The sequence below is a fragment of the Muntiacus reevesi genome, chromosome 10 (assembly GCF_963930625.1).
Source record: "Muntiacus reevesi chromosome 10, mMunRee1.1, whole genome shotgun sequence".
Classification (NCBI taxonomy): domain Eukaryota; kingdom Metazoa; phylum Chordata; class Mammalia; order Artiodactyla; family Cervidae; genus Muntiacus; species Muntiacus reevesi.
The window spans coordinates 78301054-78589411 of record NC_089258.1 but is presented as its reverse complement, the minus strand read 5'-3'; the positions used below and the strand labels follow the sequence as shown (position 1 = coordinate 78589411).

The 288358-nt window shown below is 46.5% G+C and overlaps 5 protein-coding genes across 12 annotated transcripts in view; 1 reads left to right on the top strand and 4 right to left on the bottom strand.

The window, feature by feature from the left end:
* The window catches only part of CSGALNACT1 (chondroitin sulfate N-acetylgalactosaminyltransferase 1), a 322127-nt gene extending 212525 nt beyond the window's left edge, over positions 1–109602 (bottom strand). Inside the window, exons 1-2 of one of the 3 annotated variants that reach the window (XM_065947595.1) lie at positions 109427–109602; positions 105789–105900 (exon numbers count right to left, since the gene is read on the bottom strand). The gene's annotated coding sequence lies outside the window, so the exon portion shown is untranslated. Of the gene's footprint in view, positions 1–105788; positions 105901–108980; positions 109066–109426 lie in introns of those variants that run through there. The other 2 variants (XM_065947590.1, XM_065947594.1) reach the window with 2 other exon arrangements.
* Positions 109603–156313: 46711 nt separating this feature from the next.
* INTS10 (integrator complex subunit 10) lies at positions 156314–185947 on the top strand. 6 transcript variants are annotated; one of them, XM_065946635.1, is made up of 18 exons: positions 156314–156498; positions 157167–157234; positions 158596–158699; positions 159454–159593; positions 161519–161600; positions 162055–162195; positions 162798–162969; positions 163449–163618; positions 164375–164508; positions 170417–170570; positions 171940–172022; positions 173038–173190; positions 174504–174612; positions 178103–178182; positions 179816–179978; positions 180836–180929; positions 183611–183688; positions 185580–185947. In XM_065946635.1, the coding sequence occupies exons 1-18, from the start codon at positions 156370–156372 to the stop codon at positions 185734–185736; spliced, it is 2211 nt and encodes a 736-aa protein (XP_065802707.1). In that variant the 5' UTR covers positions 156314–156369; the 3' UTR covers positions 185737–185947. The 6 variants fall into 6 exon arrangements, with proteins under 6 accessions (XP_065802707.1, XP_065802706.1, XP_065802703.1 ...); XM_065946634.1 differs by having other exon boundaries at positions 170414–170570; XM_065946631.1 differs by lacking the exon at positions 183611–183688.
* Positions 185948–192294: 6347 nt separating this feature from the next.
* Positions 192295–224967, bottom strand: HGSNAT (heparan-alpha-glucosaminide N-acetyltransferase). The gene is made up of 18 exons (XM_065946926.1): positions 224742–224967; positions 217682–217797; positions 212940–213076; positions 212600–212721; positions 210080–210149; positions 206369–206438; positions 205608–205705; positions 203773–203849; positions 203127–203157; positions 201853–202013; positions 200601–200716; positions 198468–198589; positions 197929–198055; positions 196782–196868; positions 195121–195198; positions 194214–194284; positions 194017–194129; positions 192295–193387 (listed from the first exon to the last, which is right to left on the bottom strand). The coding sequence occupies exons 1-18, from the start codon at positions 224944–224946 to the stop codon at positions 193206–193208; spliced, it is 1983 nt and encodes a 660-aa protein (XP_065802998.1). The 5' UTR covers positions 224947–224967; the 3' UTR covers positions 192295–193205.
* Positions 224968–232397: 7430 nt separating this feature from the next.
* POMK (protein O-mannose kinase) lies at positions 232398–243543 on the bottom strand. The gene is made up of 2 exons (XM_065947598.1): positions 243181–243543; positions 232398–234983 (listed from the first exon to the last, which is right to left on the bottom strand). The coding sequence occupies exons 1-2, from the start codon at positions 243541–243543 to the stop codon at positions 234213–234215; spliced, it is 1134 nt and encodes a 377-aa protein (XP_065803670.1). The 3' UTR covers positions 232398–234212.
* An 11084-nt stretch (positions 243544–254627) lies between these two features.
* FNTA (farnesyltransferase, CAAX box, subunit alpha) lies at positions 254628–278051 on the bottom strand. Its single transcript, XM_065946922.1, has 9 exons — positions 277836–278051; positions 275568–275653; positions 267555–267669; positions 264143–264247; positions 259547–259673; positions 257328–257476; positions 256755–256817; positions 255530–255701; positions 254628–255260 (listed from the first exon to the last, which is right to left on the bottom strand). The coding sequence occupies exons 1-9, from the start codon at positions 278021–278023 to the stop codon at positions 255138–255140; spliced, it is 1128 nt and encodes a 375-aa protein (XP_065802994.1). The 5' UTR covers positions 278024–278051; the 3' UTR covers positions 254628–255137.
* Positions 278052–288358: the final 10307 nt, after the last annotated feature.

Genomic DNA, 288358 nt, shown 5'->3' with positions numbered 1-288358 from the left:
TCCTCTGTCCAGAGGATTTCCCAGGCAAGAATACTGGAGTGGGTTGCAAGTTCCTTCTCCAGGGGATCTTCCCGTCCCAGGGATCGAATTCATGCCTCCTGCATTGGCAGGAGGATTTTTTGCCATGGGGCCATCAGGGAAGCCTGGATCCCTTATATGCAGAATCTAAAAAGAGGTACTACAGATGAACTTATTTACAAAACAGAAAGAGACTCACGAGCTTAGAGAAAGAACTTAGAGTTGCCAGAAGGGAAGGATTGGGGGAAGGGATGGATGGGGAGTTTGGGACTGACAAGTACACACTGCTGTGTTTAAAATGGATAACCAATGAGGTCCTACCGTATGACAGTTGGTTCTACTGTACTGAACTGTACATGTAGACGTGGTAGACTGGATGGGAAGGGAGTTGGTGGAAGAACAGACGCATGGGACATGTATGGCTGAGTCCCCCAGCTGTCCACCTGATACTATCTCAACATTGTTAATCAATTACACTCCAATATAAAGTTTAAAAATTAAAAATAAAGCATATAAAAACACTTTGAAATGGAGGGAGAAAACAAAGGAAGAGCAAAACCAAACCTGTAGTTGTTCACCCATCTCCTTACATAAGATCACCTTAAATGCCTGAAACAAGTCAACGAAAGCCTCCCACAGGGCTGTCTGGGAGCCAGCGCTTTGCTGCAGATGCCGTCATCAAACTTTATCTGCAAAGCGCTAAACAGTAAATATTTTGGGCTTTGTGGGCCACAAAGGGTCTCTGTCAGATATACTCTTCTTTGCTTGATTTTTACAAGCTTATAAAAGTATAAAAACCATGCCAGCTTGAGAACCATGGGTGAGCAGACTTTGGCCACTATTGGCCATTATCAGGCTGCAGTCACAGCCTCAGACCATCTTTGGTGCTTCAACAGAGATACAGGATAACTATCTCTGACAGGACACAATTGTAGATTAAGCAAAACACAGAAAACTAAGAAGCTTTTGTTCAAAAGGAAAGTGCCTTTCCAGATAGGCACTAAATGAGCTCAGTTCTGCCTAAAAGCATTTTCTTGGTTCTACACAATTGCAATTACAAATCCCAGAGCTATCTGTGTCTCCTTTTGGTTTTCATTTTGTCTGTTTTTGCTTGAGGGTGGGAGTAGAGGTCAAGGGAGATAGAGGATAAAGATTTTGGCAGAGTGATTCTTTGACTTACATTTTAAAAGGTAAAAGGTTAAAATGAGTAAGTTCTGAAAAATAACTGTAAGAAGGAGAAATACAACCTCTCAAATAATAAAGCATACTATAGATCTACAATAATTAAAAGTATAATTTTAGACCAAAAACAGAGTTTCCCGATGATCCTGCAATCCAACTCATGGGTATGTATCTTGACAAAACTATAATTCAAAAAGGTACATGCACCTCTATGTTCATAGCTGCATTAATCACAGTACCCAGGACGTGGACGCAACCTAGATGTTCATCAACAGATGAATGGATGAAGATGTGGTATGTACACATACAACGGACTATTACCCAGCCATAAAAAATGAATGCAATAATGCCATTTGCAGCAACGTGGATGGAACTAGAGATGATCACACCAAGTCAAGTAAGTCAGACAAAGACAAAAAGCATAAGATATCACTTCCATGAAGAATCTAAACTACGGCACAAACGAACTTATCTACAAAGCAGAAACAGACTCAGAGAACAGACCTGGGCTTGCCTAGCGGGAGGGTGAGTAAGGGAGGGACAGAGTTGGAGGCTGGGGTGAGCAGATGCAAACCGTGGTGCAGAGAACGGAGAAACCAGCTCCTACTGTGCGGCGCAGGGGACCATACTCAGTATCCCGGGATAACTCATCGTGGAAAAGAGCAGGGAAAAAATGCGTATATATGAATGACTGAGTCACTTTGCTGTACCACAGAAATTAACACAAGACTGCAAACCAACTAGATTTCAATAAAATAATTTTTAAACACAATTTTAGGCTAAATCAGAAGCAGATTAGTAAAATAAAATAACACAGGAACAGACTACTCTAAGATACACAAAACAGGAATACATGATGAAGTGATGACAAAACTCTGTGGTGGATTCAACGGCTGATTCAACAAAATAATCGCTGGGTCAACTGATTATCTATAGGAGGAAATCAAGTTAGAAAGATATACTCCAAAATTAATTCCAAGTAACTCACAAAGTTTAAAAATTCCATTAGAGGAGTTATACAAAAAATAGTTAAGTATATTATTTCCTTTCTGTAGGGAAAGACTTTTAAAATCTGTGACAGAAGTCACATATCCATAAAAGATAAAATTCACTACTTAAAAATTAAAATTAGTAAATTTATTTTCACATAGTAGTGATATATTCTAAATATTATACATTTATAGTGAATTAACATTATAAGTAAAAATTAGCAAATTAAACACACCTAAACATCAAAACGTCTTCCTAGGTGGCTCTAGTGGTAAAGAACCCGCCTGCCAATGCAGGAGACATAAGAGACACAGGTTCGATCCCTGGGTCAGGAAGATCCCCTGGAGGAGGGCATGGCAACCCACTCCAGTGTTCTTGCCTGGAGAATCCCCAAGAGCAGAGCAGCCTGGCAGGCTACAGTTCATACGGCCACAAAGAGTCAGACACAGCTAAAGCAACTTAGCACACATGCACACAAACATCAAATGAGTATTAATAGAAGGCAGCTTTAGGAAAGGCAACTTTAGGAAAATACTTTCAAAAATACTATAGAGAAAGGATCAATAGCCTTAATATATAAAGATGCCTTATAAACTGTTAGGAATGTGCTAAACTTAACTTAAAAGTAGAGTATTTTTTACCAAGTATTAAAGTTAATATACGGATAAAAATGTTTCACTTCACTGGCCATCAAAGCAATGCAAATACACACCATGGCTTTTTGCTTCTCACATCAGCCAGGTCAGCACATGGTGCCTGAAGCGGGTATGAGTCCTAGCCCCGCCTCCCACTGCTGACTGCATGGAAATTCACTCTGTAAGACTCTATTTATTTTAGTGTTTGATTTTTTTTTATTGAAGTGTAGTTGATTTGCAATGCTGTGTTAATTTCTACTATTCAGCAGAGTGATTCAGTTATACACATATATACATGCATTCATTTTTATATCCTTTTCCATCACATTCTATCACAGAGTACTGAATATAGTTCCCTGGGCTATACAGAGGACCTTGCTGTTTATCCATCCCATATACAATAGCTTACACCTGCTAACTGGGAAATAATTTGGCCAGCATTATGTATCTTTCAACTTATGTATCACATACCTTTAAAGAGATCACACACATGGAATTGTTACAGTATCTTTGACACTAATTTCTCAGTTTGATACTGACTTCTCATTTAAGTGCTTTCTTCTCTGCAATCACCCTCTGGTTTTTCGGTCTTCTAACTTTACTGAGGCCTTCCATGGCTAAGTCAAAGATCTCTCTTGGTAAGTGTCACATTGCACCTGAACATTTGCAGGTTATTTTCAAATATCTTTTCATATTGATTTCTAACATAATTCCACGGTGATAAGAGAACAGATTCTGTATAATTTCAATACCTTTAGACCATGAAATTTTTTCACCCAGTCTTATGTTCCTGGATACATTCTAGTGTCTCCCAGTTTATAGTCTATGGAACTTGAATAGAATTTGTATCCTACTGTTGTGTGAAAATTGTATAAACCTTAATTTTGTTGAATTGGTTCACAGCGCTTTTCAGGCCTATTGTATCCTTCTACTCTGTCTATTCACTCTATTAATTTCTGAGAGAGTGATATTGAAACTCCCAACTAAAAATCTTAATTTATCCCTACTTAAAAAAATAATTGCAGTATTTAGTAGAACTACATGTAACTTTGTTCTGCATTTTCCAAATCTCCTATAAATGTGCTATCATATTTTCACAATTTAAAAAATAAAAAAGAGGAAAAAATAAAGTGATTATAGTCTTTGACCTATTAATTTCACTTCAAAAAATCAATCTAAATGAAACAATCATAAATCCAGACAAGGACAAAGCAGGTGCATTATTGGGAGCATTATTCATAAAACTGGAAACAATTTCAATGCCTGCTACTGGGGGATGGCTAGTAAGTGATGACATATACATACTATGAAATATTAAGTTGCCATTAAAATTGTGCTTATGAAGAGTTTTAATGATAGAGAGAATCTATCTATGTTAAATGAGAAAAGAGAATACAAAACTGTGCATGTGGTGTGATCTCAGATCTGATAAAATACACACTCACACCGTCAACCACCTCCACACACACCACAAAGACCCCCCCACTAACACACACATACACACACACACACACACACACACACACACATACACACACAGGGGGACTGGGGGGAAAACTCAAAATGGCCGAGAGAAAGTGAGATTACAGGTGGCTAATATTTTATTCTTTATATATCTCTGCACTTCCTACATTTTCCATAATTAATACATATTCACTCCCTACTCAGGAAAAATATACTTTAATGATATCCCTAGACCCCTTAACTAAAAGACAATGAGAAAGAAAATACTGATCTTTACCAAATCAAAACTTATCAGAAATCAGAATTACAAAACTAAAAAGTACCTCATCTCAAATTTTCACTGCAAATTAAAACTCACTGTAAGAATTTTATGAAACTGAGATATACCCTAAACCTTTCAAGGTCTTATCTCAGTCTGCAGTCAGCCCAATATTACCTATAATAAAATTCCTGTATCAACACCTACAGAATGCTCTGTTTAGGCAAGACACGGGTCTAAAAGTAAAAAAACAGGGCCGATAAAAGGAAAAAATCCATGTAAAACTCCTTTAAGCATCAAAGTTTAACTCATTAAAAGGAAAATAATCAACGACCTTGATTTGACATTATCAGATGGTCAAGGCCACCTGTGATACGACTTTAAGGCCTGCTCTCACTATGCAGGAACCTGGGAAATGGGGTTCACCAGGTACTGATTCTAACACAATGAGCAAAGGAAATGATGTGCTGAGATTATCAATGAGTCAAATGTTGTTCTGTAATCACTAAGCTGTGTCCCACTCCCTTGCGACCCCGTGGAGTAGCCCACCAGGCTCCTCCGTCCACGGGATTTCCCAGACAAGAATACTGGAGCGGGTTGCCACTTCCACCTCCAGGGGGTCTTCCTGACCCAGGGACTGAACCCGTACCTCCGGCACTGGCAGGCGGCCTCTTTACCACTGAGCCACCAGGGAAGCCCAATGCATCAAACAGGGGAAAATAAATACCTCCAGGGAGCATGACGCAGCAGTGCTAAGATACCCACTGAGACACCGTCTAATTAGGACATCAGGGCACTAAGTCAATGAAGATGGCAGGAAGTGCAGAAAGCACCCAAGTGTCAAGCGCCTTTGGACAGAGAAGATGTGCTGCGGTGGAAGCGATGCAGGCCGTGGAGGCCCACAGACAGGGCTGGACCCCGGAGCGCCTGCAGGCAGGCCCTGTGCTCCCAGGCGAGACCTCAACCTCTCGGAGCATCGGCGTCCTTGGCTGGCAAAAACACAGAGAGTAACGACCCTTACAGCCTTAGAGTTAGGCTCGAGGCAGTGGGTACCAGACACCTGGATCAAAGCCCAGGGTGCCCAGCCATGCGTGGAACCCACGACCCACCCAGGAAAGACCAGAGACCACCCCCTCCTTGCCCGATGCTGGAGGCACTGCTTTCTCTTTCCTAGCTGGCTTGTGGCCCCGGGGAAAAGTGGTGGAGGCCTGGGGCAGCTAGGAAGAGAACAATGGGCAGAGCTGAGTGATGCTCTGAATCTAGAAGCCCAGGCGGTCCCTGCGGGCTCCCCCAGTGCTAGCCTGGCCTGGCTCCAGCACAACCCGACTCACACCCTGAACAGCCTGGAACAGAACTGGGGCAAAGGGATGGGAAAACAGCAACAATAATGCCTGGGAAAGGCACAGAATACAGTAAGCCTTACAACCAAAAGAAGAATAACAAGAAATAAATGAAGGATGAGCAATCAATAAATCTCAAGAAGCCTACAGAACACTTCAAAAAAGATGGTGTACACTAAGGAAGGAGAAAACGGGCAGCGATGGGAGGAATTAATGAAGACAGAAATATCAATATCACTCCGTGGGAAGACAGGAAAATCCTGGACATACAGATATGTGTACAATAAGAACGCTCCCTGGTGTGCCTGGGCTCCTAAGAGAAGTGGATGATGACCTTGCGGGGCCGCCAGAAGAGGGAGAGACAGAAAGAAAGCTCTTATCATCACCAGAAGCTGATGGGAGACCCTGGGTGGTACGGCCGATCACTGACAAGTTAAGGGCAATTCTGACAACTTGTCAACGAATGAAGGCCTCAATCTTCTTCTGAGAAGTAATAAAGATCATTAGAGGAGATATTGAAAATCATTAGCAACATTAAAATTGACTGTAATTACCTTACGGGTAGTTGAACCAGGAGTCATAATGAGCCCTTATTTAGAAAAAACTATTGTGTCAGACAAATGTGACGGCCCCTGGCCTCGGCGTTGGCACTTCTATTTTTAGCCGGCAGGATGGCACAGTGGACGAGGAAGGACGATCTTCACCACGAAAAAGACCCGGACACGAATCTCAGTTCTGTCCCCTTCCCAATTGACATGTCAGCTCATCTCTCTAAGCTTCAGCATGTCACCTGTCTCACTGGGCTGTTGGTGACAATTAACAATGGACAAAAAGACTAGCACACAGTAAGAGCCACAGAAATGGTACCGACTGCGAAGTTGAGCAGCATCTCTTGCGTCGGGCTAAATCCCCAAGGGGTGGGGGAGACGCGTTCCTCCAACGGAGATCCTGTCAAGATGCTGAGAAGGGACGACCACCAAGCTGATAAAGAATCTGTGGTCCAGAGCTTCAGGGAACATAGGCAAGGTCTCCGTGGCTCCCAGCAGCAGGCAAACATAGAGTGGTGAGGAAGCCCACCGCAGGGCACGGGGGATCCCCAACTGTCCGCGGGCCCCTAAATCAGCACAAACCTCCTGTGGGCCCGTGCATTCCCCACAGTGGGCCGGCAAACCACAGCAACCACGTGTGGCTCTGTTGTACTTTTTTAAGGCACCAGACTGTTTGCCACTTCCCTGGTGGCCCAGAGGGTAAAGAAGCCGCCTGCAATGCAGGAGGCCTGGGCTCCATCCCTGGGTCGGGAAGATCCCCTGGAGGAGGGCATGGCAACCCACTCCAGGATTCCTGCCTGGAGAAACCCCATGGACCGAGGAGCCTGGAGGGTTACAGTCCATGGGGTCACACAGAGTTGGACACAACTGAGCACATTTACTGTTTTCCATAGTGTCTACACCAATTTACATGCCCACCAACAGTACACGAAGATTCCCTTCTTTCCACACCCTCCACAGCAGTTACTGTTTGTAGACTTTTTGATGATGGCCATCCGGACTGGTGTGAAGGGAACCTCACGGTAGGTTTGATTTGCATTTCTCTATTACAAAATCGTATTTTTAAAAATTAAATGCTGATTGTCAAAACAAATATATGAGAATATTTTGCTGATAGGGGTACATCACTCGACGGAGGACAGTTTGTCAGTATCCAGCAAAACAAAAACCTGTACTTGAACCATTTCTAGATTCCACTTCTGGAAATTTATCCTACAGACACACTAGTACATGTACACATGCCATTTCACTAAGGCTCTTTATAATACCAATATAATATCAAGGCTCTTTATAATATCGTAACAATCTAAATGTCCACCCATAGGGGACTAGATACATAAAATTATATCTGCAGAAGAGAATACTGTGGATTCACTAAAAAGAATGAGGCAGATCTATATGTAATAAAATGGACCAATCTCCATACCATTAGGTTAAAAAAAGAAAACCAAGGTGTGGAAGTGCACATCATATGCTATGAATCAGGTACAGGATAAGGACAACGAGAATGGTCACATTTAACATTAATCGCTAATACCTGTTGCATGTACTCTGCATGCCAAGAACTGTTCTTAGCACTTTACGTGAGTTATCTCATTAGTTGTTCTCAGTATTTCTGAGATCTCATTCATATACCCATTTTGCAGATGAGAAAAACTGAGGTACAGTGAGGCTGCCCAAAGTCACAAAGTGAGTGACTGAGTTTCAGACTCTGTCTGGCGTCAGAGCTCACCCTCTGGGCCAAACCACACTGAACCTCCTATTACTTATGCTACCTCTTAGAGTGTCCCCAAGAAACTTGTACAAAGAGTTGCCCAGCTAGAAGATGAGGATGGGAATGAGATGGTCTGAATTCTGTATGTGTGCATGACTTGTCCAAAAATCAATAAATGCTATAATCTTTTACTCTGCCTGCTTGGCTTAACTGGCGAGAAGGACAATATCAATTAGTGTTATGAATGAATTATGTACTTTTAAAGAAATATAGTTTTATTCATCTATTGCCTTGTTCCTATATTCAATTAGTTCCACATTTTTTTCAAGGAATTGAAAAATGACAAATAAAACTTCGCCTAGCACAGAATTCACAGTTATGCATACAAGCAATTTCCAAGATCATCAAGGTGGAATGTTAAAATATGCACGCTCACACACACAGAGACACACAAAAACAGCATTAAGGGACTTCTCTGACAGTCCAGTGGTCGGGACTTCACCTTTCAGAGCTGGGGGTACGGGTTTGATCCCTGCTCAGGAAGCTAAGAAAGATCCCACATGCATGCTGCCAAAGAATCAAGACATGGAACATGGAAATAAAAACAAAAATAAACAAGTGGGACCTAAGTGAACTTAAAAGCTTTTGCACAATGAAGGAAACTATAAGCAAGGTAAAAAGGCAGCCTTCAGAATGTGAGAAAATAATAGCAATGAAGCAACTGACAAAGAATTAATCTCCAAAATATACAAGCAGCTCATGCAGCTCAGTACAAGAAAAATGAACAACCCAATCAAAAAGTGGGCCACTTCTCGATACCTAACAGAAATTTCTCCAAAGAAGACATACAGATGGCTAATAAACACAGAAAAAGATGCTCAACATCACTCATTATTAGAGAAACGCAAATCAAAACCACAATGAGGTACCATCTCACGCCCGTCAGAACAGCCACCATCAAGGTCTACAAACAATAAATGTGGGTATGGAGAAAAGGGAACCCTCTTACACTGTTGGTGGGAATGCAAACTAGTACAGCCACTATGGAGAACAGTGTGGAGATTCCGTAAAAAACTGGAAATAGAACTGCCATATGACCCAGCAATCCCACTTCTGGGCATACACACTGAGGAAACCAGAATTGAAAGAGACACGTGCACCCCAATGTTCATCGCAGCACTGTTTACAATAGCCAGGACAAGGAAGCAACCTAGATGCCCATCAGCAGACGAATGGATAAGAAAGCTGTGGTACATATACACCATGGAATATTACTCAGCTATAAGAAAGAACACATTTGAGTCAGTTCTAACGAGGTGGATGAAACTGGAGCCTATTATACAGACTGAAGTAAGCCAGAAAGAGAGGAACAACACAGTATATTAATGCATATGTATGGAATTCAGAAAGACAGTAACAACACCCTATATGCAAGACAGCAAAAGAGACACAGATGTAAAGAACAGACTTTTTGACTGTGGAGGAGAAGGCGCGGATGGGCTAATAGGAGAGAATAGCATTGAAACATGTATTTTATCATATGAATAGATGATCAGTGCAAGTTCGATGCATGAAGCAGGGCGCTCAAAGCTGGTGCTCTGGGACAACCCAGAGGGATGGGATGGGGAGGGAGGCGAGAGGGGGTTCAGGATGGGGACACGTGTACACCTGTGGCTGATTCATGTCGATGTGTGTCAAAAACCACTACAACATTGCAGAGTAATTATCCTCCAATTTAAATAAATGAATTAATTTTTTTAAAGACATGGAACAGATGCAATTGTAACAAATTCAATAAAGATTTGAAAATAAAACAAAACAGCATTAAGCCTATGGTTGAGGGTGGAGGTTGTCCACTTACTGCAAAGTATCCTCAAAGGCAGGAGGAGGAATTTTAGACTTTATTTCTACATAAGGAGAGAAATTAAATGCAGAAAAAGTAAAAGCATCCTCAGAAGCACACTCAGTCTCTTAATTATGATCTATCTCCAGCAATAACTGAGAAAAAATGGCAAAATTGTTCTGATGGGGAAACATTCATCATAAAATATAAAACCACATCCTCCCAAGATATAAAAGGTATAAAACATCTCTGAGGGAGGGCTCTCTATTTTGTGTGTTTGTCTGAAACACAAGGTTAACAGGCCAGATCAGTGCCTCTCAAACTTTAATGTGTGTGTACATCCCAGGGGACCTCGTTAAAATGCAGATTCGGATTCCGTAAGTCTGGGGGCAACCCAAGACTCCACATCTTTAAGGCAGTCCCAAGGGCCGCCCGCACTGAGGTGGGCTGGCCACACTTCGTGGAACAAGATTCTAGACAATAGGGCTAAGAAGATACAACTCCACCCTGATCAATTTTCAGCTGGAGAACTGAACTGCAGCTCCGTCCCTTTGTTTTCGACCAGGGTTCTTGGCCCTGCCCAATCAACAGAAATTGATAAAAGGCCAGACAAGAAATTCAGACAAGGCTTTGTTGGGGCTCCTGCTGCAGCAGTGGGGAGGGAATAGCAAATAACAGGTTCCCTTGCTGGCTCATTCCCCAAGCAGGGACAAGCTGGTTCCTCCTACGGGGTAGGAGCAGCCTGGAGGTCAGCCAGAGGTATGGCTTAGGCGGTCAGCCACCCTCCTGGATGGTGTTAAGGGCAGTGGGCATGTGCAGGACCTTGCTTTTGCTCCCAAAGCCCTGCTTCTGTTCCCAGCTCTCCAGAAGTGGCAGCTGGGCTTTTGGTCTTTCTGTTTCTTATGTCGATAATTCGCCCCAACGGCACATGCACGCAGTGACTTTGAGTCCCTAACAGTTTCTCTGTATTTCTGTCCAGGTGCACGCCCTGCAACCAAGGGTCCCAGGCCCCAGCCTGTCTCACCTTCAGAAGCATTTCAAAATCCAACAGAGGCCCAGATCTGAATGGGGGTGTCTTTTCTCCTGAAAACTGAGCAGGGTAGCATACGGAGGGAAAACGTGCCTGCCAACACGTTGCTTCCAATGTATTCAGAAATTCAAAGTGAATGCGAAAGAGTCAGCAGAGGATCTGGCTTCAAGAGTGGCTGAGAGGGTCAGCAATTAGCACCACTTCGTGCATAAGAGCGCGGTTCTGCGGCACTCAGATGTTTTCAGCTTCATCAAAATTCATGCGCTGGGCATCCGTACCTGCTGAGCAACCGTGGGACACAGGGTCGGAGTGGTCCCCGTTCCCCGGGCTGGAGCAGAGCACGCAGCAGCCCGACCACAATGAAGCCTCTCCCGGGTCACAGACAAGACTGGAAATGCACAAGGAGGGTGGAAACAACACACACAACAGAGGGGAAGACTCCAGGCAGACAAACAGAACCAGTGGGGTGAGGAAGACGTGGGGGCTTCTGGTAATGATTCTGGAGCGGAAGTAGGTCTTGGCTTCTTAGAAAAAGTGAAGAAAAGCAATTCAAGGGAAGCAGAATAAGGCAGCACATCCCAGTCCCGGAGACAGCAGGCAGGCTGTCTGCCGGCAGCAGCAGGGCTCCTTCGGAAGCACCCAGACAGGTACCGCTGCAGGGGCGGCCAGGTTTCGCGCACATCTGATCTAATCTCCGATCGTAACAGTTAAAGTTCCTGAGAGAGGAGTCAGCGGGCAATTCTCAGAGCAGGCGGCGTCTGGAGAATGCCAGGGGACACAGAAGGAAGTGCTCCCAGCGCTGCGGGGAGAGGGGCCCTCTGAAGTCGGCATCCTCACTGCACCTCGGTTCCCCACCTGTGCAGAGGTCTACACACGCCTCTGAAAAGGGCCAGACAGAGGCTATTTTATTTAGGCTTTGCTGTTGTGCAAAAGTAGCCTGAGATGATGCGTAAGTGCATGAACGTGGCTGCATGTCAATAACACTTAATTTTATGGAACAGGCAGCAGACAAGCTTCATTTGGCAACACTCCTGAATTACAAGGTAGGCAGTGGTAACAACTTCCCTAATGTTAGGAAGCTTGGGGTAAAGACCAAGGAGGGCGGAGCTGATGCAACTCACAAGTGACCCTGGGACTCCACAGCCATCGACAACAGCCATCGGGCTCCATCTGGAAACATCTAGGTCCCTCTCATTCCCTCCGTCCCTCCTGATCACTGGGCAAGGTGTCTCTTCCCAGCCACCTCCTTCCCCCTCCGGGCCGTCACTCCTTAAACCTTCTCCCCTCCAGAGCTTCACCACTCGCTCTATTTCCTCCTTCCATTAGCTTGCAGACAGCACAAGTCTATCCCGCCCCCAATGCCACGCTTTAGACCACATTCCTCTCTATGTCCAATCTGGCAGCTTCAGGAACAGAGGCCTACACCAGCTCTGCCCACTTTCCAGCGCTTCCACTCAGCATTCCTGTGCCAACTGGACCTTGACCCCCACTACCCCCATTGATTTTTGCCAAAATCAATGAACACTTCTGAGCCATTAACTTTCCTGACCTGACTCGAGCACTGGAAACTGCTGATGGCCAGCCCCTCTTCAAACCCCCTCCCCACCTGGCTAGGGAGCCCGCCAGGGCCTCTCCTGCCCAGGGCCCCTTCACTGGCTTCTCCTCTTCCCTCCGATGCTTCCATTCACCAGCTTTCTGCTTTGAACCGCCTCTCGGCATACGGTAACAATGTATGTAACACAAGTGGGAGATCCACGGAGGCGAAGGATGAGCTGATGAAAGTGACCCGTCCCCTTCTCTTCAGAGCTGCCCCCACAACGTCTGCTGTCCCCCTGGGCAGAACCTGCATCCACCTCGCTCCCCAAGCCCCAATACCATCCTCCCCGCTGCTCCTCCAGTCCTGTTGTCAACGGACAGTCTCCTGCCAGTTTTCATTCTCTCATGGTCCTCAGTTCAGTTCAGTTCAGTCGCTCAGTCGTGTCCGACTCTTTGAGACCCCATGAACTGCAGCACATCAGGCCTCCCTGTCCATCACCAACTCCCGGAGTTTACTCAAACTCATGCCCATCGAGTTGGTGATGCCATCCAGCCATCTCATCCTGTCGCTCCCTTCTCCTCCTGCCCCCAATCCCTTCCAGCATCAGGGTCTTTTCCACTGAGTCAACTCCCGATGAGGTGGCCAAAGTATTGGAGTTTCAGCTTCAACATCAGTCCTTCCAGTGAACACCCAGGACTGATCTCCTTTAGGATGGACTGGTTGGATCTCCTTGCAGTCCAGGGGACTCTCAAGAGTCTTCTCCAACACCACAGTTCTCACATCTTGCCAAATAAATGCAAATGAGCCCTGCTCAATTGCATCGTGACCTGGTCTCCCTCAGCACTGCCAGGACACCCTCGGATGGTAACCGTCCCTTCCAGTGTTAGAGGTCCTGCACCCCCGCCCCGAGGGCACCTGCTCCTGCTACCACCTCGAGGCTTCTGCTTTTTGGCCCACCAAGTGCTTTAATCTCCTCCAAGAGCCTTAAGCGAGCTTCCCTGGTGGCTCAGACAGTAAAGCATCTGCCTACAACGCGGGAGACGCGGGTTCAATCCCTGGGTCGGGAAGATCTCCTGGAGAAGGAAATGGCAACCCACTCCAGTATGCGTGCCTGGAAAATCCCATGGATAGAGGAACCTGGTGGGCTACGGGTCGCAAAGAGTTGGACACGATTGAGCGACTTCACTTACTTCACAGAGCCTTAAGCACCAAGTCAGAATTTTCACCTGGACATTTCTCCAGGGCGTCAGACTGCTGCATCCAACTATCCACTCACCTTTCCAATTATTACCATCAAGTGCACCAGAGCAGCTGCAGTTCCGGACTGCCTGCGTGCCTCACGTTTCCCACTCCAGCCCGTGATGGAGCTCCTCCTCCTCCTGAGGAAGCCATCCTGGGTGGTCCACACAGGAGCCTATATGCCCACTGCTCCCGCCAATCAGAGCCCTGCAGACCCCGCGCTGTGCCCACCACACCTACAGTGCCCTGTCTGACGATCACGGAGAACACACCCCAGACAACGTTTGAGTGTGTTCGGACCTCGCACTAACACAAGCATTAGTCACTGTCAGCAGTAGTCACTGGACAGATAATATTTTCCTACTGTTTCCCTGAAATATTAATACAAAGTAAACAGCAAGAACTAGAAACGCCCAGTCACTTTCCAGTGAGGTCACATCCTGAGACTATCACAATTAGCTTTGAATTTCAAATGGGAAGACAAGGCATTTAAACATGTTTAATGGCTAACATTTAAAAATCAGACCAAATCCTAGTATAAAGCTGAAGCTGTGTGTTTATGGAGTCCAGGAAAGAAAGCAGAGCTCCGGGCTCAGGGGAAGTAAATTGTAACAGTCCCACCCTTAATTGGTGAGTGACCAGGACAAGTTATTTTGCTTCAGCTTCCCCATCTTTAAAACGAGGGTCCTGTATGATCTTCAAAGTTTTGATCAGGTAGTTTGTCAAAAGTTCTCAGTACAAAGTAAAGTTTCCAGAAGAACCAGATAAAGCAAACTCAAGACTTGAAAAAACATTTCTCCAGTTTTACTGAAAAAAAAGAAAAACAATCTAAAATCACGTGATGTCGTGCACCCCAATGTTCATCGCAGCACTGTTTATAATAGCCAGGACATGGAAGCAACCTAGATGCCCATCAGCAGACGAATGGATAAGAAAGCTGTGGTACATATACACCATGGAATATTACTCAGCCGTTAAAAAGAATACATTTGAATCAGTTCTGGTGAGATGGATGAAACTGGAGCCCATTATACAGAGTGAAGTCAGCCAGAAAGATAAAGAACATTACAGCATACTAACACATATATATGGAATTTAGAAAGATGGTAACGATAACCCTATATGCAAAACAGAAAAAGAGACACAGAAGTACAGAACAGACTTTTGAACTCTGTGGGAGAAGGTGAGGGTGGGATGTTTCGAGAGAACAGCATGTATATTATCTATGGTGAAACAGATCACCAGCCCAGGTGGGATGCATGAGACGAGTGCTCGGGCCTGGTGCACTGGGAAGATCCAGAGGAGTTGGGTGGAGAGGGAGGGGGGAGGGGGATCGGGATGGGGAATACGTGTAACTCCATGGCTGAGTCATGTCAATGTATGACAAAACTCACTGAAATGTTGTGAAGTAATTAGCCTCCAACTAATAAAATAAAATTTAAAAAAAAAATAAAATAAAATCACGTGATGTTAGAAAAGAATTGGAAAGGAAGAAAAACTGCAATATGCGTTCATTCACTTTAAAAATCAAGTCAAATATATTGAGTAATAAATAAACTAAAGGGCAGTACTTTTCATAGAACATTCTGGCCTAATCTCTCTTTGAAAAAAAACAATAATGGACAGAAATCATTTTCTTAGAATGATACAAAGATTTTCCACTGTGACGGACATCTGTGACTCTACCATGGACAGAGTTTTGCCAAACCACTCCAAGCTCCAGACACTGAGACAGTGCAAAAACACCCAGCCTCTCTGGGATGGGGAAAACCTTCACCCAGAGAAGGCCCCACCCACTTGGACAACCTTTCTGAACTACATGTGGGAGATTTAAAGAACCATTTTAAGAACCATTTTAACCACTTGAAGGGGGAGATTTTAAGCACCATTCAAATTGCAAGCTTTTTGTAATCCTGTTTCGTAGGTTCTCATCCTGTTACTCAATTAAATCCTTTCCTTTAATTAATTGAACAAAATATTCCAACTATTGCTTAAGGCCTTCCATGAGTGCTACGGAACAGAAAAGTGTGAATAAAACATGGAGCTCTCAGTCTGGTGTGGAGATAAGAGTGAATATGTGATAAATGCACACCGTACTAAGATCATTCCAAAGAGGAGATGCCTTTGGAGTCAGCACGGGAAGCCAGAGACATCTTCACAGAGGATGGAGCCCTTGAGCCAGGACTAGACATGTAATAAGGAAGAATGAATCTGACTCCATAGGAGGTCTGTTTCTTTTACTTTAACCCTTGTATTCTATGTCTTTGCTTCAAGGTAATAATGTTACCTATAGTCTGAAATACACAGGAAGCCCATTCTCAAGGCTCTGGCCTTTCAAAGTATAACACTTTTCCATTCATATAGAGGTAAAATGTTGCAGAACAGAGAATAACATTTGTATTATTGGAGGCTCACAGGAAATTGTACCCTAACCTACCTGGACAGTTGCAAGAACAAAGGATTCCAACACCAAGAAGTCTGCAACAGCCAACCATGCCCCTCTCTCACCTCGCCTTTAAAAATGTTTTGTTGAGGGGTTTGGGGGGAGGATGAGCCACATGTCTCATTGCATGGCCTCGCAAAAAAATCATTCTCTGCTCCAAACTCCAGTGTTTCAATGTGGCCTCACTATGAGTTGGGCACATGAACTTTCGTTTGGTAACAGATGGGCAGGATGGGGTCAGGGACATGGTTTAATCCGAGGTGAGGACACCTGTGCATCACACACCTCCAGGGATCTCAGCGCCTCAACCCACAGTCATCTCTGATTTTAACATCATTATGAAAATTTTCTGGATGATAGCAATAAAGTATCTTGGAAAAGGAGCTTCCCCCCTCCCCAACTAATTTGTACAGTGTCACCACATAACAAGGGCTTCCCTGGTGGCTCAGAGGTTAAAGCGTCTGCCTGCAATGCGGGAGACCTGGGTTCGATCCCTGGGTCGGGAAGATCCCCTGGAGAAGGAAATGGCAACTCACTCCAGTATTCTTGCCTGGAGAATCCCATGGACGGAGGAGCCTGGAGGGCTGTAGTCCACGGGGTCACAAAGAGTTGACACGACTGAGCGACTTCACTTTCACCACATAACAAGCAGTATGGCTGCCTCCAAGGAACTGCAAGCAAATCTGACTTCTCAAACCTTGTGACTTCATGGAGCAAACAATCTCCCCTAAAAATCTGTCATCAAGATCTAGCCCTCACACGGGACCTGCAGTCTAAGTTCACAGTGCCTGGTGACTGGTAAATCTCGAGACAAAAATGTGTGTTAAGGAGTTCCCAGGTTGGTGAGACCCCCAAGAAATCAGGCAGCAGCAAACAAGTTCTCTGGAAAAATCCACCTTCAGTCTAGGCCTGAAAGAACCTCCACAGATAAAATTTTCAAAAAACTGTAACACACTTAAAAGTCACAAATATACAGGAGGAAGAATCAGCAGAAACCACACGCACACACGTGTGCACACACACACATGTACAGAAGATCAGCAAGGATTTTCAAATATCAGAATCATCAAACACAGAACACAATGCAATTATGTTTAAAGAAATAAAATTAACAATTGATAAGGTAAATATGAAACAGAAAACCCCAAAATAAGCAGGTGTTTTAAACAAAGAACTTTCGGAAATGAAAGCATGTAAGGTAAGTGGCATTTAAGATGCAACAGATATGTTTACTAGGAGACTAGACACCCATGAAGATACATCTTGAAGACAAAACTGAAGAAATTATTGAGAATGAAGCAGAGAAAGACACAGACAGAAACCTGAAGGAAGTATTAAAAGACATGACCATGTTGAAGGCGTCTAACGAATCTAATTAGATTCCCAGAAGAAAAAGCCCGAATCAGAGGCAGCAAATGAAGACAACGGCTGGACGTTTCCTAGAATTGATGTAAGACACCAACCCAAAGATTCAGAAGACCTAACAAACTCCATACAGAGTCGTCAAAAGGCCTCCTGACATATCACAGCAACAGAAGAGAACACGAGAGACAAAGAGATCTTAAAAACAGCCAGAATGAAAAGATAGATTACAGCCAACCCTTAATATCTAAGCGGGATTGGTTCCAGAAACACCCTGCAAATACCAAAATCCACAGATGTTCAAGACCCTTCTGTAAAATGGCATTGTATTTGCACCTATGCACAAACTCCCATATATTTTACATCATTCCTAGATAACTTACAATGCTAAATACAATGCAAATGTTATGTAAATAATTGTAAATACACTGTAAATGCTATATTTAGTTGCTGGCAGGAGGTAAATTCAAGCTCTGCTTTTTGGAACTTCCTGGAATTTTTTTTGTTTGTTTAATATTTTCAAACCAAAGTTGGTTGAACCCTCAGATGTGCAATCCAACTGTACTGGAACAGCAATTAACTGACTAAGGAACTAAGAAACGATAATTAACAGATTTCTCAAGAGCTACAGTGCAAGTCAGAAACCGGCAGAACAACACTTTGAATTAAGGAGAGGAAATAAAGGTCCGTCTAGCACCAGACAGGTTGAGTGAGCATCTTAAGAGCTAGGGCAAAAGAAATGTATCAAGAAAGAGTGTTCTAGACAGAGGGGACAGAGAGTAGAAGGTACAAAGGTGAGTACACGCTTAGGATGTTTTGGGAAAAGGCCAATGTAATGGGCAGAGTAATCAAAGAGGGAGCTGGGAGATGAAGACACAAGGGATCGTAGGGGCAGATAATAGGGTCTGTGAGGCTAACTTGAAAGTCCATGGCAAAGTCAGCGGAGGGTCCAACGAATCCAACCAGATTCTGATACACAGAGGACCTAGACACCAGCTTTGTTGGTGGTTCTTGGCTGATTTTTTGTTCCTCTCAGCCCTTAAATCTTATTCAGGCAGAACAATGATAGAGAAAATATAGCTAATTATTATTCAACCAAGCACATTTAGCGGGGGTGGGGGGGCAGGGAGCTACGCTGGGTCTTTGCTATTGCTCAGGCTTTTCTCCAGTTGCCGCAGGTTCGGGCTCCTCTCTACACGAGGTTCGGGGGCTTCTCCTAGAGGTGCCCTGTCTTGTTGCGGAGCTGCGGTTCTAGGGCACTCAGGCTCCGGAGCACAGGCTCAACAGTTGTGGCTTCGCTGTTCCCACACGTGGGATCTTCTCAGATCAGGGATGGAACCTGAGTCTCCTACACTAGCAGGCAGATCCTTTACCACTGACCCACCAAGGAAGCCCCAACCATAGTTTATTAAGATATATTTCAGAAGATCGGAGCTACCAGGAAAAGTCAAGAGGAATTACAAAATCCAAGCAAATTCTCTGTGCATCCAAATTTTCAGCAGTCGAGGCATTTATTACAGCAAGCTTCAGCTCCTTCAGGGGGATTTTGAGGCTAAAACGTCACACACTCTGTACATCTTGTGTTGAACAGGTCCGTGGAATGTGACAGTCAAAATCAGTACCTATGGGCTAGTTACATTTGTTGAAGCTGTGAATAACTATCTTCATACATGATTTTTCTACTCATCTAAGTGATGGGATCACTGGTTCAGCTCTCACTGAAAAGGCAAAGGTTTTTCTAACTTGCATGACTGTGTCATTTACATTTTCTGCAGGATAATTTTGGCATTTTAATGTCCAGTGTACCCTTTGGGGGACATATATATTCCGGGCAGGTTTATCAAGGCATCTCCCAGAAGAAGAGGGTGCAATGGTTATTTCTTAAATTCCTACTGAAAAACAGAAGCCGGTAACCCAGACCCATTCTGCCCGTGTCTTCCACTCTTTCCCATCTGTAACACTCTAAGCATCTCCTTCTTTGCCCCAACTAGGTCATCATCCTAAAGGAGGATGTCTTCCACACATGGACCCAAAACATGAACTCTCATCCCCAACTCCCACACTCCCAGAAAGCCGTCCGCCGGTCATTGTGTTTCCAACAAAACTGAGGTCTCCTCAGGAGCAGTTAGTCACATCAACTCCCCCCCCCGCCCCGCCCCCCGCCTAGAACTTGTATCTCTGTACTGCTTCCAAAAGTATTTAAACTGAATCTGCCCAGAACCTAGAAATTACCCTGCCAGTGTTTTTCAGCTATCATCTTAAATTCTCATTTACTTTTTTGCACAATAAGAGTATAGGACATATACCCTATTATACTGCTTAGACTTTAAGACTGGTTGATCAACCAGTTTTGCTTTAGTTGTTGAGAACATTCAGCAACATCGTTGCTGAGAACATTGTCTGCAGCAGCACGGGGCATGGAGGCACCTGCATGGGGTAAGGCTGAGTGTCCCACCAGCCACAAGGTATCCACCGCTTCTCCAGGCTGAAGTTCAGTTCAGTTCAGTTCAGTTCAGTTGCTCAGTCGTGTCTGACTCTTTGCGACCCCATGAACTGCAGCACGCCAGGCCTCCCAGTCCATCACCAACTCCCAGAGTCCACCCAAACCCATGTCCATCGTGTTGGTGATGCCATCCAGCCATCTCATCCTCTGTCGTCCCCTTCTCCTCCTGCCCTCAATCTTTCCCAGCATCAGGGTCTTTTCCAATGAGTCAACTCTTTGCATCAGGTGACCAAAGTAATACTCTTTCAGCTTCAGCATCAGTCCTTCCAATGAACACCCAGGACTGATCTCCTTTACGATGGACTGGTTGGATCTCCTTGCAGTCCAAGAGACAGTGGCAAAATCATGACAAAATAGTAATGACTCAAATGCAGTGAATGTCTGCCATATCCTAGACTCTGCCCCAAGTGCTTTCTAGGGGATAATTCATTTATTATGTTAACAACATAGAGGATGTACTACTGTCTCAGGCACCCAGATGGAGAAACTGAGGCACGGAGAAGTTCAGTAGCTTTCCCAGGCTCACAGCTAGGACGTGGCCAGGCCTGGATGAAAACCGGGTGAGGCTGTTGGGCTCTGCCGTCTAGGTCTGTAACCACAATTTCATACACACACAAATAAAGCGCGTTCCGTACCGTCCCCTACTCTCAGCCACAGATCACTGGAAAAGAGGACGGGAGGGAGAGGAAGGGATGGCAGGCAAGGAAGGAAAAGAGAAGACAGGAAATGAAGGAAGACAGAAAGAAACAAAAGGAGAGCAAGAAAGAGTGCGGCGGGGGTGGAGGGAGAAGCCGAGAGGGCGCGGCAGATTTCAGAGTGCAGTCGGAGTCCAGACAGGCCTGAGTGAGTCCCGACTCTTTTAACTACGTGACCTCAGGCCAATTACTTAATCCCCCTAAGCCTCAATTTCCTCATCTGTAAATTGGAGATAATTACACCTTCTACCCCCGCTGACGAGTGGCAGAAGCAGTATTCAGCCCATAATCTTTCCATAATGCTATGCTGCCACATCGTCCAGAAGATTCTAATTTTTCAAAACTACGGGGAACAGCGAGGCTTCCTGCTACCTGCCGGTTTGGAGGCAACCATACCGCCAATCAGAGTTTCCTGGTCCCATGACATCTGCAGGGTCTAGGTTCTGAGCAAACCAGAGAGCCCCACCCAGACACACTTCCCAGCAAAGAAAGCCATCCTCATCCTCGTGAACAGCTCCATTAGCTAAGGGAGTGTTCTCGGAGCCCTCCTCCATGTCACCCCCAGCGTCAAAGGTGATGGCATCGTAGCACCTGCCCAGAACAACACACGAGAAAAAAAAACAAGGTTCCCAAACGAAAGCTCTTAAACAGAGCATGCACCCCACAAAAAGCTCCAAGACAGACCTCCTGCTACGGGGAAGGGGCCTTTCAATCCCCCTACTCTGGATGTGTGAGAGCTGGTCCTTTGAGGGCCCTGGAAGGGAGCAAAGCTCTGCTCAGACCTTGTGAAGGCAAATCACCATGGGGAGTATCTCAGGCTAACAGCACCCAGCACAGGTCCTCAGCAGGATGCTGCAAAGACCTTCTACAGACTCACCATGCACCAGCCTGCAAAGCTGTGTACAAAACGGAGGTTAAAAATCAAAAGTCACAATGCAAACTATCTAGAATCTGAAGTATGCACCAAAAAAAGAGTCTGTATGAGGCTTCTGGTTTCATGACTTGTACTTTTATTTTTTTTTTTTTTTTGAGACTTTTCAAATATTCTGTGATACGGCACTATTATTGCTATAAAGTCTTTTAAGTACCACAGACAACATGCAGCCTGAATTGGAAGAGAGAGAAGGATATTCGTCCCTGATCTATTTCATGACCACCTGTGTTATGCTCCCTGTAAAATAATGGGACAGACACCTAGAATATTCTGTCATTGTGGGAGGCTCCGGCCTTTCCTTTCCATGAACCCTAAAGGTCAGGTTTTATCTCAACTCCTAAGAGAAGTCACTGGCATACACAGTTAAGGGTATCCTGCCTTTCTGCCGCCCCAGTAAATTTCACGTTGTGAACCATATCTTCTCTCTTATTTGCTGTGCCGGACCTTCCCTGCTGCGTAGGTTTTTCTCTAGTTGCAACAGGCAGGCGCTACTGTGGAGCTGCAGTTCCCAGGCTCCAGAGCACAGGCTTAGGTGCTCCAGGGCAGGTGGGATCTTCCCGGACCAGGGACAGACCGCGTGTCTCCTGCACTGACCTGATTCTTTACCACAGTGCCGCCAGGGAAGCCCAGCATCTTCTGAGCCTGACTCTGACCTAAGAGCGCCCTTTCATCCTAAAACGTCAAGATCTGGGGAACAAACTCACAGTTCATCTCAGCCAGTCCCCCTCTTGATGTTCACTCTTCTGGGATTCAGAGGTTCCTTATCCCAGCCAGCATTAACTCCTTTTCCACCCATTGTTTAAAACCGTCCCTCTGCATATTCACCAGCTGCTGCCCTTTATCAAAATTTGGTAACTGAAACAACGGCAACATAACTGTGCATTCCCAACACTCTTACTAATTTTTAAAAAGTCAAAGTTAAAACACTAAGGTGACGCTTTGTTTAAAAAGGTTTGCATCATCCCATAACTGGATGCCATCAAAACAGTTAACAACCGTCTTATCAGTAAACAGATATCCTCCTCACAAGAAAGCCTCCAGCTATGCCACTTCCTCCTTCCTGATAGGAAGCCTTTAAGTCCGAAAGCGGAGCTCAGCACTGGCCCCGCGCACGGAAAGACCGTCTGCTAGGAGGATGCTGAGGCTCAGGCAATCATCTCAGAGCAGGAGAGCGGCTGGCTTCACTCCTCGGGGGCCAGGGGCCCCGCCGTGCACTTGGAGCCACGTGGAGACACAGTCCACCTGCTCTGGCCTCCGCAGGGCTGTCCTGATCGGCCAACACGGGGGGCCACACCGTGCGTCCAGCCACCCTGAGCCTCCACCCCCCCGGAGAGGAAAACCCTCCGCCTTGGACTCCCCTCACAGACCCCCAACCCCCAAGGCAGAAACCCCAGCATTACCTGCCCAGGCAGGCAAACATCTGTAACCACAAAAGGAAAATAAAAAACCTGTCGGGGCTACACACGCCTGGAAGAGGATGCAAAATGCGTGTCTGGGGGCCCCGTTCATGTATCTATTAGGCTTCTCATCAATCAGGCCTCTGAGATGCACGAATCCCCCCCCTCCCCCGTACTGTTGGGAAAACACTGGAACAGCATCAACCTATCAACCTATTTAAAGATAACCACGGTCCTGACAATGGATTTTTCCATCTTCCATCGTGCAAGCTCAGGTCTGCACTTCTGTATGTTTTTCAGCTCCTACCAAGGTTCAAGGCCAGCAGACTGAAAACCCTGTTTCCTCTGGGTGATTATTTTCCTTTTAAACCTCTCCACAAGGGCCCAGAAAAATCCAAATGCCAAGCGTATTGAAAAACCATTCATTATGATTAAAGATTTCCACAGCAAATCTGACACGGAATACAACGAATGACCCACCACCCCCAACCGCCTTGCCTTCCCAGGAAGAGGGGTCCCTCCAGCGGGCTCCCTTCCAGACGGCGTGCATTCAGGCTTTCACGAGCTGGGAATGGACCATCCAGGAGGCTGCAAAGAAGGCCTGATTCGCATGCCGGGCATGCGTGGCCTGGATGGCAGCGGCTGCCTCAAGCTTGCAGACCCAAACCTTGGAGGAAGGTATGAAGAATGCTTACTGACCGGGGCCGGGGGAGGCGAGCAGGGCGGGAGACTTAAAGAGACAGATGTCTTACCTGAAACAACCCAGGGGAAATGTACCGCTACATTTCCATGGTGCAAAAAGTGCCAACTCATCGTGATAGAATCTTAGGCCTGAGCGCTGCGAAGAGCCAGGAGCCAAACCGGCACCCGCCCCCTCTGCCTGCAAGTCTCTGTTCCTAACGCTTGATTTGACCCCGGACCCACCTTCGGATCAGGGTGTGAGCAAGACATTGGCAATGTTAAGACGACAGGGAGACGTCTCTCTGTGCAAAAGACTACAGAGGACTCTGTCCCGGCTGGTGTCGTTCAGTCGCTCAGTCGTGTCTGACTCTCTGTGACCCCACGGCCCGCAGCACGCCAGGCTTCCCTGTCCATCACCACCTCCCAGAGTTTGGTCTAACTCGTGTCCATAGCATCAGTAATGTTATCCAACCATCTCATCCTCTGTCATCCCCTTCTCCTCCCGCCTTCAATCTTTCCCAGCATCAGGGTCTTTTCTAATGAGTCAGTTTTTTGCATCAGGTGGCCAAAGGATTGGAGCTTCAGTTTCAGAATCACTCCTTCCGGTGAATATTCAGGGTTGATTTTCTTTAGCACTGACTGGTTTCAGAGACTTTTCCAATTATCGGCAGAGGGACCCCCCACTGGAGAGAGCAGTCCTTGACCAGGCGACACCCTTGGAAACCTAGTGATTCTCCCCTCATTATGTCCTCTCTCCCAAATGCTCCCCAGACTCCCATTTTCTGTTGAAAACATTTTCTAAGGCTGTAAATCAAGGAGCAGGATGAAGACATGACTGGTTTTACAGGGTTGCTGAATAAAGAAATGACATCTCTACTCAGCTTCAAACTATCCTGATAGATAAACTTGGGACTTAAATAAAAGAGAAACTTGTTTGTAAAAGTATTCACGACTGAATTGTGCTAAATACCATGCATGGTTCTTTCAGGCTCTTCACACCGTGTTTAAAATAGTTACCAAATGCCTATTAATAACCAGCTCGCCTCCTAAGATAACACACAGGAGCCAGAACTCAGGAGGATCAAGAAAGGGCGACTGTCTCACAGGTCCTGAGGCCCTGGGTGGACTTTGGTGGAATAAATGCTTGTATTCACAGCCTGGGCTGAAGTGTCCCGGCAGGGATGAGTCAGCCCACGTCCTCCTCCTCCCAGCATGGAGCCGGGGTGCGTGGACTTCACCCCCATCGCCGCGGACGTGGAGTCCAGGGCAGAGCCACAGTCCGCAGGGACTTCTGTTCTGCCATCAGGACCGAGGTGGATGCCCACCTGGGGAGACGTGATTCTCCCCCAGTAACCTCCCAAAGGACCTGCATTTCCCCCCAGACTTAACACACCATGGAAGGGTTGTACGTTGGTTCCCTGGGATAACGGATAACTAAAAACGTGCTTTCCCATCAAAGAGCACAGCCTCTGTTCGTTTAAACTTAACACGTCAGTGTCCAAGAGGCGACCCTCTTTTCTCACCGCCATGAATGAGGCCACCTAACCCCATCCTTGAAGATGTGCCAGACTTCTTACTTTACTTCTTACTTTTACTTGGATCTTTCTGGCCCACATTCCCTCTCTTTACATTCCCCTCAGGACAGGTTTCACATGATGGTCTACACTGAGGTTATTTCAATTCCACTTGGAGTCACTTCCCATGGTCTGTCTAGTTAAAGACCAGGCAACCTTAGAGAGAGACCACTCCCTCCACTGGGGTGAAATGGCAGGCAGAAGCAGGGTGTGCCACGTCTTCCTTGGGCTCACAGGACGAGGCGGACATCCTGGAGGCAGAGGACCCAGACAACCATCGGTGTTCCTCCTGGAGCCCCAAAGCTCATGTCACCAGCCCTGTGCAATCAGACCACAAAGTGTTACTGCTACAGGGAGTCAGAGTGTCCAATCCATTAGCCCCGGTTCACAACTAAGGGATGGAGCCCAGGGAAACTCACTCACTTGCTCCAGGTCCCAGGAAGAAAACGCCAACTCTTTTACTTCCTTCTGTTCAAACTATTGCACCCAAGGCACTTACTAACTTACTAACCCCAAAGTGAAAGGGTTAGTCGCTCAGTCGTGTCCGACTCTTTGAGACCCCATGGACTGTAGCCCGCCAGGCTCCCCCTTCCATGGAATTCTCCAGGCAAGAACACTGGAGTGGGTAACCATTCCCTTCTCCAGGGGATCTTCTCAACCCAGGGATCAAACCTGGGTCTTCTGCATTGCAGGCAGATTCTTTACTGTCTGGGCCACCAGGGAAGCCCTACTCACCCCAAAGACAATTTCTTTTCAACCTTAAAATGTGAAGTGGCCTCTTACATGTGGACTCTAAAAAAACAATACAAATGAACTTATTTACAAAACAGAAACAGACCTATAGACACAGAACCAAACTTGTGGTTACCAAAGGGGACACCCAGAGGAGAGAGATACTAGGAGTTTGGGAGGAACATACACACACTACTGCATGTAAAGTCGAGAGGCAACAATATCATACAGCACAGCGGACGCTACTCAATAACCTATAATGGGAAACAGTCATAAAAAATACATAAATATGTTTAGCTGAATCACTGCTATACACCTGAAACTAACACAATATTGTGAATTACCTATACTTCCATTTTTTACGAATGTGTCCTAAGGATTCCTTCATGCAACAATTGAGAGGAATGAGTCCCTCTGAACAAGCAGGACTCTGGAGTTTGAACAGGGAAGTGAAAGTCACTCAGTCGTGTTCAACTCTTTGCAACCCCATGGACTGTATAGTCCACGGAATTCTCCAGGCCAGAATGCTGGAGTGGGTAGATCTTCCCAACCCAGGAATCGAACCCAGGTCTCCTGCATTGCAGGCGGATTCTTTACCAGCTGAGCTATCAGGGAAGCCTGGAGTTTGGACAGGTCAAGACCCTAAATCCAACACGACCACAGAATGACTGTCAGGAAACACCATCTACAACTCAAAATTACCTGACATCTCCCGCTGGAATGAGGAGGACTTCCAGAAAGCAGAGAAGATCACCCGTTGCTCCAAGAGAGACAGAATGTGAAATTAGAGGCTGTAAATCACCCAAAGTTACACCACAGAGAAGGGAATGCAAGATTATACCAGCACATGTTTCCATTATAAGAGTACTAAATATTGGTAAGAAATTCAGAAATTTGAAAGAGCGTATGAAACAAGTATTAAACTCTACGACGATCATGAAACTGCCTTCAACTAAATATTTTCAAAGGAAATATAATTAAAGTGCAGATTACAACTCTTCTGAAAATGAGGACAGGGTAGCTGAACAGAAGGAACTGTAAAAATTCAAATACAAAGAGGATGCTGGAAATGGATTAAGAAAGTAAAATCCCGAGCACCATACGTTGTATCCTGTAACTATTCCAACAGGAGGCAGAAAACCTGGCTCCAAAACATAAAACACAGCCAGCTACCCAGGGGAAAACAGCTTTGGCAAGTTTTTCTATCGTTTATTGAAAAACACAAAAGATAAAAATCATATATAGTCTCATCATTTTTTTTAATTGTATAAAGAAATGATTGTCCCCTCCCCACTCTTCCAACCACATCTTCGCCCCCGGAGCCACTTCAGGGATGCAGTGCAGGGCCACAGACTCATCAGCTTGTTTCTGTACAGAGGCCTCGCTTAGCGCGTACATACACACACACACACACACACACACACACAGCCCCAGCTCACACACACACACACACACACACACACACACACACAGCCCCAGCTCACACACACACACACACACACACACACACACACAGCCCCAGCTCACACACACACACACACACACACACACACACACACACAGCCCCAGCTCACACACACACACACACACACACAGCCCCAGCTCACACACACACACACACACACACACACACACACAGAGCCCCAGCTCTCACACACACACACACACACACACACACACACACACACAGCCCCAGCTCACACACACACACACACACACACAGAGCCCCGGCTCAGACACACACACTCAAAACTTTACAAAAATAGGCAAATGTTTCACATGAGTCTTCAAACGGCTTTCTTTCTGAATATATTTTAAAATTTAAATTTTTTTTAAAAAAGGAACAAGTTGAATCTTTTTAAAGTAATACCAAAAAAGGTAAGGAACTGATCCCCAACTTCATGAGTAAATTCAAATCTAAAGATTCCTAGCTGTGTACTTCCAAACTGTACATCTATTTTTAAACAAGAAAGATGATACAAGTCGTGGAGGATTAGGAATGTAGATTTGTTAAACTCTTTGAAATACTATGAAAAAATAGTTTATGAATTTCCAGTGATCATGGCTTGAATTCCTACCTAAAATGCTTTTAAAACCTGTCAGAGATGATCATTTACTGACTCCGAAACAAATGCTGCATAAAGCAATAGACAGAAATAGCATAAACATCAGGATATTCACGGCACGTGGCGATGTCAATCAAATTGATAACTGTCATACAGTCTCTGATTAAGCAGGCTTCTGAAGGTCCAGGCACACAGATGGGATGCAAAAGCATTGTAATAACCTGCTATACGGCTCTGAGAAAACAGTTTAGCCATGTAAAATCTACCTCCATGTTCCCAGTAGCTGGTGAGTAAATCTACAAAGTCTAGCACTAGTCCAATCCAGTGGCTGTGCAACCACGGAGGGAAAAAAAATACGTCTCTGGGAGCAAACAACTTTCCTTTGATTTTATGTCTTTTCACTTAATAAATTTCATTTCAGGATGAAAGGCAGTGCCATAAATATGACAAATATCAAAAGCACATGGTTCCACTTCTATTTATCAAACCAAGTGAAAATTGAAAACCTTTTCTTTCAAACCCCATTTCTAATGTGGGAGAAGATCCAAAGGTCCCTTGCGAGGCTGAAAACAAGAGGTTCCCACTCCAGCAGGAAGGCTCTCCCCGTGGTACCCAAATCCACCTGCCGGCTTCCTCCGCCAGCTCTCACCCACATATTCCCTGCCCAGGAGCCCCCTATTCACCCAAAACCTTCTCCCATCCATTGTCAGTTGTGTTCCCCCCACCTGGAACCCATTATTTTCCCCATGTCTAGGATCTCCACCTAACAAGTCATAATTCTGGGCCCATAAATAATGTCCTCTACTCCATCCACCCTCACCTGTCCCCAGATCTCATGTAATGTCTACCTCCTTTAAACCCCCAACAACATGTGTTTTCTCTTAGGCATTGTTTATGCCCTTAGAATCTCACTTCATAGACTATTTTCAGCTGACTTATACAATCTCCTTCAGTGCTTACTGAATTACCTTATAAAGAGTAGAATCTCAATAAACATTTACTGAACTGAATTATCTGTTATAGAATAAACTGCTTCCTAAAAATTGATCTATATTTCCTGCATAAAAGTCATACAATTTTAATAGCAGAAGGTTATAGCAATCAAGTTAGATCCTGGACCCTTCACTTTAGTTTATCAGCTCTTTAAATTATTAATAACAAATTGTCATGAAATATATACGTGCACACATACATGATGCCACCTGAGGCACGTGCCCCTTACTATCCTCACACAATCTCGGAAGGTCAGAAACGACATTTATTTTGTATACAAGCAGCCAAGGACATGATATCAGCTTTGAAACCAGAACTGTCTACGCACTAGTGAAGGCAAGAGAAGGAGAAAGTAGAAACGTTTTTCTCCAATAACTTGTCATTTGCCTGCAGAGAAAAGATAGCCCACAGACAAGTATCCCATGTGTGTTTAGAGTGTTTCTACAGTTGTTTCTTAAAGAGATTCCATGTGACTCCCAAGAGCGGTAGCTCTGGCCTCTTTGGTTAACGTCAGTTGCAAACAAGAGATCCCCAAAGACAAGTGTCAGAGCCATGAGTTAAGAATGGTATTGAAATGGAGACCAGGAAAAACACAGCCTGGGAAGGAGACCTAGCAGCAGCCCCGAGCCAGGGGTGTGATGGGGAAATGGGGAAATGGAACAAAAGAAGCTCAAAACCCCGCCACCGTCACGCTCTAAAGCCAGGCTGGATGCCGGGGTCCTGAGATCTATCCAGGTGATATTTACTGCTCACAGCTGGAAGGCTCTGAGTCTCCAATCATCCACTCAGCCATCCCCAGATAAACTAGTTAGGTCTAAATGAAAAATTCGTAAGTAATAATATCTTCTTAAAGCTTTTTCTCTCTAATTATAGAGGTCATCCACATTTGTCATAGAAAATATGAAAAGTTCTAAAAAGTAAAAGGGGATAGTCAATAACAATCATCTTACTACAATCCAAACCGATTTCCTTCAACATGTATTCAACAATCACAATATTTATTAGGATCTGGCATGTGCCAGACACATCAGAGAGCAAGACAGAAAAAACTCCCTGCCCTCCTGCAACTTAAACTCTATCAGGAGAGGAGGACAATGAGCAGGACCATGAAGAAGCAGGTTGCATAGGATGCTGTGAGCTTACTTAGTCGCTCAGTTGTGTCCAATCTTCGAGACCCTTTGGACTGTAGCCCACCAGGCTCCTCTGTCCATGGGATTTCCCAAGCAAGAATACTGGAGTGGGTTGCCATTTCCTTCTCCAGGGGGTCATCTCGATCCAGGGATCAAACCTCCATCTCCTATGTCTTCCACACTCCAGGGAGATCCTTCACCCACGGAGCCATCAGGGAAGCCCTAATAGGCTGTAGGCACAGAAATGTCAAGAGCAGGGCAGGGTGGCCCGGCCTGAGAATATCGAGTTACCAGGCTGAGATCATCCAGCTTTATAGGCTTCCTTCCCCCACTTATTACTCGGTGAGAGCTTCCCTCTGCCGTTACACAATCTTTAGCAAAACAATTTTTAGTGATTGCAGACAACTCCATCTCATGAATGTACCACAATTAATTTCATCATTCTGCTCTATGTAGCAATGAGATTTTCTTTCTTTTTTTTAACTATCGTAAGTAACGCTTCTACTTCCTCAAGAGAAGCGTAAAGAAGAGAAATCCCCCAGGATGGAGCCGAGCACTGCTGAGGCCCATGGTGACCCATCACTGCACAGGTGCACAGCGCCTTTAGGCCACGTGGGTGACTCTTCCTTCCCTTCCAGGGTCCTGCCGCCCCCACCTGACGACCTTTCCATCAATTCCCAAAAGAGCTCTGGCCGCTGCATCCCTCCACCATTGCTACTCCGTATAAATGAGATGAACTCTACCCCAGGTGGGCGCCTACCACCTAGCATCATGACCGGTATGAAGCAGAACATGTAATAAACACCTACTGGATTAAGAAATGGATAGAGAACTGAATGAGTACTCAGAAATCACTCTGGCTTTCAGACAGCTGGGAAACTGCTGAGAAATGTTCCCTCCCACTAGGGAGTGAGTCATATCTCAGACACATTCAGCAGCTTCCTAATAGGGCTGCAAAGTATTTCCCGTAATGCCTTTCAGATGTTGGAAACTGCCATGAGACCTGGACAGCCAGAGAATGCCACTAACCATCGAAACGAAACGCTAAATAGCACAGAGAGACTACGCAGAAAACACTGCCAGTACGTTCCCTCTTTCTAGTTACTTAAAGACGACAATTATATAATACCTTCCTCTTGAAACATAAATGAGAAGTGTATCTTTTAACAGTTCATCAGCCACTGTTCATCCTAAATGCCAATCATAGCATTATATACGGCTACTGTTACTCTCATCAAAAAGTAACACACACAAAAATTCATAAAGAAAGAGGAAAAGCCTTTAAATGATGTGTACAGAGACTTGGCAAACAATTCGCAACAGACTCACAGACACAGAGAACAGATTCGTGGTTGGTAAGAGGATGGGGAGAGATGGATTAGGAGTTTGGGATTAGTAGATGCAAACTATTATATATAGAATGGATAAGAACAAGGTCCTACTGTAACGTACAGGGAACTATATTCAATATCCTGTGATAAACCGTAAGGGAAAAGAATATGAAAAAGAATGTATACATATGTATAACTGAACCTCTGCTATACAGCAGAAATTAACACAATATTGTAAATCAACTATTCCTGAATGTATTTTTTTTTAAAACCTGGCAACTCAAAATAAGCAAATCAAGAACAAGAGGAGACATCAGTTCTTTCTCCCCTGAGCTGGTTCCTTAGGGGGCCAGGTATCAGCAGTAACAGTTTCATAGGTGAGGGCATGGAGACTCTGAGTCATAAGCAACATACTCATTGTTAGAAAAAACAACCTTGAAATTTTCCTTCCTCGAGTCCACTTTCAGAAGTTAGAAGTGAATTTAGGAAGCCGTCTCAGAAGAGCTCCCAATTTATGAGGCAGGCTTAGAGAAAATGAGAGGCCAATGTGCCCACGGGCAGTGAGAACACACACCCCGGGATGACAACTGCCTTTTCTGTGAATGACCCACGTGGCCCTCCAACCACTGTGCTGCAAACGGATCTGGATGCAAAGGACAGAGGCGATGCAGATTTCTGAGACGTCACTGGCTTCTGGGTGTATGAGCTTGAGCTCCGTAGCTACAGCGTCTTCAGAACCCACCTGGCTGAGTCTCAGAGGAGCGGACGTCAACACAGGAGGAGAGGACTGGGGCCACAGCAGCCAGCGACTGTTTAAAGTTGCTCAGCTTTGGGGCTGTCTACCACACATGAGCTCTCAGTCTGTCATCATTATCAGGGGCCTGGACATAGCAGAACAACATGAAGGATAATGAGGCCAAAGGGGCTGAATGCAGTGTGGCTGGGGCTGGCTTCCACAGTGCTGTGGCCACCCCGTCCTTCTGCAGATGCACTCGGAACACAAGAGGGAAAGCTAAGCATTCACATTCCAAGCGTGTGAGAGTCAAGAGTTTGTTCATCTGCTTCCACCAGGGCACTGATGCTCTGCACCCCAAGGGGGGCTAGGAGATGCCGGCAACACCTTAACAACGTCTGCATCCTTCTCTCAATACACTGGTTTTGGGGAAAGACTGGAAGGCAACTGTATCAAATTCCTTTCTGTAAAGAAGTATTCTGACTAACTGTATCAAATTCCTTTCTGTAAAGAAGTATTCTGACTATGCTGCTTGTCATTTGGTTTGCTCCTTCAACATATATTTCTTGACAATCAGTTGAACAAGACGAAAAGAGTCATGGAGACAGACTGTGGTGACAACTGCACAAAATTACGAATGCATGCAATACCCCTGAACTGTGAACTTCAAGATAGAGAAGAGAGCAAATTTTACGTTATGTGTATTTCACCACAATGAGAAACTGGAAGGAAAAAAACAGGCAGATTGTGAGAAGGAGTTGAATTTGGAAAAGTAACATGCAAAGGCTTAAGCCCTCCCATTTCTCTCCCTGCCGCATCTTCCTTCGTTCCCAAGTTTGGGCCACAGTCACAGAGGTTCACTACCAGCTCAATCACAAAGACGAAGCCTGTCTGCCTGTCTCTAGTGTAAGTGAGGCCAAAGAGTGGACAGAGCTAGACAATGGGGTCCCCGAATTCCACCCGAGTCTTAGACTCACCCCAAGCTGCATACATGGAGGACAGACCCAAAACAGACAGCAGAGACTTTGCAAAACTAAACTACACTGGAACCACCACTAAGAGGGGGTGAGACAGGATTTGCGTCCTAACCTAACCATGTCGAGTACCTGCTAAAACAAAGAAACAGGCAAAAAACACAGCACTCTCCTAGATTACAACAGGGCTCCGTGTTTACACACACAACACTCACAACGTTTAGGAAAAAGGAAAATTACCCGGTGTACAAAGAACCAGGGACACGTGAGCAGTTCCCAAGGGAAGAGATAATCAGCAGATGGTGACTCCATTTGACCCAGATGTTAGCATTACTGAACAAAGACTTTAAAGCAGCTATTGGAGCTGTTTCCTGACGTAAAGGTTCTTGAAATCAACAGAAAGTTGGGTGTTCCCAGCACAGAAAGAGAAACGATAAGAAAGAGTCAAATGGAAATTACAGAACTGAAAACTAGAAGATCTATAATCAAAAATTCACAGGGTCATCGCAATAGCAGAGGGGAGATGACAAGAAAAGTCAGTGAATTTGAAGATCAACAGAAATGACCCAATCTGAAGAACAGAGAGAACAAATATCAAACAAAAATGATAAACCTACAGCCTCAGGAACCTGCAGGGAACGTAGGATGATCTGACACATGTTGTTGCACAAGAAAGAGCAGATAATGAAAGAACAAAAACAAACATCTGATGAAACCAAGCCACGGAACTAGACGAGAACGTCTGTAAAATACAAGAAGTGGGGACCCAAAAACCGAGCCCAGAGCTTAGGCTCAAGAAGAAGAGGGACCATCAGCACGCGGTAAAGGGGGAAAGACGGGATGGACCTGGGAGGCTGGGCCCTGGACCACAGGGAAGAAAACCAGAAAGGAAGGAGCGGAGGGCGGAGTCAAAGGCTGCCTGTGGATCAAGTGTGACCAGGATTGAGAACCAGTTGCCGGACTGAACAATGTAACAGTCAGCAGTGACCTTGGTAAGACCTGTTTAGTAAAGTGATGGGGATAAAAGCCCAAATAATGAGGATGCAAGGAAGGAAGAGAACGCAGGTGATTCTTCTGAAAAGTCTTGCAGGAAAGGGGAGGAGAAAGTAGAGGGTTGTACAGACTGGGTTCACGTGTGTGTTTGCATTTTTTCATAAGACACTTTATTCTTTTGAATTAAAAATAATAATAATAAATTCCTTTAACTAGTGAGGATAGTACAGAACTGTCAAGAGAAAGAAACAGGTAACTCAGATCCTAGAGAATTCTTTGGACTGGTAGCAGTTTCACAATAAATTATTATGCTTCTTTAATTGTATCAGATTTTATTAATATATTTGTAACTATTTCAGTTATCATTTATCTTACGTCACCCGATTTTGGTTCTAATTCAAGAGTACCTCTTTTTCAGATGGAAGGTATTTCTGAATGCTGAGGGGGTTGGTCCAGGAAAGAGGGAAAATTAATGATGCAGGAGAGAAGGACCAGTTTTAGAGAGACGTCCCTCAGTGAGTGAGAGGGGCTGGAACCCAATACTGGGAGGACAGGCCTGGGAGAGGCACACGGGTAAGAGTGTGTGTGTTTCAACAGGGAGGCAATCAGAGTCTAGAAGTACAGGTGTGGTGGGTTGGTAGTTTTAGCTGAAAGGACAGAATCACTGTCTTCCAAATGCATCCGCTTCAAGTGAAATAAGAAGCAGGATGACCAGCTGATATTAAGGGAGGGTGGGAGCTGTTGGAGGTTTGAGCAGAAAAAAAAAATGGTGTGGAAAAAAGTCATGTTGAAGAGTGAATGCACATCTGAACCAGGGAAAATTACCAGGCAGAACTCAGCAGGTTTGTAAGGAGGCTTCCTTTGTAGGCAAGCTGGGAAGTCACAGATGAATGGAATTTTCAAACTGTCTGAAAAACAACCCCACTAAAGGCTACCTCAGCCCCTTTATAAACACACTTCCTCAGTCACTTCCTCAGGGACTAATCCCAACTGTTAGGCAATCCCACCAACCTTCACCCAGCCCTCCAGGACTCAGACACTGGCCAGGGGTAGAAAGAGGTCTCTGTATACATGCTTTGTGGCCTCAAGGAGACAGGTCGGTGGGGATGAATGTGAAATACTGACACCTCCCAACCTAACAAAAGTCCAGAGCCAGAGTGGGAAACTCCAGACGGGGAACTCTTCAAATAAAGCAACAAAGCGAAAACCATCCCAGGAGAAGCTGCACAAAGCAAAGCTCAGTTTAGAAAGTTCAGTCTCTTTTGTCCTCACAGCTGAGCAGAAACTGACGATGTCTGACACAACTGCAAAGCAGATACCCAACAAGGAACAGAAACCAGCTCGTGGAACATCCCTCCATCCCCAACTTATTAAGAAAAGACAGTCCTAAGAATCAGTTCAGTTCAGTTCAGTTGCTCAGTCGTGTCCGACTCTTTGTGACCCCATGAATCACAGCACGCCAGGCCTCCCTGTCCATCACAAACTCCCAGAGTTTACTCAAACACATGTCCATCGAGTCGGTGATGCCATCCAGCCATCTCATCCTCTGTCGTCCCCTTCTCCTCCTGCCCCCAATCCCTCCCAGCATCAGGGTCTTTTCCAATGAGTCAACTCTTCGCATCAGGTGGCCAAAGTATTGGAGTTTCAGCTTCAGCATCAGTCCTTCCAATGAACACCCAGGACTGATCTCCTTTAGGATGGACTGGTTGGATCTCCTTGCAGTCCTAAGAATAGACACAGTCTAATGTTGCTACTGGTCTCTTTTAGATACACTAATGGTTTAATTGTACTATAAACTGACTTTTAATGCCCAGAGTTTCCCTAAGTGAATTTTAAGTCTAAAAAACAAATACAAGTCTGCAAGTGGAGTTTCCCCTTTATAACACTGATGTGTCAGAGGACTGTGGAGGTGGCTTAATCATTTGTTTGTAAAATGTTTTAAGAACATTAACTACAGGATTCAGACTGAAAAAAAAAAAAACAGGGACACGTTTTTTAAACACATTGTCTCCTTTGGAATATATGGCACAAATATATAATTTAATAGGCCTTTATGTACAAAAATACTGAAGATAATTTAAACAGGCATTTAGTAAAGTTAAAAAAGAAGGTCCAAGAAGCCATACGGGAAAAGATCAAGAAAAAAAGATGAAAGGATTCTGAGACAGCAGAGAGGAATCCAAATTGGTTTCTGGAAGGCAACAAATCAAAACTCCTAAAAAGCATAAAAAAGAAGAAATCCTGTACCTCTTGACCCATGAGGGAGAGCTCTGAGAATACGAAACAGGGCTCTCTGGAGAGGCAGGGAAGAGCCCCAGATTAAGGGGGGAGGCCCCAGAAAGCACAGAAAGTCCAGCAAGGAACAGACAGGAAGAGACTCCGGCTTCGACTGCCCGCCCAGCTGCAGGGCCCACGGGACAGCGGGGACGCACACAGCCAGCGTCCCGTTGCTGGGAGCGGGAACGCGGCCAGGTCATCGCAACCCGCCACTATCTGTTTTACGGCCAAGGAACAGCCCCGTGTGTTACGCAACTGATACAAGAGAAGACAAATTTCATCAAGTTCTGAAAAACAGCAGTTACTATTCTACCTACTAGAACTCTTGAAGGTAAGGAATTCCAGATTGCCGCAAAGCTGGGAAGAAATTCCAGCAAATTAACCTCACAGGCAGATCAATGACATTGTTTTAATTTTTTATTTTATTTTTAATTAGAGGATAATTGCATTACAATATTGTGATGGCTTTGCCATACACCTAGATGAATCAGCCACAGGTATATGTATGTCCCCTCCCTCATGGACCTCCCTCCCACCTCCCACCCCATCCCACCCTGGAGGTTGTCACAGAGCACCGGCTTTGGGTTCCCTGTGTCACAGAGCAGATTCCCACTGGCTGTGTATTTTACACATGGTGATGTGTATATTTCAATGCTACTCTCTTAAATCGTCCCACCCTCTCCTTCCCCTACTGAGCCCAAAAGTCTGTCCTATACGTCTGAGTCTCCTTTCCTGCCCTATGAATACGATTGCCAGTATCATCTTTCTAGATCCCATATTGATGTGTTCATATACAATATTTGTCTTGCTTGTTCTGACTTACTCTATAACAGACTCTAGGTGCATCCACCTAATGAGAACGAACTCAAATGCGTTCCTTTTTATAGCTGAGTAAGACTCCATTGTGTATGCATACCACATCTTCTTTACCCATTCATCTAGGACACCTAGGCGGCTTCCATGTCTTGGCTATTGCAACCAGTCTGCAGTGAAGACCGGAGTACATGAGTCTTCTTCAGTTATGGTTTCCTCAGGGTGTAGGCCCAGCATTGGGATTGCTGAGTCATACGGTAGTTTTATTCCTAGTTTTCTTAAGGAATCTCCACACTGTTCTCCATAGTGGCTGCATCAATTTGCATTCCCACCAACAGTGCAAGAGGGTTCCCTTTTCTCCGCACCCGCTCCAGTAATTACTATCTGTAGACTTTTAGGGACGAGGGCACTGGGAATGTGGATCCAGTATGCCCAGCAGTCACCTTTCGATTCTAAAAACCTATGACTTGCTGCCGCTCTTCAAATGTTCTCTAAGGAGGTCACAAGTAGGAAATCTGACGGGCAATGGTGGGGCTGAGGGCCCTGGGAACACGGGGCTCCCCTACACCCCACCCAGTTCTCTCCCCCAAACAGGTACTGGTACCCAAGTCCCCGAGGACTCAAAACAGTGCTCCTCCACCCAGGCAGAGGTGGGAGAAGGCTGCAACGTGGGCTCCCAGGCCTGACTCCAGACTAGGAACTGTTCAGCTTCACACTCTGATCAAGATTTCCTCCCCCTTAAAAACCAAGCCAGTGGACTCAAATCACAGCCCTCCAGAGCCGCTAGGGGACCCCCACCTCAGCTGAGATTTGATTGGGTTCACTTACTGATGTTCAAAGAGCATCTTTTGATCCAAAATTCTGAAAACAACAGCCACCATGACCCACACGTTTTGTTCTGAAAGTTCGTTTCTAAATCAGGTAGTTGAAACTGGGAATGTAGTTCTCTATAGAAATAATTTTAGAATAGTTAGGTTTCCATGTCAACCCACCCAAGCCTATTAACTTGCAGAATACCTGAATATACTACCACCATAACAACGTCTCCGCTCACTGGAGGGCAAGGGAGGCTCACCCACCTCCCACCACCCTGCCAACCACAGCCACCGCCACCAAGCCTCAGGGAGAAGGAAATTCTCAGGCAGAAGAAGGCGCAGAAAATGAGAGCAGAAGAGAAGTGGAAAGATGGGTAGCGGGTGGGCGTGGGGCCTTCCACCCCAGCGCAGCCGGAGCGCGGCTGGGGTCCCAGCTGCCCACCTTCACGTCCTGCGGCGGGCACGCGGTACCGCCCGCTGCAGGGCCCCCAGCCGGACGGCAGCCTCGGGGCGAGTCCAGCAGGCGTCATCCTGCACCACCAAGAGGAAGCGGTGCTCCCAGGAGGGGACACCGATGTGGGTCATCAGGTGGCACAGACAGGGCAAGGGGAATAGTATCGGGCCCCCAGGCCCCCGAGTCCCACGTCAGCTCGGGATACGAGACCTGATCTGCGCTAGAGCGGAACGCACCCTTCGCTGAGTCACACTCCGCCAAGGCTCTCGGTGACTTCACATCCCCCTCGCTCTGTGCATCCCAACCTTGGTCCTGCTGTGGCCCCCTCACGGCGTTTATGATCAGGAATCCTGCCCCATGAGGTCACCAGGCCCTGGCCTCCTCCCACAGGGCCCAGTCATGCTAGCGTTTCTGATGAATCAAAAGTCCTCAGGAACCACTCCAAAAACGGGTTGGATGAGGAGTCAAATTCTTTTTTAAAAAGCCTTCCTACAGACCGACAACAGCCAGCGAGAAGAGATGATGAGAGTGACAGAAGATCCCTTTCAAAATTAAAACAACAAACACTGCCCAGAACCGAACGTCAAAACTTTACAGAAAGACCAAAAAACAAAAAAAACCCACACCCATCACAAAAAAAGAAAATGGAATAAAGAGAAATTGCACATTTCTGAAAAGCATAACAATATTATATAGATTTCAAGTCTTTAGAAAATAATCTAAAATTAATCCAAATCCAATCAAACCCAACAGAATTTTTTTTCTGGAGTTAGGCAAAAATGATGCTAAACATCACCTGAAATAATGAAATATATGCGAAGAGTCAAGAAACTTAAAAAAAAAAAAAAAAAGCTATTGAGGGGACAAGATAAGACTGTACCTTCCAAATATAAAAATGTACACTGAAGTTCAAGGACTGAGGAAGTGAGAGCCCAGAAATAAACAGGTATGTCAATGCAACAGAACAGAAAACCCAGAAACAGATCCAAGTATAAATAATCATCTAATACACAGTTCAAGTAGCATTTCAAATCAGTGGGGCAAGGTAGACTAGTGAACAAATGGACTGAAGCATCTGGTGAAAACCTGGAAAAATAATAATAAACTAGATCCCTACCACAAAGCATCACCAGATCAAAGCTGAGACACCACCTTGCTGACAAAGGTCCATCCAGCCAAAGCTGTGGTTCTTCCAGTAGCCATGTATGGATTTGAGAGCTGGACCATAAAGAAGGCTGGGAACTGGTGCTATCAAATTGTGGTGCTGGAGAAGACTCTTAACAGTCCCTTGGACTGCAAGGAGATCAAACCAGTTAAACCAAAAGGAAATCAACCCTAAATAGTCACTGGAAGGACTGATGCTGAAGCTAAAGCTCCAAGACCAGCCACCTGATATGAAAGAACCAAAACACTGGAAAAGACCCTGATGCTGGGAAAGACTGAAGGCAGGAGAAGAAGGGGGATGACAGAGGATGAGATGGTCGGATAGTATCCCCGACTCAACGGGCATGAGTTTGAGCAAACTCCAGGAGATGGTGAAGGACAGAGGAGCCTGACAAAGAGTCAGATACAACTTAGCGACTGAGCAACAACCACCACCACGAAACATTCACCAAATTAAGCTAAATGTGACAAAGACAAAACATGGAACCATAAAATTCTGAAAAGGTCAGCAAACATCTGCACAATCTCAGGGTGGGAGAGGACTTGTTCTGTTCCCACTGGGTGACTTCCAGGGTCCCAGGATCTCAGCTCAGAAGAGGAGCCTCGTCCCCTGGCCCCAGCCCTGGGACCCTGAGCATCCCCTGCCCTGCCTCCCTCCCATGGGCGTGGGCGAAGGGTGAGCAGCTGGACCCTCCCTCACCCTGGCCGGGGGGAGGAAGAGCCACTATTCCAATCTGATCAGGAAGCCTTTTCAAGTGTAAGTTTTTCTGGCCAACTGCCCCCAGAGAGCCCAGAAGAGGGGAAAGGAGCTATATTTCCAAAGCTCTAGTGATGTGTTATGACTCTTTTTCTTGTTTTAAGCAAATGTTCATGTTTGTATCTAATTTTGCATTCACATTTTTATATTCTTTTTCTTAAAGAGAAACCAGCATTGCAGGGAAGGGACAGGGAAGCCTGGCATGCTGCAGTCCATGGGGTCGCAGAGAGTGGGACACAACTGAGTGACCGAACTGAACATTGCATAAGCTTCCAGGCCCTGCAAAACCTGGACCCAGACGGCCCAGCAGTTCCTGCAACCTCTTGCCCACAGCTCTGCACAAGGACCTCACTGCAGGAGGAGCACGGCTGGGAGGAGACCCTTGGTGAGAATTCATGAATAACCGCACCTTTACAACATGTACTGTAGAGTTACGGCTAGAACCCAGTCTTCGGAATCAGGCAGACCCAGAGCTTCAATTCCTTTTTATGTAAAATGCAGATTACAATACCCTGCAAGTCGGGAGGACTGGATGAGATCGGGTACGCAGAAACATGGATAACAGCACCTACTTTGTGGCAGGCAAATTTAACAGAAAGAAGGGCCAGAGAAACACATGTTACGGTGGTCTGGCTTCTGAAGACATGAGGTTCCAGAGCTGAAAAGCCGCAGCCCTACTACCTACTCAAGTCCATAATTTTTACCCCTTAGAAAGAAAAAGACTACCTAGACAGAGCACTCTTATTACTATGTCCACTGCGACTGTACATCACGAAGCAGAAAGTCATTGCAATTTTTCAAGGGCTGGCATTTCCAGGCATATTTCTTATATAAGTCAAAAATGGGAAAATGACCGAAAGAGATAGTATATGACTCTCAGAGAAAAATATCAGGTCTCTCATAAAATGTAAACACCCACACTGGCCTACGGACTACGAATAATTGCTTCCTTACATCTGTATAGTACTCTGCACTTTATAATTTTTACAGTTCAGAGAGCACTTTTACAAGAGTGATCAATCTCACAACAACCCCTTCAGTAGGTGCTCATACCCCATTTTATAGATGACCAGCTGACGCTCTGAAAAGATGACTCTCCGGCCAGAACAGTGTTTGGTCCTGGGGCCATCTGTAGGGGGGCTTCTAGAAGCCCTCCAAGCCCCAGGTCCTCCTACACGCTGCTCTGCTTCAGGGGTGATCTGGGAAGAGTGGATCTTGGTGAGCTCTCTGAGGTCACAGGGGGGAGAAAAAGTCATTCTGAATTCCAGTGGAGGTCACTGGCAGGCAACAGCTTCCATTAATGTGGGAGATTGATTTATTTGTTTTCTTTTAAGTCTCCATGGTCTGAGCTTCCCTGGGGTTCCAATGGTAACGAATCCGCCTTACAATGCAGGAGACACAGGTTCGATCCCTGGTCTGGGAAGATCCCATGTGCCGTGGAGTAACTAAGCCCGTGACCCACAACTCCTGAGCCCGCGGGCTGCAACTACTGAAGCCCATCCGCCTGAGAGCCTCTGCAACACGAGAAGCCACCGCAATAAGAAGCCCCGGCCCCACAGCTAGAGAGCAGCCCCCGCTCCCCACAACCAGAGAAAGCCCACGCGCAGCCTCGAAGACTCAGCGCAGCCTTAAATAACATAAACAAATAAATAAACAAAATTTTTTAAAAATTTTAAACGCGAAGAAAAAAACCTCCTTGGTCTACTGGGAAACAAAACGGCAGGCGAAGGGCTACCTACGCCCTGAAGGGCAGTAAAAAGGCCAGCACGGCGGGTGAGTCATCCTCTAAACAATGCTTTTCTCCAGGTGGGACCCCTCTGTCCTAAGCAAAGGCCGAGCTTTGAGGGTCTTGAGGTGGTGGGAGGCACAGGGCCAGGTTCCCCATGCTCAGAAAACAGAGGAGGAAGTCGGACACGTAGGTGCATGGGGACACGCCTTACGCTTGGCATCAGCTCCTTCCCTTCGCCCTACAAACTCTCCCAGCCATGAAAAGTAGAAAAAAGAAAAGAAAAAACAAACAGCCGTGCTGGCCCACCATCAAACCTGGGCTGAGCACTGTGGGCAGGCAACCACCCACTGTCTCGGCACCAGCAGCAGCGCCTGTGACCCCCGGGGGCCCGCAGCCTGACTTCCGTCCCGACCGCCCCGACAGGACGGCCTCGCCCAGCTCATCTGGGCCCACGGAGGTGCTCCCCTGACGGACACCGCTCAGCGGTGCCTGCTGCACCCACACCAAGTCTACTCAAGCCTGTGATCGTGGGAAGCAGGGCAGCCTTTCTCAAGCCACAAGCGATCAGAAGTCTTCTACCCAGTATCCACAGCAGCCAAGACATAGAAGCAACCTAAGTATCCATCAACAGATGAATGAGTAAAGAGGATGTGGTACATATAGACAAAGGAATACTACTCCGCCACAAAAAAAGGAAGGAAATAATGCCATTCGCAGCAACATGGATGGAGACCTAGAGATGATCGTACTAAGTGATAGAGAAATTCACTCAGTCGTGTCTGACTCTTTGTGACCCCATGGACTGTACATCCATGGAATTCTGCAGGCCAGAATACTGGAGTGGGTAGCCTTTCCCTTCTCCAGGGAATCTTCCCAACCCAGGGATCAAACTAGGGTCTCCTGCATTGCAGGCGGATTCTTTACCAGCTGAGCCACCAGGGGAAGCCCAAGAATAATGGAGTGAGTAGCACAACCCTTCTCCAGCAGATCTTTCCGACTCAGGTATCAAACCGGGGTCTCCTGTATTGCAGGCCGATTCTTTACCAACTGAGCTATCAGGCAAGCCCCATGCTAAGTGAAATAAGTGAAGTCAGAAAGAGAAAGACAACTACCATATGATATCGCTTATATGCGGACTCTAAAATACGACACAAGTGAATTTATCTACAAAATAGAAACAGACCAGACTTGGGGTTATGGTTGTCAAGGGGGAGGAGGGGATTAGCAGATACAAACTATTATACAGAGGATGGATAAACAAGGTCCTACTGTCCAGCACAGAAAACTATACGAAATATCCTGTGATAAACCACAATGGAAGAGACTATGAAAAAGAATATCCATGGGTATAACTGAATCACTTTGCTCTACAGCAGAAATGAAGCTAACATTGTAAATCAACTGTACTGCAATTTTTAAAAAATGTGTTTTAAGTCTTCCATGTAGAAGCCACAGCTAAATGTTCACCAGAGGCTCCTATGGGGGGGTGGCCTGTCTCCTGTCAACAGGTAGAGTCTGCGGTCCCCACACCTCCATGCTCTGAGACCCCCAAGACTGCCAGGAAGATAATCACAGCCCAGGCCATGGCTGGACCCCACTGCCTGGCCTGCACGTGGAGTCTCGGAAGAGGATCCCCCACGCTCCCCGCCACCTCCCCCCCATCCCCACCTCCCTCCTCCACAACCCCCCCTCCCCTCCTTGACGCATGAGTCCATGCCTCGTGAGGTGTGCGAGCCTCCCACGCTGAGTTCTGCCCAAACTGCCTGTTTGTGTGTAAATAATAAATAACTGTTGTTTGAGCCGCAGTGTTTGGGGAAGGTTTGCCATGTGAAAATAAATAACCTACACGGGACTGCAGAAAACCCGAGTTCTACTTACAAATTCTAAATGAAAGATGGTGGGAACCTCCTATGTATTAAATCCATTACAGAAATTTCAATTCTGTATTCTAGAGATAACTGGAAAACCAAAGGTACAAATTTGCAGGAGTCTGAAGAAAACTGTGCTTTGAAGAAAAGGTCACAAGCGGTTATTTTCTAATAGACTGCCTAATATTGATCAGCAATTAATACACAAATACTTTTGGAAGTGCTTTCTAAAATACAACAGAAAATATACTTTTCCATCTTTTCTTTCCAGAAGGCTGCATGCATTAACTACATTAGCAGCCAAATAAAGCTGTTTTCAAGTCTCTATCATCCAAATGAATTATCCACATTGTTATAAATTCATCCATCTTTCTAATCTAACCCAGGTGCCAAGATGTTGATCTCTCTACCTTGGGTCCTAACTCACTATTTCTGCACAGGAAACATGATGGAAGCTTCTACAAATGTGATATATAGAACTATTAAACAGCCAACAGCTCACATTTCTCCTAACTCACAATTTGGCTACAGTTCCCTAAAATGAAAAAATAGAAACCATTTCTAAAACAGCTTTCTCTTTTATAAGCAAAGCCCATTTGTAATAAACTAAACAAGATATTCAAATCTGCTTGATCGTAACAGAGCTGTTTAAAAATACATGTCTGGAATTCACATTTGCAGTTTGCAGATGGAACAATAAAGATACTTGGAATTAATAATTTATACGTGATTTAGATCCAGCAGGAAGGAGGTGGCATGTGGGCACATGCTCCCAACCTCTTTCTTCTTCACACCCTGAATCTTCCTGCGGGCGGGTCAGCTCAGAGACTGTCTTGGAAAGTCAGGCCGAGTTTGTGGGTTGTTGTATCCGAGATGGGAGATAAGAATTCAGGACTCTGCGAGGGTCACTGGTAAGAGTCATAGTGTCCTCCACCAGGGAGACTGATTTTATTACAGAAATATCCTCTGTTATTTTGAAACAAAATGCCAGGCAACAGTCCACACCCTGAGGCAGAAGGGAAGAGGTCTGAGCTCTGTGGTCAATGTCTACGCTGCAGGCCCTGGGCCCCGGGGGGCTTCCCAGCCCAGAGGTCAGCCGGTCATGCACAGGGCCCCCCGCCCAGGGATGTGGAGTGGGACCCCACAGTCCCAAGCAACCCAGCCAGCCTCACCCAAGAGGGGCACTTGTACCAAAAGTGAAAGTCCACTAACCAATCCAAACAGGACCCAGTGTTTGCAGAAATGCAACCCACCAACCAACAAGGACCTACCGTGTAGCACAGGGAACTCTACTCAACATTTTGTAATAACCCATGAGGGAAGAGACTCCGAAGAAGAATAGATAAGTATGATATATGTATAATGGAATCACTGCGCTATACACCTGAAATTAACATGATATTGTAAATCGGCTGAACTTCAATTTTGCAAAAAATGTAACCCATCATTCCACTTTCAGCACAGACTGAAATTTGAGACAGAAACTCACTAGGGCCAGTCGTGTTCAACTCATCGCGACCCTGTGGATTGTAGTCTGCCAGGCTCCTCTGTCCACGGGATTCTCCAGGCAAGAACACTGGAGTGAGTTGTCAAACCCTCCTCCAGGGCATCTTCCCGATCCAAGGATCGAACTCTAGTCTCTGGCGTCTCCTGCATCGCAGGCGGATTCTTTACCCCGAGCCACCTGGGAAGCCCCACTAGGGCCGTACGACCAAACTCCACACTCCACGGGCGGCTGCTCAGAGCGGCACCATCCGGCCCTGCAGCACCAACGCCCTAACGATGGTCCAGGCCTGACTGTGGTCAAGGCCAGGGGCACGAGCAGCTGGCCCGCACAAGGACCCCCCCGACATCGTTTCTCAGTCTCATGACCTTGAACCAGTGGCCTGACCTCACCTAGCCTCCGCTCCTCCTCTGTAGGACGGACAGCACGACCCCTGCCTGTAACTCTGTGAGGAGCCGAGGCACTGATGCGGTGGTTCTCAAAACGCATCCTGGACCAGCAGCCTCAGCCTCGTCTGGAAACCAATGAGAAACACACATTCTCAGGCCCCACCCAGGCCCGCTGAGTCAGAAACAGACTGGGCGCCGGTCAGGCAGGGAAGCTGCCGGAGTTTTAATGAGCCCTGTGGGTGATTCTGATTCATAGTAAGGTCTGAGACCCATGGCCAGGCTGTTCTTTTTACTTATTAACTGTTGGTTTTTTAAAAAAAAAACTGAAGCATAGTTAATTTACAATGTTGTGTTTGTTTCAAGTGTTTTGCTTCAAGTTTCTTTCAAGCAAAGGGATTCAGTTGTACCTACCTATCTATATGCTTTTTCAGATTCTTTTCCCATAGAGGCTGTTACAAGATACTGAGCGGAGTTCCGTGCGCTATACAGGAGGTCGTTGTCGATCATCTCTTTTATATACCGTAGTATACATCTGTTCAGGCTTCCCAGGTGGTTCAGTGGTAGAGATCCCACCTGCCAATGCAGGAGACGTGGGTTCCATCCCTGGGTGGGGAAGATTCCCTGGAGTAGGGAAATGACAACCCAAACTCCAGTATTCTTGCCTGGAGAATCCCATGGACAGAGGAGCCTGACGGACTACAGTCCATGGAGTTACAAAAGAGTCGGAGGCGATTTAGCGACTAAATAACATCATTAAGGATCTGGTCATCCCGAACTCCTAACTTCTGGCCCAGCTGTTCCTAAAGCACTCTGCACGGTCCCGGGTGTGTTAAGAGTTCAACAAGTGACAATTACCGCCGTTACAGCCAAACTCTGGTTACTTCGTCCCTTCCCTGAAATGCAGGTGACACCAGGTTCAACTAACAGTTGTTAAATTTCCGTGATGATGCCAATGGCGATGGTGATGATAGTGACAGAGAGGCTTAAAGCGGCAGCTTTCCTACCCAGAGTGGCTGGAAGGCGGACAGAGACCAGAGGACACCCTAGTTCATGGCTGAGAATTTATACGACTCACTCAGAGACGAGTCGCCTCTGCAGCCATCCGCAGGACAGAAAGGCATAAAGGAGCCCCTTATACAGAACTTTATGTTAGTTCTCGCTGCCATGGAATTCTCCACCATTGCTGGGGGCCTGGTGAAGGGTTGGCTGCTATGCCTTCACGTGGTGGTCGGAATCCAAGAAGATCATCCACAGCCTGAAAAGGCGCCACCACCCCCCACACACACTCATGGCTGAGCTCCCAGTGGGCTGGAGGAGAGGCACCGTCTCTGGCCACAAGGGCCTGGAGGGTCAGGGGAGCCCCAAGGGTCAGGGGAGCCCTACACCCGGCCCTCGTCGCCCTCTGTGGAAGGCTTGCCCGGCTGCTCCAGCAGGGCCACTGGGGCGAGCAAGGAATCCCACCGGGAGCGCGTCTCCCTGCAGCCCGGCCCCCAGCTCGGGCCTACCGCTGGTCCCTTCCCTGCCCTTCCGCTAAAAACCACCTTTTCCAGAGCCATCCGCCAACGGGCTCCAGCCAGGCTGAGGTGGAAGGCAGGGGATTTCTCCTCTGTCCTCTCCGCTTGGACGCACCTCCAGCGGGGGCACCGGACAGGCCTTCCCTCCACGGCCGCAGCTGCCACGGGAGCCTCCAGAGAGCTGCAGCTCATGGCCTCTGGAGACAACCACCGCTCCCCCACCCCACCCCGACCCCTTTGTTCAGTGGCTTCCTGCTATTTGCTCACCTCTGGGTGACCACATCGCCCTCCATTCGGCCTTCAGATCGTCCAAAGGCCTTCATAACTAAGTCCTGGCATCAGAGGGCTCCTATCCGGCTGCACGGGCCACGACTAAAGCAGCCTCCTCTTTCATCATCAGCCTTGATCGTGCCTTACCTGAGGCCTGCCCAGATGACCCAGCTTCCTTCCCAAGGCTCTCCTTGGGGTTGTCTTCTTCTTCCTGTTCCAATCTAGGTCTGGGAGCAACCAGATTTGATACCAGCCTCTGCAACTGTGCCCTGACACCAACCCCAGTCCTGATCACTCAGACTTGCTGCCCATCTAACTCCAGCTCCCTCGGAGACTGCCATTTGCCACCTGGCTTCCCTGGTGGCTCAGATGGTAAAGAACCTGCCTGCAGTGCAGGAGACCTGGGTTCGATCCCTGGGTCTGGAAGACCCCCTGGGGAAGGGAATGGCAGCCCACTCCAGTATTCTTGCCTGGAGAACTCCATGGACAGAGGAGCCTGGTGGGAAACAGTCCATGGGTTTGCAAAGAGTCGGATACGACTGAGCGACTAACACTTTCTCCTTGTATTCAGTAAGTAAGCTAACAGGCACACTAAGTTTCTCGACAAATATTTTACGTTTTAAACTCTTTCCAGGAGCAACTGTACACCCACCATGAGCTGAGTAGGTTAAACAGTCGAAAGTCAACTTGTGACTTGAGATAACTATGTAACTGGCCCCAAACTCGCCTGATGTTTTCACAAGTTCCACTTTCTTTCGGCTGGAAAGATACAGCAGTTGTAGGAACCAGAGTCAGGACACAGTGTTCCAGAAAATGAGGATGCTTCTGGCAACAAGCCACGTAAATGCAGTAAGTACAGTATTAATGACTAGCTTTGCCTGATGCCTCTTGTTTGGTAAGAGTTCTACCCCATTTCAAGTTCTGCATCCAACAGCAATCGCTGAATGATCCTTAATGGCCAACCTTTTAGAGCTCCACTCTCTTAATTGATTTCTCAAAAAGGCTCAAGAGTGAAAAAGCCAAACCAGAAAACTGCATGTAGGAAGACTAGGATGGTGTTGATCTGGGATTGAAGCCAGGGCTGGCAAAGGCTGTGACTTTCCAGGGCGGACAGGCACTATATTTATTAGAGCTGCACACTGCACTACAGCTTTTGGAAACATTCAGCTCTTGTCCGTGAGAGCTTCTAGAACAGGAAAAGGGTACAGGGTTTCCTTAAATGTTAAGTCAACTGCCAGAAGTCACTGGCTACCTTAATACGGGCTTCTGAGCCCTTGTGGCATGACTCGACTATTCCCAGTCTGCCCCGAAGCTTGTGCAGGCAGCTGTCTTAAGGAAAAGCACAAATACAAAGAAGGAAGGAAAGAACAGGCGCAGACGCGCAGGTAAAGGAGCCCCTGCACAAATGGAGAAGGTCCCCAGGCGTTTATGCCATGCTACCCACGCAAAGACACAGGAGTACTGTGTCTGCAAAGGAGCCCATCCAAGTCCAACAAGCCGGGAGACCCGACCGAGGGCTCTCAGGCCAGCTCAGAGCTCCCATCTCACTGTATCTGCTCACCCAACGTTGTGCATGAGGACGTAAAATCCCAAGAAAATGCGCCCACAGAAACATCAACGTGAAACTCGGAGCTTTTCTGAAGTGCCACCGACACTATTTTCTAAAACCACTGACTTACTTTCGGGTTTCTACAGCTTTGGAAATCATTAAAATCGTAACAGCTTAAGGTAAAAAATACGAACTTGGACTTTTATTATTTTTTCCCGCCCCAGTTTTTGGATGATTTCATCCCTGAAAACTTACAAAAAGGGAAAGTTTTCAACTAGGAAATATGAGCGTGTGGGTCTCGTCCTGCGTCTTGTCTTCATTCCACCCCTGTCTAGTCATATGACCATGAGTATATTTCATAATCTCTCTCGTCTTTCTTTCTTGGTAAACAAGGTGGTTGGCCCCTTCTAGGCCTAAAAATGTTCCGATTACAATGTACAATCAGCTCCAGGGTAATAACCCAAGAAATGCAGTTTTCATTCAAGGTAAATTTGAAGCACGATGAAACAAAAACACCGGCTCTTAGATTTCTAAAACCATTCTGGAAACTATGCTGCAGCCTCGGGCTGAGATTACTAATATAAGAGAAACAAGAAAAAGACCAAGGAACGCGGGTGATTGAAAATGGTTTCCAAAAGTTTCTATGTTTCATATGATGTAATGCACACTTTTTTTTTTTAAATAAATTTGCAGTCAAAAGCATTCTCCTCTGCTACAGAAGAGTTTGCAATATTTCTAAATGACAGCATGTGAGGAAGAGAAAAATCAAATATTACACTACGTGAGCTTTCATCCTGTCAGAAAGCCATTAGAGTTAAGGAAAAATGGTGGCATTGTTTAGTCTTATTTAGAGTTTCTTCCAAACAAAATGAAAAATGAACAGAAAAACACTCTGAATATAAATTTTTAAAGACTTTAAAGATGCAAGACCAATAGCAAATATATATGTGTGTGTGTGTGTATATATATATATGTTGACATAGGCCTATAAATAGTCCCTTCTTCTATAAGTATAAAGGATTGTACGTGGCTCCTGCCAAGTCTTCCTTTTCGCACTGGCATCATGAGTAATTTAGATACCCTGCATTCCCAGGTCACTGTCATCAGGAATTTAGGGCCTGCCAATGTGAAAAAGATTCTGTCTCCCACTCAAACTACATACAATCTGTCCTAAACACTACTGACTGACCCCAGCGGAGCTGAGTGAGGCATGACACCATGCCCCTATTGTTTAAGTCACTCGTCCTCAAACCAACCATCCAGGCGCTACCTTACATTAGGTCTAGGAGCAGGAGAAAGAACAATCACATGTGTTTAGCACTTCCGGTCCAGAGCTTCACAAACTGCATTCCATCCAATCAGACAAATGTGCCCTAAACATCTCAGTTTTTAATCCCCTCTCCTATCATAATACATGATGAGATAACAGTAACATTGCTATTTAAATAGAACTTTGACCAGGGGTCAGCAATCAAAGGCCGGAGCATATAATTTTAGCTTCTGCAGGCCAAGAAGCAAAATTGAGGCTATTATGTAGGTAACTTACATAACAAGGGAACACACACAAATATTCTCAAATTTGTTACTGATCAAATTCTAATGATAGTAACACCAACTGAATATAACAGATCTACAAAGAAGGAAAAACAGAAATCTTGGGAGATTTACGTTTTATCTAATTGGCTTTCCTCTCCAAAAGCCAAGGTTCCCATCACCACCCTTACTGCAAATATTCATCTGTAAATTCTTAGCAGGTAGGCAATGCAGAGACAGGCAGCAGGCCAGATCCGCCTGTGGCTGGCTGACCCCTGTTTTAACAACTTACCCACAGCTTACCCAGAATGTTTCCACTAATCCCTTACTCAGCTAATTTTCATTATATGCCTTCAGGTATTCTTTTAAAAAAGATTTGATGAGCATGGACCATGTGCCTTACTGGACCACAGGGATACAGACGTTTCCGTCTTTTCTGGATACATGCCCAGGCCTGGGATTATTGGATCATATGGTAGCTCTAGTTTTAGTTTTTTAAGGAACCTCCATGCTCTTCTCGGCAGTGGCTGCACCAATTTACATTCCCACCAACAGTGGAGGACGGTTCCCTTTTCTCCACACCCTCTCCAGCATTTATGATTTGTGGGCTTTTTGATGTTGGCCATTCTGATCTGGAGAAGGAAATGGCAACCCACTCCAGCATTCTTGCCTGCAGAATCCCCACGGACAGAGAAGCCTGGAGGGCTACAGTCCAGGGGGTCCAAGAGTCAGACACGACGGAAGTGACAGCATGGGGCAGCATTCTGACCCGTGTGAGGCGCTGTCTCACTGTAGTTTTCATTTTTATTTCTCCAATAATTAGTGATGTCAAGCATCTTTTCATGTGCCTTTTGGCCATCTGGATGTCTTCTCTGGAGAAATGTCTATTTAGATCTTCTGCCCATTTTTTATTGGGTTGTTTTCTTGATATTGAGCTGTATAAGCTGCTTGTGTATTCTGGAGGTTAAACCCTTCCAGTTGCATCATTTGCAAATATTTTCTCCCATTCCATAGACTGTCTTTTTGATTTGTTTATGCTTCTCTTTGCTGTGCAAAAGCTTTTAAATTTAATTAGGTCCCATTTGTTTATTTCTGCTTTTGTTTCCATTACTCTAGGAGACAGATCCAAAAATATTGCTGTGATTTATGTCAAAGAGTGTTCTGACTTTGCTTTCCTCAAGGAGTTTTATAGTATCCAGTCTTAACATTTAGGTCTTTAATCCATTTTGAGTTTATTTTTGTGTATAATGTTAAGAGAGTGCTCTAAACTTCTTCTACATGGACCTGTCCAGGTTTCCCAGCACACTTATTAGACTGTCTTTTCTCCACTGCATATTCCTTTCTCCTTTGTTGTAAATTAATTACCCATAAGTTAATGGGTTTATATCTGGGCTTTCTATCTTGTTCCACTGATCGATGTATCTGTTTTTGTGGCAATAACCATACTGTTTTGATGACTGAAGCTTTATAGTATAGTCTGAAGTCAGGGAGTATGATTCCTCCAGTTTTGTTCTTTCTCAGGATTGACTATTCAGGGTTTTTTGAGTTTCCATACAAATTTTAATTTTTTTGTTCCAGTTCTGTGAAAAATGTCATGGGTAATTTGATTGGAAATGCACTGAATCAGTAGACTGCCTTGGGTAGTAGAGTCATTTTGACAATACTGATTCTTCCAACCCCAGAACACGATATAGCCCTCTATCTGTGCGTGTCATCTTTGGTTTCTTTCAGAGTACCTCACAGCTTTTGGAGTATAGGTCTTTTGCCTCCTTAGGTAGGTTTATTCATGGGTATTTTGTTCTTTTTTGATGGTATGATAAATAGGGTTGTTTTCTTAATTTCTGTCTGATATTTCATAATAGTGTATGGAAACACAACAGATTTCTATTAATTTTGTTTCCTGCAACTTCATCAAATTCATTGACGAGCTCTAGCAGTTTTCTGGTGGTGTCTTTAGGATTTTCTGCATATAGTATCACGTCATCTGCAAACAGTGACAGCTTTACTTCTTGCTTTCCAATGTGGATGCCTTTGTTTCTTTTTTCTTGTCTGACTGCTGTGCACCAAAGACATAAACGGGCCAAAGGTTCCCTGCGTACTCAGAAGAGAGAGTACCCAATGCCATCGCAGAGATGTGTGTGAGTCAGGCGGGGGCCGGCAGCCCAAGGGCAAGCGGCCGCCTCTGTCTGATGCAGCGAGCAGCGCCCCAGTGGCTCAGAGCCTGACGTCTGGAGTGAGACTGCCTGTCCTCAGACCGCTACTAGCCTCAAGCCAGCAGTGTGCCCCCAAGCACGACACTTAACCTCTGTGCCTGCTTCCCAGCTGTGAAATGAGGATGATACTGTCGGTGCTTACCCTACAGGCTGTTTTGAGGACTCAGCAAATTAATTCCTGCAGAGGATGTATGGCAGTGATGGAGCACGCAGGATTAGCACCCAAGTGCTGACTGCTCTCCTTAGGACAGAGGCCACTAGGATGGAGCTGAGTCATAAAGGATCAGGGGGAATTTCCCAGTAAGACAAGGTGGGGTGAAAACTCCCAGCAGAGAAAAAGGCATCCAAACACACACCAGCGTGAAAAGCAACCCTGAGTGCTTTGCTGTAGCTCAGAAGGGAAGGGGTTGGTGGGCAGGAGGTGAGGATGGTGGGAAGAGATGGCAGAGGCTTGTGGGTACCATTCATAGGAACTGGTCTTGATCTTCAGAGATCAAGATACCAGGGGGCACAAGTTCTAAGCAGCTAAGAGCAGCAGCTGGAGGGTCTGGTGGCAGAGCAGAGGATGCCTGGGAGGGGGCAGGTGAAGTGAAATGTCAGTTGCTCAATTGTGTCCAACGCTGCGACCCCATGGACTGTGGCCCGCCAGGCTCCTCCGTCCATGTGGCTTCTCAGGCAAGAATACTGCAGCGGGTTGCCATTCCCTCCTCCAGGGGATCTTCCCGACCCAGAAACCAAACCCGGGTCTCACTCACTGGCAGGCATTCTTTACCGCTGAGCCACCAGAGAAGCCAGGATGGGGACAAAGTGATGGAATGGGGCTAAGACAACAGAGACTAGGAGAAGCGACCACAGCCCAAAGAAGGGAGCGGTGGTGAGGATGCAGAGGGGAGGACGCGGGAGCCACGCGGAAGCGCAGCGACCCTCAGAGGGTCACGGGGGAGACGGACAGCAGGGAGTCGGGAAGAGGTGGCTGGAAGGACTGACTGATGGCCTGATGGGAACTCCGGGGGACGAGGAGGAACACAGGGAGGGTCCAGACACAGCAGGGACCCAGCAGGAGCGGGGCCAAGGAGCTGACCGGAAGGACCGCAGGAGGGAGCTGGAAAGAGGGGCCTGCAGTTCAGAAAGTGAGGTCCAGACACACAGACCCAAGGGTCATCCGAAAATGCGTGGTGGGGGTGCCCCCCGCCCGCCCCCCTGGAGAGAGTGAGGAGGACTAGCGGAAGGGGAGAGAGAGGGTGCTCAAAGAGGGCTCTCTGAAGGACACGCGAAGGCAGAGCAGAAAGCGCGGCCGGATGCTGCGGCGGCTCAGAGAGGGCGAGGCCCCGAGCTGTCCAGGCCCGGCGAGCAGCGTCCCCACGAGAGCGGAGGGCAGCCTGGACCTGCCAGGGGCGAGGGGAGCAGGGAGGCCGGGGGTGGCAGCGGAACGGGGCGGTGGGAACCCCACTTCCCGGCCTTCATTCGAAGGAGATGAAGCCGGTGTCTTGAAGAGACAGCTGCGTCCCAGGCCCGGTGCAGGATTACTCACCACAGTCAAGACGGGGACACGGCCCAAGCGTCCATCCAGGAGGCGTGGACAGGGGCCTCAGGGGCCACAAGTGCGGACACGGACAAGCGGGCCTTAGGCAGCCTGAGGAAGAAGGAAGGCGGCCATTTGCCACAACGGCCCTGGAGGCTGTTATGCAAAGATAACAGGCCAAAGACACTAAGTACCTTATGTTCTCACTTATATGCAGAATTTTACAAGTCAAACTCACAGAAACAGAGCACAGAAGGGTGATTGCCAGGGGCCGGTGGGGGGTTGGGGGGTGAGGGCATGATGGGGAGATGATGCTCAAAGGTACAAACTCCCAAACTCCAAACGTAAGACGCCTATATTCCAGGGGCCTGACGTACATCATGGTGACTGTAACTGACTGCATGCTTTATTCCAAAATTGTCAAAGAGCATGGATCTTAAACGTTGTAACAGAAAAACTGCAATCTGAGGGGATGGAGGTGTTAGCCAATTTAATCCTGACAAGCATGTTGCAGTACGTAGCTGTAGCAGTCCCCACACTGTAGCCTTAAACCTGCACGTGTTACAGGTCAATACCATCTCAGTAACGCTGGGAAGAAACGCCAGGCTGCTGTGGGGAGTTAGGGAGAGCTGAGTGTAAATGTCTAGTCCGATGAGGTGCCTGCAGTTACGTTAAGAGTCAGATATTTGCCCAAAGTCCCTCAACTAGAACGTGGGAAAGTTGGAATTCTCTTCCATGGCTTCCAGCTCCAAGATCAACGCCCCTTCCACTGTGACGCTTTGGAAATATTGTGTTTGGGGTTAGGATATAGGAGGCAATCTACTACTAGGAACAATGGTACTATTAACAACTACGCACTTTGCTAATGCTTTTAGCTTTTCCAGGGCCGTAAAATGAGTATCCGAATGAGCTTTATCTCATCAACATCCATACAACCCCTCCACCCTGGCAATTATATCGAGTGGAAAATGAAACTGAAGCTCTCGGAGTAAGTAACTTGCCGGAGGATTAACCAGAGAAGCAGTGATTCAAAAGGAAGTTAACCGGCAGCGCTGCTCACACCTCACTCCTGGTAGGATGGCTACCATCAAAAATACAGAAAACAAGTGTGGTTGAGGGTGTGGAGAAACTATTACCTTTCTGGGTCGCTGGTAGGAATGCAGAATAGTGGAGACACCATGGATAACAGCATGGCTGTGCTTCAAAAATTAAAAACAGAGCCAGCAATTCTGCTGCAGGATACATACTCAAGAGAATCAACAGCAGAGGCTCAAAGAAATATCTGTACACCCATGCTCACAGCATCAGTACTTGTCACAGCCAAAAGGTGGAAGCAACCCCAGTGTCCATCAACAAATGAACCGAAAAACAAAACGTGGCGTAGGCAAACAATGGAATATTACTCAGCCTCTCTAAGGGAAGGAGATTTTGATGCGTGCTGTTAGCATGAATGAACCCTGAAGACATGATTTCCGGGTGCAGGAAGCCACTCACAAATGGACACACGCTGTATGATCCCAGTTATCCGAGGTAACTGAAAGCGTCAAGATCACAGAGACAAAGGAGAAGGCAGGTTGCCTCTGGCTGGGGTGAGGGAGAGAAGGAGGAGGTATTGTTTAATAGATACAGGGGTTCAGGTGGAGAAGATGCAAAAGCTCTGCAGACAGATAGTGGCGATGGTGACCCCATGGGAATGCTCTCAGTACCACTGAACCGGACCCTTGGAAATGGTGAAGGCGGTGAACTGCATGTGACGTGTACTTCACCACCTCACAAGCAGCCCAAGCTGTTTCAAATATTTTTATTTATTTATCTTTATTTGGGGGGCTGTGCTGGGTCTTCGTGGCTGTGTTCACGTTCTCTGGTGGCAACAAGCAGGGGTTACCCTCCACTTGCGGGGTTCAGGCTTCCTCCTGCAGCTCTAGGCAGTTGTGGCACAGAGGCTTCACGACCCCACGGCATGTTGGATCCTCCTGGACCAGGGATCGAACCCGCGTCCTCTGCACTGGCAGGCGGATTCTGAACCACTGGGCCACCAGGGAAGTCCCTAGGTTATTTTTTCAGTTATATAAATCGGTTACTGCAGCTCTGAGCCTAGAGCTGAAACCTCCTATTTCCGGACGTGTGTCTTACTAAACAGGGCTCGCGGATCTGCTTTCAACTCTGACTCAGACTTGAGGTTAGACAGGTCCTTACAACTCGCTGCCGTGGTCCCTCTTTATGTGTAACTCTTGTCTGATAGTCTTTCTTATCTACAGAATCAGGCGAATTACCTTCCTTCCTGGTATCTCCTATGACAGTTGGAGTGTTTCTGTATGACCGTCAGCCTGACTAGAGTGTAGAAATATGATAGGCAGGAGACTGACCAGGTGACAAAGCTTCCTCACCGTCAGTCAGAGGGCTCCGCTCGTTATTCAACCCACAGAGTGGATTTTAGGTAAAAACTACGACTCCCGCCTACACCTATACTGACAATGAATTGAGCTTAAAAACAGCCTATGTTCCCATCTCTTTCTGTAATTGCCTTTTCTATTTTGAACAAACTTCTTACAAGCAAAAACTTATAAATGCTAAAAATTTAACTGATTAGACTACCAGAAGCTGTCCATTTGGGGAAAAGTGATCAATTGCTAACATAGAGAAAATTATTTTAAGCCCTTCGAGTAGCTTTTTTGCAGTGAGGTCCCACTGTGGCAGAGACCACCAGTTGCCCATATAATATCCACCCTTCTTTTTTTTCTTAGCAACAGACCATCTGTATTTTTAAGGGGAGCAAACTGCCTGGAGAAAATTACCTTTCCCAACATCCCCTGAAGACAGAGATGGACAATAAGATATTACTAGAAGTCATTACGTAGGGTTTCTAGCTTATTGAATCTACAGGTACCCTTCTGACCTTCCCCCTTCATTCTTCGTCCTTCACTGAGACAGGCACGATGGCTGGAGTGGCAGCAGCCGTCTTGAGCCCATAAAGGAGGGAGGCCAAGAGAATCTCAGGTGTTCTGACATCCTGAGGACATCAAAGCAGTCTACCAGTAGTCTTCTTGTTAAGAAAATAAACACTTATGCGTTTAAGATCACGGTGGGATAGAGTGTCTGTTAACTCTCAGCTGAAGGCAATTCTTCAAGGAGAATACATAGGCTACCAAAAAGATCCTGTATGTCGGTGATAAGACATTTGTTATAAATATTATATACGTTACAGATGACGGTGATGTTAACCTTTGTGAGGGAGCAGGCACGGAAGCAAAGGAAGGCTAAAGGAGTTCACCCAAGATCTCGCAGCTAATAAGCTGGAGGGCTGGGCTCTGAATCCACAGTCCATGCTTTTGACTACAAGGCAATAATATCACACACGACAAATTAACATACGCTGCACAAAGTAACCTCCACAGATAACATTAATCTTCAAGAAGCTTTGCTGATTCATGAAGGAAAATTCTTACCTCCCGTCACCCACTAAATTACTCCTCTGAGACACTGTTTCCTGCAAGAACTGAGATCCTCGTAAGTCTCATGAAGCACTCGACTGGTTTCACAGCCGCCTTACGTGTTGCTTTAAATCCCGCTTAGACCATGACCACGGTCTCCTCTGGAAGTTCCTCCTCACCCCCTTCCACCACTGCAAGATTCACCTCCCGAAAACACAGTCTGATCTCCTCACAGCCCCTCACACAAGGCTTCCGTGGTCCACGTGGCCTGCCTGCGCCCCCAGCCTCTCCCTACCCTCCCGCCTCCTCCTTCACAGTCCACGCCCTCCAGGGGGCCCTGCGTTCACCTGGGCTTTTCCACCTTGGACCCTGGCACGTGCACACGGACACACGTCCTCTCCCAGGCCTCCCCCAGCTCCACCTTCAGCACCAGACCTCACCCGAAAGACCAAGTCAAACAGCGCGCATGTCATGTGGTGGCTCCCTTCCCGACAAGGGCTGAGCCGCCATGGATCCGTCTGGGGAGGGAAAACTGGGTTTCAGAGTCTCCCCTAAAGAGAACGAGGGGAGCCCAGCCTGGCAGCAGCCCCCACGCAGACCACGGCCAGGACTGGATCTCGTCCGGCATCACTCACCCTCCTCGGGCCCCTGCCCACTGAACATCCCTTCTACTTCTTCCTGTCCTTGGATCTAAATCAACACCTTGGATGGTCTTCAGGCTAAAAATACTCCACGAAAGGGAAACACATAACCCTTGGGATGTCTGAGAAAGGGGGGTGAGCGAGGCCCAAGGGAAGCTCTCCCAGCACCGAGGGGTCCGGCCAACAGGAGGCCGCTGCCTTGCTGACCCAATGACCAAAATCATCTGCGTCAAGGAAATGCAGAAGGCAGCTGGCCCAAGGCCGGGACACCCTAAGAAGGGGCTCACTTCCCCTGAGTCCTAGAAGAGGGTTGATTACCACTGACAGCAGAGCATCTTGCACCGGAAAACCAAGTTCAGCCAAATATAGAGCATCGTCCTGGGGCTGGAAGTCTCACTGATGGATAAAAGCTATCAGATTCAATCGCTCAAAACCACATGTTCTAAACCAAGACATGCACGAGAGCCAAGCCTGGGGCTTCTGGCTGTGACTGACTGCAGTTTTCCCCAAGGCGAGGGCTACCAGCAGGGTCCTCCACTCACAGGACCCCGGACGCTCCTCCCAGCCCTGAGATTCTTCACGTCACACACACGGTGTGTAGGCATCCAGATGGCGCGTCTTCCCAGTAGCTGGGGGCTCCTGGAGGGCGGGGGCTTCTCTGGTGGCTCAGACGGTAAAGAAGCTGCCTGCAGTTCAGGGGACCCAGGTTCAATCCCTGAGACAGAAAGATACCCTGGAGAAGGGAATGGCCACCCACTCCAGAATTCTTGCCTGGAGAATCCCACGGACAGAGGAGCCTGGCGGGCTACAGTCCATGGGGTCACAAAGCGTCGAACACGACTGAGCAACTCTCACACACACACACGCACGCACGCGCACACACACACACACGCACACACACGCACACACACACACACCCCAGAGGGCGGCATCCACTCTGCTGTGCTTTTCTGGCCCCTCAGACTAACATCTGCACTGCACTTGGAAGAGCTTTTCAAGGTTCTGAATGAAGAATGAGAATGCTCCAAATTGGCTGCATTTTATGGTTAATTAGGCAATCCAGTGGGTCACTTTCACATCCTTCTCTCCTCCCCTCCCCGCCCCGTGCCCCCACTGCCTGGAAATCATCACCCAGAGAACATGCTGTCGGAGAGAGAAGCAAAGTGCCCCTGAGCCTGCGCGCTTCTGGAGCCCCCATTATGCTTTAGATGGATTGTTCCGAAACATCACGAATGCTGGGTTTTTATTTTGAAATACATCTAATCCCTCTCCTCCTCGAATCACACCTGGCCTTACCCAGTAAACCACAGTAGCGGGAAGGGGGAGGTGTTTACGCCCCTCTTTCTTTGTCTGCCAGTGAATCCCCAGGACCCCTCCATTTAAATTAGGAAGAATTCTGTTTCCGCTTCTAACAGATTTCACAAAATAGCCAAGAGTATGAGTCAAAGCCCAGCTCAGCCGTATCTGCGTTCTCCCAGGGACCAGTGTTTTCCTCAACATCTGCAAAGGAAACTTTATTTCCTAAAAGGAAAACTGTAGGGGGAGGGAGGCTGATGGTCCTCCAACCCCCCAGCCCACCCACCAGAACTGTCGGGGCCGCCTCCACTCAGGCTGCCAGGAATGTGAGCCCAGGCACCAGAGTCGGGGCCAGGAGGACCACGCGGGGCTTCGGGGTGCTTGTTCTTCATCTGAAGCCCACCAGGCCCCCAGAAGAGTTCTTTCTTACGTGTCCAGCCTCCAGGGAAGGAGGGGGATCGCTGTAACAGGGATGATAAACTGTGGCCGCACCCCAGGCGTCTGGAGGGCGGATGCCCCCAGGATGTGGTCCCCCCAGAATACAGTCCTCCCAGGATGCGGTCCCCTCAGGATGAGGTCCCCCCAGGATGCAGTCCCCCCAGGATGAGGTCCCCCCAGGATGCGGTCCCCCCCAGGATGTGGTCCCCCCCAGGATGTGGTCCCCTGGGGGGGGCAGGGGCAACGCCAAGCAAAGGTCTGGTGCAGGGGCTCTCACTTCCCTTCACATCCTATCTGAGCAAAAATCAACACCACAGACAGTCCTCAGGCTAAAATACATCACAGAAGTGAAACTCGTGACCCTCAGGATGTCTGAGAAAGGGGCCTGGAGGGAGGCCCTGGGGACGCTGTCCCAGCGCCGAGGGGTCCAGCCAACAGGAGACGGCGGCCTCTCTGATCCGCTGACCAAAGCCATCCAAGGCCAGGAAACCCAGAAGGCAGCTCAAGGGAAAAGCAGCGTGAGGTTCAACAGGATCTGAGAACACACACCAGCACTGCCGGTGGAAATTCTGCTGCTGAAGCCAGGAAATCCTTGCTTGGTTGAGAGCTCAGGCAGTTCCGAGTCCAAAATGCACAATTACACAGAGCCAGCGCCAACCTCTGAATCCCAGTTAAGGGCTTCCCTGGTGGCTCAGAGGGTAAATAATCCACCTACAATGTAGGAGATCCAGGTTCCATCTCTGGGTAGGAAATATCTCCTGGAGAAGGAAATGGCAACCCCCTCCAGGATCCTTGCCTGGGGAATCCCGTGGACAGAGGGGTCGGACACAATTGAGCAACTAAGCATGCATGCTAACTAAGGGACCCTGTTAACACCGCAGATGCCAACCCCCTTACCAGTTATTTTCTATAAAGCTGCCTGATTTAGAGGAGGACATGGGGTGTTGGAGAAGACTCTTGAGAGTCCTTGGACTACAAGGAAATCAAAAGAGTCAGTCTTCAAGGAAATCAACCCTGAATGTTCATTGGAAGGACAGACCCTGAAGCTGAAGCTCCTATACCTTGGCCACCTGATGCGAAGAGCCGACTCATCAGAAAAGACCCTGATGCTGGGAAAGATTGAAGGCAGGAGGAGAAGGGGACAACAGAGGACCAGATGGTTGGATGGCATCACTGACTCAATGGACATGTGTTGGAGCAAGCTCCGGGAGATGGTAAAGGACAGGGAAGCCTGGCGTGCTGCAGTCCTTGGGGTCGCAAAGAGTCGGACACGACTGAGCAACTGAACGACAACAGATACCTGTGGGTAGGTCAGCAGCAGGAAGAATGACCGCCAGGCCAGCACCACTGTAAGTGATGCAGCGTCAGAGGCGGAGGCCATTTACTTAAAGTCACCGATCACGCATGGGAAGTCGGGAGAAGAGGGTTCTGGAGAAGGTGTAACTTATCATCCAAGGGGCCACACATCGGAGAGTGAGGGCACCACCACTGATAACCCTGCAGGGACAGCAGACACGCCCCTGGGCATCCCGGGCGGCCAGCGTGTGGTCACCATCCTTAGGGGCCACATTCAAACTACATCAATGGCAGGGATCAAAGATTTGACTGACATCACTTAAAATCCGGCAGAGACAGGGACAAAGGTGGGGGACGAGGCGGGAGGTGGAACCAGAGAAACGCAGGTGAGTCTGGTTCCGAGGTCAAGGTAACCCATCACACGACTGTTTTATTCTCGTGTTTTAACGGCTGAACGATGCAATGTTTCCAGGTGCAGAGGAACACGCGCAGTGCACACGCTAAGCTATGAAGCCAACTAGTCAATTCAGCACTCGTGACCCACCCTCCACCCACTGCATCCGAGGCAGGGCAGCACCCACCCCCACACACCGCATGGAAGCCCATCTAGGCTTTTCATCTCCGTTAGTTAGGCGCTTAGACGCTGATGCACTGATTGGTTCCAGATCTTCTTCCTGAAACTCATGGTCTGCGCTGATCGGGGTTCGCAGCAGTTCGCCGAGGAGGGAGGGTTCCCTGTGGAGCAGAGCCAAGCCTCCCGGTCCTCACCTGCACCCAGAGAGGAAACCGTCAGCGCGGAGTGCAGGGGCAGCGAGCGCCCGGTGCGCTGACCCCGCCACGGCGCCCAAGAGGGCACCCGGCCCCATCCTCTTGTACCACCATGTGGACAAGGCCACGCTACTTACTTATTTATCTATTACTTTTGATCTCCATTTTATTTTTCTAATTTTTATTGTATACGGGAGTATAGTTGATTTACAACGCTGTGTTAGTTCCAGGTATATGGCAAAGTGGTTCAGTTACACACACGCACACACACACACATATATATATACATGTATTTTCTTTTTCAGACTCTTTTCCCATTTAGGTTATACAGAACATGACTAAGTAGAGTTCCCTATAGAGTATACAGTCTATACTGCTATACCGTAGGTCCTTGAGGATTATTTATTTTATGTGTGTGTGTATGTGAGTTGCTCAGTCATGTCTGACTCTTTGAGACCCCATGGACTGTATAGCCTGCCAGGCTTCTCCGCCCATGGGATTCTACAGGCAAGAATACTGGAGTGGATTACCACGCCCTTCCCAGGATTTTACATGTACTTGTGTGTACATAAAGACTTCCCAGGGTGGCGCTTGTGGTAAAGAACCTGCCTGCCGGTGCAGGAAACGTAAAAGATGTGGGTTCCATCTCCAGGTCAGGAAGATCCCCTGGAGGAGGGCATGGCAACCCACTCCAGTATTCTTGCCTGGAGAGTCCCATGAACAGAGGAGCCTGGCGGGTTACGGTCGATAGGGTCACAGAGAGTCAGACACGACTAAAGTGACTTAGCAGCAGCAGTATGTGTATGTTAATCCCAACATCGTAATTTATCAGCTGCATTATTTACCTGCTCTGAGCCTCTTTCATCACCTGTGTGCCCCACCCCTGAGGAAAGGATCTGGTCAGACAAAGCTCTCCTAGTAGCTCAGATGCTAAAGAATCTGCCTGCAATGCAGAAGACCTGCATTTGATCCCTGGGTCAGAAGACCACCTGGAGAAGGGAAAGGCCACCCACTCTAATAGTCTTGCCTGGAGAACCCCATGGGGGCAGAGGAGCCTGGGGGGTTCCAGTCCATGGGTTGCAAAGAGTTGGACACAACTGAGTGACTAAAACGCTTAGAGCCTATTACCATTGTATACATGCTTGAGGCTGTATTTTTATTATATAATAATAATCAGTATTCATTAGGAAATAATGAGGGAAGGCCAGGCAGGATACAGGCCCAGGACTGGGCTCCAGGACACAATGCCCAACATTCTGATTAAATGCTCCCAAAAGCCTGGCGCATCTTTTCAGCAAAGAAGTCGGTGCTCTTTGGGTGTTAGTAAAAGGACAAACTTACGCCCACTGGCCCTTCGATGCCTTTTGATTTCAGAATTCACATTCTCACTTGACAACCATTTCCCACGTACGTGTTACGCCAGGCGCCGCGCCAGGCAGAGGAACACGGTGTAAACAAGAGGCAGGGCCCGCCCTCAAGGGGCCCATTTCCTAGCGGGGAGAGGGGAGAAAGTAAGGCAGGGAGCAGATTCACAGACGATTTCCAACGGCTCTAGCGCCAAGAAGGAAATACAGTGGGTGCCACGCTGCGGTCCAGTTGCTGGTGTTTGGGGTGGGAGGGGAGGCGGTTCTAGAAAGGCTGGTCTAGGAAAGCCCATCGGAAGAGGGACTGTCAGCTGAACTCCTGGGGCGAGGGGGCAGTTGGTGAGTCCAAAACCCCGGGGATGTGGCCACCTGGGTGCGTTCTGGAATCCTCCAGGCCCCCCAGTGTTTCAGAAGTACAGCCTGAATTAAAAACTACAGATAAGTCTGTAAGTAAGCTCAGGACAGAGCCATGGGCCACCAGGGGGCTAAGGCCTTCCACTTCAGACCCTCTGCTCCAATAGCACATAAACCAAACCCCAAGTGAAGGTCAGGTGGGGGGCCGTGTCCAGGAGTAATAATGACTTCTTTCCAAATCACAGTCTAGAGGGGGGGCGACACGGTGTGTACGAAGCATTTACTCCCTGGAGCCTTGATTCTTCCTCCCTAAAGGCATACTTCTAGGAAAAACATGACAACTAAACCAGCTTACCCCATATCTCTGGAAAACATGACAACTACATCAGCTTACTCCATATCCCTGGAAACTATCTACCACTTCTCATTTCAAGTGTTAAAAAAAAAAATACCAAAAAAAAAGGGCAAAAATTCATTATGGTTGTCTCTGTCATTCCATAAAATGTATAATTAAAAACGAACACAGCATGACTCTGCATGGGGAGTGAACAGGGTTTATAATCCATATGTCAAGAAATAAGGATCAGCTGAGCATCCTAGCACCCCGCTGATGTTAGAAGCCCATGGTAAAGCAGGATTTGGGCTTCTCTGGTAGCTCAGACAATAAAGAATTCACCTGTAATGCAGGACACCCAGGCTCGATCCCTGGGTCAGGAAGATCCCGTGGAGGAGGACATGGCCACCCACTCCAGTACTCTTGCCTGGAGAATCCCCATGGACAGAGGAGCCTGGCAGGCTACAGTCCATGGGGTCATGAAGAGTCGGACACAACTGAGCGACTGACACAGAGGCAGGAAAGCCATCTGCACCAAGGACGGTTCATCTAAGACAAGCTGATCATCACCTCAACCATCAAACAGCTGTATGCCCCATCACAGGAAGCTCACCAAACTCACCACAGCGGCTTCCTCACGGAAGGGAGCGGAGGCGGTGGACGAAGAGTCATCTATCAGAAACATCCTACTCCTTTCCTTTAAAAAAACATCTGAAGCAAACATGGCACAATATTTAATGAATTCCAGGGAGTGAACCCTGAGTGCTTGGGGCATGTACTCTGTACTTTCTGTACGAAGGAGGAAGAGAGAAGGAACATCCAAAGGGTTAAAAACAAAATTCTTCATTTAACACTTCTTGCATAATAATGTGTTAAACTGTCTGAAACCCTGTAATTATTTCCTAGCATGACTGTTTGCCAGTTGCTGAGGCAATGTTTCTGAATTTATCATTAGCATTTGTGCTCCTGTTACATTTATGTAACATGAGGGCTAAGGAGAATCTGCTCAATGCTGTGTAGATTGTCTATTTCACCATCTCCTCTTTAATTCAACAGACTAAGCGTGTCTCTTGGCCATTCCTCCTGAAAGTACTGCAGACAGTCCCTATAGTCTCCAGGAACTGACCCCGGCTCACCTTTTCCAGAGCCTCGCTTGCTGACTTAAGAGATTTGGGTCACTCTTTCCATAGTCTTTTTTCCCTTAATTTATACTTTCAATAAGAATCTATTTCAGAGGGCACTGCAACTTCAGTTTCCTACATGTCTTTACAGGATAACTCATGGTCCTTGTGTTAAGTCAGGTCCAGTAAAAAAGTAAATAAACATCAAAATGATAGCTGAGTAAGTGCTAGGGAAGGGGCGGGCAGGAAATAATAGAACTGAAAGTTTCAGAGCTGATATTAGCAGCCTGGAATGTTCCATCAGTCTTACAGCAGTTGAAAACACTGCCGTCCTGCAGGAAGGTGGGGTGGTGAGGAGGTAGAAAAAGAGACAAAGGAAGAGATTCTAACAAGTTCAACAGTGAATGTTAAGAGGATTCAATTCACACTGGTGAGAAAACACGGTTGAGCAAATCCTGTGTGTTGCGTGGCAAGAAGCAATATATCCCAACAGTGCTATCCGTTTAAAGGGACATCACAAATAAAACTTCAGCTTATAAGGAAGCTTTTACGGTATAAAGTTCGAAATCAACACTATCATTACATTTACAAATTAATATTTCTCACAAACTTATGGTTAGCAAAGAGGATAGTGGGGGTGGTGGTGGTGCGGAGGGGAGAGGTGGAGATAAATCAGGAGTTTGGGATTAACAGATACACAGTACTATACATAAAAGGGATAAACAACAAGGACAGGGAACCTTACTCACTATCTGCAAATTACCTGTGATGGAAAAGAATCTGGAAAAGAAAAATACATATGTATGTGTGTATATACATGCATGTGTGTGTGTGTGTGTCTATATGTGTGTATATATATGCATATGTATATATATGTGTGTGTATATGTGTATATATATGCATATGTATATATGTGTGTATATATGTATATGTGTGTATATATGCATATGTACATGTGTGTATATGCATGTATATACGTGTGTGTATATATGCACATGTATATATGTGTGTATATGCATATGTGTATATGTGCGTGTGTGTATGCATATGTATATGTGTGTATACACATATATGTGTGCATGTATGCATATGTATGTGTATATGTGTGTATATGCATATGTATATGTGTGTATATATATATGCATATGTATATATGTGTGTATATGCATATGTATATATGTGTGTGCATATGTATATGTGTATGCATATATATGTGTGTATATTTATGTGTATATACATATGTATATGTGTGTATATACATATGTATATTATGCGTGTATGTGTGTATATGTGTATATATATGCATATGTATATGTGTGTATATGTATGTATGTATGTGTGTATATGCATATGTATATATGTGTGTATATACATATGCATGTGTGTGTGTGGGTATACATGCATATGTATATATGTGTGTATATGTGTGTATATGTATATATTTGTGTGTGTATATGCATATGTATATGTGTGTATATGTGTATATGTATATGTGTATATGCGTGTATATATGCATATGTATATGTGTGTATATGCATATGTATATATGTGTGTGCATATATACATATGTATGTGTGTATGCATATGTATATATGTGCATGTGTATATATACATATGTATATGTGGGTGTGTGTATGTGGGTGTATATGCATATGTATATGTGTATGTGTGTATATCCATATGCATATATGTGTGTATATGTACACATGTATATATATGTGTGTATATGTGTGTATGCATATATGTGTGTATGCATATGTATATGTGTGTATATGTGTGTATACATGCATATGTATATGTGCGTATGCATATGTATATGTGTGTATGCATATGTATACGTGTGTGTGCATATGTATGTGTGTATATGCATATGTATATGTGTGTGTGTGTGCATATGTGTATGTGCATGTGTATATGTGTGTGTGTGCATGTGTATGTGTGTGTGTGTGTGTGTGTACATGCATGTGCATATATACATATATGTGTAACTGAATCACTTTTCCGTAAACCTGAAACTAACACAACACTGGAAATTAACTACACTTCGATTTTTAAAATGGCTCTTAAAAAACCAATATTTTTAGTGCGTTCAAGCTCCAAACGTATCTTCGGCTCTTAAGCAAAGGACAGTGAGTGGAAAAGCCCAAAGAGTCCACCGGCTTCCATGGCTGCATGTTTAGCCTGGACCCAGCACCTCACGACTGACACGCAGGGAGGGTCACGCAGACACTGTACTTCTCTGCTCCAGGCTGGCCCTGGCAAACCCACAGCTGCCACTTCCCTCCTGTCTGTTGCGGTCTCCACGCTCCTCAGACCCAGGAGGGGATAAACCAACAGCACGTGGCGTCTCCCCCATGCCCGGCAGCACTGGGCCAGCCACTTCTCACATACCTCACTTCACGGACTCTTTCCTGGAGCCTCAAAGGCAGTGTCCCCTCTGTGTTGCGGGTGAGGAAGCTGCATGCCCGAGATGGCAGGAGTGATGAAGCCGTGAGACCAGGGTTACAGCTCAGAGCTATCCAAGAGCAAACCTCCTTCCTTTAGCGTCCACCCAACGACCCAGGAAGCAGAAGCGGACACATGTGCCCACAGGGGCCAAGGAAAGGTAGCGACGGCAGCCGTGTCCATGCACAGCGCCCCCTCTAGTCGTGGGCACTCTGCTTCCAGAAACTCACTCTGCCTGTTCTCCCAGGGCCCACATCATCTTAGAATTTCTCCTGCTAAACTACCAATCAGCCCGCCCCAAAGACCTTCCCACCAAGCTACTCCTCACCTCCACCAAGCCTCTCTATTCTAACCACCATCATCAAAGAAACAGAAGCGCCAACCTCTACCTTTTTAAAAACCGCTTTCTTGGCCATAATAACAGTCCCCCAAAGTTGCATGGACGTTCAGTTTCCTGTTACGTCACTAAAGGCAGAGGACCATCTCACTGAGGTACCTAAATGCACAGACCCTAACACACGATGGGGTTGTCCAAAGCTGTGCAGAGGGCGGAGCCTGGCAGCAAGCACCCCAAGGTGTAACCGTGACAACGAACCCAGTCACCTTATCTGGCTGCTGGCTGCGCTTCTGGGTGAGCATCCAGAAACAGCCTCATCAGGAAGCCCAGCCCCGGTCCTACCCCAAAGAGCGGTATTCTCAGAAGCAGGTTCTAGCGTTCTCTTCTCCTCCCATCCCTGACGCCCTACCCCGCGTCTTCCGGGAACCCTCGCCCACCAAGTCACCATCCACTCCAACGGCTCCTTGATCCTGAATCTGGGCTGGGCTGTGGGCTCCTGGGGTGTTTCCCAGGAGGTTCCTTTTGAGTCTCTGAAGGGTCCAGAGAGCAGTGGGTGACTTCTGCTCACAGGAGCGGGGAGGCAAGCTGAGTGGACAGGGGTAATAAGCCACATGCAGGGGTCACGGGAGAGGGGTCACGGGCAGAGACGTCCACGGAAGGTGCAGGCGGGAGGCGGCAGCTCAGGGACTCCAGATGCTACGCGCCACTTCCCTAGAAGGTCTGGTAAAGAGCGATGAAGGCTTGCTGGGTATCACAGTTGAACTGTGTCCCCACTCTCACCCCCAGGACCTCAGAGGGTGACCTTAGGTGGAAACGGGATGATTGCAGGTGTGATGAGTTCGGCTGAGGTCACATGGAGCTGAGTGGGTCTCAGTTCCAGATGACTGGTGTCCTTCCAAGCAGATGACCGCGGGACGATGGAGACACGGTGACAGGACACCACATGGGGACAGAGGCAGCGATGCAAGAGGTGTGCCTACAACCCCAGGGCCACGAGGATGCTGGCCAGGAGCTGGGAGCGGGAGGCAAGAAGGTCACTACCCCCACGGCCTCAGGGGGAGCCTGGCCCTGACCACGCCTCAAGGCTGGACCTCGAGTCTCTGGCATTGAGACGGTACGTTTGTTTTTGAAGCCACCCAGTGCGTGACGCTTTAGAAATGCATGCAGTGAGGGCGGAAGAAAGAGGAGAAGGCAGAGGTGGCACGGAGGAAACCACAGGACAGGCCTGAGAATCCCTCCTCTGGCCTCAGGAGACCAGTCCTCACTCACTCCAGTCTCAATGAGGAGTCTCAGCAGCTCCGCTCACACCCCAAGGGCTGCGGCTCCCCCACCCCTATTTCAGACTGCCCTTTAAAAATGAGCTGCGGCTGCTTCTCCCAAGGGGCTTCCCAGGTGGCGCTAGTGGTAAAGAACTCGCCCGCCAATGCAGGAGACCTAAGAGACATGGGTTTGATCCCTGGTTCGGGAAGATCCCCTGGAGGAGGGCATGGCAACCCACTCCAGCATGCTTGCCTAGAAAGTCCCAGACACAGAGGAGCCTGGCGGGCTGCAGTCCGTGGGGTCGCAAAGAGTCAGACACGACTGAAACGACTTAGCATGAACGCACTCTTGGCTTCCAAGACAGCACTGTGCCTGGAAACCTTCCCTGATGACCTCCACTCCTGTCAACATCCTGCTCCGATAATTTCACAGCTCTGTTGCCTGTTGTGCAAACCACGGATACTTCCCGAAACTCTGCTCCCCCCGCCCCACCTGCACCCTCTCATCTCCTTCTAACAGCAGCCTGGGTTACTCCTTCCTCTTCTGAACCACTCACTCCGGACTCAGCCCTTTCGTCAGGGTGGCCTCTCCTGGCCCCGCCACTGAAACAAGTCTGGAAGGGGTATGAGTTCTAAAGATGTGATCCCTGGATCGGGAAGATACCCCTGGAGTAGGAAATGGCAACCCACTCCAGTGCGCTTGCCTGGAGATATCAACATGGACAGAGGAGCCTGGCGGGCTGCAGTCCATGGGGTCGCAAGAGTTGGACATGACTGAGCGACTGGGCAGAGCACAGCTATGCTATATCAATAGAAATGCGCAGCGGCAAGAAATGCCTGTGTTCTCAAAATGATCTAACTGAACAGATTATCTTTTTTTCTTGCCATCGATGTACTGTTTTTATTTTATATGAACTGATGATTACCGCATGCAATATTTTCCCATCATAAGCACTTCGTAATTTTCAGAAATACTGCTGTGATGCTGTCAGCTCCCTGGCCCTAAACATTTCACACTGTGCCATCATTTATCTGATAGAGTCCAAACCATTCAGCCATCTCTAAATGTGCCCACACTGCCTCCCACGACAGAGCTCTGCTCTGGAAAAAGGACTTATTCTCACCTTCATACACATGCACACACCAGAGAAACTGATTCATCCACCCAAAAGAAGGAAGGATACAGTTGACCCATGAACAACCACGGGTTTGAACTGTGTTGGTCCACTTATACTCAAGACTGTTTTCAACAGGAAATGCTCCAGTACCACAGGATCCAAGGCTGGCTGAGTTCTGTGGATACAGAACTCTATCCTGAGTACCCGTGTGTAAGAGGAATGGAGGGCTGGCTCTGAATTATAGGTGGGTCTCAACAAGTGACAAATAGATTCAAGGGATTAGATCTGATAGACAGAGTGCCTGAAGAACTATGGACAGAGGTTCGTGACATTGCACAGGGGGCAGTGATCAAGACCATGCCCAAGAAAAAGAAATGCAACAAGGCAAAATGGTTGTCTGAGGAGAGCTTACAAATAGCTGAGAAAAGAAGAGAAGCCAAAGGCAAAGGAGAAAAGGAAAGATATACCCATTTGAATGCAGAGTTCCCAATAATAGCAAGGAGAGAGAAGAAAGGCTTCCTCAGTGATCAGTGCAAAGAAATAGAGGAAAACAATAGAATGGGAAAGACTAGAGATCTCTTCAAGAAAATTAGAGATACCAAGGGAACATTTCATGCAAAGATGGGCTCAATAAAGGACAGAAATGGTATGGACCTAACAGAAGCAGAAGATATTAAGAAGAGGTGGCAAGAATACACAGACGAACTATACAAAAAAGATCTTCATGACCCACATTACCATGATGGTGTGATCACTCACCTAGAGCCAGACATCCTAGAATGCGAAGTCAAATGGCCCTTAGGAAGCATCACTACAAACAAAGCTAGTGAAAGCAATGGAATTCCATTGCTATTTCAAATCCTAAAAGATGATGCTGTGAAAGTGCTGCACTCAATATGTCAACATATCTGGAAAATTCAGCAGTGGCCTCAGGACTAGAAAAGGTCAGTTTTCATTTCAATCCTAAAGAAAGGCAATGCCAAAGAATGTTCAAACTACCACACAACTGCACTCATCTCACACGCTAGCAAAGTAATGCTCAAAATTCTCCAAGCCAGGCTTCAACAGTACATGAACCATGAACTTCCAGATGTTCAAGCTGGATTTAGAAAAGGTAGAAGAACCAGAGATCAAATTGCCAACATCAGTTGGATCATTGAAAAAACAAGAGTGTTCCAGAAAAATATCTACTTCTGCTTTACTGACTAAGCCAAAGCCTTTTGACTGTGTCGATCACAACAAACTGGAAAATTCTTAAAGAGATAGATATACCGGACCACCTTACCTGCCTCCTGAGAAATCTGTATGCAGGTCAAGAAGCAACAGTTAGAACTGGACATGGAGAGACAGACTGGTTCTAAATCGGGAAAGGAGTATGTCAAGGTAGCCTCCCACAAACGATCATGAGTTTCAGGGTCTAGACCTTGATCTTGCCTCTGGCCACACAGCTTCCTGTCCACTGTTAAAACCACTCACTCGGTAAGTGCTGATCTGAGTCATTTTTACGTAGGAGTTAGCTGCCGACTTCTCCCTTCTTTAGATCCCCAATTAGAACCATTACAACTCCAATCTTGCTCCAGGCAGTAATGTACTCTCCATAACAAAGGAACTTTGTTTCCCCAGATCCCTTGTGGCTAAGGATGGCCTACTTCTGGCCAGGGAGGTGCCGGCAGAAGAAAGCTGCCCTCTTTCTAAGTATGAGAGAAGCACCCTCAGCTAGCCCACGCCCTCAACCTCACCATTCACCCCTCTTACTACTTGGGAGATAACGTAAGCACAGAGGCACCAGAGCTGTTTCTAGGCCTGAGAAGGAGGGGAAAGCAGGGTGGAAAGCTAAGGATGGAGATGCTGCTCTGTCTGGACCACTACCTCCTGGTCACCAGCCTGGAGCACTACCTCCTCTGCACATCTTCCCACAGCAGAAAAACAGACCCCTACATTTCAATCCAGAGGTTTGGGTTTTCTGTTACACGCACGCTAAGTCGAATCAGTCGTGTCCAACTCTTTGTGACCCCATGCACTGCAGCCCACCAGGCTCCTCTATCCATGGAGACTGTCCAGGCAAGAATACTGGGATGGGTTGCCATGCCCTCCTCCAGGGGATCTTCCCGATCCAGGGATCGAACCTGCCATCTCCTTACAGCCCCTGCATTGCTGGTGGAATCTTTGCCACAGAGCTACCAGGGAAGACCCTTGGGTTTTCTCTTGCATGCAGCCAAACTTAAACCAGAAGTGCTAGGGAAGAGGTGTCCTTGATAATAAAAGAGATGAGTAAGGCCTTTGTCCCAGCAGTCGATAGTGATAATCTATTAGGAGAGAGAGAAACTCAGAGAAATAATCCTAACCCAGTTGGGGTGCTCACGGGGGTTCAGAGCGGGGAGAGAGGGCTTCTGGCTAAAAGCATTTAAACTGAGCCACTTCACACTAAAAATACCACATTTATCCCACCTGGAGAGACACTGTTCAAGAGAGTACATCCCTACCAGCCGACTGCACGGGTTTGAGCCTCTTCGGGGAGTTACAGAGGCGACTCCCCTTCCACAGCCAGGTGGAGCTGAGGGGCCAGACTGCACCTGGTGGGCATCTAGGACTCCCACCCGCCCCCCTCCTTTCTATGCGCCCACCGAAAGAGCCCCAAATACGTGTTCTCAGGGCCCCGAGGGGACCAAACTTCCCCTGGGAGGAGGTTTCCGTCCCATGTTCCAAACCATCGTGGCAAAAGTGACGATGAGCATGCTGGGCCGCAGCCTGCAGGGAAGGCGGCCCTGACGTGGCTGGCACACCCCGAGGCTGCCTGAGCTCAGCTGCCCAGCCAGGGAGCCGGAAAACACAGCCAGGGGTTCGCAGCGGCGTCCTCCCAGACGGCCCGAGGCCTGGGCGGAACACGGGGCACCGCCAGAAACAGGAACCAAGCCCCGCTGCAGGAACTCGGCCACCCAGCACTGTCCCCGCCGGGTCCTCCACGCGAGGCCGGGCCCACGACCCCCCGAGGGTCTCTGGCGTCTTCCTCCTCCCAGACTCCCAGGGGTCCCCTCTCTGCCACTGCCATCTCCACAACCGGCTGCTGCTACCGGAGCAGGTCTGGTCCATCCCGCACCCCCCGCCCTGGCTCACCCAGCCCCAAACGGGGCACTTCCTCCACCCGTCAACCCCACTCCGCACGGGCTCTGGGCCATCAGCACTCCCCACCCACAGATGCTCTTTAGCGTTCACACCCTTGAGATCTGAGGGGTGGTTCTTTTCTATTTTTTCAAATTGAAGTAAGAGATTGAGTTTCCCTGGTGGCTCAGACGGTAAAGAATTTGCCAGTAATGCAGGAGACCCAGGCTTGTGTTCGTTTCCACTATACAGCAAATCACATAAGAAAGTGAAAGTTTTAGTCGCTCAATCTGGTCCAACTCTTTGCGGCCCCATGGACTGTAGTCCGCCAGGCCTCCCTGTCCATCACCAACTCCCAGAGTTTACTCAAACTCATGTTCATCGAGTCAGTGACGCCATCCAACCATCTCATCCTCTGTCGTCCCCTTCTCCTCCTGCCCTCAATCTTTCCCAGCATCGGGGTCTTTTCCAATGAGTTCTTCGCATCAGGTGGCCAAAGTATCAGAGTTTCAGCTTCAGCATCAGTTCTCCCAATGAATATTCAGGACTGATCTCCTTTAGGATTGACTGGTTGGATCTCCTTGCAGTCCAAGGGACTCTCAGGAGTCTTCTCCAACACCACAGTTCAAAAACATCAATTCTTGGAGGACAAAGGGCTTCTCCATTGCCCCCGGTCCTCCTGGTAAACACCACCCAGGAGAAAACGGAACTAGTCCTCCACGGAGACACAACAGACACACCCCAGGGCCCCAGCCAAGACCTCAAGCTCTGGCTCCACCCACCCCACCCCACACCCAGAGAAGGATCCTGACCAAAGAAGCATGAAGAGCACTGCTTTCACTATGAAATCAGTAACTACAAAAAATATTTTACCTAAAGCACATAGGCTGTAACAGTCAACAGAACTCCACCTGCCATCTCAAAGGTTAAATCTGAAAAGACAGCCATTTCTTCTCGGCACATCACATAGTCAAAAACTACACCTTCAGCACCCCGCTGAAAACACACTTCCACCTAATGAGCCGGCCTGCATATGCAGATTCACACGGTGCTAATTGGCTTTGGCTGTTTCTGTTACGTAAAGTCAATATTTTTATGGATCGTTAAATGTCCCACTCAGCATACTAATTTCAAAAGAAACAGTGATGGCTATAAAAACGAATTCCCTGGTGCAATCAATGTAAAGACTGAAGATAACTAGCTATATTTGCTATCTCGCTATAGCTGAGTGTCTTAACAAGCTGGTACCAACAGTGAGATGGTCTTCAACTCAAGCAAAAAAAATAAGTTTTGTACTAAAGTCTTTCTTCCTGTGATTTAAAGCTGACTGATGCTGGTTTAAGTTCAGTATAAGCTACTTTGGGGACTTCTCCCATGGTCCAGTAGATAAGACCCCACCTTCCAACCCAGAGGACACAGGGTTTGAACCCTGGTTGGGAACTAAGATCTCAGATGCCTCGGGATAACCAAGCCCATACACTGCAGTTGAATTTCCCTGACTTCCACTACCAGCCACCCACCACAGCTCTGGGGACAAAATGTAGAGAGGCAATTCCAAAGTCTGTTTCAAGACTGCCCTTTTCCATTTTGACTCCACCTGTTTGACTTCATATGACTAGAATGCTAAGTTTCTAATTTTAAAAAATAGATATGCAACAAAGGTTTACTCTATAGCATGAGGAACTGTAATCAAAATCTTGTAATAATCTATAATGGAAAATAATCTGAAAAATAATGTATGTGCAACTGAATCACCTTGCTGTGTACCTGAAACACTGTAAGTCAACTATACTTCAACAAAATATATATAGTAAGAAAAAAGTTTTTTTAAAAACTGTCCTTTTCAATGTCTCCACCTGACAGCCAGCATCCTCCAGGTACACAGGCTACTTCACTTAGTCAGGTGACCCTTGAGCTGACATCCTGGGAAAACACTTTAGCTCTTGAAATAGATGAGGCATTCTGGGCTTGGACCCTAAGACCCAATGGATTGATATCAAAATTTAAGGTCAAACCTTATTTCCATTATATTCAAGTTTTATATATGTGGGAAGACTTCTGGTATAAGCCTAAAGAACTGAACACAATATCATAAGTGAGTTTAACATTTTGAACAAGCTGATAAAAGACAAGTATGTCAGTAACAAAAACACCTGGCCGTCAGCACTATATATTAATAATAGCATTAAACACTATATATTAATATTAGCATTAAACACCATATATTAATATTAGCATTAAACACCATATATTAGCACTGTGCTCAGCTGCTTCAGTCTGACTCTGCAACCCCATGGACTGTAGCCCGCCAGGCTCCTCCATCCATGGCATTCTCCACGCAAGAATACTAGAGAGGGTTGCCATTCCCTCCTCCAGGGGATCTTCCTGACCCAGGGATCGAACCCGAGTCTCCGGCTTCACAGGGGGATTCTTGACCACTGAGCCATCAGGGAAGTCCGCATTAGCATTAAATACTATGCATTCACTTCAGCATTAGCGCTGGGTGTTCACATCCACATGTGATGTAGAAACTCACATCACATGCATCCTCTCCAGACACCAGGGACTATTTGGACCTCAAGGGTGGCTAACTGCTTTAGTTCTCAGGTTAGCAAGGGTAAAAGAAGGAAATGGAACGTATGAAACTAGCCACTAAGGAGTCAATGAGACTGGAATAAAAAGAGGCCATGAAGGCTGGGGAGGAAGCTAAGTGGACAGGTTTATTTTCTAGTTCAGGGCACAGAGGTCATGGTCAGCTCCTCCCACACTACAAGACCTGCACTTTGGAAAAAGTGCCTCCTCCTCGAAGCTCAAAATGAGGCATAATGATACACCTTCACCAGTTAATGGTATTGTACGTGAGAACAGTCTATAAATGCCCTGGCTATATTATAATCTTTAAATTGCCCTGGTCCCAAATCTAAGTGAAAATAAAAATAGTGGGATTGAAATAGAGCTCTGATCTATAGTTCCATTCTTAACCAAAGTGTCTGTCTTTCAAGGGGAAGAGACTCCCTTCTATCAATAGAAGTCATCTGTTCTATTTTTATTACCAACTTTATCACCATTCTTTAAGGGCAGGGGTTTCAAACAGCCCATTTCTAAAACCCTAGGGCTATCTGGCTGGCGAGTACATTTGTGCCCGAACACGGGGTTTCTGCATGAAACCCCTGCCCTGGCTTCTCCGTGTCCGAGGCCCTGAGCCAGCCGGCCCCTGGGGAAACCAATGTCACGCCCACTTCCTGCGGCCGCTGTGACAAATTACACCAACTTGGTGGCTTAAAGCATCACAAATCTATTGTGTTACAGGTCTGGAGGTCACGGGTCCAAAACGGGTCTCCTGGGCTGGCCCCAGCATCCCAGGGCTGGATCCTTCTGGAGCACAAAGGAGACTCCTGGGGGAGAACCATTTCTCCACCTTCCCAGTTTCCGGGGGCTGCCTTCTCTCTGGTTGGTGGCTCCCAGCCCCACCTCTGAGGCCAGCAATGGCCGGTTGTGTTTTTTTGGTGTGGTGTCAATGGGTTCTCTGTTCTCTCCATCACATCTTTTTTTCTGAGTCTTTTAACACTGAGATTACACTGCCCTTCCCCAAGATAATCCAAATAATCTCCCCATCTCCAGAGCCCTAATCCCGATCACCCCTGCAAAACCTTCTCTACCACGTAACATACTACGGACTCCAAGAATGAGGAGGTGGGCAACTTTGCAGGTCATTACTCTGCAGCCACAGCACTCCTGGCTCATGAACCAGAAGGGTGAAGAAGCTGCAGGGAATTCAAAGCAAGGCACCAGTAAGTCCACTCCGCCCAAGTGTCTCGGGCTCCATAGTGTCCCTAGATATCACGACTTTTCAGGAGGTTAGAGGATGGTAGGGGGTCAGGGGTGATGCCTCACCCCTTTCGGTGCCCCCACATGCCCGACTGCATCATGGCACTTTGCATCAGCCTCAGCCTGTACCATGACCTACCCATGACCCCTGAGGTTTAACCTGACCCTGACTCCATCCTTACCCAGAGAGCCATGTCAAACCAGGAACACACACACGTCTTTTTCAGACAGCATGGACGAAAGAAAGCTCATTCTCAGATGGGTGGAGAATTTGAAGGCTCTTGTCTTCAGGTAGCGTCTCCAGGGCAGCTGACCCTCTAGAACAGTCAGAGCCAGGTGGTTCTGGACACAAAGTTCCCAGAATCATTGCCTGCCGGCTGCCCAAGACCCTAGGGAGTGTCCAGAGTGGCTCTGAAAGCCAACTCGATAAATCAGAGCCCATGACAAGGCACCAATAAATCTGAATTTCTGCAAAAACCAGAAATTGGTAAGCATGGCCAGTAACCACGGCCATTTACCCTGGAAAAGTCATGGGCCTCAGACTTGCTAAGACATTGGCAATCCTGCCTGAATCCCCTGTATGTTAGAAAGCATACACTTGAATCTGCATGTCTGAATTTTAAAAAGGTATTGTAAATAGTTACAAACTTTAAGGAAAGTGAAAATTAAATTTTAACGCAAATATCTTCAGGACCTTGAATAAATGAAACAGCCCTGTGTTCCTAAAATGATGAATAAAAAACAAAAAGACATTTATTTAAGACAAAAATGTTAATTACCTTAGTAAATATGAAACATCCACGCAATACAGTATTAGATAGCTACTTTTGTGAAATGGGAAAAACACTTATTTTCAGGATAGGCATAAAATCGTATGAACAATATAAATACTGAGTATGTAGAAACATTCAGAGACAACAGAAGGAAAATATATTGAGCACTGGCAGAAATTTCCTCTTCAAAAGCAAGTGTTATCTGTTAGAGATCTTTAACTGCAAACCACAGTTCTGACTAACTCGACCCAAATAAGTTCTACTGTGATCCTGGGAGCCGGGCAGCTAAGCTGGCAAACAAGTGAGAAATAAGGTGCTTCAGGCAGGTCCTCACCCAGGAGGAGTCACTCAGGTGCCACTACCAGGGATAAATGCACTCCGAGCTCTGGTATTTTTAAACTTTGTCACTTTCCTCAAATCCCTGGGAAGGAACACTGTTTACCTAGGTCACAGGCCTACCCTGGGGGCAAAGCCCCTTCTTGACAACCCCCCCTCCAGACTCTACCACGTGGGGAGAGGTGTAATCCCCCAGAGGAGATCAGAGAGCTTTACGGAAGGAGTGGGGTGACAGTTTAAAATAAAAAGTTGTGATTTCCCTGGTGGTCCAGTGTCTAAGACTCAAGCATCCCCAACATAAGGAGCCCAGGTTCCATCCCTGGTCAGGGAAGCAGATCCCATATGCCGCCACTAAGAGCTGGCGCCGTCAAATACGTAAATGAAATGTTTCAATGTGATAGGACCCACGTGGGGTCTCAGTGATAAGAAGGCTCCTTATGTCGACCTCTCAAACAAAGAATAAAATCACAGTGATCTGTGAGACTGACCAAACTGCCCCAATGGCATCCTGTTATCTCACTGGTGCCCATCATCTCAAAGATGCAAGACCACCAGATTCCAGACCTCCGGTTGTATGACCATCCCCTCAGGGAATCTTCATTGGTGGGGTATAAGGAGGACTCCATCAGAAAGGGAGGACATCGGTTCTCCTTAAGGGCCAGTCACTCTCTCTTTTCCCTCTAATAAACTTTCCTTTTCTTGCCTGACTGACCAGCTCACTCTCTTTTTCTCTGCACTCACCTTACACAATGAAATAAAGTTAAAAAAACAAAAACAAAAAAAAGTCTGCTTCAGTGGAATCAGCAGTGATGTTTGTCTTTTTTTAAATACTTTCTTTACTTGTTAAGATTCCTTATGAAGATGAAACATTATTTTTACCAAGATCATTATGTTCTTTTCTACACCCAGGGTGGACCCTGCTGACGGCCCATGGAAATCCGTCTCCCCCTGCTCCTGAAACCATGGCTGGCTGACCTCTCTCCCCGCAGACAGCCGCGGCGCGGTCACCACGGCCGGGGGTGACCGAGTCCTCCTCACCGCAGGACGGGCAGAGGTCCCTCGGATGGGGCAGGCGGGCGCGACTGCCTCCCCCGCCCCGGGGGCAGCACGCGGGCACGGCCACCGCCCCGGTCCCCACACTCAGGTGCCAGCAGTGCCCGGAAGGCGACAGAGCCCTGGCTCGGGAGGAACGGGAATCTCAGCAGAACGGCCCTGCTCTCGGGAGCCCCTCAGACCACGCGAGAGGGACCCAGAACTTTCTCCTTCAGCCACCAGAAGAACTGCTGAGTCTCCCTGCTGTAACCTCTCAGCCTCATCCTGATTCAACCGTGCAGACATCACTACATGGTAGGCAGGAGTTCCAGAGCCACACCCCGGACAGACCACAGGGCCTCCAGTCCGGCTCCCCCCAGCAGAGCCGAGGCCTGGACGAGCTGGGGAGACTCTAGCCCTTCAACCCCCCTAGCCTGTAAAATGGAGTTAGTGGGGGTGCCCGCCTCCTCAGGCTGTCCTGAGGACTGAGGGAGTCTGTCTGTGTAAAACACCACGGTGACCGCACAAAGGGATGCTACATTTCTACATTTTTCCAAAAGGACTCATTTTATTTTTAAAGTCATATTTCAGGTATTTGATTTGGAAAAATAGTAACACATCTATTCGCCTTAAAAATAAACCGTGAGGAGGGTGAAAGCTAGAACTGTAAATTGGTAAGAACACATACTAGATCTGTTCTCTTTTACTTGAACATTTGTGCCCCATGGCCTCTGCTGAGTCATACTGACTCTGCACCTTTTGTAAAAGCATGTTGCCTGTAGTCTGAAACATACAGGAAGCCCATTCTCAAGGTTCTGACCTTTAAGGGTGTATCACTTTTCCAATCACATAGGGATAAAAAGTTGCAGAATGGAGAGTAACATTTGTGTCCTTGGAGGTTCACGGAATATCCTGATCTGACCTATGTGGACACCTGCAAGAACAAAGGATTCCCACACCCAGAAGTTTCTTACAGTCAACCTCACCCCTCACCTTGCCTTTAAAAGTGCTTTGCTGAAACCCTTCAATGAGTTTAGGGGTTTGGGTGGCACAAGCCACCCATCTCCCTGCATGGCCCTGAAATAAACCTTTCTCTGCCCCAAACTCAGACGTTTCGGTTTGTTTAGCCTCACTGCAGGCTAGGCACACAAACTTATGCTCAATAACAGGATAAGGATCATTCTCCATGTGTGTAGCAGGAATTATTAGAACTGTAGGAAGAAAGAAGTTTAAGAAAGGCTTAAACTCAGTGGTGTGAGCTGAAGATACAGATTTATTCTGAATCCTTCTCTTTCAGGATCCTAGGAGTTTAAGTCAGACTTCTCTGCATGAGTCTGTTCCAGTGTGAGCACACGTACACACATACACACACTCACACGTTCACACAGAGGCACCCGCCTCGATACAGAGCTGGCCCCACATTTCTGCCCACGGTTTCTGCAGCTGAGGATAAAGTGCTATTCATTCAGTGAAGAGGCACGCCGCTGCCGCATAAAAAGGTGGCTTGTTAATTCATTTCTCAAGTTTTAATACTTTCTTACAATTTCTCCCCAAAACTCTGGAGTGATTTTAGGTGTGTATTACCGCACTGCGGAAAAAGAAATTAACCCTCTCCTGGACCCTGGGAGACCTAACTTCATCCCAGCCAGGGGGCCTTTCAAGAAGGTGAAATAAAAAAAGGAGGAAAATAAAATTGTCCGTCAGGCAAGGAGCTATGAGTTTACAGATGTCATGTTAGTGGTGAGTTTACTAAGGAAAATTTTAACTGCCCCCTTTCTTTTTTTAAGCGTGAATGTATTTACCCAAGGCAATTAACACAAATTTCCTGTGTCCTCTGACAAAATATTCCACGGATATTTCCATAAGAGCATAAAGCGGTTAAACTGTGCCTACCAGATGAAGCCCAGTGTGGCTGAAATGTGCCACCGCTACCAGGTAAGAAAGTGTCTTCTGAAAGCTAACGCATGCACTAAGATACTCTGCGCATATTAACCCAAGGGAGTTAATAACACATGGAGTCAAAAAGCAGGCTCACCTCACTCCGATACTGAGGCATTGACGTGTGTGCTTGCTTGTCACTTGACAGGTCCATGTGTCCAGACAGGGTTCCCATGCAAACCATACCCATTCTTACCCAATTGCTCTTCATGTCTCTAAGCGGCAGAATTTAAGACCAATGGGTAGAAACTGTAGAAAATATGTGGAAAACTTTCCAGTTGGGCCACTCAGATTCAGAATGGACCCCACTGTAAAGCGGTCAGCTTGCCACCTCAAGAAGTATTCAAACAGACTAGACAGCCAGGATCTTGAGAGAAGCTTCAGTATGAGAATGCTGGCTAGCAAACTCCATAGAGTTCTAGACTCGATCAAGGTTTAGATCAACAAGAGCCCAGGACCTCACCAAGGCGTTAGACTTCAACCTGACGATGTTTTTCTTGTGAACTGCCCAGCCCCAGAAAAGTAAGCTCCAGGAGTGACAAGGCACACCTACCATGTGAGAAGACTTCCCTTCCCGGTCCTTGACCTCCCAGGGAAGGGTAATCCCCACCACGCAGTGCCTGGGGATCCCCCTGGGGATGCTAAGCAGCAGTGAGGAGGAAGAGATGATCCCAGGCTCCTCGCTGGCGGAGGGACACCTCCCTGGAGGGAGCACCAAAGAGCCCATCCAGGAGAAATACAGGTAACCAGGACCAGGCCACCTCCTAGGGCAGAGAGGGGACCACAGGGAAGAGCGCCAGGGCAGCCCACCAGACTAGAGACCTCCTAGGCAAAACCTTCCAATCTTTCTGATGGTGCCCACGAAATTGTGAAAAGATCCCCAGTCTGCAACCCCAACTCTCAGCTGCCTCGGTGACAGAAAAGCAGAAAGATCATGAAGCCAAAACCACATGACAAGTCACCAGCCTCCCTCCTATAGACTCTCAGGATCACCATCCCCAAATCCGAACCAACCGAAGGATTAAGAAGGCAGAGACAGGACTGCTGGGAAGCAGGCCAGGCTCCCTGCACAGCCCCTGGCTCTGGAGAGGGCTGAAATGCAGCAGAGAGAATGTGCATACTGCAGACCCTCCAATCAAGTCGCTAATAGAGAAACTGCTCAGGCTAGATGCCTAAAAACACTCTGCATTGTTAAACGTGTATCATGTACATGCTGAGAATGACAATGTTTCAGTGACGGCTCTTCTGAATGGACTGTATCCAAAAAATCAGGGTGAGGGGAATAAGCACAAAAGTTTAATGAGGGACCCCCTGGTGGTCCAGGGGTTAAGACTTCACCTTCCAATGCAGGGGGTGCAGGTCTGACCCCTGGTCAGGGAATGAAGTTCCCACATGCCTCCTGGCCAAAAAATCCAAAACGTAAACAGAAGCAGCGTTGTAACAAATTCAATAAAGATATTTTTAAAAAGTAAAATGATAAGATGGACCCACAGGAGGAAATGAGCAGGTCTCTGCTCTGAGCGGACTGCCATCTTCCTTGTGTGCTGAGCCACGGACGGGCCACCGGCAGCTGGACCTCCAGCCCCGGCCAGTGGCTTCTGAGTGGGAGCGGCAGCCCATCCTCTGACTGTGTTCCTACCATGCCTCCTTTAAGTTGCTGGCACTTGTCAATCACAATGAAGTAATTGGCGTGTTTCCCATTTTCCGTTCATCTTGCAAACCAGACTCCAGTTGCCACTGGGCAGAACCTCCTTACTAACCTGGAAAGGCTGCTCATAGGCAGCTCTCCTGCACCATGCCTACATGACCACAACCCTCCTTCATCCTTCAGCCACCTGGACACAGTCTAAGGCTTGCAGAGACTTGGGGCAAATATCCCTGGGACGAGGAGTGAAGCAGGAGAGGAGCCGAAGCATCAGGGGTTTGTAAAAGGGAAGAAAAAATTTGACTCCATATTACTTTAACTTTCTATCTTGTGGCTCTTGTTACCAGTTTAAAATGTTGCCTATGGCCTGAAATATAAAGGAAGCCCATTCTCAAGGCTCTGACTTTTAAAGGTATAACCCTTTTCTACTCACATAGAGATAAAAAGTTGCAGTACAGGGAGTAACTTTTGTCTTGTTAGAGGTTTAGAGGAACATCCTTATCTGACCTGATGTTGTAGATAGCTCCAAGAACAAAGGATTCCTGTACCAAGAAGTTTGCAACAACCAACCACACCCTCTCCCCTTTCAACTTGGATAAAGTGGTTCTTTGGGACAACAGTCCACCATCTCCTCTGACTGCTGGTTTTCCAAATAAAGTTATTATTCCCTGCCCCAACACTTGTCACTCGATTTACTGGTGTGTTGGAGGGGGGGGGTGCAGTATGAGCTTGGACTCAGTAGCAGAACTAAATTTAACTGGGATTCTGACCGGGATTAGAGAGTGTGGGGAAATGGAAAAGTGAAAGTCGCTCAGTCGCATCCAACTCTTTGTGGCCTCAAGGGCTGTTACCCACTAGGCTCCTGTGTCTATAGGATTTCCCAGGCAGAAATACTGGAGTGGGGTTGCCATTTCCTTCTCCAGGGGGGCTTCCCGACTCAGTGGTCGAACCAGCATCTCTTGTGTCTCCCACATTGGCAGGCAGGTTCTTTCCCACTAGGGCCACCTGGGAAATGGAAGGGCTCCCTTAAAGAAAAGGGTGCTATGTGAGACACCACCTTAAAACTGAAAGACCTGAGAACTTGTGATGGTACTTGTAATTGAAATGATAAGATAATGAAATTACATCAGGCCAGCTAGAACATCATGCCCCAAAATAATAGCAATACTAGTAACAATCAGCTCCTGATTGGGATGAATGGTGGGGATGGTTGAACAACAGTGTGAATGTACTTACATGTTCCTTAACTGTACACTTTTAAGTAACTGTTTTTAAATGGTTAAGATGGTAAGTTTTATGTGTATTTTACCACAATAAAAGTTCTTGCTTAAGCTTTAATTTGTTATAAACCAAGAGCAGATATTCACTGGTCAGCATCCTCTGTGATTCCACATTAAGAGTTTCTTTTAAACTGTGGGCATGGCTGTGCTGTGCTTAGCCGCTCAGTCGTGTCCAGCTCTTACGACCCCATAGACTGTAGCCCGCCAGGCTCCTCTGTCCATGGGATTCTCCAAACAAGAACGCTGGGGTGGGTTGCCATTTCCTTAAAGTAAATGAAAATGTTGAATCAAATAATAACCAGGCAGTCAGGCCATGCTGCACCTCTGTCTTTGCCACTTCCATTATGTATGGCATCAGAGTTTTTATCTCCATAGTGTGTTGATGGCCCACAGAAAACAAGGACATTTCCAAAAAAGTGTCCTTCGCCAAATCCTTTTTCACAATCAATTCTAAATCTTCCAGGTTAAGAGAATTAAGTAATGTAAGCCAAATGCTGCAATCTGGATCAATCTAGATTTAACCAGATCTCCCTTTTTCCTAGAAATTAGTGTACTAAAAATGGCATATTTTCAAACAAATTAACAAGGGTTAACTGTATTCCTTGACGGATACTAACAAATCTCAATTAATGTCTTGATTTGATTGCTATCCACTTAATTGATAGTAACAAGGATATGCACTCACCTACTTTTAATTTCCTGAAACACAAACGTTAAAGAATTTTTAAAAGTATTTCTGCAACAAAATACACCAATTTAAGATTCATAAGTGTCTACTTGGTTAACTCTATTTATTAGCTGCCACAGAACATGTACCAAATTAGTTGCTGTGCTCAAGGCCCAGCTCTTGAAAACCAGAACACAAACACAAATTGTGACTCTCCCGTAGTTGACCTTTCACTTAGATATTGGATTTCCCCAACCCTGAAATAAGAATAAAAAGCAGCTGTGTCTGCATGTGACTTTTCCCTGGCACCAGCTCAAAGCAGAGCATGTAGCAGGGGCTCAGTGAGCATGTGCTAAATGAATCAATAACAACATCAAGGTTCAGAGGGATTGGGTAGAGAGGGAGGTGGGAGGGGCGATTGGGATGGGGAATACGTGTAAATCCATGGCTGATTCATGTCAATGTATGACAAAACCCACGACAATATTGTAAAGTAATTAGCCTCCAACTAATAAAAATAAATGAAAAAAAAAAATAATATCAAGGTTCGTTTACAATACACACCAAAAAGTAAGAAGTATTCACAGACACAGCAGGCAACAAGTCAAGCTGCAAAACAGTTACATACGTGAATCTTTCAAAATTATGTCATTTCCGAATGCACTACCTCAATTTATGAATTGCTATCTGTATTATCTTGTATTACTGCACCTTATGAAGGGAAGTTTGGTAGTTTTCTTTCTTTGGAATGTAAATAACTTCTAATTTAACTGTTGGGTTGGCCAAAAGGCTTGTTGGGTTTTCCCATAAGAAGGCTTGAGTAGCGCTTAGTTAAAACTTCACTCGAAACAATTGTTAGGTTGTATTGTGACCACTGCCGTATCTGTCAAATCAGTGTGCATTTTTTTAAAAAATATCAAAACCAGTGAATTTTTGTGTAGCTATTTTAATATTGAAGATAGAAGGAAAAAGCAGTAATTTTTGGCATTCTATGTTTTTTCAAGAAAGGTAAAAATGCAACTGAAACCCAAAAAAAGAGTTGTGCCGTGTATAGAGAAGGTGCTGTGACTGATTGAATGTGTCAAAAGCGGCTTGCGACGTTTCTTGCTGGAGATATCTCACTAGGCGACGCTCCATGGTCAGGTAGACTAGTTGAAGTTGACAGCAATCAAATCAAGACATTAACTGAGAACAGCCAACAGACTCAGCCAAATCAAGCGTTGAAAATCATTTGCACCAGCATGGTTATGTTCATCACTTCAATGTTTCATTTCCACGAAAGTGATAAAAAAAACACTTCTTGACCATATTTCTGCATGGGATTCTCTACATACACATAACAAAAACCTTATGTTTTTAAAACAGAATACAAAAGGTGATGAAACGTGGATACTGTACAATAATGTGGAATGGAAGAGATCATGGGGCAAGCGAAATGAACCACCAGCAACCACACCAAAGACCAGACTTCATCCAAAGAAGGTAATGCTGTGCATACGGTGGGATTAGAAGGGAGTCCTCTATTATGAGCTCCTTCCAGAAAACCAAATGATTAATTCCAACAAGGATGCCTTCCAATTAAACCAAATGAAAGCCGCACTCGGCAAAAAGCATCCAGAATTCGTCAACAAAAATGCATAATCTTCCATCAGAATGACAAAAGACCATGTTTCTTTGATGACCAGGCAAAAACTATCACAGTTTAGCTAGGAAGTTCTGATTCATCTGAGGTATTCAGCAGACACTGCACCTTCGGATTTTCACTTATTTCAGTCTTACAAAGTTTTCTTAATGGAAAAAAATTTCAATTCCCTGGAAGGCTGTAAGAGGCACTTGGAACACTTCTCTGCTCAAAAACGTAAAAGATTTTGAAAAGATGAATTATGAGGCTGCCTAAAAAAATGGCAGAAGGCAGTGGAACAAAATGGTAAATATGCTGTTCAATAAAGTTCTTGGTAAAAATTAAAAATGTGTCTTATTTTTACTTGAAAGCCAAAGGAACTTTTTGGCCAATCCAATGTTTTGTAAATTTGATGATACTGAGTTTATTGTTGTTTTTAATTTGTTCTTTTTAAAGGTAGAACATGCAGATATCTTAAATTCATATGTAAGTATGAGGATAAAATATGGCAAACAGATGGGGAAACAATGGAAACAGTGAGAGACTTTATTTTCTTGGGCTCCAAAATCACTGCAGATGGTGACTGCAGCCATGAAATTCCAAGACGCTTGCTCCTTGGAAGAAAAACTATGACAAACCTAGACAGCATATTAAAAAGCAGAGATATTACTTTGCCAACTAAAGTCCATCGAGTCAAAGCTGTGGTTTTTCCAGTAGTCATGTATGGATGTGAGAGTTGGACTATAAAGAAAGCTGAGCACCGAAGAATTGATGCTTTTGAACTGTGGTGTTGGAGAAGATTCTTGCGAGTCCCTTGGACTGCAAGAAGATCAAACCAGTCAATCCTAAAGGAAATCAGTCCTGAATATCCACTGGAAGGACCGATGCTGAAGCTGAAGCTCCAATACTTTGGTCACCTGATGCAAAGAGCTGACTTATTGGAAAAGACCCTGGTGCTGGGAAAGATTGAAGATGGGAGGAGAAGGGACGACAGAGGATGAGATGGTTGGATGGCATCACCAACTCAATGGACATGAGTTTGAGCAAGCTCCGGGAGTTGGTGATGGACAGGGAGGCCTGGCGTGCTGCAGTCTGCGAGGTTGCATGTCCATCAAAGAGTTGGACACGACTGAGCAACTGAACTGAATTAAACTGAACCTAAAAACTGGAGAACCTTTACTTTCAAAGGATTATACTCCTAAACCAGTCCTTTAGATTGACATGTTTGGGAATGGTATAGCACTGAAAGAGGATTTCTGAGAATTAATAAGTTGATAAAGCGTAAAACATGTGGCAAGAATAGAGGAGAACAGACAATAATGACCTAAGAATAGACACTGTTTTCCATTTCTTTTGTCTGACACAGCAGTGCTTTATGTGGAAGGTGCGTAGTAAATTTAAGGCAAATAAAAATATAACCCTATCCATAGATTTTAAATACACAGTCTTATGAAGCACAGTTGCCAGTCTGGAACACACTTCCTGTGGTTATGTTACCATTACAAACCACATTCAAGGCCACACTTGACCAGTGGTTAACGTGAAATTCTACTGAAGTGTAAAATAGATCCCATTATTTCCCACTTTGAAGACCTATACTTTCGATTAGTAAGAATAAACCAATTCTGCGTCCAGGATAAGCCCCAAGTCAAACTCCACTGACTCAAAGTTTCTAATTGCGGAGTCAGCTAAGGCCAACGTGGATTATCCCTTGTTGTTGTTTAGCTGCCCAGTCATGTCTGAATCTTTTGCGACCCCACGGACTGTAGATTCCCACCCCATGGACTGCAGTCTTCAGGCTCCTCTGTCCATGGGGGTTTTCCCAGGCAAGAATTCTGGAGTGAGTTGCCATTTCTTTCTCCAGGGGATCTTCCTGACCCAGGGCTCGAACTTGAGTCTCCTGCATTGGCAGGTGGTTTTTTGTTTTTTGTTTTTTTTTACCACTGAGCCACCAGGGAAACCTGGATTATCACTGCTGCTGCTACTGCTGAGTCGCTTCAGTCGTGTCCGACTCTGTGTGATCCCATAGACGGCAGCCCACCAGGCTCCGCCGTCCCTGGGATTCTCCAGGCAAGAACACTGGAGTGGGTTGCCATTTCCTTCTCCAATGCATGAAAGTGAAAAGTGAAAGTGAAGTCGCTCAGTCACGTCCGACTCTCAGGGACCCCATGGACTACAGCCTACCAGGCTCCTCCGTCCCTGGGATTTTCCAGGCAAGAGTACTGGAGTGGGGTGCCAGTGCCTTCTTATCACTAAGCTCCTCCAAATTCCTTAAAACAGGATCACGGAGCCAGTGCACCAGAGCCTCTCTGTGCTGAGAGAGGTCTAGGTCTTTCTACTGATAGGGGAATACTGTGGGCTAATCCATGCCAACTTTCTGCTGTCTGAATACACCTCACACATGTCCACCTTTTGAAAATGAGGCACACAAAAAGATACTTCTTGAGACAATCAAGCAAAAATTTTTTTCACTTATCAATATATTTTAACACTTATACATCATTAATCATCTACATCATTCTTTCTAAAGGCTAATAAGAATTCCTCTGTATGGAGACACTAGAGTATCTTAACCACTTCCCATTGATTTATATTTAGGATTTTCTTCTCTATAAATAATGCTTCAGTGAACATGCTTTACATACCTTTGGATACTACTCTGATGATCTCTGTAGAATGAATCCTTGTAAGTAGATTTACGAGGTCAGGGTATGAATTTTTTTTTTAAGAATCTTTTGATGTGGACCATTTTGAAAGTCTTTATTAAATTTGTTACAGTGATGCTTCTGTCCTACGTTTTAGCTTTTTGGCCTCAAGGTATGTGTGATTTCAGCTTCCTGGCCAGGGATCGAACCCACACCTCCTCCACTGGAAGGCAAAGTCTTAACCCCTGGGCCACCAGGGAAGTCCCAGAATATGCATTTTTTAACTGAGGTATCATTAACACAATATAATTAGTTTCAGATGTATAATGCAATGATCCAATATTTGTATAAATTGCAAAATAGTCGCCACAGTAAATCCAGTTAACGTCCATCACCACAGTCAGTTACAAAATGAGGACATTTTAAGCACGGCCTGGCTATTAGGCAACTTTTAAAGGATGATTATTAGTTTTTTAGGTGTGAAGATGGCCTGGAGGTCTTACACGATAAAGACATTATTCAGTTGAAATAAATATAATATTCAAGCAGTATGTACTCCCCCTGCTACCCAAGGGAAACTTCAGTACGTCCCATGATTCTCTGGCTACTTGTAGGTAACAGAAACTCCTAAAGTTACTTAAAGTCAAAAATACAATGATGATTCAGAAAACAAAATGTCAAGTCAGTACATTATCCATCCTTGAAGTAAGGCCAAAAAAGTAAGGCGCATCAGCTTCTGCCTTCCCCCTTTCTCCCCACCTCTCCTTCCTGGCTGTGGTTACCTCCCCTCCAGCGTTGGAATGGCCACTTGGCTGCTGATACCATGAAAATGAAGTGGCACAGACTTCTGGGTGTCTCCCAATATCCACTCGTCCCTTCCTCTTGACAAAAAGAATCCCAATTTTAAGCTGGGCCCATAGTGACCCAACAATAAGCTTCTATGTCCAAAGATCTCTTAGAGCTGGGCATGACCCCGTGACTCAGCTCTGACTGGTGACACATAAACAGAAATGCTGAGTGTGTGTCTTGAAAGTATCCTTAAAAGGGAGGGAGCAGCTCCTGCCTCTGTCTGCCCGAGATATAATGTGATGGCTGGAACTGCAGCAGCCCCTCTGGCCCTGAGCACGAGGACCACAGTCGTGAGCCTGGGCCATGGGGCAGTGAACTAGGAGGGGTGATCCTGACGGCTCTGTGGAGCCCCTGAACTGCCCACTTTCCTACTGACTGTACATAAGGGAGAAATTAACTTGTACTGTGTGTTACCACTGTTCTTTCACTTACATGCCGGGAAACTTGCTCCTCACCAGTACAGAAGGTTTTGCGCTCTCTGGACCAGCAGAAACCCAGACCTGACTCTCTGACTCTCGTGGGTACTTCTGTAGGGACTCCAGGGACTCCCCTCAAATCCTGTGCTATGGGTGATGGACCCAGCCCTGAGACTCAGTCCACAAGCTCTCCTCTGACTGTGCCCTTGAGTGGGGGTCAAAGTTCCAGGCTGGTCCCCCTCCCTGCAGGGGCCACACCTGGTCCAGGGGAAGCATTCACAATCACCCCAACACACGTGGCAGTGGGGGGCCCTGTCGCAGCTGCTCTCACTCTCCACGCCCCCAAAACATCTCACCAGATTCAGAGCCGGCCCCCCAGCGCCCAGCTGAGGGGACACACAGCATCACCCCAATCCCACTTCCTCCCGGAGGAGGGGGGGCTGGTGCCGACTCACAGCAGCGGATTCTCCACAAATAGAGCGATGCTTTTTATACCCTCTGAGTAAGGAGGATTTTCAAGAGCTGTGAACCTCGTGTTCAGACACTGCCACTGAAATGCCCATTTTGGTCTTTCTCACAGCTTATTTTTGTCACTGCTCTTTGATACATCTGGGGGGTTTAGTCAAGTTTTCCAATTCAACAGCCTGTGGCAAAAACAATAAATTTTATGTGGACACAGCAGGGGAAGGAGAGGTGGGACGAATGGAGACAGTAGCAACGAAATAAATATACATCGTCCCATGTAAAATAGATAGCTAATGGGAAATGGCCATATAGCACAGGGAGCTCAGCCTGGTGCTCTATGATGGGGTGGGATGGAGTGGGATGGGGTGGGAGGTGGGGAGGGAGGTTCAGGAGGGCGGGACATGTGTATACCTTTGGCTGACTCATGTGGATGGATGGCAGAAACGAACACAACATGGTAAGGCAATTATCCTCCAATTAAAAATAAGTAAATTTAAAGAAAACAATAACCCACGTGGGGATGCACGTCAGCAGTAAACTCTAATAAAGCAAGGAGACGATTAACACAGTACTTGGAAGCACAGTTAGTCCTGGGTGGGGGTGGGTCGGGAGGAGGGCAGGGAATCTGACTCAGAAGCTACGTCGGGGCTTCAGAGGGAAAGATGCTCCCTGGACAGCCATTCGCTTTGTTGTGATAAGCTAAAAGGGACACACATGTTTACACGTGCATGCATTTCTCATGACTAATGAATTTAAAAGGAAGCAGCAGGCACAGCGTAATATGTAAACTCCACAGCAAACAGTCTGGACATGAGCCTGCACTTGAAATTGAGGCTATTGAACGTGATACAAAGTGGAGCAAGCCGGTCAAAGTGTGACCCTTCCAGTGGTGGCCTCGGAGGCATGAGTGCCACCACTGACCTCAGGGGCAGAGGTCAGTGACAGATGAGAGCAAATAGATCACAGCTGCTGTCTGGGGCCCTGGAGACACCTGAGGGGAGAAAGTTCCCAGGCCCCATGAGCTGGAAAGGAGTCTGGACCATCTGCTCAGCCCGCCGGCCCTGGCTGTCCCCAACACCGTCCACCCCGAGGAACGTCCGATCAAGGCTCCTGAGCTCTCTCTGCGGGACTTTTGTAATTGCCAGAGAGGCCCTCTGATTATGATCTGGTTTCTGGGAACTCCTCGAAGGGCAAAGAAGGTGCTGACCCCGGAGATTTTCCTGTTGCTACTGCTAAGGCGACGCCAGCTCTCTCACCATCACCGAGGGCAGCTCACTTCGCGTGATTCTCACAATCAAGTTAGCCTGACCGAGAGCCAGCAGAGGAGGAGACTCAGAGCAACCGGCTCCAAGATTCAAATGCCACTCGCGTCACCCCTTAAAAGCTGTCATCGTGAGCGATTCCCAGAACCTCTTTGGGCCTCAGTCTCCTCACCTGCAAAGTGGGAATAGCGGTGGTACCCACCTCCTGGGGTTGCGGTGAAGACCCCATGAGTTAATGCCTAAACCACTGAGACGGCAGACGTCACAGTGTGAGTACAACATAAATGTCTGCTGCGACTCCCACTTTACAGACCGAACACCGGAGGCTCAGGTGCTAAGGTCACCTGCTTAAACCCCATCCCTGGCACCTGGTCAAACTCAAATACATCAGGCTTCAGACCCCACGTGCTTAACCACCAGGCTTCTTACCAACCACCAAGACAGTCACTCATCAAGGTAAACGAACCTCTGTGCCTTGGCGTGTTGGTGAAATGACTTACTCAGGCCTGATGGCGCCACCGCAGGCTGACAAAGGTCAGACCCTGGGCCTCCGGAACAGAGAACCCGACTCCCCAGCTGAGCCCCACGTCGGCCGAGCAGCAAGCCACCTTCCCTCCTTGGACCATCATCCCAGGAGAGCACGCAGCTGCGTCCCTACCCACCCCCCACTAAACTCGGAACCACTCAGCGGGAGACACTGGCCCTTAGTTCTCCATTTCTAGGAAGATGGCAATGAGCAGATACAAAATATAAGCTCTTCTGTGACCCCAGACAGGTTCTGCCTTGAGCTAGTTAAAAGGCAGCAAGCTTTCCTTCAAGACCTTTCTAACTCGAAGCTCAGGGATACCACACCTGTGAAGGGCAAGGAGATGGGCGCTGGCCCGAGGGTCACCTTGGGAGACTTGTCATCAGGCCTGGAGGCAAGTGCAGGGACGCGGGACCCCTGGTAACACCCCGTGACCTTGAGGAGGGCCAACCTCTATGCACTGGTGTCCCCACGCAGGAAGCAGAAAAGTTGGACCAGACAATCTGTGAATTCCCTTCTGTTCTCTGATCTTTATATCCATATTTTAACTCAGCGAAATCTCATTTTGAGTTGACCGCATTCAAAAACAACTCAAAATAACTCTCACTTCAAGGCGATACAGATTGCTTTCTTTCCAGAATGCAAAAAGGGCAGGCAGTGCTAGGGCTATTTGCAATTGTGAAGGGGAAGAGGTGCTTTCAAAGCTCCTACGTGAGCTGTTGGGACCAAGAGAGGGAAAAATCTATTAGCCTGGTAACCGCACATCACGTGAAACAGGCCTTAAAAGCTTTTCTCCCTGACAACAGTAAGCAGTAAACCAGGCCTATTGCTAAGCTGGTTCATGCCCATCAACCCCAGATTACACTTTGCACATGTGTGTGCTCGTGTGTGCACATGCTCACAACAGACTGTGGATTTTTTTAGAAAGGTAAATACTGAAGCAGTACCATAACACTTTCAAAAAAGACAATGTTCGTTACAGGGATCTCAAAATTAGGTGGATAACTTATCAGAGACACTAGCCTGATCCATAATCTTACCTTTGGCCTCATACGAACAAAGTGTTTGCTATGAAATCCACAACGAAATTAACTTCTGAATTAAAACTGCACAGAAGAAATAAGCTGAAAAACTCAGTAATGGGAATTTCCCTGGTGGTCCAATGGTTAAAGACTCCACAATTTCAGTGGAGGGGGGCTTGGGTTCCACCCCTGGTCAGGGAACTAGATTCCACATGCCACAAATAAAGAGTTCACAAGCTGCAACTAAGACCCAGTGCAGCCAAATAGATAAATATGTTTTTAAAAGTAAGTAATGAACCACCCCATTGAACTCTCAGGAGATAGTGGTTTGACACCTAAAATTACTCTTTTTATCTGCTGCATGTATAAAGTGCAACTATAATATTTACTGATGGGTTTTCTCTTCCAAACAACACTGTCACTTGTATTTTTAGCCTTTAAAGCTATTTTACAATTCGTCAATTTAGTAAAAATTAGTTTCATCAGAAATATCTGTCCAGAAACCCGACTCATGAAAAAACTCCAACTACAGACAATACATCACTCCACTCATTTTTAAAAGATCTCATAATCTTTGTAGCAGGACCTTTCTTAATGGCCTGACAGGGTTGAACCCTCTATCAAACTTTGCTGCATTATATCTGGTACACGGGCACTCTGATAGGAGGGAAAAAGAAAAGACAAACGATCCAGGAAGCTGAAGTATGTCACACGGAATGACCAGGCTATTACTCTGAACGATAATGCTAGGCTTGTGCTAAGCACTTTGCCTAATTAGACTTCACATGAGGGGGAAACACTTTAATATTTAACGCGTGTAATGGCGTAATCAATGTACACAAATCAGGCTTGATAAGGAATACTGCTTATAAAGAGCAAGACAGATGGCTGCAGGAGAGGTACCATCATTCACGGTAAAACCTCAGTCTCCCACGGTGGGCGCCAGGCATGCACTCTCCAATCACCGCCCCAGCCCCGGCCACACCGTGCATTATTCAGCCTGCCCGCTCGCTCAACAGACTACAGATACACCCACATCATAGACGCAAGGAAATCCCTTGGTTGAAACAAGTCAGCTCTGCCACTTCTCAAAGCGTCTTAACCACTCTGACTGCTGTCAAAATCCCCATGAGTCAAGATCTCCAACGTCTCTCTCATAATCACTTCAGCGAGATAATTAGTCCTCCTTTTCATTACCTTCAAGAACACTTAATGTGCTGGAAGCCTTCCTGACTCTATTAAATCCAGCCAGCCTGCCCCAAGATTATGAATGCATAATTGATTCACAGGTAGCTTGCAAGAAAACACCAAGGTAGAAAACAGTATGTGGGAACAGAGTTACAAACAGGCACGCTTACGAACAGCATGTGATATGGAAAAGGATTTTTAAGGACGGGTCATGTGTTTGCTTTCTCCAAGGTCAGCTTTACACGCACGGGCAGGGATCCTGGGAGGTAACTTGTCCTGTGTGTGAACACAGTTTCTTTCCAACCCTGTGGATTTTAAGTTGATGTCTCTGTTCATTTCATGCGTGTTTACAGAGAACTTTCCGTGTCTACACACTGAGACACTCTGCTCACAGGGCATCAAACCACTGTGTGAGCTGCAGTCCCCACGCTCCAAGGGTCTGCGGTCTTGTCCAAAAATGACACAAGACGCTGCTGCAGCAGGCTTGTCACCACAGGGGTACCACACCTGGACTCAGGAGCTACAGCGCCAAACAGACTTTCGTGAAAATGCTGGGTCTCCAGAGGGATCGGGTAGAGAGGGAGGTGGGAGGGGGGATAGGGATGGGGAATACATGTAAATCCATGGCTGATTCATGTCAATGTATGACAAAAACCACTACAACATTGTAAAGTAATTAGCCTCCAACTAATAAAAATAAATGAACAAAATTAAAAAAAAAAAAGAAAGAAAATGCTGGGTCTCCCTGCCATGCCACCAGTCCTGCCAGGGCATCTGGTCTACCTGAATCTTGGTTCTTCCTGTCTTTTCATAGGAGTTTCAAAAAATTCCACAAAGAAAGTGCTTCGGATACTACTTAGTACCTAAGTAGATTTATTCCTAAGCTTCTGCCACTTTTGCACTCCTGGTGGGGGAAAAATGGGCCTCAATTTAATTTAAAAACCTATTATTCAACCCCTGATGTAGCTTCAGTGACACCTATATTCACATCTTATTCCTCTTAGGCGTAAACAATCTGATTTTTGATTTGTGTCCATAAACAAACTCATCCAGAACTATTCTTACCAAGTGTTTCCAGAAAGACCATGCATTTCAAGTGCAGAGGACAAAGGGTTTCAAATTTTAAACCCCTCGCTGGATGTGTACAGAATGACTCCAGACGAAGCTGGAATCATTCAATTTGATTCATGAAGCGTATGGCCATCATTCCCACTTCTGACGCTGTAAAATCAACAGGAAATAAAAACAAATCCTGTTGATCTTGAAGTAGGCATGCAGAGCTCACCATCCCAGGGTCGATGTCCCAGGTGGCACTGAGCCACGGCTTGACAGTATATCCCTTCTTCGTATTTCATGCTGTGGGCTCCTTGAGGTCAGAAACTCTTGTCTTTTTACCTACATATCTCTAGCCCCAAGAACAGTGCCAGGCACTCAAAGGGAGCTCCCTAACCACATTCAGGAAAACCTGAGAGCGGTACATCACTGTCGGGGCACCTAAAACTACCTGCCAGCCGGCCTGATACCCAAGGAGACTGCACGGCCCATAGAGACCAGCGAGATGGGAATGAGGAACCTGGGCTCCATTCCCGACAGGGTCATTCCCACTCAGCACCTGGGTCATCTTAGACAAGACACGTCCCCTCTCCGGGCTTCTTTCTGTTCTGAAAACCAGGAGACAGTCCAAATGATCTCAAATGTGCTATTATTTCTGCAAAATACTGTTGGTCTAACTGATCTGAGAGATAACATTTCTCTTGATGTATGCTTGCTAAGCGGTGGTCCCCCCCACCATGACTTCCAACTCCAAGCAGTCACCGACAAGACCGTTAAGTGAAGTCGACGAATCCTCCAGAATCCAAGTGTTCCCTTCAGATGCACCGTTTTGCCATTTCAAAGATTTTTAGTGCATGTAGACAGACTGGTACCAGGGACTCTTCGCCTAGTGGATGGCTAGGCTTTAGTAAAGCGTCTCCATTCATTCTCTGACTCTCATTCCTAAGTGATTTAAGAGTTGCAGTTATGCCTGTCAACCTCACACTGGCATTACATTTGCCCCCCTCCCAAATAATGAAACGGTCACTAAATCACGTACAGAGACCAGGAAAGAGAGTTTCTAAAAGCTGGTGCCTCCCACACGCCTCCACCCCAGGCAGCACGCTCCCCACAAACCCAACCATCACCTCCCTGTGCTTCCAGGCGACCAGACGTGTCTAGATCCTGCATCTCCTCCTGCCTCCGCCCCGTTTCCACCAGAATATGAGACTCGTGCTCGGCATAAAGGCCCTGAGGAGGCTAATGACAGCCCAGGCACTGGTCTAGACTCACTCTTGGAGGAAGAGGAAAAGGTAATTCCAGTAAAGCTGGATAAATTCTCCTGTATACCCAAGGATATCCACAGAAAAACACACTCAGGATCTTTTATTTACATCAGTGAATAATACCCTCTCTACAAAGAAAAATCATTTTTGAGACAACCCAAGACCCAAGATGTGGAATCGGCTCATGTGATCCAAGGCAGTAACTAGTTTTAAGCTCAGGTTCTGGCTTCAGCCACTGATCTGACTGATGGAGCCGTTCACAGTCCATCCACTCCACTGCACTGCATTAAAATGGCCCCTGAGTGTCAATGATCAAATTCCTACTTTAGGGATTAAGAACCTGCTCATGATCACAGAGTCAGTCAGCCGGGAATCCTCTCTCCATCGATCGAGACTCCTTCTGGAGCAACCTGTGTACACAGGGCTTCCCTGGTGGCGTTAGTGGTAAAGAACCCGCCTGCCAATGCAGGAGACATAAGAGACCTGGGCTAGAACCCTGGGTCAGGAAGATCCCCTGGAGGAGAAGATGGCAACCCACTCCAGTATTCTCATCTGCAGAATACCACAGACAGAGGAGCCTGGCGGGCTACAGTCCATACGGTCACAATGAGTCCGAAATGACAGAAGCGACTTCGCAGGCCATGTGGAGGAGAGAAACAAAACAAAGAAAAACTCTGTAAATTGAGCTCTCTCATCATTCTGGCCCAGAAACCTATGGGCCACAAGTTCAGCAAAAAGACATAAAGTTCAGTTCAGTTCAGTCGCTCAGTCGTGTCCGACTCTCTGCAACCCCATGGACTGCAGCACGCCAGGCTTCCCTGTCCATCACCAGCTCCGGAAGCTTGCTCAAATTCATGTCCATGGAGTCAGTGATGCCATCCAATCATCTCACCCTCTGTCATCCCCTTCTCCTCCTGCCTTCAATCCTTCCCAGCATCAAGGAAGGACCCTCCCAACCAAAGAACATGCTTCAGACATAAGTTTGAATGTCACAGGCACATCCAAAGAAATACCCCCCGAAACACTTCTCCTCTGCTGGCTTCTCATTATATAGGCACACACTTCTGTGCTCAGGTATTCAGTCGTGTGGGACTCTTTGTGACCCCGTGGACTGCAGCCTGCCAGGCTCCTCTGTCCATGAGATTTCCCAGGCAAGTATACTACAGCGGGATGCCATTTCCTCCTCCAGGGGATCTTCCCAAGCTAGGGATCGAACCCATGTCTCCTGAGTCTCTTGTACCTGCAGGTGGATTCTTTACCACTGAGCCACCTGGGAAGCCCCTCATGTAGCCACACACATCCGTAAATAAATCTCACTTCTACACAAAGAAGACAACCAAAGGTACCCTGGGTATTTTGAGCGATTTATTTCTATGATGTCCAAGAAGTACTTATTTTCTACCCATCTGTATGTAGAGTAGATAGGAAATAAGATAGGGCCTGCTACTATCCTTTGGGCAGCTCGTTGAAATAGCCGAGAGACACGAGCCATTCTTTCCTCTTTTAATATTTAGTTATTTACTCGGCTGCATCGGGTCTTAGTTGCTTCCTGTGGGATCCTTCACTGCAGGGCATGGACTCCAGTTGTGTTGCAAGGGCTGGGGAGTTGCGGTGCGTGGGCTTAGCTGTCCCTTGGCATGTGGGATCCTAGTTACCCAACCTCGATCAAACCGGCATCCCCTGCATTGCAAGGCGAATTCTTAACCACTGGACCACTAAGGAGGTCCCTGGGCGTTCCTTCTTTAACAAGACCCAGTCACGGTCTTGCCCCTCCTGGCCTAAGACTGCGACCTACATGAAGACATCGAGGGCAGTTTTATGGCGTCAGAGTCTACCCCCAGACACCTTATCTTCGGGACACACACACACAGTGGACATCCAGGACATGCTGGATTACAATCCTCTAGAACTTCAGACAAAAGTAGAATTGAAGAGCGCAGGCCCAGGCGGATGCAGGAGCTCCCGGTCCCCGTCTTCCCTCCCGCCTTCCTCCCCGGGCAGCTCTGCAGTCAGGGCAGCTGATGCCACCACCTCCCCGCCACGTGCCAAGCAGTCCACCGACATTTTCTAAATCAATCTGCCTGCTGCCCAACGTGATGGGCACTATTATCTTCATCTTACAGATGAGAAAACTGAGGCCTAGAGAAATTCAGTGACTAGCCCAGGAGCACAGTTAAGAAAGGGTGGAGTGTGAACCTGGATGAACAGGCTCCAAGGCCCAGGCCCACCCCCAAGATGCTGCCTCCTCGCTCAGCCTACTTCCTCCCAGACGTTGTCACTTACCTGCGTGTGTGTGTGTATTTGTGTGTGTGTGTGTGTGCAAGCACACTCAGTCATGTCTGACTCTCTGCAAAACCATGGACTGTAGCCCGCCAACCGCCTCTGTCCATAGGACTCTCCAGGCAAGAATACTGGAGTGGGTTGCCATTTCCTTCTCCAGGGGATCTTCCCGACCCAGGGATTGAACCCTCATCTCTTGGGTCTCGCTTAATACAGCGATCAGGAAACATCCATTCCACTCAGCTCTCCAAGAACCTCGGGAACCAACCTGGATTTCATGAGCAGAATTCCTCTGCTCCCCACAAAGCTAACCTTCTGTGACTTTTTTAAAGTCTGCCTATTCATTTCATTTTAATACATACTATTAATTCTATTAAATGGGTTTTTGAAGACTACAGCAGCTTGCTTTAAATGAATGGTTCCCTGATTCAGTACCTTTTTAAACCTGTTTGCATTTGTTTTTTAAACCCTGAATGAAGCTTCTCTTGCACCTGGGCAGGTTCTGTTTGCTTATCCACAGAAGGGCTGGTTTATGACCACGTGCCAGCACAGGACAAATGAGTCAGGGCTCCTGCTCCCTGGCTGAGGTGCCGTACCCAGACTGTAATGATTTTGTGAAGCCTGCATTCCATCGTTACCACACATGGCATCTACCCCCGGACACCAAACAAGGCAGCCCATTATCATAAAGCCACCGGGAAAGTCTCCCTGAAAACACCCCCAACCTCACAACGGAGCCCACGCTACAGAAATGCCAGGAGGACCCTGACCGGCACCCCTCGGGCCTGGCGCCCTGCCTCACCAGGAACAGATCTGGGTGTGTTTAACCGAATCCCCAACTGGAATAAGCAAAGGCTTATTCTCCTGTGATACCAGCGAGCCCTTGAAGGTCTGGAGTGGAAACTGGCAACAACTAATCATTCTGACTTGGCTGTTTGCTGGGAGCGGCTGCGGTGCTTCTGGAAAAACCCTGCAGAGGGAAGCCAGGGAACTGGGAATCTGTAGCCGGCCCTGCAGCACCGGGGGGCGGTCCGGGGGCCTGCGGGCCACTCCTTGCGCCTCCGACCAGCCGCCAGCCCGCACACCTGAGCCGCCTGACCCGCCTCATGCCCCCGAAAACAAGCTGCTCACATTTCTGCCTCCCCTCCACCCAGATCCCAGGCCCCTTCCCCTGAGCCACTCTCAAATTCAGCTGTGGCTTGTCCCAATTTTCCTGAGACCACAGTTCTTGGCTGCTCCCCCCAAAAGACCCTCATTCTCATCCCTGGACCCCTCGTCGCCTATCCTGGGCTCCAAGCCGCCCTGATTCCCTGGAATTCATCCTCCTCTGGGCTCCTGGGTAGCAACCCCACATGGCAGAAGCCCTACACTGGGACCAGCTCACGTGTCACTAGATGCCCAGTCTGTCCCAGCCCCACAAGGAGAGCCAGAAAGGAAGATTTTAAATCAGTTTGTCTAGGATGCTAAGCCTCTTTATCTCTACCACCCCCTGTAACTGGGGATGGGAGGGGAAGAGACAGGTAGGAAAGAAAAAGAGGTAGGCACCACTGTGGGTCAGGACTCCCCACTTTTAGGGTCTCACGCTTTCCTTCCCCAAGCATCTCATTTAATTTCTGCAACCGCCAACAGAGTGTTACCATTCCCCTTTAAGACATATACATACATACACACATACATTCCCCACTGTGATACAATCACACATACATTCCCCATCATGTACGTACATATATACATTCCCCATTGTGATACATACACACATACATTCCACATCATGTACCTACATACACACATTCCCCATCACATACATACATACATATATACATTTACCATATGTACATACATATATTCCCCATCATGTACACACATATGTACATTCCTCATTATGATATATATACACACACATACATTCCCCATCATGTACGTACATACATACATTCCCCATTATGATACATACATACACACATACATTCCCCATCATGTACATACATACATACATTTCCCATCACATACATACATACATATGTACATTTCCCATTATGCACATACATACATTACCCATCATGTACACACATACGTACATTCCCCACTATGATATACATATACACACATACATTCCCCACTATAATACATACACACATGCATTCCCCATCACATACATACATACATACATACATTTCCCATATGTACATACATACGTTCCCCATTATGTACATACATACATACATTCTCCACTGCGTACATACCTGCATACCCCATTATGTGCATACATGCATACATACATTTCCCATTGTGTACATGCATGCATGCATACATTCCCCATTACGTACAAACATACATACATACATTCTTCATTATGTACATGCATACATGCATACACACCCCATTATGTACATGCATGCATACATACATACATTCCCCATTATGTGCAAACACACAAACATTCCCCATTATGTACATGCATGCATACATACATACATTCCTCATTAAGTACATACATGGATACATATATCCATTCCCCATTATGTACATACACACATACATTCCCCATCATGTATATGCATGCATACATACACACATTCCTCATTAAGTACATACATGCATACACACATACATTCCCCATTATGTACATACACACATACAAGAAACTAAGCTTCAGAGATGTCCACTGATCGGACAGAGACCCCTGGTCAGTGAGCAACAGAGCTGAGAGTCAAACCCCAGCAACATCCCCCTCAAAGGCCTGGAGCCTTCCTCTTCCCTGCAGCCTTCCACACCTTTGCCGTCTCTTTGGTGTCTGGCAGAGCACCTTCAGAAAAGAGGTGAGAAATTTCTGTTAAGTGAATGCATGAGTGGTTGACTCCAGCCTTCACATCTGAATATTCTGCAACCCATGCGCTGGATTTTATTCACACATTCTGCTTATAACATGCCTACAAAGCACCTTGTAAAGACGCTAAATGTTGTGCAGAAGTAAGTTGTACCATACTGTATTGTATTTCAAGCTACTAGAAAAAGCCACATAAGAAGATCTACAAATAAAAAGTGCTGAAGCAGACCCGCTGATAACAGTTTATTTATCATCTTGCTCCATCGGGTCTAGAAAAGGGTACAAACACAAGAATCTAGGGAAAATCAATGTTTTCACATTTTGCTAACCCTCAGGACACAAACCCGTTTTCCAAGCTACCAATTCAAGGAGTACTGATGCTGGAAAAGACAGCAGAGTGTGGGAGACAAGGCCCCAAGGCCCAGGCCGTCACCTCTGAGCTGACCTTGGGCAGGTAACTCGCCTCTCTACATCCTGGTCTTTGCATTTGCAAAATGCAGATAATAAGAGTGTGTCTTTCTAAGGCTGCTGTGCTGGCAAAATGAGTAACTCCTGGCCCGCGTTTAGGGGACAGGCTGCCACGTGCCTAAGGGCTGTGTGAGCCATTTTTGTCACATGAAGAGGAGAACTATAATGGAGATGCAGCAAAAAATCTGAATGAGTCACTTGCTTCTGCAGACATTATTATAAGCACTAAGCTCACCTGAAGCCTCTGTTCCAGACTGCTGTGCCTACCAGCAAGCTCTACCCTGAAAGCAAGGCCATCAGGAATAAATAACACCAACCACCAGCATCAGCGATGGTACGTCTCTCACCAACCAGGTGCCCGGCACTGTTCTAACCACCTGAACAGGCGTAAGCATCTCACACAGTTGTGCAACCTGTGCCCCCACAAGAGTGCCCTGCGGGAGCTGAGCAGGCTGAGATCACACTCAGTTGCCCACGGATGCTCCAGCTCACAGGGGCATCTCCTGGGACGGCAGCAGCCTGTTCACAGAGGTCAGCAGATACAACAACTGAAGCAGGTTTCTAAAGGGCGGGAGACAGAAGCAGAAGGTCACCTTTGCGAGTACCCAGGGCCTAAGTCCAAGGCCAGCACCTGAGTAAGTTCATCAGCAGAGTAGATGTGGATTTCCCCCAAACACCAGGGTGTTGTGCTGCGCTCAGGCCCTCACTTGTGTCCGACTCTTTGCAATCCTATGGGTTGCAGCCCACCAGGCTCCTCTGTCCATGGTGCTTCCCAGACAAGAATACTGCAGAGAATTGCCATTTTGTCCTCCAGGGGATCTTCCCAACCCAGGGATCGAACCTGCATCTCTTGCATCTCCCGCACTGGCACGCAGGTTCTTTTGAACGGCCGCTATTATCAAGTTGCAGGGCATGTGCCCACGTGCCTCGGTGTCCAGTGTAAACAGACAACTCCCATCCCCTCCGTCCTATTTCCCACTTCCCTCTTCCTCCATCAACTCAAATATCCATGGGTGTGAAAAGGAAACAAAGGATCAGACATGACCCCGGGATAACCAGACGTTATGTTTCCCACTCTCTGAAAACAGCAACTAAAATGATCTGTGCAGCAAAGCAGCGTGCCACTGCGTCACAGGATCCAAACTTTTCTTTGCCAACTCTAGCAGTTCTGTTTCTGGGCACCCAGCACCACCCAAGCGCAAGTTCCTAAAAAAAGACTCCCAGGTGTAAACAGGCGGCTCCTCCCACCCCCGGCAGCCACCATCTTGGTCAGCGCCGGGGCTCCAGGCCAAACTCAAACGCTCTGCACGTGGCTCTACACACACGTTGCTGTGGCTGAGCCTCCGCCACCTTCTGCGGGGAAGGGGAGCGTGAATATGGGGAGCCCTCAATGCTGGATGTCTGACGGCCACCGCAGCACTTACTCAGCTCCAGAGAAGAGCTGCTGTGCAAACAGGATCTGTGTGATTCTGTGACGTGCTCAGAATCCCAAACATAACTCCCAGGCATTAGCTTACTCGTGGGGAAGGGATAATAAGAATGATCTACAACCTTCGCGAAGCAGAAATTCCTCTTCCCCGGTTCTTAGTAATGATCTAGACTTTGACAGAAAGGCAGCAAAGACCAGATTGCCTGGTTTTAAAGGGTCGTCATGTGACACGCATCCAGACAAAACTACAATTCAAAAGGAAACACGCACCCGTATGTTCATAGCAACACTATTCCCAACAGCCAAGACACAGACGCGACCTCAGTGTCTATCGACAGATGAATGGATGAAGAGTGGACCGAGAGGTTACCACACTAAGTGAAGTAAGTCAGAAAGACAAATACCATACAATATCACTTATAAATGGAATCTGAAATATGACACAAATGAACGTATATCTATGAAAGAGAAACAGACGCACAGACATAGAGAACAGACGGGTGGTTGCCAAGGCGGGGTGGGAGGTGGGAGTCAGCAGACCTAAGCTTTCATGCAGACTCAACAAGATCCTACTGGATAGCACAGGGAACTATAGTCAGTATCTATGATAGACCATAATGGAAAACAATATGAAAAGAACATATATCCTAATCACCCCACTGCACAGCAGAAATTAACACATTTTAAATCAACTACACATCCATTAAGAATACTGAAAAATAAAAGTTCCATCATGTGAAAATCAGAAGTCTGATGACTTTCTGAACTGATAAGAAACCCCCCGGTAAAATTTTGGGCTTGCAATGCACTCTTCTGTAACTGTTACTAAGTTTTACTTCACCGACTACTGGTATTTACTTTGTCACTGTAATTATAATTTTACTGAAAAGTTGAAAGCACAAGTCTCTTTCTCACCCATAAACAATGTCAATATTTTCAGTCACCATGTTTGCTTACATACCTTGTGGTTTTTTTCTACCAAACAGCAAATTCCATCTGAAAAATAAAAACACCAACACGCCTTCAAGTTGTCCAATAGTGTCGAGCCTGACTAGCTTCATTCAGGTTAGAATCTGAAAATAAGAGGGTTTTTCAAAAACTCCCAGAAGAAAAATGCTTTTCAACGATACATTCTCAGAATATAATAAAATATACTTTTTATGCGTGAAATTTCATGCAGCCCCTTCTTTAAAAAAGACACCAGCAGCTTCTGCTGGCCAGATAAATTCCTTGAGAAGCAAGTAATTAGTGCTCCAAGTACCAATTGAGGAAACAAAGCAATATTAGGCACATTAAAAGATAAAAATAAGCTCAACCAAAAACATTCTCCCTAAGCCCTGAAAATACAAGGCCAAAAGCACAGATTTGAATTTTTAGACAGTTTTTCAAATCATATATTGGGATATAAGGATATACAGAGCAAAAAACACAATTCCTAAATCTCTTTTAAACCTTTAATTTTAAAATTATTCTAAAATGGTACCGAATCTGACATTTAAGACCACCTGCACATATTTTTAGGCCTTCAGTAATGCTTCTTACACAAGGTTGCCCTTTTCCATGTGGAGAATCCGAGAAGTTCAGTTCCTTTGCTACAGCAGGGGTCCCCAACCTCCAGGATCTAATGCCTGATGGTCTGAGGCAGAGTTGATGTAATCAGAATAGAAATAAAGAGCGCAATAAATGTAATCCACTTGAATCATTCTGAAACCATCCCCCACCCATCCCTCAGTCCGTGGAAAAACTGTCTTCCACTGAGTCAGTCCCTGGTGTCAAAAAGGTTGGGGAAAGCTGCATCAAAGGACATAATAATGGCAAAGAACAGCCTGGCTGATACACTATGCAGAGGGGGCCCCTAGTGGTGGAGCCGCAGCTCTGACTTGGCTTTGCAGTTTTTCCAAGACTGCTTCACCACCAGGCCAAATCGATAGGTAATAAAGTCTACCTGAGCTGCCTTCCATAATAACCTCTATTAGCCCCAATATACAGTAGAGCCATCATTTAGAATCCCAAGGTGCTTTCACTAGGGAAAAAAAAACAAATGTGACTTGAAGAATAACTTCATTACATCCTGTCTTTCAAATCCACAAATATTTATGAAGCCCCACCCTGCCAGGCCCGAGCTGGCCTGGAGACACAAGCTAAGAGCCAGAGCTAGCACCGTGCACTTTCCCGTACTTTCTTTCCAACGTGACAACATTATACCAGGGACAGATCTGGAGCATCATGAAGACTAGGAAGGACAATTCATCGTGACTTCACGATGGAGGCTCACCAACAGGAAAAACCTGCAGTATCGCCCACCCCCACTGTTTCCAAACACCCAGACAGGGCGGCATCTGAGGCTCTTCAGTCAAGGGCGCTTGAATGAATGGACAGGAAGGAAGGTGGCAAGGCAGAAGGAAGCTTAAATGAAAAACAACTACACTGAGGCATGCCAGATCTGGAAGGAAGACAAGAGACAACTTTTCCAGAGCATTTACTGTGCTCCCGATGCTAGGGGTAAGTCCCTAAGTGTTATTTCCTTTTCCCGGACAGCTTCATAAAGTGAGAGATATTATTGGCTCTTAACAAAGTGGAAACCAAGGCTGTGAGCTTGCCCAAGGTCATACAGTTAATAAAGGGGAGACTGCTTGGAGACCAGGAGTCTGAGATGGCAAAGCCAAAGTTCCCATCACTTCAGTATAATTTGGTGAATCCAAAAGCTGGAGATTTTGCTTTGAACTTCATTAATACAGTTTGCGGTTTGGAACACAAAGATGAACAGAATTAAAGCATTTCAATACCATACACTTTAGAGCACATACAGGATAGAAAGAACCTTCACATATTTCAAACGTAGTGGCCCATCTCTGGTTTTCCAGGAACCGACCTTCTCTGGAAGCACAACAGCCCACTCCACATCCTATTATGCACCAGTTCAACGGACATGAACTTGGGCAAACTCCCTGAGACAGTGAAGGACAGGGAGGCTGGCCTGCTGCTGTCCATGGCATCTCAAGAGAGTCGGACTGACTTAGCGACTGAACACCACCACACGTGTTCAAATCACTTTCTAAAACTAAAGCTTCATGTTTTCGCCTTATGCTTCTATATCCAAGTTTGAAAGACTTTTCTCCTTCCAATTAGCAACATGACACCACTGGGCTTGTTCATAACTTCATTGTGGCCAGTAACGCTATGATAATTATGACTTTCTGGAATGAAAATGTGAACAAAATACAAGAAATCCAGCAGAACTGAATTTCAATTTCTAGTAAAAAAAAAAAAAAAAAAGACGTGAAAGAACAGCTAATTATCTTTATTATCTAGACTTCTCTAATAACATTAAGTAAAAACCACTCAGAGGCTTTGAAATCAGAATAAAAGTGGAGTTTGCGAAACACCCCCCTCTATCACGAATTGGAGCTTCCCAGGGCTCGCTGTCTCGGCTTGCACGCCGCTGTTTTGCCTCCTCCTCTCCCGTCCCTTCGCTCATCGATGAAAAGATAACTTCAAAGTCCCCGACGCCAGAGCAGGTGCAGGAAACGCCGCGGAAACAACAACTCTGGGCGTCTTTGTAGCGCCTTCCTCACCCACCCCCGCCCTCCGCCCTCCGCCCTCCGCCCCACCCCAGAGCAGTGCCCTCGAATGGCCCCTCCACGGGCCGCACACGGCACTTCCTCCCAGCACCCCGAATCGCGGCGACCCTCGGGCGCGATCGCCCCCGGCCCGGGTCCGAGGCCAGAGGGCCGGCTGCCTCCCGCCGCCAAGGCGCGCCCCCCGCGCCCGCTCCATCCCAGGGAAGACGACTCGGTGCGGAGCAGCAAAGCGGTCACGGGGGCACGTGCGGAGGCTACTTTTAAAGTGGGTGTTCGAGAAAGTCCTTAAACAGCCAAAGGCCGCCGCCGGAGGCTAGTGAAGCCAGAGGGACCCCGGCGCGGCCGCGCGCGACCCCTCTCGGGAAGCCTCGCCGGCGACCCCGCGCGCCCACCTGCGGGCGCGGCGCCTCGCGATCGCAGCCGCCCTCGCCCCTCTCCCTTCCCTCCCCTCCCTGCGGCGCGACCCCCCTGTGCGCGGCCCTGCCTCCGCGAGCCCCCCGGAGGTGGCGGGCCGGGGGGCGCCGGGACGCCCCCGACGGCCCCCACGGCGCCCGCGCCCGGCCCCGACTCACCGCGGGGCGCTGCCGGCCGCTCCCAGCGCCGGCCGCTCCTCCTGCGCGGCGCCGCGGGCTCGGCTCCACCTCCCGCTCCGGCGGCCGCCGAGCCTCCGGGGACCCGCGGGCGGGGAGCGCGGGGCCGCCGCCAAGCCCGGAGCCGGGGCTGGGGCTGGGGCTGGGGGCGGCGAGCCGCGGGCGGGGCGGGGAGCGCGCCGGGCCGAGCGGCTCCCGGGCGCGCCCGAGACCACCCCGCAGGTGGCGGCTCCGCGCGCGCCCGAGGCCCGAGAAGTTGCGGGAGGGGGGCGAGGACGCGGCGGCAGCCGGGCTCCGGCGGAGAGAGAGGGTCGGTGTCTCCTCGGCGAGGGTGGTCCTTCCTCTTTCCGGACCCCCTCCCTCCCTCCGACCCGTCCGGCCCCTCGCCGCTCTGGGCGGCCCTCCCCGCCCTGGGCCGACTCACTCACCAAAACTTTGCAGACGGCGCTGGGGAGAATTAATCCCGTGATCGCCGTCTGCGCGGCCCTGGGGGGTTCGGACGCCCGCCCCGGAGGCAGCGTGTACTCGTCGCGCGCGAAGGTCGGAGAGCGGTGAGCCCCGAGCCCCGCCGCTGCGGGGAGTGAGGTCTGCAGGGACCCCTGACGGCCGCTGGGGGGCCGCGGAGGGAGGTGGCGGATGGGGGTGGAGAGCAGGCCGGAGGGTGTGGACGAGAAAGCCCCCGCCACACACACATGCCCTCGGGGCCACGGGTGCCCTGGACTTCTGGTTTTCTTCGGGAGGCGGAGTTTGGGGTATCTTGAACCCCGGGATAATGAAGGAGACTCGGAAGGGCCAATGCCCAGCAGGAGGAAGCCACCTCTCCACCTGCCATCCCGTCTGCAGGGGCCCCGCGGCTGTGCCGAGGCAGGACCAGAGCTAAAACGCAGTCTTCTGGCTCCTGGCGTCCCGTCCACTGCCTGGCCAAACGGAGCGCTGGAAGCCCCCAGGCCGAGGAGCTGCGGGCACAGGGCCGTCGTCCCGGAGGCAGGCACCTGTTTGCCGGCAGGAAGCACCTCCAGGAGCCAGCGGTCCGGCAGTTGCAGCCTGCTTCCAGCCTCGACGGCCCCCGGCCCGGGCGAGGTCATCCCTCTTCCACGGATGCCCGGGGACCTCGGTGGCTCGGCCCCCAGCCCCCACACCCTTGAGTGAGTTACCTCGTGATGAGGTCCCCACAGGAACTCAGCTGTGATTTTGGAAAGAGCGGGAGAAGCAAGCATTTCCCAAAGGAATGAAAAATAGTGTCCGTGCGCTGCCCCCAAAACGTGGCAAAGCAACGGAGATGGTCAATAAATAGCCAACCGGCATCCACACATATGTAGGTACAAGTCATTGGTCAAGCCTCCTCCATCCATGTCATGTGACAGTCCCTGCCGGGCAGATGGAGGCCCCCGTGGAGGCTGGGTTAGTGATGAGTCCTGTAAAGATTAGAGCCAGCACCACGAAGCCCTCTGGGGAATAAGGAACCTCTTCAGAGCCTTCCAACTGTCACCAACATCCCCCCCTCCAGGCAGTGATAGGTGGGTTGTTAAAGCATTGATTTTTTTTCCTCTGCTGAGGTGTCTGCCATCGCTCTGTTCAATGATGTCTCCAGAATTTCTATTTACTAGGGTTTAAGTGCAGAATCTGGTTTGGAGGATGAACCAAAAACTTGAGCAGGGGCTGCTATGCGGGACTGCAGGGGACTCAATTTCTAGGTCATGGGGACTTGCCGTGGGGAAGATAGGGGGCACTCCCTGTGGCTGCAATTGTTTCTTTCCCTGCCCTATACAAGGAAAACGGAGATCAAGGCAGGATTAATCACCTTTTCTCCAGGGTTTGTAACACACCTGTCAAGGTATCTGAAGAAGTTTTCCCATCTTTCTCAGTTAGATACTAATAGATCAGAACAGTGACCTAGGTGTCAATATGTTTCACATCGACACACACGTCTCGAGTCATAAAGGGCTGGCTAAGGTGTACCTGATCCTAAAGTACATTTTCACAATAGTTAATACAATAATGAAAAAATAAGACAGCTGAAAAATGATAAAACTACAAAACTAAGTCACAGCATAACGTGAGAAAACATAATACTTTCTGTGGGCGTGCTACCCAGAAAGAAAGTAGATGTTATTTTGGTAATTATATGGTAGATACTGTTTTGATTATATGGATTATTTGGGGGGCACTGTTTCAGAGCGGGCACTGCTGTGAGGTGGTGTGGGTCAGCCTTAGTCGTTCCCAGGGACAGAAACAGAACAAGGGGAAGAGCATCCCGCTCACGCCTGTAGCTCCGCCCTCTGCGATGGACAGACAAAGGGATCTGGGACAGCGACCCCAGTGGAAGAACGAGTTCCCTTAGACTTTCTTAGTTTTCTACGTGGGTTTCAGCTTTCAGTCGACATGTTCTTATGTAAACGCTTTTCACAAACATAGTGATTTAGGATTCAAAATATGTGAATTTCCATAACCTATTTATAAAGGTGCTACCCCCTTCACAGGTCCTGGTAATGTTAGAAGTACAAAAATATACAGAAAGTTCTGGAAATAAGATCGTGATGCCAGAGTGATTTTTATCCTTATGGGAGCAGGGGGCGGGGGAAGAACTAGTCATATAAAAACATACTGTACTAAGATACTATAGATCCCACTCATATGCCACTCAGCCAAAAAAAAAAAATTCTTAAGTAAAAGGAATATACAACATATCAACTTAAAAATTTATATGGGAAAATTAACACATTTTTTAAATGAATAAAAATACATATACTGCAAAACAATACATATGATGTCAAAATTTTATACTTAGAAAATACAAAATATGTATACTATAATCTGTAATCTAATAACTGTTTCAGATATATACTGCATAGGTACTAAGCTTTAAGTACAAAAATATTTCACCCAGTTCAAGGTCAGACTGCTAGGCCTCGCCAGGATCCTTGAGAAGCCGGACCCAGAGCCGTCCAGGAGCAGAGGGAACAGTTGTGAAGCCCATTCATTAAAACTCAATTACTGTTTTACTAAGAGACGCAGTCAGGCGGTCACTCAAGTGTGTTAACTCTTCCTTTAAATAGCTCTAATAACCAGGGTTATCTGATTTCTTAGATCACAGCAACTGTACTGTGGAGTCAGAGGGACTCATTTGATAGGTGAGGTCTGTCGTGTTCAAGCAGGGATCTGGGGGGGGAGGGATGGGGGGGTGCATCATTCAGATTGGGTCTAATTATAGTCCATAGCATCTCCCAGGTATGCAGTGTATTGCCAAGTATATTTTCACTTAAACTGAGGAAAATAACATGTGACCTAAAAAGGCAAGCTTTGTTTTTCTGGACCAAAAATCACACACATTGAAGACCTCATTCCATAAGCCTTGTAACTCAAACGTAGTGGAAGGGCGATTAACATGTGTTGACTGGGGCTTCCCTGATGGTCCAGTGGCTAAGACTCACCCTCCCCATACAGGGGACCAGGGTTCGATCCCTGGTCAGGGAACTAGATTCCACATGGCACGACTAAGATCTGGTGCAGCCACATAAGTATATTTTTAAAAGAATAAAATAAAATGTGTTGACTGAGTAAGGGATACTTTAAAAAAAAATTGGGGGAGGCCTTGGTGAGAATTTTGGATTTCATTCCAAGTGCAATGGGGAGTCCTTGGAGGGTTTTATCTTGGGAACGATGTGATCTGGTTTACATTTTCCAAAGATGACTCTGTTATGTAGAAGAGTGACTCAGCAAGGCATGTGAGGAAGCAGGCAGGCTGATGAAGAAACTGCTATAGTAGTCCAGAGGGTGACGGCGGCCAGGATCAGGTGGTAACAGAAAAGATGGAGAGAGGAGGCAGGCTCAGGATACAAACAGGAATGTGGCCACAGCATTTCTGATGGAGTGGATGGTGGTCGTGCTGCACGGCAGAGGGAGGAACGAAAAGGGAGTAACTTGGGATAACTCCAAGGCTGTGACTTGGGCAAATGTTTATGAGTTGGTGGGGACTAGGGGAGGTCCCAGTGTTAGGTAGGAAGGAAAGTGAAAGTCCCTCAGTCATGCCAACTCTCTGCGACCCCATGGACTATTCAGTCCATGGCATTCCCCAGGCCAGAATACTGGAGTGGGTAGCCTTTCCCTTCTCCAGGGGAATCTTCCCAACCCAGGGATCAAACCCAGGTCTCCCACATTGCAGGCAGATCCTTTACCAGCTGAGCCACCAGGGAAGGAAAAGTATGCTTTTAATTTCTGGTAGTTGTTCTGTAATAACATCTTTACAGAAGGCATCAGACTCAATGAGTTGCTTGGTATTATCTGCCGTCCTGCACCCTCTGTTCTTCGCGCTCTTTCTCCCCAGGTCGGTCCAGGAGCAGGACAAGAAGGACAAGACATCCTCCCATCCCGGCGCCCCCAGCGAGCACTCCTCCCCACATGCCAGGCGGCTGGAGCAGTTCCACGGGCTCGTGCCGTCAGCAGGCTCGCCGGGAAGCATCCAGCACAGCACGCGGCTCGCGGGCCACGCGGTCACTCTGCGTCTGTGCCCCCAGCATCCCCCACACATACACCCCAGGAGACAAGAAACGCCTTACAGAGGGAACCACAGAAAAACCCTGGAGCGGGGCAGCACCAGAGACAAACTCACATCTGGTCTGCATCCGCCTGACATAAAATCCTGAGATCTAAACACAGATGAGCTCAAGACGGGGCCCTTTATTTCTACAGCAGTCGTGGTAACCCACACTTGTAGAGATCCAGCTCACCCGGGCCTGTCTTCTTGGACAGCAGGAATACCGGCTTGTAGACATAGCCCTTGGACCCCCCAGGTGTCTAAAGTATACAGACGACTCTGTACACACAGCCCTTTTAACTCTGTGCAGGCAACCTTTTTAACTCTCATGGATAGATTATTTTAAATATTACTATTTCTTTCCAAGCATTATTAGCATCTTAAAAAAAAAAAAAATAGATCATTTATCACTTAAGTCAGTATCTTCAAAGTCCTGTCCGACCTCCAGGCCTTACTCTGGGCCCTGTCACTGCTATAAATACATGTTATAATAAGATCTGCGTTAAAAAGAGAATGTGTTTCAATAACACGTTACTGTAAGAATCTTTATTACTGACAGTAGACATAGGCTGTATAAGCTGACTCAAGGATGTTAGTGACTCAGTGGTAAAGAATCCGCCTGCCAATCCAGGAGACACGGGTTCGATCCCTGGGTCAGGAAGATCCCCTGGAGAAGGAAATGGCAGCCCACTCCAGTATTCTTGCCTGGAGAATCCCATGGACAGAGGAGCCTGGCGGGCTACAGTCTACAGGGTCGCAAACAGTTGAGCATGACTTAGCGACTAAGCAAAAGGATGTTAGAACAGGAAAGCTAGTGTGTAAAATATTAACACTTGGTGATGAGAGGGACAAGGACAGTCAAAATCAAGAGGTCAGGGAAAATTCATCCTAAAGGAGAAGCAATAAGTGCAATTGCTGTTTTTGTTTAGTAACTAAGTCATGTCTGGCTCTGCGACCCCATGGATTGTAGCCCACCAGGCTCCTCTGTCCGTGGGATTTTCCAGGCAAAAATACTGGAGTGGGTTGCCACTTCCTCCTTCAGGGGATCGTCCTGAACTAGGGATCAAACCTGAGTCTCTTGCATCTCCTGCATTGGAGTCCCTTTATCACTGATAAAGGGAAGCCCAGGAAGTGTGATGACCACTGACCAAAAAGACACGGAAAGGCAGAGCTGATGCAGGAAACAAGTGTTGCCAATTGCAGAAGCAAAGGTCTCTCGTTTCCTTTCTTCATACATGTCTAAACCCAGGCACACAAGGGATTCGTTGTGTATACTCACGCACACGTGCATCTGAGAGGGAGCTATTCAAATTCCAAAATGCCAGCACTGCCCCCCATGCTGTATGAGACACATTTATCTTTTATGTAAACACAGCCAAAACGTTTTAGGCAAATCACTTTTCATGGCGTACCAGTGAGTTAGGCAGTCTGGGTGTTCCAGGCACGTGGAACGGCTAAGCACAACCCTTAACCTTTTACTCTAGTAGGATTGGATTGGTGGTTTAGTCGCTGAAGATGGTGGTTTAGTCGCTAAGTCATGTCCGACTCTTGCGACCCCACGGACTGTAGCCTGCCAGCCTCCTCTGTCCAAGGGATTCTCCAGGCAAGAATACTGGAGTGGGTTGCTATTTCCTTCTCCAGGGATCTTTCTGACCCAGGAATTGGACCCGGGTCTCCTGCACCATAGACAGACTCTTTACTGAGTGAGCTATGAGGGAAGCCACAGGAAAGATGGGACAAGCATTATAGGAACTCAGAGAAGAAAAAGAGAGGCCTTCAAGATGCCTGTGGATGACTTCATGTTAGACGTAGCTTTCCAGATGGATCTTGAAAGATGAGTAGGCTTTTGATGGGCAGAGAAGATAGAAGGGTGGTACCAAGAAGCATTGAGCAGTGAGGCCAGGAAAGAAAGAGCTGCATACATCCTGAGATGGTGCAGAACTCAGGGCACGTTTGGAGAGAGGGGTAAGAGTCCAGAAGTGGCCTGAGTCCAGGCCACGGGGGACTCTGAATGGCAAATAAGGAATTCATGATGTGATTTTCATGAGCAGGAAATTGTGTATGCAGGCCGGCAGTAATAGCTGCCTAATCACAGCCTTTCTGGCTGGAAGAGCTCCTAGCTGTTCAGAGCACATCCCCCCCAAGGCCTCTGTGAGGCCCTAAGAGGGAGGTCCACACACTCCCCGCTCTGCAGGGGCTGGAGGGAGGGCATGAATTGTGATCGGCTTAAGCCAACAGGAAATTCAGTGTGAAAATGGCTGAGCTTACAGTATCTGGGGGACCCATCGGACAGGTCTGGTTTTCCCTTAGAACCAGAGATCTGGAACTCAGGGTAGGCTGGGGCGGAATGGGGAGACCTCCACGTAAAACATGTGATCATTTAAATGAGAGTGAAAGTATATACAGTGAAAGGATCTGACTGAGAGCATAATCGAAGGACGTTAGAATTAACTGGACAAGAAAAGAGGTTCTGTGAAGGAAACTAACCAGTGTGGTGAGAAAGACAGGAACCAGGATCTTAGGAGCCAGAGGGCTTCGAGAGGTGGGAAAGGGGTGTGAGCATGAAGTTCTGTAGCATCTACTGGGTCTGTCAAGAAGCTATTCAGCTGTAGGTAAGACATTATCATCACTTCAAAAACCCAGCAGAAAAAAATACGTTTCTCCCGAGTAGGACAGCATCAGCTAACTAACCACAAAAAGTCTCCCTGTTTTTTTTTTCCTACTAGAATCATCTGAAATCGGTGCAATTACACTGACATCTCCCAATGGATCCATTCACAGTAAATCCATCAGATTTCCTGCTGATGACATTTGCAGGACTTTGGGAGATGTGGATGGTGAACCTGTCACTGTGCCCAGAGGGTCCAGCGAGCCGTCCACCTCAGCCTAAAATTGTAACTGCCTGTATCTTTACTCATCCTTGTGATTTTCTGGCATCACGACCATATCTGTAATTCAAGCCACCAGGTAAATTTATTCTATCCCTTTGATAAGGGTGAATCTTTGTTTAAAATCTGGAGTGGATCAGAGATGAAATAGAAAAATAATGTGACTACAAATGGGAAAGGTCATTTTTGTTAGAGGCTCTCAAGACCTTGAATCTAAAGACCCAGCCGTGTTCAAACCCTAAATGTGTCCTAAACTGTTTGGGTCCACAGGCTTCCCAGATGGTGCTAGTGGTAAAGAATCTGCATGCCAAGGCAGGAGACCTAAGAGATGCAGGTTCGATCTCTGGGTCAGGAAGATCCCCTGGAGACGGAAATGGCAACCCAGTATTCTTGCCTGGCAAATCCCATGGACAGAGGAGCCTGATGGGCTACAGTCCATGAGACTCCAGAGAGTCGGACACGCCTGAAGCTTCTTACTAGGCATGTACACATCCAGGTCCACAGCCCCACCGTGGAGCAGCAAGCGATGTCTCTGGTCTTGCTGCCCTTGGTCTGTATCCACGGTGAGCATCCACTCCCCACCAGCTGCACCCTCTCCCCTTCCTGTCAGTCTGAGTCCTCCTCTGAGAACAGCCATGGCTTTGAAGCCTGGTTATCTGACCAGGACCCTCATCCCTTCCTGGTGATTTTTTGTTTGTTCTTTCCAGTTTCACTTCCTCCACCTACAATACTACTCCCTAACCGAATCCTGCTCTAACCTAGACAACCCAAGCAGAATTCGCTCAGAACCCTGCCCTCGAACAAGACCCTCCCCTGCCCACGAACTCTTGCCCAGCACACCACACCCCCTTAAAATACAGCAACATCACTCAGCCCAAAGCCTCCCGTGTCCCTCTGGACACTGTGGGTGGGGCTCCTGGCCAGCTCTCAGGAGGACTGGCCCTTCTGTCTGGCTAATTCAAATAATAATAATAATAACGTCATCATTATCATTATCATTGTTGGTTTTGGCTTTTACCATGCTGCAGGCGCTGCTCTCAGCAGTTATATACGTTTACATGCTTGCCACACCCAATGAGGAAACAGGCTTAGAGAGTGTATATAGCTCTCCTGGTCCCATCACCTCATGGGAAATAGTTGGGGAGACAGTGGAAACAGTGTCAGACTTTATTTTTTTGGGCTCCAAAATCACTGCGGATGGTGACTGCAGCCATGAAATTAAAAGATGCCAACTCCTTGGAAGGAAAGTTATGACCAACCTAGATAGCATATTAAAAAGCAGAGACATTACTTTGCCAACAAAGGTCCATCTGGTCAAGGCTATGGTTTTCCCGGTGGTCATGTATGGATGTGAGAGTTGGACTGTGAAGAAGCTGAGCGCCGAAAAATTGATGCTTTTGATGAACTATTGTGTTGGAGAAGACTCTTGAGAGTCCCTTGGACTGCAAGGAGATCCAACCAGTCCATCCTAAAGGAGATCAGTCCTGGGTGTTCATTGGAAGGACTGATGCTGAAGCTGAAACTCCAATACTTTGGCCACCTCATGCGAAGAGCTGATTCATTGGAAAAGACCCTGATGCTGGGAGGGATTGGGGGCAGGAGGAGAAGGGGATGACAGAGGATGAGATGGCTGGATGGCATCACCGACTCGATGGGCATGAGTTTGAGTAAACTCCGGGAGTTTGTGATGGACAGGGAGGCCTGGCGTGCTGCGATTCATGGGGTCACAAAGAGTTGGACATGACTGAGCGACTGAACTGAACTGATAGCTCTCCTGAGATCCTATAGCTGGTCAGCCACGGGGCCAGGATTCATGCCCAGACCAGCTTCTTTACCAATGGACACACCTCTGGGGTCCCCTGTCTTAGCCTGATGTATTAATAACTACTTAGGTAACTAAGAATATCTTTCAAAACATCATGTCTGCAGGGCAAAAAATTATAAAGTATATTCTTTGTGGTGGAAAAGCTGGGGACCAGCCATCTCTCCAGCCCCCTCTGAGGACAAGGTGAATCCAGACGTGGGATCTAGCCCACCGGGCTCACATTCCAACATGCGAGTCCTTCTGGTGGTCTGAAGCAGCGGTCCCCTACCTTTTTGGCAACAAAGACTGGTTTCCCAAGGGACAATTTCACCACTGACCAGGATTGAGCGGGGATGGTTTGGGGATGATTCAAGAGCACTACATTTATTGTGCACTTTATTTCTATTATTACATCAACTCCACCTCAGGTCATCAAGGCATTAGATCCCAGAAGTTGGAGATCCCGAGTCTGAATATACCTGGTCAATTTCCAGCAACATGGATGGACCTAGAGATTGAGTGATGTTTCAGACAGAGATGGAGAAATATTGTATATCCCTTATATGTGGACTCTAAAAAGAAATGATACAAATGAACTTACAAAACAGAAAGAGACTCGCAGACTTAGAGAACAAACTTACGGTTGCCAGGGGGAAGGATGGGGTTAGAGGAGATAGTTAAGGAGTTGTGTCCATTGGAGGGACAAGTACACACTGCCGTGTTTAAAATGGATAACTAATACGGACCTACTGTGTAGCACATGGAACTCTGCTCAACGCTCTGTGGCAGCCTGGATGGGAGGGGAGTTTGGGAGAGAGTGGATGCACGTATATGGATGGCTGAGTCCCTCCACTGTTCAGCTGAGACTTTCACGTGATTAATCGGCTACACCCCCAATACAAAATAAAAAGTTAAAAAGTAAATAATTAAAAAATAATAAATACACCAGGTCAGAGTTTTTAGGAAGTGTGGCCAAGTACTACAATGCAAAATTAAACAAGACTTTAATGAATGGACCTACTTTTTCCATCGTTTGCTTTATTCTTTAGTCATGTGATGCCATGCCTTCTACTCCAATTGAGGTGACAGTCAACATCCTTTATTTTCAAGCTATTGAGCCAACAACTAGAGTCGTACTAACGTGTTTACCTGTCAAAATAGAGAGGGATTCTTGTTTCTTGTCCTTCTCACAGAACAGATACTTCTCATTCCTAATTTTTTTTTTAAACCAACATCTTGGAAGACGAATAGTCCCAGGATCTATAAACAGCGCTTCCCTCCAGACAGAGCTTTTATCTTGATGGGCAGAGAATACAGACCACTCTCTCACTGAGAAGGGGCTTTCTGAAGACTTAACATAACTTCTGCTATGTATTAATATTTGAGAATAATGCCCAGGAGAGAGTGATGAAATGTTACTTATTGCTGTGCATATGATGTGGTGTTTTCTCTTTTTTTAACCCCAGAGGCATATGGTGCTACAAATAAAATGGGAAAAGAAATAACAATACCACACTGCAGCTGAGGGAACTGGGCCCTCGTCCATTGATTTGGGAGTTTGCACGTGTGGCCTCTTTCCTGGGGCAGGAAGGGCTGTGGGGCCAAGTCTTCCTGGGGGATCTCCGTGAGGCTCAGGCAGACTCATGGCTTTTCCCAGCCTGCCTCTGAGCAGTCCGCCCGGGGGCGGCGGTGGGGGGACTGGGAAAAACACTGCAATTGAAGTGGTGAAGAAGCCATCAGGTTTACACGAGAAAGCGTCCCCTAGTCAGGGCTCCCTGTGGCCACCTCCTGTCAGAAACGCAGCCCTGAATTTCTAGACACAGTTAACCAGAGGTGGGCTGTTACTAGATGAGGGTTTGCAAAATTTATTTATGTCATAATCACATATCTAGTCTTAGCTTTCAGGTTCTTTCTTCACAGGGACCCCTCAGAGCCAGGTAAACTGAGAGGCCAGCCAGGCAGCTTCTTGGAGTGACAGTCTATGAAACTGACATGTCATTGAAAGGAATCAGAGCTACAGCCCCCGTCAGCCTGAGTGAAACTTCGCTGGTCTCACTACTCTGGAAATATTCATAGAGGATATTCTCGAGTGGAAAACAAACACCACACACACACACACACACACACACACACACACACACACACACACACACACACACACACACACACACACACACCCTTTATCTATGTTGAGTATGTCGTCAGTGTATATGTGCTAAATATTAATTAGTTGCCTTCAGCTAAAATACTGAAATCAAATAATGTATAGCATAATGCTTACCGAAGTGAGTGAGTTGTTTATTACCCCCAAATTTTAGACCTTTTAAAATACCTCCTAAGATGTTGTCTGGTTCAGAATATCACAAAAGGAAATGGAAGGGCAAACAAGAACGGCAGAGAAATGGAAAACAGATTCGGACAAACGTATCATCAGCCAATGAAGTGGATTAAATAAGCATCTCGAGCTCCATACAGTGTTCATTGCTATAAACTAGTTTCTTCCCACTCCTGCGGATTCAAGACTACATAATTATTTAAAGCACATGAATTGCTGTGTAATTGCATTACTGGCTTGCTCAGGGTGTTCACATGAAAATCTCAAGCCAATATCAGAATCACTCGTGCTTTTCTCACCACACAAAAAAGAAAAAAATGACCTCTGACCCTTTGAAAAACGGTGTGTCGGTTTCTTAAAAAGTTACACACACATCAACCAGGTGATTCAGCCATTTCACTCCTAGCTATTTACACCAGAGAAGGCAATGGCAACCCACTCCAGTGTTCTTGCCTGGAGAATCCCAGGGGCGGGGGAGCCTGGTGGGCTGCCGCCTGTGGGGTCGCACAGAGTCGGACACGACTGAAGCGACTTCGCAGCAGCAGCAGCAACAATTTACGCATAAGAAATTCAAATGTATGTCCAAAGATGTACACACAAATGCTCACAGCAATGTTATCTGTAATCAGCAAAAATGGAAGCAACCCAGATGTTCATCAGCGTTGAATGAATACAGAAATTGTGTTGAATCCACACTATGGAATACTACTCAGAATAAAAAGAAGCGAACTATTCAGACAGCAACATAGATGAAACTCAAAACAGTTATGCTAAGTGAACAAAGCCAAACCAAAAAGTGCACATTCTGTAAGAAAATGCAAAAGGACCTTTAGTGACATAAAGCAGATCAGAGATGCCTGGGTGTGAGGTGGCCAGGAGAGGTGGGAGGGGAGGATCATAAAAGGGCAGGAGAGACATCTTCGGGAACGGATTCGTCCCCAGCCTTGAGTAATGCTCCCGATCTTTATGTTCAACAGCTAAAACAGAGGTTCTCCAAGTTCAGGAGGCATAAGAATACCAAACATGCTCATTTAACATGCAAATTCCTGAGTTTCACCCAGAAACTAGAAAACATTTATCAATTAGCTCTCCAAAGGATCAAAATAAGAAAACAATGTAGGTACTCTACAATACAATGTAGGCAATATACAAAAGTATATTATTTATCTTGCTGATAAAAAGATGCATAACACATACTTTATTCTTAATGACACAACAATCTTTTTATTATAAATTTTGTACAGCTAATTGATTCCTACAGAACGCTTTCTTTTTGTTGCAAAACTCTTCTATCTATAGCCAACTTGTAGTGGTGATTGATGAATAAGTGTAGTTCCAACGTGAATGTGGGTCGATATTTTTGTTAAGATTAATAAGTAAAAGAAAAGTGAAATGTCAACTATTAATGATGTGAGAGACTGCTGAACTGTAATTGCTTTTTGACTATTAGAAGAATATTTTATCATACTTTGTACTATTCAAAATGTGATGGCCATAGACACGACACATTTTAATTTCCATCTGCATTATTAACATTTTTCTCCATTACTCTCTTAAGTCTAAATAATCAACAAAACCATAAACCAAGCCTGGTTTGTTTTTGTCAATTTCCACGTGTAAATGCTCTCACCTGGCTGATTTCAAGCCTCCACTGAGTATGCCGAGCGGAACAGACACCCAGCAGCACACATATTTCCACCAGCCAGACACGTGTGTAGCCTCGAGAACACAGATCATAGTGGAGCGCAGTAAAGTCCAAGAAGTGGTGAGTTTTAAATATTTGTTATCTTTGTTTCTAATTTACAGTATTTAACTGTTAGCACATATAATTTAATTTTTAATGATCTTTGGTCATTGGCTCATTAAATTCCTTAAAATTTAATAGTTGGCTCTTAAGAACCAGGATAAGTTGACTCCAACAAACCACTGGCTCCACCTCAGCCCTAAACAATTAGATTCTCTGGGGTCAGGGCTCAGGAATTTACATTTTTAATATCTCTCGAGATGGCTGCAATATAAGATACTCATGGAGAATCTAATTGCAGAGTCTCTTTTTTTTTCTTTTTAGAGGAAAGCAGGTAATCTTTAGAGGCAACATTTTTATGGGGAAAGAATATGGGATTAAATATTAAGAACACTAAAATTCTCACTCTGATTCTGCCACTAATTACATGGCTTTGGACAAATCACTAACCCTGTTAATTTCCTAATCTAATAAGGAGAGAGTGAGACTAACAAAGATTTAACAGATGTAATTTTTAAAGGACTTACGTACATACTGAAATATTTATGGGTTTAATGATGTGGTATCTATGGTTTGCTTTAAAAGGCTTCGAGGAACAAAGAAAAAAAGTTGGGCTGGGAGGTAGAAAAAACAAGATTGGCACACTGGTTTGGTGATGAGAATATGAGAATTTGTTATTATACTATTCTCTCTGCATTTGACTATATTTAAAACATTACAAAATAAAAAAATTTTTGAAAGTCATCAGGAAACTACCAGGATCACTTCCATCTTTAAAAATAATATTTCACATCATCCTTGCGTTCCTAAACTCTTTAATGGGACAGGGGGTGGGAATTAGCATGTCACAGGCAACTGATGTTTTAAAAGTAAATGTCTGGAAATGAGGCCATCCCATCTTGACCGTAACTGTGTGATCTGGAGAAAAGTACCTAATCTTTCTATGCTTCTCCAGATCATACCAGTAAAAAAAAAAAAAAAGAAATAAAAACTAAAAAAATAAAAAAATAAAAAAAAAATAAAAGTAAATGTCGCTCAGTCGTGTCTGACTCTTTTGCGACCCCACAGAACGGTAGCCCGCCAGGCTCCTCTGTCCAGAGGATTTCCTAGGCAAGAATACTGGAGTGGGTTGCAATTTCCTTCTCCAGGGGAACTTCCTGACCCAGGGATCGAACCGTCTCCTGCTTGGCAGGTGGAATCTTTACCACTGAGCCACCAGGGAAGCCCAATTGCACAAACACACACTGCTATATTTTATCTGAAGCTGCTGCTAAGTCGCTTCAGTCGTGTCCGACTCTTTGTGACCCTATGGACTGTAGCCCACCAGGGACTGTAGTCCATGGGATTCTCCAGGCAAGAACACTGGAGGGGGTTGCCATTTCCTATGCCAAGGGATCTTCCCAACCCAGGAATCGAACCCTGTCTCCTGCATTTCAGGCAGATTGCTTACCAGCTACAAGGGAAGACCCTTGCAGGGTGCTGAGCAGCATCTCCAGCTTTTACCGCTAGAGGTCAGCAGTGTCCCCATCCCCTGTCCCCCACCCCGAGTCAGGACAAGAAAATGTCTCATGAAGCATTGCCGAAGGTCCCTTGGGACAAAATCCCCCTGGTTCAGAACCGCTGTTCTAGAGCATCCCTGATGCAAAGGACACATAAACCACACTGGAAATACCATTTTCATCCCTTACTCCACTGTTCTGTCTTGCCGAATAAATCCGTTTTGTTCCTTAACATGAGATCTTACTTAGCCACCCAGCGTTGACCACATTATCACATTGAGACACTGGATTATTTTTTTTTTAATGTTTCACTGCACAAAAGAACTGTGAATGCAAAGTGAACAGAAGGTGTCTGAAGGTCTCTGTGTTGTCCTAGTAGCAATCTGCAGACTTTAACCTTCTATAGCTGTGAACAAATCCATACTCTGACTTAAACTTCCCCAATCATGTCACAGGATGCACAATACAATGCAGAAACTTTTTTTGCTTCCTTATAAAACTCTTTATATATTTAAGATAAGTCCATTCCTTAGAATGGATAAATCATTCATCAAAAAATTTATTGGCTCGGGGATATTCTTAGAGCTCTTGAATGTAATAACAAAGGACTGTACCATTTTGTACCATCACGTCTGGTTTGAAACAATCTCATTGACTGGAGAACTCTACTAAGACAGTAAGATTTTTACCATTCCTCTTGAGGATTTTGGCTTTCTCAATTCTTTGAAATGGTTTCCAATTTCTAGAAGCTTAATTCTAGAAGCCTAATTTCTAGACAGAAATTTCTTCAGCATGATGAAGGCAATACACAAAAACCCACAGGAAACATCACCTTCGATAATGAAAGGTTGAAAGCTTGTCCCCTAATAAGGAACAAAACAAGCATGCTTACTTTTGCCACATCTATTTAACATAGCACTAGAAGACCTCACCAAAGCAGTTAGGCAAGAAAAAGAAATAAAAACTTGACAGAAGTGAAACTATCTGTTAGCACATGGCATGATCATCTATGCCACGCAAAAAAAAATATTTTTTTTAAAGATTCCACATGCAAAAAAAAAGACTAGAGACTTCCCTGGTGGTCCAGTGGTTCAGGACCCACCTACTAATGCAAGGGACATGGATTTGAGCCTTGATCCAGGAAATTTCACATGCGGAGGGGCAATTGAGTCCGTGCACCGCAACTACTGAAGCCTGCATGCCCTAGAGCCTGTGCTCTGCAACAAGAGAAAACTGGCGAGTCACAAAGACCCAGCGGAGCCGTAATAAATAATTACATATATTTTTAATTAAAAAAAATAATAAGCAAGAAAAAAAGTCCTCCCACATATTATACTAGCTGGAGAATGGAAGGAGTATGTGCCACCCTCCAAATCAAACTGAATTAATTTTTAAAAAAATGATTAGAGCAAATAAGTGAATTCAACAAAGTTGTAGAATATGAAATCAACACATGAACATCAATTCAGTTTCTTTTTTTTTTTTCAATTCAGTTTCTATACACCAGCAATGAACAATTTGAAAAGGAAATTTAGAAAAAAATTTTTTTCAATTACCATAGCTTCAAAAAGAATAAACACTTAGAAATAAGTATGACTAAGGAGGTAAAAAATTGTATGCTGAAACTACAAAAAATTCCTGAAAGAAATTAAAGAAGAAGTAAATAAACAGAAAGGCAGCCTGTGTTACTGGAATGGAAAATTTAATATTTTAAAGTTGACAGTTGTGTCTAGGGTGATCCACAGATTCAGTGTAATCCCTACCAAACTCCCAAACTCCCTATAATGCGTTTCACAAAAATAAAAATAATCCAACTTAAAATCCATATGGAATCTCAATGGACCCCAAATAGAACTTTAAGAAAAGAACAAAACGGGAAGTTCTCATACTTTCCGATGTGGGAACTTACCACAAAACATCAGTAATCAAAACAGTGAAGTGTTGGCATAAGGATGGGCATATAAACCAATAGGTTAGAACACAAAGCCCCCCCAAAATAAACTCTCACATGTATGGTCAGCTGATTTTTAACAAAGGTGACAAGACAATACAATGAGGAAAGAATGATCTATTCAACAGTTGGTGATGGGAAAACTGAATATCCTCATACCACACACAAAACTTAAATCAAAAGTTAGCAAAAAAAAAAATCAAAGAACTGAAGAGATAAAACCATAAAACTTTTAGAGAACACCTTCGTAACTTTGAATCTGAAGATGATTTCTTGGATATGACACCAAAAGCAGAGGCAACAGAAAAAAAAATAGATAAAATAGACTTCATCAAAATTTAAATCTTTTGTACATCAAAGGACACCACTGAGAGTAAAAGGACAAGCTCAGCTGGTAAAGAATACACCTGCAATGCGGGAGACCCGGGTTCAATCCCTGGGTTGGGAAGATCCCCTGGAGAAGGGAAAGGCTACCCACTCCAGTATTCTGGCCTGGAGAATTCCATGGACTGTATAGTCCGTGGGGTCGCAAAGAGTTGGACTCGACTGAGTGACTTTCACTTTCATAATGGTAGAAAATATTTATATTTGCAAATCTGATAAGAGATTAGTACCCAGAATACATAAAGAATTCCAAGTCAACAACAGAAAACAAACAACTTGATTTCCAAATGGGCAAAGAACTTAAATAGACTTTTCTCCAAGAAAGAGCTGCAACAGCCAATAAACATGTGAAAAGATGCTCAACATCATGAATCATTAGGAAAATGCAAACCAAAATCACAACGTGCTCTTACTCTGCACACAACAGGATGACTATTATTTAAATTAAAAAAAAAAAAAAGGGAAATAGCAAGCATCGGCCAAGACATGAAAAATTGGAAACTTTTTCATTGTAGTGGGAATTTTAAATGGCGAGAATGTAGTGGAAAGTATTTTAGCAGTTTCTCAAAAAGTTAAACATATAATTATCATATGATTGAGCAAATCTACTTCTAGGCATATGCCTAAAAGAATTGAAAGCAGAAACTCAAACAGATACAGGTATCTGTGCACCAGTGTTCATTGCAGCATTATTCAGAATAGCCAGAGGCAGAAACATCTTTGTGTTCATCAACAAGTAAATAGATAAACAAAATTTTACTGCATGGATGAACCTGGAAAACATTATGCTAAGTGAAATAAGTCAGGCACCAAGGGGCAGATATTTTATCATTCCACTTATATGAAATTTACAGACAAGGAAAATTCAGAGACAGAAGGCAGTATAGAAGTTACCATGGGTAGGAGAAGGGGAGGGAGGTACCCACTACTGCTTAATGGGTACAGAGTCTCTGCTCAAGGTGATGAAAAAGTTCTGGAAATGGACATATGGTAACGGGTGCACATCATGAATACAATGCCACTGATGTGAACACTTAAAATGATTAAAATGGTATTAACAAATTTTATACTGTATAAATTTATATTGACACCGTAGGGGGAAAAAAAAAGAATGAACAGGTAGTTTGAGAAGTCAACTGCCCAGTTAGGCAAGATCGAAATCGAAATCACGGTGAAACATTAAAATCGTTTTAATTGATAAACCAAAATTTGAAAATCTACTCACCAATAGTTCAGCTGACTGTAGTTAAACCCTGGCCTTACATGATCTAGCCATGATCCATCACCCCACGTTCTTTTAAAACCTTTAGGTGGCAAAATATAGGCATTTACTAATCTTTAAAAGAAAAAGATGTGATTCTTCATTAGGAAACAAGAGAACCTAACTCTTTTTAAAAGAGGCATTCAGGATTACGCTGGTGGCCCAGTGGTTGGGAATTTGCCTGCCAACGCAGTTCGACCTCTGGTTGGGAAAGACCCCACATGTCATGGAGCGATTAAGCCCATGCACCACAATTCCTAAGCCTGTGCTCTAGAGCCTGGGGGCCACACCCCGTGAGCCCACGGGCCACAACTGCTGAGGCCCGGGCGCCCGGAGCCCACCCCGACCACAAGAGAGCCACCCTGAGGGGCCCGCTCAGGTCAGCTCGACAGTGGCCCCTGCTCCTTAGAGGAAAGCCCATGCAGCCGCAAAGACCCAGCACAGCCAAAAGCAGACACATAAAGCTATTTAGAAAAAGGAGAAGGTCAATGAACAGAATGTATTGCTGGCAAGTACAAAAGACAAGGGGAATACATTTGCTTCACAGAGAACGCATATCAAATTCATCTCCCTCCCACCGAGCACCGCGCAGGAAAAGAGCTTAACTCCTGAATCTTAGAGAAAGGTCTGAGGATGCACCTGCCCAACCGTCCTGCGGGAGTGAGACGAAGCAGATGGGGAAGGAGTATCTGCTCTTAATTGCATTCTATATTGCTTTAATTGTACAATAAGTATATAGGACTCGCGATTTAAAAAGACGTTACAGTTTTGAGGATGAAGTGCAACATCACGACAGGTAATTCATTAAAAAAGGGAATGATACTGTTAGATCATTAAACTCGGTCATAATCAAAGGGAAACTAATTAAATACAGTCTATTATTTTGCATCTCTCAAACCAGAAAAGAACAAGAAACATCCTGGTATTGTTATATAATGATGATGCCAACATGAGTAAGCACAACCTTTTGTAAAGCAATTTGAAAACACATTCCAGAGGTCTAAAACTATTCCTTAAGTCGAGCCAATAAGTTCTGTTTCTGATAGACCCATCTATTCTAAGAAAATCATCTACTCTAAGAAATAACGTAAAAAGAGCATTATACAAAAAAGTTGAAATAATATGTCCAACAAAATGGAAATGGTTAAATGAATTGTTTACATGCCTTCTGTGAAATAGCTAACAACCAGGAAAAGGGCATTTTTATACCACTGTCTGATAACGTACTATAAAAGTGACATCAAAGAAAATGGACCGTCACAGAAAAGAACTGTTATTAAAAAACAGAATTCAAAACTGTTCATGCGGTACAATTATAACTACATAATTTTTTAAATGTCTGTATACAGAAGGGAGGAAAAGATCAGAAATTAACAATAACATTTCAAATGTTACTCAGAAAATGGTTGTGTTTTCCTGCGTGTAAGCGAAGACCACAGGCTGGTGTATATAGGGAACATTCAATAAAGACCAGCTGTTATTACTGTTCTTATTATCATTATTAATGAGACTAAGTATTTTTTTTTTTACTTAATGAACATGTGTCACTTTAAAATAAAAATTAATTCTTTTGAAAAGCATTAAAAATTAATATTATTGGTGGTGACTTCAGGGTAGTGGAATTGTGGATAATTTATTCTTTTTTGCTTGCCTGTTTTTACTGAATTTCAAAGAAGTACATATTGTTTATATAAATTTTAAAGAGTTTTTTAAAGTTTTTTTTTATTTTAAACGCATTTAACATGTGGTTTTTATTAATCTGAATATATTGTTGTTCTAAAAGTCACCCTAAGTCAATTTCCTGAACCACATTCACTTTGGGTTTTTTTTTTTTCACATTCATTTTGATATGTTGATACCGGTCAAAATAAGTATCTTGGATATCAAGACTTAGACTTTTTACCCCGTGCATGTGTGTGTGCATGTATGCTCGCTGCTCTGTCGTGTCCGATTCTTTATGACCCCATGGACTATAGCTCTCCAGGATCCTCTGTGCATGGGATTCTCCAGGGAAAAATACTGGAGTGGGTTGCCATTTCCTACTCCAGGAGATCTTCCCAACCCAGGGATTGAACCAACGTCTCATGCATTTCCTGCCTTGGCAGACAGATTATTTTACCACCAGTGCCACCTGGGAAGCCCTTTTTACCCCCAGATACTTCCAAAAAGTTTCATGTTCTTAAACTTATCATGTACAAGTTACATGTGTAAGTTCTAAACTAATGTAAAATAAAACTTGATGATAAAACAAAAACTGCTTTGTTCTCTAATAATCAGGGCAAGTAATGCTCTTGCTAAAAAATTAATTCAGTAACTACTCAGGTAGTAATCTCAAACAGATATACAGCTTTTAGGATGAAGATTACCGTGTTTGGAAGGCAGTTCAGAGAAACAGAGAGAGGCCAGTTATTTCTCCCGTTTGTTGTCTTGGTAACTAAGGCAGCTGTATGAACTGTTTCCTATTATTTTCCAATCCTGTCGCAGAGAGAAAATTTTCAAATGGGAAAGCAGATGTGCCAAGGGTATAATTAATCTCCCTGAAAAATGGCCCATTAAAATAACGTCAGTGGACATAAGGATAAAAATGAATCCAAACAAAAGAACCAGAAAGATGAAAGCCTAAAGCCACACGGTGTCACACGTTTAGTTGCCTTTACACCGTAATATGGAAGAGTTTGCAACTGGCCAAAAATCTCTACAGCTGGAATCTAAAGAGACCCAGGCAAGCCCGCTCAGACACCAGGCAGAGTGGGAAAAAGCATCCTGGGGCCAAAGTCACTAACACAAAGGAATGAAACGCGCACTGGTGGAAGCGCCAAAGCGGAAAGGGGATGACTTCATGGGATAAGTCCATCTAAACAGAGTCTGTTTTCAACAACCACAAGTAAAATGAGAAATTAATTCTACCTGAAGTACCTCAATTAAGAAAACAAACCTGGGACAACCGTATGCAACTAACATTCCAGGGCGGTATTATCGGTACAAGGATACATCACAAGGCAGGTACCCGTGCCTGCGGGCTCAGCCGCTCAGTCGTGTCCAGCGCTCTGCCACCCCGTAGACTGTAGCCCGCCAGGCTTCTCTGTCCATGGGATTTTCCAGGCAAGAATACTGGAGTGGGTTGCCATTTCCTCCTCCAGGGGATTTTCCTGATCCAGGGAGCGAACCCGCATCTCCTGCATTGGCAGGCAGATTCTTTACCGCTGGCCCACCTGGGAAGCCCACATACCTGTACACAGTGTCCTGAAACAGATCAATTATAATCGGCTGCATAGATTCCACCGAGGTCTGTGAAGTCGAAATTTACACAGAGATGGATTGCTCTAAGTTAGGTTTGATTTTTGGCTACTTTCAAGTCAGCTGAACTTGATGCAATTGGAAATGCTAACAAGTTTTTACTAGACTTTGAGAGTGTAAAAAAAGATCAGGGACCTTATTTTCCACTTTTTTTTTTTTGCTCTCCACTTTGCCCAGCACAGATGGATGATCTCTTTTTTACTGCATCAACAAACCAGCTGGGAAAATGTCAGCAATCTAAAAGACAGAAATCCTCAGACTCAAGCAGAGAGCAGATTAAATCAGTTGCACTATCATCTGGAAAAGTTAGCTTCAAAACAATTTTTTAAGTTAAAAGAAACCTCAGGTCATCCTGAGAACCATACTTTTTGAGTTACTCTCTACCCAGGAAGAAAAAACTTTGAGTTTAATTATAAGCTTTAAAAAAAAATTAAGTCTCCAGAGGATGTTGGCTAGACTTACTGTGGTGATCACTTTGCCATATACACAAATATCAAAGTTTTATGTTGTACACCTGAAACTGACTATATCTCAAATCAACTTTAAAAAATAAAATTTCCAATCTTCTTTTTTTTGTTGTTTGTAAAGTAAAGTATGCTCATTGGCCTCCCTTCCCAAAGAAGAAAAGGAGCAAGATGAGGAGGAAGAGGAGGACAAAAGAAAAGTGAGACAAGAAAAAGCAAAAAGAGAAAAGAAAACAAATCTGTCCCAGCGGCAATCACCCAGGTCTCTCCTGCCATAGGCATGCCCAGATTCTTGGCCTCATGTGTACAAATTTTCCCTCAAATCCTATTAATTCACAATTTTTTGCATTTAAAAATGTGTGTTGTGTTTCGTTTTCCCATTTTTCTTTCCCTGTTTGACAGGCTGGGCCATGGCTCGTCACATCATGACGTGGGGCTCAACAAGGCACGCGGTGATGGTTGGGGTGAGGGCAGGGGGCAGGGAGCGGGTCTGACGGGGGAGGAGGGGGCAGCCCTGGAAGTCATCGGAAGTCACGTGGGCGAGGGGGCTGCAGCGGGGGACCAGCCTGATCACAGAGGTCTTGGCGGAGTGGCAAGGGCATCTTCCAGGGGTGGGTGACCTGGAGGGGAGCATGTCTGCAGACAGACAGGGATTCCAGCAACAGACTCCGGTGTGCTGGGGGTGCCGGGAACCAGGCATCTTGCTGTCAGGGAGGTGAGATCCTACTGTGGGAGTGGAGAAGAGCAGACTGGAATGGGGATATCAGTGTGAATTTCTGACCTTTTAAATATGTGTTCATGAATGTGTGTGAATTTATGTCTTCCTTCACTCTGGGAAGAGCGGACTCCGGATAGCCGTGAGCACACCTGGCGCTCAGATGTTGGTTTCTAAGTACCGTCTACACGAGGAGGAGCCAGGGCTCCTGCAGAAGTGGCTGATTCTGGGCCATTTCTGGTGCAAGGTGAGGACATTGTGTTCATTTCTGAGGCCGCTCTGACCAATGAGCACAGACCTTGTGGCTTCGAACAAGAGAAATGTTTCCTCCTGTAACTCTGGAGTTCATCTTTCAGTGCTGTATGTTTGTGCGTTTTCATACTGTCCATGGGGTTCTCAAGGCAAGAACACTGAAGTGGTTTGCCATTCCCTTCTCCAGTGGACCACGCTTTGTCGGATCTCTCCACCAAGATCTGGAGCCGGAAGTCCAACACCAAGCGGTGAGCAGGGCTGTTCGTCGTCCATGGGAGGCTCCCGGGGAAAACCCATCCTCACCTCTGCCCCTCCCCGTTTCCAGGTATTCCTTGTGGCTGCACCGCTCAAGCTTCTGCCTCTGTCTTCACATGGCCTTCTCTGTCTCTCTTTTCTCCTTTTCTGTCTCCAGTAAGGACCCTTGAGATTAGACTTAAGGCCCACCAGATAATCCAGGATGCTCTCCTTATCTCAAGATCTTTACTTTAATCACATCTACAAAAAAATCATTTTTCCAAAAGATGTTAACTTTTTAACTCACTGAATCTGGGGATTTGGACACGGATAGATATTTGGAGGGGGTTACCATTCAACTTGCTCTAAACATAATGATCCTGGAATATCTATTGTGCCAGAAAGTAATAAAGAACCCAAAGAATGATGGTGATGTGTCAAAAGAGCACAGATGACTTGAAAATGTTCCCCCTGCTCAAATATGGGACAATTGAACACCAAATAAACAATGAGAGACAGATTGCAAAGCAGGGAATGAAATAGGAATCCCTGCATCCATGTAGACAAAAATGAACAAATCGGGAGTTTGATAAAGAATGAAAGTTTACATACTCTCAAAGGAGCTCTCCACACAATACTTACCAATTACAAAGTGAACAAGAAGAGTAACTTTACAGCGTAGAAGACTGAGCAGATAAATCAAGTGTCCCAGGAATGAGACCAAAGGAAGCTATACTTTCCCCACCTGATACGGAATGCAGCAAGAATCATCCCTTCTGAGACCTTCTTGCCAAAGATGATGTGGCAGTGGGGATGCTCAGTCATGTCTGACTCTGTGACGCCATGGACTGTAGCCCGCCAGGCTCCTCTGTCCATAGGATTTCCCAGGCAGGAATCCTGGAGTGGGTTGCCATTTCCTCCTCCAGGGAATCTTCCCGACCCCTTGTCTCCTATATCTCCTGCAAAGAAGAAGACTGACTATTCTTTGCTGCAAGTTTGGGATTATTTCAAAATGAAAAAAAAAAGAATTTAATTCAAAAGTGCAACTTTTAAAAAGTATATTGAAATACCCTTCACATTCGCAGATGCTTTCCTGTAACATCACTTTAAATAGTTTCATATACTGCAATGGGCTTCCCTGGTGGCTGTCAGGTGGCTCAGTGGTAAAGAACCCGCCTGCCAAGCAGGAGACCCATGTTCAATCCCTGGGTTGGAAAGATCCCCTGGAGAGGGAAATGGCAACCCACTCCAGCATTCTTACCTGAGAAATCCCATGGACAGAGGAATCTGGCAGGCTACAGTTCATAAGGTCGAAAAAGAGTTGGATACAACTTAGTGACTGAAATGATAATAACTTTGCTTATTTAACCAAATCTTCCATTATCAGACATTTATTCTTTTCAACTTTGCATTATTCCAAACTATGATCATTGAGTATTATCATAGTGATCTATTCAAATATACTCTTAATTATTTTCTTAAGACAAATATGTAAAAGTGGAGTTTCTGGGTCAAAGGCAATCATTTGATACTTTCGCATACGTAAATTGCCGAACTGCCTTCTGAAATGCCAAATTCCCTTGCCACCCACAAACACAGAATTACTGTTAGTAAAATGATCACCACTGTTCAGTCGGACACGATTGATTGACTGAACAACGGCAAACCTCATGTGGGGAGTCAGCAATCCATACTTAGGAACCAATCTTGCCTCTTGAGGAAAGGAGAGAAATGATTACATTTTTCTAATCAAAAAGAGGGGATATATGTTTACATATGCCTGATTCACTTCATTGTACAGCAGAAACTAACACATTATAAAGCAGCTATTTGTTGTTGAGCTGCTAAGTCATGTCCATCTCTTTGTCACCCCATGGATTACCGCAGCCAGGCTCCTTTGTTCTCCACTATCCCCCAGGATTTGCTCAAATTCATGTCCATTGTGTTGGTGATGCTATTTAACCATTTCATCCTCTGCTGCCCCTTTCTCCTCCTGCCCTCAGTCCTTCCCAGCATCAGGGTCTTTTCCAGTGAGTCAGTTCAGGTGACCAAAGTATTGGAACTTCAGTTTCAGCAACAGTCCTTCCAATGAATAGTTAAGGTTGATTTCCTCTAGGATTGACTGGTTTGATCTCCTTGCAGTTCAAAGGACTCTGAAGAGTCTTCTCCAGCACCACAATTCCAAAGCATCTGTTCTTCGACACTCAGCCTTCCTTATGGTCCAACTCTCACATCCATACGTGGCTAATGAAAAAATCATAGCTTTGATTATATGACCTTTGTTGGGAAAGTTCTGTCTCTGCTTTATAATACGCTGTCTAGATTTGTCTTATCTTTCCTTTAAAGGAGCAAGCAACTATATCCCCAATGAAAATAGATAAATAAATTCCTTACACTCCCCCATCCCCCCACACACAAAGACTATTGGCCTCAGATGGGCAAAAGATTATTGTCTACCATAAAAATTACAAAATTTAAAGTCATATTTGTTTGTGTTTATGCCTGTTTTCTGGAGAAGGAAATGGCAACCCACTCCAGTGGTCTTGCCTGGAGAATCCCAGGGACGGGGGAGCCTGGTGGGCTGCCGTCTATGGGGTCGCACAGAGTCGGACACGACTGAAGCGACTTAGCAGCAGCAGCAGCATGCCTGTTTTCTGGGCTTCCCAGGTGGCGCTAGCGGTGAAGAACTCACCTGCCAGTGCAGGAGACACAAAAGATGCAGGTTCGATCCCTGGGTTGGGAAAATCCCCTGAGGGAGGGCACTGGCATCCCACTCCAGTATTCTTGCCTGAAGAATCCCTCGGGCAGAGGAGCCTGGCAGGCTACAGTCCATATGGTCACAAAGAGTCGGACACAACTGAAGCGATTTAACAGGCATGCTTGTCCTTAGATTTCTTAATGGCCAAAGGGCCACGTGTTCACTCATGCTTGTATGATGACCGCATTTCTTAGCATCTGCTCTGGACTCAAGTCCACTCTGTGACTGCCAGAGGACCTGGAATCAGTAAATAGCTCAGTTGATTTCTCTTTGTCAGTGAAAGCGTGGGTCACTGCATGGTAGGATGGACTGGTGTGGCCAGGGACCAGGGCTTATGGGCCCACTGGGTGGGCTCTGTGCTGTGACTTGGGTGTATGATTACAGTCTTTTCAGATAACAATCAAAAGAAATCCTTACATCATCCAAAAAAAGAAGTTTGGAGGATCTTTGGGAAAATATTGACTACAAAAGGACTACAAGGAAGGTTGGAATAAAGAAAAAAAAAATAGACTCTTCTCCTGGATGAAACAGTTCTAGATTATAAAAATATAATTTATTTCAAATTATTGGAAAAAACAATTCACAACACCCATGAAATTGATGAAATCATAACATCATCTTAATGAATACATGGGAAGGAGTAGTTAAGAAATGTTGAAAAGCATAAATAACATAGAAGGTTTTTGCACTTAACAGATACAGAAAACTATAAAGTTTGGTCATGAAGATAGCGTGATGTGGTCACAGAAATAGACACATGGAAATTATTAGAGGGGTTAGCAACAGACCTAAGTACAAAGAATATTTAGTCTGTGATGAACAAAGCCTTTTAAATCTGCACAGAGATAAGTGAGTAAATGGTTTTGAAATGACTATTTGTAAAAATAAAACCAGATCCCTAACTCTCATGAAACACCAAAAGAATTACAGAGGAATTTTTTTTAATGTACAAAAGGAAAAGAAATAAAGTACTAAAAAATATGGGAGCTTTTCACGCTACCCAGACACGGGTCCATACAGCATCACCTGAATTCCCATTGTAATTTAAACTTTCACAGTACTGGAGCATTTGAGGTACTGCTAATGAAGAAGGAGGTAAAAAACAATAATAGTAATATATACATATACTATAATACTATTCAGTTCAGTTCAGTTCAGTTCAGTCTGTCTGACTCTTTGTGACCCCAAGGACTGCAGCACACCAGGCCTACCTGTCCATCACCAACTCCCGGAGTTTACTCAAACTCGAGTCCATTGGGTTGGTGATGTCATCCAACCATCTCAAGCTCTGGCGTCCCCTTCTCCTCCCACCTTCAATCTTTCCCAGCATCAGGGTTTTTTCAAATGAGCCAGTTTTTTGCATCAGGAGGTCAAAGTATTGGAGTTTCAGCTTCAGCATCCGTCCTTCCAATGAATATTCAGGACTGATTTCCTTTAGGATGGACTGGTTTGATCTCCTTGCAGTCCAAAGGACTCTCAAGAGTCTTCTCCAGCACCACAGTTCAAAAGCATCAATTCTTCAGCGCTCATCTTTCTTTATAGTCCAACTCTCACATCCATACATGACTACTGGAAAAACCATAGCTTTGTCTAGACAGACCTTTGTTGGTAAAGTAATGTCTCTGCTTTTTAATATGCTGTCTAGGTTGGTCATAACTTTTCTTCCAAGAAGTAAGCGTCTTTTAATTTCATGGCTGCAGTCACTATCTGCAGTGATTTTGGAGCCCAAAAGAATAAAGTCTCTCACTGTTTCCACTGTTTCTCCATCTATTTGCCATGAAGTGATGTGACCAGATGCCATGATCTTTGTTTTCTGAATGTTGAGCTTTAAGCCAACTTTTTCACTCTCCTCTTTCACTTTCATCAAGAGGCTCTTTAGCTCTTCTTTGCTTTCTGCCGTAAGGGTGGTGTCATCTGCCTATCTGAGGTTATTGATATTTCTCCTTGTGCTTCATCCAGCCCAGAGTTTCTCATGATGTACTCTACATATAAGTTAAATAAGCATGGTGACAATATACAGCCTTGACATACTCCCTTCCCAATTTGGAACCAGTCTGTTGTTCCATGTCCAGTTCTAATTGTTGCTTCTTGACCTGCATACAGATTTCTCAGGAGGCAGGTAAGGTGGTCTAGTATTCCCATTTTTGAAGAAGTTTCCACAGTTTGTTGTGATCCACACAGTCAAAAGGCTTTGGCATAGTCAATAAAGGAGAAATAGATGTTTTTCTGGGACTCTCTTGCTTTTCCAATGATCCAGTGGATGTTGGCAATTTGATCTCTGGTTCCCCTGCCTTTTCTAAATCCAACTTGAACATCTGGAAGTTCATGGTTCACGTACAATTGAAGCTTAGCTTGGAGAATTTTGAGCATTACTTTACTAGCGTGTGAGATGAGCACAATTGTGAGATAATCTGAACATTCTTTGGCATTGCCTTTCTTTGGGATTGGAATGAAAACTGACCTTTTCCAGTCCAGTGGCCACTGCTGAGTTTTCCAAATTTGCTGACATATTGGGTACAGCACTTTCACAGCATCATCTTTCAGGATTTGAAATAGCTCAACTGGAATTCCATCACCTCTGCTAGCTTTGTTCATAGTGATGCTTCCTAAGGGCCACTTGACTTCACATTCCAGGATGTCTGGCTCTAGGTGAGTGATCATACCATCGTGATTATCTGGGTCGTGACGATCTTTTTTGTACAGTTCTTCTGCGTATTCTTGCCACCTCTTCTTAATATCTTCTGCTTCTGTTAGGTCCATACCATTTCCGTCCTTTATTGAGCCCATCTTTGCATGAAATGTTCCCTTGATATCTCTAATTTTCTTGAAGAGATCTCTAGTCTTTCTCATTCTATTGTTTTCCTCTGTTTCTTTGCATTGATCGCTGAGAAAGGCTTTCTTCTCTCTCCTTGCTATTCTTTGGAACTCTGCATTCAAATGGGAATATCTTTCCTTTCCTCCTTTGCCTTTAGCTACTCTTCTTTTCTCAGCTATCTATAAGCCCTCCTCAGACAACCATTTTGCCTTTTTGTATTTCTTTTCCTTGGAGATGGTCTTGATCACTGCCTCCTGTACAATGTCATGAACCTCCATCCATAGTTCTTCAGGCACTCTGTCTATCAGGCTTAATCCCTTGAATCTATTTGTCACTTCCACTGTATATAGAATAGCAATATATATACACACACACACACATACACATATATGAGGCTACTTATTTGAGTTTAGAATGGAGGAGTCCCTTCTAGAAACACAAGCATAAACATAGACCACAGCAATGAAGAGTCATAACTTTTACCCCATTAAAATTAAAGACCTCTACAAGTCAGAAAACATCATAATAGATTCTGGAAAGATCGTGGTAGCAGAGATGACATAATTTGGGGAACTTCCTGAATCTTGATGTAATAATAGAGAAACTAGATAGTAAAGTCAAAGTCATGGCTAACATTTACAACAAATCCAGGTGAGGGGGTATTCCCACAGACCCCCGCATGGCCCAAAGTTGCCACACACCCAGCCTGCATTTACAAGGATGAAATCACTAGGCCCTCCAGCTGCTGACCTTCAACACACCTTGAAACAAGTTCAGGATGGCGACCAGGAATAAGGTCCTCTGTCCTCTGAGAAATCTGGCAAAACAAGCCTTCAGATAGATATTTTCGGGAGGAGATTTTATGAGCCCAATTTCTTGCATCGTCTCATATCTAGAGAATCATTAACAGAGGTATCTGTTCCTCGTGACTAGTACCAACCCTCTGCCAAAATGTGTACTCGATTGCATTTATACCCCCTTCACCAAAATCATGTGTGTACTGAGCTACCCCCCTACCTCTTCAGGACAGTTCCTCAGAGCTGTCTCAGCAGCTGTCTCCCAGGCTATAGCCCTCATTGTCCCCCCAAAATCGTAGCTCACAACTCTCACATGGTGACTTTTTTCGGTCGACGATGCAGATAAAACAGAGAAAGACAAACCACCAACAACCACAGTACCTTCGCGGGCTTCCCAAGTGGCTCTAAAGAACCTGCCTGCCCATGGAGAAAGACATAAAGGATATGGGCGGGTTCGATCCCTGGGTCAGGAAGATCCCCTGGAAGAGGGCATGCATCCTACTCTAATATTCTTGCCTGGAGAATTCGACAGAGGGGGGCTACAGTCCAAGGGATTGCACAGAGTCGGACACGACTGAAACAATTTAGCATGCACTTGGCATCTTTGCAGGAGGAAGCAGAGGGAAGTCATGAGGCATCTCACAGATCTGAGAACAGCAACATCATAAAACAGTCAATAGATACTCACTGTAAATTCCAGCAGATCTCCATGAGAACCAAAGCTGAAACTGAAGGGGTTTCATACAATCCAATGTAGGTAAGAGCAAGAATCCATGTTTAGTCTGAAAGGGCTAGAACTTTCCAGATCCTTTGTACTCTCAAAACTGACCAGCCAATACTCAATTCCAGAACTGGAAAGTGAAAACTGAAGTTGCTTAGTCGTGTCTGACTCTTTGCGACCCCATGGACTGTAACTTCCTCCATCCACGGGATTTTCCAGGCAAGAATACTGGAGTGGTTGCTGTTTCCTTCTCCAGGGGATCTTCCTGACCCAGGGATTGAACCCGGGTCTCCTGCATTGTAGGCAGATTCTTTACCAGCTGAGTCACAAGGGAAGACACAAACTGGACCACACGCTAAAAAGAAATGATTGGACATAGAAACAAAATTGAGTAGGATAAGGACAACACAGGCGAAGGAAAATCAGAGCACAAATAAAACTAGGAGGGAGAACAAAACCAGGCAATTTCAGAAGGTGAACTATCTTACACTGTCAATACGACACAAAAAACATGGAAGAGGGAGCCCTGTAAAGTTAGAAAAACTTGACTGAATCACTTCTCCTTCAAAAAGTTCAGGAAAACTAATTTCACAAGAAAATGAGCAGCTGACAATGATTAAAGTTAAATCCCATGTAAAATCCCAAATGAAAATACGGGACAGAATAACACTAATGAAAGCATTCCAGAAAGACTTGCCCACAAAACACAACAAGACTCTTGCCTGTTGCTTCAGGACAAGTGAAAAATGTAAAAACTCTTTGGAAATCTAGGCAATTGAGCCACTGACTAGCGAGGGTAAGAAAGTTAGATTCTTATCACGACACTTCCTTCTTATCATCACACTTTTGAAAGCAACACGTTATGATGGAGGTAAATTTACGATCCTCAAGGAAGGAAAATGTGAACCAAAAATTTTAAACCCCGTAAACTTTTAAGTACGAAAACTTAGAAAGATTATTCTCAAAACGTACAAGAACTTGGGGAATGTTTTTCTCATGAGTTTTTCCAGAAATGTCTACTAAAAAATAAGTTTCAAATAAACACTTGGGAAACATTGACATAAGAATTGGTCTTGCAACCTAGGACACAACTGAAGCGAGTTACACGCTTGCACACCTAAAACCTAGAGGGGTGGGATGAGGGGAGGGTGGGAGGGATGTTCAAGAGGGAGGGGACATATGTATACCTGTGGCTAAGTCATGTGGGTGTGTGGCAGAAACCAACACAATATTGTAAAGTAATTACCCTTCAATTAAAATAAATTAATTAAATAAATAAACATAAAATAAAATTAATTAATCATGAGCATTAAATGCATGGCTACTTCTAAACTAAGTCTAAAATGTGGGTAAAAAACCAACATTTAGTGTTTAAAGGCTATACTAACAAGGTAAAAATTGGGGAACTCAATGCAGAAGAAAGAAAATACAGCCATATAGATGAGATCAAGTAAAAATTTTTAATTTTGTAAAGAGTTTCAGGTGGAACATAGTTTACAAACAGATAAATAAATAGGTGTAATTCCTAGATCTGTCCATTGAAAAGGCTTATAAACAATAACCATCCCAGTGGCAGTGGGAATCCATCAAACCCAGATTGTGATCTCAAAGCATCATTTCCCACTAAATCACAACATGGGACAAAACAAATAAAACCCCAAGGCTTCTTGAAGTAAGGGCTGAAGATGTCGAAGATAGAGCTGGAACATCTTGTCACGCCAGGTAAAAAGGAAGCCGTCACAGCATTACAAAGATTGGACCTTGTTCCCAGCCCCAGGCGGTGACACAGGAGGCCCCCGAGCGCACCTGCTCCTGGGACACAGCCCTCTGTGCCGGAGTTTCCTCCGAAAGAAATCAGGACGCTGATTTCACACTGATATACAGAGTGAACGAGGAATGACTCACATCCAAACGGGTCGGAGAGGGTAGGATGCAGTCCCACCTTAGACCCCATCTCTGGCATAACAGCCTGCAATCAGGAGAAACTCACCACTCTCTTCATCTTTTCAAATTATTAATTCATTTATTTATTTATTGGGGTGGCCTCCTGAAGGGTCTTCTCAGCAGCAGCCTCTCACTAGCTGTCTATTTCACACATGGTAGTGTATCTACGTCAATCCTAACCTCCCGGTTCATCTCACCTCCCCTTCCCACTCCGCCGTGTGCACATGTCCGCTCTCCACGTCTGTGTCTCTTTTCCTGCCCTGCAAATAGGCTCATCCGTACCATCTGTCTAGATGCTGCAACAATGCATTCATAGATGAGATTTCCTTTTCTCTTTCTGACGTGCTTCACTCTGTATGACGGAGTGTCAGTCCGTCCACATCACTACAAAAGACCCAGTTTCATTCCTCTCCATGGCTGAGTAATAGTCTACGGTGTATATGGACCACATCTTCCTTATCCATTCATCAGTTGGTGGATATTTAGGTGGCTTCCACGTCCTTGCTATTGCAAATGGTGCTGCAGTGGACACTGGGGTATGTGTGTCTTTTTGAATTATGGATTTCTCAGGGTATATGCCCAGGAGTGGGATTGCTGGATTACATGGCAGCTCTGTTTTTAGTTATTTAAGGAACCCCCATACTGTTCTCCACTGTGGTTCACAACCCTCTTTAAAGAACCCATTTCAAAAGGGCTTGTGAGGGTTCCCAGCTTTGCCCCCAGGCCTCAGAGCAGAACAGCACATGCCCAGGCTTTCCCTGAAAGAGACCTCTCTGTGTGTCTTGAAAGCTGCAGCCCATCTCAGGGCTCTAATTAAGCACAAGCTGAGGGGCCGGCTGCCATGACCCCACCACCACCCAGAGACCAGGGAGGCTGGCGGGTCCCACCTTCGTGCCTGCCCGTGCCCGGATCTACGTCATGCGCGTCTCCCTAGAAGGAGCCTGTGCACACATCTGGTACCCCAGCCGGTGTGCCCGGGGGACACGCGCCTCCGTTGCCCGTCTCTGGCTGCCAGCAGGACTTGTACGTGCAGATCCCACGGGACCGGATGAGACGGAGAAAGAATTCTTAGGAGACGATCCCCCCAAGCCTCAGTGCAGAGACGCCAATCAGAAACGCCCAAGCTCCAGGCTTTCTCCGAAAAAAGGCCTATATGCTTATCCGAAAAGCTGCAGTCTGAGAGTCAGGCTTCTGATCCAACACACATCTAGAGACCAAGGACGACACTCCGCGGAGACGGGGGAGGCCAGCAGGAGCAGTTTGCACACCGTCTCTGCCCCATTGCCGGCCAGCAGTGCCCGTGATGCAGCAGAGAAGAGCTGGTGCTTACACCTGGCACCCTGGATTTTGCGGCACCTTCGAGAGGGCGCCTCCCCTGAGAGCCGGGCCCTGATGTCCAGGGCGGCTGCTTGCGCCCACGGGTTCAGCGAGACTGCAGCAAAGACACGGTTCTTCCCGGCGGTGCTCTTAGAGGTCAGTGCAGAAGGAGCACAGAGAAAAGTCTTCCCCGTCTTTTCCCCGGAAGAGGCCTATTTCCATACCTTACAAGCTGCTGCCTGAAGGTCTAGCTTTTTTTTTTTTTAGGGTTTTCCTTTTAAAAATGTATTTATTGATTGATTTTTGGCTATGCTGGGTCTTCATGGATGCGGGGGCTTTGCTCTAGTTGTAGAGTGGGGCTTCCCATTGTGATGAGAATGCTTCTCATTCTCTTGCTGGGGAGCAGGCTAGCAGGCTCTAGGGCTCGGGAGCTTCAGTAGTTGCGGCCCATGAGCTCAGTAGTTGTGACTTCCAGGCTCTAGAGCACGGGTTCTGTAGTTGTAGCACATAGGCTTAGCTGTTCCGAGGCAGGCAGGATCTTCCTGACCCAAGGATCGAACCCACGTCTCCTGCACTGACAGGCAGATTCTTTACCACTGAGCCCCCAGGGAAGCCTGATCCAGCCTTCACTCAGCCTGAACCTAGGCGTGGACTGAGATCCTCTCCTCTAGGACACAGACAGGTCTTGGCACAGCCTCAACTACTGGAAGCCACTAGGACAAAGTCATCTGCTTAGACAATCACAGAGATTTGGAGACGACCCAAAGTAAGGACGGGGTGGAGGAATAAGTTTCATTTCCTACAGAAGGCCTCTCCTCCAAAACTGGGCGAGTTGGCTGTTCTATCTAACGCATAGAAACCAACAAAGGGAGTCAAGAAAAACTTTTTAAAAATAGAAGATTTCGTTCCAAATGAAAGAACAGAATAAAACCCCAGAAATAGATTTTAATGAAACTAAAATAACTTATTTACCCCATAATGAGCTCAAAATAATGGTCCTAAAGATGCTAATCAAGATCAGGAGAACAGTGCACGAAGAAAGTGAGAATTTCAATAAAGGGATAGAAAATAGAGTACCAAATATAAACACAAAGCTAAAGAATACAATAGCTGAACTGAAAAATTCAACAGCAAACTAGATGCAGCAAAGAAAGAATCAGTGAATTTGAAGACAGTAAATTCATTCAGTAAAAAAAGCAAAGAGAGAAAAGAATGAAAGAGTGTGAAGAGAGCTTAAGGAACCTATGGGACACTGTCAAGGGGACCAAAAATCGAATTATTGTGGTCTCAGAAGTAGAAGAGAGATAAAGAGGCAGAAAGTTATTCAAAGAAATAGTGGTTAAGAACTTCCCTAACCTGGGGAAATAGACATCTAGATCTGGGAAACCTAGAGAGTTCTAAATAAGATGATTCCAAAGGGGCGCATTCGAAGATACGATATAATTGCCAAAAGTTAAAGACAGAGAATTTTAAAAGTAGCAAGAGAAAAACAGCTTGCCACATACAAGGAAAACTCCGTAGACTATGACCAGATTTTTCAGAAGAACTGTGCAGGCTATAATGAAATGGTGAGATATATTCAAATGCTGAAAGAGAAAATAAAAACAAAAACCTGCCACCAATAATACTCTACTTGGAAAAGCTGTTCTTCAGAATTGAAGTAGAGATAAAGAGTTTTCCAAACAAGCAAAATCTGAGAGTTCATCACCACTAGACCAACCTTACATGAAATGTTAGAGTGCCTTCTTCAAGGTGAAACAAAGGGCACCCATTAGTCACAGGAAAGCATATGAGAGTATAAATTTTGCTGGTAAAAGTAAATATATATTAAGTGCAGAATACTCATGTAATGGAATGAGTAAATCACTTTTAAATTTAGTATGAAGCTTAAAAGGCAAAATTAGCAAAAATAACTATAACTAGAGTGATTTTCCTGGTGACTCAGAGGGTAAGGAATCTGTGAACCTGCCCACAATACAGGAGACCAGGGTTCAATCCTTGGGTTGGGAAGATCCCTGGAGAAGGGAATGGCAACCCACTCCAATATTCTTGCCTGGATAATCCCATGGACAGAGGAGCCCGACAGACTACAATCTATGGGGTTGCAAGGAGTCGGACACGACTGAACGACTAACACACACTTTCACACACAGTGATTTGTAAATGGATGAGCAAGATAAAAAGTTAAACTTTGGCATCAAAAACAAAATGTTTTAACAAAAGGAGTACAAATGTAGAGATTTAGTATACATCCAAAGTTAATTTGTTATCAGTTTAAAATAGACTGTTATAAATAAGATGTTTTGTATAAGCCTCATGCTAACCACAAAGCAAAACCTTAAGTAGATTCACAAAAGATAAAGAGAAAGGAATCTAAATATACCATTACATGAAAATCACCAAACACAAAGAGAGGAAAAAGGAAACAAAAGAATGACAAAGCACCAGAAAACAATTTTAAAATGCCAGTAGAAAGTGCATGCCTGTCTATATTTACTTTAAATTTAAATAAACCAAATTCTGCACAAAAGACATAGAGTGGCTAAATGGATAAACAAAACAAGACCCAACTATATGCTCTCACAAGAGACTCACTTCAGCTTTAAGTATACACACGGACTGAAAGTATAGGGATGGAAAATAATATTCCATGCAAAAGGAACCCAAAAATAGCTGAATAGCTCTACTTGTATCAGACAAAATAGATTTTAAACCAAAGACTGTATATAATCAGAGATACAGAAGGTTATTGGGTATTAATAAAGGGATCAGTCCAACAAGATACTGTAATATTTATAAAACTTATGCACCCAACATAGGAACACAAATATAAGGCAAATATTAACAATACTTTTGTTTTAAACATTTTTATTGTTCACTATAATGTAAGAAAGCTTCCCGATGGCTCAGGCAGTAAAGAATCCACATGTGATGCAGGAGACTCGGTGCAATGCGTAGGTGGAGAAGATCCCCTGGAAGAGAAAATGGCAACCCACTCCAGTAGGCTTGCCTAGAGAATCCCCGTGGACAGAGAAGCCTGGTGGGCTGCAGTCCATGGGGTTGCAAAGAGTCAGACATGACCGAGCATGTACGCATGCACATAAGAAACAGGTACATTTGACTTGTCACAAAATGAGTATCTTGTAACCACCACCTGGGCCCAGAAATGTTGAGTTGGCCTAAAATTTCTTTTGTGTTTTTCTGTAACATCTTGCAGAAAAATCTGGACAAATTTTTTTGCCAAACCAATATACAGAAAGGTTTAAGCATCCCAGAGTCTTCCCGCCACCTTCCAGCTTTCACCCCTCCCTTCTCCCTGAATGAACACATGAGTGTAATTACTCCCTTACTTTCCTTTATAGATTTACCACTTGTGTATAAATCTATAAACATTTTGTTTCACTTTTTATCTGTTCTCAAACTTTACACACTTTACATCTGGCCACTTCCACCTCCCACATTGCACAAAGTAACTGTTTTTCATTGCTGTGTATTGGATGAAGAAAGCCTTTCTAAGTTCCTGCGTGAATAGACCATGACGTTTTTATTCATTCTGCTCTTGAAGGACACTTGGGGCTATTATGGATAATACTCCCATGAACATGCTTCTACAAGCCTTTTATTCCGTGGGAGGACATATTCTGTTGAGCAAATATTTAGGAGTGGGATTGCTAAGTCAATGATACATGAATCTTGGGTTTTAGCTCAGTTCAGTTCACTTCAGTCACTCAGTTGTGTCTAACTCTTTGAGACCCCATGGACTTCAGCACGCCAGGCCTCCCCGTCCATCACCAACTCCCGGAGTTTACTCAAACTCATGTCCATTAAATCAGTGATGCCATCCAACCATCTCATCCTCTGTCGTCCTCTTCTCCTCCCACCTTCAATCTTTCCCAGCATCAGGGGCTTTCCCAATGAGTCAGTTCTTCACAGCAGATGGCCAAAGTATTGGAGTAGCATCAGTCCTTCCAATGAGCACCCAGGACTGAGCATCCTAAAGGAATTTAGGATAGACTGGTTGGATCTCCTTGCAGTCCAAGTGACTCTCAAGAGTCTTCTCCAGCACCACAGTTCAAAAGCATCAATTCTTCAGCACTCATCTTTCTTTATAGTCCAACTCTCACATCCATACATGACTACTAGAAAAACCATAGCCTTGACTAGACGAACCTTAGTTGGCAAAGTAATGTCTCTGCTTTTTAATATGCTGTCTAGGTTGGTCATAACTTTTCTTCCAATGAGCAAGCATCTTTTAATTGCATGCCTGCAGTCACCATCTGCAGTGATTTTGGAACTCCCAAAAATAAAGTCTATCACTGTTTTCCTTGTTTCCACATCTATTTGCCATGAAATTTTACTAAATAATGTCACTTTTCTAATTTCCTGCAACCAGTTGACACATCAGTGGTACAAAAGTTTCCATTATTTCCCATCCTTAATAACTCTGGGTATCGCCAGTCTTTCTTCGTTTTCATAGTTGCATGGTTACAGAGCAATATCTTGTGATTGTACTTTGCATTTTTCTTATTTTTCATGGATTTATTGGCCATTTACACATAGTCTTGTATGATGGGTCTGTTCTAACCACTTGCCCATTTTTTTTCTGTTGAATTATTTATCTTTTGCTTTAAAATAATAAAATGCAAGTAGAAAAAATTAATGACTGCATAGGTCTTGGTAATATCAGTTATTTCTGAGTGATGGAATTACAAGTGGTTTACATTTTCTTCCTTGCGCTTTTCTGCCCTTTTCTAATTTCCTATAACAATTATATATTATTTTCAGAACACTTAGTGTTTCACAATTCTAATGAATAAAAACAATGGCTTTTACAAAAGATATTATCTAGGGAATACATTTTGAATGTTAACTGTTAAATTTATGGGATATTTGGATGATTTATGGTAGTGATTCTTAACCATTCCAAGGTGTTCTACAGCTAAACTTGAATAATTGCATTCTCTTCCAATTTGCCATGGTTTCATTTATTTTGTTTAATGCCTACAACCAAATTTAATATATCAAGCTATTCATCTATATACACATGAATGAATTATTAATACTCCAAATAGGATTCAGCAGAAAAAAAGTTATGAGAGAAGTTTAAGCGAAAATTAGGAAATCACTGTTCTCTATCAAGAAGAATTTCTGCTTTCACTCCCATCAGAACTCCTATTAATGTAGCAAATTCCAAAATAAAATTATTTGCATCCCAAAATCACACATGAAAAGGCCTTAGATGGCTCATGCTCTAAAAAATTAATTATAAGATAGTAATTGAATAACAATGGTTCCCAGTACTGTGTAACATTAAAAAGAATTAAAGCATAATGCCTGACCTCAAAAACCTTGCCATCTAATTGGAGAAATAAGTCAAACCCTTATGAAAATAACAAAATGCATTCAGTTCAGTTCAGTCGCTCAATCATGTCCAACTCTTTGCGACCCCATGTACCACAGCACGCCAGGCCTTCCTGTCCATCACCAGTTCCCGGAGTCCACCCAAACCCATATCCATCGAATTGGTGATGCCATCTAACCATCTCATCCTCTGTCATCCCCTTCTCCTCCTGCCCTCAATCTTCCCCAGCATCAGGGTCTTTTCAAATGAGTCAACTCTTCACATGAAGTGGCCAAGGTATTGGAGTTTCAGCTTTGACATCAGTCCTTCCAATGAACACCCAGGACTGATCTCCTTCAGGATGGACTGGTTGGATCTCCTTGCAGTCCAAAGGACTCTCAAGAGTCTTCTCCAACACCACAGTTCAAAAGCATTAATTCTTCAGTGCTCAGCTTTCTTTATAGTCCAACTCTCACATCCATACATGATCACTGGAAAAACCATAGCCTTGACTAGACAGACCTTTGTTGACAAAGTAGTGTCTAGGTTGGTCCTAGACTCCATGGAGTAAGTCTTTTAATTTCATGGCTGCAATCACCATCTGCAGTGATTTTGGAGCCCAGAAAAATAAAGTCAGCCACTTTTTCCCACGAAGTGATGGGACCAGATGCCATGATCTTAGTTTTCTGAATGTTGAGCTTTAAGCCAACGTTTTCACTCTCCTCTTTCACTTTCATCCAGAGGCTCTTTAGTTCCTCTTCACTTTCTGCCATAAGGGTGGTGTCATCTGCATATCTGAGGTTATTGATATTTCTCCCGGCAATCCTGATTCCAGCTTGTGCTTTCTCTGGTTTTCAGCAGTTCGACTATGATGTGTATATAGGTGTGATTTTCCTTGCAGGTGTATTTTCTTTTCTGGGTGGGATTCACTGATTTTACTGTCTGTGGGTTTCTTGTTTGATCAAATTTGGAATTTTGATTAAAATTTCTTCAAATATTATTCCAACTTCATTTTTTGTCTCCCTCCTTCTGGAACCCTGACCACACATGTGTTAGACCCACAGGCCCATTGAGGCGCTGTTCTTTATTTCTCTCCTAATACTTTACTCTTTGTGTTTCAGTTTAAATGATTTATTTTGAGCTACCTTCAAGTTTACTAATCCGTTCTCTTCTGTTGCGTCCAATCTTCCCTTCCTATGTATACAATCATTTTCCTTATACATTCACACATGGATTGACACTTATGTCGTTTCCATGTTTTAGCCATTGTGAATAATGCTGTAATGAACCTGCAGTTGCTGATAGCTTTTTGAGTTAGTGTTTTTTGTTTCCTTAGGATAAATATCTAGAAGTGGGCTTGCTGGACCATATGGTAATTCTATTTTTAATTTTTTGAGGAAACTCCATGCTGTTTTCCATAGTGGCTGTATCAATCTACATTCCCACCAACAATGCACAGGGGTCCCCTCATCCCCACCAATGCTTGTTAGCTCTTGTCTTTTCGATAATAGCCAGTCTAACAGGTGTGAGATGATGACTTACTGTGGTATTGATTTGTATTTCCTTGATGGTTAGTATGTCGAGCAACTTTTCATGTGGCCTACTGGTTATCTGCATGTCTTCTTTGGAGAAATATCTACACACTTCCTCTGCCCATTTTTAATCCTATTGAGTTGCTGGTGTCTCTTTATTTTGAATAGTAACCCTTTATCAGGTATATGTTTGTAAACATTTTCTTCCATTCAGTATGCTGCCTTTTCATTGGATTGGTGATTTCTTTTCTTTTCTTTTTTTTTTTTCTTTGCTGTGTAGAAGCTTTTTAGTTTGATAGAGTACCACTTTTGTTGCCTTTGCTTTGGAGTCAAATCCAAAAAGTCATCACTGAGACCAAGGTCAAGAAGCTTACTGCCTATGTTTTCTTCCAGGATTTTTATGGTTTCAAGTCTTTAATCTTGTGGTCAAGTCTTTAATCTATTTTGAGGAAGTTTTGTGTAACTGTTTGGTGTACGATCATGGTTCAGTTTTCTTCTTTTGCCATGGCTTGTTTCCCCAGCATCACTTACTGATTAGAGACTGTCCTTTCCTAATAGTAAACTTGTAAATTAATTGAACATATATGCATGGGTTTATTTCTTTGTTTTTTTTGTTTTTTTTTTTTTTGCATGGGTTTATTTCTGAGCTCACTACTCTGTTCCATTGATCTATATGTCTGTTTCTATGCCAATATCATAGTGTTTTGATTACTAGTGCTTCATAATATAGCTTGAAATCAGAAAGTGTGATGCCTCCAGCTTTGTTCCTCTTTCTGAAAATTGCTTGGCCTATTCAAGCAATGGAACCTTTGTGGTTCCATAAAAATTTTAGAATTTCTTGTTCTTTTTTAAAAAAAAAAAAATGTGTGTGGGTGTCTCTGTGTTAGGGATCAGCTTGAAACATATAAACGTAAGGTTTTCTCAGATCTGAGGAAAGCCTGCACACTGGGCAGGAGTGGTGACTTTCTAAATTTCCCCATATGTGCAACTAATCCTTAAATAACCCAGAAGGGGGAAAAATGGAAAAATAAAGGGCATAAAATAGCCATTGTCTCTTTAAATCCCCTGGAAGCTGCTTCAGGTAGAGGAGCATGAAACAATGATGGTGGAAAATGCAGCTGCCTGCCCGCCTCTGTGTCTGCCCCTCCACGACCAGAGTCAGCTGTCGGTGACCAGAACCCAGACCTGCTACTTGGAGGACGAAGTCCTCATCGTCACTCTGGCTCCTGCAAGCCCCTCTAAGAGTGCTGGTCCAGCTGGCGGCTGTGGGCTGGGGCGCGGGAGGATGCAGATCTCCTGTCGCAGGAGGCTGAAACTGACCAAAATTAAGCACAATTCACGAGGCTCGTCTTCCCCCTGGAAGCTGCAAGCCTTTGAATAGACTCTGAAATTCTAAAATAATTACAGAAGACAGACTTGGCTAATTCCACGTTATGCAGGTGGGGACACAAATTCCTAGCACTTCCTACACTGCCATCTTCCCTGCCCTCCCAGGCTTATTTCGTCTTTCATTCTGGTACAGTGCATTTTAAATTCCCAGTGTCAATTCCCTCATTTAACAGTTGTAAGAACTGACTTCAGGGACTTCCCTGGTAGCCCAGTGGCTCAGACTTCACGCTCCCTATGCAGGGAACCTGGGTTCGAGCCCTGGTCAGGGAACTAGATCCCACACGCCGCAAGTAAGTTTGCATGCTGCAATGAAGGCCTGGTGCAGCCAAAAGAAAAAAATATATATATATATGAAACTGATTTCAGGTTGCCAAGTGGAATTCAAAAGTATTGAGAATGATAGCTGGAAATTAACTTATACCCAGATTTTAAGGTCTTCTTTACGATATACTCCAGATTATGCAAAGGCATACTTGGCACTTTGGTCGAAAGAAAGCACGTTTGTGTGTATGAATAAGATGTAGAGCATTGCAAAGCAGTAGAGAAAGGATTGCGATCCTGGGGCTTAGAGACTACCCTAAAACCACCTTGTTGTCCATTATGATAACAGTAAGAAGAAGGCATAAATTTAGATTAAAAATCTCACACTGCTGTGCGTTAACATCTTTTATGGACTTCCCAGGTGGCTCAATGGTAAAGAATCCAGCTGCCAATGCAGGATTCGTGGGTTCGTTCCCTGAGTCAGGAAAATCCCCTGGAGAAGGAAATGCAAACCCATTCCAATATTCTTGCCTGGGAACTCCCACAGACAGAAGAGCCTGGTGGGCTACAGTCCATGGGGTCACAAAAGGGTCAGACATGACTTAGCAACTAAGCAACATCTTTTGCAGGTCTTAGGCAGAGTCCCGGTGATGAAATAATTCTTACCCACAGTCATGTTCCTCTCATATTAGGCATTCTCTTAGGGCTTCATCCTACTTTTAAATGTTTTCCTTGACTCACTACATCATTTTCACAGCATCATGCATTATCACGACCCAGATAATCACGATGGTGATCACTCACCTAGAGCCAGACTTTCTGGAATTCGAGGTCAAGTGGGCCTTAGGAAGTATCACTATGAACAAAGCTAGTGGAGGTGATGGAATACCAGTTGAGCTATTTCAAATCCTAAAAGATGATGCTGTGAACGTGCTGCACTCAATACGCCAGCAAATTTGGAAAACTCAGCAGTGGCCACAGGACTGGAAAAGGTCAGTTTTCATTCCAATCCCAAAGAAAGGCAATGCCAAAGAATGCTCAAACTACCACACAATTACACTCATCTCACATGCTAGAAAAGTAATGATCAAAATCCTCCAAGCCAGGCTTCAACAGTATGTGAACCGTGAACTCCCAGATGTTCAAGCTGGATTTAGAAAAGGCAGAAGAACCAGAGATCAGATTGCCAACATCTGCTGGATCATTGAAAAAGCAACAGAGTTCCAGAAAAACATCTACTTCTGCTTTATTGACTATGCCAAAGCCTTTGAGTCTGTGGATCACAATAAACTGTGGAAAATTCTGAAAGAAGTGGGAATACCAGACCACCTGACCTGCCTCTTGAGAAATCTGTATGCAAGTCAGGAAGCAACAGTTAGAACTGGACATGGAAAACAGACTGGTTCCAAATAGGGAAAGGAGTACATCAAGACTGTATATTGTCACCCTGCTTGTTTAACTTATAATGCAGAGTACATCATGAGAAACACTGGGCTGGAAGAAGCACAAGCTGGAATCAAGATTGTTGGGAGAAACATCAATAACCCCAGATATGCAGATGACACCACCCTTATGGCAGAAAGCGAAGAAGAACGAACGAGCCTCTTGATGAAAGTGAAAAAGGAGAGTGAAAAAGTTGACTCAAAACTCAACATTCAAAAAACTAAGATCATGGAATCTGGTTCCATCACTTCATGGCAAATAGATGGGGAAACAGTGGAAACAGTGACAGACTTTATTTTGGGGGGCTCCAAAATCACTGCAGATGGTGACTGCAGCCATGAAATTTAAAGACACTTGCTCATTGGAAGAAAAGTTATGACCAAACTAGACAGCATATTAAAAAGCAGAAACATTACTTTGCCAACAAAGGTCCATCTAGTCAAGGCTATGGTTTTGCCAGTGGTCATGTATAGATGTGACAGTTGGACTATAAAGAAAGTTGAGCACTGAAGAATTGATGCTTTTGAACTATGGTGTTGGAGAAGACTCTTGAGAGTCCCTTGGACTGCAAGGAGATCCAACCAGTTCATCCTAAAGGAAATCAGTCCTGAATATTCATTGGAAGGACGGATGCTGAAGCTGAAACTCCAATACCTTGGCCACCTGATGTGAAGAACTGACTCATTGGAAAAGACCCTGATGCTGGGAAAGACTGAAGGTGGGAAGAGAAGGGGATGACAGAGGATGATATGGTTGGATAGTATCACCTCAACTGCTTTACTGACTATGCCAAAGCGTTTGACTGTGTGGATCACAATAAACTGTGGGATATTCTGAAAAAGATGGGAATACCAGACCACCTGATCTGCCTCAATGGACATGAGTTTGAGTAAACTCCGGGAGTTGGTGATAGACAGGGAGGCATGGCGTGCTGCAGCTCACGGGGTTGCAAAGAGTCAGACACAACTGAGCAACTGAACTGAACTAAACTGAAGGCAAGTAGTGGATTGGCCAAGAAATTTGTTCAGGTTTTTCTGTTACATCTTATGGAAAAACCTGAGCGAACTTATTGGTTAATCCAGTATTTAGTTACGAGACCTTTCAAAATTAGTAAGTTGGCTAGAAAATAACCAGAAATCTTATGTTATATTGGCAAAAAGTCAGAGGCAATCACAATTAATTGGCATCTAAATTATAATCAGAGTTCCCTTATTTAGCCCTTCGCTTTCACTGGAGAACTGAATATTCAAGAACAGGTACAGAGTTTTGTTTTGGTTTCTGCTTTGTAATCTCATACCCAAAACACAATGTTTAATGATTAATCAGTCATTTTTGCCATATGCTTCCCTTGTGGCTCAGCTGGTAAAGAATTCAGCTGCAATGCAGGAGACCTGGGTTCCCTCCCTGGGTTGGGAAGATCCCCTGGAGAAGGGAAAGGCTACCCACTCCAGTATTCTGACCTGGAGAATTCCATGGACTGTATAGTCCGTGGGGTTGCAAAGAGTTGGACACGACTGAGCGGCTTTCACTTCACTCTGCCATTTGAAAACCTTATACAATTTATACATGCAAATCAATGAAATAATGAAAAAATGTTCAAGCCCTCAATTTTATTTTTATCTTCACAAGATAAAAATTATCAGTTTTCGACCTTCTTCTTTTCTACAAAGCCAGCAGACTCCCATCACCAAGCGATCCATCCCAGCCCACAGAGTGAACAGAGAATCAGGCTGTTCCTGTGTATAATCACAGGACAGGAAAGAGCTTGAGGAACCACAATGCTCTCTAAAGCGCTAGTGTAGTTCATGTATGGAGGAGCTGACGGGAAAGCAGTGATTCTTACCTAAAGATGTCACTGAGGATGCCAATGAAACAAAATCGAGGTTTTAAAATTTGGAGTAGGACGTCCTTGGTAGCCCACTGACTGAAAAAAAAAAAAAGTACACCTGCCAAGGCAGGGGACACAGGTTCAATCCCTGGTCCGGGAAGCTTCCACATGCCAGGAAGCCAATCAGCCTACACACTGACTACTGAATCTGCAAGCCCAGAGCCAGTGCTCCACAAGGAGAGAGTAGCCCCCGCTCCTGGCAACTAGAGAAAGCCCAGCATGGCAACGAAAGCCCAGTGCGATCAAAAATAATAATTTTAAAAAATTAGGGGCAAGTGGGGAGATATTAAAGTTGCCATTTGTAGAATGGTACCGATGAGCAACGTAGCAAAACAAAAGAATCCCAACCTTGATCAATTTGGTAAGGGTGGCGCTTTACGTGATGTTGCAAGGCCTGCCCCTCTTGGTACTTTCCTCTAAAACTAGCTTGGTAATTCACCAGTAACTTTACAGTTGTTTCTTGATTCTTATAATTAGGAAGCATCTATATTATGCTTCACGCACAACCATAGCATTGCCTGAAGAAAAACGCACAACCTGAAGTTGCTAGTCACGTTTTATTCAGGGAGTTACTGGGGACCACAGTCCAGGAGACAGCCTCGAGCTCTGCAGAACTGCTCCAAAGAGCCAAGGGAAGAGTCAGGATATTTAGGAGTTTTTGCTGAAAACAAAACAAAACAAAAAAACAAAACACACTGTTAGACGCCAGACTCTGGGCTCATTGAAATTACTCTTTAGATATGCATCTTTAGTTGGGCCAGTATGGTTTTTCTCTCCGTCCTAAATGCCCCTCTTGGGGCACTAATGTAAGTCGGGCTGGGGGTGCTGGCAGGCAACGTGCATTGTATATTGGAATGGCAGGCAACATCCTCTGTCCACAAAAGTGATGCATATATTCATATTTATTTAACATGTCTATAACTTTTCCATGTATGAAGTGTATAGTAATTTTCTTCCAGACAGATCAGTTTTGTATCCCTAACCTTGGCTTTAAGTCCAAGGTATCAGTGGTTCGAGAACTTGCTTAAACTTTTGTATATAGACCCTGGATTGAAAACCAAAGGAAGGTTCACAACCCAAATTTTAGCGCATTCTTCCTGTTCGGCAAATAAATACTGCTTCCTCGGGTTCCTAAGTGCGGCTTCCCTTCACGAGAGCAGGGGGGTACTGTTTAGTTTTCATCTGGCGAAAATGACATCGACCCCGGTTGGAAAGGAAATTAAAACTGCTACTTTCTGCAGCTCACAGGTCCCCAACACCGCAAACCCGGGGCGCCAGCAGGTATAAACGACTCGGTAGCTCCCAGCCCGCAGCCAAGCACTGGCGAAGCGTTCACGCTGCAGTCACTCAAGAATCGCTCGCGGGAGAGACCAGAGAACAAAGGCGCGGCGGCGGCGACACGTGGCCGAGCCGCAGGCCCGCACAGCAGCCCGATCGCCGGCGGGGCCGCGGGGCCAGAACCCGCGCAGACCTCTCCGAACCACTCCGCGGGTGGCCCCCGGCCGCGGGGCTCCTGGTGCCGGCCTGGTCCCACCCCCGCCTCTCCGGCGTCTGGGGCCGCCCGGGCGGCGCGCGCAGACTCCTCGGCGGCAGTGGGGATCACGCCCCGAGCCCGCGGAGCCTCGGGGACCCGGACGCTCCCGACCGGCCGCCCGGCCGAGGCCCCGCCAGGCGCAGGCGCAGAGGCCGCCAGGCAAACCCGGAAGCGCTCGGCGCAGCCCGCGCCTGCGCAGTAGCGGCCCCGGCGGCGGCCAGACCCGCCGCGTCCCCCCGCCCCGAGGTCCGGCGGGCTCGGGCCGCGTCATGTCCGCCCAGGGCGACTGCGAGTTTCTGGTGCAGCGAGCCCGCGAGCTGGTGCCGCAGGACCTGTGGGCCGCCAAGGCTTGGCTCATCACGGCGCGCAGCCTCTACCCGGCCGACTTCAACATCCAGGTGAGGCCGGGCGGGCGCGCGGGGGGCGCGGCTCCCACTGCCCTGCGCCCCGCTCCCCATCCTCCCGGAGGAGCCGGCCTGGGGACTCCGGGGCCGGCCGGGGCGGCCGGGGCCACGGGAGCGGCAGCCGCCCTGCGGCCGGGCCCGCGCCGTGTGCCGCGGAGGCGGGATGGGGGTGCCCTGGGTGCCGGCGCGGGGTGCTGACCGCAGGAGCCCACCTGGGCGGCGGCCCTGTAAAGGGGGCCCTGCCGCGCGCGGTCTGCAGGCGCCGCCGCCGTGCGCAAAGGTATCAGAGCCGCGGAAACCTGCACGCCGTTCCCGGCATCCGGACGATGAAGGCAGCGCCCCGGCGGGCTCCGGCGGCCTGGGAGCCGGGCCTGCTGTAACCTGGGCCCGGGGCTGTGAGCGACCGAGCCCTGCGCCTTCTTTGGCCGGGTGGTGCCCGACCCTAGGACCTCCAGGGGCGGGGCGGGGGGCGGTCTCTGGTGGTCTGGGTCACCAGGGGCGCTCGACCCTAGGACCTCCAGGGGCGGAGTGGGGAGTGGGGGGCGCTTGTGGTTTGGGTCAGCAGGTGATGCCAGACCCTAGGACCTGCAGGGGCGGGGACGGTGGAGGAGCGGGCCGGGCGGGCGGAGGGCCTGACCCCGCCCCGGCTGTGTTGCATACAGTATGAGATGTACACCATCGAGCGGAATGCGGAGCGGACGGCCACCGCCGGCAGGCTGCTCTACGACATGTGAGTGGGGAGCTGGCCCGGCCTCTTGGGGTGGGGAGTTGATTTCTGTCTGTCAAAGAGGGAGTTGCGGGGAGGTCTGAAGTTCTGCCCCTCGGGTACCTAAAGCGAACTTTTTCATGGGTCTAGGCCTTCCCTGAACCGCAGAGAAGTCACAGGTCTTGTTCTTGTTAAAACTCTTCTATTCAGGCATTTATTTTATTTTGGAAATAATACACACTCTTCTGATAAGTTTAGACAGTACTGAAGCATAGAGAATAATAAGTGGAAGCCCTTCCTGGCCTCAACCAGAGTTGTGTGTGTGTCTGTGTACACAGCCACATCAGTAGGCTCTGGGGGAGCGGTTGCAGCGGTGAGCGCTACTGCTCACCCACGGGTGATGGACCCCTTTCCAGGTCAACATGTAAAGATCTGTTTAGTTCTTTTTCACGTCTGCATAGCATTTCACTCCCCTTTTATTGGGAGACATTTAGGGAGCTTCCAGTTGGTTGAGATTATATTCAGAAGTGTCAGAAACTAATTCTGTACTCAGGTTTTGGTGTTTTTCTTTAGATTCTTCAACATAGGCTTGCATAGTCAAAGGGTGCATGGATTTTAAATTTTGATGTACCATCAGACTGCTTTCCAAAGAGTGCCGTTCCTGTTTACATCTCCACAGCCAGTGTATGAGTGTTGCTTCCCCACAGCGTTGCCAGCACTTGGATATTACCAGTCTTTGCATCAGCTGTTAATTTTCGCCAGGGCCACAGGAGACAGGGCTTCCCCCAGTGGCTCAGCAGTAAAGAATCCACCTGCAATGCCGGAGACGTGGGTTCGATCCCTGGGTCAAGAAGATCCCCTGGAGAAGGGAATTGCAAGCCACTCCAGTATTCTTGCCTGGAGAATCCCATGGACAGAGGAGCCTGGTGGGCTACAGTCTGTAGGGTTGCAAAGAGTTGAACTCAACTGAAGCAACCGAGCACTCATGCACAGGAGAAAACAGTATCTTGCTATTTTTAAAAACTTGTGTTCAGTGTATTACTAGTAAGACTGAGTATCTTTTCAAGTGATATTTGCCTTTGCCCATTTTTTCTTTTGGGAGGTTTCTTTTTTTTTTTTTTGCTTGTTTGCATTTCAGGAGTGCTTTACGTATTATGGTCGTTTGTCTTTTCAGTTATTAAAAAAGCTTAAGTCTATTGTAAGGACCCTCATTTTTCTTAGTTTTTATTTTTATATCTTTATTTCGGTTTGTTTTGGTTTAATCTATGTATTCTCTTGGGATAAAGAAAAATGTGTTTTTCTCTGATGCTGCTGTTTTTACTTTCTTTTTTGGATGCTGTATAGAGTCTGACATTTTAATTTAATGCATTCATTTTTAAAAATAGGTTTGTGAATTTCCCAGATCAGCCGGTGGTATGGAGAGAGATCAGCATTATTACCTCAGCATTAAGAAACGATTCACAGGATAAACAAACCCAATTCTTACGAAGTAAGAACAAAGTGATAACATAATAGTATATAAATTACTACTTCCAGAATGTCAAATTCTTTGTAATAATTTCACACAAAAAAGTCACATCTGTGGTATTGGTACCCATGTATGTGTTTTGTTCTTAGCAGCTGAAGCCTGTACAAATGTCTCTTGACCCCTTGAGCATTTGCTTAGAACCCTTTAAATTTTCTTAAAGGATGTGGATATTAGCCTGGGGAACTGAATGTATTTTAACAGGTTCTACAGTAATCAGAAAGCATCTGTAGATTATGCAGACCTCCACAGAACAGGAGAGACACTTCTAGTAATTTATGAATGTAACCTTCATTCTGTGTTGGGTGCCACAGCCAATCCAATATTTCAGATTCTGGATTAAAAAGGAAGTAGATGGTTCACGCCATTTCAGCTTACACATATGGTTTTCATCTCCGCCAGCAGCAAACACTACTGTGACCCTTCCCAGACATCATTCTTCCCTTCTAGGTCCAGTGAGGCCTCCAGATAGTTCATGGTCATTCTGCAAACATCGTATGCGCAGTACTCTGACCTGGAAGCCTTCCAGGTTGTAGGTGAAATCCAGCAGTAGCAGTTCTTTTACGTAGTGAATACCAAGTATACTTCACTTATATACTAAGTGAAGCCTGTCTTCACTCACTATATCCCATTCTATGTATAATGACGCCTTCTTTTTTCTTTCGCTTCTGTATTTTCTTTCTGAAAGACTTCACGAAGTGAATTGTGTTGTATACAGGTTTATTTGAAACTCTTCCTGGGCGGGTCCAGTGTGAAATGTTACTGAAGGTTACGGAACAGTGCTTCAACACCTTGGAACGTTCAGAAATGCTGCTTCTACTTCTGAGACGCTTCCCTGAGACTGTGGTGCAACATGGGGTAAGATAAAATTGATCAGTGGAGTCACAAGGATGTTTCAGAGCCAGAGTGTGTGTATTATTCTAAAGCAGATTATTCTCATTGTGAGGAGCGCCAAAAAAGAGTGAACTCAAATCAAAGGAATCCTTGTAAAGCTAGAAGGCTGTCACTGTTCCCTGACTCTGAATTTCCAGTGGAAGTGGCCTTACCGGTGTAAGGACGTAAGCAGCAAGCTATGACAGTGCTTTTGCTGTTGTTGCTGTTATGCAGTAGCTCAGTCGAGTCCGACTCTTTGCGACCCCATGGACTGCAGCACGCCAGGCTTCCCTATCCTTCATTCTCTCCTGGAGCTCATTCAAACTCATGTTCACTGAGTTGGTGATGCCATCCAGCCATCTCATCCTCTGTCGTCCCCTTCTCCTCCTGCCTTCAATCTTTCCCAGCATCAGGGTCTTTTCCAGTGAGTCCACTCTCACATCAGGTGGCCAAAGTGCTACTTACTTTCAATTTGTAAAGTACAGTAGAGTTTTTAGAAATAATCTATTTCATAGTTTTCAACTCTGTGTTGGAATTTAAAGGCGAGCCATAGTTGGCAGTATGAACAGGGACGTTTTTCACGTACCTTTGCCGTGCGGTCAGTTTTTTCTCTTCTCTGCCCTTTGCTCACACATCTGATCGTTACCGAGTGTTGCTGGCAGATGCTAGTTAGTGTGTGATCGCGTCTGGAGGTGGACAGCATCCTGCTCGCAGCTGTGTTCATCACTTCCCATCGCCAGTAATGGAGAGCTGGGCTTTAGATCATTAACTCTTAATCCAAACCCTTTGGCTTATTCTTTCTGGCTCCACTTTCCTGGCTGCTGCCGGTTAACCTTCTCTGTATCTCCGTGTGTTAGTTTTAAAGGGCTGCTGTAACAAAGTACCAGAACCTGGGTGCCTTAAAACAACAGAAGTTTATTCTACCACAGCCCCAAAGCAAGGGATGGCCAGGGCGGTGCTCCCCGTGAGGGCTCGGGCAGGACTCGTGCCCCCCTCTTCCTGGCTCCTGGGGCACCAGGATCCTTGTCATTCCTTGCCTTGTGGCTTCATCTTTCAGTTTCCGCCCCTGTTGTCACCTGGCCCGTCTTTGTGTGTTGTCCCCGTGTCTGTACGTGACCTTGTAAACACATCAGTCATTGGATTACGACCCACCCTGATCCCGTATGACTTCATCTTAACTGATTACCTCTATGAAGACCTTTCTTATAAATACGCGAGGTCATATCCTGACGTTCTGAGTGGACATAAATTTTGGGGGGGACAGTGTTCAACCTAGTGTCCTTCCTGACTTTAACTTTCGGCCTCGTGTGATCATTCACATGGTAACCCTTCCTCTCACCGCCTGTATCAGCAGGTATTTGCGAGGAAGACAGTGCAGAGGTCTTGGTGGGTTTGAGCAAGCCAGCTCTCCACTGGGCTGCACGTCAGAATGGGAAGGTGGCTTGAAGACCCAAACCGCTCTGTCCTACCTAGTCCAGGCTCTGCGGCTGGCTACTCCTGGCAAGTCTTGAAAGTGTGAAGTTTTTGTCTACGTAATACATCTTGATGTAGAGAATAAAGTCAGTTTCCAGATTTCTTAGAAAAACTGCTACATCTCTGTTATCATTCTGTCTAGCTCCAGTGCTTCCATTAAGTTTTTTAGACAATTGACTGGTGTTTTAATTTTTCTGGTTCAGAGGAGAATAAGATGTCACTGGTCTGTGGTCAGATGAGCGTGGGATTCCTTTCCGGGCAGGGTTGCTGATCTATTCGTCTGTTTTCTAGCCTTTAAAGTGAGAATTCTTGTTTCTTGGGGAAGTTTGAATATACGAACTATGTGGTAAATCAGTATATCACATGCACTGTTTCTTCATGTAATCCGGACATCTGAAACTGAACAGATTTAAATGATGAGGTGTGTTTTGAAACAGGTTGGCCTTGGGGAGGCGCTCTTAGAGGCCGAGACTATTGAGGAACAAGAATCTCCTGTCAACTGCTTTAGAAAATTATTCGGTAAGAAAAATTGCATCTCGTATTAATTCCTTAGGGTCAGTAGAATGCGCTGGGGGTGTCATTTCAGAAATAAGTTCATTTGTAGAAAGCAAAGGAATTCTTCATATTATAGGATTTAAATTCTTGTTTATTTTTTCAGTTCAAAAAGCATTTTAAACAACTTCTAAATTTTTGTTGTGTAATAGTTAATACCTCTGAAAGAATACATGTAACCATGTACCTGGGTGTGAAGCACAATAATAAACACCTGTCACTCGTGATGTAGCGTCCTTGTCTCCTTGCTGACTCCATCCACTAGCGTCCTTCTACAGTGCAGTTTTTAAATAACTGTGCCATAAGGGTGTTCTTTTCTTCCTATCTACTGTTGGCCAAGTGAACTAAAAAATACTTTTTGCCAGAACCCAAGAGTAGCCAAACAGCTTAATCAGTTTTTCCTCGTTTTCCCTTCTCACAGTGTGTGATGTCCTTCCTCTAATAATTAACAACCACGATGTTCGGTTGCCTGCCAATTTGCTCTATAAGTACTTGAACAAAGCAGCTGAATTTTACATAAATTATGTCACTAGATCGACTCAAATAGAGAATCAGCATCAAGGTAAGTGGGAATCGCTTGCAGGTTTATTTTTTTGTACTGTTTCATTTTGTACAATTTCCAGCTCAGAAATCCCTCAGTGTTTTGATTATTCTCCTCTGGATGTGTACCAGTTTGATATTCTTACTAAAAGAGGGTTCCTAGAAAAAAAACACTACACTTAAGAGATAAGACTTTTCTGGAACCAGTTTTCCCCCTTGATTGAAACAGTGAAGCTGCTGAACTGTAAGGTTAGCTTGGTACGTGGACCACAGCTCACAGGTCCCTTCCTGGTCCACCAGGGGTGGACGCAAGCGTGTTGAGGTTCTGTGTTCTTGCCTCTTGCATGGGAAGTCAGACCTTTTTTTTCTCTATTAAGTACCAACCAAATAAATAGTAAGTAGTGGGGCATCTGTGGCGGTCCAGTGGTTACGACTCAGCACTGCCAGTGCAGGGGCTGCAGGTTCGATCCTTGGTCGGGGAACTGAGATCCCACATGCTGCAGGGCATGGCCAAAAATAAAAATAAAAGCATTTTTTAAAGTAAGTAGTCAAAAAAAATAAATAAATAAATAAAGTAGGTAGTCATGTTAATTAATTGTAAACTACTTTTTTTTCACATCTCAGGTGCTCAGGAAACATCTGATTTAATGTCACCGAGCAAACGTAGCTCTCAGAAGTACGTAATAGAAGGGCTGACGGAAAAATCGTCCCAGATTGTGGACCCTTGGGAGAGATTGTTTAAGATTTTGAATGTTGTTGGAATGAGGTGTGACTGGCAGATGGATAAAGGAAGACGGTAAAAACATGTTCATTTCCAAGACTGCATAACAGATCGTTTGATAGCATTATCTCTAAAAAACAAAATACTTTTTTCCTAGAAGCATATAGTGTATGGGTACACCTCTGTCTGGGGCAGATTCTGTAACTGTCACTATTTATGCAGGAGTGTAGTTTTTCACTTCATTTAAAGATTCCCAGCGGAAGCATGAACTCTTAAGATGCTGTTGAGTTTGAAGCCCTCCTTGGTGCTTAGAGGAAAGAGAACCTACTTGGCACATTCGTGTCAGGAGCTCTTGTCCTGATGCTGCTCTGATTCAGAAGGGGAATTTGCCTCCATCTGCAGACAGTGGAGAGTGATTTTACCTGCCCAGAGCCACACCTGGTAGTTGTAGTGGTTCGGTAGTTGTAATGGTTCTATGGGCGCTTTTCTCTCGTAGACGTTTTGCTGACAAACTCAGAGTAATTAAATAATCTCTGTTGTCCTTCCCCTTTCAGAAGCTATGGTGATATTTTGCATAGAATGAAGGATCTCTGCAGATACATGAACAACTTTGATAATGAAGCTCACGCAAAATACAAAAACCAAGTGGTTTATTCCACTATGCTGGTCTTCTTTAAGAATGCATTCCAGTATGTCAACAGCATACAGCCGTCTCTCTTCCAAGGTTGGTTTAAGAATTTTACAGTGTCCCAGACCACTGGCCTCATTGAGGGTGATGAGGACAATGAAAATGTTCACCTTAACATTGTTCTTGGATCCAAATAACTGCCAGTGCTTTTATGAGCTGTTGGTTTTTACGTGTGTTTTCACTAAAAACTTCTGTATCAAAGGATGCAGTGGTATTCTGAAACTAAATACAGATATTGAATGCTTCTTTTTAAAAAGCAGCAGATGTAGCAAAGTATTGACTTAGATTGCACAGTAAATTCTCAACAGAGATTTTTGTAGAATAATATGTATGCATATAAATTCTAGAGAATGGGAAGAATAGAAATATCACAGTGAAATACTCACAATACTTACAGTATAACATAGCTCTCTTTTTTGCGTATTGCCTACAGTATTTCATATATTTAGATTATCTCACATATTAGATTATCATATATTTAAATAATGTATGTGTATCTTTGTAGTTTTTCTCTTTTGTTGGTAATTCCATGCTTTGTGATCATTGTAAAAAATTTGGTAGCCAACGTAAGAACAAACACAAAGAAGGAACTTGTCTTTGTCCACCCAGAGAGGTGTTTATGAACAGTTGGGTGTATTTCTGCAGTTTTTACTTCTGTATATGTATGCTGCTTTGATTAGCCAGCTGGGACGATAGTGATCGCAGTTTCACAGTGTTTGAGTAGGTTCCCAGCGGGTAGTAAGTACTCTTTTCCTCCCTGCATTGTAAGTGTTCTTCTCGCTCCATCCACAGGTCCCAACGCCCCGAGCCAAGTCCCGCTGGTTCTCCTGGAGGACGTATCGAACGTGTATGGTGATGTCGAGGTCGATCGCAGTAAGCACATACATAAGAAGAGGAAGCTAGCCGAGGGAAGAGAAAAACCCATGGTAATTCGTTCAGATCTAATTATTAGCAGAGTAGACCTATATGTCTGCTAGAAACGGGTCACCTGGGTCACTGCCCGCTCCCTGCCTCCACCTGGCTCCCACAGCCTCTTCTGTTTTTGTAACGTGAACCAGACGTCGCTTTGGTCACTGACGGCTTCCCGCCACTCTCAGGATAAAATCCGAACCCTCTCCTTTGGCCCCACAGCAGGCACGAGCAGGCCTCCCTGCCGCGGCCCCTCCGGCCGCCTGCAGCCCCTTCCCAGCCTCTGCCCAGCTCACGGCCATCCCCTGGGTCCCACCACTCAGGGCTTGGCCTGGGTGTTCTTCTCCACGGGGCTGCCTCTGAATGGCCCTGCGTTTTCTCTCTCTGTTCCTGTATTTTAATTCTTTGTGGCCCTTAGCGAGGTCTGCTCTTAAATCTTTCCTGGTTGGTTGCCTTGCCGTCTCTGTCCCTTCACCGGAGCACAGGGTCTTCGGGGCCCTCGGGAGCATCTGCCTCATGCACCCCGTGTCCTGGGCATCCGTCCGACGGCGCCTGCGCCCATGGGCCTTTGGTGCTGGGGGCTCCGCTGTGCCCTCCCCGGGGTGGGTCCAGACACGGGACAGCTCTTGGGCGTTCTGGCCCTCACCTGTCGTGTGCATCTGTCCCGTTGCGGCAGGGGCATACAGATTATGTGTTTATGTGTTAAGGGCCCTGGAGGCCCGGGAGCTCAGCTCACATGCCCTGCTTTACTCACAAGTGTTTGGTTTTTATAACCCAGCGTCTAAAACTTGGGCGCTTTCTCATCACAATCCAGACAGACGTCCCTTTACTAATTGATGTCTTACAACGCTGGTCCCTGCTGGAGGCCGCCCCTGGAGGGGGTGGACGTTCTCCCCGAAGCCTGAGTGCCTGCTCATGTGACCGGCCAGGCGCCTGGAGGTGGGGGGGCGGGGAGGGTCCTCCCTGAGGGCGGTGTGTTCCCACCCGCACAGGCTCCCGTACTTTCCTGTGGTCGGGACTCCGGCCTCAGAGTCTCCTCAGAACGTGCTTATGTGTTTCTGTAAATTCTGCAGACCTTCTGGAACTCCATACCGACCCCCTGCATGTGAGGTCCCTTCCGTAAGCTCCTGATCTCATTTTGAGGCAGAAGCGTATTCCATAGGCTGCCACAGCAATGAACACACCGCTCGTATTTCTCTCTCACTAGATTGCCCACCTGTGAGTGGGAGACGACCCTGGAGAGCCAGGATGCTGGAAAGATAGGTTTTGGTTTTGAAAGAGATTGAGGAGGATTACTCCTTAGTCACTCCTGAGGGGGATAAGGAGATGAAGCTAAATAGGGTGGCGTGGGGAGGGTCCCTGGATGTCAAGGAATGCGAGAAAGGTGGGGAGTAGGAGGGAAGTGCCTTTTTTTCCTGAGGTTAGCTTAAGGAGTAGAACTTCCTTTTTAACTATAGTTGATTTACCATGTTATGTTAGTTTCAGTGGTACAGCTTTAGATTCTCTTCCATCCCAGGTTTTTATAAGCTATTGAATATAGTTCCCTGTGCTATATAGTGGGTCCTTGTTGGTTATCTATTCTATATATAGTAGTATGCATATGTCAACCCCATACCCCTAATTTATCTCCCCCACCCCTTCTTCCCCACTTTCCCCATGGTAACCACAAGTTTTCTGTGTCTGTGAGTCTGTCTCGTAAATAACTTTGTGTCATTTTTCAGACTCCACATACAAGTAATATCTCATAGTATTTGTCTTTCTCTGACTTTACGTCACTTAGTGTGATAATCTGTAGGTCCATCCATATTGGTGCAAATGGCATTATTTCATTCTTGTTTGTGGCTGGGTGATATTCTGTTATGTATATATATGGTAGTATTCTGTTGTATTTGTGTACCACATCTTTATCTGTTCATCTGTGACAGACACTTAGGTTGCCTCCATGTCTTGGCTGTTGTGAATACTGTTGCACTGAACCTTGGGGCGCGTATATCTTTTCAAATAGAGTTTTCTCCAGACCCATACCCAGGAGGGGGATTGCTGGATCATATGCCGGTTCTGTTTTTAGTCCTTTAAAGGAACCTCCATACTGATCTCCATAGTGAGGGCATCAATTTGCATTCCCACCAGCAGTGTAGGAGGGCCCCCTTCTCTCCACACCCTCTCCAGCATTTATTTATTTTTGTAGACATTTTGATGATGGCCGTTCTTTTTTTTTTTTTTTTTTAAAGCATACACATAGTTTATTTATTGGGTTGTCCCAAAAGTTTGTAAAGCTTTTTCCATGAGATGTTACAGAAAAACCAGATGACCTTTTTGGGATGGCCGTTCTGACTGATGTGAGGTGATACCTCATTGTCATTCTGGTTTGCATTTCTCTAATAATTAGCATTGTTGAGCATTTTTTTATGTGCCTGTGGGCCACCTGTATGTCTTCTTTGGAAAAATGTCTGTTTAGCTCTTCTGCCCGTTTTTTGATTGGGTTGTCTGTTTCTCTGATATATGAGCTCTCTGTATATTTTGGAGATTAATCCCTTGTTGGTCCCATTGTGCACAGATACTTTCTCCCAGTCCGTTGGTTGTCTGTTCTGTTTATGGTTTCCTTTGCTGCGCAAAAGTTTATAAGTTTGATTCGGTGCCATTCGCTTATTTTTGCTTTTATTTCTTTTGCCTTGGGTGACTGGTCTAAGAAAATATTACTGTGATTAATGTCCGAGAATGTTTTGCTTATATTCTCTTATAGGAGTTTTATGGCATCATGTGTTATATATATAAGTTTTAGGCCGTTTAGAGTTTATTTTCGTGTATGGTTCAAGGGAGAGTTCTAACTTCATTGATTTACATGTACCTGTCGAGTTTTCCCAACACCATTTTGCTGAGGAGATTGTCTTTTCTCCGCTGTATATTCTTAGCGCCTTTGTTGAAGGTTAATTGACCGGAGGCATGTGGGTTTGTTTCTGGGCTCTCTGTTCGCTTTCATTGACCTATGTGTGTGTTTGTGCCAATACCAGGCTGTTTTGTACTTCAGCTTTTTAATTTTGTCTGAGGCCTGGGAGGATTATGCCTCCAACTTCATTCTTTTCCCTCAAAATTGCTTTAGCAATTCTGTGTCTTTTGTGGTTCCATGTAAATTTTAGGATTATTTGGTTTAGCTCTGTGAAAAATATCACAGGTAACTTGATAGAGACCACATAAATCTGTAGATGGCTTTGGGTAGTATGGCAGTTTTAACAATATTAATTCTTTCGTCCCAAGAACATGGGATATCTTTCCATTTCTTTGAATCACCTTCAGTTTTCCTTTATCAGAGTTCCCAATATACAGGTCTCTCCCCTCCTTTGTTAGGTTTATTCCTAGGTTGTTGGGGTTTTTGTCCATTTGTTTTGATATGATTTTAAATGAGATTCTAATTTTTTTAACTTCCTTTTCTGATATTTCATTGTTAGTGTAAAGAAATGCAACAGATTTCTGTCTGTTTATCTTGTATCCTGCTACCTCGCTGAATTTGTTAATTAAATAGTTTTTGTGTGGAGTCCTTAGGATTTTCTATATAGAAAACCATGTCATCCGCATACAATGGCAGTTCTACCTGTTCCATTCCAGTTTGGATACCTTTTATTTCTCATTCTTGTCTGATTTTTATAGTTAGGATTTCCAATGTTGAATAGGTGTGGTGAGAATGTTCCAGATTGTCTTGTTCCAAATTTTAGTGGGAAAGCTCTCAGTTTTTCACCATGGAATATTATGTTGGCTGTGGGTTTGTTGTAAATGACTTTCATTACATTTGAGATACGTTCCCGCTATACCCACTTTGTTGAGAGTTTTCATCAAGAATAGACATTGAGTTTTATCACATGCTTTTTCTGCATCTCTTGAGATGATCATGTGGCGTTTGTCTTTTCTTTTGTTAATATGGTGTATATTACATTGATTGATTTGCATATGTTGAATCATCCCGTGACCCTGGGATGCATCCACCTTGGTCATGGTGTATGATCCTTTATTGGTGGTGTTGCATTCAGTTTGCTAGTATTTTGTTGAGGATTTTTGCCTCTGTATTCATCAAAGATACTGACTTGTAATTGTCTTTTTTTTGTCAGTTGTCTTTGTCTGATTTGGTATCAGGGAGTTGGTGGCGTCCTAGAATGACTTTGGGAGTGTTCCCTCCTCTTCAGTGTTTTGGAGGAGTTTAAGAAGGATCAGTATAAGTTCTTTTTTTTGCATGTTTGGTAGAACTCCAGAGTGAAGTGATATGGTCCTGGACTTTTGTTTGCAGGGAAGTTTTTTTTTTAATTACAGATTCTGTTTCACTTCTAGTGATCAGAATTGTGTTTCTTCTTGATTCCGTTTTGACAGGCTCTGTGTTTCTGGAAATGCGCCCATTTCTGCTAGGTTGTGCAGTTTGTTGATGTGTATTCATGCCAACAAAACGTCTTCATAGTATGTCCTTAGGATTTTTTTGTCTTTCTGCTATACTGGTTGATATTTCTCCTTCTTCATTTCTTGTTTATTTGGGTCCTCTTTTTTTTCTTTTTAGTGAGCCTGACTGAGCTTTGTTCTTTTTTTTAAATGAGGATTGGATATATTTAGCTGAAATATGTGTACCTTTTTTTATTGAAGTATAGTTGATTTACAGTGTTGGATTAATGTCTGCTGTACGGCAAATTGATTCAGTTATACATGTATTTTTTTCCAGATGCTTTTCCATTATGGTTTATCACAGGATATTGAATAGAGTTCCCTGTGCTATGCAGTAGGGCCTTGTTGTTCATCTGTCTCCTGTATGTAATGCGCCTCTGCCGACCCCAAATCCCAGTCCTTCCCTTCCCCAGCCTCTCCCCCCAACGGCCACAGTCTATTTTTCTTTCATAGATAGGTTTATTTCTACATATTTTTTTAATGATCTCAGTGGGGTAAAAATCTACAGGGAGAATTTAATTTGGGTCATTGAATTAATAAAAATGACTTTGGTGGAATGAAAGATTCAAGAAATTTTCAGGAAAATTAAGTGGAGCTGTTTTACCTTAACTTGCTTTCAGCAAAAAGTATGACCATACTCAGTGACATTTACAATAGTTGCCTTTCCCTGAGGCCCTCTTTTTTTCTTCAGCTTTATATTATTTGAGATGAAAAGCAAATTACAAATGTTTATTATTAAATAAAATGGGTAAGTGCAGACAAATGGACTCCTAGCCACACACCTTGCGTTGGGTAACTGTTGGAGAAGATATACGCAGTGAACATAAGTTCACGTTTAATAATTCAGTTTCTCTCAATTATTTCTCAGAGGACTTAGGCTTTAATTTTTATTCCACTACGCAGCAGTTTTTTGAAAGCAAATTAAATAATGTCACATATTGGAAAAAAGTAAATTATAAAATAGGTACTACTTAATTAAGCTCTATCTCTAAACATAAAAATGTAAGTTTTGGCTTTTATAGCATTAATATGTTTTTAAGTTATTAGAAGTTTTCACTCTGTAGCTTTATTCTGAAGCTGCCATAACCTTAGTATTTTATCCTTAGTATTTAGCCTTAGAGTTTTATCATCAGAAAACCGTAATTTTAAAAATAAAAATTGAATGCATGAAAGGATGAAAATTTTATATTATCTTTTAATATTGTTATTTTATATTGTCTTTTAAAATTGTTAAATTCAAAATATTTTAGTTTACTCATGATTGTATCCTTTGATATAAAATTCATACAGTAATCAGAGTTGACATCAGCAATAACAGACAATAATGTTCAAGCAGTGACTGTTTCCAGCCCACTCCAGTGCTCTTGCCTGCAGAATCCCAGGGATGGGGGAGCCTGGTGGGCTGCCGTCTGTGGGGTCGCACAGAGTCGGACACGACGAAGCGACTCAGCAGCAGCAGTGAGTATTTCTGTAACTTCAATCACGTTCTTCACATTCTCTAAGCAGAGTTCGGACGATGAAGACTGTTCAGCAAAAGGAAGGAACCGTCACATTGTCATCAACAAGGCGGAACTTGCTAACTCGATCGAGGTATTGGAGAGCTTCAAGCTGGCCAGAGAGAGCTGGGAGCTGCTCTATTCCCTGGAATTCCTGGACAAGGGTAAGGCGGTCTTGTCCTGTTGGAATGTTTCCGTTTTTATATGGAATCATCACACCAAAAAAGATTCATTATTCTACTCGAAATGTCAAGTCACTAATGGCTAAGTAAATTGATTATGGTAGTTCACACATTTTAGGATCATTTTTGAGCAGGAAGTCCACAATCAGTTATAAATATTCAAATGACCATTTTCCTCTTAACTGCTACACTGGGTAATATAATCAGAGTTGGGGTGGAGTTGGAGGGAGAGTTTTCGGTCTTTTACAGTTTATATTGCTGGCCTTTTTCTTGGCTTGCTGGGTTTGTTGTGTGCGTTTCAGTTGTTCTGTCCCCCTGCGTTGTATCTGCCTCCAGCCACATGTACTAAGGTTACAGGAGATGGTGCTGTTCTGTCTGCATTAATTCCATTGCCTGAAAGTGAAAAGCTCAAATTCCAAAGACTGCAGGAAGCCTGTTTTGAGTACAGACGTAAATAAGAGGGAGTTTCTCTGTGTAACATTTACACCAGTGAGTAGTTCAACGTTACTTAGAAATGACTAGCACTCGGTAACCAGCGTATTTTTCTATGCTTTGGGATCGAGGCCGTGACTTCCCTTTTGGCCAGTGGACATTGGTCCCGGGCCTGCGTCTGTCATGTGCCTCTACAGATGCTTTGTCTGATGTGTCGTCATGTTTTCTAGTAAACACCGCATCACCCGATTTGTCCTTATCACATCTAGAGTTGTGAACAGGTTTGTGACTTTTGGAGTGGATTTTTTTTCTTGAGTTATAGGTTGGCTTTTAAATAAATGAGTGAAATTCTTAGTGTCATATCTTGATTGTTTTAACTAGATGAAAACAAAGTAGCTTAAAAGGTAAATGAATTAATGTGTGAAAAGCACTTTGAACAGCTCTTAGCGCATGATATGTGCTTAGTGAGTGTCAGTGCCTGATGAGAATATTTCTTATGTATTACTGGTAAGTATTCTTTTTCATTTGGTAAAGAATCATCTACCAATGCAGGAGATGCAGGAGACCCAGGTTTGATCCCTGGGTCAGGAAGATCCCCTGGAGAAGGGAATGGCTACCCACTCCCTTATTCTTGCCTGGAGAATCCCATGGACAGAGGAGCCTGGCGGGCTACAGTCCACGGGTCACAAAGAGTTGGACACGACTGAGCGACTGGCATTATCACTTTGATTCTGCCCTAACTTTACCATCTGATTAAAAGTTCAGACCATTGTTTTAGGAATCAAAGTCTAAAGTTACATGCATGTTTTGATAATAATTTGTCTCTCTTGACTGTTGTTCTCTTGATGGGTGTATCAGTTTTATTTCCTGCTTCCGTGTTACATATCTTTGATAAATTTGTTTTTGAATTCTTGCTCAGAATTTACAAGAATTTGTTTGGCGTGGAAGACGGATACTTGGCTCTGGCTGAGAATCTTCCTCAACGATATGATCATCTATCAGGTAATGTGGGTCTGTAAGTACCCGTGTCCAGACTAGACCGTGACTTCCTGAGAACATCTTCAGCGTGAAGGTGTGCGTGTCCCCTCCCGCTCTGAAGACAAGTGTTCTGTCTTCACCGGCGGGGGACGGTGCTCCTCCATCATCTCAGAGCAGCTCCGAACGACAGGCCTACATCTTCTGTGTCACGTGGGGCGTGTCCGGTCACACCCCTCTGTAGACGTCAGAGTTTACTTTTCAACGAAAGCCGAGCCCTGCTCAGCCCCCTCTGCTCTGGCGGAGCCCTGCCGCCCGGCCCTGCTGTCCTTGAGCGGACCTGCCCAGAGGAGACAGAGGACTCAGGCCCGAGACAGAGGCTTTGGGCTTCTGTTGTGAAAATGGGCAGGTTCCTGCTTCCAGGCTTCATGGAGGAGAAACAGTCAAATATTTATAAAGAAACAAAGTGAAGTTGCTCAGTCGTGTCCGACTCTTTGCGACCCCATGGACTGTAGCCTACCAGGATCCTCTATCCATGGGATTTTCTAGGCAAGGGTACTGGAGTGGGTTGCCATTTCCTTCTCCAATTTATAAAGAAACGGCATATCCAAAATGTACTTTATCGGAGAGCTTGTGTTATTTTATTTCCTTTCAAGAATTAAGACCAGAAAGAAAAATCTTGGTGTTTATAAGGTACCTCCATACAGATCCTTCACCGGCTTTAACTAAGTGGGTTTGATACTGTTGCTAAGTCTCCTTTCCCTTCTTACTTGGTTCAGCAGAGGTACCTGATTTGGAGTTGCTTGCTAGTGACTCTGGAAGTTTTTTTTTATTATTATTAATTTATTTTTTCTTATTCATTTATTTATTGTACTTTGTACTGATCTTAAAAGGTTGTATGAAGATCGTTTGCGAAGATGCATATCATAAAAGAGTACTTTCTCAGGACAGCTTATGAAGGCACATAGAAGTATAAGAGCAAAAAGCAGGTTTTTTTCCTGATGGCCGTGTTTCTCCCTCCTTGCGGTTGTGACTTTCTCAGGGTCAGTATAAGAAGGCCATCGCCAGCCTGCACCACTTGGCGGCTCTCCAGGGATCACTTCCTCAGCCACAGGTCTCGGGGCAGGGCACCCTGGAGCATCAGAGGGCACTCATCCAGCTGGCCACCTGCCACTTCGCTCTGGGGGAGTACCGAGTGAGTCCTGGGTGCCCGGTCGGTGTGGGGACCCCCCTGGGTGCCCTCAGCGGCCCTGGGGCTTCCTTTCTTTCCTGGAGTAGCTTTTTAATTCCATGCATGTTTACTTGAAACTTGCTCTTTCTGCCTAGATTTTATTACGTAATCTGCTGGTGAAAAAGCTTAGTGATTCTGTTTTATTTAATTTCCTACTTTCCATTGTGTACCTGAAGTCAGGAGATGGGTATTGAGGAATGGCGGCATGTGATTCTGAGTTCACTCTTTGCCCCACCACTTAGCTGGCTCTCTAGCTCCAGAGTTTTAAGTTTTTAACTTCCCAGCTGCCCACCTCTCAAAGCTGGAGCCTCATGACCCTGTGGCCATGGGTGGTTCTGGATGTGCCAGAATGCCAGCCCCTCAGCCCAGGGGGTTAGCTAGGGCTTGGACAGCTGAGCCCCGGGGTCATCTGCTTCCCGCTCTGAGCAGCCTCACAAGTATTTTCTGGACATGCCAAGATAGGAAAAAGGCTGGGAAGCAGGGGTTTAAGATTGCACTTCCTCGTCTGTAAAATGAAGGTAATAGGAAGGTTGTGCCTGACACACAGGAAGTGCTCCCTCCGCGACCCTGTCACTCCTGGAGTTTGATGGGTGGGCCGAGGGTAATGCCCTGCTCTCTGTGGGTCGAGACCACCTGCTCAGTGGGGCGCGGGGGCCGCCTCTCATCCGCTGGTGCATCATCTGTCCAGTTTCACCCCTGCTTTCTGGACCACACCCTTAGCTGACTCTCCAAAGCCGGTGTATAGTCCTCTCTCCTCCGAAAACCCTTTCTTCTCTTTTCTGCATATAAAACCCTCCCGGCTTTCAGGCTCGCATCAGGACAACCGTCCAGCCTTAAACCTCTCCTGCTAGTTTATTATTTATTGTTTCTACTTCATTTTAAACTCTGCTCCTGTACCGTCTGTCCCATTTTGTCAATTTCTCCACGCAGTGAGCTAGTAAATGTCTTTAGGACAGGGGGTGTGCTTCTCCTGGATTCCACGCTGCTGCCAAACACTTTAGTCGTTCAGTTAATGCTCGATTAGTTTTAAGTTTTGTTCTGTTGTTTAACAGCAGAGAGTGGGTCCGTGTTCCCTGAAAGGTCTAGTGCGTGGGTTTAATCTTAGTTATTTTTCCGCGCTCACTATCAGGCAAACGGCAGTGACCAGGTGGGGCCCTGGGGCCGCCAGTGCTCCCAGCCTCTGTGCCCAGGCGGCCTGCTGTGTGCTGCAGAGACTTTCGTTACGGAGATGCGGTTTCCGTCAGAAACTCAGTTCGTTCTTCTGGTCTCGTCTCCAGATGACGTGTGAGAAGGTCCTCGACTTGATGTGCTATGTGGTCCTCCCCATCCAGGACGGAGGCAAGTCCCAGGAGGAACCCTCCAAAATAAAGCCCAAGTTTAGAAAAGGTACAGTGGCACACCCTATCTTTACTTTCTAGAAACAGCTCTAGGACCCGCCGCTGGGAGTTGTTTTTTACAGTTCCTGACAAGGTGACAGCGTGAGATCTGCAGAGCCTGGCAAACTGTGTAAGAAGCAGAGTGCGCGCCAGGCTTCTCTGGGCTCTGGGTTTGCGAGCAGCCGTGCGTCTGTCCTCCGTCCGACGCTCTCCTCACTTCCTGAATGTGCTCTCTTCAAAGAATATCAGAGAACTCCTTTTCCGATCTTGACCAATTCCACAAAACTTTGTGATGATTAGCAGAGAAGGACTGCTCAGCATATCTCAGGCTGCTTTGGGCTTCACTCCAAGTTGCTCATTTGTTGAAAAATTACATAAGTTGAGGTGTGACGCTTCTCAGGAAAGGAAGAGGGCCCTACTGTCTGGATCTCAGTTCTATCTTAGAGGTGGAAAAAGATGCACCGTCAAACTCAAGCCCAGGAGAAAACAGGGAGTGATAAAAACCAGACCAGAAATTAATGAAATAGAAAAAAAAGAAGAAAACGGAAGGAAACTAATAAAGCCAAAAGTTAATGAAATTGATGAGCCCCTAACAAGACTGATCAGAAAGACAGTGATTACAAATGACCAATATCAGGGATGGAAGAGGGAACATCACCCCGGATTCTGCTGAAATCAGGAGGACAGAAAGAGCATAGGTTGTGAATAATTTTATGCCAATAAATTCAACAACTTACATGAAACGGAAAAATTCCTTCAAAAACACAGCTTACGAAAATTGACACAAAATGAAACAGAAAATCAGAATATTTTATATCTATCAAATTAAATTTGTCATCAAAAACTTTCCCACAAAGAAAATTCCAGGTCCAGTTGACTTCACCATGAATCCTGTCAAGCATTTAGGAAGAAACGACTTCAGTCCCGTACGTAGTTTTTGAGAAAATAGAGAAAGAGAGAACACTTAACAGTTTTTAAGACCAGCATAACCCTGACAGCAAAACCAAACAAGAGCATCACAAGAGAACATTAAAGGCCAGGGTCTGTCACGATCATAGATGCAAAATTCTTAACAAAATATGAGCAAATACAGCCACATATAAGAAAGAAAAGACATGACAGCTGAGTGAATGCAAAGGTGGTTTAACCCAGGAAAGCCGATCAGCAGAGTTCACCACATTTGCAGATTAAAGGAGAAAAATCACAAGACTGTCCTAATAGACGCAGACAGAATTCAATTATGTCTGCATTTATCATTCATGATTAAAAACAAACAACTCAGTAAACTAGAAATAGGAGGAAACTTCCCCAGCATCATTCTTAGCTATGAAATACTGAGTGCTTTCCCCAAGACCAGCAGCAACGCAGAGGTGTCTGCCCCCAACACCTCAGTGCCACATCCTGGGGATTCTCGCCAACACAATAGGCAAGAAAAAGGAAGGTGGGAAAGGAACCATCTTTATCCACATATTTGGCCATCTAGAAAATCCTAAGGATTCTCTAGATTGAATAACATCAAAACCCATAAACTACTTAGAGATAAATTCAATGAAATATTGCCCCAAACTACTTGGAAAGATTCTCCACCTACTGTTAGTATAGGAAATTCAGGTTAAAACAATAAGCTGTCATGTTACCTCAGGATGCGGAGAGTAAAGGGTGGGTGTTTTTACCATCAGGACGTGAAGATCCGCATCACCCGTCTGCTTCTGGAAGGTGCGTAGATTAATGCGGTCGGTTTGGAGGCCAGCTTAGCAGACCAGGTCACACACCTCACTGCCTGGCTATGTGCCCCTTCTGGATGCAGACCTATCAGTGATTTCCAAACGTGGGCCCTCACCTCCTGGTTCGTGGATTTTCAACTAGAAATTTTCTTTTTTAGTGAGATAGGCTGTAAGTATATTATTAAAATGAATGTATTGCCAGTAAGATGGATGAATTTTATTTCACAAACCTTTTGTTTTAGGTATACAGTTGACCCTTGAACAATGCAGGAGTTAACCCAAGGGCTCTGACCCCCTTCTCTGCCCCCCACCCAGTAGTCAAAAATCCAGGTACTTTTCTCTCTCTGCCTCAGAACCTGGAATTGACGAGTGACTTACCCCCAGGGTAGGAAGCTGCAAGTTTGGACAGAATCAGGGCTCAAACCCTAGTTCTTTTGATTGCACACGCTGTGATCTGTAATCCCGCAGTTAGTTCATTTAGAGATCTGTAAAGTGAAAATGCTGGTACTGTGTTTACTGGAAAATCCACATACAAGCGGTCCCATGCAGTTCAGACCTGTGCCGGTCCAGGGCCAGCGATGTGAACATGCGTAAGCCTGTGTGCACGGGACCCACACAAAAGCGGTGTCTCTGTTTCCCTCTGCTTCTTGCCCTCGGGGTAGAGAAGGATTTAGGATACAAGGGGCACACACCGTAAAGGAACTAAAGTCTTGGTTTGAAAAACAGCCACTGCTTTTTCTACAAGTATACAAGAAAATATAAGAATGTTTCAGCACTGTTTGTAATAGTGAAAAATGGGAAACCCCAGTGTTCACTGGGAAAGAATGGATACATCACTGGTGGTCTGTGTTACCAACAGAACATTATGTAACATGGAAAAACAGCAAGCTGGAGTCACAGGTGTCAGTACTGCAAGCAGTCAGCGGAGGGATGCTCAGCCTGAGACACCATTTATAGGGCAGACTGGAAACATGAGGAACGCTCCTCTGAGGTGTATGCCTGACAGGCACGCAGTGTGTGTAGGAATGCTGAGCCCCTCGTTCAGAATAGCACTTACCTCTGGGCTTCCCTCATAGCTCAGTTGGTAAAGGAGCCACCTGCAATGCAGGAGACCCTGGTTCAATTCCTGGGTCGGGAAGATCCGCTGGAGAAGGGATAGGCTACCCACTCCAGTATTCTGGGGCTTCCCTTGTGGCTCAGCTGATAAAGAATCCACCTGCAATGCGGGAGACCCCGGTTCAATTCCTGGGTCGGGAAGATCCGCTGGAGAAGGGATAGGCTACCCACTCTGGTATTCTTGCCTGGAGAATTCCATGAATTGCATAGTCCGTGGATTCGCAAAGAGTTGGACACGACTGAGTGCCTTTCACCTTCACTTTCTTTCCAGGGAGGGAGGCAGGGATCAGAAGAGGCTCACAGAAGGTGAACTGAAATTTGTGATGCTGTGTATGAAAATCTAAAAATTAAAGCCAGTGTCAACATTTTATAAAACTTCAGTTATAAAGCACACTGGTGTTTGTGATAATGTCTTGTCATTTTCTATATATTTCAAAGGTTTCATAATAAAAGGTATTTAAGCAATTTGAGAAATTTCGATTGAGACATGAAATCCAGAGACGATTCAAAAACCAATTTCACGTTCACTAAATGTAATTGTGGCTTGACTGTGTTTGAGACCATGTGACTGCTGCTTGCCCTTTTTGTTTTAAGGAAAGCACTTTAAACATCTGCCCCTCTAATTAGGCTCTCTTCTTTGCCTGTTGTGGACTTTCTTAGGTTCGGATCTGAAGCTTCTGCCTTGTACCAGCAAGGCCATCATGCCCTACTGCCTGCACTTGATGTTGGCTTGTTTTAAGGTAAGCTTCATGTTCATCATGCTGCTATGACTGTTCAGTCACTCAGTCGTGTCTGACTCTTTGGGACGCCATGGACTGCAGTAGCCAGGCTCCTTTGTCCTCCACTGCCTCCCAGAGTTTGCTCAGACTTACGCCATTGAGTCGGTGATGCCATCCAACCATCTCATCCTCTCTGCCCCTTCTCCTTTCGCCCTCAGTCTTTCCCAGCATCAGGGTCTTTTCCAATCAGTAGGATCTTTGTATCATCTGGCCAAAGTATTGGAGCTTCAGCATCAGTCCCTTCCAGTGAATATTCATAGTTGACTTACAGGATTGATTGCTGTGATCTCCTTGCAGTTCAGGAGACTTTCAAGAGTCTTCTTCAGCACCACAGTCCGAAAGCATCAGTTCTTCAGCGCTCAGCTTTTTTTATGGTCCAACTCTCATGTCCATACATGACTGCTAGAAAAGCCACAGCTTTGACTCTGCAGACCTTAGATGGCAAAGAGATGTCTCTGCTTTTTAATGCACTATGTAGGTTTGTCATAGCTTTTCTTCTAAGGAGCAAGCACCTTTTAATTTCATGACTGCAGTTACCATCCGCAGTGATTTTGAAGCCCAAGAAAATAAAGTCTGTCACTGCTTCCACTGTTTCATGATTAGCATGAAAGGAATGTAATTCAGAGGATTGTTCTGATGACCTGGAGTGGTCCAAGCTGACATCCTTGAGCACACGTTCGTCTTGCGACAGCATGTCAGCATAGCGAGGGAAGCAGTGGGAGGAATAAACAAGTATTTATTAAATGTCAGCTGCACTAGGCAGAGAAGAGTAAGAAATAACCTCCGTCCTTGAGACACAATATTACCTATCACTGCAGGTACCAGTGGGGCAGACACGCACATAGCCTTGCCTGTTGTGATGTCCAGCGTTTTGTGAATTAGCCTGCAAGTCAGGATGTACTCGCTGCAGTAGACGGGAGCACAGGTGCTCTTGGGCTCAGAGAGGGCTGTGAGTTTATCATCCTAGAGTGAGGGCACCGGGATGACCGCGTGCAGAGGTCCCCAGAGCTGGGGCATCTCAGGACGGTTGACGGAATGCAGGGCTGGGGCGGTTGGGGGCAGACAGGCTGAACCGCCCAATGGCGGCTCCTGAGTGGATGTCTCCGCCTCAGGGCGCTAATTCCCAGCCCTCGCTCTTGATCTGGACCCCAGGCGGCAGAAGCACTTTGGAGGGCTGCTGATCCCGACCAGGAAGCCCTCTGACCGTTTCTCACTTCACGTTCTTGCCTCCTCCCCGCCTGCCCCGTCCTCGGGTGTCCTCAGACCTTCTCTCCAAGGGCGCCTCTGGCCCGCCCTCCACCCCGCACCCAGCCCCTTAAGAGAAGCCCCCGATCCTTCCCTCTGGTGCTCAGCTCCCTCCCGCCTCACCCCACGTTCAGAGCCTCAGTTCAGCCTGCATGACCCCCTTCCTCCCGCCTCACCCCGCCGGCCGCTGGGGGCCCAGGTCCCCTGGCTGGGCCCCTCCCCGCCGTTTGCCACATGGGCCTGTTCTCCGCTGTCCCTCCCCACGCGGGCGACCTCCCGCGGCAGCATCTGGGGGCAGTGTGTCTGGGGGGTCTCGGTCACCCCGTGACCCCCGCCGCCGTGTCCGCAGCTGAGAGCCTTCACGGACAGCCGGGACGACATGGCGCTGGGCCACGTCATCGTCCTGCTGCAGCACGAGTGGCCGCGGGGGGAGACGCTCTTCCTGAAAGCCGTCAGTAAGATCTGCCAGCAAGGCAACTTCCAGTACGAGAACTTCTTCAATTACGTCACGAGTATCCTTTCCCCTGTCTGAGCAGAAGCAGCTTTTTTTTTCTAAAGGATAAATGCATGGGACAAAAATTTCTCTCCCTTTGGGGGAGAAATAGTGGTGTCAGTGATGTGGGGGAGCAAGGAGTCATGATCTGAGATGGGATCGTGGCTGTCGGTCTTGTGAAAGGAGAGACCTCAGAGAGGAGTTGGGAATGTCGACAGCCCCAGTCCATTTTCCACTTGGAACGACTTCTTCGGAAGGTACCCAGGATGCCTGAAGGGCGCCCCGGTGGTGGATGGGGCGTGGGACCTAGTCGTTCCTTGGCCTCCATCCGGGGAGGGGCCCCAGGGTCCGTGGTCACAGCAGCAGGTGTCACAGGTGTGCTGAGCACCCACCAGGGATGCTGATGCTGCCCCACCAGCGCCTGCATTCATGATGGGGAGCATGGGACGTGGTACTCGGAGAAGCCACCTTAGAATCCAAGGTCTGGTGTTCACACTCACTTCTCTTACACACTAGTTTTCATTTGTGAGGAGTCTGACATTCCTGTCCAGGCGCCTAGAGCAGTGTTCCTTTGGGTAGAGGTAGAGGGTGGGAATAACACCCCTACCACCCCCCTTTTTTTCCTTCCACTTCTTATCAAGAAAGCAAAAGGTGTCGCTTTTACGACCATATAGACTGTTTAACCATCGATATGAAAACCGTACATCTCTTTGGGAGGGAGTTTTGTTGGCGTAGGGATCGTTGGTTTGGACTCGGGCGGGCCCGGGTTGCTGGTGGGAGGGCTGTGGGCCAGTTACCCAGGCACTGAGTCCGTGTCGGCCTCCAAGAGAGCAGGGCTCCTGGCTCTCACACGTGGTTCCCTGACTCTGGCCTCAGATATTGATATGCTGGAGGAGTTCGCCTACCTGAGAACTCAGGAAGGGGGGAAGATCCATCTGGAACTGCTGCCCAATCAAGGAATGCTGATCAAGTAAGCACCCCCGTCTCCCGCTCTGTGTGTGTGTCGGAAACATTTGTAAATTTCTGTAGCTTTCAGACATTCGGTAGGAAGGAATCCAGACCTAGTCTGTTTTTAAGAAGGTTTGACTCCAGGGATCCTTTTGAACTTGTCATTCCCTTAACATTTCTGATGGAAGCGTGTTTAAATTGGGGTAGTTCTGTCACTTTTGATACTTTTTCACCAGATGAAATTCTCATTCTCGGTATCTTTTTCCTTTCTAATACGTGCAGACTATAATTAGGATCTGAACATACAGATCCTATAATTTCTGATTAGAACGCTTTTCATTAAGAAAAGCCATGCTTCACCACACTTGTGCTGGACTAGGAAAAGAACTGCAGGCTTGGTTTACACACTGCACTTGGGTTTCAGTGGCGATTCAGGCCCTCCCCACTGAGTCGCCCGGCTCATGTCAGGCGCCTCCCCTCCCAACCTCTGCAGAGAGGCTGGGGCTTGGTCTGGGCGAGCCCCCCTACACCTGGATGGAGTCAGTGACCATTTGTGATTTTTAAATAGCTCACGACCCCCGCTTCTGCCCTCCAGTCCTCATCGCGGTTGTAGACAGTGCGTCCTCTTTGCTGTAGACGGCCACGCATGGTGTGACGTGCGGTCCCCCTCCGCGTCCTGCATGGTCCGTGTGTGCAAGTCAGGGTCGCCGTCTCTGCAGGAGACTTGGCAGACCCGAGCTGCTGAGGCTCGGACCACCTCCTTTTCCTCCCTCGTGAGAGGGATGAGTTTTCAGTTGAAAGCAGGAATTTGCATCTTGTTCCATCCATGGACGGTGTTAGAAATGTCAGGAGAGGGAAGTGAGAGGCGTTCCTTCTGGATTCCCTAAACCTCAGGGTTGGGCTCAGCCCATGTGGCGTCCTGTCAGGAGTGGGAAGCTGGGAGCTGGTGAGGGGGCTTGTCCTTCATCTTGCAGATGTTGCTAAATATTCTGAAGATTTAACAGGCAGACACAAGACATCTACACATTAGCTGGCTTAGGCAAGTGTGCCATACATGCTTATCTTCCTGCTCTGTTAGCTTTCCTCGAACATGGGGAAGATAACTGCCTGGTTCAAAATATTCTTAACGGTGTTTGAGAACAAAGATGGCTTTTTGACACGGGAACCTATGGTAACCCGTTTTGTGTTGTGACTGCCCGGTTTTGAGGCTAGATTCACAAACATAACTTTGAATAACTTTTAATTCCCATGAACACACACCATACAAACTGTGATAATACAGGGACAGCCTGTTGGATCAACTCCATTTAGTTAGGGTTAAGCCTCAGTTTAACAATCCTCCCACCGCTAAGCTGATGCTCAGCTGTGGAAGGTGAGAGACGGGGCTGTCAGACAATCAAGGCTGACCTTTCCTTCTTCGGCCAGTTTTACTGAGCTGCTGAAGATGGGGACGGGCAGACCAGCTCTCGGACGGGGTGAAGACCCGGCCTGTTGAACAGCCAACGTGACTGACTGTGGGGTGTTCAGGGTGAGGCAGAGACAGCAGGCATTTCTAGGCTTTTGAGGATTAATCGTGCCCCCCGCCCAGTTAGTATAACCCTTAGCCTCTTCTGACTCCCTACGCCCTGCAGAAGACCGCTCAGCTTCCTAGGAAACCTGCTCTTCCGTCAGTCTGGAAGCAGGCCTGGGGGCTCCTGCGTAGCGAGCTGACTGTGTGAGTCTCAGAGTTCGCTTGAACCTGCCTGTCAAATTTCTGATGAGAAACTCCCGCGGAGAAGCGGGCCGCCTGAGCCAGTTGAGGTACAGTTAGGATCTTGAGTAAAACTCTCCCATTCCTTTTCCTTTTGGTTCGCAAACAAATTGTCCGCAGCCATCACAGATCTCTCGGGGGGCCCCGCAGCTGAGTGCAGAGATGCGGGGAGCAGAGGCCAGCCCCTCCTGCCCCAGGCCTGGGTGAGGCCGCCCGTCCGTCCTGGTGTGGGGCGAGTGCCGGGGCGCCGGGGCCTGACGGCAGGAGGGACCAGCTCGGGTCCACGCTCCGCGGGTTGCCCTCTCATATCTGAAGGAGAGAACCACTTCCCCGCAGACGCTGGCCGTGCCCTGGAGGCACTCAGCTGAGCGACCCAGATGCCCCGTCCCCACGGGTGCCCTGAGCTGGGCGCCGGCCGGTGCTCTCAGAGGTGGCCCCTGGCCAACGTGTTACTGTCACAGCGCCCGCGAAGCGGCGGCCCAGACTCACGCTGTCCCCTCTCCTGTTCCTTTCCTTGCTGCTTTGTGAACTTTAAACTCAGCCTCTTCCAAAAACACGGCCGTCCCGTCAGTCTTCTCGGAAGGGCCTCTTCCATGTGGGGCTTCAGTGCCATCAGAGCTGGTTCAGAAGAGTCTCCAGGTTGTTCTGTGGGCCTGGTGTGGCATGAGGGGCGCGCAGGGGCTGCGTCTGAGCCCTGCCCCTCCGTGGCCGTCCCGGGGCACCGCACCAGCCCCTTTCCCGGCGCCCCCTTTATACCAGATCTCAGCGGGCTGAGCCGGGGCCTGGGCGTGCAGCCGGGGGCCCCGTCCTCCCGAAGCTGCCACGCGGGGCCCGGGGCTGCCGGCCATGTGCAGGCGGCCCCCGTCTCATGCGTTTTCTCTGGAGTGTTGTTTTTTGAGTGCAGGCTGAGCCGGTGTGGGTGTTTGAATGCCGCTGTTTGCTGTTTTTTAAAGGCCTTCTAGCCCTCCCATGGGGTTGCTGCAGCAGGAATTCTTCCCTGTGCTTCAGCCCAGCATACAGACCGCCGACAGGTACCGCGCGGAACGCCTGCTCAGTGTGCTGTTTGTGGACATGTCTTACGCCCATGGTTTTCAGCTCTCCGTTCCCCGGTGCCCTTTTCTCATGCTTTATTTAATTTTTTAATTTGTTCCGCATTCCTTGGCAAGCCATCTGGTTGTGATATTGTTAACATTTCTTATTTTTTTCCATAAGTTGCCAGTGTTTTTGTGTTCAATTTAAAAATCATTATGGATCTGGAAATAAGTGAACATTATATGAAAGTGTGTCAGATTAAGCGCACATCAGATCAGGCACTGAACTACGATTCTCTTTTCATAAAACATAAGGCATTTGGTGATAAAAGTTTAAGGATAGTGAAACTCAGAAGTACATTTTTATTCTGGGATTTCCAAATTAGTGCCCAGGGTTGAAGTTTCAGCCTCAATGGGCTTTCTTTAGCAGAGTTATTTTCCTGACGCTGGCCTCACCTTTCTGAATTGAAAATAACTGGTAGGCAGGACACCACATTTATTAACTGGTTTTTCCTGGTCTTAAACCACAAAAGCTAAAATTCCTTCTCTTCTTCATCCAAACTTACAGAGCGATAGAAGCTCTGATAAATGTACCCGAGTTGTACTGCTCTTCATGTATGGAATCAGCCTGGCCTTGGGCCCACACCCAGCGGGACACGGCGTTTTGTGATTACTGGCCTGCAGGGGAGCCTTTGGTTGGAGGCACCCAGGCCCTTCACTCAGAGTCTGCAAACACCAGTCTTTCACTGGGTCAGAGGGCGAGCTCTCATTTGGGGCTGCAGGCTGGGTCCCCCAAGAGCCGTATCTCGGCAGCACAGAGGGGCTGCTTGTGCCTCAGTGGGGCTCACTGACCCTGTGTCCTCCCTGCCGAGGTCAGCAGCCGGACCCGGCCAGAAGTGTCCACAGAGACCCGAGTTTGGTCCGAGGCCGTGCTGGTGAACGCTGTGTAGTTGTGTAAACTGCCCACTCTTCTCACCAAGCCTGGGTTTTTCCCCCTTCTGTTACATTGCAACTTTTCACTTCTGTTGTTCTTTATATGATTCAGGTTTTAAAAACAAACATTTTAAGAGTGGTCTGAAACCTTTTAATTTTGGCCAGTAACCTCAAAGTCTAGTTTTAAATCCCTGTGCCTGCCTGAGGGGAGTTAGGCAGAGGGCTGGGCATGGAGGTGCCTCGTGTTGGTCTGAATCCACCCCATCACCGAGCGGGTGGTTACAATGCCTTTCCTCTGACTTGAACCCATTGAACTTTGCTAGGTGTTTCTTTTCCTTCCTTCATGTTGGTGTCCGGGGTTCCCTCTGTGACCGCCCTTCTCTGAAGCACACCCTCCAGGGTGCCCTGAGCGACCCAGCTGTGCTCCCCCGACCGGGGGCTCCCAGGCCCCCCTAGACCTCGAGGAGGCTCTCCTTCAGCGACTCTACTCCCCCGTGTCCGTGCCAGACCCTTATCTGAGGACCCCAGCTGTGCCCGCTTCCCGCACGCAGGTCTGGCATCGCGGGGAGCAGAGCTGTGTTGGTGACCCAGGCTGTGCGGGGACCCCAACCGCAGCCCCGCTCGCTCAGGCGATCCGCCCCCCGAGGCCAGCCTGGCTGGGCCCGAGCACCGTGTGGCCTGAGCAGTGAGCCCCACGTCACTGAACCGTGTGCGATTCACGGGGGAGCCCAGCGTCAGAGCTGCAGAGGCCAGAGCCACGCCCAGAGTGGGGAAGGGACGCTCCAGTTCTGAGTCTTGCCCAGAAAGACCGGGCAGGTGGGGCTGTTTGGTCAGGGCGTTCTTCTTTCCGAAGCTCTCCGCTGGGTTTGAGGCAGGCTGTTCTCCTGCCCTGGGACCGCGGGCCCGCGCGGCTGTGCTAACCGCCCATCCGTTTGTCTCCCTGTCGCCGCCCCGCCAGGCACCACACGGTCACCCGGGGCATCACCAAGGGCGTGAAGGAGGACTTCCGCCTGGCCATGGAGCGCCAGGTGTCCCGCTGCGGCGAGAGCCTGATGCTGGTGCTGCACAGGTTCTGCGTCAACGAGAAGATCCTGCTGCTCCAGACCCTGGCCTGAGCGCCCTGCCGCCGGGGGCCCGGGATCGGGGGACGGAGCGCCACCGGACGCGCTTCAGGAGAAGGGGCTTTGGGTTCGGACTCCTCGGTCACTTAGAAGTCGTTCCCAAGAGTCTGAGAAGCTATTTCTATTTTTGTCACTTTTTGGGGTAATTTTTGTAAATCAAAAGAACTTGTTTTGTAAATAAATTGCAGGGTTTTTTGGTTTTGTTTTTACTTTTTAATTCTTATAAGTGTCCGAACGAGAGTGTCCTTTATTTAGAAAGACATTTCCTTCCAGGATCTCAAGATTTTCTTTTGCACAATTGGTTTAGGCTTTGGTGAATATTAGGTATCAACACCTAGACCTTTTCCTTCAGCAAGTTTTACTACCGAAAACCTTCTTGCCAGAATGCATGAGTGAACTTCCACTGAAGGCTGCCCAGAGGCCCAAGAAGGGTGTGGAGGACGCCTCCCCGGCCCTGCAGCCCCCAGGCCGCTGATGCCCGGAGTCAGAGGACCTGTCTAACAGCCTAGCTCCAACCGGGCCGAGTTCCTGCCTCTGCCTCAGGCGGGTCATGGGAGCAGGCACGGGCCCTTCCCCGGGTGGCTGTAAAGATGGAGAGGGATGTGCTGGGGACCAGGGCTCCCACCTCTAAGCCCAGCACGGTGTCAGGTTGCTTTCTGTCACTGTTCCTGAACTATCTCAGGTAAGCATCACATGAACAGTTGGTTCTCGGGAGCCTGAAGAATGAAAGCGCTAAAAGTTCAGTCACTGCTGGTGAAGCAGGTCCATTGGCCGGACGTGCAGCAAGCCAGACGCTGAGGTGCAGCGGTTTGCAGCTACATGAGGAGGCAGGAGAATAAGCCTCGGAGCCGCCCGCCGAGGGGTGAGGGGCATGTGTGGCATGAGCAGGGTGGCCGCAGACATGGGGACAGATGAGGTGATGGTGCTTCTGTACAGGGGCACCTGGGCTCCTGCCTCGGCACATTGATACCGGAGGCCCCGAATGTGATCTGAGGGTGAAGGCTTCTGATGGCAGAAGGCCGTTCACAGGAACCCCACACGGCCCCACCTCCAGGGTTGGGGGTCCCAACCAGGCTTAGCCACCTGGTGCTGGGCAGGAGCTAACTCCAGGCTCCCGGGCTGCAAGAGGCCAGGAGGCTGTGCATTTAAAGAGGAACAACAGAAAACATACCCAAACTGAGCTTGTTGAGTGAAAAGAGGCCGCAGGTGGAGCAGTTTGAACCTGTTCTCTTCACTGGAGTCCTGTGAGAGCAGCTCAGGAACTGTCAGTCACCGGTTCTGGTCAACCCTCTGGAGCACGGCCTCATTACTTTGCATAAGAAGTTTATATAAAGGGGCTTCCCTGGTGGTCTAGTAGTTAAGCATTCACCTTGTAATTCTAGGGGACACAGGTTCAAGCCCTGGCTGGGGAATTAAGATCCCGCATGCCTCAGGATAACTAAGCCTACGCACTGCATGAGCCCGACTAAGACCTAACACAGCCAAATAAATAAATGTTTTTAAAAATATTTTTTAAAAATGACCATACGGCTCAAGACAATCTACAGATTCAATGCAATCCCTATCAAATTGCCAATGGCACTTTTCCACAAAACTAGAACAAAAGCTTTAAGAACTTTCATGGAAACACACAAGACCCCACCCAAATAAGTCAAAGCAATCGTAAGAAACAAAAAGCTGGAGGGATCAGGTGCCCTGACGAGGCTACAGCACAAAGCTCCAGGCGTCACGACAGGACGGCGCTGGCCAAGAAACACGGCTTCATGGTGCAGTCACAGCGCCTGGAAATAAGCCCGTGCACCTGTGGAGACGAGAACGTGAAATGGGAAAAAGGCAGTCTCTTCAATAAGTGGTGCTGGGAAAACTGGACCGCTATGTGTAAGAGAACAAAATCAGAACATTCTTAACATCATATACAAAGATCAACTCAAAATAGATTAAATACCTAAATGTAAGACTAGATACTATGAAACTCTCAGAGGGAAATATAGGCAGAATATTCTTTGACATAAATCATAGCAATATCTTTTTAGATCTATATCCTAGAGCAAAAACAAATGAGACCTAATTAAATTTAAAACCTTTTGCACAGAAAGGAAACCATAGACAGGACAAAAAGATAACCCAGAGAACACATTTGCAAATGATAACAATGGACAGTCTTCAAAATATAGAGACACCTCACACAACTTAATATCAAATCAAATAACCCAGTCAAAAACTGGGCAGAAGACTTAAATACATTTCTCCGAAGATGACCGGTGGCCAAGAAGCACATGGGGAAGATGCTTGATAACACACATTATTAGGGAAACGCATATCAAAACTACAATGAGGTATCACCTCACACCAGTCAGAATGGCCATCATCAAAAAGTCTACATATAAATGCTGGAGAGGGTGAGGAGAAAAGGGAACCCTCCTCCCTGTTGGTAGGAATGTAAATTGGTGCAGCCACGTGTGGATGCTCCTTAGAAAACTAAAAATAGAGCTACCATATGACCCAGCAATCCCCACGGAGCAACTAAGCCCGTGTGCCATCACCACTGAGTCTGTGCTCCAGGGCCCGGGAGTCGCAACAAGAGGAGCCATCACAGTGAGCAGCCAAGAGCAGACCCCGCTCTCTGCAGCTAGAGAAAAGCCCAGCAAAAAAGAAAACGGAGGCAGTGAAGACCCAGCACAGCCGAAAACAAACAAAATAATTAGTTTTTTAAAAAATCATCCTCTTGTTTTTACCGTCATGTGTGTTTCCCCTAGCAACTGTAACAGTAAACACTCTGGACACTTCTCGGATTCACAATCCCTTCCTCAGATCAGTGTTTGAGGCCGCACACATGAAAACAAGACTTTCCAACACCCACGTGTGTGGGCACCAGATAAAAAGGGGCCAATTATTCCCCCCCCCTTTTTTTTTAATTCAGTGGTGCCTGGGGTTTGTTGAACTGACGTGAGCTGTCTCCTAGGCAGGCAGGATTTGGTGCCACTTTACAGGGCTTCCCAGGTGGCACTAGTGCCTGCTGAGGCAGAAAGACATAAGAGACGTGGGCAGGTTCTATCCCTGAGTCGGGAAGATCCCCTGGAGGAGGAAATGGCAACCCACTCCAGCACTCTTGCCTGGAGAATCCCATGGACGGAGGAGCCTGGCGGGCTACAGTCCACGGGGTCGCAGAGTCAGACACGACTGAAGGGACTTGGCACGCACACACCACTTAACAAGCCAAACAACATATGGAGTTTAATCAGATAGAAGAAAATTTCTTATGTATCAAAGTGGAAAGGCGTGACCACTGACAAGATAAAACGCAACAATGAACAGCCCTGAAAGGTGGGAAAAACAGAAAAAGAACTGACCTCTGTAGACAAAGTCCTGGAGATCAGGACAGAATCCCACTGGCCCTGAGCCCGTAACAGACACTGTGGGAAGCCATGTGCTCGGCCCCGCGGGAAGGAGCCAGCTGTCCTGACAGATGTGCTCGGGCTGGATGCTGCCAAGGAGAGCCGGGGGGAGCCTGGCTGCTTCTGCACGTCTGCACATCCACAATTAAATCAGGCGTTATGGAGTCGAGGCATCTTATGACACGATGCAAACATGTAGCATATCTAATCAACTTTGAGTTTGGAAATGCATTTAGCCTGGAGAAAAACCATGTTTGGGAATTAATGCCCAAGAAAAACTGATTATCAGGAGAAAAATGTTGGCTCGCCTCATCCATGAAAACAGGTTACACATACAACTGAAGGCCACCACTGGCAGTGCATTTTCCCGCCTAATTTCAAACTCTAAACAAAAGTTATGTTTAAAACCTGAACTGCTTCGTTCCAGGGTTGTGGCTCTACTGCTTAGGATTTTTTTTTAAAGCTCTACCCCTGGATTTTTACAATTGATGGAAACCTCTTCTGAAAGGCAGTTTGAGATATTGAGAAAATTTCTCAAAGTCCGTTTGTCACCCCTGTTTATTTGAGACAATATTAAAGGAAAAATAAAAGCTAGTATTTTGACTTTTATTTAAACTGATATTGGGTGACACAAACTCGATTACTGTGCGTTCATGAAAGAGGCCTTTTATGGGCCAGAGTGAAGGGAGGCAAAGTACAAGAGCAGCAACTTACCAACTTCATTATAAAGAGGAATTAAGAGTATACGTGTGCAAATGAAGACACAATATTAGCTTACGATAGCCCCGCTATAGAGCAGCATGTTTTGCTTTGTTACTCAAGGATTCCACCCGACTTCCTCCAAAGATGACCCGTGACAAGTGTTTTCTGCAGCCAGTGCCGCCCGGGGGCGTCCCCACCCCTCCCCAGGGAGATGCCAGCTGTCCCCGCTCAGCCCAGGCCCAGCCAGACCAAGCTCCCTGTCATGGCTGGTCCTGCACAGTCTGGGGAGGGTTTTCCGGCCAATAACGCTACGGGGCACCGAGGGGACGCCTGCTCCCTCCCACGTGGAGGGGCGAGTGTGTGCGGCCGTCCTGATGGTGATGGGTGGCATCTGGCCCTCGAGGTTGAACTGGCGCCTGCTCGCCCCAGGACTACTTCCGGGTGATGCTCTCCTGCTAACCCAGCTGGAGCCGGAGTTCCTGCTCTCTCAAGCTCAAGATACCCTAACTGGCGTTCTCCCCAGCTGGGTGCACTGCCTCTGTAGGGGATCTGCTCAGCCACACCTGCTGAGATTCAGGGGGACACAGCTGTGACCAGCCACAAAGGTGCCCTGCCAGAGGGGTGCTTCCTCCGAGATGACTGCCCCTCACCCCTGTGCACACACATGGACACTGCAGGTATACGCTAAATTTCATCGGCACTTAAATTAAGAACACACCCACCACCGCTGCTTTGCTTCCACGAATGTTGATTTGGCGCCTGCTCCACACGGGGCACGGGGCACTGCGTCTGCACTTGAAGAACGTGCAGACGGGCAAGGCCTCACCCTCCGCGAGCTCATGGTCCAGCGCGGGAGGCTGGTCCGGTACCCAGATGGCTGTCATGCAGGGCAGACAGCGATAAACGCTGCGAGGTTGACCCATCATGTATTAGAGGACCCAGAGGAAAAACAATATTACTTTGGGACAAGAAAAAGAGATGAGAGAAGGCGCCCTAGAGGCAGGGGGCGAATGTGATAGCTCAGATGTCTAACAGGAGAGAGTGAAGAGGAAAACAACAAAACAGGACAACTAGTCACCTTCAGAGGACAGAGCCCCGGCTCCCTGAGGAGGTGGCGAGTGGGGCTGGAAGCAGGAAGCGGATCCGAGGGCTGGGAGGAAGCCAAGGAGGTGCTCTGGCCTCAGCCGGGGACGGCCCTGCCTGCCACGGGGACGGTCCTGCCCATGGGGACGGTCCTGCCCGCCACGGGGACGGCCCTGCCTGCCCACGGGGATGGTCCTGCCTGCCCACTGGGATGGTCCTGCCTGCCACGGGGACGGCCCTGCCTGCCCACGGGGACGGTCCTGCCTGCCCACGGGGACGGTCCTGCCTGCCCACGGGGACGGTCCTGCCTGCCACAGGGACGGTCCTGCCTGCCCACGGAGACGGCCCTGCCTGCCCACGGGGACGGTCCTGCCTGCCCACGGGGACCGTCCTGCCCGCCACGGGGACGGCCCTGCCTGCCCACAGGGACGGTCCTGCCTGCCCACTGGGATGGTCCTGCCTGCCACGGGGACGGCCCTGCCTGCCCACGGGGACGGTCCTGCCTGCCCACTGGGACGGTCCTGCCTGCCCACGGAGATGGCCCTGCCTGCCCACGGGGATGGTCCTGCCTGCCCACAACACTGTTGCAGCTCCAGGGGATTAGTTCTTACAAGAAGGGGATTTGATCTGAGAGCTTCCCCCATGACTCAATCCACCTGCCAATGCAGGAGACGCCGGAGACACGGGTTCGATCTCTGGGTCAGGAAGATCCCCTGGAGGAGGGTTTGGCCACCCACTCCAGTATTCTTGCCTGGAGAATCCCATGGACAGAGGAGCCTGGTGGGCTACAGTCCACGGGGTCACAAAGAGTCAGACACGACAGAGCAACTAGATAAAGGAACACTGCTTTATGAAGTATAATCCTTTTTCTCTCAACTGCAGAAAGGCTTTTATTTGTTGGAAAATTAAAGCAATCACAGCTGTATGAACTAACCGATCAGGCCTTGTGAAAAAAGAATGGAAGTCAACTCTGCAAACAGGTCATCTAAGTGCTCAGTTTCTGAATTTTCACCGCCCGGGGCTGACAGTTGGCTACACCCCAGAGGGTAACCGGAACCTGGTTCTGATACTGGGCAGGTCCAAGTTGGGATGTCAGTTGGGGCTGAGACGGGAGCTGGGAAACACGTCCTCCACGCGGGGCGACAGCGGACGCCAGGGGACGGGCGGAGGTGAGCCCACCTCATCACGCAAGGAAGCTTCGCAGCGCGACCTCCCTGCCGCAGAAGGCCTGGGCGCAGGACACCGCACCACGGGAGGGCTGCTGCGCTGCGCTCTCCGCCTTCACGCCCCACAAACGACTCTTTGGTTTGGTGATTCCAGGCAGGCAAGCTGCCTCCGCTGTGGAGGGTCATTCTGAAAGGAGTCACTCCAGTGAGAGCTTTTTAAACTTATTTATTTTGAAGTGTTTTAGGTAACAAAACGATCTCTCCTAAGGATTTCAGGAAAGCCACTGATGTCTCCCACCCCACTGGGTCTCGGGGCTGGAGAGGACCTGCCCGGTGAGGATGGCAGAGCGCGTGGGCTCCTCTCTTCCTAGAGAAGGAGGATGGCTCTGGGGACCCCTCCCCTCCAGATACACAGACGGACGGACCGGTGGGAGGCGGGTGGGCAGACAGACGGGGAGGTGATGGGCTCGGGGAGGTGCCCAAGTAGGTCACTGTTGGTGAGGGTGGCCGGGAATCACACGTCTACGGTTTCACTTACTTTTCAAGTGGGGAAATGCAGAACATGGCTTCTGAGGGAAAGGCATTTTTGGGGGCCCAGCCATACCTTACGGATCTGAAAGGATATTACTTGGACTTTCTTGGAATATTAAACTGTACGTAACCAAAATATAGTAGACTGTTACTGTACATGACAGCCAGTGAGCTTCAGTCAGACCCGGCAGCGAGGGTGGCATCTTGGTCTCTGCGGACACGCGTGGGAAGACAAATGTGCAGGAAACACGGTCAGAGAGAGCAGACCTGAGGTGGCTTTATCCGTCACAGAAGCAGCGGCCTGGCCATTCCCTTGTGAAAAATTCAACCACACATCCTTAGAATGAAGTTCCAGGGGCATCCGTTCACATGGCAGATGGAGAGAAGAAGACAATGACGGTCCGGCTGTTTGAGCTCCGCGTACACAGGCAGAGGTGGGCGAGCCGTGTCCCCGTCAACCAGCCTGAGCACGTCTGCATGGCCCCCTGAAGCGGGGAACACAGCCCATCCGTTTCATGAGCAAGGACTCCTGTCGGTGATCCCTGGGGCCCGGTCGTTCTGCCAGAAACACATCTCGGCCGGGGCCTCAGATCTTCCAGAACACCTTCTTCCTATAGAGGATGTAGGCGATGAGCACCCACAAGGCGGTGGCGACCGCGTTCTGCACGAGATGCTCCTTGTGCGACTGCTGGTCCCCCAGCTTCCACTGGAAGGGGAAATAGTTGGCGAAGACCTCGTGGCCCACGTACACCAGGATCGAGTTCATCCCTGGGGAGACACAGCTGGTCATCCACCCAACTCTGGACGTTTGCCTTTGGCTCAGTGGAAAAAGAGAAAAAGGACCCACTTCTGCTATCGCCTATGGCCCCCCAAGACAAGGGATGGGTATGTTAAGAGATTTGAGTGTAAATTACATCCAAAAATTAGAAAGTACTCCTTTTGTTAAGTGTGACTCTGGAATGCTAAACCTGAAAATCAGAAATATTAACTTCTCTTCACCCAGCAAACCCGAGGGCCAGAGAGAGTAACGGTCACTGGACTCGGGGCTGAAACGAGTCCCTGAAACCGCCTGCCGCCTGCTGTCTCGGGCAAAAGCGTGTCCAGACCGCCCCGAGCAGCCCCGGGCAGCGCCTCCAAGCGCATCACTCCCGCGCTGTCTGTGGGGTGCGTGTGCGGGGGCTGTCCCATGAGAAGGCCCGGCCCCTTTTCTGAAGCGCCCAGAACCAATGACCTGCCGGAGGAGGCCAGTCGGGGGCATTTACGACCCCACAATCTAATAAACAGTAAAATGGGGGGCTGCCTGGGACCCCCGGGACACGCTCAGCGCCGGCCCCTCCCGGCCTCCAGCCCGTCCTCCGGGTGCCCTCCTCCACGCGGCCTGGGGCGGGGACGCTCACCCGGGTAGAAGAACGGGGCTCCGGTCCACAGCCCCTTGACATCCACCACGGGGTACAGGGCCAGCAGGATGAGGAAGGCCAAGGAGCTCAGCGTGGTGACGTAGGAGACGGACCTGGGGACAGCGGGCGTCTCAGGGCTCCGAGCGCGGCGGACGCCCGCCCCCCGGGTGTAACGGCGATGGGGCTTCTGCACCTACCAGAGGTTTTTGTTTACTGGAATAAAGCCTTCATTTTCGGATGCTTTCGTCAGAGCCACAGAAACAAGCCCCTGGAGGCGGGGGTGGGGTGGGGAGAAAGATGTTAACAGTTTTTTCTATCATCTCCAGAAACAATGGTGGTTCCAGACTGAAAACCAGGAGTGACTTCCTTGCTTAGGGAAAGCTGAGACGTGTGCCCTCCGTTTTATTCTTTTAACTAGAAAAACATGTTTAGGATGTATGAGCATGGGCTCCCCTGGTGGTCCAGTGGTTACGAATCCGCCTGGCAATGCAGGGGACACAGGTTCAATCCCTGGTCCGGGAAGAGCACATGCCGCGGAGCAACTAAGCCCGCGTACCCCAGCGACTGAGCCCGCGCACCTTAGAGCGTGTGCTCTGCAACAAGGGAAGCCCGTGCAACGCAAGCAGAGCGGCACCCCCGCCACACCTAGAGACGCGTGAGCGCAGCAGTGGAAGCCCAGCACAGCCAGAAAATAACAATTACATAGACAAACAGGACACACAGCTAGAAATGCTCTCCACAAAGCGCCTTTGCAGCACTGCCCCGAGTCGAAGGTAAACGAGCTGATCAGCTGGAGTGAATCCTCAGAGGAAACACGACCGCAGGGTGAGAGGGGAGAGGAACGCCAGGCTTCTCTTCTGCCCCCTGCCAGCCTGTCACTGGGGACCAGGTCCTGCTGGCAAAGGCCCCCACAACCCACCCCTCGCTCCATTTCCTCATGGATTCACTGACTTCCTTAAAGAGACTTCTCCTAAGAAAACCAACCTAAGCATTTAGGCGTTGAGATGATGAAGAATGTTCTGACATGACAACTGTGACCCCAGGGCTAAATGTTTTCTTTCTTTGAAACATGAAGGAACTTCAGTGAGGGAGGGGGTTACTTACAAGAAGACAACCCCAGGCAGCGAATCTGATCAGGATGCCTCTGGCCTGGTCCTTGTAATACAGGAGTATCTTCCCTGCCTGGGGAAGAAAATGCAGTGTGACCGAGAGAACCAGCTAGGGGGATGCTTATTTCATATTAACCCAGACAGACTCGCCTGTAGGCACTGAGGTTACCAGGGAATGAATGGTCCCCTGCCCTTGGCTAGTGGGGGCCGAGAGGGGGACCCCTGGGGAGGGGGACGCGTAGAGGAGGCACTGCTGAGCTGAGGACATGAACACGAGGCAGGAACAGTGTTGGGCAGCCTGGAACAGCATGCACGCAGCATGTCACGTGGGTGAAAGCACTCGGCCGCCCTGCTGGGTGGCAGGTAGTTCAGAAAGGCCACGGGGGTCAGAGGTGGGAAGGAGGGAGCAGGCAGCAGGAGCCTTGTTCAACAGGCGGTGGGAGCCAAGGAAAGTCACTCCCCCCGCCATGTAACCAGGGACCAGGCTGGGCTGTTGAATGGCCCCGTCTGTCAGGGGTACGGGAGGGGAACAGGGGCAGTATGGACCCAGAGGCAGGGAACACTTTAAAACAGAAAAATCTGCACTTTGCATAAACCACCCCCCAAATTAGGATTTTCTGAAAACACTGAAGAAAGTGTTAACAATAAGAGCTAAAACTTATGAACGTCCTGTTCTTGGAGCCTTATGTGAATTAACTTATTTAGGTGCTATTATGTAACTTATATAACTGCTATTGAAGCACCGGGGTACAGAAACACTCCCCGGATGGCCCAGTGGGTGCACAAGGTCCAGGCACAGGTGGCGGTCAGCACTCCTTACCAGAGTTAGGGCATGCATAGATTTACCTGGAGAGCATACGGGGGCATTAAATGCATTTACGAATAAAAGCACCAACGTAAACTCTACAGTGCTGCAGACGGAAAGGCGGCATCTCTACCCAGGAAATTATTTAACCACCAAAATGTATATGCTGCAGACCCGCACTGTCCCACACGGGAGCCATTGGCCGCCTGTGATGATTCAAGTGTAAATTTAAATGAAATAAAAAAACCAGTTCCTCCTTCAGATCAGCCACATCTGGAGGACTCGGCAGCCACATGCGAAACAGTTTCAGGGTCACAGAGGTCCCCCGGAAGGAGCACGTGGTCCCTCCCCTCCCAGTCATCTCCTCTCAAATAATGGTTCCCGACCCCAAATCAGGAGAACCTCAGGGAGGAAAATCTGGGCTGCTCAGAATCTTAACATGATTCCCTGTGAGAGAAACCGAGAGCCGCCGGGACGGGCTCGGGCACAGGGTGTGCATGATCTCAAACTGTGTGACGTCCACACAGAAGGTGACAGGTGACCGTCCAGACGCGGTCCTGCCCAGCGGGGACACCCCTCACCCTGGGGCTGCCGTTCCCACCGCCGGGACGAGCCACAGGAGTAATAACTTCCCAGACTGCTGGAATGACACCTAATTATATGAACGTGCTAGCTTTCGGCACCCTCTAGTTTTGACCATCCGTCAAACAGAAGCAGAATTTATTAGGCCTGAACTACACAGAAGACTGTGCTTCCAATGACTTCTTTTAGTCAGATGGACACGTGGATGAGTGATGAATCAACAGTCACACGCTGTCAGGAACACGCATTCTCATGAAATGAACAAATACCTGAACTCCCAGAAACGCCATCACGATGGAATTGATGGTCCCCAGGATGCCCTCCGGGTCATAGGCCACCTCGGTGTGATAAAGCACCTGAAGAGGACGAGAAGGCAGGACTCACTCACTGACGGAAAAACACACACACACAACAAGCAAGAGTGACACAAACTTCATCACACCCCAGCAGTCACTGTTTTTTGTTTCGCTGCAGAGTCACTGCCAACTTGTGGCCAGCATCCTTCTGTGGTGTGTGACACTCTGGAAGGAAACACAGATGTGAGGCCCGGTGCTGGGCAGCCACCTTGGCCTCAGGTGGTCTGGGAGGTGGTGCTGGGACCCGTGCCCCTGACACAACGCGTCCCTTGACAGCTTCAAACACTATGGAATCTTACTTTTCAGGTTTATTTTTGAGGATCAAGCCTACCGTGACAATGACTTCTTCCTTTCATCTTTTAAGGCAAATAGCATTTAAAAACATATTTGTATTATTTCATTATAAGATAAATGGTTATTATAGAAAGGGCAGAAGTTTGGAGCCAGTTATTGTCATGGGTGCCGGGGGGCATCACCCAGCTATCCCGCCCCGGCTTCTCCCACCCCTCGGGGGACGAGAGCATCCTGAAGTAGTGACGGCCGAAAGCTCTCAGCTGCTCCTGGGTTCGTCCCTGAAGGGAGCCAGCTCTCGGGAGCCACCCCCTTGCTGAGCCATCCACAACCCTCCAGGGATGTCAAAGGGCCTGGTCCCACGCCTGCCCCACTGAGAACACCTCTGAGGGGCCGTTCCAGCCCCCACGACACCAGCGGGGCCTGCGTGTGACGGTCCGCCTGCCCCGTCCCACTTCCTCCAGCCCCACACGTGCTGATCCCAAAGCGCTGCCGACAAACATCCTGTGTTGGAACCGCCCACCCCGCCCCGGACCTGAGACCCACGCGAAAGCACCTCCTGCATACCTGGTACCCGGCAGCCTCACCTTAAAAGCCAAAGAGCAACCCACGACCACCCAGAGCGCCCACGACCAACGTTCAGGTGCGGTCTCTAAGGTCAGCCCGCTTCCAACACAGCTCGGCTCCGCCCTAGCGTACCTCTCGCAGCTGAGGTCTGGCCGCCCCCCTCCCCCCGAGGGTCCGCCCGGCCCGGGCGGCGCCCACTCACAGCGGAGGACGGGTGCTGGTAGAGGTGCTGGTCGCCCAGGAGCAGGCGGTCCACGTAGCCCGCGGCGCCGCCCGTGCAGTTCCGGTGCCTGCCCCCGTCTCCGATGCCGCCCGGCCCCAGGTAACCGCTGCGGAGGCGAGAACGCGCGCTTCACCCGCCAGGCCTGGGGGGAGGGCTGCGCACGGGCCATGTGCGTGCCCACCACGCCCCCAGAGCGCCGCCAACTCCCACCCGCCCGAGGACGCCTGAGCGCCGGGCACACCCACTGCAAAGCCCCCGACTCCCTGGCCGCCCCAGGGGTGAGGCGGGGCGGGGGCCCAAAGTCCATCCCTCCTCCCGCTGACCCTGGGAGACCTGCCAGAGTCGGGCCTCTGGACCCGCATTCCACCCCTCTCCTCCCTCCGCCCCAACACCAGGGAGTCTTCGAGGAGGACAGAGAGGAAGGGAGGTCCCCACATGGGCAGGCTGACAGCTGGAACCGGAGGCTCCAACTTGGCAGAAAGGGATGTGCAAACGGGGTTTCCCGCAGGGCTCCTCACGTGGGGCACCCGGGAACCGGTAAGAAGAAGGTCAAGGCCAGCCAGACGCCTTCCAGGATCAGCACGAAGAGCCACTGGGGCCAGCTGGCCGTGATGTCCAGCAGAGAAAAGCAGCTCCTCTCCTGTGGGAGGGGGGCACACATAACACATATGAACTCAGCGCAGGCGGAAGGGGAAGTAACATGCAGCTGCACGTGCACTCGGGAAGCTCCTGTGAGGCTGCTCCTGGCCTTCACGGTGGTAACACAGAATAGATGTTTGTTTATTCCAAACGCAGATACGCCACCTCTGTGACACGGGCTTCCCTGGTAGCTCAGCTGGTAAAGAATCTGCCTGCAATGCAGGACATCCCAGCTCGATTCCTGGGTCGGGAAGATCCCCTGGAGGACAGCACAGCAACCCACTCCAGTGTTCTTGCCTGGAGAACACCACGGACAGAGGCGCCTGGCGGGCTACAGTCCACGGGGTCGCAGAGTCGGACACGACTGGGTGACCAAGCGTAGCATGTGACATGTCACGGCAAAATGCCAGTTGAGAAGTTGTCAGTGGAAACTTCTACTCTTGTATCCAAGCGATTTAAAGAGATGTTCATACAGAAACGTGTACATGAATGGACACAGAATCATTATTCCTAGTAGCCAAAAACTGAAATACGTTTTGGCTACTGATAGTTGATACAGGTCAACTATCCATCAACTGATGAATGAATACAAAATATGTTACATTCAGAAAACAGAATGTTATTCAGGAGTAAAAAGGAGTGAAGTATCACGGCGTAACACAGATAAACCTCAAAAAATATTCTGCCAAATGAAAGAAGCCAGACATGAGAAGCCACATACTATGTAATTCTGTGTCTGTGACATGCCCAGGACAGGCAGATCTACAGACAGACAGCAGATTAGGGGTTGTCTAGGGCTGGGGACCTAGGGCTGGGGCGTTGCTGGGAGTGAGACGGGGTGTTTTCAGGGGGTAATCAAACTATTCCAGAATTAGACAGTGGTGATGACTGCACAGTTCTGTGACTATTTGGGACATTTGGTAAAATGTCCCTCAATTTTACACCTCAAGGGTGTGAGTTTTATGGTATGCAAATTATATCTCAATAAAGCTATTATTTTAAAAAGAAATACAACTGAATTTTAAAAAGGAAAATGCAATTTCAGCTTTGGGAGCTCTGCTGGCTGAAGAAGGGGTACAGCCCACCTGCTCCCGGGGTCCCCACAGCCCCTGGTTCCATCGTGGGGGCCTGGACGAGCCTCACAGACCCTCAAGTCCCCCTCGGCTACCAAGGTCACATCCAGGCATGCACGGCAGCCCCAGCGTGCCTTCAGAGCCTGCAGCAGAGGGCACGGGGCGTGGGCAGGGGGCCACTGGGGGGAGCGGGGGTAAAGGAGTGCCAGGAAAACGCACTCCAGCAATACCCAACCGAGGAAGCCTTGCAGGCAGAACCAAGAGAACCTGGGATTCAGGGATGAGTCTGCTAGTTACACAGGAAGGAGTGGGAACAAATACAGCTTATACAGCTAATAAGCTTATTGTGAAGTAGGAGCTACATGGAAAGATTTAAACATTTCCACCTAAAGCTCTGCCCACGGGGCGGGGGGGGGGGGCACCAAAAAAAATAGCTGTCATCTGATCTGAGTAAACTGAACTTGACAATTTATAATGAGACAGTAACACAAAAGGTGAGACACTCACATCCACCTTACAAAGAGGAGACAGGGAGCAGCGCAGGGCAGACCTGGCACCTTCCAGGTCGGACGTCTGCAGCCTTTGTGCCGACAGTGCAAGGTTCTGAGGTTTCCACAAGGAGGCTGAAACACTGGCGGCCGCCCCGAGGGGCTGGGCTAGCGCACCAGATGACGGTGCTGCTGCTTAAGGCCGGCAAAACGCAGTGATGAATGGAAACTGAATCATTTATTAAGAGGGTAGCGCTCATGGTATGTGTTCTTGATCACACACACAAAAAAAGACGGATATAAAGACTGAATAAAACTACTTGAAGAGGAAAAAAAGATGGTCTGCAACAGAGTTGCAGAGTCTGGTTCTCTTTGGTTCTGCGCTCAGAATTAAAGGCGGCCCTGGCACTTATAGGGGACCCTCCCCCCTGTATAAAACGGGGTTGCTCACCGAGGCGCAGGTCTCGGGCACCGGCCTGGCGAAGAGCAGCTCCAACGCGGCGACCACGAAGTAGGTGGCCCCCAGGCGCTGGAGGACGCCGGGGATGCGCGCCTTCTCCCAGGACACTGCGGGGCGCCGGGCAGGGGTGTCAGCCAGCGCCGCGCGCCTCACCCCGGCGACACCACCTTCTCCCGAGGGCCACACAGACCTCTCCCGCGCCCGAGGAAGTCTGATTTTGCAGCGTGCGGAGATGGGAACCCGGGGGTCAGGGGCCTCACTCGCACCCAGCAGGGAGGGTGGGCGCAGAGCAGCCGAGGGTCCCGCTCTGCGTGGGGACAAAGGGAGGTCCCCTCCCTGCCTTCTCCCGTCGAGGGTGAGCATCCAACTGCCAGCCTGGGGGAGCCGGCAGACTGGCACGGGCCGGGCTCTGCTGCCCCGCAGACTACGCGACGCCGGGGCTGCCCGACGCTGACCCCAGGAGGCCCCACCGGGTATGCCCTGCAGGGCCCCGCGGAGCCCACGTCCCGCAGGGCCCCACCTCCGCCCGTCGCCCGAAGCCTCGGCGCCTCGGGCCTGAGGGTTCGCCCGACGGCTGCTGGGTGAGCGTGTCTCCTTCGGCTAGTGAGAGGGCGCCCTCTGCGGCCCGCCGCCTCTGCCTGCCTCTGCCTGCCCGGCTCCTTCGCTGCCCCAGCACCGGCTCACACCCTTTCTCCCGCCGTCCTGCCCCTCTCACGCCTCTCCAACAAGGGCAGGGGCGTCCACACGCAGGGGGCCCCGGAAGGGCAGCCTCGCCGTGAGAGCGGGTGAGACCGAAGCGGCAGGAGGCGGCAACGGGAACCAGCGGCTGGTCTGGCCCCACCCTGCCCCTCCCTGCTCTGGAAACTGCACCTCGCTCTCCCACCCCAGGGTCTTCCTTTGAGCAGAAGGCTTTGCCAGGACTTGGAGGCACCTCTCAGGCCTCAAATTCCAAGATAATAATAGGGGTTTCCCTGGCCAGTGGTTAAGACTCTGCGCTTCCACTGCAGGGGGGCGCGGGTTCCATCCTCGGTTGAGGAAGGAAGACCCTGCATGCCGCGTGCTGCAGCCAAATAAATAAACAAAGACAATGCCCAAAGTCATGCAAGCATTAGGTGTACTTTTCGAATAACTGTTCTTTTTTGCAAGCAAAACTTAAGGTGGAGGAACTGCGTTTCTTTCAAAGTATAACACCTCTTTTCCCTATTTCAACCTGAATATATTTTAACAGGGGGAAAATACTTACATGGACCGAGGCAATAATTGGGGTTCACAACGAAAATTCCTATACAGATTAGCAGGAAACTCCTCCACGCGATCTTCCCCAGCAGTCTGAATTTTGAACATCCCCGCTGTAGAATGGAAGTCATTGACAGAAAAATCGAAGCTCCCATAATGAACACAAACCTGAAAAAACAACAGCTCTTACACGGTGGCCACTTCCAACTTTCCTGTCTCTACATCATCAGTGTTTTATAACCTGAGATGTAAGAGAAGCAACACACGATTCCTTGAAACCACATCGGCTTAGAGGTGGAGGAGGAATCCCAGTGTTGGTATGAAAGGTCTGTGCCCCTTATCATCCTGTCTTAGGAGGAAACCCTGTGGAACAATGGACGATCCTCCCATTCAGTCACCAAAAACAAACTATTATGTATAAAATAAGCTACAAGGATATTGTGTGCAACATAAGGAATGTGACCAGTATTTTATCATAACTATATTTTAAAATTGTGAATCCCGATAGTATATATGTGTGTGTATGTATATATATACACACATATATATACATATAATATACACATATACGGCACAGACTTATACAATGTTGAACATCAACTACACTTCAATTAAAAAAAATTAACATAAAGGAACTCTTCACCAGCCCAGAGAAACCTAAGTTCATATCAGCAATGAAACACCAGGCACCAAAGACAGAAACCCACGGCCAGTTCTACAAACACCTCCAAATGACGGAGGGAAGCTGTTCACAGTGTCGGCAAAACCTGCGCTGCGTGGAAAGTCAGGGTCCTTCAACCAAGGGGACAGCCAGAGACAGCCAGGCTTACCCCACTATTATTTTAGAGTTTAGCTCACTACTGTCATTAACTATTATACACATTATCAGAATTTATCAGAATTCCCTGATACAGATATACTGCATATAGGAAATAAAATTTTAGGAAATAAAATTTTCACACGTATTTTCAGGATTAGTGGAATATTCAGAATTTATGACTTTCCACAAGATTCCAGGATCTCCCATATCATACGCACACTAATGAAACGCTCCCTCCGAAGTCACCCATCTTTTATGCGCACGTGTCTTAGACAAGCACTACGCCAGGTGTCCGAGTTGTTGGGGAACCCAGCTTTCGGGAGGAGCTCATCACACGGAGACCCGGGGCAGCACAGGCCCGCCGCCGGATCTCAGGGCCAGGGTCAGGAAGGTCCAGCATCAGCGGAAAACCAAAGCTGGCGGATGGGCCACGAGGAGCGGGTGGTGGGTCTACAACTCACCACGGGAACACAAGGTCAGCCACCGTCAGTCCTGCAGAAGGACACAAGCGTGACAGTGAGGAAGGTACCGGGAGCGTCGGCGCCCCCCGACCCGGGACGGCGTCCATCTCTCACGGCCCGGGCGCGTCCTCAGGGAAACCCCACGCAGCTGCGCCGAGCTGCCCTGACTCTGGGCTGGGGCTGGCGGGGGGCGCTTCCTGAGAGCAGCCCCGGCACGGGAAGCCTGGACAGAAGAATGCTGGCGGTCTTCGATCTCAGGGAGTGCTACTCAGAACTCATCCTAAACCCACGGCCCCAGGCAGATTCACAGCCACAATTCAGCATCACTCAGACCCCCCGGATCCACGGCATCCCCAGGAGGACCAGGCGTCTCAGTGCAGAGCGCCCCTGAGGCTGTGGCGCAAGGCGCGCCTGCAACACCGAGGTCCTCACACCCTCTGCAGAGCCCGCGGGCCGGCCGCACCGACCTCCGCAGACCTCTGGGGTGACAGTGAAGCACTGCCGAGCCAGGGTACACAACAGGGAGGCGGGAACTGAAGGCTGAGGCAAAGGTCTGAGGTGCCGTCCGAGGGACGCATCGCTGGAGCCTCCACCCACGGCTCTGGAGGGGCCCGAGTCAGCCAGGCGACCTCTGGGCAGGGCTCACCGTTCCAGCTCGAGTGCTTGAAGTACCAGTATTTCCCGCCTCCGTAGTTCACGAAGACCATGATGGTGAGCGCCATCCTGCAAAGTAACAGACACGCGTGCTCAGGGCCGGCCGTGTGCCCGGGACGCCTGGCTGCAGACAGTGCCGTCCTGATGCGAGCAGACCCTTCAAGAGCGAGAGACTCCCGCTTCTCATCACCGCAGGGAGGACCCCGCACAAAAGTGATGTCTGAAGAAAAAGTGCCACTACACCCTGGAATTTGAAAATGGAGCAAAACATTCCTGATCACTCTGTTCCATGCTAATTACTTAAGTGTTTCAGGTGAAGGAACTGTAGCGGGGGGGAGAGTCTTTCGGGTCAAGACCTGGCTCCCTCTTTCTTGGATCCACTGGACCTCGGGTGAGCCTCCCATCAGTTCTGTGAGAAGGAGGGACACCCCGACCCGGGGACCAAGACAGAGAGTTACGTCCATCACCGCACCGAACCTGTGCTTGAAACATCTCAGCACTGAATCAGTGTCAGCTCTTGAACACCCGGGAACATCTCCAGAAGAGAGGAAGAGTCAGACAGACTCTGCCTGTGCTGCTGTCTGATGCCAACTGCCCTGAATGTGAGGAGTAAAGACACGAGTGTGTCAGGGCACACTCGTGTGCCCTGACAAGAGTGTGTGGGAACGGTGGAGCCCAGAAATCACCTGGTGGCTCAGCTGGTAAAGCACCGCCTGCAGTGCAGGAGACCCTGGTTTGATTCCTGGGTCGGGGAGATTCCCCTGGAGAAGGGACAGGCTGCCCACTGCAGTATTCCTGGGCTTCCCTGGGGGCTCAGATGGTAAAGAATCCGCCTGCAAGGCGGGACACCTGGGTTCAAGCCCTGGAGGAGGGCATGGCAACCCACTCCAGTATTCTTGCCTGGAGAATCCCATGGACAGAGGAGCCTAGCGGGAGCTACAGTCCGTGGGGTCACAAAGAGTCGGACACGACTGAGCTTTAAGCACAGCACAATGGCGCCCAGCCGACTGCAAGCACATCCCACGTGGTCCCTGCGTGACCTCGGGCAGCTTACTCAGCTCTGAGGCTCAACTGCTCCATGAGAAACAGGGATGTTTTAGGAAGCATATACTTCACAGGACTGCTGAGAGATGAAAAGATGAAGACAAGTTGGAACCGGGCCTGGCGTACTTGAGGACTCGTTTGCAATGGCTATTTTCAGCATCATTAGTCACTACTGCCTGGCTTCAGACACACAGAGAGGGGCATGCGGAGCCCTGGGGAGGCGGGGTCGGGGGACCCTGAAAGGGTTCTGAAAGGCCTCAGTGGGAAGCAACAGAAGACCAGACCTGACACCTGGAGGTTTCTTCTCGGCCACATGGTCTCAGGCCTTATTGTCAGCGTCCGGTCCTGGCCGCCATTCTGGACCGTGTGACGCTGGATTTGCCATCAAAAAGGCCTGACGTTTGAGCTGGTCTGTGAGTGGAGGAGGAGGACGGGGCTGCCCCACGTTCCACTTCCAGGCTGGGGCACTGGCCCGTCTGTGCAGCTGCTGAGCGGACTGGGGTGCCTGGGGCAGCTCCTCGCAGGCGGGAGTGACCCGCCCCCCAGCATCTCCCGGGCCCCCAGAAGGTGGGTCTCGGCCTCTCCCCCAACCAGCTGCTCCGAGTGACCCGTCCACCTGGTTCGCACGGTAGTCTCGAGTCAGGAGAGGCTGCCGATTTAGCTTGACAGCAGGAGACCTTCTCCAGCCTCGAGAGCGAAGGGTGCCTGAAATACCTCCTGCAGCAAGTGTGTGTGCGTGTGAACGTGCCACCCGAGGCCACGTGTCACCAGGAGCCCACGTACCCTCGGAATGTGTCCACACAGCGGAGGCGCAGCGGGGCCGCCGACCGACGCCAGGCCTCTGGTTGGGGGTCACTCGCCCTGCTCGGGGATCCCAGCTCCTTCCGGAAAAGGGGAGAAAAATGCAAACAGTTCATGATGCGAAAGAGTAAACCAGACTTTTCTGCTTTTAGGGCAGAAATCAGCAGAGTGAAAGCTGAGGAGCACTGTGGCTGGATGACACTTTCATTTGCTTTTGTAAAGACGCACCTAGAGATTAGGGTTTCACTTGACTTGGGTTTTGCACCTCTGCTGAGGTTGCAGTGGCCGGGCTGATAAACAACCACAAGGATGTCTGCGACAAGAACACCCGCAGGTATGTCTGCAAGTGGACTCGGATGTGTCCATAATGGACTGATTAACACGAGACAGGACGTTTAATCACCACGGCGGGCCACCACGTGTACGGATTTAATACTCATGTCTCTCATTCTTGTGTTTTAATCTTGACACTCTACTTAACGGGGTTGATTCAACAGTGCTGCCTGCGGAGCGGACAGACCGTCCACTCCGAGCATCACCACAGAGCCCGAGCTCCAGCCTCACCAAGAAAGAGGAGGGGGCGCCCTTCCCGGGGGCGGGAGGGGCCTTCCGGTGATCAAGAAGGCAGGACACTCGACCTGGCCGTGCACAACATAAGGCAGTCTAGATGACTGAATAAGGGACTGTAAATTCCCAATCGAGGAAGTCACCCAGAGCGCACAAGGTGCGTTCTAATCACTCACAGAATTGATGAGGCGATCGGTTTCCCGAGAATTGATTGCTTTAGAAATCCAATTCTGAAAGTCTTCCAAACTGTCAACAAATAAAAGGCCTGGTTAATTTATTTTCTTGGGCAGAATTTTCAGAATATTATGCTGAAAGAAAGTGAAAGCTCACATTCTATGAAGTCAAAGAATCAAACATTTTCCGTTTTAAACGAAACGGAAGCAGAAATCAAAGTTTCCAGCAGCAGCACTTTCGAGTGCAGGACGCTGACGGCGTGACTGCCCCAGAGGGGAAGCAGGGTAAGGACGGAGCCTTCCCTCAAGAACGCCGTGAGGGCAAATGACCCCGTGGCTGGAGTTCTGGTTAAAGTTAGAGCAGCAGCGGGTGCCCGAGGCGGTGATGACGGACCCCGGCGTCTGCGGCCGTGGGAGGCTGAGGCTCCGCGGCCGCGGCAGCAGCAGCAGCGGGGCAGGAGCAGGAGGGACCCGGGGGGGATCACAGCAAGTGAAGGAGCAGACAGAGAAAGACGAACGGCGCCCGGCACCGCTTCCACGCAGGGCCGATCTCTGAATGAGAAATGGATGCGCAGACAGAGGACAGGCCGGCGGTGGCCAAGGAGGATGGGGGGCCGGGGAGAGGTGCAGCGGGCGCGCGGGCTTAGCAGATGCAAACTGGTGTACAGCATACAGGATGGAGGAACAACGAGGACCCACTGTACGGCACGGGGAACTACACTCAACCTCCCGTGATGGATCACAGTGGAAAAGAACGTGATAAAGAACGTGTGTATACACACACGTATAACTGAGTCACTCTGCTACAGCGAAGGTTAACACACACTGCGAATCAATTACACTTCAGTAATTTCAATTTCAAAGATACCAATAAACAAAACCAGCAAAAACAAGTGTCAAGGTGAATGGGTGACTCTCTCTTGATTCTGATTTTATTATTTGTCCACCCTGAATGTAAATGAATGAAGCTAGAGGCACCCTCGCGCCATACACAAAAATAAAGTCAAAATGGTTTAAAGACTTAAATATAAGACATGACACCATAGAACTGCTAGAAGAAAATATACAGAAAACATTCTTTGACATTAATTGTACCCGTGTTTTCTTAGGTTACTCTTTCAAGGCAACAGAAGTGAGAGCAAAAACAATGACACTTAAAGCTTTTGTGCAGCAAAGCAAACCACAAGCAAAGTGACAGACAACGGACGGCCTGGGAGAACAGATTTGCAAACGACGTGACTGGAAGAGCTTGATTTCCAAAATACACACAGTTCTTACAATTCAGTAACAAAGAAACAAACAATGGAGGAATGGATAAATTCACTGTGGTACATATACACAACAGATACCACTCAGCCACGAAAAAAAAAGAATGAAATAACACCATTTGCAGCCACATGAATGGACCCAGAAATGATCATACTAAGTGAGCTCAGAAAGAAAAAGCCCAGTACGGTTATCACTGATACATAGAATCTAAAGTAGGACAGAGGCAGCCCAGTGATTGAGGACTCTGAACTTTCACTGAAGGGGGTGTGGGTTTGATCTTTGGTGGGTGAACTAAGATCAAGATTCTGCAAGCCAAGCAGTGTGGCTCACCCCATCCACCCTACCCCCCCCCCCAAAAAAAAAAAAACCCAGCCAGTTCAATTTTCGTAACTTTTTTGCTAAATTGCTCAAAACAGTATCCAAATATGATCCATATATCCAATGCATACATTTAAAATTTCTTCTTTTTTTCCCTACAAGTCAACTCCCATTTTTTGTTTATTCAGCACTAGTAACATCACTGTCACATGAAAAACTTTAAAACAGAACCATGTAACTGAGGGTAAAAAGGAGAAGTTAAGATGCTGGAGAAGAACTCTTGAGAGTCCCTTGGACAGCAAGGAGATCAACCCAGTCAATCCTAAAGGAAATCAGCCCTGAATATTCATTGGAAGAACTGATGCTGAAGCTGAAGCTCTGGTACTTTGGTCACCTGATGCGAATAGCCAACTCATTGGAAAAGACCCTGATGCTGGGAAAGACTGAGGGCAGGAGGAGAAGGGGGCGGCAGAGGAGGAGATGGTTGGATGGCATCTCCGACTCAATGCCCATGATTTCGAGCAAACTCCGGGAGATGGTGAAGGACAGGGAAGCCTGGCGTGCTGCAGTCCACGGGTTGCAAAGAGCTGGACACGACTGGGCGCTGAACAACAACAAGATGTTTAAAAACTGAAGCTGAAAAAGAAGAAGCACTTATTTTCTTATACGTGCTTGCTCCCCCAAGTGAAGAGGAGAGAGACAATGTACTCTTCTCTGACTACTTTCTCAGATTCTTTTCTATTTCACACACATCTGAACTTTCTGGGACTTCCAGGGGCAGCTGGAAGCTGATGGGAGAGATACAAGGAACTTCTGCTTTGCCCGCAGGAGCATCTGCCCGCAGGCTGTAAAGGCAGAATCATGTGTGAAAGGAGTTTCAGTTCCACTCGGGGCAGGGGGATGTTCTTCTCTTTGCAGGAGCCTGGTATCAGCCACCTGCCACTTTTAACATGATGCGACAGATAACATTCACATGAAACGCAGCAAATGAGGACTTCTTGGTGGTCAGTGGTTAAGAATCCACCTGCCACTGCAGGGTACACAGGTTCGGTCCCTGGTCCAGAAGACCCCACATGCCGTGGGGCAACTAAGCCCGTGGGCCACAACTACTGAGCCTGCACACCCTGCCGGTGCTCGGCAACAAGAGAAGCCACCGCAGTGAGAAGCTTGCACGCCACAACTAGAGATTAGCCCCCATTTGTCTCCACTAGAGAAAGCCCATGAGCAGCAACGAAGACCCAGCTCGCCAAAAAAAAAAAAAAAAGCCACACCAAATGAAAACACTCTCAGAAACTGGAACATTATTTGCATCTCGTCAACATTCAAAGGGATGCACCTCCTCTGCGAGGACGGCACGGTGTCCCTGAAAGGCAGTGAGGCTAACCGTCGGCAGCAGGCAGCTCTCCTGCACAGCCAGGGTTCTCCACCAGGGAAGCACACTCCTTCTAGGAAGGTCTTTCTTCCAGTTGGATCCGGCTCACCAAGAGAATCGTGTGGTGTTTCCTGAGACTCTCACTGGCTGAGCATGCAAAAATTCAACCTTATTCCTTCTACGAGGAAAGACCTTCCCTTGGAAAGATGCTATGCTAGGCCTGAGTCTAGTTCACTTCCTTGTTCTTCTCCAGGTCACAAATCCACTCACCAGAATGGCAGTTTACCAGCAGAGGGGAAGGAATTTCCTTTCCGAGCTGGCTGACCCTAAGCAAGGGAGAGTCTGCCCTGAGGTGGGAGGTCCTGGCTGCAGGAGCTGGGGCCAGAGGCATGGCCTCAGGGCTCAGAGCTGAGAGGAAGAAGAGAGTCAGGGTGTCAACATCTCCCAAAACTATCCTAGGCCACATCCACACGCCATGAAGCATGATGTGAGTCCTCCAGGAAACAGTGATTGCTCAAGCATTTTCTTCTACGTTTCAGCCACGTGGGAGAATTGAAGGTAAAGATCCATTCCAATTAAGTTATTATTTCCTTGATGTCAGAGGCCATCTCTTATTCAACACTGAATCCCTAACGCCTAGGATGGCATGGTGGACACAGTAAGTTTTCATTTAATCCAGGAATAATGACCAAACTACCCTTTCTGAACACATTTTTTTCTATATTCTACTTTCCAGTGTGCCTGCCCCAGCTTACCTCAGCAAGAACCTCAGGATGGACACCACGATGACGAGCGCCATGCCGATGAGGAACGCGATACCCACAGCTGCAAAAACAAAAGGAAACATGTCATCACCAAAAGTGTGGTCACAAGCGTCAAGGCTGTCATGTCAGTGCAGTTAAAATGAATGAAAAATCCAAACAGAATATGAAGAAGGATGTATATGTGTGCACAACTGAGTCACATTTGCTGTACAGTAGAAATTAACACAACGTTGTAAATCAACTGTACTTCAATAAAATAAATGGAAAAGTTAAGGAAAAATGCAAACAAAAATGGACACATGACGGGGAGGCCTGTATCCCTTATGTAAAATTTCTTACTAACAATTGAGAATACGATTCAAGACTAAAGTGCTAATTTTCATCATGAGAAATATCAAACATACTCAAAACTGTAGAGAATTGTATAATAAACCCACACACACTTGTAGCCTAGATTCTAGAATTTCAAACATTGTCACTCTTGTTTCATCTTCATTCTCCCCCTTTTTTTTTTTTGCCTGAAGTCTTTTAGGCAAATCCCTGACATCAGCTATTTTATTCCCACATCTTCGGGATGTACATCTACACCATCATGAACCCTCGACCTGACCCCCCACCCCCCAAGAGGACACAGCGTCACTTCCACAGGACTCTGCTGAAGACACACAGCCCGTCCCTGGTCACAGGAAAGCAGCAAGAAAACCCAAGTAAAGACAACTGGCCAATCTTCTTCACAAGTGTCAAGGTGGTGCAAGATCAAGAAAACCTGATTAGAAGAGATGAGACTGGCTTAGAGAGGGCCTGGAGACCTGACCCCTAAGTGCCCTGGGGCCCTGGACAGGAAACGGACACTAGAAAGGCAGCTGGGGAAACCTGAGAAGTCCGGCGCTCAGCTGACAGCACCGGGTGCGCGTTGAGGGCCTGGTTCCAGAAACTATACGAGGGATCGCGGTACTGTGATTATACGGTTCAGGGGCTTAGGGGAAGCCGGGCGAAGGGAATATGGGACCGCTTCCTTGCAATGTTTCCGTAAGCCTAAAGCTATTTCAAAATGAAAAGTTTCTTAAAAATGGACCTTTTGCTGTATAGGCACGATGTGATACAAAATTAGTAACTCCCTGGCTAACACTGACTCCATATTCAAATTTTTCCAGTTGTCTTGAGACACATTTTGTAGTCCATGTGTTCAACTCAGGACCGAGGCAGGGCTCACACCTTTCATGTGTTTCTTAAGTCCTGTGCATTCGCCCACAGTCACGGACTTGATTTACACGAGGTTGGCTGTCTCCTATCAGGGCGTCCCATTCTCAGTCTAGATCTGCCAGGGTGCTTCCATCCGGTGTCACTGATCTTGTTCCTCGGTCCTCCGAGTGTTCTGCAGATGGGAAGTCAGCTGTTCAGCCTTGGCTGAGAAGGCCCACTCCCCAGCAGGGATGCTCCGCAGATGCGGCGTCTTCACCAACACGTCCCATCAGTAGCACCTCCTGCCTCCCACCGTGTGCCTGATGCCCATGTTCAGCTGGTGGAGGCCTGACCCCTCCAACGTAAAGTCCCCCTTTCATCAGATGGTTCCATCCACTCACGGTTTTTGCCTAAATCAACGACTTCACTGGGTATTGCAAAAGATTCTGCCATATTATTAGCTGGATTCTTCTGTAAAGAATTTACCCTCTTCACCTAGGACTACTTCGTTATCTTAAAATACAGTCAAAAACAGGAAAGGCATGACAGCTGATCCTGCTTTTCCACTATTTTAATTGCACCAGTTAACATCAGGTGTCCCTGTAACCCCCAAAGGCAACCAAAATATTGTTTCTGTTTGGGGACGGGGGCCTTGGGCTTTATAGCCTCTTAGTGAACTCGTTGCTTTTTGTTACGATCAGTGTGTTTCCATCAATTACTTCATTATTCTTTAATGACTGAATCTTCCCCTGTCGGCCCTTTCACACTGCCTCTTACCGATGTTCTGACACAACCAACCCGTCTTCAGCAGCGTCACCGTGAACAGTGCTTACTGTTTGGAACAGCCCCAGGGACTTCTGATACTATCTACCGGGGCCCCGGAATGACTCCTTTCCTCCAGAGGAGTTATTAGAGGCTGAACAACTCCTCCAGAACCCAAGAGGATGTCTGAACTGTCAAAGGCACATACAGAAAACACTGTGTTCTAAATCCTAAAACAAGGAAAGTTACGTGACAGCCAACTGCCAGACAGCTAGCCAATTTCTAGTTTCTTTCCACTGCAATAACTTTTTTTTGGCTTATTTATGCTTCAAAATTAAACCAATAACAACTATGAGACTGTGTGGAAATATAAAGTATTTGTATATATCACATAATTTTCTTAGTATATACCAATGGCACAATAAATACACTATAAATATGCCATAATGAGATAGACAACCACCTGTAATCCAGGATTTGAATTACACAATATGCTGCAAACAATACTCAAAAACTGAAATGGTTGAAAATGCAAACTCTCAAAATCAAGCAAGAGCATATACGTACGAAGGTTACTGTCAATTGGCTCCTTGTTGACGACCAGGTCACAAGCAACTTCACTGACTCCGTCACGGACGTGCTTTACCAAGAGAGAATAGTTTCCAAATTCTCCAAATTTGTACTCCAGCCTACAGAGGTTAGGTAAAATGAAGAAAGACTGTTAGGTTAGAAAATAAGGAGTTGGATACTGGTAATGCCATCCAGACAGAGTGAGAGGCGTTTCTGCATGGGGACCAGGAAAGACACAGAAAGATATTCTGAAAGAAGGAGGAGCTAGAATCCAAACAGGAAAACAAAAAGTAGAGAGATGCAGATTTCAGTAGGTCACAGCAAAGCAGGTACGAACCTACAAACTCCCTTGTCCTGCGCAGTGTCGTTCAGCTGCAGGATGGACCAGTGCTGGGTGCTCACAGCCACGGCTGCCACGCCCGGCTCCCCGGCCTTCCTGCCCTGGGAGACGCTGGCCAGAACCTGCAGCAGGCACTAGAGATCCAAGCACAGGTCAGGGTTAGGGGTCTGGCAGTCTGTGGTTGGATATCCAACAGAGGGGCCTGAGAAAACTTCTCCTTCATGCTTGTCAAGAACTCTTGCATTTCAATAATTTAGGTCAAGTCTGTCCATGTAAGTAGGTGTTGCTATGGAATCACACAAACCTTTATTAACAGATCGATTCTTCACACCATTAACAAATAGAGCTTCCATTAAGTATTGCCTTTTATGGTTTTGCCTATAATTTAACAAATAAACATATGATTCTACCCAACTTGCATATTTTTAATGGTTATATTAATTGATACATCATATTTCATCACATACTATAGTTAGGAATACTTAGGCTGCTTTCAAAGCTTTTCTTTATTCTTTTGTATATAATTTATATAAATTACAGTTTCAAAAGACATAATTTAATGATATGACTTAAATATGATAATATAAATATATTTATAATTTATAAAAATTATATTGTTTTTAAAGATCTACATATGATGTTCTCTTTTAAATTCTTTCCCTGAGAAAAATTTCCAAAAATGAGATCACTGGCTTAAAAAAAAAAAGTCATCATTTTAATGGTTCTTGTTACACGTGGCCAAACAACATTCACATAAAATAAAAACCTATAACAGATTTATTTCTCAGAGCCTGAGCAGGACTTTGCCTCCTTCTTCCTTTTGTTCAGGCACTAGGAGTTTATAATACTGCAGCATTGAGATTACATTTTTAATTATCAGTAGATGTGCTGTTGTTGTTTAGTTGCTTCAGCTGTGTCTGGTTCTTTGCGACCCCATGGACTGTAGCCCACCAGGCTCCTCTGCCCACGGGATTTCCCAGGCAAGAGCACTGGAGTGGGCTGCCATTTCCTTCTCCAGGGGATCTTCCCAACCCAGAGACTGAACCCACACCTCCTGCATGGTCAAGCAGATTCTTTTCCCACTGAGCCCCACGGAAGCCCCTATCAGTAGCTTAAATAATTCCATTTTCTTTGGTTCTTTTATGTTCCCTATGGTGTGAACCACATTAGACACCTAGTTCCCTTGAACACAATCTTAGAAATCTGTCCTCGAAAACTGTAACATTAAGCTTCCAACTCTCTCAAACACTTCCCCACTCTAGTGCCTTCATCTTGCTATATTCTGTTGTTTGTAAAGCTTTATGCATTCACACTACTCTGGTGTGTGACCTCTTCTATTGCTTCATGAGCATAAAGATGTACTCTGCATTTTTTTTTTAATTTGTAGGTTTTTTTTTTACTTGAATCTACTTGGGGTATCTGATAGATGGTATCTGATAATTCTAAATGCCTTTCCCATGGTTTTCGCTGTAATATGGTAAACTATTACGGAGGTTAGATTCTACTTATTACACCTCGTTTGGACCACTGGTCCCTGTTTCTTTTTGGCTACACTCATCACTGCGCCCTGTGAGGCACCTCATCGGGTAGAGCAAGTCTCTGGACCATCCGTTCACTTCTGGGCCATCCTCTGATTCACCTGCCCACTTACTCTTTCATATAATCTGGAATTCTCTTTATGCAGCTTCTATGAAGTATCCATTGATGTAGTAACAGCAGTTGTGTTGACCGTATAAACTAATTTGGGAAGTACTGCCATTTTTCCTATGTTTAATCATCACATCAGTGTGTGATGGCTCTCTCTCCATTTGGACTATAATCTTCCCATTAAAATTTGATCATTGTCCATATATATGACTTCTTATAGATGAAAATATAAGTCATCATAAATCTCTCAGTATGCCAACTTATTCTACCTGATACAAGTTTAAGACTTTTATATCCACATTAATTAGAAACACTGACCTGCATTTCTTCTCATATCTTTGATAGGTTTTAAGATTAACACCCTGCAGAATGAATCAGATATCAAGCCATCATTTTTTCAATAGTTGTTATATTTAGGGTGGGTTTATATAGATTTAGAATTATTTATTATTTGAAAATAAAGGAAAAAATTATCTATTTTTATGTGGAGAAATTCACTATAACTTTCCAGATTTCTTAACCAGTTGCTGATCTATTTATGTCCTCAATTTCTTTTTTTTTTTTTTGGCCACACCACACGGCATGTGGAATGTCCCAGACCAGGGATTAAACCCAGGCCCCCTGCATTGGAAGCACGGAGTCTTTACCATTGGCTCACCAGGGAAATTGCATGTCCTCAACTTCTTGAATCAATCGTCATATTACAGTTTTTAAAGGAACTGTTTTTTTTACTTTAAATTGATCAGTTTTAACTGTTCATTGAACCGTAATTATTTTAATCTCTGTTGACATATAAATTCCAATTTTATTAATTTCCATTGCTCTTTAAATATATCAGTAATTTATCAATTGTGTGATTTTTTTTAAATTTTTATTAGAGTATAGTTGATTTACACTGTTGTGTTAGTTTCTGCTGTAATACAAAATGAATCAGTTATATATATCCTCTCTTTTTTTTCTTACAAGACTCTTTTCCCATATAGACCATTACAGAGTATGTGTGACTTTTATTTTTTAAAAAAATAACGTGGCTCATTCTTATTCCCATTTTTATCTCACTTTGCAGTTTCCATAGTTACTGTTTTTATTGCTTCCTTTTTTTCTTGTTTTGATGATGACACTGATTTCCAAAATCCTGAGATCCTTACTCACTAGCTTTGCGTTTCCCCTTTTCTTCCTGATAAACATAGAGCAGAATTTGGAAAGCAGAGAGACTCTGAAGTCAGAACAAGGGGTGTGAACCCTAGCATTGCCACGAGACTGCTGGAGGACCCAGGATAAAGTCCCTTTCCTGCCCTTAATCTCAGCATCACCGCCCGTAGAATCCTAGATTGCCCTGAGGATTATATGAGCTGTAACATGCATAACACAGAGCAGGCCCTCATTAAACAGAAGCTGCGACTTGTATTAACTGTATTAACATCATCTTTATTGTTTGAAACATTTAGAAACAAATTTCCATAAGAATTGCTTTGGCCAGGTCAAAGATTTTCCATGAAATATTTACCTTTGTATTCTGTCTTCCATTATACTTTTGTTGTGTAGAGATATGAAATTCCAGAAAGTATCATTTCTGCCTGTTTTGTTTATTTAGTTTCTTTTGACAAGACATGACTGATGTTTTGTTAAATGCATAAAACTTCTTGTGTGATAAACCTTTTCTTGGTCTTGACCTACCTTCTTACTATCACAGACGTTCTGTTTCATGTCACCTTACAGGAGGTGTCTCATACTGCCCTATCATCTTCCAGCTGATGCCCATACTGCGGACTTTTAAAAATTTGCCTTTTTAAAAAAAGCTATTTACACTAAACAGAGGATTCCCTGGTGGGTCAGAGGTAAAGAATCCACTCGCAATGAAGGAGATGTTCGCAAGAGAAGGAAAGGGCAACCCACTCTAGTATTTTTGCCTGGGAAGTCTCATGGACAGAGGAGCCTGGCGGGCTATTGTCCACAGGGTTGCAGAGTCAGACACGACTCAGCAACTAAACAACAACACTAAACAGATCTCTGTCCATGAAAATGCCTCCTCTGAAGGTGGTACACTGGAGCTCTCAATTTGGAAGCAGACTATTTCTTTTCACAAGGAAGAATAGCCTTGTCCTGCAAAAGCAGTAAGGTTTAGCACAGGAGTAACACCTTCATGTAAAATCCCTTATCATCAGAAGGGCCTCAGCATGGGCCTCCCTCAGCACCCCTCCGTGGAGAAGCCCCAAGTCTCATCCCTTCCTTCTCTGGTCCAGCAAGAGGGTTATGCAGTAGGCAGAGAAGTCAAATAAAACACTATTAGTTCAGGCTTCATAAGGGGTCAAACTGAACCAACTGCAAAGCGAACTCTGCACACCCTGCTGAGACTCCAGTCCTAGCGCATCTTTCCTCTACAACTTGAAAACCCGTCACACACTAGGCCCCTGGAGAGTGCTTCTAAGCGCACAGGCTCTAAGAGGTGGCAGAAATGGGCAAGTGGCCCAGACTTGGCTTATGCTCTTACTGTGGCGTGAGACAGCGCTTGCCACATTACAACTAAAACCCAAAAACCAGGTCTATCAATTTGCTCATCTCACTGGTCTGAAAAAGATGGGCAGAGGGAAAAGAGAAGATGAACAGATGTGGCCCACTACCAGGCGTTCTCCATGATGGCATTCCTCTGAGCCTTTATCTAGCCTTCCTCACCAGTAAAGCTAACATGTGGGGACTTCTCCGGTGGCTCAGGGGCAAAGAATCCGCCTGCCAATGCAGGGGACGTGGGTTCGATCTCTGGTCTGGAAAGATCCCACGTGTCATGGAGCAATTAAGCCCGTGCACCACAACTACGGATCCCGTGCTCGAGAGCCTGGGAGCTGCATCTACTGAGCCCGCAGATGGAGAGCCTGTGCTCTGAAACAAGAGAAGTCACTGCAGTGAGACTGGGCTCCGCAACCAGAGAAAGCCTGTGCAAAGCGACGGAAACCCAGCACAGGCATAAGTAAAGAAATGAAAATTATAAAACAACAACAACACACAAACGTGTTTGTTGGCTTCATGACAGCACAGAGGTCACATCAGACTAGCCTCAGAAGAAACAAAACTGTGAGCACGCACATGGCACCTACATGGTAACAGCGATCGAAATTCCAGTAGACGGTCAAGTTGGTCCTGGGCAGTTCATTATGGATGAGCAGCAAAGCCTGGTCCATCTTCAGCTCCACGGGCTTTTTTTTGTCTAAGTCTGGTAAGAAATAGAAAAGAAAGAAACATAAGGCACTTGAAAGATGTGTCAGAAAGTCGCACTGGAGTGAACAGCGGCTTCCCAGGAATGCTTCTGAAATGCCGGGTTTCTGGTCCCTCACGCCCCGTCCGCATGGACGCACACACACACCCAGGCCCCCCACACGTGTGCCTCTGCCACAAACGGGGGTCCAGTTAACACCAGTCACACCTTACATTCAACAACTGCTCAGGTGCGAGGGGCACTGCTTTGGTAGCTTCCACGCACCTCCTCTTTGATACTATGACAACCTCCAGACCTGGGAATTTCCTCCACCCTACAGATGGAGAAATTAGGGCTCACAACGATTACATCACTACCCATAGCCAGAGTTTTTCTGTGAAATCACTGGAACTCCGTATGTGTGATTTCCACGTCCCAGCTTTCCTGGGCCACGTCACTCAGCTCTGAGCCGGGACGGGCAGCTCGTGAGGCCTGTAGGACCCCAGTCAGGATCCCTTGGGGATCGGCACACTCTTCACAGTCTGAGGAGCTCTGCCTGAGGTCACTTTGGTCTGGGGTTCAGGGTCAACTGGTTCCCATGGCAGATGTGATGTGGGGAAGGAGACAGCGTAAGTCTGAAGGACAGTAGAGCTCCCTGGCTTAGAGCTCATCACTTCACCAGATGCTCCTTGGGTTCCAGGAGGGCGATGCACACTCTCCACCTCACTCTGCCCATTTGCTAGGAAAACAAGGTGACCTGTTATTGGCACATATATCTGTTAGATGAAAGAGAAATTACCCTCTAGTTTCCAGGCAAAAGGAAAAAAGGGATGGGATTTCCCTGGTGGTCCAGTGGCTATGATTCCACACCCCCAGTGCAGGGGGCCTGGGTCTGACCCCTGGTTAGGGAACAAGATTCCATATGCTGCCACTAAGAGTTCATATGTCACAACTAAAGATCCTGCATGCAGCAACTAAGACCCAGCAAAGCCAAAAAAATTAATGAAAATTTTAGAAAAGAAAAATTTGTAATTAAACATTTATATTGGCGTATATAGTTGATTTACAATGTTGTGCTAGTATATAGCACAACAGGTATATAGAAAAATGATTTCATTATACATATATCCATTCCTCTCCAGATTCTTTTCCCATATAGCTTATTACAGACAAATGAGTAGAGTTGCCTGTGCTATACAGGACTTTGTCATCTATTATATCTATATCTATGTATATATAGATTGTAATGCTAATACCAAACTCCTAATTTATACCCCCCCCCCAACCTTTCCCCTTTGGGAACTGCAAGTTTGTTTCTGAAGTTTGTCTGTTTCTGTTTTGTAAATAAGTTCATTTGTATCATTCTTTTCTTATAGATTGCACATATAGTGATATCATATATTTATCTTTCTCTGTCTGACTTCCTTTACTTAATAGGATAATATCTAGTTGCATCTATGTTGCTGCAAATAGCATTATTTCATTCTTCTTTATGGATGAGTAATATTCCATTGCTCCTTGGAAGGAAAGTTATGACCAACCTAGATAGCATATTAAGAAGCAGAGACATTACTTTGCCAACAAAGGTCCGTCTAGTCAAGGCTATGGTTTTTCCGGTGGTCGTGTATGGATGTGAGAGTTGGACTGTGAAGAAAGCTAAGCGCCGAAAAATTGATGCTTTTGAACTATGGTGTTGGAGAAGACTCTTGAGAGCCCCTCGGACTGCAAGGAGATCCAACCAGTCTATCCTAAAGGAGATCAGTCCTGGTGTTCATTCGAAGGACTGATGCTGAAACTGAAACTCTAATTTTTGGCCCCCTGATGCGAAGAGTTGACTCATTGGAAAAGACCCTGATGCTGGGACAGATTGGGGGCAGGAGGAGAAGGGGACGACAGAGGATGAGATGGTTGGATGGCATCACCAACTCGATGGGCATGGGTTTGGGTAGACTCCAGGAGTTGGTGATGGACAGGGAGGCCTGGCGTGCTATGATTCATGGGGTTGCAAAGAGTTGGACATGACGGAGCAACTTCACATCACATAGTGATATCATATGATATTTATCTTTCTCTGACTTCCTTCACTGAATAGGATAATACCTAGCTGCAGCTATGTTGCTGCAAATGGCATTATTTCATTCTTCTTCATGGCTGAGTAATATTCCATTGTATATTTGTGCCACATCTTCTTTATCCAGACCTCTCCTGATGGACATTTAGGTTGCTTCCATGTCTTGGCTATTGTGAATAGTGCTGCAATAAACACTGGTGTGCATGCATCTTTTCAAATTATGGTTTTCTCTGGGTATATGCAAAGGAGTGGGGTTGCTGGGTCATATTTTTAGTTTCTTAATGAACCTGCATCCTGTTCTCCCCAGTGGCTGCACCAATTTCCATTTCTACCAACTGTGTAGGAGGGTTAAGGGAAACTATTTGATAACACAACTAGAAAGGTAATAATCTAACCTCTTTTATTTTTGTAATGCGAACACTTAATTCAGGACTATGCAGTATCTCATCTGGTTAATTTGGAAAATTCTTCACTACAGCCAACATCAACCTCTCATTCTTTAGTTTATTCAAATTTACCCTTATTTAGCTTCCCGTGAAGACAAAATACACAGTATGTATCTTTTATAACCTACTGAAGCTTTTTTCTCCTCCAGGCTAAAAAAGCTTTACCAGTAGCTTTGCCTGTTCTTTGGTGGTCCTCTCAAAAGAAGCCAGTGGGAACAGTGTTTGGGACCAGGAGTACGACGTGGTGGCTTACGCGTGTGGACTCCAAGTTGAGCCAACTTGAATTTGAACTCCACCACACCTCAGCATCCTGATCAATAAACTAGGGGTTACAGCAGTGTGTGCTCAGAGGACTGTTGGAGAGGCTAAAATTGGTAACATATGCAAATGTTGGGCACAGAACCTCAAAATAAGTTAGGAGCTCGACAAATTATTATAACGGTCTGGACTACATCCAACCAACGCAGGGGACAACGATGTGGTTAAACTTTTTTTTAATTTTAAAACTGTTTCTTCTTTTTTGTTTAACCTTATTTACAATTTCATTCCACTCCCCATTTCTTCCCACTATAAGAAATGATGCTGGCGACTTCCCTGGCAGTCCAGTGGTTAAGATTTCACTTTCCAAAGCAGCGGGTGTGGGTTTGATCCCTGGTTGAGGGGTTAAGATCCCACATGCCTTGTGGCCAAAAAACCAAGACATAAAACAGAAGGAATACTGTAACAAATTCAATAAAGACTTCAAAAATGGTCCACATTAAAAAAATCTTAAAATAAAAAAGAAATGATGCTATATCCTACACGAAAATGGTACTATAGACATCTGAAAATCAACATTGTCTTTTGACATAGCTCCTTCAGAATGAACTTCCAGGAGTGAAATTCTTAACCAAAAATAGCCTTTCTAACAGATTTTGATACGTTTAGCCACAGTCCTCCCTCAACTGAGCTGTGACAGTTTGTAACAGCTCCCAGGTGACATAAGTCACTACACACCGTCTGGATGAGGTGGGTGAGACCTGGAGAGCCCCGCCAGTCTGACTGGCGTCCAACCTGTGCCCCAGTCTCCTGGGACTTAGCAGACCTGTTCCCCAGCAGCTGGGCCACTTTAGCTTTTCTTCCTTGCTTTTTAACCTGATGTATAGAAAATATAATTTCTTTATTATTCTGCTTTGAATTAACAATTAGCAAGTTTGAACATGCTTCCAAATGTTGACCATCACTGTTTTCCGTTCCTGTGAACTGTTGGAATGTTTAACCACGTGGCCCCTGTGATAGTAAGTCCTTTGTCATATTTGTCATAATGTTTTCAACTATTTCTCTTCTTCATTTCCTTTGTTCAGGTTTGAAGGCTCCCATTTGCAAATCCGCAGTCACTAGTTGTTGACATTTTCCCTTGTAATTGTTCTACATAGCATCATCCCTTTGGAGCTGTAATGACTGTTGTTTTTATTCATATTTCTACGAGTCTTCAGTGGTGGGTGGAAGAAGGTTCTTGTTTCATGCTTAATTTTTCCATGTGAATTTCAGACTTTGAAAGCTCTTAATTATAATCAAAATTACTTATTTTATAAAAGGTTGTATGGAGGGTTAATGCTAAATGAACATCAGAATTACCTGAGAAGCTTAAAAAAAAAAAAAAAAAAAAAACCTCAATGTCCTGGCTCCAACCAAGACCAATTAAATCAGAATCTCTGCCCAACCAGTATGATTTAATTGCTGTATTTTTAAAAGCAAAGGATAGCTGACTTACAATATATTAGTTTCAGCTGTATCACAAAGTGATTCAAAATTTTTATAGACTATATTCCATTTAAACTTACTATACTTGCTGTATTCCTTATGCTATACAATATATCCCTGTAGCTTATTTTAGACATAGCAGTTTGATCTCTTAATTGCCCACCCCCATCTCTACTTTTGCCCCTCCCCCTTCCCTATCCTCACTGGTAACCACTGCTTTGTTTTCCATATCTGTGAGTCTATTCTGTTTTGTTATATTTGATCATTTTATTTTTAGATTCCACATATAAGTTATACAGTATTTGCCTTTCTCTAACTTATTTCACTAAGCATAATACCCTCTAGGTCATCCATGTTGCTGCAAATGGCAAAATTTTCATTCTTTTTTATGACTGAGTAGTATTCCATTGTGTGTGTGTGTATACACACACACACACACATATATACACACACACACACACCACATCTTCTTCACTCATTCATCTGCTGATGGACACTTAGGTTGCTTCCATATCTTGGCTATTGTAAACAATTCTGCTATAAACATTGGGGTGCATGTATCTTTTTGAATTAGTGTTTTCATTTTCTTCAGTTATACACCCAGGAGTAGAAAGGCTGGATCAATTTTTAATCTTTTGAGGAAGCTCCATACTGTTTTCCATCGAGGCTGTACCAATTTACATTCCCACCAACACTGCGGGAGGGACCCCTCTGCTCCACAACCTCATCGGCACTTGCTATTCTCCCCAAACAACACCAACAAAAACAGCTCGCAAGGAATGCTAATGTGCAGCCAAGGTTGAAGACAGCAGCTGAAGACACTGTGAGTGTAAGGCCAGGGGATACCTTTGTACCTTTTTGCATTATTCAAACATTTTTTAAAAAAGCAATGAGTTTGTGGGATTAGCAGATACAGACTACTATATACAGAATGGATAAAACAACAAGGTCTACTGTACAATACAGGGAATCATATTCAATATCCTGTGATAAATCAGAAAGGAAAAGAATATGAAAATGAACGGATATATACATATAACTGAATCACTGCTGTAGAGCAGAAATAAGCACACTGTAAATCAACTATATTTCAATAAAATAATTTTTTAAATAAGTCTGCATCTGAATCATAAACACACACACACACACAGGACAAAATTCCTAAGCCATCCAATATGACACCAAAATTGAAACCGATGCTCAGTTTCTAGAAAAAGCTGCCAACTTCCATGCAGCTGACCTTAGAAATCCCAGAGCTTGACACAGAAGGAACAATTCCCTTCTCCTCTTCCTGTCCACAATGTCTCGGTGAGGAAGTAAAGCAAACAAAGTCGCCTTTCAATAGTGATCATATATCAGGCTTTTATTGCATTTCCAAATATTTAATTTCTGGTTCTCCCTCCCTGCTCATGCGTCTTTGCTGAGCAAAGTTTAAAAGACTCATTCTACTATTTTTTTCCTTTTTAAATATATATAATCCTCAATCCATATAAAGGTGGAGTTCTTTATTCCTATGGTAGGAATCTGCCCGCCCCAACTTGGGCTCCAGGTGGCACCAGAAACCCGGCAGCAGGGATCTGGGAAAGTGCAGCGGCGAGGGCCATTTAGAAACCACTGTTTCCCTGCGATGATGATCACTATCAACGGATGCCGAAGTACGACAAACAGAGCGCTGTGCAGAGTCTGCCCCTCACAAGTTGGGACTGGGCAGATTACGTAACCCGCGAGGTCGGCTCCTCGGTTACAACGTAAAGAGGGGGAGTGGACGAGATTGAGGCGGGGCGGGGAGACCGCGTACCAAACGGAATCCGCTAAGTCCCTTCTTCAAATCCCATGCTGTCTCCGCCCTGCAGCATCCTGACTGAGGACGGGGGTGGGGGCGGGGGCAGGTTGAACCACACCCGCCGGCCTCAAACCCGCTGTGTTCGGATGCAGAGGGGCTGGCAGGGGCGGGGAGAGGCAGGTGACCCCCGGTCCCGCCAGCCCCGACCAGCAGCCGCTGCGGAGAGGCCTGGACCGAGATCCTCGAGGGCCCCGAGTCCTCGTCCATGGGGTCCGGCGGAACGCTCTGGAATTTGCCTCACCCCTCCGCCCCTACTTCCCTGGCGAGCTCGGAGACCTGGCAAGCCCGGGAAACGCTCGCGGGCGCGAGGGTCAGCTGCCCGGTCCTCTCGGCCCGACAGCAGCCCCGGCCGGTCCCGGGCCGCAGACCCGGCCCCAGACTCCCATGCAGACCGTGGCTGCTGCCCGGCCCGTCACCATGGAAACGGAACCGCCCAGCGGGCCGGGAAGCCTCCTCGGTGTCCGACCCCCGCGCTGCCGCTGCGCCCCCGGCCGCGGTGACCAGCCCAGTGGCCCAGGCTTCTGAGTCCGCCGCGCTCCGGGCTGCGGTTCCGGCTGGTGCCCCGCAGCCCCTCCGTGCGGCAGACGGATGGGGGCGCCGGCCCCACTTCGATCGGCTTTGCGTTCGGAGGGCTCCGGTACCCCGGCGGAAGGCTCTCCACGAGGCCCCGGGCACCCCGCCCCCCCGCCTGCGTCCTCCCGCTGAGCGGCGGGCGCCCGCGGGATGCGGGACGGCCTCCGCGCGCGAGCCCCAGCCCCGCTACGGGCGGCGCGGCGGAAACGACGCGCGAGTTCCGGGCGCCGCGCCTCCCGGGCGGGCCCCGCGCCGCCCCGCGGGCCGGGTCAGAGGGCGCACTCACCTGGCGTCTGCGAGCCGCCGGGGGCCAGCAGCGCGGCGCTCAGCACCGACGCGGCCAGCAACAGTGCGGCCAGCGCCCGGCCCGCGCTCCCTGCGCCGCCCATGCTGCCCGCCGCGCCCGCTCCGCCGCCGCGCCCGCCGCTCGCGCCGCCGCCTCGCTCCCGGGGCTCGCGCCGCTCCACCGCGCGCGGCTGCGCGCCCGTCATCGCCCAGCGGCTGGCCGAGTCGCCGTGCGAGCCACCGCGGGGGCGGGGCGAGGGCGGAGCGGGGGCGGGGCGAGGGCGGGGGCGGGGCGAGGGCGAGGCCGGGGGCGGGGCGAGGCCGGGGCTGCGCGCCGAGTCGCCGCGCAAGTCACCGCGGGGGCGGGGCGAGTGTGGAGGGGGGTGACCCGCGCGGTCGAGGGTGGGGCCAGTGCGGGATGTGGGCGGGGCGTAGGCGGGACCGGCCTTCTAGGGGATGGGGAAATTGCAGAGCCCTCCAGCCGTACTGGGCTTTTTGCCCCGGGATCGGCGGGGAGACGCGTCCGGAAGTGAGGGCACTGCAGGCCCCGATCCGGGCCGGTGCTCCGCGGTCCCTCCCCTCTTACTGAACCACATTCCGCTGAATTCTTCGCCCTACAAAACCGGCGTTAATGTCCTCTGCCCACTGTTCCGAGTCCCAGCCCCTGTTTGCCTCCAAAACACCCGTTTGGAGGCGTTTGCTCCGGAGGCAGAGTTGCGACCTAAGTGCCACCGCGTGCTGCCCCCCACTTGCAGGGTCTGGTTCCAGTCATGACGACCCCGTGGTTACACTCAGCTAGCTATGCGCTGGCAGAAACTACCATAACTGTAATTATGTAAACTACCATGCTTGAGGCGGAGTGGCTTGAAATTGCAAAAACCTGCCAGCGATCTAATGTCCACGGAAGAAAATGGATAAATTGTGGTGTAATGTATGTATACAGCAGTAGAAATGATCTAGAGCTACCTGTATCCACATGGATGAACCTCAAAAATAAGTCTGAGGGGGAAAAGCAAGCTGCAGAAATCTCTCTGCAATAACACGTAAAGTTAAAGCCAAGCAAAATAATGTATGTTATTTAAGCTTATGTGCATGCCTAATAAAAGTATGAAGATACATATGGTAAGTTAAACACCGTATCTAAGCTGAGTTTAGGAACGGTGCGGGGTAAGGGGGTGGTGGCTCAGTGTTGGGCCCCAGCTTCAAAGTGGGCTTCAGCCACTTAAGCCACTTATTGCTTAGGTACAGTGATAGGCTTATGAGTGCTCTGTTATTTTTTATACTTCTCTGTATACTGAATTACTTGATAATTTTGTAAGGCTCCAATACAGTGTGATGAGTGCTATGTTCATAGAAGGACAAGATACTAGGCAGCATTTGATGGAAGCACCTGAGTAGTCTGGGAAGGCTCCCAGGAGAACTGACATTTAAACGGAGTCCCGAGGGATGTGCGCCACAGGGAGGGAGGAGGGCATTCCCAAGGGCAGGTACAAAGGCTCCCAGAAAGCATGGCTTTCTAGGAACTGGAAGTAACTGGGTGTGATGGAAGCAAAATTCTGTTGGGGGTGGGGGGTGCGGGGAGGTGGAGACAGGAGGTGAGCCTGACGATCCAGTAGAATTTAGGGCTTCTTAAGGACAATAGCAAGCTGGAACTGCTTGCAGGAACTGGAAGAGACTGGGTGTGATGGAAGCAGAATTCTGTTGGGGGGGGCGGGGAGGAGGAGACAGGAGGTGTGCCTGACGATAGAGTTGAATCTAGGGCTTCTTAAGGACAATAGCAAGCTGTTTTAGGGTGGAGAATAATTTTCAGGAAGGTCATGGTCATGAACCATCTCATGAAGGTCAGTCACATGGCTTTTCTCTGAGAAAACAAGCCTCTATGCTGCAAGGTCAGGAAGTTGAGTGACGCCTTTTTTCCTCCCTGCCCCTCGGCTCAAAATCCCGGTAGTCAGTGGATGCTGGTGTCTTAAGTGGCATAACAAGACCATTGCCAACGTGCCGTCCAATAGCCTCTCTGGTCCCACACAACCAGACGGGCCACAGTGCCCACTGGGTGGATGTGCCTTCTCTGCTTCCTCTTCCAGGATGCTCTCTCAGCTCTGTCAAAATCCTCCGTGCCCTGGGAAAACTGGAATTCCTGTCAAGGCTGGGCATGGCTGGTCCCTCTACCTGAAACGTCCTTCCCCCCAGACACCTCACAGCCCTTCCCTGACTTCATTCTGTTTTCAGCTCACTTGGTACCCTCTTCGAGGAGGCCTTCCCCAACAGCCCTATCTAAAACTATAACATCCTCTGTCTCTGTATCCTGCTCTATCTGCCTTGTTTTCTTTCTACTTGTCTCTACCTGACATCATGTGTTTGTTTATCTGCTTCCATGGCATTAGAAGGTGAACTCCATGAACCAAAGAGTTTGTCCTAAGGGCAAAAACCTTCTCTGTTAAGGTTTCATGCACAATAAACAGCCCCATAATCTTGCAGCTTCCTCTTCAAACATTGCAGCCTTGTTAAGGCAAAGGGGCTTGCATAACTCAATAAAGCCATAAGCCATGCTGTGCATGACCCCAAGATGGATGGGTCATACTGAAGAGTTCTGATAAAATGTGGTCCACGAGAGAAGGAAATGGTAGTCCACTCCTGTATTCTTGCCTGGGGAAGCCTATGGACAGTATGAAAAGGCAAAAATATATGACACTGGAAGATGAGCCCCCCAGGTTGGAAGGTGTCCAGTACGCTGCTGGGGAGGAATGGAGGGCAATAACTGTAAGAAAGAATAAAGTGGCTGGGCCAAAGTGGGAATGGTGCTCAGCTGTGGATGTGTCTGGTGGTGAAAGTTCAGTCTGATGCTATAAACAATATGCATAGGCAGCTGGAATGTTAGGTCCATGAATCAAGGTAAATTGGATGTGGTCAAGCAGGAGATAGCAAAATTGAACATCGACATCTTAGGAATCAATAAACTAAAATGGACAGGAATGGGCGAATTTAATTCAGATGACCTTGATATCTACTAAGGTGGGCAAGAATCACTTAGAAGAAATGGAGTAGCCCTCATAGTCAACAAGTCCGAAATGTAGTACTTGGGTGCAGTCTCAAAAATGACAGAATGATCTCTGTTCATTTCTAAGGCAAACCATTCATCATCACAGTCTATGTGATGATGATGCCGAACCACTGATGCCGAAAAAGCTTAAGCTGACCCATTCTATGAAGACCTACACGGAGAAGGCGATGGTACCCCACTTCAGTACTCTTTCCTGGAAAATCCCATGGATGAAGGAGCATGGTAGGCTGCAGTCCATGGGGTCACTAACAGTTGGACACGACTGAGCGACTTCTTTCACTTTTCACTTTCATGTACTGGAGAAGGAAATGCCAACCCACTCCAGTTCTTGCCTGGAGAATCCCAGGGATGGGGGAGCCTGGTGGGCTGCCGTCTATGGGGTCGCACAGAGTCGGACATGACTGAAGCGACTTAGCAGCAGCAGCAGCAGAATGAAGACCTACAACACCTTCTAGAACTAATACCAAAAAAAGACGTCCTTTTCATCAGAGTGAAAGGTTGGAGCTGAATCATGCAAAGACGCCAGGGTTCTTGGCCTCCGGAGGAAAGGAATTCAGTCCGGGGCCAGAGACGAGGCTGGAACGCTCAGAGCTTTTGTGTAATAAAGTTTTATTAAAGTATAAAGGAGATAGAGAAAGCTTCTGACATAGACATCAGAAGGGGGTAGAAAGAGTACCACTTGCTAGTGTTAGCAATGGAATTGTATACTCTCAAATTAGTTATTACAGTGAATCAAAAGACTGTCTGGAGGTTGTAAAGACCTCACCAGACCTGCTCCCGTAATTTACAATTTGAGATACAGGATTGGCCAGGAGGTTTAACACAGAGACTCTCCTCAGGCAGGACACATCATTGTTATATAACCCTAAGCAATGTAGAGGGGGAAAAAGTTTGCCCTGTCTTCCTCCTTGAGAATTCCAGAGCCCTCTCTCTATGGGGACCCCTAGACTTCTCATCAACCTGCCTAGGAATTGACTCTCTCAATAGCGGATTGGAATGCACAAGTAGGAAGTCAAGAGATACCTGAAGTAACAGGCAACTTTGGCCTTGAGGACAAAATGAAGCAGGGCAATGGCAAACAGTCTTGTTAAGAGAACATGCTGGTTATAGTCAACACCCTTTGCCAACAACCTGAGAGATGACTTTACACATGGACATCACCAGACACTGAAATCAGATTATGTTCTTTTGCAGCTGAAGATGGAGAAGCTCTATACAGACAGCATAAACAAGACGGCGGATCTGACTGTGGCTCAGACCACAAGCTTATTGCAAAACACAGGCAAAATTGAAGGACGCAGGGAAAACCACTAAGACGTACAGGTACGACCTAAATCAAATCCCTTATGATTACACAGTGGAAGTGATGAATAGATTCAAGGGACTGGATCTGGTAGACAGAGTGTCTGAAGAACTATAGACTGAGGTTCTTAACACTGTACAGGAAGCAGTGACCAAAACCATCCCAAAGAAAAAGAAATTCAAGAAGGCAAAGCAGTTGTCTGAGGAGGCTTTAGAAATAGCTGAGGAAAGAACAGACACAAAAGAGAGAAAGGGAAAAATATATTCAACTGAATGCACAGTGCCAGAAAACAGTAAGGAGAGATAAGAAGGCCTTCTTAAATGAACAATGAAATAGAGGAAAATAATAGAATGGGGAAGACTAGAGGTCCCTTCAAGAAAACAGGAGATACCAAGGGAATATTATATGCAAGGATGGGCACAATAAGGGACTTGGATGATAAAGACCTAACAGAAGCAGAGGAGATTAAGAAGAGGTGGAAGAATACACAGAACTATACCAAAAAAGTCTTAATGACCCAGATAACCATGATGATACAATCACTCTCCTAGAGCCAGACATCTTGGGATTGTGAAGTCAAGTGGGCCTTAGGAAGCATTACTACAAAGCTAGTGGAGGTGACAGAATTCCAGCTGAGCTATTTAAAATCCTAAAAGATGATGCTGTGAAAGTGCTGCACTCAATATGTCAGCAAGTTTGGAAAACTCAGCAGGGGCCACAGGACTGGAAAAGGTCAGTTTTCATTCCAATCCCAAAGAAGGGCAATGCCAAAGAATGTTCAAGCTACCACACAATTGTGCTCACCTCACATATTAGCAAGATAAAGTTTAAAATCCTTCAAGCTCAGCTTCAACAGTACATAAACCGAGAACTTCCAGATGTACAAGCTAGATTTAGAAAAGGCAGAGGAACCAGAGATCAAATTGCCAACATCTGTTGGATCACAGAAAAAGCAAGAAAATTCCAGAAAAACATCTACCTCTGTTTCATTGACTATGCTAAAACCTTTGACTGTGTGGATCACAACAAACTGTGGAAAATTCTTAGAGATGAGAATACCACACCCACTTTACCTGCCTCCTGAGAAACCTGTATGCAGGTCAAGAAGCAACAGTTAAAACTGGATATGGAACAACAAACTGATTCAAAATTGGGAAAGGAATATATCAAGGCTATATATTGTCACTCTGCTTGTTTAACTTATATGCAGAGTACATCATGCAAAATGCCAGGTTGGATGAATCACAAGCTGGAATCAAGATTGCCAGGAGAAATATCAGTAACCTCAGATATGCAGATGACACCACTCTAATGGCAGAAAGTGAAGAGAAACTAAAGAGCCTCTTGATGAAAGTGAAATAGGAGAGTGAAAAAGCTGGTTTAAAACTCAGTGTTCAAAACTAAAGTCATGGCATCCCCATCATTTCATGGCAAACAGATGGCGAAAAAATGGAAAAGTGACGGACTTTATTTTCTTGGGCTCCAAAATCACTGTGGACGGTGACTGCAGCCATGAAATTAAAAGATGCTCGTCCCTTGGAAGAAAATCTATGACAAAACTAGACAGCATATTAAAAAGCAGAGACATCACCTTGCCAACAAAACGTCCATCTAGTCAAAGCTGTGGTCCTTCCAGTAGTCACATATGGATGTGAGAGCTGGACTATAAAGGAGGCTGAGCGCCGAAGAACTGACGCTTTTGAACTGTAGTGCTAGAGAAGACAATTGAGAGTCCCTTGGGCAGCAAGATCAAACCAGTCAATCCTAAAGGAGAGCAACCCTGAATATTCTTTGCAAGGACTGATGCTGAAGCCCGAATACTTTGGCCACCTGATGCAAAGAGCCAACTCATCGGAACAGACCCTGATGCTGAGAAAGACTGAAAGCGGGAGGAGAAGGGGGCAACGGAGGATACTATGGCTGGATGGCATCCTGACTCAATGGACACGAGCTTGAGCAAACTCTGGGAGACAGTGAAGGACAGGGAAGCCTGGTGTGCTGCCGTTCATGGGGTCGCAGAGAGTCGGACATGACTGCACGACTGAACAAGAACAACCAAGTTTTGGTACAGTGTGTTTTCATTTTTGTCTCAAGGAACTTAAAATTGTCCTTTTGATTTCTTCTGTGACTCACTGTTTGTTCAGGTGTGTGTTGTTTAATTTCCACACATTCGTGAATTTCCTTTATTGTATGTTTTCTGCTTCATTGGTTTCTGTTGTTTTCACCCTTCTGTTACTGATTTCTATTGACGTTTCAAACCACTGTGGTAAGAAAATGGGATGAGATGCTTGATGTTATTTCAATCTTCTCAAAATTGTTAATACTTGTTTTGTGACCTAACAGCATAATCTGTCCTGGAGAAAGTTTCATGTGTGCTTGAGGAAAATGTGTATTCTGCTGCTGTTTGGTAGAATTTTCTATGTATGTCTGCTGGATTCATTTAGTCCAAGATATAGTTAAAAATCCAAGGTTTCCTTCTTGATTTTGTCTGGATAATGTGTCTACTGTTGAAATTGGGGTATTAAAGTGGGGTACTATTGTAATAACTATAATGCATTGTTGTCTATTTCTCCCATCAGATCTATACGCATTTTGGGGTGCATACAGATTTATGATTTTTATACCCTCTTGATGAGTGGACCCCTTTATCATCATACACTGAATTCTGTCTCACTGCACTTTCTGACTTACGGCCTGTTTTGTCTAATAGAAGTATAGCTACCCCTGCGCTCCTCTGGCTCCCACGTGCATGGAATATCTTTTTCCATCCCTTTACTTTGAGCCTCTGTGTGCTCTTAAAATGGAGTGAGTCTCTTTTACACAGCAGGAAGGTGGGTCTTTCTTGTCCTCTTAAGATTTTGCAGTTCTGTTGCTACTGAAGGTAGAAGCTGAAGGGCCAGGTCCAGCGTGGTACCTGGCACTGGCACGATAAAGCGTCACGGAGAACTCAGAGGAGGAGCAGAAGCCGCAAACGCCTCGTCGACTCTCTCACTTAGAAATCGGTTTGTCCGAGGCCCCAGGGGAGTCATTTGTGGAGCTGGAACTCTTACTTACACATGTCTTCTGACCCTGGCACTGTGTCCTTCCCAAATACCATGCTGTTCATTTTTGCTCTATCATCAGTATTTAAAAAGAAATTCATTTGAAACAGAATATTTTGTTCTAAGGCAACGTCCCCAAATCAAGGAAAACCCTCAATCCAGAATTACAACATGAAAAGGGTAACATCACGGCAGCAGCTCCACATGGTAATTACTTCGTCAAGTCAAAAGGGTCATAAGAGATACATGGTCTTGTGGCAGAGGTGGGGTTTTTTTTCCAGCTTTATTGAGATATAATTCACAAACCATAAAACTGTCCCTTTTAAACAATTCAGTGTTACTTAGTATATTCAGAGCTGTGCAATCATCATTTCTGGAAATTTTCATCTCCCCTGAAGAAACCCTGTATCCATTAGCAAGCACCCCATTAGCACCCCACTAGCAAGCCCCTGCCAGCCCCTCTGAAACCACTATTTTCTGTTCCTGTGGGTTTGCCGATTCTGGACATTTCCTATAAGTGGAATCACACGGCATGTGGTCCTTTGTGACGGCTTCTTTCACTTGGCACCTTCACCCATGTTGGAGCATGACCGAGTGCTACACTCCTTCCATGGCTGAGCGTTACCACTCTGTATGGAGGGACCACATTTTCTTTTATCTACTCACCAGCGGACGGACATCTTCATCTTTTGTCTATTATGAATAATGCTGCTATGAATATTCGTGTCCAAGTTCTTTTATGGACATGTTTTCAATTCTTATTGGTAAATACTGGGAACTGGAACTGCTGGGTCATGGTAACTCTATCTTTGACCTTTTGAGGGTGGTCAGACTGTTTCCCAAAGCAGCCGGGCCATTTTATATTCCTACCAGCAACGTATGAAGGCTCCAACTCTCTACATCCTCGCCGACATTTGTTACTGCCCATCCTTTTGACTACAACCATCCTTGTGGGTCCTGGCAGCATGTCTGTAACTAAGAGCAGCAGTTAACAGACTCTGGGCAAGCGTATTCTCTGGCCAACCACAGGACTCCCAGGACTCAATCACCATGGGAGGTAGAACAACGATAATACTGACCACACTCCCTGTCTACTGCCTCGATAGGTAAGGACACTGGTTCTCGAAAGGTGGTTCCCAGACCGGCAGCACTGCCTGCATCACCAGGGAACCAGTGAGAAACGCAGAGACTCCACCGAGACACTGAGTCCCAGACTGCGGGGCGGGGCCAGCTCTCTGCAATTCCGGTGACCACGGGGTCTGCGCACAGCCTTTCTGCCCTCAATGCCAGCTTTAACCCCCTCATTGGTAGTGATCAGTATGTACCAAATCCTTCCTCCCCTGCAAATGAGGATGACAGAGACCAAGGAAAGTTTCTGAAGGATTCAATCATGCAACTCAAGTGGAAAGTCTGTCAACGCCTTCCATTACTGAGTGAGTGACAGACACTATTGGTGTAAAATGTTCACGATAATTAATGTTGAGCACAGAATAAATATCCAGCTGGAAAGTAAAGAGGAATTTCACAAGCACCATCCGAGGCAGTAGTAACACAGATGGGATTTCCATCATACATGATATTTTCAAAGCTCCTTATCCACTCAAGGTTTCAGAGAGTATGCATGCTAGCTCACTGGGACGTGGATGACACAGGCGTGGCCCTGAGCAGTCACCTGAAACACAGCGACGTCTCCTCGGTACCGTGAAGTACACTGCAGATACTCAGCTGACAAAGCAAGAACCACCGCTTGTCTCCTCCCCACACTGCCACTTAAAAACCTCTCCACGCACATTTCTTACAAGCCTACGGATTCAGCTGTTAGGGACACCTCTTTGTAGCTCCATTTCTGTTACTTCCTTCAGATACTGGTCCGACTCACCGCTTCTCTCCACCATCGCTTGCAGCCAGGCTCACGGCAAGCCCATGTGCTCTTGCTCAGCAACTCCCGCCAGGCGGTCAGGAGAGGAAGAACCCGGGGCAGAGCCGCTAACACCTTCCATCAGGGCAAAACCGCGGCAGCTCTTCCGGCTGTCCCCTGACTCCATCCCTCGGCGACCACCCTGGCTTTCAAAGCATCTCTCTAGCCTGAGACGTCGCGGTGTCTCTGAGTAGATTCAGAACCTTCTGGTAAGCGTCCAGGACGGCCTGAGCGGTGGGTCTCTCTGCAGGCACCTGGCTCTTACACGCCTTGTGAATGTCAAACAAGTGGAATCGGACCATGTCGCTCCCCTCCACGTGCCCCAGAAGGAAACTGGAGACGTCGGGAATCTTCCAGATGTCAGTCTTCTCGTCATACGCGGGCATGAGGTCGTCCTGGAAGGGCACGTCCTCTCCGAAGGGCCACAGCTGCTCTGGGGCCACGAAGTCCCCACGGAGCTCCCGGTGGCCGCACTTCACCAGGGCCCCGGAGCTGCGGTCCACCAGCGGCAGGGCGTCCAGGTCGTTGAGCACGATGCTGAAGTTGGCGGTCAGCAGGTACTGGGACAGGGTCTTGGGCAGGTCGCTGGAGTCGCACATGACCAGCGTGCCCAGGGGGCTGCGGTGCAGGAAGTCGAGGACGGCCACGTAGCCCAGGGCCAGCTGCAGCCGGTGCTGCCACGTGTTCAGGCTGCGGAACTTGGCGAGGTTCAGCGTCGCCTCCAGGTTGCCCAGGGAGCCCAAGGGGTGGTACTCGGTGAGGATGGTGCTGTCATCCTCACAGTAGCCCAGCAGCGTGACCACGTGCTCGCTCTGCAGCGCCTGCAGCATCCGCAGCCCGTGCAGGAAATCGTCTCTCACCTCCGGCCTGGTGAGCCGCGACAGGGCCACCTTGCGCTCCTTCCACTCGGACAGAAACACCTGGAACAAAGCCACAGAGAAGGTCAACCCGGAACCCTCGTCGGCTGGTGAGCCAGGAAGCAGATGCCTTCAGGGGCCGGATGTGGTGCAGAGGATGCACAGAGCCAAGCGCGGGCTGTTCCGCAGACTCGCTTGGGAGCCGGACCAGACGCTGGGCGAAGGCTCGGCCTGCAGGCGGCGGGGCAGCTGGCCCGGGAGCGGGTCTGTGGGATGATGGGGCTGCAAAGCGGATGTGGAGCATGGGGGTCATACCCCGGAGAGGGGGCTGCACGTGCAAAGACAGGGAGTAGCAGACAGACCCCCAGTTGGAAAGCAGGGCTGCGCGATGCAGGGCCGGGAGGGAGAAGGCTGGGGAAGGGGCGAGTGGAGAGCTGGAGAACCCCAAGTTGGCAGTGAGTCCAGCCAGCCCCTTGCACACACCGGCACTGCCACTCGCTTTACAAGGTGCAGAGGAAACCACAAATAGGAGCGGCTGTACGCAGGGAACACGCTTTAACACGGTCATGCTTTTCCGTGACTTTGGCTGGAACAGCAGGAGCTGAAACGACGCACGCCCTGGGCCAGCTGTCCTGCCACCGCTGGCCAGCGAGCAGCTGCCCCGCACGGCCGTGCGCGCACACTTCTATCACGGGGAAAGAAGCAAGCACCGCTGACCCGCTGCCCGAGTCCCCAAAGGGAAGGCAGGGGCTGCAGAAGAGAAAACAGGCTCCAGGCCAGGACCCGGCTGCCCTGGGCTGTGTCCCTCTGGCTTCCATGTCTTCGTAGTTAAAATAAAGGTTATGGAAGCAACTTGGGGTGTAGTTTTCAAGAGACTTCGGCACTTAAGTCTAAGGCAATAATCCGAAATACACAAAAAGCTCTAGAAATAAAAATCTAGCATTATTTATAAAAGCCTAACTGGAACCTGTCCACCCATCAAAAATTGGGAAGCAGTCCAGTTATGCACGGCCACTCAGGGAAGGTTATGTGTGCAGCCAAATGCAGATGCTATCTGATGGGGTTTTCACAGATACAAGCAATGTTACAGATGAAAGGGACACAGTGTTTTTATATTATTGTTCTAACTGCATAAAACAAAATTACACAGAAATCTAAGGATGTTTTCTGTTCTCTTTACATGCTTCCCTCCCTGCCCCTGCGTTATACCTTTTGGTATAACAAGAAAGAATACATACTACTCTTATATTTTAAAACATTTTTTAAGGAACTAAAAAATACATCAAATGGAGGAGGTAGGCTGGAGGACTATGAAAATTTACTGTGGGCCTGAGAAGGAAGGTTCATTAACAGAAAAACCCACTAAACTGTCGCCGTTGATCATTTATTCAAACAGTTATCTTTCAAGACAGTCTCCAAAACCCAAATCTGAGAAATTTCATCATAGATAATTTCTACTAAGAAGTCAAGTTGCCCTCGCTGCTGGAATCGCTGTATGTTTCGTGAATACATTTCTTAAATTTTTATATGGAACACATTTTATTCTCTCCACAGAGCTACACAAGCACTGGATTTGATCTCTGACTCCAGTATAAAAATCCTGTTTCTGTTGCGATCCATCACTCCCTTGGGCTCCCTTTCCCTCAATGGCACTAGCTTTTTTTTCATATAAAATGGGGGTCACTAAAGAGACGCTGCTATAGTTTTTTTACACATTTATTCCACAAGAAATGCGGGAGAGCTTCAGCCACAGGCCTCATGACTTCCTCCCGAACCTCGCTTACATCACATTCACTTTTGTGCCTCAGATAAATGAAAAGATTAAATACTACTGATGTTTATTATCAAATATTATTAGTCTTTGGGATCTCTCACAAATATCTGAAAACTCCAATATTACATATTGCAAGTTAGGGGTTAAGAATCATTTCTCAGCAATCTACCTTTTTAAAATATATAATTATATTAATTTATAATTTATAAAAATCATCATGAATACTCTTCTTGATCAAAGTTCAAATATGGAGGGAATAGAACTCCTTCCTCTGAATTTAATCCCCAGCCCAAAGGAAACTAGTTAACTGTTTGACTAGTAATGTTCCAGACATTTTTCTATGCTTTTACACGTATTAATACACATTTATAAAATAGCATTTGAGTTTGTTATATAAAATGGGACTACTATATATATATATATAGATCCAGGTCATTCTTTTTAAAGCTTCATAACATTTCATAGTATGTGTATACAACCTATACTGGTGTATGTTAGGTAAGATTTTACAGAAGATCTTTGTTTTTATTTTAAACTGAAGTATAATAAAAATTCATTAAATTTGGGACAGATGCTGTCAGGGTGGCTTAGGTTCATTTTTCTACACAGCTCTGTAATTTTACATAGGCAATTAATATGACCTTATGTGATCTATTTTTAAAGAGTTGATGTATATCTAAATCATTTCCCACTTACTTCCTATTAACAACAGTGCTACAGTGAAGAGCCTTATATTCTGTGCACACACGCAGATGTTTTCGTAAGTTAGGGAAGTAGACGGATCACTGAATGAACCTATGTACCATCAGACCCTTCAGAGCCTGGGCCAACGTGCGCCTTCACCCATCGTGCATGAATCTTACGTTCGAGCCTCAGCCACGCTGCGGCGGCTGCTGCCAAGTCGCTGCAGTCGTGTCCAACTCCGTGCGACCCTACGCGCAGCGGCCCACCAGGCTGCTCTGTCCACGGGATTCTCTGGGCGAGAATCCTGGAGTGGGGTGCCGTCTCCTCCAACCTTGCTAAGTGCTACCAATCTACCGGATGAAAAACGCTTCCCTGTTTCCATCTGTATTCTCCTGACGACTAATTCATCCCTGGGCATTTCTGTGTGTCGTCTGTGGAAAGTCTGTTCACTGTCCTTCATACTCTCTTCTCTAGGATTGTGTGCTTCGTGCTTATTAATTTCTAGGAGCTCTTTATGTATCATTCATGTGATCCTTATTATAAACGTAAAGACAAATTTTAGAAAATAGTTTACATGGTCCTTTGCAGTACAAAATCTAATCTGTCTTCATTCATTTAACAAGTTACTTATGTCAATTAAAAAAACGGAAGTAAATCCCTGGTCAAGTGAAATTCACATTCTAGTGCAGGAGGCAGAGAATAAGAGAAAATAAACAGGAAGTGTGCAAAGTGCACTGGAAGGTAAAATATGCTTTGGAGAATAATGAAGCAGGGAAGGGGGAGAGTTTACAACTTTATTAGCTTGGGGAAGCTCTCGCTGGGGTGATGCTCAGACAGGAACCTGATGGAGGTGGAGAAGGAGCCAAGGCTCCTGCAGACCACATCCCAGGCAGCGAGGACAGCGGGGCGTGGCCCCTGGAGAAACGTCCACAGCCTGCAGTGACAGAGCAGCGCGGAGTCGGGGGGTGGGGGGTGGAGGCTGGGAGCGGCCCTCGGTCGCTGAAAGGACTGGAGAAGGACGAGGTGCCCTGCAGGGAGGAGCAGAGCAGAGCAGGGACACCGCTGGGCGTGGTCACACACACGGCACCCCAACTGCGGCGTGAGCAGCCGAAGTGGGCAGGGGCGGAGGCAGAGAGCCCCAGCGGGAGGACACGGAGACGGGCAGGCAGTAGGCACGGAGCCCTGGGTCGGGAGGGGCCGAGGCAGGAGCCCCAGAAAGGCCACATCCTAGCTCTCTCCCACGTGCAGAGACACTGGAACCTCTGAGGGGCTGAGCCTGGACGTGGAGAAAGGGGGATGACAGCGGTGCCTCCCGGGGCGGGGAAGAGATAAATGCTGGGACTAACACACATGTGTCACTAAATATGAAAGGGATAACCAACAAGACTCCACCACAGAGCTCGGTATTCTGTAATAACCTATATGGGAAAAGAATCCGAAGGACAGATGAGTGCGGTTTCACTGTGCTGTACATCTGAACAGCCTATTGTAAATCAGTAATACCCCAACATGAAATTAAAATTGAACTTAGAAGAAAAAGGAGGCCTCCTAGCCGTGGTGTGAGTAGCTGGGTGGTAGGGAGAGGGGAGAAGGCTGAGAGGATGGTCTGCGACACACCTAGGGTGAGAAGCCTTTCAACATCCAAGATTGGGGGAGGCAGGGGATAGCAAAGTCCAGAGTTCACCAGGAGATAAAGGCAGGAACGGGGCCGGATGAGGCCACCCAGGCTTCAGCACAGAGGAGAAGGGAGGTCCTGGATGAGGAGGCGGCTGAAGGGTGGACGCTGCTTTTTCATACACTTGGGCTCCAGCCAGGCTTCCACATGAAAAACATCACAATCGGCCCTTTCTGGGGTTACACAAAGCTAGAGGGCGACAGAGGAAGAGAAGGAACTGAATCGGTTCTTCTGATGGGCGCCAACCCAAACGCTCTGCCCCTGTAAAGGACCTTTTCACGCTGTTCATAGCGTTCTCAAGGCAAGAATACTCAAGTGGTTTGCCATTCCCTTCTCCAGTGGACCACGTTTTGTCAGAAGTCTCTACCATGACCTGTCCGTCTTGGGTGGCCCTACAGGGCATGGCTCATAGTTTCACTGAGTTAGAGAAGGCTGTGGTCCATGTGATCAGTTTGGTTAGTTTTCTGTGATTGCAGTTTTCAGTCTGTCTGCCCTCTGATGGAGAAGGATAAGAGGCTTATGGAAGCTTCCTGATGGGAGAGACTGACTGTGGGGGAAACTGGGATCATAGATAAAGCAAGGAAGTTCCAGATAAACATCTACTACTGCTTTATTGACTACGGCAAAGCCTTTGACTGTGTGGATCACAACAAACTGTGGAAAATTCTTTAAGAGATGGGAATACCAGGCCACCTTACCTTGCCTCCTGAGAAATCTATATGCAGGTCAAGAAGCAACTGTTAGAACTGGACATGGAACAATGAACTGGTTCCAAATTGGGAAAGCAGTATATCAAAGCTGCATACTGTCACTCGGCTTATTTAACTTATATGCAGAGTACATCATGCAAAATCTGAGGGTGGATGAAGCACAAGCTGGAATCAGGATTGCCAGGAGAAATATCAATAACCTCACATATACAGATGACACCACCCTTATAGCAGAAAGCAAAGAAGAACTAAAGAGCCTCTTGATAAAAGTGAAAAAGAAGAGTGAATAAGTTGGCTTAAAACTCAACATTCAGAAAATTAAGATCATGGCATCCAGTCCCATCACTTCATGGCAAATAGATGGGGAAACAATGGAAAAATGAGAGACTTTATTTTCTTGAGCTCCAAAATCACTCCAAAATCAGATGGTGACTGAAGCCATGAAACTATAAGATGCTTGCCCCTTGGAAAAAATGCTATGACGAAACTAAACAGCATATTAAAAAGCAGAGACGTTACTTTGCTGACAAAGGTCTGTCTAATCAAAGCTATGGTTTTTCCCATAGTCATGTACGGATGTGGACCATCAAGAAAGCAGAGTGCCGAAGAATTGATGTTTTTGAATTGTGGTGTTGGGGGAAGACTCTTGAGAGTCCCATGAACAGCAAGGAGATCCAACCAGTCCATCCTAAAGGAAATCAGTACTGAATATTCATTAGAAGGACTGATGCTGAAGCGGAAACTCCAATACTTTGGTCACCTGATGCAAAGAACTGACTCATTGGAAAAGACCCTGATGCTGGGAAAGATTGAAGGCGGGAGGAGAAGGGGACGATGGAGAATGAGATGGTTCGATGGTATCACCAACTTGATGGACACGAGTTTGAGCAAACTCTGGGAGTTGGTGATGGGCAAGGAAGCCTGGCGTGCTGCAGTCCGTGGGGTGGGCAAGGAAGCCTGGCGTGCTGCAGTCCGTGGGGTCCCAAAGAGTCGGACACGATTGAATGACTGGACTGAACTAAGTACCTTAGTTTTAAAGGACAAAAGCAGCAGTTCTGAAAACCACCAGATGTCTGTGAGGTGGGCACACGGATGCTGTCAGAGAGGAGGATGCCCACGAGGGAGGTGTGGGGGCAGCGGGGTGGATGGAAGGTCAGGAGAACGCCCTGGGCCGGACGCTGCACAGGCCCTGGGGTCCCAAGGTCAGATGGGGCTCCAGGGGAGCTGACACTGCACTCAGAACACTTGTGCCATGAGGGTAAATTTCAGCCAAAGAAGCAAAACCTCAGTAACAGCCTTTGAGTGCCCTTCACCTCAACAAACCAACCACACTGCGCGCGGCTGAGCCTAGCGGGAGTCTGCTGAGACCCCTAAAATCAGTCTGTCCCCAAACAACCACCTGCCATCACTGAAGCTACTCTAAGACCTCCTCCAGGGTAAAAACCAACGCCAAGAATGTTCTGCGTGAGCCCGAGAACAGAGAAACAAGTGGGGAGCCCACAGGGTCCCTCTTCGAAGGAGACAGAAATTACCTGGCTTCAGGTCCTCTCTCCACTACCTCCCTCCCTGGGGACACCTTCACGCCCACTGCGTCAACACCGACCCAAATCTATGCCTCCCCCCACCCCGAGTGCCAGATTTTACACCCAGCGGCCTGGCCACCTCACGCGCACGTGGACCTCCCCGGCGCCGCTGACCCTGTCCCTCAGCTGCCCCCCCTGCCAGGCACCTCCGTCACCCCGTCCTTACACCCCATGGCCAATCTAATGGGATAGGATGACCCGTGGCTTCCGCCTGGCAGGGACAGCCAGAACCCACTGATTCCTCACCAGATCCAGCTGTGCTGCGGTCCCCATGCTCCCCATCCAGGCTGGCACCCCTGCCCCCCACACCGCATGCAAGAGAAGCGTGCCTGAGGCTGGGAGCCCCCCAGGACCCTCACCTGACTCCTTCCTCGCATCCTGCCTCTGGTCCCGACAGCCAGGCACGGCCTCAGCTCGTCCCCAGGTTCCCTGCTGGACCCTGTCCCCAGATACCCACTACCACCTGACCCCCCGGGATGACAAGCCCACAGCTCTCTTCCTTGCCCCAGCGGCAAGTTTCAGCCAAAGAAACAAAATCTCAGGGTAAGGGCCTTTTAGTCGCCCTTCATTTTAACGAACAAGCCACATCCTTAACTGACTTCCAGAGTCATCCTGTCTCAGTTAACACGGGCACAACCGCTGCGGAAACACGGCCCATGAGATGGGGCTCTGGAGGCTTCTAATGAGAACTGAATTGGCCCCTTTGGTTTCTCTTTTTGAAGTAAAAAATTCTCTTAATCAACATAATAGCACGCTGACAGGAATCGCAGCAATCGCTTTTTCCATCTGTCTCCCAGAATAACAGAAATAAAACAGAAATAAACAAATGGGACCTACTTAAACTCAAAAACTTTTGAATGGCAAAGGAAACAATAAACAAAAGGAAAAGAGCCCACAGACTGGGAGAAAATATTTGCACATGATGTGGCTGACGAGGGATTAGTCTCCAAAATTTACCAACAGCTTGCTTGCATGACGCTTAACAGCATTAAAACAAAAAACCCGGGCTCTCCTGGTGGATCAGTGGTAAAGAACCCATCTGTTAGTGCAGGGGCCATGGGTTTGATCCTCGGTCTGGGCAGATTCCACATGCCTCGGGGCAACTAAGCTCGTGCAGAACCGCTGAGCCTGTGATCTGGAGCCTGCGTGCCTAGACCTCCGCTGGGCAACAAGGGAAGCCAGTACAAAGAGAAGCCCGTGCACCCCAACGAGAGAAAGCCCAGGCCCAGCAGGGAAGACCCAGCGCAGCCCCCAAACATAAATAAAATGAGTAAGATATAAAAATAAAGACAGAGGTAATAAATAAATAAAATGGGTAGCCAACGAGGACCTACGGTACCGCACGGGGAGCTCTGCTCAGGGGTGTGCGGCAGCCCGGACGGGAGGGGAGTTTGGGGAGAAAGGATACATGTATGTGTTCAGCTGGGTCCCTTCGCAGCTCATCTGAAACTGTCACAATGTTGTTAATGGTCTATACTCCAAGGTAAAATAAAAAGTCTTTAAAAAAACAGCACCGTAGAGATAGAAAAATAAGAACCAGAGAAGCTTGCCCCAGATCCTCCTTCAGCATTGCACGATGTCTACCATTTTTATATTTTTTCCGTATATAATCTTGCAGATGGAAACAGAATCTTGCACAGCTTTCCACTTTGCTTTTCTACTTATGACAGCGTTCTCATCTGTGACACGGGGTTCCTAACGGCATTTGCTGACTGGAAGGACATTTGTTGACCCCCTACAAGGGGGTGGGCCACCCTTTACTGGGATGACGTCCCCGCGGCCAGGTTTCTGGGGTGATGCCAGCCGCCCTCCCCCGACGGCGAGCCGGACTCACCGTCTTCACGGCTCCCTCCCCGACGCGCTTCAGCGGCCTCACTTCCGTCCTCAGCTGCTCGCAGGACAGCCATGGGGAGCAGGCGGTCACCTGCCCCGTGCTAAAGTGGCCGGGCGGGCAGCGGCCGGGGTGCTCCGCGGGGCCCCGGGGCGTGGTGACCAGCCGGTCGAGGCAGACGTAGAGGACGACGTTCATGAGCGCCATGGACAGCAGCAGCCCCACGGCCGGGGGCAGCTCCCTGGGCGCGGGCCCCTTCCTGCCCTCCGGGGGCCCCATCTCCATGGTGCTGCGCTTCGCCGGCCCCTCGGTCACAGCCCGGCCTGTCTCAGGAAGGACGGAGGGGCCTGGGGCCGCTGTGAGCATCGGGGTTTGAGAGAAGCAGCTGCGTGCCCGATGCCGGCTCCTCCCGGAGCCCCGACTTTCTACTGCCGGTTTGAGCAGAAGGCAGTCCTGGGCCTGTGAGCCGTATCTCTGTCTCCCCCCAGTCGCCTGCATGGAGTAAAGACAAGCCCTGAGCAGCCAGCAATGCTAAGAGGAGAGCAAATCGCGGCTCTGGAGACGGCAGGGGAGAAGGTGGGCTGGGGGCTGTGTGGGATGCTGAGGGGCTGCGGTGCCCCTTGGGAGGTGCTCAGAAGCGCCCTGATGCTTTTAAGCAGCAAAGGTGTGAAAGGGTGCCCTGGCGGGGGGGGGGGGGCTGGGTGGGAGGAGGCCCAGCGCGGAGGCAGGCGCAGCTGCCTGCCCGTGGGGGGCAGGCGGGAAGGAGCCTGGATGTCCGGCGCCGGGCCCTCCAGGAGCCCGGGGTGGACGCTGGTTGCCACCCAGAGTCAGGGCTCCGGCTGGTCCCACGCACTGGTTTGAAAGCACTCTGCCTCTAAGTACCAAAGAGGAGGTCTGTCAAATAAGACTTGTGACTCTGCATACAGACGAACGGCCATGGTCTGAGCAGCCCGCTTCCCCAGGGCCCTCCCAGCCAGGGGTCTTCCAGGCTCCCAATCTCCGGGGCAGTACAGGCGGGCCGGGAGCCGAGGCCTTCCCGCCAGCCCTTCTCTGCCCCCTGGCGTCCCCTGACCTCCATCACTCCCTCCTGGAACCCACTCCTCCCACACGTCTTAGGCAGCCCGTACGTGCCCTGCTACAGGCACTGCCAAGCGCCAGGTGAGGACGTGAAGAAAAAGGAACACTCTGACACTGTTGGTGGGAATGTAAACTGGTGCCGCTGCTACGAAAAACCATGTGAAGGTTCCTCAAAACAATAAAACACTAAAATTAGAACCATCATATGATCCAGCAATCTCACTCCTGGGTGCATATCCCAAAAAAAACCCCACAACCCTACTAATTTGAAAAGATACATGCAATCCTCTGTCCATAGCATCATTATTCATGATAGTCAAGACATGAAAGGAATGGTAAGTGTTTGTCAACAGAGAATGAATGAAGATGTTGCATGTTATTTTTAGGTGTATATATATAGAAAATCTCAACATGAAAAGATAAAAATATACCTCCCAAATTCAACCCTCCCCCCTCAAATCCGCTCTTTTCAGTGCTCACAGTCTCAGAAGTGCCCGCTGTAATCTCCCAGTGACCAGGCTGCAGGTGCCGGGTCAGCAGTGACAGCGCTTCTGCTGAGCAGGGACTGTCAGCAGTGAGGGACTCGTCTCAGCCACACCACCCCAGACACGCCAGACCGCGTCTCCCCTCCAAAGCTAAGCAGGGTCAGGCCGGGTTAGTAGGTGGATGGGGAAAGGGAGGACTCTTCCGTGGGTCAGGGTACTTTGCCCTGATCGGAAGAGAATGTGGGGCTTCCATCATCTCTGCCGTCACCGCAAGGAGCTCGGGGACCCCCAGCTCTGCTCCAGGCTCACTCAAGCCCCTTCTCTCTGGGACGAGGTGGGGTGTTCACCCACGGCCCGCGTCCTGCCAGCAGCGCCCAGTGACGGCCCGGGCATTGTCTGCTCACCGTCCTCGAGACCCCAGGCCCGCATCTTTCTCACCGGAGCCCTCCCTCTGGGCGTCTCCCAGGACTCCAGTGGACTCTACGACACCATTCGTTCACCAATCCAGCCTCAAAGTCTCCGGAGCGTCTTCCCCTAACGCCTGATTCTTAGAAGCTGACCTGCAAGAAACAGGAAAAGTCTTGCTGTCTCTCCTCTGCAGCATTTAAAGTGACCAAGAGTGTCTCAACTTAGACCTGAGGTCAGAGTCCAGAAGAACTTTTTTCCATAAAGGATCAGACAGTAAAAGTTTAGCTTTAGGGGCCAGAGCGGTAATGGAGGGATGCACGGGGCGTGGAGCGGCCGGGCAGAGCAACAGGGGGACGGTTGCGGTCCCTCCATCCGGCCGCCAGCAGCAGCCGGGCCCTCCTGCAGCAACCAGGCCCTCCCGCACCAGTGGGCGAGTGTGGCTCTGCTCCAGCAAAATTCTGCTCACAGACACTCAGATTCGCGCCTCAGTCGCAAAAGACTGTTCCTTTGATTTTTTTTTTCCCCCCAACATTTAAAAACATGAAAGGGATCCTTAGCTCACGGGCCACAGAAGAATGGGTGGCGTGCAACAGCTGGCTGGCCTGCCTCGGGGGATGGCATCTCTCGGGGTGTCGCAGGCCCCTCTTCCGTTCCAAGCCTTCCACGTGGTCTCATCCATGCACATGACTCAGGCGGCCCCGTAGATGCAGATGGTTTCCAGCCTCTGCTGTGACCTGGCTCCTTCTCTTAAAGCATCACTCAGCTGGGGACCCCTCAAGGTCTGGGACGTCCACCCCTCAATTCTCCCTCCTGTCGCCAGCATGCCTGCCATGCAGGGGTCCCCACTATGAGGGGCATGCAACCGGGGAACTTGAAGTCACCCTCCCCTAAGCATGACTGACCAGTCACCATCGACAGTCGCTTCTCCCCCCGAAAGTTCCCAAATCTGCTCGCTCCCCCCTTCCCTCGCTCCCCCACCACAGTCTAAGCATCTCCTACCTGGGCTTCTGCGACACTCTCCAACGGGCTCTACCACTGCTTTCTCTTTTCCAATCCATTCCCCGTAGCAAACAGGATCTCTTTTCTTTCCTGAAATGTTGCAAGCACAGAAACAGTGAAAACGTAGACCATGAGCAGCTATCCGCTCTGTCAAGTAACACTGTGTCCCCCTTTTAAGAGAAATAACGCCAACAGGGTTGAGGCCACGTACCCCTCACAGTCCTGTTCTGCTCCCTCCCAAAAAGTAGGCCCCATCCTCGAGTGGGTGGGTCAGCGGTTCTTAAACTCTGGTCCCTGCACCGGCAGCAGCAGGAGCATCTGGAACTTCTGAGAAACACAAGTTGTTGAGTCCTCGCCCTGGACTTTCTGAATCAGAAACTCTGAGGTGTGTCCAGACATCTGTGTTGACACAGGTGACTCAGGCACCTGCTGAAGGTTCAGAGTTCCCATGCGTGCTTTTTATTTTCACCACATGGATGTGTGCCCCTAAATAACAACACATAATGCATGAATGTTTCCAAGCTTTACACAAGCGGTATTGTCCTTGTAACCACAGGGGCCTGGTTCCAGGACTCCCGTGAACACCAACGTCTGCTGGGGTTCAAGTCCCTCCTATGAAATGGCGCAGTGTCCCCTTATCAGGGATGCAGAATACACGGAGCGCCAAGAGTACCTCCTTGTAAACTGCTTCTTTTAAAAGTCCAGCCTTACGTTTCTGAGGTTTTACCCAAGCACATACATGAAACGCTAGTTCATTCTTGTGGACTGACTATACCACCACTGGTGAAGCAGGTTTTGCATACACCTCCTGTGCCCGTGTGGAAGACGTCCTCTCTGGCATACACAGGGTCCTTATGAAGCACAAATTTTGTCACTCTTGGCAATAAAAACATGTGACAGCCCCTCTCTGCCCTCAGGTGCTTCCCCTGGTGGCTCAGACAGTAAAGAATCTGCCAGCAATGCAGGAGACCTGGGTCAGGAAGATCCCCTGGAGAAGGGAATGGCAACCCACTCCAATATCCTTGCCTGGAGAATCCCACGGAAAAAGGAGCCTGGCGGCCTAGAGTCCAGGGGGCTGCAAAGGGTTGGACATGAGTGAGCAACTTTCACTTTCTCTGCTCTCAGAATAAAGTCCAGACTCTGATACCTACCCCGCAAAAGATCGGCCGCTGTGCCCCTCTCCAGACCCAGCCTGCACCTCACACTCCCACCCCCGGCTCTTCTCATCCCTGCAGGCCCCCATGTGAGATGCCTGTTCCTTCCTCCTTGACTGTGAGATCCCCGAGGACCCTCCCCTGCCTGCCGCGTGTACCCAGGTATCCCGGCGGCTGGGGGGCAGCAGGCACTCCTTTAGGCCCCCGTCGTCCCAGCCTCAGGCGCTGCCTCCCCCTCCTGCGTCACTCCTACCACGTCTGCGCTCCTTCTCTTCGCGGTGCTGGCACCCTGTCGCTCTCACTCACCACCTGCTCCACGGACTGGAGCAGCCCCTCGCCTTCCAATCCTACTCTGCACCTCCAGGGGTAGATTCAGATCTTACGAGGGCTGAAGCTTCCTTTGTTTTCTTTTGGAGGGACATCGCTTTCTTCCCTGCCACTCAAGGCTGCCAGGCTCAGGGCACATTCACATCTTCGAGTCTGCGCTGGACTCTCATCATTACCCCTTTAACCTTTTTGTCAGCTTGACAGCTGTGCGCCTCAACAGCCTTTCGATGATCCTGAAGTCCCCTCACGCACTTCTGAAACCCATCTCAGAAAGACACACAACCAGAAGTTCAGCCACTATTTACAATGTCTGTCTGACACGGATTCTATGAGCTAGATATAACTGCTGCTATTCCCATTTCTCAGATAAGAAAAACCAAGTCAGAGTGAATTACCCAAGGTGACTAAAACTGTACACAGAAAAGTCAAGCTTTCTGGCCTCAAATTAGCTTTCTTCCTCTAAATCCTACAACCTCAGGCATTGGACTGAATTGAATACAGCTGGGTCACTGCAGGGATTAGGGGATGGATGCTGAGACCCTGAGACCCTCCATCAACTTATTAAACAAGTCTTTTACCCACTCCATCACCTGATTTTTTGTTTGTTTGTTTTAAAGGTATATTTCTGGAGTAGGCTGCCCAGAGTTAAGGGATAAGGTTGTATAGCTGAGGGAATGTTCTTGCCCAGAAAAAAGCAAAATACACGGAAAGCTACTGCTTAGACACATAGGATTTCTAACAATAATTAGAAAAAAACTGGTAACAGAAACAGTGGAAACCACTGCTATACACTCACAGCTTAATTTTTTTTTTTTTTTTAAAGAAAGAGACGGCAGTGGGAGGGAGGAAGCTTAAAGAAAAAGAAAAGCAATGGAACAAAATTGGTTTCTGCCAACTACAGAATATCTTATACAACCAGGGAAGAAACAAATTCGTGCTCCACAATACAATTCTGGCTGTATCCCACTTTGCCAACAAAGCACAGATACATTAATGCAATTGCTTTAAATATTCCGGATGCCCGCTTAGCCTCAAGGTTCTAAAGCAGAGGTCAAGGGTGGAGAAAACGAGACCACCAAAGAACGCGGGTCACCCCTGCTTTTTAAAAGTGGGGACAGCAGACGACGACACCGGACCCGGAGCCGCATCCCGGGGGCAGCGCGGCGCCGACCACCTCCGGCGGAGGTGTCCGTCCCGGCGGAGTGGCCGCCGCCTCCAGTCCGGGTCGGGCGCCGGGCAATACGCGGACCAGCTGCCCCCATTCTCGCCCGCAGCCCCTCGCCGCTCGCCGGCTGCACGCGCGGCTCCGGGTGCGGGCTGGCGCTACGCCTCGACCACCCTACCTGCGGTCCCCTCCCCAGATCGGCCGGCCCTCCGTCCCTCCGTCCCTCCCCCGGGGCCGCCGCCCCTACCTGCGGCCCCATCCCCCGGCCAGGCACGCGGGCTCCTGCGCCTGCGCGGCCGGAAGCGCGCCCGGCAGGACCAGCGCCGGGCTGCCCCGCGGGCTCCGTCTCCCGCTACGCACGCGGAAAAGGCGGAGGCCGGAACGCAAAGCAGGAGTCGGAGCGCACCCGGAACCAGCCCCCGCGCACTGGGCCGGCCCCTGTTCCGGCTGCTGCTCTCTAGTGCGCGAGGGCGGTGATGCCGCTACGGGCCGGGGGTGCGAGTTCGAGGCGCGGAGGGGCGAACAGTGAGGACTGGTACGCTCTAGGCCCGCCCAGCGAAAGGCACTGCTTCCAAAGGGTGGTTCTCTAACCTGGTGCCAAAGTTTCATGGCTCCAGGGAAATTTGTAGAAGTGCAAATTCTGGCCTGCATCCCAGACCCAGGGCTGCAGCCCAGCGCTCTGGGCTTTACAGGCCTCCGGGGATCCCCATGCTGGGCGTGCTCATTTGTTAAAGTGTGGCTTCATCCGGAAAAAACACAAGGTGAATGCAGAAAAATGCACCCAGCTGAGCCGCGCATAGGAATGCACAGAACGCACATGCGCACACACTTCATCTTCTCCCAGGGTCCTCAGTTCGTGTGTTAGTGCCACACTTACCCACATCTGGAGTTACTTTGCAATGGATTTCAGATCACTGCATCACTTCACAATAATTAATAAGCTGCAACCCTTACAATGCCCATGTCTACAGCTGAAAAATAACGAAACTCACCGGATAGGTTCAATAGCAGAATGCAGTTGACAGAGAAAAATGTCAGTGGACCTGAAGACAGATATATAGAAATGAATAGATATATAGAAATGAGCTCATTTGACCAATACAGAGAATAAAAAATAGAAAAAAAGAACAAAAGGCATGTGCTGGACAAGAACACACTAACTTTCTTGCCATCGGAGTCCCACAGAAGATATTATTTGAAGGAATAATGGCTTAAAATATCCTGTTTGGTGAAAAACACAAATCTACAGAATTAAGAAGCTGAGCAAACAGAATGAACCCAAAGAGCTCCATTTCCAGACACATCAAAGTGAGATTACTAACACAAACTAAAGATTTTGCAAGCAGAGGAAGGACATGTATGTGAACAACCATTCTAAAGACACGAGGCAGCATGACATTTCTTAGGTGCTACAAGAATTGTAAACGCAGAATTCCATACCCTGAAAAAATATCCTTCAGGAATGAAGATGAAATAAAGACATTCTCAAAACTAAAGAGAATTTGCAACCATTGGAACTAATCTGAAAAAATTGCTGAAAGAAACTTCAGACAGAAGAGAGATTATACTGAAAGGAAACTTGGAACATCAGGACTGAAAGAAAAGTAACAAAAATGATACATCTTTGGGTAAATGTAATAGACTACTCTTACTGAATGATTCAAAACATGCTTAGTGGTTGAATGCAAAAAGTATAAAATTATCTGATGGGGATTTCAATGTAACTATATGTAATATGGGTTTCCCAGGTGGCTCAGTGGTAACAAATCCACCTGCCAGTGCTGGAGATGCAGGTTTGATCCCTGAGATGGGAAGATACTCCGGAGAAGGGAATGGCAACCCACTCCAGTGTATTTGCCTGAAAAATTCTCTAGACACAGGAGCCTGGAGCACTACAGTCCATGGGGTCACAAAGAGTCAGACACAACTGAGCAACTGAGCATACACGCACACTCGGTCTCTCTCAAAAGTTGTGGTCCCTGAGGTCAGAGATAGTAGCATCTTACTCTGTTTTCTAGCTCCAGATTTCCTTTATGTGTGTCCAAGCTAGTGCTGTTTACCATATTTGAAGTTAAAAAACTTTGTTCACTCATTAATAAAGCAATAAACCCATCACATGTTGACAAAAATAACATTTTATAAAACTTAGGTTTTCCAAAAAACCAACCAACCAACCAGGAAAATGGCGTTGCTTTAGATTTTGTAAATCTCTTTCATCTGACTTAATAGAAGATATCCACATTCTATCTAGTGCTATAGTCACTCTGTTGCAATGTGATGTTTTGCATTAAAATACATGAAGAAAACTCACTCATACACACAGTCGGAAAGGCAGTATTTTCAGTCTTCTATGAAGCTGTATATATCTTTAATACTACACCAAAATTTGACAAGTGGTAGTTTCTCAAAGGTTAGTTGCAGTGTGGAAATCTGCAGCCTTACCAATGCACCTTTTGTGTTGTTACAGCTTGTAATGTGAATGGATTGTTTACCCATGCACAATATCATAGATGGGTCGTTTGGAAAATGTTGGGTCTGTTGAGCTATATGGACCCACCAATTGTTGACACATTTTAACAATTCATTCTTGACTCAACAATGAATTAATTCATTAATATCATTTTGATTTCATCAGAAGGGTCTGTAGGTACTGGGAAGCTGTCAGGCTCATTGTGGTAGATTACAATTTTCCCTTGAAAGCACAAATTTTATGATTGGCAGCAGTTGTTCAAGTACAAATGGCGTTCTGCCGGGAGCCAGCACACGAGATCCCACACATGACAAGGTCATGAGGAGAAAAACCTGACAGGCAAGGCGGATCAGGTTTTCAGGGATTCCGAAAAGCTGCCCCCGGCGCTCACCTTAAAGATGTTATTTGTCTTTCTGATGCTTGCTTCAATAGACTATTCCCTAATTTCTGTGACACAGGCTGAAGGCCTTCCCCGATCTCTTTCCAAATAAGAATCAATTTAGAACTTTAATCAATAAGTTTTTTGGGTAGTGGTATTTTATGAGATTAATCCAGGATGAAAGGAGTGTTTCAATTTAAACTCTTGCTGGCATTCTAGGTTGATTAGCAAATGCGTGTATGCCCTTGGTACTAATATGCATGACTGCTTATAATACCTTAATCATAAAACAGCATAAAGAACCTGATCATATAAAGGCCCTAATAGACATAGAGCCCTTTGGGGAGTGAGGAAGCCCTATTAGAATACACAAGAAAAATTACTCTAAAAGTGGTTATTGGGTTAACATTTGCTTGCTGTGTTTTCGCTCTTAATGTGCTAAGGTTGTGTTATGGAAACCATTGTTAATATAGTTAAAGATCTAGAAAAATAAGAGCTTAGCCCTAGTGTAGTAATAATGAGATGGTTGTTAATTGTCAGCCAGGAGTGCTAGGCAGAGGCTGCCTCACTGGAGCCAGAGTCTGTGTGGGGTAAACCTCTTAGATAAATTCAACTGACAACTTCTGCAGAAGGACTGACTTTTATGTTAACAAGGTTATACTTCTACTATGCTGTGACATGCTGTACTGTTGCCCCATGAGACTGTGACTTTTCTGTTAAGGTCACCACAGAAACAGAAATAGGTTTACATTCACCTGACTGGCCCCAAGGCCAGAAGATAATGCACAAGACCCTCATAAACAAAGAACTATGCAGAAAACACCCTGGTTTCGTGAAGGACAAGCTGATGTAATGTTAAACTATCTTCCCTTTAGAAATGTACTAACTTAGGGTATAAAAGCTACGGTAAAAAAATAAAGCATTGCCAGACTCTGCTGAACCCCCTGTCTGGTCACTCTCTCTCTCTCCCTCACAGACTTGGCCCTATCAAGGCTGGTCTCACGTGTCTTCTCTCTCTCTCGCTGATGCTGTTCATCCTGAGGGTACCCCCTGGATCCTGCCAAGGCTGGACCCCAGCAGCGTTCCAAGAAGAGTGGGCTGTTTGGGGCCACAATAAACGCTTTTCTTCAAGACAACCAAAAAGTATGCCTTAGGCATGGTTCCATTCAGTCTCAGAAAATACTGAGAAGACAATAAGTATTGTGAATAAAATATGTAATTACTGATGCATCAAGTACATTGTTCAATGAGTGCAGTTAAGAATACAATGACGACTCAGAGCCCCTGCTGTGATGTAAGTTAAGGCGCCAGCAGCGCAGAGGGCAACACAGTGAAAGTATTATTGAACAACGAATTCTGAACCCGCAGCGCCCTCTATCACATTAATTGTTAGTCCAGTGAAAAAAGTGCACCCCCAGGTCTCCATATCCAGCTGCCTGTGAGGAGATGGCTCTCGTGAGGATTATCAAAATAAGACATTGTACATTTAAACCATGGAGTCTCCTCACTTGACTCTCTATTCACTAAGCAACCTTTTGATAAATGAGTTGCCATCTTAGTTAAACATCAGGCAGAAAATGCCAAGTGGCTAGGCTGACAGAACTGCTTGGTCTGCCCGTTTCATTTCTCAAAGTAAGTGAACTGCCATTATGCTTTTATTAAAGTCTCTTGATGAGGCTGTTGAGTCAGCAACCCTGAATCCAATCCACCTGGGGACACTGATGAGGTAGTTTCTGAGAACTTTTCTATACAATTTTTGTTCCGTATGACACCTTTGACCAGCATTCTTGCCTGGGAAATCCCATGGACAGAGCAGGCTGGCTGGCTACAGTCCATGGGGTTGCAAAGAGCCGGACATGACTTCATGGTTGAAGAACGACACCACCTCTGAAACTATCTATACAGGGATGATGCTTTAAGAAAATTTCAAATATATAATCAGGGACTTTTGGAGTCTAAAAACAAAAACTGACAATAATACCCACAGAGAATTATCTCCTCCAGCAATTAAGATACTATTATTGAGATTTCCTGGCAGTCCAATGGTTAGGACTTGGTACTTGCACCTCTGTGGCCAGATGTAATCCTTGGTTGGGGAACTAATATCACACAAACTGACCCTTAGCCAGAAAAAAAAAAGTTTATTAAAAAAATATATATTGTTATCTTCTGAATTCTTAAGATGACTGTTCTTTTTGGTTTGTTCTTTTGGTCGTGCCTTGCGGCTTGTAGGATCTTACTTCCCTAACCAGGGACTGAACTTAGGCCCTGCTGAGTGAAAGCACCGAGTCCTAACCACTGGACCACCAAGGAGTTCCCTGTTCTACACTACATATTTCTTTCGTTTTAGTTTGGTGCTTTCAACACTGATCAAATATTCTTCATTGGTGAGGTGAGATTTAATTATGTGCAGCTACAGAGAACTAGCTTGTTCAACTTTCAGCTCCTTTCTGGCGTGTGTCCGGAACTGTGGAGGCTGGAGAGCTGTCACTGCATTCCCCAGATTCCTTTGCAGTTATGGGTGCTGGACACCCTTTAGGTTCTTTCCAACCAGAGGCACTAAAGGAAGCCTTTCCTCTGGAGCTGCCTCTGTGGGAAGGGAGGCAGGTGAGCTGATGTGGAGTGTGGCAGAGGCGGACATGGAGCTGGCACCTTCACCCAGCAGTTCCGGGTCCCAGCCCAGCTAACAGCAGTGTGACGGTCCAGCTCTGCAGGGGTGTGTGGGATGTATTTCTGGAAGACCGGGTGATTATTCTGTGAGCTATCTATATACCTCAATAAACCCTATGAGTTTAAACCACCTTGAGTGAATTCTGTTGCTTGCAGTTGAGAACTGACCACTTCCCATTTTAATTACATTTCTTTTAACACAGTCATGTTTCTGGTTTCTTCAGTTTTACAGCAACATATTCTCTGCTTTTCTAAGCTGAGACAATGTCCCTCGTATACAGTTAAATGCTATTTAAAAAATCAAACTGCCATGGCATTGTTTTGGGATACATCTGTAATTTTATTACAAAACCATCCTTTTGGCATTAGTCGGTTACAGTGAGAGCACGATGCTGTGCGTGTGGCGGAGCAGCTCTGACCTAACAACTGCATCCCTGCTTTCTGAGCCGGAAGTCAAGTTCCTTATCCCTTTACATACCTGCGAACAGTAACACCGCGAATCCTGACACACAAACCATTCAGGGAGAAGCTGATGCTAAGGGGTTAGAGTAAATGTTGATGAGACTACAAAAGTTCCTTTATGGACTTTCTGTTTCCTCTCCCTCCCCCAAATTCCCTGCTTAAAAAAAAAAATCAAGTTACTTGGAACTAGTCTGAATAGCAGCAGCACCCAAGGAGCATCACACTTAGTTCATGTTAAAAAGCAGTACCTGTGCATTGTACGTTTTACACCACAGGCAAAGGGAATGACCGCTCTAGTTTTTAACTCCTTCATTAGAGTCTCTTAAAAAAATAAAAGCATCCCATCAAGTTCGTCGAGATGGCATTATTGCTGTACGTTTGTAGGTGGGTCACTTTCTGTGCTGTGTTTGCTTTGAAGGGATCTTCCAATATATCTCCAATATTCCTTTCTTATAGTGTCCTTTTCTTTAGCTAGGATTTCACATAACTAAAAATGAAAAACAAAAATTCATTAAAGGAAATGTGTAATTCAGTCCCTAGGGCAAACAGGGATTCTGGGCTAATACAGCTTAATTCAGGTCATGATCAAATGAAACAGACCATCAGAGTCATAGACCACGTGCACTAGTGATGTGGGTGTAGCCCTGAACAGCAGAAGAGCCCGGCATGGAGTTCTGAGTAACCGCATTTTGAAAAGGGCATGCCTGCTGGGGCACTGAGATTCCAGAAGAAAAGTGCCACGTCCTGCCAGCTTACCTCTAATGCTTTATTAAGAATGTCCTCCTTGTTGTCACATTGGTTTTCTAGCATGTCTTCATAGATATCCACGAGAAAGGCAATTAGGTAGGGAGAGCTGTGACTTGGCTGTAAGTCAAGTAATTGATTTAACAGATTGGGATATTTGGAAAGACCACGATCCTGCAAAATCCTAAAAAATAAATAAAACTATTCTCAATTTTGAGAAGGAAGAACAAGAATAGTAGAAAGAGTAAGAGAAAATGAGCCCTGTAATATAAGCAAGAGAAGTATTTTGAGTGAGGTTGAAATGAAATGAAAAATTGTTAATTTTTTTTGGAGTATAGTTGATTTACAATGTTGTATTTCTGCTATACAGCAAAGTGAAACAGTTATACATACACAAATATCCACTCATTTTTAGATTCTTTTCTCATACAGGTCATTAAAAGCATTAGCAGGGCTCTAAAATGAAATTTTTAAATTAAATCCGAGCTTTATGATGGATAATTAAGAGCAGAGTAAAATTAGCTAAAAATAATGAAGTTTAAAGATAATCATTTATAACTCAAACTGTAACACACAAAATTTAAAAAAAAAAAATCTTAAAATTGAAAAGTGAGGGAAAAAAGACAGGAGAGACGTTTCTGCTTCTTGAGATGGTTAATCATCCCTTGAGCTCTCCAGACATTACAGAGCCCGGCCTCTGACAGACGTCCAAATGCAACTGAGCTCCATCCTCTGTGCTCTTTGGCTTATTCCCTTGGAGACCTTTAAGTTCAACAAAGGGTCTGGCCAGTCAGTGGCCAGGCAAGAGAGGGCATGCTGATTTAAGGAGTGAGATGTGTTGCAGGAGATCTCCACAATGACCTCAGAAAGAGTGGGTGTATATCTGTGCAATCTGCTCATAAATGATGTCTCTCATGCTCCTGTGATCCTGAGCTGAACAGAAACTAGTGTGTTCTGGTCTGTGACATAGAGACTACAGGACTCATCAATACAGTTACAACTGTACCAGTGTTCACTCGTGGACTACTCTAAAAACTGTGCTGGTATCTGCTTGGGAGGTAAAGAAAAGGGGAGACGGCACTGTCCTTGGGTGCTGTCACAACACTCTTACACTCACGTTCTTAGAGGCAGAGAACTGGAGAGTTCTTTAGTATCCTTCTGGAATCTGATTATGGAACACATTCCATGATCCGTCATATTAGGAGGTTAAAAAATAAAAGCAAAAACAACCTCTTACCCTTTCAAATAATTCCATGCACTTTCATTATGTGGGACTAGCTTGATCATTTCCAGAGTGTACCTGTAAGGAAAAGGTCACAGATAAACATGTATCACTTTAAAACAGCAGTGACAATAATGAGGAACAGTTTCTGTACCACTGCGTCACAATGCTGGTGTATGCTTCCACTTAGCTCTCCCCGTGGACCTGGGACCTCCCTAGGTTATTGGATCTAAATTAGACACACTGGGTCCCAAACCCTGCACTAGAGTAAGTAACATAGCATCAGGGACTGTTATCTAAAGTTTAATGAGACAATTAAAAAAAAAGATTCTCAGACACTATGAAATATGATTTCTTCTCAATCTACAGTACCAACAATATTTCAAGAAACTTAAGACACTAAAAGTAAAGGCTTCCTATACAGAGTGTTAACTGTGTATTTATCATTATGAGTTTCATCTGACAATCCTGCCCTATTCGTTCCATGAGGGTAGGATTGGGGCAGTCTTTCTATGCTGTATCCTGATGCGTGAGACATGCAGGCACACAAATATTCTTTTAAGGAGTGAACAAGTGAAAATTACTAACTGGACTTCTCTCTCCAATATAGCACGATCATTGTATCCCGTAGTGTTAGAAATTACAAAATATCTTTGGTTCCAGACAGAGTTATTTCTCACATCCTCTTTGAGAAGTTGGTCTACATACTGCAGCTCATTATCCCAAAGTTTAAATTCCTAAAAGAACATAAAAAAAAAAAAAAATTCAATTAGGAATGTCCTATTATTTATAAACAGTGAAAAGAAATAAATAAGGACTTCCCTGTTAGTGAAGTGGATAGGAATCCACCTGTCAATGCAGGGACACGGGTTCGATCCCTGGTCCGGGAAGATTCCACATGCCACAGAGCAACTTATTAGTCTGTGCTCTAAAGGCTGCAAGCTGCCAGTGCTGAGGCTGTGTGCTGCAACCACTGAAGCCTCTGAGCCTGGAGCCTGTGCTCCGCAACAAGAAGCCTGCACATGAGGAAGACTAGCCCCTGCTCACTGCAACCAGAGAAACCCCATATGCAGCAACAAAGACCCAGTGCAGCCATAAGTAAATAATTTAAAAAATTTTTTAAAAACAGAAATAAAACTTTAACAAAAGTAAGCAGGGAGAACTGAAGACATGAACTCATTACGTATTTGGAGGGGAGTGACGCTGCAGGTCAAGGAGATGGAGGGTAAGGAAAAGTCATCAAAGACAGGGGCATGGGGGACTTCTCTGCTGGTCCAGGGGTTAAGACTCTGTGCTTCCACTGCAGGGGGCACAGGTTTGATTCCTGGTCTGGGAACTAAGATCCTACATGCTTTGTGGTACAGCCACAAAGAAAGATGGGAAGGATCATGAAGAATGAAAAATTAGGGAGTAAGAGTTAGCAGCTAAAGTGGCTGTAATTCAGCACCATCTTGTGGAAAACAATCTAGATACCAAGAAGGATGTTTTAACTACTTGACCCAACTTTTTAGAACTATTCTAAAAATTAAATCCAAAGGGAAAAAAAAAGTATATCTAACTAAGTGCTTGCGTACTGCTTTTTGGTTTGCTTTCTGTTTTGGCGCGTGGCTCTTAGCTGTGGCACACAGCAACTTTAGCTGTAGCCTGTGGGATCTACTTCCCCAACCAGGGACTGAATCCAGACCCTCTGCATTGGGAGGGCGGAGTTTTAGCCACTGGACCACGAAGGAAGTCCTTATGCATTCTCTAAGGTGAAAATGTAGAAGAAAAAACCAAACTCAGTAATAAGACAATGATCACCTATACTACTGTATATTAATTTTATGTGATTTGATATTATTACATATATTAAATAAAAAGAAGTGTTCAAAAATGCACATATATGGTAAAATTATATTAAAATACATGTAGATAAATATATACAATTGAATTTAGATATAAATTTTTACGTTACAAAGCTGTTTTAATTTTAAAAATTATGGAGAGAAGAGAATCAATAAAGACAACTTGAAAACTTTTGGTGAAATACTCTTGGTATAATGAATAGTGCAGAAAGCAGCAATCACTGGAAAAAATTCACAAGCCACAACACTACAATTGTTTGATGGAACAAATAAAAATGCCCAGAGTGGGAGTCGTAACTATTTTCTTCTATTCAGGATTTAGCATAAAATTTTAACAAGTAGGCAGAAATAAAATACTCAATAGTTACTGTAAAATCAGATTACAAGGTTTATGTGTGCAATGCCTTAATACATAAAATGTCCCTGTTAATGAAAATAACACAGCTGTACTAAAACTTTACTGCTGGGAAAGACTGAAGGCAGGAGGAGAAGGGGACGACAGAGGATGAGACGGCTGGATGGCATCACTGGCTCGATGGAGATGAGTTTGAGCAAGCTCTGGGAGCTGGTGAAGCACAGGGAAGCCTGGCGTGCTGCAGAGTCGGACATGACTGAGCAACTGAACTGAACTGATCAAAAACTTACAACTACTTTTTCTATTCAATTTGCTAGCAAATATAATATGTGATGTAAACTCAATCAAAAAGTATTAAAAAATCACTATTATTCTTTAATATGAAGTTACTCATCAACATATCCCAATAGATCATGAAAGTTAACCAACATGAAGGATGTCAGGTTTAATTAAGTATCTTAATAGTTCTTAATCACCTTAATCATTATCGTGTGTAATGATCTATATGTTTCAGTTTAAGTATACATATAAGCTGATAGTAATTTAAACTATTTGTTAAAAAAATAAAAATGTGAATAACACTGTAATAATAATAAGAAAGGCAATACCTGAATAACCCACTGTCGGTGTTGCCAGGCATGGTAATTCTTTGCATCCTGAGTAAGAATATCCGCAATAAACTCAAGTTCCTGTGATGGGTCTCTCAGCCATTCCACCAGCACTCGCCTATGATGCCTAAATTCAACAGAAGGAATTTTATGTGAATTTACCCTAAAACGAAAGTATCAGCTGCATGTGTTGTACTAGGTGATGCGGAGGGACATGCAAGAAACAGAAATTCACCTCTAATTCTCAAGATTCTACTGGGAAGAAAAGGTACCACAGGAGAAACTCTAAGAGAAAAAATTTCAGAATGCTGAATAACAGCTGAGAAACATAAACAGTGATTTGTATGTAAAATGAATCCATGTACCAAGGGCTTAAAGGTTTAAATGCAGCTAAATCCGGAAGAACAGTAATCTCTCAACAACCACAATATCCTGTGAAACAATTTTCAACATGCCCAAATGTCACAATTTGACTATACGAAGTATGATCCTGTCTCATCAAGTATGGAAGGCCGTCTGTGAACCAACAAGCTGTCGGTTTTCCTTAAGTCCGAAGAGGCGCCATTCAAGCAACTGCTTATTTCACCAGCTCATGAGCAAAACAGAATTCACTTCTACTCTGGCAAGTAGCTGTGACAAGTTGGTCGGAAGAGGAATTTCTGTACTAGGAAAATACTTTAAGAGTTCTCTGTCGGGTTATATTTGTATAATTTTCTTTAGCTGAAATATTTATAAAAATCTATTAGTGAAAATGTTCCAAAATTTACTGTGGTAATGGCTGGACATATATACCCCTTAAATGGGTAAATAGTATGATATGTGAATTATATCTCAATGAAGCTATTTTTTAAAAACCATTAATATTCACTACATTAAAATGAGCAGGGGTGATGGAGAAAACGAGTAAAGAAAGATTTAATGTTTAATGGGTGACCTACTCCACATGCCTGGAAAATTTCAAACTTCATCTTAGAGAATATTAAGGTAAGATTCTACCAAAAGGAAGATCCCAGAGGGAAAGGTTTCTAAATAATTTATTTAAGAAGACTTACAAGTCGGTGAACACTAGTAACAATTTATTTTTCCAGGTTACTGATAAATTCTGTAATTCAGGAAAAACTTAAGAATTAGTTCCTCCACCATGTCAAAATGATTTCTCAGAGCAAAATACTAAGAAGTTCCATGATTTAAAGATCATTAGTTAAATACAGGGGTTAATCTTACAGTGTAAGTTTTCATGGTTAAGAATTTAATAAAAAGTGCAATTAACTGGCATACATGATTTGAATTACCTATACTATCCTAGTTATGATAGCAACTAGTGGAGCAGGGAATTTAAAACGCACTGCAGGACTTCCTTGGCATTAGAGTGGATAAGAGTCCGCTTGTCAATGCAGGGGACACAGGTTTGATCCCTAGCCTGGGAAGATCCCACATGCTGTGGAGCAACTAAGCCTGTGAGCCAACTATTGGGTCTGTGCTCTAGAATCCAGGAAGTGCAACTACTGAGCCCACCTGCCCAAGAGTCTGTACTCGGCAACAAGAAAAGTCACTGCCATGAGAAGCCGGCACAGGGCAATGAAGAGTAGCCCTTGCCTGCCACAACTAGAGAAAGCCGATGTGCAGCAGTGAAGATTCAGTGCCGTCAAAAATAAGTAAATAAAATTTTAAAATTGAATTTCGAAAATTAAAAAATAAAGTGTACTGCAATTAAAAACTACTGGGTTTCCAATAGCACTACTCTGGGTGGTGCTGTATTTTGTTTTTCATAATGATAGATGGTAATGTGTTAATGACAGAGTCTGCAGTATCCAGAGAAGGAAGCTACTTCTCTTCAGCAAAAACTACATATAATCAAATGCTGAGAAAGCTTGTGACGTCTGGACACTTTTTTTTTTTTTTAAGATAAAATAGTACATAGTTTATATATCTCTTCACGTAATTTTCTGGATTTTTTTTTTTTTTTTTTTTTTTGGCCATGCCGTATGCTTGTGCAACCTCAGTTCTCTGACTAGGGATTGAATCCAGGCCATGGAGGTGAAAAGCCCCAAATCCTAACCACTAGACCACCAGGGAACTCCCATCTGGATTTTTACAGCTTTTATATAAAAACACCTTATTCCGAAGGGTAAAATAACTTTTAAATGAGGGACTGAAAACTGTCTAGACACTTTTTTTTTTTTACTAAAATAACTTTTATAATGCAATTTCTCAGGAATATAACCATCATCTCCTCATAAAGAAAGAAGTGACAGAGGCAAAGTTGTTTAGAATTCTACAGATGGAAATCTGCAATAGCTATCACTTCCATGCCTTGCCAAATGTTGTTACTCCCTCTCAGATCTACTATGTTGTAACTGTTTGAGAAGATTAAGTATCTATTTATGGTTCATGCTCTTTCTTAACGACAGTATTTGACTATAAAGATAATCATTACCCAACCGGGCCAGAGAGCAGTCCCCTCTGCACACGGGTCCACAGTTGGAAGCTGTTCCTTCTCCGAAGGCTAACCTGTGCGCTAGGTCCCTTCCCAACTCCAAGAAAGCTCTGACTTCCCTTTTTCTCCAGATTTCTCGCCTTTTCCCTGTCATTAACACTCTTCCCCACATCATGAAGTCTTTGCCACTTTGGGAAAATAAAACCCAAAAGACACAGCCCTGACAAGCTGCTTGCTCTGTCTTTTTTCTCAAGAACCAACTTCATCTCCCATAAGTGATGCATGCTCTTCTCTTCGGATCCTTTCCTCTTCCTGCCACCCTAGCCATCCTCCCCGACACCTCACTGCTGCCCAGTTGCCCACCCTACCCTGGTGGGAGGATGGCTCACTGACAACCGCCTATGGAACAAACCCACGGGTCGTCTCCACTTCCTGCTCTCCTGGACCTCTCAGCAGCAGCGGATACTCTCATCTACTCCTTTCTTCCCGAAACTCTCCCTCCTCTTGGTTTCTGTGAGGACACTACCTTCTGGTTTCCTCCCTCGGTCATCCTGGACCACTTCTCTGCCTCTCGAATGCCAAAGCTCACCCATGTTCTGTCCCCAACCTCCTCTAATTCTCCCAGAGCATCCTCATCCAGAGCTGTGACTTCAGCCAAAGGGGGACATGTTTCAGCCACTCGCTGGGCAGTTTCAGCCAGGTTTTCTATCAGCGCATCAAAGCCTCCTTGTCCAATCCTGCATCTACCCTTCTTTTCCAGAAATGTGCTGCTTTTTTCCTCAAAATTCCCCAAGTGGCTGGCACCACCATTCACCCAATGGCCAAGCCAAAATACAGGCATCACTCTTCACCACCACTCCCCTGAGAAGTTGAGCTTCAAAACCTGTTGCTCTGTCTCCAAAGCCTCGCTCACATGTATCCTTCTATCTCCCCAGCCCTACCACACTCTCTCCCCTAACCCCACGTGGCAACGGCCCGCCAGGACTCCGGGCGTACTCTGCTATCCTCCAGCTGCTGGCACAGTAAACCTCCTGAGACACAAACCTAATCACATTACTTCCTAGATTAAGATTTGTCAGAAGCTCTCCACTGCGGCTAAGGTCAACTCCAAACCCTTGTCAGCGTCCGTGAGGCTCTTTACGCTCCTACTGCAGGACTCCCCAAAGGCCCACCAGCCACATGGAACCACACGGAGCTCCCTGAGCGCATCACGCCCTTTCATGTTTCTCCCCAGAGTCCTCTCTTGGCCTCAGCAGTCTCTCTTTGCAGAAATCATCCTTAAATTTCAGGCATAAAAAAAAAAAAAAAATTTCAGGCATAAAGACAGGGCAGTGTGTGTGTCAGTCACTGTACTGGGAAAAAACCAAATGGTTGCGACCCTGAAGAAAGAGCAGGCAGTCAGCGGCAGAGTGGAGACAGCTCTCGACGGACACCACGGGGCCCTCTCCTTCACCAGGACCCGGAACCCCGCCGCCCCTTCCCTCCCGCCTCCCCCTCCATCACCTCCACCACCACAGTTGCTTCCATGCATGCGGGCCCACTAAATGCTGGGAACCGTCCAGACTCTTTCTTATTTGTTCTCTGTCCTCCTGCTCCAAACTTCTCTCTTCCCCCACTGTGTCCTGCTCCTTAATAAAACCCATGCTCTTGTCTAAGTCAGGAGCTTAATTTTTAGAACACATACTGTAAGAGCTCTACTATTATACTTTTCACACTGCTCTGTAAAATAACTGGTTACATTATCTGCTTTCCTTTACAGACTTTCATTCATCTTTGTATCTCCAGCATCAATAAAAAAAAAATTTAATAAACAAATGAACAAAAGACCAAATACCAGGGACTCCTTTTATAACATACTGAATAAAAAACTGAACAGAAAACTGAATAGATTTTCTGCTCAAATTTTTTTCCTGATTCTGGCAGTATTACAGTTAATGTCGAAGTCTTAAATCATGGCAGCAAACAACTGTGGGTTAAGTGCCACTTCACACATTAAACAAAAAATCATCTCAGTTCTCCTAACAACACTGTGAGACAGGTGACATTAGCTCCGGTGCAAGGACTGTAAACAAATGAACAATTCCTTATGGTTTCGTCACCCACTGGCAGGTACTAATTGATTAGCACAGCAACTTATTTCCTTCTTGTGTTCATCTTACCAAACTTGATAGTTTTTGGGCTGCTCCTCAATTATTGCTGAGATGTAGTTCATTTCCTCATGTAGATCCTTCTGAAGGGACTTTAAGAGAACTCTCCGGAAATGCCTACAGCAAATAATAAGTATCCACAGTGTTATTACTTCACGTACATTGCCAGGCACAGCATCAAATGAAGCCAAAAAACAACAACACAGACACATTTCTGGTAGGTATTCTATATAACCAATAAGTTAGGAATTTAACTGCCTGTGGTTGTCCAAACTTGTACAACTGGTGACTGAAAGAATCAAGAATTTTGAAGTAAAAACAGTGAAACGCAGCAGGTATGAGAAAGAAGAAAAGACAACCAATCAGTGATTATTTTCAGGTAATACTCTGGTTACTAGCTTCTACTGCACAAGAATCAAAAACTTCTCTCTCCTCACATGGTATAACTTGCTCATTTAGATACATTATTCATATAATATACTAATTTCATTACAAATATTACCAAGTATTTTACTTTTAAAACCATCATCATAATGCTACTTATAACTGAAAACAAGCTTCTCTTCAATTTCTTGATAGGTAAAGTCAAACCATTAAATAAAACCTTTTCTCTAAAGACATAATTAGTTCTGGTCTATTTTTACTTCAAAATTTCAAAATATTTCAACTCAGTATATAAGAAGAGACAAAAAACTATTTTAAGTTACCTTTTAAAATGAAATGCTAAATAGAAGAAATGATAGCATTTCTATTATAATTAAAGAAAATTAGGTTGCACAGTGCACATACATATTCGGTTTGGTTTATAGGGTAATTTTAGGTGTACTGTTTTTAAGAAAACAGCAAATAAGTTTAGGAATTTTAAATAAATTCTAATTTGCTGTGAGCTGTATATAGTAAAGAAATTCTTACAAGCTTGGAAGTGCGTATTTGAGACACAAAGTGATGGAAGACGACACTAATAGTTCCAGACAAACTTCACCCTCTAATAAGATCCTACAAAAATGACAATAAAGAAAAAGCATAAATCCACAGGGATGAGGGGATACCACAGCAACTGTAAGACATCAACAAAACTATGGAAAATGGCAAACTGACAGTTTTGAGTGACTTATAAAAACACCAAGTTCTTCAGAGGCAACTCTGGACAGGCTTCTGGTCACCAGAAAGACCAGCCTTGATTAGAAGCTTAGAAAGTTCAGCCCCACCTCCCGTCCTCCAGACTGGGGAGAAGGACTGGAAATGAGTTCATAAGCGATCATGCCCCCATGAGGAAGCCGCCATCAAATCCCACCAGGAGGGCTTCGGAGAGCCTCTGTGTGGGTGAACACACCCGAGCCCCGGGAGGGTGACACACCCCCACTCCAGGAGGACAGAAGCTCCTGTACTCGGGACCTCCCTGCCCAGACCCCACCCTATGTCCTTCTTCACCTGGCTGCCGTCTCCATCTTTTACCAGATCCTTTAATCAGCTGGTGAACCTAAGTGTTTTTCTGACTTCTGTGAGCTGCTTTCACAAATCAGTCGGCCCCAAGGAGTGGATGCTGGAGCCTCTGATTTACAGCCCAGCAGGCAGAGGCACAGGATTTGCAATCGGCCCTGGGTGAGGGCAGCCTACAGAACGGAGCCCTTAGCCTGTGGAGTCCAACACCACCCCCAGGCAGACAGCATTAGTTAAGCTAAATTACAGGACACCTGCGGGCTGTCACAGAGACCCGCCTGGTAGGGAAAATCCCACATGTCCTCAGTGACCAGAAGTGACGTGTGCTATGTGCAAGTAAAGAAAACGTGCCGGAGAAGGAGGACTGGGCTTTTCCTAAAAAACCTCGACAACACACAAGTGGCTTTATTTTCTGGAAACATCAGAAGCAGAAAGAAATATCCGACACCACGCAAAGCAGGGTGAAGTGAAGGCTGGAAACAAGGAAATTTAAAACAGCGACACAAACAACAGGCCAGAAACCCCACCCTGCCGACCTCCCTGCCAGAACTGACCCCCAGAACTGGGGCAGCCAAACGGGCACTCCTCCGACAGCTCTTCTTCAAAAACACAAACCAGCCAAGAGAAAAGACCCAGAAATACTGACATGCGAAGATTTCACACAGAACAGCCACACCTCCAGGAACTTCACAGTAAAGCCCTCTCGATGACCAGTCCTGCAACACGCAGGGATGCCAAAGCAGGTTTTTCCTGCTTCCATTGTAGGTGTGAGAGTCAAGAACTACCAGTCATTTGAGAAAAATGTGTACATGGAAGAAAGAGACCTAAACAAACACACAGAAAAATGAAAATATATCCCATCTGTGAAATAAAAAAAACAAAATGCTACTAAAGAATACCCAGAGAACAAAAAAAAGAGCTCTTGTAAAATAAAAATGAGTGTAGGGATGTCCCTGGTGGTTCAGTGGCTAAGACTCTATGCTCCCTATGCAGGGGGCATGGGTTCGGTCCCTGGTCAGAGAACTAGAGCCCACATTCTGCAACTAAGACCCAGTGCAGCCAAATAAATTAGGAAAAAAAAAAAAAAGAAGAGTGCAGACCAAAGAGACAGAAGATAAAGTTGGGGAAGTATCTCAAAAGCAGATAAAAAGAGAATTGAAAATAAGAAAAGACAAGTGTCAGAACTACAACAGGCAACTAAAAAACATTTCAGAAAGAACAGAGGAGTAATTATCAAAAGAATATAAAAAAATTCCACCCCCCAAAGTTAAAGGTTAAAATGAAGGAATAGGAATCTTCTCAATAGAGGCTGAAGGAAAGAGGAGGATAGTTTAGAAAACCTGAAGGAAAATTATTTCCAATCTTGAATTCTATTAGTAAAGCTAAGAAGAGACCAAAGACACTCTAAAACATAAAAAAAATCTCAGTAACAATTTCCCATACATCCTTTTGTAAGTTTTCGAGGATCTGGTCTATAAAATGAGAGAGTAAATCAGGAGAGGGATAAGTGTGGGATCTCAAGACAGGGACGAGACAGAGGGAAGAGCTGCAGGACTGAGGTGCGGGACCCCAATCCGCTGAAGGGTCCCCACTGTGCTCAGCAGGAACGAGACAATCAATAGGAGCAGAGTGGGGAAGACAAGTTATTCACTGGTAAAGAGAAAACAAACTGTGATGGAGACAGCATAGGAGATTAATTCTGTGTCTTCCATAGCAAGACTGATATTTAAAATGAAAAAATTAAAAACAACCAAGCATGTTATTTATAGAGGAGATTTTAAGGAAAAACACTGAGGAGTTGTTACCTCAGGGAGTGGAACCCTGTAGGGAGAAAGAAAGGAGCAAAGACTGCTATTTTTCATTCAATGTGACCTTTAAACTCTTATGTAACTTATTATTTTGATAAAAATTAAAGTTAAGAAAAAAAGCCACCCAAATGAAAACCTCAGACATTCAGACAGGAAATAATGATGATATGTCTTACCACACTGTGTAATTGGCTGCATTTAACTCAATAGCATCTCTGGTTAATTTAAAAGCCCGCTCACTTCTCTCGTCGCGCTGCAGGACAGCCCGGAAATAATCATAGACGTCCTGAACTAGAAACGGAGCACACAACTGCATTAGGACGGTCTTTCTTGCTTAAAATGACCACTATAGTATAAAATGTTGTTTGTTTTCTATGTCTAGGAGGAAGATATCTTATTGCATGTATACGATTTACAACAATAAGCGAAAGAAAGAAGTCCAGCGATGGTGACCGCCAACCTGAGAATTTGTCACAGCCACAATGCATGTGACCGAGCTTACTGCACATTCGGGGTTGATGCCAGAATCCAGATACCCCAACGATGTTGTGTATTAAGGAAAAACTAAGCATGCATACACTATTTTTTTCAAATTTTGATCACTTTCTTAAACTGAAAAAGGAATTCACACCATGACAGAAAACTCAAACAGCATAAAGTTCCACACTAAGCTTCCATTCCACTCAATTCCCAGTCCTTCTCCCGAGAAGCAACTGCAGAGTGATTCTAGTATATCCTTCTAAATATATCCTATCACATACAGGTGATTCTATCTTCCTTTTTTTTTTTTATACAAATGAGATCATATCACACTCTCATGCTCTGCGCTGTATTTTTTTCACTAATACATTCAGTTCAGTTGCTCAGTTGTGTCCAACTCTTGGCAACCCCATGGACTGCAGCACGCCAAGCTTCCCTGCCCATCACCAACTCCTGGAGCTAGCTCAAACTCATGTCCATCAAGTTGGTGAGGCCATCCAACCATCTCATCCTCTGTTGTCCCCTTCTCCTCCTACCTTCAATCTTTCCCAGCATCAGGGTCTTTTCCAAGGAGTCAGTTCTTCGCATCAGGTGGCCAAAGGATTGGAGCTTCAGCTTCAACATCAGTCCTTCCAATGAATATTCAGGACTGATTTCCTTGAGGATTGACTAGTTGGATCTCCTTCCAATCCAAGGGACTCTCAAGAGTCTTCTCCAACACCACAGTTCAAAAGCATCAATTCTTCAGCACTCAGCTTTCTTTATAGTTCAACTCTCACATCCATACATGACTACTGGGAAAGCCAAAGCTTCGACTAGATGGGCCTTTGTTGGCAGAGTAATGTCTCTGCTTTTTAATATGCTGTCTAGGTTGATCATAGCTTTTCTTCCAAGAAGTAAGGGTCTTTTAATTTCATGGCTGCGGTCACCATCTGCAGTGATTTTGGAGCCCAAAGAAATAAAGTTTCTGTTTCCACTGTTTCTCCATCTATTTCCCATGAAGTGATGGGACCAGATGCCATGATCTTAGTTTTCTGAATGTTGAGGTTTAAGCCAACTTTTTCACTCTCTTCTTTCACTTTCATCAAGAGGCTCCTTAGTTCTCTTTCTGCCATAAGGGTGGTGTCATCTGCGTATCTGAGGTTATTGATATTTCTCCTGGCAATCCTGATTCCAGCCTGTGCTTCAACCAGCCCAGATTTCATATGATGTACTCTGCATATAAATTAAATAAGCAGGGTGACAATATACAGCCTTGACATACTCCTTTCTCAATTTGGAACAGGGATGTTCCATGTCCAGTTCTAACTGTTGCTTCTTGACTTGCATACAGATTTCTCAGGATGCAGGTCAGGTGGTCTGGTATTCTCAACTCTTTAATAATTTTCCACAGTCTGTTGTGATTCACATAGTGAAAGGCTTTGGTGTAGTCAATAAAGCAGAAGTAGATGTTTTTCTGGAACTCTCATCCTTTTTCAATGATCCAACGGATGTTGGCAATTTGATCTCTGGTCTCCGTGCCTTTTCTAAATCCAGAATATCTGAAAGTTCACTAATATATTATTCAACGTCATATAAACTAGTACACGTCTATAGAAAACCACTTGGTAATTTCTATTAAAATTAAAACTGACTATTCATTGACCTTGGTTCTTAATCCAGTTAAGTTTTCTTACAAATAAACTCCTGTATGTGCCGAAAGCATCCAAGGACATTTATGAGAGTATTTGATAACATAAGAAATAAAAAGCAAGAAAAATTGGAAACTGAAATTTCCATTAGTAAAGAATGACGTAAGTCCCTTGTGATACACCCATACAACAAAACCCTATGTAGCTATTAGTAACAACGCTGCTGTGGTATATACTGAAGTGGAACAATTTCTAAGATGCTGTTGAGTGAAAAAAGGAAGTTGCATAATAGCAGCTATTCATTTAAAATACATGCTTGTTAAAAAAAAAATTTGATTATTTATTTTTTTATGGCTGTGCTGGGTCATCATGCAGTTATGGTGCATGCATTTCTCATTGTTGCAGCTACTCCTGCAGTGGAAGGTGGGTTCCAGAGCGCTCGGGCTTAGCTGCTCCATGGCATGCAGGATCCTCCCAGGCCCACCTGCACTAGCAGATGGATTCTTACCTACTGGACCACCAGGGAAGCCCAATATATGCTTATTTATGAATAATACTAGTTGGAGGAACCAGAATGGGAAGAAGACATAATTTTCCACTGCATTCCACTACAAAGTTTACTGCATTTTTCAAACAGCTGCACAGCATTGCACTGTATGGCCACTGTATCTAATTCATCCCTGTCACTGTATGTTTAAGCGGCTTTCCTTCTTCACTGTCCTGTCATTGTATTCTTCTGTGCACGCGTGCGAATTCAGCCCCTCCGTGGGCTGCACATGTGGATGAAGATTACGTGCACGGTTGGTGCTGACAGACAGTGCCAGGTGAACCTCTCAAGAAAGGCCTGATCAATATACAGTGCCTCCAGGAAGGCATGGATACACCTGTACTTTCCACATCCTCACTGAGACAGCATCAGAATTTCTGATCTTTGCCAGCCTCTCAACTGACAGAACTTTAGACCTTGACAATCTTTACCTTGTTTTATTCTCATTTCCACAAGAGAAACTGAGGCTTAGAGAGATTCACAAGTTCACGTGACCTAGAGTACTTTGGAGGTAGAGGTTAAATATACAAATCTAGTCTGACACCCAAGACCATACCGCTAGTCACAATGAACTAGGTAGGAGACACTGCAGTTGAAATGCCCTCACATCACAGCACAATCTAGAGAACAGATTAAGGCCCCAGACAGACTGCTTAAAAAATCCCAGATGCTAAATATTCCCATACTTCTTTTGCCACAATTAAAAATCTATGTGGACATGTTATGCTATTTTTCTTAGAGCACACAATTTCCCAATTACTGACAAGAGCTCACAAGCTTTTGGCAGGCCAGTGTGCAGGCCAGTATATCCTAATCTGCCTAACCATTCTGCTGGTACTGCTGATGTGGATTCTTTTCAATTTTGTTTCATAAAAATCACTACTTTAAGCGACTTTTCATTAAAAAATAAACAATACACATGAATGTATTTATGTGCGTGCCTTCCCCAGCGGCTCAGTGGTAAACAACACACCTGCAATGCAGACGACACAGGTTTAATTCCTGGGTCGGGAAGATCTCTTGGAGGAGGAAACGGCAACCCACTCCGGTATTCTTGCCTGGAAATTCCAATGGACAGAGGAGCCTGGCGGGCTACAGTCCATGGGGTGGCAAGAGTCAGATGTGACTCAGCATGCACACACACATGCAAGCACACACAGGTATGTTGCGTCCTTAGACTACAACCCTCAAAGTGAAATTATGAGAGGAGAGCACGAATAATTATAGTTCTTTCCGAGCATACAAAGATCATCTACTTCTAAACACTATCTTTAGAATGCTGAGTTTAATTGACACCAAAGCAAAATTTAGAAACATAAATGGTACATAACTATGGAATATTATGTGGTCATTAAGAACCAAGCTCCAAAACACTTTAAAATGTGAAACAAAATGTTTGTAACACATTAACGATACATACAGAGTATACACACATAATTTTACATTCACACATGCACACATACTAACTCTGTGGAGGGAATTCCTGACCAGTTCAATGGTGAGGCCTTCGTGCTTTCACTGGGGGTGTGCATGGTTTGATTTCTGGTTGGGAACTAAGATCCCACAACCCACGTGGTGCGGCCAACAATAAATAAATAAATATTAATTAAAAAAAAAAAAAAACCTAACTCTGTGGAAACGTATTTGCTGAGGAGTGAGAGGCTATATACCAGATGTTATCAGCAGTTAAGAGTTCTGGATGACGAGACATCTTTTGATGGTAACATTTCACATTTTTCCACAATGAGCATGTGTGTGCCTGCTAAGTCACTTCAGTTGTGTCCAACTCTTTGTGACCCCATGGACTGTAGCCCACCAGGCTCCTCTGTCCATGGGAATTCTCCAGTAAAGAATACTGGGATGGGTTGCCATGCCCTCCTCCAGCGGATCTTCCCAACCCAGGGATCGAACCAGCGTCTCCTGCATCTCCTGCATTAGCAGGCGGGTTCTTTACCACTAGCCCCACCTCGGAAGCCCACAATGAGCACGTGATACTTTAAAAAGCACCTGAAGTTTCTGGTATCTGGTGCTGCTGCCCACTGCACTGGATCTGTATCAGTGGGAATGGCTGCTACCAGTCCAGTTTACATGTCTCTCCAGACATTTTTCCAAGCAGATAAATGTAGCTCTGTTCTTGTTTATTTTTAATGAAGTTGGTATAACATTTTCATTCTGCTTTTTGGCATTTTCCCCCTCAGTGATGTGTCCTTTTATGCCTGTGTATATACATCTCTGTTATTCTTTGTTCACTTTTCCATACAGTGGATATGGCATAATTTACATGTCAATGCTATTTTGGGTTAATAAATAGAATTTTATATTTATTAGATTTTTCTGATATTAAATTTTTATATTAAGTCTTTTAATTAAAAATTACAAATTTAATATACTGTCATACTCAAAGTTTCTAAAACTTATGTGCCCCCTTTTCACTCAATACTGTTTCCACAGTCTGTCCCTATTATAACAGATATAAGATTCTCTTGGATCCTGATGGCTCAGTTGGTAAAGAATCTGTCTGCAGTGTAGAAGACTCGGGTTCGATCCCTGAGTCAGGAAGATTCGATGGAAAAGGAAATGGTAACCCACTCCAGTATTCTTGCCTGGAGAATTCCATGCACAGAGGATCCTGGCGGACTACAGTCCATGGGGTCACAAACAGTCGGACAGGACTAACACCTCACACACACACACACCCAAGATCCTTTCACTGATTATACAGCATACGATTGTATGACGATACATTTATCTATTCTTCAAAACACAAATATATAGTTGGTTTCCAATATTTTGCTTTTTCAAAAATTACTGTGAATTTTAACAGTTATCAGAACTGTTTCATTATTTCATGTGCATAATTCACTCACTTATCTTCCTTGGTGGTTTATAAAGTAGTTATCTTCCCTGGTGGCTCAGATGGTAAACAATCAATCTGCAACGCAGGAGACCCAGGTTCAATCCCTGGGTTGGGAAGATTCCCTGGAGAAAGGAATGGCAACCCACCCCATTATTCTTGCCTGGGAAATCCCATGGACAGAGGAGCCTGGCGGGCTATAGTCCATGGTGTTGGAAAGAATTGGACATGACTGAGTGACTCTCACACTTACACTGACACACACATACACACAGTAGTTACTTCTATTATTCTCGCTTTGCACTGGAGGAAACAAGAAGTACAAGAGGTAAAATAACTTGTTCGAGGTTACAGAGCCAGTAAAGTGGCACAGTTAAAAATCTGAACCAGATGGTCTGGCTCTGAAGTCTGTGCTCTTAGCCTCCTAGGACATGTCTTTTTTTTTAACTAATTTTTTAGGTTGCGATGAGTCTTAGTTACTGCACACAGGTTTCCTCTAGTTGTGGAGAGTGGGTGCTTCCCTCTGGTTGTGGTGTTCGGGCTTCTCTTGTTGCTGAGCCTTAGACACACAGGCTCAGTAGCTGCAGCTCAGGCTGGGCCCTAGAGCCTGGGGTCAGCAGTTGTGGCACATGGGCTTAGTTGTTCTGAGGTATGTAAGATTTTCCTGGACCAGGAATCAAACCCGTGTCCCCTGCATTGACAGGTGGATTCTTATCCACTGTACCACCAAGGGAAGTCCAAGGACATGTCTTTGAAGGCATAAGCCAGAGTGAACCCAGAATGAATCATGAGAAGCAGCACTTAAAGGTTGTAAGATGTGAGAATTTCCCACTTTCACTAAATATATACATGACAGTGCTTTCTAAAATGGCTAAACATACAAAAATTTCCACCTGAAAACTATAGATCTATTCATACTTCTCAATTATCTGACATCACAAAACAGCTTAATTCTCACTTCTAATAATAATGGATTTTTCCCCCTTATTTAATGGCCAATGAAATTGCATCTTCTATGAAGTGCCACTTCATACCATTTGTCTATTTTTTGATTAGTCTGCCAGCTTCTTTTTCTTTAGAAATTCCTTTCAAGGTTCTGAGTATCAATCCTCTGTTTATACATCTTCTCTCACACTGCTGATTGCCTTTTAACTTACTCATGATGTCTTCTGTCGCACAAAGAAAAAATTCTGATACACTCATAGATCAGTTTTGACTGATGGGTCATTTTTCTCTTTTCCTTTGTGCTTTCTAATAATGATATATTTAAGAATTAAAAACGTTGGTTTTTTTTAACCCTGCAAAAAATATTTTATTATTTTTAACTGAGAGAGAAATGTATGGATGTGTAAGTTTCCATAAGGTGCATTACAAATCTGGAAAAGTTGCAGTTTTCATTTCTCTGATCACTGGTGAGGTTACTAGCTCTTCACAGACATTTTTATTTCTTCCAGTGAATTATCTCTTCACATATAATCTCTCTCATAATTTGGAAGCTTTTCAGTTTCATACCTTCTGATCTTCTCAATCAATTCTGAGTTTTACATCTTGCCTAGTAATTCCTTCTTTACCCTAAGAATGAAAGATTACACTATTTGCTCCTAGTATGTTTACAGTTCTGTTTTAGAACTTAAATCCACATGTAATCTACTTTATGTAAGATATGATATAGGGATACAACTTTGTTTACAGCCAAATGCACAGGTAACTGTAACAAAATCATTACTTGATTAATCCATCTTTCATACAGATATGAAATGTCCTTTTTATCAAGTTTACCTACACTGATAATTTTTAATTGTTAATCTATTTCTGTACCAGTTCCACATGTTAAGAATTAAGCTTAGTAGTACACTTTCATATTTGATAAGGCAAACTCTCATACCATTGTTCTTTCTTTACAAACATTTCTTGACATTACCCTATAATCAGAAAAAACATTCCTTGTAAAATGTAAAAACATTTACATGTAAAAACATGTAAAATGTAAAAACATTCCTTGTAAAAAAAAAATTCCCTTGTAAAAGAGGAATAATTTTGGATAACAGAGGCTTAATTGAAAGAAACATATATATATATATATATATATACACACACACATAAAACTACAAAACAAGCATTCTCTTTTGTTTATCCTTTCCTTGAAGAATAACAACATCTGCACGGTTTTCAATTTACAAAGCATTCCACATTCATTATGAAAGAACACTTTGTCAAAGAAAATAATCCACTCACTTTAATATCAGAAACGCATTCAAACTGAGTCAAACATTTCATAGTCAAAATATAGTTCAAAATGCTCATGTTTCAACAACCAAAGTTTATTCTAAATAAAACAGAAAATCATTTATCCACATGTAATTGATTTTATGTAAGATATGATATAGGGATACAATATCAATTTTATGTATAGATTAAATAGTAAATGAAAAGCACAATCACATAGTAACTACTATGTATTATAAAGTAACATTTAGGACTTATATTTAAAGTATGTCCATTGCTTAGACAAAATGAAATTTGTCATCATGAAAGTAAATTACAAAACCCCCATAAGATTAGTTTAAGTCATTTAGACCTTTATCAGACAAAAATCTGTCATCTATCTATAGTTGTGAATTTCAATTTTGCTACTAATTTGACTTACAGGCCTTTCCCCAATAAAAAATAAACTTACATTTCTCACTATAAATGATCTGGACCACTGGATTGGGGCCATCATTCTGTGGCACTGGATCTATATCAGCCCATTCTGCTCTGTCCCTGAAAATAGAGATATTTTTCAGTGATTATATTCAAGCATGTAAAGAAAAAATGAAATTTGATGTTCTTTAAAATGTCAATGATTACACTTTAACATCATGGTGAGATTCTTCATGAACAAGACTATCATTTTGATTTACAATATTAAACTTTGAAATAAAAATAAAGTGAATAATTTTCCAATTAAAGTAATTTAAATCAATAGTTGTCTAATTTAAAGTTTTGCCTAAATGCAAAAGTAGGTTTCTGTAGCAACTATTGTGTAATAGTTTTAAATTAGAAATCAATCCAATTCATTGGTCTAATAAGACTCTTTGGAGTCAATCAACATTTTTTAAAACTTGAATAACACTTTATTTGAATAATCTAAATAACTAGAAACTTATATTTAAAAATAAAAGTAATCACTATCATTTACTTGTACACCAAGAGGCGGTCCAGGTGGTCAGTAGAGTTTGGAATCTGTGGAACACTGGCTCTACCACTGAACTAGCTATTGTGACCTTGAGAAAGTTACTTAAACTCTCAGGGCAGCAATTTTGTCATTTATAAAATGGAGATGATACTATTACCAACCAATTTTAGAAGGCTATCTGGAGGTTTGAGATAACCTTAAGCACTGAAAACGTGCATAATAGTAAGCATACAGCACATAGTAAATATGCTCTATATACACTATACAATTAGCATGTATTACACAGTAGACACACTAAATGTACTATATAATATTACTGTATGCTTAAGTATATATGCTGTACGTTACAAACACAGCATCTAATAAATGCATATAGCAAATATTCAGTGACTACTACTTCTCGTTATCAAAGCTAAAATAGATTATAGGGGCAACAATGGGTGCCTACAGACATTGCTGTGTAAACTGCTCAGGGTGACCAAATTTTCTTTAACCACTCTTACCTATAGTCTTATCCTATTGCCCATTTTTCAGTTCTGTGTACTAATCAGCTATGGGCAGCAAAAATTCTGTGGTATGTAGACAAATCCTAAAATTGTGTCCATTTTATAAGGAGAAACGCAGGGGAAAGCATGCGTTTCCTAGGTGTGAGACCTCGATGAGAGCGGTATGAGAAAGCTAGGGGCTTCCCTGGTAGCTCAGCTGGTAAAGAATCCGCCTGCAATGCAGGAGACCGGTTTCCATCCCTGGGTTGGGAAGATCCCCTGGAGAAGGGAAAGGCTACCCACTCTGGTATTCTGGCTACTGGCCTGGAGAATCTCATGGACTGTATAGTCCGTGGGGTAGCGAAGAGCCGGACAGGACTGGGCGACTTTCACTTTCACTTCACTTCACGAGAAAGCTTCGGGCAGGGGAATCTGACACAGGTCAGGGAGGAAACCCGACTATCGACTATCGCACGCCTCGGTGAGGAACTCTGAGGGCTGTGGGGGCCACCTCCACCAACGGAGAGCTCGAACACATTAACTTCGAGGACGCAACCTGGAGAGGTGCCTTTCAAACTCGGTTCGTAAAATCTAGGCAAATCAGCCATCGGATGGGGTTTTTACCTAGATTTACGGGAGAAAAAATAAGACACGTTTGTCTGTCATTCGACTCTGCAGGTTCAAGTGGAGCTTGGGGTTGGGGCGGGGGGTGGGGAGAGGATGAAATGGGCATGACCAATAGAAAGCGACTGATGGGGATGGGGATGGGGACGGACCGAGTGCCGGGCAAAAGTCGGGGAGGAAAAGGCGAGAAAGTTGCGGCAGCGCCCTACAGCGCGCCGCTGACACCGCGGCCCGGGCGGCGAGGGGACAAGTAACGGGGTTTGTGACCCCCTTCTCATCCTCCGAGCGTAACTCGGCGCTAAAACCGCTGAAAGACGACGCTGTCCCGGGGTCCCTAAGATCTTCAGGCGAGCTCTCTGCGTGTGGGCAGGGCAAAACCCACAGGGAAGACCCGTCCCCAAAGCGAGCCAGCCTGGGACCTTGAGGAAATCACTCCCTGCCAGCAGCCCCGCCGCACACGAGCCCTCAGGCTCCGGACCGCGGCAGGCCAGCGCCGCGGACAACCTCCGCCCGCCCGGCGCAGGGCCGGCGCGGGCCCCACCCCCGCCGCCGGGCTCCCGAGGACGGGAGCCACAGCGCCGGCCGCGGCCGCCCCGCCAGTCAGCCCGGCGCGGGTGACTGGGGTCTTCGGCGCCAGACGGCCTGCCGTGGGCGTTACCTGTACAGGACATAGGTGGGCGAGTCCAGGCTCAGGAACCCGTCGTCCATAGGGGACGCCGCCGCCGCCTCTTCCTGCGGCAGCTGGGGAGGCGGCGGAGGAGGATGCGGCTGGGGCGGCGGCGGCGGCTCCGGCTGACCGGGCTCCCCGCCTTGCGCGGCCTCCCCGACCCCGTCGGCGGCCGCCATCACTGCTCTGCCCCGAGCTGAGGAGGTGGCGGAGGCCCCGCCCCCGGGGCCGCCCCCAGCCCCGCCCCCTCACGGCGGCCACTTCCGGTGTCCCGCGCCTACCATAGAGACGCGGGCCAGAGGGGCCCGCGCCCCGGCCCGGCGGTCTTCGGTTTACGCCGGTGCGCGCTGGCGGGCTGCGTCTCGCTTGCTGGGACGTCGGCTTCCCCCTCGCCCGGTCCGCGGGTCTGACTGAATACCTGTGGCTGGTGTCCCGAACGTGCCGGTGCTGTTCGCTGGTTGTTGGTGCCGCCGGGGGAGCCTCGGAAGCTTGGATGAGCGCTCCGCGTTAGCCTTCCAACGACATTGACATTCCTCGTACACCGTTTATTATTTTTTTCCTTTTGGATGCCAAGAGTTTAGACTGCAGAATTCCAGTAGACCAGGGCTTTTGTCTTTTGAAATTAAAGTTCTGATTATACAAGGAAAATGTGTGTACGTTACAGGAAAGGTAAGCGTTCATTTTACACACACTGACTCCCAAGTGTAGGCAGGGATTGCTCGTGAACGAAATAAAGTCTCTGCTCTAAAATATGCCTTTAGGAGTCCAGGACGAGCAACTCCACAGATGGTGCTCTGGCGTTTTGGTTGTTTTGAGCTGCAGGCACTTGAAAAACAGCAAATGCGGGAGAAGCTTTCTCTGAATTCCCTCACCTGCCTAAACACAGACCCTCCAAAGAAGAGCTCAGGGAAACTAAGCCCTCTCCCTGGGAGTTTCAAGAGTAGGAGTGGATGCCACACCCAGACGAGTTTTGTTCAACTCTCCTATCTCCAACCTATTCTAAGGGCCCATTCGTCGTCATTCATCGTTCCTAAAAACGTTTTACTCTCCCCATAAGAGGTCTTCATCTCCCCTAAGCCTGAATTCGTTTTTGTTTGTTTTTGGCCATGCCGCCCAGCTTGTGGGATCTTATTTCCCCCAGCCAGGGACAGACCCAGGCCTCTCACCAGTGAAAGTCCAAGTCCTAACTCTAGACCTCCAGGGAATTCCCTAAGCCTGAATTCTAAACCACCTCAGGGAGTTGTTAGCTTTCCTTTGGATATCTCTAGTCATTTTTGTATTTTCTCTAGCTATACACGAGGTATGCTGCTAAGTCACTTCAGTCATGTCCGACTGTGTGTGATCCCATAGACGGCAGCCCACCAGGCTCCCCCATCCCTGGGATTCTCCAGGCAAGAAAATCACCATGCATTTTTAAATCTCAGGGCAAGTTTTGAAATCAACCTTTTCTAATTCGAGTATGAGAACCTAATAATTAAAAAACGTCTTGTTATTGTTTACAACCCAATTGCAAACTGCAATTTGCAACTTAATTTTTAAATTACAAACCCAATGTGAGTTGAGAACTTTAGAAGATACACGATCTCTTAGGAGCAGATAGGGGTTGGAAAACATAACCTAATTAATCAACCCCTAAACAATCTAGAATTGAGTTTTATTGGGGTTCATGTGGATGATAGTGTATTCCAATGTACACCAAAGAGACACCAAGGAATTTTTTAAAAGTCAGGCATGCTGACAGCTAACATGATTATTTTCATTAGCGAATTCCAAGTGGTCTGTTTTCAATCTCTAAATTTCTTTGGAAATTCTGAGAGCCATTCTTCCTCAGAACCTCAAAACTAATTTGTAAAGAATTGGATTATAAAATTCATGTAGTGGTGATACTTTATCAAACTGTGCTTGTTCTTTTGTAGTCATCAGGCATTAAAATGTGCTTACATATCTTAATTTTAAATTGGTAATTAAAATGTTAAGATTATATAATTCAATGGTCATTAAATGGGCTGTTTAAACACACACACACACAAAAAAGAACACTGGAGTGGGTTGCCATTTCCTTCTCCAATGTGTGAAAGTGAGAAGTGAAAGTGAAGTCACTTAGTCGTGTCCGACTCTTAGCGGCCCCATGGACCGCAGCCCACCAGGCTCCTCCATCCATGGGATTTTCCAGGCAAGAGTACTGGAGTGGGGTGCCATTGCCTTCTCCGATACATGAGGTATACATGCTGATATATACCATGTTTTTCTCTTGTTAACCAGCCTTTTGTTACTGGAATCTCAAACAAGAACTCAGAAGGGTGGAGGAAAAATTACTGTTCACCCTCAACAGCAGATGGTCTGGAGGCTTTTCAGGGGCTATCTGAGCAGAGACCTGTGAGAAGGAAAAGCTTAGCAATCAGAGGACAGGAGTGCGTGCTTGGTCTGGGTTCAGAAAGGATGCCGGCAGGGCTGAAGGCCTGTGAGTGAGGGGAAGGAACTGGTAGGTGATAAAGCCTTGCCATAGACCCTGATGCTGGGGAAGATTGAAGGCAGGAGGAGAAGGGGACAACAGAGAACGAGATGGTTGGGTGGCATCACCGACTTGATGAACATGAGTTTGAGCAAGTGCCAGGAAATAGTGAAGGACAGGGAAGCCTGGCGTGCTGCAGTCCACGGGGCCACAAAGAGTCAGACACGACTGAGTGACTGGACAACAACAGAGACTGAAGCAGCAGCCAGGGACTGTGGTAAGAATTTGGATTTTTATTTTTATTGTGTTAAAATAGTTATAGCATAAAACTTACCTTTGCCATCATTTTTAAGTGCGTAGTTTGGTGATGTTAAGTGCGTGCACATGGTCATGTAACCATCACTACCATCAGCCTCCAAAACTTGATCATCCTCCTCCCAAACTGAAGTTGTCTCCATCAAGTACTCCCCGTCCCCCACGCCCAGTCCTTGTAACTACTAGTCTATGTTCTTTCTCTGTGACTGTGACTATTCTGCACCCTCACAGAAGTAGAATCATGTAGTATTTGTCCTTTGGTACCTGGCCTGTTTCAATTTGTGTAACGGCCTCCAGGTTTATCCATGTTGTAATGTGTCGGAATTTCCTTCTTTTTTTGAGGCCGAATAATATTCCATTGTGTGGCTAGCCCACATTTTTTTAATCCATTCATTTATTAATGACCATTTGGGTTGTTTCCACCTTTTTGCTGTCGTGAACAGTGAAATATCTGTTAAGAGTCCCTGTTTTCACTTTTGAGTGTTTACCCTGAGCGGGATTGCTTGACATATGGTAATTCTTAGTTTTTTGAGGAACTGTTTTCCATAGCATGTGTGCAAGGGTTCCGTTTCTTTCCATACTCACCCATGCTTGTTTCCTGGTTTTGTTCTGATAGCCATCTGAATGAGTGTGAACTGGTGTCGTCACTTGTGGTTTTGATTTGCATTTCCCTAATGTTTAGTGATGTTGAGCATCTTTTCACGTGCTTATTGACCATTTGTGGGATTGGATTTTAAGTGGAAATTAGTGGAAGGTTTTGAGTAAGGGAGGGACATGTGATTTACATTTTTAAAGGATTACTTTGGCTACTGTGTGTGAAATACATGTAGCAGAAAGGCAAGAATGGAAACAGATGAGTGGAAAGCTATTGTAGCAGTCCAGGCCAAAGGTCAGAGTGTTTAAACTATAGTTCACAATTCACCGATGGATAATAAAATCATTTGAGTGGATCCTATGAGGACAAGGTGACCCGCCAGTCTCCTCCAAGTAAAGACTTGCTGCCCAGCTTTGGGGAGTGCAGTCAGCGGTCAGCCTCCTGCATCGTGGCCTGAGGACAGCCCACTAAGGGAGGCAGAGCCAGGGAGGCCTGGCCATTGCAGCCTGACAGGGAACACTGACCAGACACCCCCACACCTGCGAGGCTGAGGCCGCCCAGTGCCTGCTTTGCAGTCTGACCCTCAGGTATTTGTCCCTGATCTTACATCCCAAGTTCCTTCTTGGCATCTGATCCCATGACCAGCATTTTTTGGTCTGTGTGACCAGTGTTTTAAAAAATGAAACATAACGGAATAGGAAATAGTGCACCGTACACTTAGAAAAAGAAAGTAATTTGGGGGTGAAGTTGTGTTAGGTTCTATATGTTGAGGTTTAATAGACCACGTTGTGAAATGTACTTCTTACCCTGGGTCATGATTAACAGTTTTGGAAAGCAATGGACTGTATCAGTTGAGGTGGAGGTGATGAGTAGTGGATGGATTCTGTGTGTTCTTTAAAGGTTAATCTGATAGGATTTGCTGACGGCTTAGCTGGATGGAGGATGCAAGACCCAAAAATAGTTAAGAATGACACTAAGGTCAGTGTTCCTTTTGATCAGAGTAGACAAAACCCTTTGACCATCCAGCCCTTTTTTAGTTCAATAGTCCACTGTGTTCTTTCCCTATGGTTCTACATCCACACATATGTATTTCTAGTGATTTTTTTTAAAGTCATTTTTATATGGCAGACTTTAGTATTGAGTGAAAATATATGGGTTTTTTTGGTCACAATACATCCTGTCTGTCTTTCTTGATCCAGTGATATGTACCTCTCCAAACCCCAGTAACATAACGACTCCTCCAAACTCTAATAAATTACAGAACATACTGTTTCAAGTTGTTAGTTATAGGAAGGGAAAATCAATGACTGTTGCCACTCTTTCAATTTAGGTACACTACACTCTATTAGCTCTGCCAACAAATCAGTCCAAATAGGAATACTATCTGAGTAAAATGACTGGCTGAACTTCCTTCAAGACAGCTAGATACTGGTCAGCACGTTGACCTTCTCAACCTGGCCTTGTCTTCTAGATCCTTGCAATATGCTTGGAATTGTGCACTAACACCCCTGCCTTCATACCAGTCCCTGAGGTTATATGAGAAGCAGCCTAAAGATGCTTGATGAAAACATGGTCAGAGAGATGGAAGTCAGAAAAGGGAAGATATAAGACGGGGTAGAAGAAAGTCATCACCAACGAGGACGAGGGACAGATGGGATCTGGATGAATATCCACTAGGACACAGGCTTGCGGGACACACAGATGTCTCATCTGAGATGAGAAGAACCCTGGGGAGAAGCAGGGCAGTTGTTGGTCCCCCACTTTACAAATGAGAACCTGGGCCAGACCTGAGGCACTTGTTACAGGACATGGAGAAGGTCAACAGTAAGGAGCCAACACATATGAAACCCGGGCCTGCCAACCCTGTTTCAAAGGATGCCTTCCTCCGCCCAGTATTTCTTTTTTTTTTTTTTGATTCTATAAGAAAAAAAAAATTATTTGGCTGCATCAGGTCTTAGTTGCAGCACCCACGAGCTTCCATTTCCGTGGCGGCATGCAGATCTTTCATCGTGGCAGGTAGTCTTGGTTGCCCCGTGGCATGTGGGATCTTAGTTCCCTGACTAGGGATTGAACCTGTGCCCCCAGCAGTGGAAGCACGGTCTTAATCACTGGACCACCAGGGAAGTCCCACCTGGACAGTTTTACTCAAACTCCAGTGACTAAGCCCCAGCCTCAGGGATCCTAATTTCACTGGTCAAGGGTGAGGGCATGGCATCCGTGTATTTTCAAAGCTCCCCTCATGATTCTGAGATGCAGCCCAGGTTGAAAACAACTGCCCTGCTGAGTCCGTGGTGCAGCCCGCTGCTTTGTCGTCAGGTTTCCGGGGACGTTAAGATGCCATAACACTAGGCAGGGTTGGTTAGCAACCAGTATGGTATTCTTGCCTGGAGAATTCCATGGACAGAAGAACCTGGCGGGCTGCAGTTCATGCGGTCACAAAGAGTTGGACATGACTGAACGACTTACACACAGACACATACACACACGGTTGTGCTAAATGTAGAAATCAGCCAATCAATAAACAACTTTAAAATAGATTTGTTGTTGTTGTTTAGTTGCTAAGATGTGTCTGACTCTCTGCAACCTCATGGACTGCAGCACGCCAAGCTTCCCTGTCCTTCACCATCTCTTGGAGTATGCTCAAACTCATGTCCATTGAGTCAGTGATGCTATCCAACCATCTTGTCCTCTGTTGCCCCCTTCTCATCCTGCCCTCAACCTTTCCCAGCATCAGGGTCTTTTCCAATGAGTCAGCTCTTCCCATCAGGTGGCCAGAGTATTGGAGCTTCAGCATCAGTTCTTCCAATAAATATTCAGAGTTGATTTCCTTTAGGATTGACAGGTTTGATCTCCCTGTGGTCCAAGGGACTCTCAAGAGTCTTCTCCAACACCACAATTGGAAAGCATCAATTCTTCAGTGCTCAGCCTTCTTTATGATCCAACTTAAAACGGATTACCATTTATTATATAAATAAACTAAATCATACGTGTGTGTAAATAAAACTACTTAAGAAGTGATATAAGTTGTAGTGCAAATTGTTCATCAGTTCTTCTCTTTATTATTAGTTTTTTGGTTGCACTGGGTCTTTGTTGCTGCGCTTGGGCTTTCTCTAGTTGTGGCGAGCAGGGCCTACGGTTGGTTGCAGAGCACAGGCTCTAGGCAGAAGGACTTCGGCAGTTGCGGCTCTTGGGCTCTAGAGCCGGGGCCTCAGCGGGTGTGGCCCGTGGGCTTAGCTGCTCTGCAGCGTGAGAAATCTTCCCCAACCAGGGATCGAACCTGTGGTGTCCTCTGCACTTGCAGGCAGATTCTTATCCACTGTACCACTGTACCACCAAGGAAGTCCCATCAATTTTTATCAAGGTATATTTTACCTCTCACAAAATTTACCTTTTTCATGTGTCCAATTCATCATCAGTTTATTTTTGACTTTTAGGGATTATTGATATGAGCTTTTCATTGGTATGGCCAAATGACACTGTCACTATTTTTGGTTCTGCCAGGTCTTAATTGCAGCATGTGGGATCTTTAGTTGTGTCATGGGAAGTCTTGGTTGCGGCATGTGGGATCTGGTTCCCTGACCAGGGATCAAACCTGAGCCCCCTGCATTGGGAACTTGGAGTCTTAGCCTTCGGACCACCAGGGAAGTCCTGATGCTCTCAGTTTGATTGCACTCTTCCAGAGGTTTCCTCATGAGTTGGATAGTCATTAGGTGCCTGGGAACTGTGTTAAATGCTTGAGCTTTCAACTTCCCCAATGCAGTGACCAAGTGGATACTACATGAGATAGTGACCCGGGCAGGGGAGGATGTCCTCAACTGCTGAAAGAGGACACCCGCTAAGGTAGAAGTCTATGGCCAGTAAATGTATCCTTCAAGAAAGAAAGCAAAGTTATGAGTTTTCAGATAAACAAAAATTGAGTCGTTTGCCACTAGTAGACACTCAAAAGTATCACAAAGACTTGGACATGGCTGAGCGACTGACACTTTCACTTTGTGGGATGTGGTACACTGGTATCCATCATATGATGGCTAGTAAAATTGTACTCTGTACTATACTAAGTATATTTTCATCCTATGTATTTTTATGTTTTTGTATTATATTTTAGAATAAAAAATATTTTAAGGAAACAAAATTGGAGTAAAATGGTGAAAAGCCCCAAAGGGAAACAAATTACTCTTGACAGTGGAAAAACCCAAGGGTTAGGGGTGCCAACACCCATGCAGTAGAAAGCCTACAATATAATTTTACAGTTGACTCTTGGTATTGGTTCTTTCTGCATCTGTGGATTCAACCAACCATAGATCCCATAGTACTGCAGTCTCTGTTTATTAAAAAAAAAAAAAAATCCATGTATAAGGACCCATGCAGTTCAAACCCCTGTCATTCAAGCATCAACTGTAATTCAATTTATACACATACAAGTGTGATGAAAATGGTGCTGGGGAAAAGCATCAAAGGCGAGGAATGTAGAATCCTGTTTTTCTGGAGTTTCATGTAAGTCAAACCAACTCTAGCTAAAGGTTTTATGCTAGGTTGATTTGAAAGTGATGACTTTTGTAGAAAATTGTGTAAAAACTGTACTGCACTAGAACAATTTTCTGTTATGAAAGAAAGCTGTAACTTGTCTTTCTGTGAAGGCTGCATGAAATTATGTGAGGGAAGAAACACAGCTTTAGTTTAATTAAGGCAGCTTGCTTCTGTCTGAACACTCAGACAACTGTTAACATACATTGGCAAAATATAATGTACAACTTGGCTTCTGCCATGGAACAGATAGTTTTTAATGACTGAATGATATTCCTTTTAGATACTATACTTTATATAATACTTAGTAACTTATCCATGGTTGAGTATTTAACATTATTTATAATTTTCTCCTGTTATAATAGTGCATTCAATGAATATCTTCATTTTAATACACATTATCTAGTAAATGTTCATTTTGTGACCAGTGGACTAGTTTGTGTTCTCAACTGCAAGGGAAAAAACCCAACAAAATTCCTGCTCTTATGGTATTTTCATCCTAAAGAGAGAGATAAAAAATGATAAACGTAATATTTATTGAATAGTGGTAAATGCCAAGGAAAAAAACTCAGGCAAGGGGGTGCAGAGTATAGGGGTGGGTTCTTATGGATGTTGCTAGGGAAGCGCTCAGGTCGTAGGTGACGTGTGAATAAAGAACTGCAGGAGGTAAAAATGGTAGGTCAGTGTGATTGTGTGTGCAGAGGACCACTCCTGGCAGAAGCCCAGACTCTGAAGAAAGACAAGCTGATGGGTGGACGGGCCTGGGAGGCCAGTGTGGCTGGAGTGGAGTGAGTGGGAGGTCGGGTAGTAGGCGAGGAGTCAGAGGGTTAAGCAGAACAGAACCACAAGGGTGGCAGAATTTTGGCGTTCACTCCGGAGTGAGCTGAGAGGTCACTGAAGGATTCTGAGGAGTGGAGGGCCATGATAACAACTTACGCCTTCGCAACAAGCTGTCTTTCAGCTCTTTGAAAACAGGGGGAGAGTGGGGCGAGGTAAAAGCAGGGAAGACCAGAGAGGAGGCTGCTGCCTTGACCAGGATAGAGAGTGATGTAGACTAGGGTGGAAATGGTAGAAGCAGTCAAAATCTGGCTAAAATTTGAAGGGAGAATTGTTGAGAGTTGTTAATCTACTGGATATGGGAGCAGGGTGTGCAAAAGGGCAGGGCAGGGATGACCTGAGCAACAACAAGGCCTGAGCAACAACAAGGATGGAGCTAACATGTGCAGGTGTGGGAATTCCGCTGCAACAGCAGAAATTCTGTTTCTTCATGTGTGCACGTGCCATGGCTGGGGTGGTGATGGTTAGGAGCTGTTTCAGATGTGTTAGGATTCAGAAACCTCTTACAAATCCAAGTCTATAGACTGAGTAGGCATAGGAGTTCTGGAGTTCTGGTCTATGCTGAAGATTCGTATTTGGGAGTCTTTAGTCCAAAGATGTTACAGAACTGGCATGAGACTGAATGAGATCCCCAACGGAGAGAGTAAAGAGAAGGGGGCTAAGGACCAATACTTGGGCGTTTCAACTGGAGGTTGAGGAGCAGGGGCAGCTCCAGTGAGAGACCCAAGAGAGGACCCTGTAGAGGGGGTGTCAGTGAGATAAGTAAGAAAACATGGTGTCGTGATGGTCAAAGGGTTTGATGGAGCTGAGGGAGATCCACTGCCAACAAGACTGACGTCTGTGTTTGCCGTCTAAGTTTCATAGTGAATACTTAAATTTAGGTGTATCATCGAATTTGATTTCATATTTATATATGGTGTGAGCTAGGGGTCCACCTTTATTAAAGGGCTTCCCTGGTGGCTCAGATGGTAAAGAATGCGCCTGCAATGGGGGAGACCTGGGTTCGATCCCTGGGTTGGGAAGATCCGCTGGAGGAGGTCATGGCAACCCACTCCAGTATTCTCGCCTGGAGAATCCCATGGACAGAGGAGCCTGGCGGGCTACAGTCCATGGGGTCACAAAGAGTTGGACGTGACTGGATGACTAAGGACAGCACAGGGGCCCACCGTTACTCTTCTGCATGTGCATCCACTTTCCTAACACACTTTGTTGAAAATAATTCTCTTGCCCCATTGGAGGGTCTTGATACCTTTGTCAAAAAGCAATTAATCATAAATAGAATGACTGTTTCTGGACTCTCACTTCTATTCCCTGATGTCTATGTATAACTTTTCTAAGTATCACATTGGTTTGATTACTAATGATTTGTAGTAAATTTTAAAATTAGCATGTATGAGTACTTTGTATTTATTTTTCATAATTGAACATTTCAAATACACAAATACAGAGGAAAAATACTACAGTGGAACCACCATTTTTACCTGTCAGGAAAATACTGAAAGCATCCTTTCATGGAAACCCATTTCATCAATATCCTTCCTTTGATTTCACAGTCTACTGGATCATTTTGAAGCAAATTCAAGCATCATATAATTTTATTACAACATGAAAAATACAACTTTAGTGCAATTTTAACAATGAGAATTTCAGCTACAGCAAACACAGAGTATCAGGGACTGGATTTACTCTTCAACATGAAACAACTAAAAAACTAGGTCAAAAAAGTGAGGCAAACAGTCCTCAAATCACTGGACCTCAGGAAAACGACAATGATTCCTGGGTGATGGGAGA

Coding starts and splice junctions, on each gene's coding strand:
- INTS10 (XM_065946634.1), top strand. CDS start 156,370: ATGTCCGCCCAGGGCGACTGCGAGTTTCTGGTGCAGCGAGCCCGCGAG. Junction 172,023..173,037: donor ACGATATGATCATCTATCAG/GTAATGTGGGTC, acceptor TGACTTTCTCAG/GGTCAGTATAAGAAGGCCAT. Junction 173,191..174,503: donor TCGCTCTGGGGGAGTACCGA/GTGAGTCCTGGG, acceptor TCTCGTCTCCAG/ATGACGTGTGAGAAGGTCCT.
- POMK (XM_065947598.1), bottom strand. CDS start 243,543: ATGCTCACAGCGGCCCCAGGCCCCTCCGTCCTTCCTGAGACAGGCCGG. Junction 234,984..243,180: donor GGGAGGGAGCCGTGAAGACG/GTGAGTCCGGCT, acceptor GCTTTGTTCCAG/GTGTTTCTGTCCGAGTGGAA.
- FNTA (XM_065946922.1), bottom strand. CDS start 278,023: ATGGCGGCCGCCGACGGGGTCGGGGAGGCCGCGCAAGGCGGGGAGCCC. Junction 275,654..277,835: donor CCCACCTATGTCCTGTACAG/GTAACGCCCACG, acceptor CTCTATTTTCAG/GGACAGAGCAGAATGGGCTG. Junction 255,261..255,529: donor TTCTTAATAAAGCATTAGAG/GTAAGCTGGCAG, acceptor TTTCATTTTTAG/TTATGTGAAATCCTAGCTAA.
- HGSNAT (XM_065946926.1), bottom strand. CDS start 224,946: ATGACGGGCGCGCAGCCGCGCGCGGTGGAGCGGCGCGAGCCCCGGGAG. Junction 210,150..212,599: donor GCCAATTGACAGTAACCTTC/GTACGTATATGC, acceptor TTGTTTTTGCAG/CTGTGGGTATCGCGTTCCTC. Junction 203,850..205,607: donor TGTGTGGACACATTCCGAGG/GTACGTGGGCTC, acceptor GTTACTTTGCAG/GATGGCGCTCACCATCATGG.